Here is a 230148-nt window from a genome sequence, read left to right as displayed (position 1 = left end):
CTCTCTGAATTTTGATTCCTGCAGTCAGACACAGAGACATGGGGATCTGGAGGGCATGGTGAGATGGGGGAATAGAGCTCAGCGCTTCCTGCCCACAGCAGACATCTCCTCTGCAGGGCAGCGGGACCAGCTTGGTGTCTGCACAGGGGAGAGCCCCCAAGGGAAGGGCACGATGCACTTAATGACCATGTTTTGACAGTCTTATAGCTCTTATAGCTACTCGGGTACGTTTCTGGTCATCACCTGAAACATGACTGTGAAAGAATATTTGGGGGACTGGGTCGGTTGACTGTTTTTTTAATTTCTTTTCTAGTTCAATATTGCAGAAGCAAGTAGTGCTAGGAGGGAAGATGCTTAGTGACATCTATTATACTAAAGATTACACAGAGTTATTAAAAAAAAGGATTTTTTTCAATGCTTTACAACACCACCTTTGCCACTGGCAGATGGAATTTTATGCACCCGCCTCAGGCTACCTCCAAGCTGGCATAGAGATTTTGAGCAAAAATTTCATTTTCAGAAATGAAGAATCAGCAAAATAAAATATTAATATTTACTGCTGTGTTTAAAAAGCAAAGCAAAACAAAAAAGGTGTCTGGGAGAAGTGTAATCTTTACACTGCAAACTACATCATTCAGGTCTTCTGAGGAGGCATTTTACTTGACTGGACTAAAATGAGGTTAAAATCATTTGGTGATTCTTCTGTAATACTAAAATACTGTCTCCAAAGTTTCCAGGTGCTACAGAGACCCAAAGAGAAACGCACGTGCAACTGCTGTTTCAACGTGTGTGTGCTGAAGCAAAGCTACAGAGGAGCTGGACTTCATTTCTGACCTACACAAGCAGAAATGCCTGATTCACTGCTCAGAATTATGAAATTCCCTTATGGGGGCAGGGAGGGAAAGATGCCATCTTGTTATTAAACACCACACTTTAACGCTTGTGCCCTTGCGTAGCATGAAGGTTCTCTTATGGCACATCCTTTCGCTCTGAGAGTCTTTGACCTTGTATTCAAAGGGTGGGCTTTCTAGGCAAATATTAACTAAACCCTCTGCTCAGTGTGAGCAAGGCTAGAGGCGGTTTCTGTCTCACACAGGCTTGGCCCACCCTGGGTTTATGCAACCCCAGGTCTTTCTCAGGATACTGCAGCGCTGCCAAATCTTGCTGGTTCTCATGCAGTGCATTGGTGAGGCTCAGCCATCCCTTACTTGGCGTACCTGCTCCCACCAACCTGCTTCCCAAATGTGGCCAAACTGAGACCCAGCTATTGCTCCCGCTCTTGGCTAATAAGCCATGCCTAAATACATCCATGATCAAATTAATTCCTTGTGTAACCGTACTAATAATTTTAATAAAGATTAATTTGGCATCTCTGTCCAGGGTGATTTCTTTCCCACAAAATATGATTGACACTGATGTAGTTTATGTGCCCTTATAGTATGGAGCAGGTCTGTTTAGTGGCTTGCAATTGTTTTTTTTGAGCATTAGCATGTGCTGCTATCTCCTGTGAACTCTCTCCATTATGTTATGGACAGCAAAAGTCATCTGTCTTTAGTGTCCATCTGTTAGGATTTACAGCATGGCTTGGAAGAGTTTATGTTTTCTTGTAGCCCTGACTGTCTAGATCTGGTGTTTGCCTGAGCCACGTTGCTCTGCGGCGTTTTTAGGGAAGTGTGTACCCGGCCCATATGGTTATAGGGGCAGACCGGAAAAAGTGAGCTGTAAGAATTAAAAAAAATCAAGAAGTGAAACACATATAGAGAAATCTATGTCAAATCTCACTATTTTCAAGCCTGTTGAATGACTGTATTAGAGTTGACCAGGCTGAATATTTTCCAGTCCATTTTCATTCTCTGATCAGGGTTGATTGTCCTGATGCAGACCAATGGGTTTTGAAAAATTTACCCTTCTACAGAAGGCAGCTACCAACAAGGGCATTTCAAGGTGTGATCCACTGAACTACTGATGGTTTGCAGGCCAGGAAATTTCACACTGCCCTGTTGCCTCTGCCACACATGAACTCTGCCCGCACAGGTGAGCTTTTCCATCCAGCCCATGCACTATTCTTCATTGCCCAAATCAAACCTGTGCTTGGAACAAGGAAATCTCTGGTGCATCTCATCCTTCAAGTAGAAAGGAAAATGGTGTCTCTGCTGGTTATCTGGTGAGAAAAATTACCCTAAGGCCTTTGGAGTTGGCGAATAAAAGTTGCTGTCTGAACAAACCCAAAGATCTATGCTCATTTGCCTGTGTTTGAGCTCACAGGTACGCAACACTCCTGCCCTCTGCTTGCTGCTTTGTCCGTCTGGAGTGGGCTCTGCTCTCCTGCATCACCTCTGTCACCTGCAGACCAGGATGACCCATAGTGATGCTGTCTTGGGGCTCACAGGCCAGATACAATACAGATTTGCCATGATTAAAAAAGATGTAAAGTTGTGCCTGCTCTCATCTCGCCCTGCACACATGGCCAGATGTCCTGGGTTGAGTGACACAGGACTAATTTCTCATCTAATGCTGGGGAAAACTGCACTTTTGGAAGACTCTAGTGTCTGAATTCGTGAAAATATTTACTTTATAGCCAGCTAGGCTATGTGGGATTCAAGGTCTCAATGTTTTCAAGCCTTGCCAGGTGCAGGGATGAGGAGAAGCGAGGCCTGGGCAACAGGATTATTTCATACCACGAACATCACATTCGATATAAATTAGAAAGTTTGCTGCGTAGCGTCTCTCTCCCTTGATGGCGGTGGTCCAGAGAAACTCCTTGCCCCGGTTCCGGAGCTCTGAGCCCTCTCCTTCCTCCTGAAACCATTGAGCTTGCAGTGTTCCACATTTACTGTACCCTGCTGGGAGTACACAGCTTCCTACTGATAGAATTGGCTGAGTATAATTCTTGTATATCTTATATTAGTATCATGATTAATACTGGTTCTTTAGTATTGTTGTTAATTGTTTAGTCTTATCCTATTAAATCTGTTTATATTTCAACCCTCCTGTTTCCTTGCTTTCCCTGATTCCCCTTTTTGGGTGGGGAGGTGTCATTGGACGATAGAATAATTGTCTAAATGACAATAAATTGTTACGAGTTTTCTCAAACCATAACACCAGGGAAAGACAGTGTGATGCCCAGGCTGAATGCCAGGGACTACGTACAAAACACAGCACCTAAAGTCCTCACCAGCCCTGGCCCGCACCCACCGATCTACACTCCCAACACCTTAACCCAGTCAGGTCTCCCTTTCATTTTTACCGCCCCGGATATATTTCTTCTTCCCCAGGTCCAATCCTGCAGTCCCCAGATGTGTGTGTAGATCACCCGCTCCTGGCTGTGCAACCTCCATGCTCGTATGGAGCATGGAGGGGAGAAAGGGGAGAAAGACTGGCGGGTGCTAAATCCTCTACATCTGCCCCCTACATCTGAACATGGAGGAGAGTGAAGTCCTTGCTTAGTGCCTGCTTTGGAGGCAGATTCCCATGAAGAGCAAGGAGCCAACATCTCTGTCGCTGTGGAGGTGAGCCCTAGGGTCTGACCTTCAGCAGAGAAATAGGGGAGAGGCAGGAAAAAAGGAGGGGGTGTGTGTGCTTAAGCTCTGGCCTGCAAGCAGCATGGTGCCAGCTGTTAGGACCCTGGGGGCACCAAAAAAGCCTTGATTGCCCTGAGCAGCGTCACCTGGGACCTCCACCCATGCACCTTCTGGCCTCCTATGCTGTGTCTAGGGGTGTTGATGGACCCTGTTGCCAGCACCCAGCCTGCCCTGCTGTGTTCAGACTGCACCTGTGTTGGTAAGTGTCCTGCTATGATGGGGTCACCCTTGGCTGCTGGCTTGTCCCCCTACACGAGACAGCCCTCAGCTCCCTGATATTAGCAACTGTGGATGTGGCTGTGCCCTTGCTGTTTCTCCTGCCTGCTTTCTCTTTGCTGAGCTGGGTGGATGGCAGGTCAGAGGGGTTAGTGCTGCAAGGACAGCCGCCGCCCCCACAAGAGTCAGCTGCTGGATTTGGGTAAGCCAGTTGATCGCTGGCGGAAGTTGCTTGTTTTCCTTCGTGTTCCCTGGTTCCTTTTTTTGAACTGGGGCTTTAAAAAAGCATTTTGGGGCCTTGTTATCCTCTTTGGGCTGCTGCAGCATCCCTGCGCTGCCTTCCTTGCCCTCTGCCAGCCCCTGTCCCTCCAGCCCTGCTTGAGGTAGGGCACAACTTGGGCTGTCACGGCCAAAGGGCTGCCTGGAGAAGCTGCTCTCGCTGGGACAACCTTCAGCCCAGTAGCTGAGGTTCAGCTCAGCCTTCATGGCAGAAGCACTCTGAAATGCTTTATTAGGATCGGGGGGATCAGCTGGGGATGGGGAAATCCCCCAGGCCCCGGAGGAGAGGGTGGGTTCGGGAGAGGACTGTTGCTTCTCACTACCGGCGCTTACCATCAGAGGGCAAGCTCAGCCCAGGCGAAGATGTTCCGTTCTCGGTTACTGCAGCCTGCTGCTTCCCAGACCCATCTTTGCCAGGGCTGCTGCTGCCAGGTTATGACAAAGGAAAGGGAGGCCGTTTACTGTCCCTCTCGTAGGGGACAGATCCAGCTCCCCATCTCTGCCTGCTGCCAGGAAGGGCTCTGCTGCCCAGTTCCCCAGAGAGCAAATCTTGCTTTGCGGGACCGCCCCAGCCTGCAGCGAGTGGCGGGGATGTTGCTGTCAGCTCCAAGTCAGATCAGTTTAATACAGAATAGATTCCCAGAAAGCAGCAGGTTTGTACTTTAGCATCCCAAATACAATCTAATCTTCCCTACTCTCTCCTCCTCCAGCAGAAATTGTATTTATGGATGAGAACAGACTACGAGCAGCACGTGGAAAACTTGTGCTGGCTGGTGCTTGCTTTCTATCCAGCATCTTGCTGCTCCCCAGAGCCACCAGTGAGTGTGGCTGCACAGCCCCAGCAAAACCAGTGACATTTAGGTAACCTCTATGTGAGTGGTTCCCCTCAAGTGCTTCAGATGCATCCTAGAGGAGCGAAGAAAACTGCTTTATACAGCTGCAGATCTGACCTCTCCCAGGAGCCCCATGTGCTGGCTTGTGGTCCCCACTGACAGCCCAAAACCCTCCGTGGGGATTTACATCTTGCCAGCTCCCCCCCTTTACCTCTTCCAATGAATCTCAGTCTTAATCCACACCCCCCTCATTGCCCAGAGTCTTCCTTTAAAAAGCTTGACGCTGGAGAGCTTTTCAGAGGGGAATAATGAACCAGACGCTTTCCTGGTGTCTCTCTTTGTTTTTACTGCTGTGGGTCTCCCCTGAGGACAGAGAGCCCTTTGTACTACATGGGGTCCCCTTACAAAAGGGGGCTTTTGAACAGAGCATCCTCCCATTGGGTACCACATCAAACTGATTTTTTTTCCACCTGCCCTCCTAGGCATAGCCAGTGTAAAAGCCCTTTCTGCATGCAGGGGACTGAGCCAACACCGTTAACCTTGGAGATGCATGATGCATATATGTAGGATCACTCGGTGCCATCCTGCTGCCCACCCTCTATCTAGATGAAGGGTAAATGAAGGGTTAACCTGGTTGTCATCTTCTCCCCTGCCTAGTTGGTATTTGGAGTGAAGCCACATTTCATTCTCTAGATGGCCGATAATTGAATAAACTCTGCATCTCGAGTGAATTTAAAACCAAGACAGGAGCTCTCCTCACCAGCAGTCAATACGTTTTTTCTAGCAGGGATTTTTGTCTGGAGTTAATGCTGCAGCTGCCTCTTCCAGGGGATGAGGGCATGCCTGTGAGCTGTCAATTTTGCCTGATGTGGGGCTTTAAATTTAGGTCTATATGTGCAAAAATGAGATTCCTATTTCTATTCCCTGCTAAGGGTGAAATCTAGGGCTACAGCACCTAATGGCCTTAAAACTGTTAAGCCTGACATAACTTGCTGATGGTTTGGTGATGTTGAGGATCCTTGCCCAGGTAACACAGGGAAAGAAAGGCAGAGGGCTACACACGCTGCTCAGGTGCCTGACTCTGCTTAGATCACTGTTTGGATGGAAGAAAGCAGCGTGACAGAGCTAATTAACATCATGCTAATTAAATATTAGGTACTCTTCATGTACCTGGTAAATCACTCTTCGTTTCAGGTGGCAAATTCTCTCACTATCACTTAACATACGGATACACCGTAAACCTAAAGAAAGCTGTCTCCTGCAAAGTCGAGACTGGTGATTTGTTGAGCTGGTTTAAATATATTTGCTTTGGTCCTTCTTTGTATTCACTTTTCACAAATATTCAAACAAATGCCTTTGAGTCTGGGAACCAGCAGCTTTTTGGCATGTGTTCCTTTTGCAAACAGGGGCATTCACACCAGAAATGCATTTCTAGGATTTGATAGCCACACGGTGGGTAGACAGAGATGTGCCATGCAATCTGTACCCCATCAGAAATACCTGGCACAGCTCGTGTTTCAAACTTCACTGAGCAAAATAATTGCGTGGAGCTGTTTACTGTCAGTCTGCTGACTGCATGTTATTAATAGGAGAGATGGAGTGAATAATTAGGACTAATGACTAAATTAAAGAAAGTTGTCATCTATTCATGAATAGTTTGCAGAGAGAGGCAGCGTTCAACAATTAAACTGATAGGCAAAAATGATTCATTCCTCTTTGCAAACATGCTCTACATTATGCCAATACATAAACACACACACCTGGCCTAATAGTGAGACTTCAGCTTCCCCCAGCCCCATTTTGGCACTCAAGCTGGTGTGATGTGATTGCCAGAGGTGCTGGGGATCCCCTGCCTCACTAAGCTTCCCTACCAGGCTTTGGAACTGGGCATCTTTAGGAAAGTAAAGACATCTATCTAAAGTCTAAATCATAGGCTGAGGATCATGGAGTGGTTTGGGTTGGAAGGGACCTTTAAAGATCACCTAGTCCAGCACCCCTGCCATGGGCAGGGACACCTTTCACTAGATGAGGTTGTTCAAAGCCTTGTCCAGCCTGACTTCGAACACTACCAGTGATGGGGAATCCACAGCTTCTCTGGGCTTCTCTTCCACTGTCTCACCACCCTCTTTGTAAGAAATTTCTTCCTTATATCTACGTTACATCTACCCTCTTTTAGGTTAAAGCTATTACCCGTTGTCCTACCTCTACAGGCCCTGATAAAAAGTCTTCATTTTTCTTATAAACCCCCTTTAGGTGTTGAAAGACCTCAATAAGGTCTCCCCTGAGCCTCCTCTTTTCTAGGCTGAACAACCCCAACTCTCTCATCCTTTCTTCAGAGGAGAACAGCCCTTGGGTTGTTTTGGTGACCCTCTAACAGGTCCACGTCTGTCTTGTACTGGGGACCCCAGGGCTGGATGCAGTACTCTGGGTGGGGTCTCATGAGCACAGAGGGAGCATATCACCTCTCTGGACCTGCTGGCAATGCTCTGCTGACAATTGCCTTTCTGGGCTACAAGTGCACATTGGCAGCTGGTGTCTAATTTGTCACCAACCAGTATCCCCAAATCCTTCTCTGCAGGGCTGCCCTCAACTAATTTGTTTAAGTTTGGGCTTCTGTTTTGGGTGCTAACAATCAGTTTGTGAGGTTGGAAGAAACTTAATGTTTTCAGAATGCCTCAGAAACACTGAAAACTTATTGTGTGAGTATGGAAAAACTAGACAATGTGGGGAGGCTGAGGGGCTGGAGCAGTTTCGCCAAGAGCAAAGACAAGTGAGGGGAAGGTATAGAAACAGGCTCCAGATACACCCAAAGCTGCCAGAGAAGGAATAAACTGTCCCTTGAGGAAAAGGCAAGGAGTGATTCGTTTAAACAGAAGCAAAAGAGTTAGGAAGACCTGAGGAAACCTCAGTGAAGCAGTAGGAGATGTTGTTTTGGGAAGCCCCCTTTTCTGGCAGGAGGATGCAACCTTGCTGCTGAAGCAGCTACAGGGGAAATACCAAATGAGGTTTGCCCCATGAACTGGGCTGCCCTACCAGTTCCTCTCCTACTACTTCATTGAAGGTGCTTTGTTATTCATCATGCAGCAGCTGTGGCAGATAATGTGTGGAAGTGGTTCATGGAGACAGGGATGTTTGGAAAGCAGGGGAGACTCGTAAAGGTACAGGTGGGCACAGAGGGGCAGAATTCACTTTAGCTAGCTTCAGCCATCCAAAAGCTAGTTGTTGCAACACAAGCTGTTGTCCAATATCCCTTGATGGCCAAAGGACTGAATGAGCAACTGTCTGAGAGTGATTCATCCCAAGCCAGTTGCCTCAGATACCTGGGATAAACCAACCTCTGGACTGAACTCTTTCTCATGTCTTCACTCACCAGAGAGGCAGGCTGGATGATTTGCTTGCTTTTGACATCCAAGCAAACCAACCAACCTTACAGATAACTGATGTGAGGTGAGATGAATTCAACCCGAGTTACAGGGATTTTCCATGGAACTGTCCAGGTGAGGTCAGGTAGACAGGGGTCTGCTGAACCTGTAGAAACCCTCTCTGGACCGCCCGGGCTGACCGATGACCACCCTCTGCCCACGGACACATTTATGTTGAGTCTGATTCTCATCAAGGCTGGGGAACTGCTGAAAAAGGTCATCCCACAAAGGTTCACTTCAAACATTTAAATCCATTTGTTTCTAGGCAGGAACCGTACTCAGGGTGCTCGCTATCCCAAGAACTGTTGAGCCAACTAATTTTCTGGTGTAAAAGCCTGCCCGTGCGTTGAAGGCTGAGGGAATTCTGTGGAACACGTTCAGAAAGCAAATGATTGATTCATCATCGTAGGTGGTGGAGAACTGATTCCAGGAATTATGCATGTGCCAAGCTGAAGCCTGTTGAAGCCAGGGAAAAGGCATCCTTGAATTCGGGTCATCAGTCAGCGCAGGGAAATGCATGGAGGCCCTGGTACAGGAAAGCATAATTCCAGCACACGCTCAAGCCTAACTAACCTCCGTTAACGTCAATGGAGATAAAATTAAATGTGAGGTCAAGATTTTGGATAAGAATGGCTTATGGCCTGGAGACTTACGTGGATGAGAAGGTCAGGCCAATGAGCCAGGATGTTTGATATTGAGGAATCTAATCAAGGAGCTCCTGCGTAAGCTGCTGTGTGAATCAGGGAATAATTTGGCATAACAGACACGTCTGAGTAATTCGTGACCTACTGGCAGACGATTCATGCAGACAGGCAACATCCATCAGTGATGTTATTCCTTGCAGAGGTCTTCTTGGGAAGCTTATGGGTCTGTGGGTGGGGGGTTCATCGAGGGAGAAGCTGGGATTGCAGGGATACCCTAGCACATGTTGCTGCGTGGGGGCAGAGCTGGTGCTTCACCCACCAGAGGCCCAAGAGCCATGATGCAATTGGTGCTTTGGGAGACCAAAGCAAAGGGAGACCGTCAGGTTTTTGAAACTGTCCTTGAGAAGAAAGGGATCAAGGTGAGGTGTGGTGGTGGGCATTACTGTTGACCCTGTATACCCTCCCTGCTCCACCACACACATCCTGTGTAACCTTGTTTAGACTTGCTTTATAACCGGCTTTCCCACCTGAAACATCAGTGCATGCCTCTGCTTTCAGCTCCCAATATGGTTTGTGAGATCCATCAACTATATTCTGGTGTTCATCAAGAGTCATCATGAAACAGTCAACACCACAAATACAGAAAAAGCCTAGCTTGGAGCTCTAAAACTGGGAGTCAAAGTAGAAGACTCAAAATCTGGAGAAAACCAAGCTTCATCTGTGTTCATCACAAAAAAATAGTTTTCCAATATCTAAATACCTATCTACAGTGACGCGTTGCCATACGATAAAACACCTGCCTCACCTCTTCAGCCTGGATGCACACCGATGCTATGGCACTGTAGCTGTATGTATGGTAGGGTTCTGATTTGCTATGCTGTATCTGAGATATTACAGCAGACAGGGAAAACTTTGAGCCTGACACTATTAAATTCCTGTTTAACACTGAATTGGAGGTGCCTTTTGGGAGCTTCCTTTGGGTGCACTGTACCTCTGCTCATCTCCATGGACCAGGTGACTCCAGGCAGTGCTAAGTGCCCAGAAGCAGGAGGTCTCTGTGCCCCTTGGGAGACATGGTCCAGCTCTTCCACCTGGCTTGCAGACATGAAGGGGAGATGGAGGCCCCAAGCTGTTGGCAGATGGGGTAGGAAGTGAGTGTTGTGGGGTGACATGGCCGGGATGCACCTGGAGCACCAGCAGAGAGGTGAGGGACAAGGAGAGCTTCCTGAGACCCTATTAGGAGACCTGCACAGGCTCCAAATGCACAGGGAAATCTGCTCCAAAACAGTCATCTGTGGGACTGGTGATTTGCCAGAAAGGCTTAAAAAAAATAATAAAATAATTCCAAGTACATCTGGAACTGGAATCTATAAAGGATCAACGGGGAGAAGGAGTATCTTCACTGCATTTACGTGATCAGCATCAGGCCTGGAGATGCTAGAATAAGGAATAAATGAAGAAATCTCTTTTTTACCATGGAAAGGGCAGGAAAGGGAAGCGGCATGTCAGGTCCCTGCTAGAGTTTGGCTGGGGCCTCACTAATGCCAGGGTCTTGCAAAAGGTGTGAAAGGACTTCCAGGCAACCTCCTAACCCTGTCCTTCTGCAAGATGCACCAGCACAGCCCCCAAGCCAGGGTGCTGGCACCCATCGAGTACCCAGCCACCATCCCTGCAATGGGATGGCGCGTCTTGCTTTTCCCCAAAGGGCTCCCACCTGGCTTTGGAGGGATGGGGAGCGTCTCAGAGCAGTATGGAGCTCCCTATCCTCACACCAGCATGAGAACATGGACCCAATTTCTGTTCATCATTTGAACCATAGTTGGTGCTTTGGAGCCTCCCACATGGGGACCGTGCTCTGCATCTGCTGGCTGGTGTCTACCCGCATGCCCCAGCATGGCAGATAGCCATCCAGCAGCTTCCACTTAGCTTTAAGAGTGGCTATAAAAAGAGCTTGACAAGATCAAATGCTAATAGAGAGGTTTTCTGAAGGTTGAAACTGATCTGCTCGAGGGCAATCGTGACGGGGAGATGCCAGAAGAAACCAAATAACCAGTGCACTGTGGAGTAAATCATTTGATTTTAACTACTCTCTGGGAAAGGATCCTACGAAGTGGGGGCGGGGGGAAAAAAAGCCCTGCTAAGTGCTTGGAAAGCTGTTGCTCTTCTAAATCTCACCTTTGCTGCAAGACGTGCAGAGCATTGCCATCCAAAGGTATGGATGACGTGTGGGTTGCTGGGGGGGATTTTCTTCCCTGAATTTGTCTTGAACCGTGTGAAACTTCAGCGCCCACAGCATCCTGCCCCTGTAGTGTCCATGGATGGTGTGGAAAGCCACCTCCTGCTGCTTGTATCCTTTTGTGCCCCCCTGTTTTTGTATTCAGAGGGGCAGCAGGCAGTCCCCTGGCCTCCACGGCTGGAGGAGCTTTGGTCACGTCCTTGAGTATTGTCCCTCCCCACAACAGGCAGAAACGAGCAGAGCTACAGCTCCCTCCCACTGGGCTGCAGCATGAAGCAGTGCCCATCTCCTGGCATGGGGTAGGTGTGTGCCAGTATTGGCTTCTGGGTGTTAGCTCAGTGCAAATTCCTCCCCAAACATGACTTCTGGGAAGAGGTTCACAGGTTGACCCTTGCTCTCTCTGCAACAGGGAGGAGGATGTCAGTATTGGTCTTCGAGGACAGGGATCGAGAGTTGTAGCAACAGTAGGGCAAGTCAGGAGCACCAAAATGGCTCATTAGAGCCCTGCCAGCATCTGTGTCCTCACACTGGGTGAGGATGAATGTCCACGTGAACAGCACCCGTGTCATTGGAGCCACAGGCTTTACCCCTCATGAGCATCTAGGCCCTACTCTCCCAGTTTCCAGTCCATGCTGGTGGACAAAGGCTCCATCTCCACTGTTCTTTTTTTTTTTTTTTCACAAGACAAATGCCAAGCCAAAAATGGTCTCAGTCCTGCTAGCGTCGCACCATGGCTGAGACATGTTTTTCAGCAGGTCAATTGGTGGGAGCACAGGACCACACGACCATGGTTACACATCTCTTGGACCACAGACGACTCCTAATCAGCCATGTCTGAGCACAAGTGTGGGTCTGGCCCCAAAAAAGCCATGCAGACGTGCCTTTAGGAAGAGCTAGTTCGGATCATCCCTCCAAGCATCACCAGGCAGATTGGGGACCAGAAATCCCCGCCTGTCCTGTGTGTAGTCCCCATCCTCGCGCTTCTACTCCTTCTCCCCCTGTTTCTCCTCTCCTCTGTTCACTCTCCACTAATGCATCCAGCGCATAAAAGTGAGGTTTCCAAAAAGATCTCTGAACCCAAAGAGACAGCAGGGAGATGGATAGAGAGGGGAAGAGAAAGAGGCTTTTTGAATATTGAATTAAGGCTGTCTCCAGTATTATTGAATTCCCATAAGAAGGAAGGCAGCCAGTAAGCCCACTGCTTTAGTGTCCTATGAATATTTCATTGATTGACTTAAGCTCGGTGAAAATGCTTTCGCTGCACACAAAAACACCTCTTTGGCTTGTGGACATCTCTCCAAGCACATGATGAGTGCCCCCACGCTCACACTGGCTATGAAGGCACCCTGGCTTGCAGACATAGTCACCCCACGCTACAGCAAACTAAATCTGTCAAACCTGAGTGATCTTTTGGCACAATCTGGACAGGAGTTTCCGGAAGAACCAGTCATGGCTCAAAACGTGTTGGTGGCTCACTGGGTCAGACTGCCTAATCCTGCAGCAACGTTGTCAGCACTGATGCTCGGTACCTGTGTCTCCATCCAACCAGGGCAACAGTGGAGAAGGTGCATGGTCAGGGAAGTCGTCTTGCCTCACTTCGACCTACCAGGTTGGCTGCAGAACTGGGGATACAAATCATGCATCCTGGTACCCAGCTGTGGGCACTGGCCTTGAAGGTCTGGGTCTGCTTGGTTCCCCAAATTTTAGATGCTTACCTGGAGCTTCTCTGGATAATCCAACCCTCATGAATTACTTGAGCTGGAAATCTTTCTAAAACAGACTCTTTCACATAGACGTGGTGACTTCTGCTTTCAGAGAGGCCATAAACCCCATTCACCAGTGCTGTGGAGAATCCTCATGCAGGAGCACTGCTTGCCCACTCTGCGCAGGTGAAAATAGTGTCTCAAATACTGTGAAAACACCTGCTTTTCCCTCTCCAGGACTGTGTTTTTGGAAGTGCCAGCGCTCAGTTCCTGCCACACCTTAATTTTCCTCCACAACCCAGGAGTTTCCTCTAAGATGACACAGCTGCCAAAGGTCCTGCTCAGAGATGGCAATGGCATGAACGTTTTTCTTGTTTCTTAGCTGAGCTCAGAGATCTAACAACAGCACTTAACACCCCTCCTTGCTCTGCCAGATGGCGCCACGTAGATCTGGAGTGATTCACGTCCAGAGGAGGCTGGCTAATTCCATTGCTTCTTCTCTTTTTTGTTTCTTTCTTCAGTCTGGAAATCCTCTTCAAAGGCAAAGAGGGCATATTAATGATAGTTAATTATTTTATTCTAGACTTGGTAGGTAACACTGGTTATCCAATACTTCCATTACAGGGCTGTGTTTCCCATTGCTTAGAACAATGCCAAAATGCAAACATTTAGGCAGAAATTATCTGCCAGGGATTTGCCTCAACCTGAACTTCTCTGGAAAATTTCAGCCAAACTGAGTCAGCTTTTTCCAAGAGAAAAGGCAGGGGAAAGCCGTTTTGTTCACCTGTGGCCTAACACCCTTCGTGAACCTCCTTTGGAAAGATGTCATACCCTGTGCTTCACGTGGGGAGGTGAAATTTGTCAAAGGAAGTTCCTCTCAATGAGACCATACTTTCAACCTTTTTCACCTGCAAAACTGTGCCAGTTTCCTTAGAGGAGCACAGTGCCCTTTGCAGCTTATTTAAGCTTATAGACTTGTTTTTCTTAGCTAAAATCTCAGCAGCAGTCGCTTGACCTGCGGACCAAGAGGTGCAGGCAGCGCTGTGGTGGTGCGCATGGTGGGCAGCTCCAATGCTATCCTCCCCAAGCCGTGTCTCCTCCAGGGCAGAGGCCCTCCACGTCTCCTGCGCAGCTGAGCTTTGGCACTCTCCCATCCACGGCTGTGGAGCCCAGGATGGGGACAAACTGTGGGACAGAGAACAGGGACCCCATTTCTCCTTGCTGGGCACCCACCTGCTGCAGAGAAGGGGCTTGCGGACACCTTCAACCTGTCACAACTGCTTGTCCCTGGTGAAAGATGAGAAGAGAGGTGGCAATGCATTTTCTGAGCTAATTTCTCATGGTCACAGACCATTGATCATAGAATGGTTGGGGTTGGAAGGGACCTTAAAGATCATCTAGTTCCAATCCCCCTGCCATGGGCAGGGACACCTCCCACTAGACCAGGCTGCTCAAAGCCCCGTCCAGCCTGGCCTTGAACACCTCCAGGGAGGGGGCATCCACATGGTGCTTCACTTACTCCTTTTCTACAAGGTGGGGAACCTCCCTCCCCTGGGACATGGGAGGTCAGCAGCCTGCTATCGCCTGCGACACCCCCTGAGATCTGATTGCAGAAGATGCTGCCCCTCTGCAACACCGCAGGCGGGGACAGCTGGAGACCTTGGTCACAGCTCATGCAGCACAGGAACAGCGTGGTCTTTCCATCGTGAACAAGAAGATGCTGCCCCAAGACCACACCACCTCACCCTTTTTGCAATTTCATCAGGAGAAAAGAGAAGCCCAGATTAAACAGGCTCTTCGCATGCTGATGGCCCATGGTCTGCACATTGCGTGGTGAGCCCAGTGGCAGATCCAATCCCGATTACAACCGTAGATCCCTTCAGCATCTGCCTCAGGTCTGCCCTTCCTAGGCTTTAATTTTCTAGGAGGGTGACAGCAGGTGGCTCCAGCTGACGTCAGTGCAATTGCGTTAGTGCTGCTGAAAACCAGGCCCATGTCGGCTGCCCCAGCAGAGCCCACTTGGAGCACAGCGGCTTGTGGAGTCATTTGGCATACATTAGGTTGGGTAAGATGGATTGCTCGGCTCCTAACTAGGACAGATAGATAAGGATAATGGATGGATGGTCAAAGAGCAACCGTGCTTTAGGCAGATGAATAAATCACTTTGAATCTTCATATATAAACAGGAGATGTCAGCGGGACTCAGCTTTAAGGCGGGGTGAATACAAGCAGGGTGCCCTATGATTGTGTTTAAGGATCTAAAAGCTGTTTGAAATGGGCTTTGTTAATTGAGAAAACCCCACTCAGAGTGCTCCTGTGACAGAGCCAGGGTTGCTCAGCACTCGGGGCTTGCCTCAGAGCCCCAGTCCCTCTCGTTCCTTGGGAACCTCTGTCCTGAGATGACATGTTCCCGTGCCACCTTTCCTGGGAAGAAAAGGGCCCAGGAAAGGGAGAGGAGCAGTGCAAGGCTGGCTGCAAGATCTGCCTTCCAGCTGCCTACCTGTCTGCACTCAACACAGACCACCAGTTACCCCGGGTTGCATCCTGGGAGCAGGAAGGGTCTTCAAGAGGTTTTGCAGTGCATGCTGTGCCCTTAATTTCAAAGGATGCTCAGCTCTGGCACCTCCAGCATCTGGAGATGGGGCGGTGGGGTGATACAGGGCCACTACTGGGGACATGTCTCCAGCCTGGCCTCCTCATGCTGCAGAGCACTGCGTTTACTCATGGCAGCCTGTGTGCTGAGCAGCGTAGCACCCATCAGGCTCTCAGCCTGTGATAGGGGGACATCTTTCTCACCCAAATTGGTGGACAGTGTGTTCCTGGTTTCAGCTGAAAGCATTTTTGGCACAGGAGTTGAGGCTGTTCCTATGGGTGCCTGATCCTGTCAGGATCCATGCTGAGGGTGCGTGGAAATGCCACAATAGCTGTGGATCAGAGAGGAGAACAAGATGTCCAGACCATGCAGGGATGGGGCAAGCTCTCAGTGCCCACCCAGGGCAAGGGGCAGCCCACAACCTGCTTTAACAGGAGCACCTGCTGTGTTGTCACTGCAATGGCTGTGCCCACCCAAAGCTGGCCAGGGTGTCCCCACAGATGTCCTCTCATGCCCCATGCTGGGCTGGGGTCCGTTCTTCATGCCCATGAACACCCCATACACCTGTGGCCTCCCTACATATGCCCAGGTGAGTATGGCTTCATCAGAAATTCCCTCTGAGCCTCCACCACTGAATAACCACTCTGGTGGGTCTGGTTCATGGTGCTGGGCTGCCATGCCATTGCTACTCCCCCACACCAAACCACAAGAGCTGGCAATTAGGCTCTGTCTCAATTAGGCTTCACTCAAGCCACCAGCTGCTAGCTTGTCCTCAGCAGCCCAGCGCCAGAGATGCTTCTTGCCTTCCTCTGAGGGCTGAGGCGAGCCCTGAGAGACTTCGGGTGTCTATCTCTTGATCCGTCACTCCCACCAGCCCTTTAATGTCCCCCCAGCAATGGAACAAGCCGGGACGATGCTTTGGCCATCCCCTCCCAGAGCAGCCAGGGTCCTGGATGCAATTTTGCTCCCCTACCAAAAGCTGATCCGACACTTTCCCACCAGCTGCGCCCCTCCTTCTCTGTCTGCTTGTTGTCTGAATAACCCTCTGATCATTCTCAGAAGGAACCAGCAACGTGGGAATGGCAGATGGGGAACAGAGCATGAATATTAATTAGCAACAAATTCCAAACAGAGGACTTTAATTACATTAAGAACGCAGGCTCAGAGGCAGTGACATACTTCCTGCTGTAAATCTGTTGACAGGTCATTTGCCGCGGTGGTGTTGGTGCTCCTTAATGAATGAATATGTCCATTTCAAGTGCTGGTGTATGGGGGGAAATAGGGTCTTGCTTCCAAAAATGCAAAAGCAAGATGCCGCGCCAGTGAGAGTACTTCGCACGTGTGGAGGATTCAGGGAAATAATTATCCATGTAATTACCTGTTAATAACACACCCATTCTGGGAGTCAGGAGCTCTGCTCGTGGGGCTGGAAACCTCCCGTGCATGAGACGGACATGCCGCATTGTTATATGTGAGCCGGTCACTGGGGGGAGACCAAGAACCACAGTGCCTTCGCCGGGTGTTGGATGGGTGCCCGGCTCCCCGCCACACTGGCACGCTTGGGTGCGCGCAGTGTGCCTGGACAGCTGCCCGCCTCGGATGTAGGGACCCGAGGATTTCTTTTGCTGCAGCATTTCACCAGCTCCCACGGGGCTTGTGGTGGCCTCGTGGTGGGGTGGGGACACACCTCAGCCTCTGCGTTGCTGGTGGTGCTTTGGCAGTTTGGCAGGAGAAATCAGTGCCGCAACGGCAGAGGGTTAGCTGAAAAACTCATCTAGCCAGGACCCCGACACAGGCCACGGGCAGCAGCAGGTGGAAAAGCACATTTTCCCCAAATAAGGTTTAACCACCTTCCCCAGCAACAAGGCAGCTGACGCAGGGGATCTTCTGTACCATCAAAAGGGTCTTTTTGTTTTAATCCCTCAAACTGGCATGGGACAGCGATGCTGCCAAATGGCCCCTTACAGGGACAAGTCTATCTATACTGAGGGATTTTGCTGGATGTGTTTGGCCTGAGATTTTCTGCACTGCTAACCGGCTTGAACTAAGAGGGTCACATGAGTGCCAGCACGCCAATATCCCAGCAAGATGAAGCTTTAGCTTTATCCTCCTCCATCCCAGCTTCCTTTAGTCTGTGGAGCAGCATGTTCTTCTGCAGTCCCCTGCAGTGGTGCTGGAGACCCGTGCTCCGACTAGGGGCAGCACCCTGCCATAGACCCCTCTGGTGAGTCATATGGGCGGATGGATGATCCTCAAGGGACTGCTGCATTCTTGGAGCTCCTCCAGCTTGGCCTAGTGGCCCCAGCCCTATGGTGGGGAGTAGCGTGTGTGGGACGTTGTGTTTCCAGACTCTCCAGAGCTCTGGTGAAGGGAAGGAGAGAAAGAACCACACTGGGTGATGCTGGTGGAGCTGCAGCATTGGGCACAGTGGTGTGGGCTGCAGGAAGGAGATGATGTGGGGGTCTCTGCTGGGTGGGCGCACTGAGTTGCAAGGGACTCTTAAGTAGCAGGTTCAGGAGCCAAAGGCTTGCATGGGAAGGGCATGCCAGCAAACACCTTCTCATCTCCATGCTTAACTGTAACAACCTTGCCTGGTGGGTCTGTACCCATCCAAAATGATCTTACTGGTTTTGTTGGGTCACTCCAGACTGGGACTCCCACTCTTCTGTGCTTCCTGCCGGCACAGTGATGCTGCAAGAAGCTGGAAGTGCTGTCAGCCAGCTCTGACAGCAGTACAGAAGTGAGCTCAGAGATGGCTCTGAGTAACTCCTGGCACACCAGGGATCACTTGGGCATCTACAACTCCAAAAGAAGCCACAGAAACACTCGAGGGGAAAACCTGAACTAGGGATGAAGCTTAGAAGAGCTAATTATATCTGTCTGAGCCAAGATAAAGACTACAAGAGCAGGCTACAAAGATGCAATGGGTTTTAGCACCTGGGAAGGTAGTGGTTTGGAAGGAGTGGTCCTTGCCAGCGAGGACCTTATACTGACCAAGTCTTTCATGCCCATGCCTTGCCATCCTCTGCTGAAAACCGTGGTGAGCATGAGTGCTCTGGATTGAGATGGTCTTGAGGTGGCACCAGGGTTGGGATCAGGTGGAAAATGCTGCAAACATCTCAGGAGCAAATGTGCCAAACATCCTCAGAAGATGTCTCTGTGCTTTGGGGATGGCCAGAGAAGTTGGCCATGACCATGGCACTGTTGCCAAAGACACACTGAAGGCTAAGGGCTCAGGAGCATGAAGTCGAAGATTCAAGGGCTTATGTGAGCTTCAGCTAACTGGCACAGAAAGCACAATGTGGCAGGACAAGTCCCAGTGCCAGTCCTCCAGCAAATGGAAGTACCCTACTCACTCTGGTTCCAAAGGCTGAGGGAACCAATGGTACCTCTAGCTCTCACTACTTGTGTAGACTCACAGGTGCCAGGATGCTGTTGGCGTGAGTGTTCATATGCCTGGGCTTGCACGCCCAAGACTGCTGTCACCTCCAACAACGAGGGTGCAAAACCAAACTGGTTACAAAGTCATGCAGGCCAACAACCAAACTAAGAAGCAACTGGAAACTTGCTGGATAGCAGGCAGTAGCAGAGTTCAACTCCTGGTCTCCTTCCTGGTCCAGTGAAAACCAGGAGGTGTCTTTTCCCCAGCCTTTTTTCCTCTTGCTTGAGAAGAGCACGTGTGTGTGCCTGCTCATCCTCTCGTTCACCTTTCCACTAGGGCTCCAACCTGCCCCGAGGTGGGACACAGATGAATTGGGTGGTGCAGGGCCATGGCACAGACACAAGCTGGAGGCTGCGAGCTGCCTTGGCAGCTGGCACATGGCTTCGTTCCCCTCTCTCCCCTGCCTGTGGCTCTCCTGGCAAGTCTATTTTTATTTATCTCTTCTAAAAATGAGTGGGGAGGATGGAGGTGTTTCCTTGTTGTGATGAATTTGTCCAAATCCCAAATACTTAGAACCCTGCTAGCCAGCTTTTAAGAGATGAGTCTGGCTCTTTCACCCTTATTTTTATTTCTTGCTGCCAAATTATGAATCAGGTTCTCCTCGCTGGCCCAGGAGCAGGATAGAGGATGTCACAATGACAGTGTGTTTTAGACCAACAATCAGGAGGCACCTCTAATTCACACTGCCAACCACTGCCAAAAATCCTGTTTTACCTTGAGGACAGAGGCAACAAAGTTAACGAATACAGACCCTTTGCCTCCACCCCAGCCAATGTGCTTATTTGCTCCTGCTCTTCTTGCAGCAGCTCTTTGCTGGCTCTGGTCAAGTGGAGAGACGTTAAAACAGGAGTTCGAGGAGCTGCTGAGCTTTGCATCTGCAAAGCTGCCATGCTGGGTTGGCACAAGCCTTTTCACTCTCCCCTCGTCCTTCAGATACCTGTGCCAGATTAAATGTTCACTCTTGTCTTATCGACTGGCTCTAGCAAAGGGCTTTTCTGCCTGGGCAACGTGTGGAAAGTGTATATAAATGCAAGAGGCAGAGCAAAGGCTGTCTGGAGATGGCGAGGCTTGTTTGCACAAGTAATTGCTCTGACACTCCTGCAAGGAAAGTCGTGCTCAGCCAGGGAAGAGATGCTATCGTGTGAGCAGCACATCCAAAGGGGACTGAGAAGCAGATGTTGGTGTGGGCATGCAAACAGTGAAAATGCAGCAAGGCCATGTAATTATCCCACTTGGATTTACCGTGGAGCTGTCGCAGGCGTGGTGCTCTCCTGGAGCTCTTGCCAGCAGACCTTGGCTCTGCTAGGTCGGGATTTTGGAAAACTGAGGCAGTCCCTGCTGTGTTTGTAGCAATATGCTCCTCCCGCGGGTGCCTGCAGAGCTCATGTCCTCCTCCGGGATCCTGCCTCCGACACTGTCATGGGAGCCAGTGCCTCTTGTCTCTTTGGCAGTTGCTCCCCACCCAGCTGGGATACAGAGATGCACTTGAACAATCCTGACTTAATGAGGCTGAAACTCCCCAATGACGGTGGCAGAGTGGAAGGGAATGGCTGATTCCCTTTCTCGCCCTGCTTTTTCTTGTATGCTTTTTCTCCACAGCTGCTGGAAGAGCTACATTCCATAAAGGCACATAAGTCCCTGCCTTTTGTGAGCAGTTGGAATAATTTTCAATATTTGAGAAACCCCATCTGGCAAAGGTCATGCTCTGTTCTTTGGATGGTCTTAATTTAGCACCTGCAAGCTCCTGGTGAAGAACTTTCTGCACTCTGGGGTGCAGAAGGAGACCTGGGGCCTATTGTCTAGGGAGCGTCTTCCCTGTGTAGAGATGCGAATGTGCTGCTGAGCACCTGCATCGTCCACACCTCAAAAATGGAAGGAAATAGTTTTTAGTGGAGGCTTGCAAGAGCCTTTCAAAGCACAGCTCTGCTGCAGCTCGGAGCTCTCATATGACATCCAAGGCTGCTCTGAACTAGCTGTACCCGATGATGACACAATGAACCAGCTTCAAAGTGCCTTAGTTGATGCCCTGATGAGTGCCGGGCTAGTTGGCTTCCTCCATGGGCTCCTACCATCCCTGCTACCATGGGGGTGCCAGCCACTGTCTGCAGGCTGTGTGGCTCAGAGGGAAGGTGGGGAGGCAGATGTGAGGTGTGAGTATGGTGGAGCAGACGTATCCTTGGCTGGTTGTTCTTCACTGTTATTTAAAATTCATTCCTTGGCTCCATTGCCAAAGCAGCTGAGGTTGTGTACATGGCTCATTGAGGTGGGTATAGTCAAATTCAGCAGAGGGGCTTGGAGAAACTGTTGTCACCAAACTCATGGGACCAAACACTGTGGAGAAACCCTACTAGGCATTGAGGGGCAGAGGGAGGGGTAGAGGAGCTCAGCCTTTCTATCAGGCCTTGGAGATTCCAGGCGAGACAGCCTGTGGGAGTGCTCCCCGGTTGTCTCTTGTTCTTTATGAGATGTGCCCTACTGCAAGGCATAAACACACAAGAGAGGGGGCTCCAGAAGTTTCCCTGCTGGATTTTCAGTGTGTGGCTGTGGACTCCTGACGGCGCTGGCACCGTCGGCGGCTGCACACCAAGGCTTATCTCCAGACCTACCAGAAGCAGGAAACTCAGCAAGTTCCCAAGCAAACCTCTGGTGCGGGAGGCCAGCGTTTCTGACCTCCGGGGGTCCTGTGCATTTGAACAGGCTCCTAATCTGCTTGGGAAAAGCAGGCGAACTCGGGAGGGAGAGGAGGGAGGGCTGGGGCTGTGCCCTGAGCTGGGTCGCTGTCGCTTGCCGCTTTGATTGCTGAGGCTTACTGTCTCGGGCTCACAGTATTTGGCTGCCTGGCCACGAACGAAAAAGCTGGATTCTCCCAGAGCCTTTATTCCCATGTTGAGATCACTGGTGGCTTCCTAAGGAGCAGAGGGAGAGGAAGGCTTTTGTTAATGGCTTTTAACAGGCATGGGCAAAAGCACTGCTTGGCCTCTGCTTCAGCTAAAACGCTGCTCTTCATCTTTCCCTGGTGTGGGCTTAGCCTTCACTGGGAACCCTGCTCCTGTGTTGGTGTCACCCCACAGCCCTGCCTTGCTTTGATGAGCATGTGGGGCTCCCCTCTTCCCCCGCCTCCTCCCAGAGGCTCCAGGTGAGGGGCTCAATGCAGGTCCCCTGCCCCTGCCCAGCACCGACATCTGCCTGATTCAGCTGTCTGTCCACACCACGCCACCCCTGCCAAATAATGCCGACTGCAGAGACCTGTAGCCCAGAGGGTCGAAAGAGCGGGGACGTGCCAGGAAGGACACCGTGTGGGGGAGGGATGAGGAATGCCCAGCCAAACCTATGCTTTCCCACCACTTTGTCCTACTCCTGCCTCCCATTCAGCATCCTTTCTTACTCCTGGGCATCAGTAGATTCGAACTGCAGCTGGACCCTGCCTGGGATGGGCCTCTCCCTCCAGATGCTGCACGCAGGGATCCCTGGAAGATGCAGGGCTGTTGCATTCCCTGGCCTAGGCGGCCTGGCTCTGAGCTGGGACCTCTAACAGATGCCCTCCTTACTTCCTTGAGAGACAGGAAACGTGCCGAGGGCGCATTGCCACCACCCTGACATCTTCAAGTCCCTTGCCTTATCCCTGGGTCCAGTCTTTGCTTTACATGCGGCGAAGTTGTCACATTAGTCAAGCTAAATACCCCTTTTTTGGGAAAATGAAGGAAAACTACCGAAACAACAGGGATTTCCTCTGTAGCCTGAAGTGGTGCTGGGGATGGGAACAGCATCCCGGCATCTCTGTTCCTCAGACGCTGACCCAGCCTGGTGAGGTGCCCCCATGGTCCTGCCCTCGTCAACCTCACCAGCCTCTTCCAGGCCCCACCTTGGCATCGGCTGTGAGGGGAACCTGCCTGACCGTGGATTGAGAGCATGCTGTAGCCAGCAGGGGGTAATGCCTTCTCAGGTCAATCCTTAAATCTGGCCAGGCTCAGGCTGAGGCAGGCAGAGCAGGAGGAGCTGGGGGCATGGCATGGCAGGGAGCCTTCCTCTGCTCTCACCCATCTCCCCTACAAAAAGGGGGCTCCTTAATGGGTTTTCACTCCTGCTTTGCAGCTCCTGCTCCACACCGGCCCAACAGACAGCAGAACTATTTGTTTGCGGGTGTAGTCCTGTCAAGCGAGTGGCTTAGCCCAGGCCAGAGCCTATATATAGAGGCCTCACTTGGGTGCATTTTTGGAGGGTTTTATTGCTCTGATGCTGGATTCATCCCAGCCAGGCTGTCCCCAAGGAGGCAGCGCTGCCGAGCCTCTTGGATGGCAGCACAAGCTGCTGAGAGGCTTGTGGTCTTGTTTCTTTGGAGTTCCCTGTCTGATGACTGGGTCGGGCAAGGTATTGTGTGGCAAGATGATTAATAACTGCTTAATAAGGTCACCGCCATTCAAAATAAGCCCTTCTGTGGGATTCTTTCTTATCAGTCCCGGGTAGACAGGGCTATCAGGAGCTCGATTTATTCCTGAATAAATACGCATTATAAGAAATGCTTGCTGGCCTTGGCCCCAGGACAAGACTTCTTGCTGGGCCACCTCACCAGTGCCAAGTGCCAGGCTGGGTTATCTCAATATCCCCACTGCCAGCGGAGGGGCACTGGTGTGTTTGGTGCAGGCAGGAGAGCTGCAAACTTCTTCCTGCCTCTCCCCTGTGAGTGATGGGTGCTTGCATTGTGCTTGGACGTTGTTCACATCCCAGAGGTCCTCAGGAGCTGCTCAAGCTCCTTTGCATGAGCCTTCCCCACTCTGTCTGGCCTTGTTCATCCCCTGCACGTCCTCCCATCCTCTCTAGGCACCTCCAGCCCAGCCTCGCCATGCCCTTACCTCTCTGCATGCTTGCACCTACCTTCCTCCTTCCTCCTTCCCAGGTGCTCAGCGGAGCACTGTGCTCACCCCTCCTAACCCTCACGTTTTTCCAGCACTACTTTATTTCTATTTCCCCCGACTAAGCACCAGCCCCCTCCCTCCGCCCTTCCTCCCATCACTCTTGCACCTTGAGAAGACAAAAAAACCCAACCCCAACCACACGCAGCCAGCTCCTGCTGTTTATTCTTAAATCTCTTCCCTCTTGCCTCGCTAGTTTGAAAGCTTGTACCCTGGAAGGGGCCTCCCAGCTTTCACTGGCAACCCTGCTTCAGACTGATCGCCACAGATAGTGTTCAGGAGTGAAAAAAAAAAATAGTGAAAAGAAAAGCAAATCTCCTTGCTGAAATTTTCCTAGTATCCCGTGCCGTGTGATGGTGTGATGGTGTCTCAGGATCCAAGAGGAAGCTTTGGGGGCTTGTTTTCTCACCCGTGTGCTTTGAGCCGCTCTCCCCTTGCAGTGCTGGTGCCATACCCTCTGGCAGGGTGGTGGGTGAGATGCATCTCCCACTGCTGCCTTCCTCCTTGCTGCATTGATGGGGTTTGGGGTTTTTTTGCTTCTGTAGGTGGCTTTTTTCCTCTTGCCCAGATAAGGTGCCTCCAGCCCACCTTTCTGCATGTGTCAAACAGATGGGATCATTGTTTGGGGAAGAAAAAAAAAAAAGGAGAAAAAGCAGCAGAATCTCTGGCTGAGGGGGCACCCTGGGACTCTTCACACTGTTGAGCTGGGGACCACCTCTCCCCTTGCCAAGGGAGGGCTGAGGGTGAAAGGGTGTCTCCTCCTTTCACCTTCCTTTCCTGTCCCCTAGGTGATGGAGATGGAGGGTGGAGGTGAGGAGGGCAGGTAAATATCACATCTTGAGCTACAACAAGAAAAAAACACGGGCACGTTTCAATTTAGAAAGAAAAGAAAAGAAAAAAAAAAAACAAACAATTAAGAAAAGGAGGAAAAGAAACCAAGTGCGGGACTACCAAGCACGGGACTACCAAGCACGGGACTACCAAGCACAGGAATGAGCGAGGCAGTGGAGAAGGCTGATGGCCCGAGCCAAGTGCAGCCCGGGACAGGGCAGGTGCTGCCGGTTGCTGCCCCAAAGCCCCGGGGGCTCCCTCCGGGCGTTGGGTCCCCTCCGCATCCCCTCCCCGCCAGCATCCTGGGCAGCGCCCGGGAGGGCGGAGGGAAGGGAGGGCGATGCTCCGCTCGGGGTTTATTAGATTGGACATAATCATCTTTAAATAAGGCAGCCCCCCTCTCCACACCCCTCCTTGGGTAGGGGGGGGAGCGGAGCTCTTCGGGGCTTTCTAGATAAGGGCGTCTAACGCATCCCCCGCTCCCGCAGGCAGAGCCGGGCAGCGCAGAGAGCCGCGCAGGGGCCGCCGTACCCCGGGAACCCCGGCTGCAGGCAGAAGAGGGGTCCCCGCAGCGGTGCTCTCACCCTCCTTCTCCTCCTCCTTCTCTTCCTCCTCCTCCCGCAGGAACAGAGGGGAGGAGAGCGGTGCCGGGGAAAAGTTGGGGGCAGCAGCTGCGGCGGGGGCTAGGGGAGGATGCCCCGGCGCTGCCGCCCGCCGCCCCCCTGAGCGCCCCCCTCCCTCGGGGCCGCCCCCCCCCCCCCCCGCCTTCGTCCCCAAGGATGATGCTGCGCGGCGGGGCCCCCCTGGCCGCGCTGCTGCTGGCGGTGCTCAGCCTGGCCCGCGGGGACAGCCGGCGCCCCGACCCCACGCCGGTCTCCGGTTGCGGGATGGAGGCGCCGAGACGCCGTGCCGCCCCCCTGCATCACCCCTACGGGCTGTACCCGCAGGGTCCCGGCGCGCACGGGGTGGTCAACGCTGAGGCCCCGCCGGGCTCCGGGCGACCGCGGGGCCGGAGACCGCGGGGAGCCGGGGGAGGCGGAGAGGAGCCAGGGGGCGAGGCGGACGGCCAGGTCCGGAGGGAGAGGCTGCGGGGCCGGGAGCCGCAGGTGCCGAGCTCCCTCCGGGAGCGGCTGCTGCCCGCCCTGTACTTCTCCGGCGGCCGGGAGCAGCTGGCGGCGCGGCCGGAGGCGCTGCCCGACATCCCGCGGGAGGAGTTCACCCTGGAGGTGTGGGTGAAGGCGGAGGGCGGACAGAGCAACCCGGCCATCATCGCAGGTAAACCCCCTCCCGCTGGCGGGCAGGTCAGGGAGGGATGGGGACGCGACCTCCCCGCCAAACCCCCATGGGGGGCTCGCCTCCTTTCTCCGCTGTGGCAGGTGAAACCCCGCGCCCCGGGCGTGAAATATTCCTCTTTCCCTTGAGACCAAATCCTAAAACATCCCCTCCCCTCTCTTTCCCCCCCGCCCCGTCCTTCCAGCCCCGCGCCCCCCGGCTCCTGTCTGTTTTCTCCTTCTCCTCCCGCCCGGAGCTGGAAGATCCCTTCGGGGGACGCGCTCCGCCCGACCTTTCCCTGCTCCCCCTTTTTTTCCTTCCCCGTGGCCCGTGGGCACGCCGGCGGCTTTCCGGCGCTCCCCGCCGGGCTGAGCGGCCGCGGCTCCCCGCTCTCTCCCCGCCTGCCCGGCCAGGCTCTCGAGGGTCCCCGGGGCGGGCGGCCGCACGGTGGCAGCCGCGCCGCACGCACGGCCCCGGCCCCGGCATCGGCATCCTCCTCCCTCCCTCCCCGGGCTCCCGGTTCCGAGGGCCCTGCAGAGCGGCTCCCGGGACAGAAGGTTTTTCTACCGGGAATTACCCCTTCACCCCACCAAGCTAAGAAACAGGCAGGTGATGGAGAGCCAGAGGGGACAGAGCACGGTCACAGAGTGGAGCAGATGTCACCTCCTGCAGCGGTGCTTCGTGCAGCTGTGACAGGACAGGCGTTTGCAGGAGGGTGCAAGCATAGGCAGGGCAGCGCAGTGATGCTGGGCAAGGCTGGAAATGGGTGGCAGCGCCAAGATGTACTGCTCCCATGGGATGTCTGGGGTTCCACTTGGGACAGCGTGGGGGCTGCTGTGTTTCTGTGCCACCCTGGACAAGCCAGCTTGTTGGGGAAACCCTCCCTCTATCCTAGTTTTCCCTCCACTTGCAATCTCTTCACTGAAATCCTGTCTCCTTCACTCACTACCTGGCGCTTTTCATTAATTTCTCTCCCTGGCTCATCAGGAAGATAGCCACACCTTTGCTGTGTGCTTTGCTGAAGAGGGAGGAGGGACAGGCTGGAAGCTGGGTGGGAGAGTGAGAAATCAGCCATGTAGAGGGAAACTCCCTAGCGTTCACCTCCCTGTTCGTCTTCCCACCAGGGTCCTTGGTGCCTCCCTGCCGGCAGGCAGTGGCTGGGGATGCGCGGAGCACGCTTCCCCGCCATTGCATCAGCAGTACAGCTGTTTGCATCCGGAGGTCTGGCCTGCACGTGTTGGGTTTTACTTTTCCCAGCTAGCCAGCAGGCTTTTTATTATTTTTTTTTTTTCTTTTTGTAATTTCCTTGTGGAGGGTGGGATGGTTGTTAGTGCTGAAAGCGCTGCCTGTGAGCGCTGGCACTCACTCGGGTAATATCCCCTGGCCTCCAGGCTCCAGGTTTTGAGTCAGCCCCAGGCACCTCCAGCTGTCTGAGTCACTGTCTGCTTCCCACCCTCTCACTGCAGCTGGGACTGCAGGTGCAGGTGGCGAAGGGGGACAGGCCAGTGCTCCTGGCATTTCGTGTGGGCAGGTGATGCAGGCAGCTGCCAGCCCTTCAGCAGGTGCTGAGCCTGCCTCTGATCTGCCTCTCCTGCTCTGTCGGTAAAGAGGGGACTGAGCCCTGAGGTGTCCCAACGCTGTGGAGGAGCTAGAGATGCTATAGGTGTCCATGTGCAAGGGAAGGCGAGAGGAAAGCAGGACAGAACTGAGCATCTCCCAGTGTCATTACCTGGGAAATAAGGCCAGGCTGAGACGCTCTGTCTGGGCAAAAGCAAGCTGTCCTGTTGGCTGGTGCGACTGTTACCTGCACTGAAGGCTCAGGAGTTGGGGCTTTGTTCCTGTAGATGTCGCATTTTGTCTTAGGGCCATCCTGGATGGGGCTGTTCATCCCTCTTAGTCCCTCTTGCACGGGGGGCATTTCTGCTGGGGTCTAACCCCAGCGCCCTGCCACTGCCACCACCTGTGAAGGAGAGTGGCATCTTCCACATCCTTCTCATTTTGGGCAGCAGATGAGAGTCCTTTCATGTGATGTCATTTCTTTTTCTGCCTTTTTTCTCTCCTCTCCATCCATGCCTGCTCTGCTTCTGGTAAATCCCAAGGGGGTGTCCCCTTGTGCCAGGCTGAGGTTTGTTTTTACTGAGATCAAAGATGGTTTTATTGGGTCAGAAGATCCCTCACCAGATGCAATCTCATACCTCTGCTGTGTCTAAACCTAGGTGTCCTCCTTGGGTCCCCAAGCTGCTCACCACTGCATGCCCTGAGGGGTGACCACCCTCTCGGGCCGGCTGCTCTCATGGCACAGTTAGGGGCTCCTGACCTGTGTCAGACGTTCCAGAGCTTTAGCAGCTAATTTCCCCCTGGTATCTGAGTCTCAACGCATGGCTGAACTATTCCTCGTGCTGCAAAGCTCCTGACGCCAGCAGGAGAAGATGCTGCTTTGAGTGTGCTTCTTACAAAGTTGTGCACTCCATCTCTTTGGAGGCTTGTTCTCCATCAGACATTTCCTGGCAGACACCTTTCTCTTCAATTTTTTGCACTGTTGCCAACAGCTCTTGCTTTAAACCCCAAAGTTATCACCCTAAGCACTGATAAACATCACAAACCAGGTTAGAGCTCCCCTTTCCCACCTGACGGATCAGAGGCAGAGTTGCACTCACAGGTGCTGAGATCGCCTTGCACCTCCTCTGCAAACAGCTCTTTCCCCTCCTGGTGGGTTGCCCCAGGAGAGAATGCCAAGTTCCTTGGCAAATTCCAGGGTCTTGAAACTGGTCCCCTTGTGATTTCTTGTGAGGTCCCTTGGGAGATGTCAGGCCCTGGTGCCAGATGGCTCTGCTTTGCCATTCTGCAGTGGCTCCTGGCTGTGGGACGTGCTGCTCTGCCTGCACGCTCCATCGCTGCTGCTGCAATGGAGGTGACATCCCTGGCCATGTCTAGGAAGCACCATCTGCTGCTGTAGTGGTTTTCCAGCCCCTATTGTAGAGCTGACCTTGACCTTACTTGCATCCCTTTGATGAAATCTCCAGACCTGGTTTTAGGCTCGTGTAAGGTTCTTTTGGCCAGTTTTGAATGCTTCAGGCACTTCCATGCTTGGCTTGGCTTCAGCATGGGTTTGCAAGGATGCTAGCTCACACTTATCCCAGAAGGCTTTTCCACCCCTGACACTGTTTGCTGTGTTTTTTTCCTTAGTGTTTAGTCAAATTTGGGCACTCTAAATCATTTCAAGATGAAATGTATGAGGCTTCCCAGGAGAGGAGGTACCAAACCCTGTTTCCTCAACCACAGTGAGGACCAAATACTAGGAGATGGCTTTTGAATGTGCAGGTCTAAACACCTTTCCACCAGCACTCAGCCCAAAAGTACTCTCCAGCTTTCCCTTCTCATGCCTGCAAGGCTCCTTTGCCTGCCTTCTGCTTTTTGGCTTCTCTCCGTCTCAGCTTCCCCTGGTCTTTCTGCTTCCCTTTCACAATCCACCAGAAAACAAGAGTTTGCCAAATCCCATCTGCCCACGGAGGCTTTGTGCGTGTCTGCCTTTGTAGTGAGTGGTGGCAGGGATCCATGCCCAGGGTGGTTACAATCGTGTGTTGTCCAAGAGGCCACCACCCGTCTTGCCTTCAGTGAAAGGGATGGATGGAGGGAGGGTGCTGCTTCCTGGGGTGCAGCAGTGACCTTTGCCAGCTGCTTTTCTGAGGGCTGACAGAGGAGACGTGGGGTCATGATAACCTGGCTTCAGGCACATCCCCTGGATGAAAGCCTCTGCCTCTCTCTGCTGGCTTCTTTGCAATACCGGTGGTGGGTACAGTTTCCCCAGAGTGTCATGCTGAGCATCCCCAGGGACGGGCAAGGCAGCGGGATGGGGCAGGAGTGCCTTGTTTTAGCCCGTGATGCCCTGACACGACAGACATGGGCAGACAGTGTATGTGATGGGAGCAGCACAGTGAGGGGCAGGAGAACCTGTGCAGCAGGGTGGACACATGGGGAAAAGCGGCCTGGAGCATAACAAATACTGCAACAGGAGCATGAAAAGGGCCCCTGGGCATGGCAGCAGGTTTCACCGGCACTGAGGCGCTATTGCATCTGGAAGTGATTTGTTGGAGTGGGGAGTGGGAGAGGAGGGTGCTCCCAGAAGATGCCACTGGTAGACCTCAAAATGTTCCTTCAGGTTTTCTCGCTCCAGCTGATGTCCCCATGAACATCCTGACTGTGGTGATGTAGGAGCTCAGAAACACTTTTTTTTTCAGGCAGTGAGTGGATCCATTTGAACTTGCCAGTATTTAAGTGCCTTGTGGCCATTGATTCCCAAGGGCATTCAGTGCCTGCAAGCCTCTGTTTCTTGGCTGTGGGCACTCAGCAGCCTGAATTTCACAGAATCACACAGAATGGTTCGGGTTGGAAGGGACCTTAAAGATCATCTAGTTCCAACCCCCTGCCATGAGCAGGGACACCTCCCACCAGACCAGGCTGCTCAAAGCCCCGTCCAGCCTGGCCTTGAACACCTCCAGGGATGGGGCAGCCACAGCTTCCCTGGGCAACCTCTTCCAGTGCGTCACCACCCTCACAGGAAAGAATTTCTTCCTGATATCCAATCTAAATCTCCCCTCTTTCAGTTTGAAGCCGTTACCCTGTGTCCTGTCATTACACTCCCTGATCCAGAGTCCCTCCCCAGCTTTCCTGTAGCCCCCTTCAGGTACTGGAAGGGGCTCTAAGGTCTCCCTGGAGCCTTCTCTTCTCCAGGCTGAACACCCCCAACTCTCTCAGCCTGTTCTCACAGCAGAGGGGCTCCAGCCCTCTGATCATCTTCATGGCCCTCCACTGGACCCGTGCCAACACGTCCATGTCTTTCTTGTGCTGAGGGCTGCAGAGCTGGACACAGTACTCCAGGTGGGGTCTCACCAGAGCAGAGTAGAGGGGCAGAATCATGTCACTCGACCTGCTGGTCACGCTGCTTTTGATGCAGGCCAGGATGTGGTTGGCTTTCTGGGCTGTGAGTGTGCATTGCCTGCTCATGTTGAGCTTCTTGTCCACCAGCACCCCCAAGTCTTTCTCCTCAGGGCTGCTCTCAAGCCATTCTCCTCCCAACCTGTGTTTGTGCCTGGGATTGCCGTGACCCAGATGCAGGGCCTTGCACTTGGCCTGGTTGAACTTCATGAGGTTTACACAGGCCCACATCTCAAGCCTGTCCAGGTCCCTCTGGATGGCATCCCTTCCCTCCAGCGTGTCAACCACACCACACAGCTTGGTGTTGTTGGCAAACTTGCTGAGGGTGCACTCAATCCCACTGTCCATGTCACCAACAAAGAAGTTAAACAGCACCGGTCCCAGTACTGACCCCTGAGGAACGCCACTCGTCACTGGTTTCCACGTGGACATTGAGCCATTGACCACAACCCTTTGAGTGCGGCCATCCAGCCAGTTCCTTATCCACCGAGTGGTCCGTCCATCAAATCCATGCTTTTCCAATTTAGAGACCAGGATGTCATGCGGGACAGTGTCAAACACTTTGCGTAAGTCCAGGTAGATGACGTCAGTTGCTCTCCCCTTATCTACCAATGCTGTGGCAACATCACAGAAGAAAAGTCATCAAAGCTTTAGGTCTTGACCAGCCTAAAACACAGGTCTGCAACACACTTGGGTGCACAGGGAGAGGCTGAGCCTGAACCTATTGCTGGGGATGGATTTATGCTCAGGAGAGCTTCAGGGGCTGACGTGTGCATTCGCCCAGCTGGAGGCAGCGCATCCCTCTGTCTCCCTCTCTGACCCTCACCTGCCTGCGCTGGATGCATGACTGGGAGGAAAACTGGAGCGTAAAGGAGAGCTGTAAATCTGCCTGCAAGCTGTTGGGGAAGCAGTCCCTGGAAGAGGCTGCTTTGCTTTGTGTTGCTGTGCTCTAATTCTTAAAAGATTTGGCCCGCAGATAAAAAGCTTAGCCTCTAATCCTGTCCCACAGGAGAATTGCTCCAAAGAGCGGTTCAGAAACTCCTCTCTCTTTGGCTTCACCTCCCGTCCACGCTTTTCCTCCCCTCTCCATCCTGCCTCTCCATCTCTCTGCTGTCCCTCCTGGCTACTCCACCTGCTCATCCAAAGATTTTGGACAGGGGCTGGGTTGTGCCCCCTGGTGCAGCACCTGTTGCCCAGTTTCTCTACACCTTATCCACGGCAGCGGTAGCAGGAGCCTCCCTGCAGCCCTGCCAAGAGCCATCCTACTCCTGAGGACCCAGCTTGCACTCTGGGGAGGAGTGGCAATTCTCTCTGGTCCTCACCAGCTCTCCTCTCTCTCCATCCCCATCCCCATCCCCGCTGCAGGCATCTTCGACAACTGCTCGCACACAGCCAGCGATAAGGGCTGGGCGCTGGGCATCCGCGCCCTGCAGCTCGGTGGCAAGAAGGACGCCCGCTTCTTCTTTTCCCTCCGCACAGACAGGGCGGCTGCTGCCACCGAGGTGACCAGCTACCACCGCTACCGTCCCAAGGCATGGACCCACCTGGCCGCCAGCTACGACGGGCGGTGGATGGCCCTCTATGTGGATGGGACACGGGTGGGTCGTGCTGGTGGGCAGGGGGGGCCCCTGCACAGTGCCTTCATGGCCTCCTGCCGCACACTACTGCTGGGAGGGGATGCCTGGGGGACTGCGCATGCTTTCCGGGGACATTTGGCCAGGCTGGCCCTGTGGCGGAAAGCCCTGTCCCAACCCCATCTCCAGCGTGCCTTCCTAGAGGGGGTGGCTGGGGGGGTGGCAGGGCTGGCTCTGGCTGCTGGCTTTATGACCCCGGAGGAGCGCTGGGTGCCTTTTCGGGAGGGCGACTTCCCCCAGCAGCAGGTGCTGCTGTCCCCGCTGTCCCCTGTCCTGCAGCCGCTGGGCCCCCCTGCCTGCGGGCAGACTGCCTGCGATAACGTGGAGCTGGTCTCCCACTACAACCGGCACTGGCCGCTGCGGAGTGGGAAGGTGGTGCGGTACCGGGTGGTGAACCTGGTGGAGGACAGCGGCAATCGTCCAACAGTCAGCCGGGAGCAGGTTTGGCGGCAACACCGGGCACTAAGCGAAGCTTTCCGACCCTACAACATCTCCTGGCAGCTCAGCTTGCTGGAGGTACGCAACTCCTCGCTGCGCCGCCGCACTGTCCTCCTGGGCTGCGAGCCCAGCAAGGTGGGCAATGAGCGCTGCGATCCTGAGTGCGAGCATCCCCTCACTGGCTATGATGGCGGGGACTGCCGCCGGTCTGGCCGCTGCTTCTCCTGGAAGCGCCGTGATGGCGTCTGCCACATGGAGTGCAACAACATGTTGGATGACTTCGATGAAGGCGACTGCTGCGATCCATGGGCCACCGATGTGGCCAGGACCTGCTTCGACCCTGACTCGCCCCAGCGGTAGGTGCAGGGCTTATGGGGGGGTGGCACATCAAGGGATGGGGTGGGCCCTCTCCCTGACACCCATTCTGTGCCTGGATGTTGCTTCTGATCAGCCGCTTTCCAGTGTGGGAACGTGGAAGTGTGTCTTCCAACGGGGACAGGGGATGTGGGTATTGAGGGCAGGTAAATCCTATGACGTGGGATGGCACCCCTCCGTGATGCCCTGACATTTAGTGTTTTTCTCCCCCAAAATGAGTGGTGGGGGTAATGGGGATCCCCCCCCGGGGGGATTTTCAGTGCAGAGCTGCTGGTCTCCAGTGACATGCCAACGGGTCCATGGGCATCCCTGGGGTGGGCAGAGCAGTCCCATGCAAAGGGTTTGACACCCCCTGACCTCCCTGCATGGGATGCAGTGGAGGGAGGATTGATGCCCCTTCCCCACCTTCTCTGGACATGTTTAAAACACGATTTCTTAATTTTTATTCTAAACGCCTTTGCCTGAGTGCTGGGGTAAGGAGGAGGCAGCGCTGCTAGGTGCAAGCGGCAGGATTTGGTAAGGTGTGGGTTGGCATGCGTGAGCCTCCCTGACTCTCACCCTGGGGAGTGATGCGCATGGGGAGATGCCCTTGGCTGGGCACGGGCAGGGTCTGATGAAACCCTGCACCTCAAAGCCAAATGGTGGTTTTGGCGCAAATTGCCTTCTTCAGGCAAAGGCGTGAGGAAGCAGCTTGGTGCCAGAGAAGGATGTGTGCGTTTACTGTGTGCTGCAGGTGCAAAATGTCCTGCAGAGCACACGTTGCTCTGTGGAGCATCAACACACAGCATTAGGGGACCCCTGCTTTCCCTGGGACCCTTCGGAGGCAGGATGGAGAGGGGCACCCACTCCATGTGACGGGGGCCCCGCAGCAGCGGGGACAGTGACCTTGGTGCAGTTGGTGGTTTGTGCATGCCTGCCCTCCTCCCCAGAGCCTCTGAAGTGCTGGCAGCCCTGCTGATGGCTTCTAGCACTAGTGATTCTGCCAAATGTGCTTTCTGGCTGGATACAGGGAAGGGAAAAAAAAGTCATGGGTTTTCCTTTTTTTTTTTTTTTTTTAAGCCGTTTCTGCCTCGTTGTCAGAGAAAATTGCTCATTCCCTGCTGCCGGCTCTCAGCGATGGGCAGAGGCACCCACTAGAGCAGGAGTGGTACAGCATGGATGGCAGCGTCCGGGCAGAAAATCTGCAAGGGAGGGTTTTAGGGACACATGGCTCCTTTGATCTTCTTTCTCCTTCGTTTTTTCCCCTGTGAGCAGGTAGGCTGTGGCCAGCTTCTTCTCTCTGCTGCTTTCCAGGTGGGACATGGATGGATCAGGGAAGCAGTGTCTGTACTTGGGCGCTGGTGATGAGAGAGGAGCAGTGGTTCCCTTCCTCCCTTCCTGACCCTTTCTCGTATGTCCTTCAGTTGTCTGAGAAAACATGGGAGGATGGGGAGCTTTTCTTCCAATGCATCCCACCAGCCATGGAGCCTCATACCATGCCTCTTCCTGAGCACCCCCCAGAAGATGTTTTCCCACCCCTGGAAGTCTCTTTGGTGACAGCCAGTATCGCTACCCTGTGCCTGCCCGTCCCCTTGTTTCCCATCCCTGTGAGTGATCACAGGTAGCGCTTTCCTGAGCACGGGGGAGATGAGCAGCTCTGCTGCCTGCACCACGGCTCTCTGCTCGTGGTGGCCACAAGCACCCAATGCCACCCAGCCTTTGCTTCGGCAGTGCAAAGGCTTGGCCCTTGCCCTCTGTGTGCAGTTAAAGAAATGTTTTCATCCTCAGACAAGGAGAGCTCCACCTTAAATTTAAAAAGGCCAGATTTTTGCTGGTATGAATCAGGGCTTCCATTTGTCAGGATTTTCCCCTGAAAGTTGGGAAAGAAAAAAACCAAACCAAACCAAAACAAAAACCTTGCTTCTGTGGGAAAGGAATGGGAAAATGGGAACACTAGGGAAATAACAAATCTTTTGCAATTTTCTTTCCGCAAACCTCATTGGCCTGCACAGAAGACAAGATTGATTGTTTGTAGGCTGAGCTCTGAAAAACAAAATCTGGCGTGCCCAGCATTTGGGAAATGTGGGGGCATGAGTTGAATCTTGCTGCTGCTGCTGAGCTCTTCTGAGCTGCCTTTCACCAGCCTCTTCAGAGACGCTGGTGGACACCCACCCTCCCTGGGCTCATCCCTGCTGAGGGTACCCTGGCTCCTGAGGAAGAATATATATGTTTGGGGGAAAACCATTGAGAAACTGGTAGTGTGGTTTGGGAAAAACCAAGGTGAGCTTGAGGTCACCCGAGGGCATGGCCAGGTGTGTGTTTTTTCCCCCCAAATCGGTGGATGAATCCCAAGATATATGAGCAGGCGACCTTACCTCAGGGGTTTTTTTTGAGGCAGAGCTCCCACTGAGCAAGTACCTCTGGGTTTGCTCATAAGGTCTTATACTTAAATGAACATTTATGGGGAGTGGGGCAGCCGGGGAACTTACAGAAGGATTTTTAGGGTAGAAGCCAAAACGGGAGAAATGACGCAAAGTAAAATTTAACAAACTGTGGAAAGGCAGCCCAATAGGAACCAGGCCTTTTGATCCAAACAACAGCGCTCAGTCTGTGATTGAAGGAAAAGGTGTCTTGCTCTGCTATGCTGGAGAACCATGTGCCAGAGCCCAGGAAGAAGCTGCAGCTTTGGGAGAGCTGGGGGAGAAGGAAACCCTGCTGCAGGTGGTGCTTTCTAAATCTCCTTTCAGATCAAGGTGGCAAGACAAAAATTTGGGGATTTTTTTTTTTCATGGAGTAAATCAGCTGTGCTATATTTCATTTCAAGGCTCTCACAAAGAGTGGTTCATATGTGAATGTTTCTTAGTATGGCCAAAAATAACCCAAATGAGAAAGAATAAGACACTGGGCAATTTCTTACCAGCATTGTAGACAGATTCAGTCTATTTTGGTGAAGGGTCTCGATACCTTGTCTTGACGTAAGCACTCATGCAAAAGCTTTTACTATCTTAGCACATCCCTCATTTAAAATCTCCTTTCCTTGGCCTGCAGCTTTGAGAAAGGCAAATCAGAGGGAGAAGTCTTAGGAACAGTGGTAGCTCTAGTGCTACTCAGCTGGTGAACATCTCTGTATGCTTCCAAGGCCATACTTGGTGCTAGCATATACCCTCACCCATGCTTAGCAGGAGAAGGGAATGAGGTTTGGAAAGAAGCTCTGGTGGGGATGAGGTAGGAGGATGAGGGATGGTGTAGATGAGATAAGAGCTGCCCCCAGCTCTGGGGTAGGGGATGATGCTGAAATGATGGCATTGTTGCTGTGCACAACACCAGGCCATCAGGCCATCTTCCCAAGTCCTTCCCGCACCTCCTCTAGTAGCATATGTGACAAGACAAGTCCCGCTGTGCTCTGAGCCAACTGGGCCACCACCTGCATGCAAAACTCACCAGTGGGACTGCGTGCTTGTTGCTAGATGGAAACTTGAGTGAGAGCTCAGGTGAACGCTTGAGTATAGTTATCCCTGCAAGGCACCTCAATAGGAGCAGTAGGAAGCAAGTCGGGGACTTCTTATTCACCCTGACCCATCATGAAGAAAAAAGGGGACAAGCAATGGCAGGAGAGCTGCCTAGTGTCATCTTTCACCCAGTCTGGTACTGATTTAAAGCATTTTCCAGGAGTTGCTGGCAGTGCAAGGCCAGGGTCTGGAGCAAAATTTGCCTTGATTTGCTGCAGACAGGCATCTTCTTTCGTGCCTGAGTGCTATTGTAATTGGTGCTCTTGGAAGAAAAGCAGCAACAGCTCATTAACAGCAATTAACACTCAGTGAGGGTCCCCCTCAGGCAGTTAGTGAATGAGAATCTGGTGTGTGACACACTTAATGTGAAAAGGAAAACTGGAGGGGAGTCTGGAGAGCAAAGTGGATAAGGGCAGAGCTGCTGGGCCTTTCATCTCACTACCCAAAGTAATGGCAGAAATAACCAAAGCGACAAAAGGAGGTGAAAAATAATGAGACATCTCCAGCCTCTTGGTGGCCTCCACTGGGATGACCACAGCTGTGATATTAAAGTGTACCTGATTAACAGGACATTAATGCAGGCTTAGCTGGTCTCCTCTCCTAAGGGAAGGATGCTTAAATGGCTAAAGGTGGCTTGGGAGCCTCTCGTTTTTTAAGTGGTGTCTTCAAAAACTTATCCAGATTAACCTCATGTCTCTCATGGACAAGCCCTTAAGGATGAACGAATCACTCGGAACTATTCTCTGGCACCTGAGCAGCTGATTGTCAGGAGATGTTCCACTGAACATGGTTGGACTGATAGCATAAAAGGTGTAAAATTGAGAGCAGGTGAGGCAAGGATGGGGCACAGCTGACCAGCCCAGACCATAATCCCAACCAGACATTCAAATTAGATGCTCCCCTGCACTCTACTTCTCCTTGTTATAGGACCTCTTAGCAGATCTTTCTCACGGTGAAAGGGGAGATATGTGCAATGTTATTTTAAAATCATAAGCTTTGGGAACAACCTGAGGCTACCAACAGTGTTGTAGAGCACAGATTCAAGTGGAGAAGGTAGGTGTCTGCAGACACCTTCACTCACTGTTTGTGGTGGTCTGTCACTTGAGGTGTTACCTGCATGCTATTGAACTCACTGCCTGTGAGATGTGGAGTGGAAGAGACTATCTGCTTGCCTGATGTTCCCATGAGGAAAGCATAGTTAGGAGGTGCCCCTGCTCAGGGCCTAAGCCCTGACTGCTTTTAAGCTCCCTCTGGCACCTCTTGAAATCCTACTGGCCTGTACCCAAATATTAGGACGGTGGTTCCCAAAAGACAAAGTGATGGACTCAAGTCTCAGGGTTCGTAAGTCTGCTGATGAGGAGATAGGTAGTTTAGGGACCTCAAAGGTTGCAGTGATTGGTTCACTGGCTGCTGAGATTGTTACTTCTCCTCTAGTAGACCTGCTGGGGCTGCGGAGGTACAGGGCTTTTTCCTGGAGTCTGATGATTTCTTGGTGCATGCTTTAAAGTTTCATGAGAGTGGTTGGATTTGAGCTCATCAAAAAACTTATTCTTTCCTTGTAGGAAAGCCCACTCCCTCTGGGCTTTCCCATTGATTACTGATTTCAAAACTTGGCAAAGATAGAAATGGTTGTCCTTGGTAGAGCCCATTATATCAGGTGGGCAGGTTGTCTACCAAACTCCTTGCTTGTGATGGGGCTTGTACAGGTATTGTGAATGTGCCTCTGGGTGACTCAGCTTAGCCAGAGCCCTAGCTTAGGGCTGAAGACCCCGGATGTGCTTTTGAACTTCTTGGTCAAAGTATGTTGGAGAGTATTTGGCATGTGACAATGGAGGACTCAGAGTTCCTCACCTTTCGCACAGTGCATCAGACACTTACTAAAGGGTTGTTACATGCCAAATACTCTCTAATGTACTTCCAGGAGGAAGGACTCTGGTGGTGAGAAGATGCGGGCACTGTGCATTTGGTCAGAGTGACTTAGCGGGCTCTGCAATGTGTTTACATTTATGCCACTGCTGGGGAAGCACATGTGTTGGCCTCTGCCTGCTACCTTCACCTTCTCTGCAAGATATATATTATTTACTTAGTCTCTTGCTGCTTCTTTCTGGTTCCTTGTTTGCCCTGAAGGCTGCGCCTTTCCTTATGTGTGATGCACTTGTCTGTCCTTGTGTCTTTCTCGTAAGAAGTTGAGTGTGCTGGTCTCTTTGTTTTTACATGCAGCCCTTCCAGGCTCATGGCAAAGAGCTGTCTTGTATCTCCTGAACTTTACCACAAATGAGGCTACTTTTAGGTATTTGGGGCTTTTGTTCTCACAAATATGTAAGGGAAGGAGATTATAACCTCTCCAGCATAGGGTGGTAAAGGGAAGGGCCAAGGGCTGTCGTCTGTGACATAAAATGATGACAGGTCCATGGGGAGAATGTCAGCAGTGGCAAAGGAGGTGGTGATGGGGGCTCCAGCATGGAGGCACGCTCTCAGAGGAGCACATAGCCAGGTCACACGTGGCAGCACTCAACCCGCCCACATGGTATCAGGCCAGTGGGACTGCAGGAGTGACCTCTTCCCGGGGGGAGGTGGTACTCAGGGGCAGCTGTCTGGCAGGACCATGCAAGGTCTTGGGGACACTGGTCAAGAGCAGAGGGCTTCATATTGCACTGGGACCAGAGCTCTGTTGTGTTACCCCAGGGAAGTAGAGTAGTGGGGCTGAAAGATGAACATGAAGGTGTAGAGGTGTCCGGGTCTGAGGGCTGGTTTCACCACTAGCCGAAACAGCTTACATGTATGGCAGCATGCTGCCCATGTGCCCAAATGTTCTTCCATGTGTTTTGGAGTGATAAAGGTAGGAAATAAAATCTGCAGTAATGCACTCCTTTTGTTACCAAGGTTGAAGGCTTGAGGGTTAATTTCCAATAACCCTGTGCTGGAGGACGACTCTTGCTCCTACCAGTAAGCCTTCCTGCAAGTATGGAGCTGCCAGGCAATGTTCCTTGAGGGGTCTTCCAGGTCCCCCCAGGGGTGGCGGCCTCTGTGCAGGAGAGGATGAACACAATCTGCGTGTTAGTGAGGGGAGAAGATCCCTGCCCAGCAGCTGTAGGCAGCTTGGGTGCTTTCGGGGAAAACAGCTGTCCCAGATGTGAGCTATTGTTCTAGCAAACACCACTGTCCCAGAGGCTGATTGTATCAGGATGGCAATTGTGAAGGAACAGCATGTGTCTGAGGGCTGGGGGTGGGGGTGTCACTGTTTGTCCTGATGTTCAGCCCTCACCAGGACTCCTCCTCATCCGACCTCGTACCCTTGCCCACAGGCGCAGGACGCCAGCCAAGACCGTGGCCAGGCTAGCGAGACCCCAGGAACTGAAACGGCAGGGTGGCGAGGAGCTCGGCAGCTGTGCGGTGGGACACCATTAGCTTGGTGTTGACGGGGTCTCTGGGATGATTTGTCATGCGTTTGGGTTGGCATGCTGAGCTGCGGCCATTGGAGTCGTTAAGTGAACATACTGCTTTTAGTTTTTCTTGGCCCAGCCACCACCATTATTTAGGAAATTCAATTGCCCCTTTGCAGATGGTGATGGGGCAAGAGGGAATGGGTCTGGCAGAGCCTAAACCCACTGAGATGGCACAAGGCAGAGGACTTGGCCGGGAAGCTCTGGGGAGGGCAAGGATGCTGAGCCTTTGCGACTGTCGCCTGCCAAGGGCTGCGCTGGGTACCAGAGACAGCCTTGGATTTTTTTTGTTTGTGGTTAACGTATGATCGTTACAGTACAAGAAGACTTCCCCAATAAATTATCTCAAGTCCTTTTTATATCCGTGAGGAAGGCATTTTTAGAACACTGGCTTGTGCGCGCTGTGCTCCGGCTGGGACACCCAATTGCCTGGACCTAAAAATAAGTTGGAGGCTTGGGACTTGATTTTTCCCTTTGCTAAAAAAAAAAAAAAAAAAAAAAAAAAAGAAAAGTGTGGGGGTGGGGTTTGTTTGGCTTGAAGAGATTTCTTTTCCTCTTTTTCTCTGTCTCAGTTCCTTCCCTGACCAATATCAAGGCTGCAAGTGTTTGCCCTTCAGTAGGAAGTTTAAGGTGAATGTAGCAAAGTTTTGGATCTTTTAGCAAGACTGGACACTACCATCCTGGTGAAGAGTGCCTGAGGGAGATTTATCGACCACAGGGCTGTGTGGTTCCCCTTGCAGAGGAACTGGAAGCTTTTAGCTTAATGCTTCTGGGAGCATCATCCCTGCTCAGCAAATTCACCCACTGTTGTCAGCCCCGTTAAACGGTCCTTCCCCTGTCCATGCCCAGGAGCTTTCAGTCTGAACCAATGAGGCAGGATAGAGACTGGAAAGGTGGCACTCTGGTCTCCTGCCACCCTTTCGTTGACTTGTGCTGCAAGGCCATACTGCCTTGCTGAGGGGCACAAGCACTGCAGCTTCCTGTGGGCTTGTCTCAATCCTTCCCCAGCCTTGCAGTGTCTGTGTTTCTTTTTCTGCTGCCCTGCAAGTCAGGGAGGCTTGATGAAGAAGAGAGACTGGCTCTTGCTTGTCGCTTGGTGGTCACCAAGAACAGGTTTTGGAGATGACTTCAAGCTACGGTCTCTGCCTGCCCCCATTTGTGCAGAAAACCATTTGTGATCTGGTTCTTCTGTATCAGCCGTGCTTTCTTTCAGGAGAGGACTGAGCTGCATCCTGCTACCTGTTAGTCCATGTTTCTCTCCAGCCTTGACTGGAGAGACTGGACTGACTCCAGCCCTAGCACAGAGCTCCACATGCACTCTGTCTCCTGAGACCTGGTGCTGAAGATGATGCTGGTGGTGACGTGCATCAGTACCAGCTCTTTGGCTGGAGACAGGCTTTAGGCAGTAGTGTGGAGCATCCGTTCTGGCATATGTGCTGTAGGGTCATCTTCACCATGCCCATCCAGTCCGTAGCTCTCCCTCTTTCCCACCACATCTCTCATCTGCCCTGTGGAGGATGGTGATGTGGAAGATGGGTTGGAAAGGAGGAGTCACCTGGTGAAAAGCTTGCTTTCCATGGAACTTTGAAAACCCTGCATGGCAAAGTCTTCCAAGATGTTTGCAAACGCCTGCCTGTGCTGTGGACAAGCATAATCCCAGCTGTTCAGCCAGGGAAACCAAGGCACAGAAGTCTTAGACATCTTGCCCCCTAGTCACGCAGCAATGAGGTGCTGCTATTGGCACTGAGGTTCTGGCCTCCTGCCTCCTAGTCCCTGGATGGGAAAAAGAGGCATTTAATGAAAGGACATGAAGCTGCTCGGTCCTGGCTAAATGCAAGGCAAAAAATGATGCTCTCATTTGCACAGTTCTCCTCTGTCCAGTGTGCTTTGCTGAGCCTCCTGGCCTTGAGGCTCTGCTCAGCCACCTGAAGCCCACACAGTGCTGGGGGAGACCAGGAGCATTGCACCAACCCATGTTATCCCCTCTGCCTTCCCTCAGCAGATTGTGAACTGTGCTTTAAAAATTGGCACTGAAATTCAGGCTCCTGGGGACATTGACTTGCTTGCAGAGACCTTAAGACCTCCCTAAAACTGGAACATTGCTTTGTATTTTTGCTGCAGGCAAAAAGTTAGAGAAAGCTGCTTTACACCAGACCTACTCTTGTGAATTAGATGGGACAGGGTTTATCTGTGCAACCTTAGACAGACAAGAAGTTCTTAATCCTGGCCTGGGAGATTTTTTTATTTTAATTTGAAACAAACAATCCAGGCAGAAAGCAAACCGTACCTGGCTTTGTTTAGCTTGGAGCCTGCTCTAGAATAACTTGCCACCATTGAGTTCTGACTCGCAAAACCGCAAGGGGCTGCAAACGTATTTCTCTGTTTCTCACGGTGCTTCTTGCTTGCCATCTCTCACACACCAGCGGTATAATGCCAGCGTCTTGCCAGCCAGCATCAATGTTAGCAAAAGAAGGTAAGCACTTACCCCATGTGGTAGATAGCGAGTGTCTCCAAAGCAGGTCGGTGGGTGCTAGAGCCAGGATGCTGACCTTGCTGAGCTTTGGGATCCAGCCACCCAGGGCCACTCTGGGCTCCTCTCCTTCCCCAAGCTGATGCTTTGCTGCCTTTCTCCCTAGCAGGGCTCTTTTTCTTCCCCTAAAGTGTTCAAAACTGGATCTTTAACTCTGTTTCTTTGGAATTCTTCTGATTAAGTCCCCACTGCTGTTTCTGTGTTTTCAGGGATGATGTCTCATGATGACAGCTTCCCCCTCCTTCTTACAGTCCCCACAGATGTGCAGTAGCTTCATGACTTGCTAGGTACACTGTTAGATCTCTGCTTTCATAGATGGCCAGGCATGTGCTCTGGAGAAATGGTTATGGGTTTTCAGAGGCCCCCATGGTGGTCTGAACCTCCTTCATGCCTGCTGAGAGTGATGGTCAGTGCTGAGCACAGGTGGAAAGCCCAAACCAGTGGGGCCCAGTCACCCAGGTACCTGCAAGCCTTGGGGTTTGCACCCAGAGTCTGCACTTGGTCAGCAGCATTGCTCCTTCCTTGCGTGCTCTTGGGGTTCAGGGGGTGGAGGTGAGTGTTGCTGCAAACAGGTGGGATGCTGTGTTACAGATCTACTTGGGGATGCCCTGCGAGACACCTTACTAGAGTGGAAACAGGCTGTGACCTGCAGCATTTGTCTCATTTACTTATCCCACTGATGAGGAGAAGCAACAGGCTGCGGCTCTGAACTCTCTAATTCCTGCTTTGTTGGGTTTTTGAAGGGGAGGGTAAGAGGGAGCAGGAGGACAGATGTCTCTTTGAAATTTGGGATTTTGCAGGTCCTCGATTTTTTTTTTCCGGCTTGTTCTACAGAGGTGGGCACAAACTTGAGCATAGGAAGTTCCACCTAAACATGAGGAGGAACTTCTTTCCTTTGAGGGTGGCAGAGCCCTGGAACAGGCTGCCCAGAGAGGTGGTGGAGTCTCTGTCTCTGGAGACATTCAAAACCTGCCTGGACGCGTTCTTGTGCCACCTGCTCTGGGTGACCCTGCTCTGGCAGGGGCTTGGACTAGATGATCTCCAGAGGTCCCTTCCAACCCTATGATTCTACGACAGGTAGCCAGCCCTGCTGTCCTGCACATGCATGGCTTGGGCTGTCCTCTTTGCAATGGCTGAACCCACAGACTGATGTATCTTGGGCATCTGTGTTCCTGCAGGCTCACCAAAAAAAAGGTAGCCAGGAGAGGGGAGTTACCCCTGTGATGGGCAAAGGTGGGGAGTAACTGCAGCCTGTGCTGAGCCTTTGTAGACCTTGGAGAGCTGGTGGGGGTGACAGCCCTAAATACATGCCCTAGCTGGGGGGCAGGCTGCAGTCAGTGCTCGTAGACACCATGAAATAAATATGAAGGTTTAGCCTGTTCACTGCTTGCAGGATTAATTCTTAGTAATTACTACATTCCTTTGGAGTTCACTCCTATTGATATTCTTGGTATGTGTTAGCCCCAGATAAACCAAGATTTCTTTCTGGGAATTTCGCTGTAGGATCATCAACTGGGAGCCTGTAGGTTGAGTTTAAATCCAGGAGTCTGAGGCATGTGTGGCTTTTCAGCTCCCGAGGAGCTCTGCCTGGGAGCAACGGGGATGCACGGTCCATGGAGGATGAGACATGGCCCGTGTGCCCTCTGCTCCCACCACAAGAGCAGCTGGGAGCCCAGCCACTCTGAAAGCCTGACTCTGTACAGCTGCCTGGTCTAATGAAAGACATCCCCATACCTCGGTGGGTCTCAGATGGGTCGCGTGTTTTAAGATGATCTCACCCGTGAGGAAATGTAAGCCTCTCTGAGGGAGAGATGGCCATGATTCACTCAGATAGAAATAGAAAGGCCAAATAAGCAAATGGAAACTCCCTATTGACCAGGTCCTTGCAATTTAAAAGGTTTTTTTACTACCTATTCCAGTATGCATTTGAAAATCATATGCATTTACTCTTACATACTACAATCAGATGGTTTTTAAGCCATTAAGGCCCATTGGGTCAATAACCACCATTTTCAAAATCTATTAAATACCCATTTCTGTGGAAATAGAGCTTTTACAATTGATCATGGCTACCAACTCCCATTAAAATAAACCCCAAATGCTATCAACTCCCCTAAGATGTAGAGCACTAAAGTGCAGATTGCCAGGACAAATTTATCCCAGGGGAAAGTTGATGGCCCATTATGCTTAAGCAACACAAGAATTGTCACATAAGCCAGGAAGTTTATGGGACTTGCATGGATCTGTCCTCCCTGAGGGGGCAAAAAGGAAGGTTCATGGGCTGAATCAGTAGTGCTAACACAAGCTTAAAGCCAGCCTCCCGCAGGACCTTTTTCGGAACATTTGGCATACTTTGTATTAACTTTCAAGTGTGTACAGGCTTCTGTTGTTTGGCAGAACCAAATGATGATTTAGGGTTGAAGTACTGTAAGAAATGTTAAATTTATGCGTCTCTTCTTGGTGGCACAGGGTTTTCCATGTTGAATTATCCAGGGATGACACACCTCTGAGGTTGCACGAGAAAAGCAGTTGGAAAATGGCCTTGCAAAGATGAAGTCCTTGTCTCTCTGCCCTAGGAAGGAAGCCCTTTGGAGCTGCTGGTGTTGTGGTGGACCCTTAAAGGAGGCTGTAGGGCTATGAATTTGGTGGGACTGCGGGGGATCCCTGCAGGCTGCCTCTGGGTGAAAAGTAGCTCACAAGATGGAAGGCTGGTCACCAAGAGCTTGACAATGTGGGGAAGAAGGGGTGGGAACAGTAGATGTCCCCACTGCAACATTGCTGGTGACTCTTCCCATGTGTGGGAGGTGAGAATTGTGCCAGTCCTAAAATGTGCTGTGGAGCAGAGAGACCCGGCAGGTCCCTGCTGAGCACTGGTGGTGGAGGGTTACAGCTCTAGCAGGTCCACCTCAGGAGGTGACCCAAAGGGCCATCTCTGTTGGTTGTTGTTCCCTCAGAAGGCAGACTCCAGTTTTTGGGGGATGCACCAAAGATGGGGGAAGAGCAGCACAGCAGAAAGGGGTCCCAGCCCCAGCTCCCACGTCTTGGCCCAGCAGAGAAGCACAGGAGGGAGCTTTGCAAGCCAGCTGTCCTTTATGATTAGGGCTTTGCTGCTTACTGTCTCCGTCAGATAGCAGCAACTCCCAGGACGTGGGCTGGCTGCCAGCCTCAGCCGAAAGCTGCCGTGCCCCCTTGGAGGAGAGGTCAGATAGTCCCTGCTAAGCCAGAGGCCACGCTTCCTTTGTTTGTCTCCCTTCATGCCTCCTTCAATCAACTTCACCGCCGGCCTCTGCTCCCTCCCGCAGCCCTGGGTTTCTCTTCTGTGTGTGCCTGGTCCTGACCCAGCGCTCCTCTCCCACTGTCCTGTCGCCTCTCTGAGCCCTTTCTTACTGGGGTATGGTGTCTGTGCTATGGGGCCATGTCTAGATCACTCCTCCATTAGGCCACTGTGAAAAGATGCCCCTTCTCCCTCCAGCAACGTGATGATGTTGGATGGTATTTGTGATGGGAATGGAGGAGGCAATGGGGTTAATTGGTGTCCCCTCCCCTTCTTAAGGGATTTTAATTTGAGTCAGGCAAAGGGCAACACATGGGTTCTTGTCCCTGGGGAGAGTGTAGACATCTAACCCTAGAGCAAGTGGTGTTGGACTTTTCTCCTGGGATCATAATGTAATGGCTTCTGTGTCAGGCACCAGGACGATTTGACCATTTGGGATTGTTGGTGGGTGGTATTGGTTGTTTCTGCAGTGCAGGATTGACTCCTCCAGGAGCTCAGGGGAGACTAGAGGTCTATCAGGGAGACGCAACCATTTGAATTTTTTTGGAAACTGAAATGCAACTTGCACAAAATGCTGGTGCCTGGGTCCAAATGAGTGGTTCTCAAAAACCTTACCTCTTCCTAAGGTATTCTAGGGCTGGTGGTACCTCAGTTATAGGCAGGAAACTTACACAGGCATGTGAAGATGGGCTGTGATTCTCAGCAGAGCCATCCCAAGAGGCCCTCAGACAGGACGTGGTGCCCATCATATGCATGGCAACTAGTAGCTGAATGAGACAGCATGCCAGCCTTGTCCTGAGAGCACAAACATCATGAAACCAGTGTTTTTCAATGATCCAAGCACCTGATGCACATGTGGTTAATATGTGCTGAAGGAAGAGCCACTGAATATCCCTGTTCCTTCAGAGGAGCAGTGGAGGGAACTCCCCACTCCTACAGTACTGGTCATCTAACACCAGCCAGCAACTAGGACCACACAGCTGCTTGCTCACCCTTCTCTTTCCCCCCCAAGAAGGGTAGGGATAAGACAGAGAAAAGGAGGGGAAATTAAAAAAAACCTCATGGGTTGAGATAAAGACAGTTTAATAGACCAATATCAGAAAAGGAAATTAACAATAATAATAATGACACAGGTCACTCTCACTGCCTGGGGAATTGGCACTGTCTGGAGCAGTGATTGCAGGAGCCTACCCCCCTCAGCTAACCCCATTTATATACTGAGCATGACATTGATGGTATGGAATATTCTATTGGCCATTCCATTGTTCTGTCTATATTTCTTCTCAGCTTCTATGGTAAGCTGAAAAGAGTCCTTGAAAAGCATAAACATTGCCTAGCAACAACTGAAACTATTGTTGACATTCCTTTCAATCACTGGAAAGAAAATTAACTCCTTCCTGGATGAAACCAGGACAGCTGGCCAGAAGTCCCAGGGGCTGCGGGTTGATGGTGCAGATTCTTTAGCATCCTCCAAGAGCAAAAATTTGGCAAAGCTTCCAACGAGAAGCTGCAAGGGGGGGGCTGTATTGGAAGACAGCATTGGAAGGGGAGGTCAGAAGATCTGCTAGGGGGTGTGCACCCATCAGCATGGGTGTCCTGAGGGTGCCCACCATGCTGCGAGGACACAGCTGGGGGTAAACCTCTCCTGAGGCTTATTCTTATGTATTCAATGTAAGTGGGGGGGATCATCCTCTGTTCAACCCCCAAACCATGAGTATCAGTGTGCCATGTGCAACCAGCCTTAAAACTGGTCCCTGTTCCCTCCCCCTGCAAGTTGATAGAGCTGTAACAAGATGCAGAGAGGAAACCAGCACGTGGCAGAAAAGCAAACAGTCTCTGAGCAGGCTGGTGGGAGGAATTAACGTGGGTTTCCTGAAGTCAGGTGCCCTGGCATGGTGTCAGAGGCAAAGACAAGTCCTTGATGCCCGACTGTGGCTTCCCAAGAGAAAGGCAAGGAAGTGCAGCACGCGCCTTTGCCTGTGTTTGCGCTGGCAGGGTCTAGGATCAGTCAGTGCAGGCAGCTGGTTAAAAATTTGCCATCCTTGGCAGTGTATTCAGAGTTTGCCCAAAGAGGTCATTGCATGTCCTTCGCTGACCTTCAGGTGATCGCATCTACATCAGTCCCTGTGTTTGAGCATTTCCATTACTTTTTTGAAAGATGGGATAGGAAGGTGAACGTATTAACATGGAGACCTTTATACGTGAAAGTCTGTGGAAGCTTGCAAGAGGATTTAAGGTCTGTCAGAGGACAACCAGATCAGTCTGTCTCATTATGATCTTTATTCACCCCTGTAGACACCACTGCATCTATCATATTAGCTGTTCTCCAGCTGCCCGGCGGTCAGTCCTCCTGGTTTTGGGGTGGCATTTCCCTGGGCTCCTACTGCAAATGTATTGCATCCAATGGGTTTTATTTATCTATGAACATTTCTATTTCTGCACTCTTCCCTCCTGCTTTTTGTCCTTTGTTCTGTATCTCGACATCCAAACCCTTTCAGAGTTGGGACTTGCTGCCATCTCCCAGTGGTTCATTTTCCCTCCCACAAAGTCCAAATGGCACTTCAGTCCCCATCTAACTGGTGCCACCTTTTTTTCCTTTATCTTGAGCTCTGCTCCAGTACCATGTCTTTAATCTTGTTGTGCCCGACTGGAAGGAAGCTCGAATTCTGCCTCACAATCCTGAATATAAGTGGAGCCCGTACATTAATTTTGTCCAGAGATGCATCTCAATGACGCTGAGCTTCAGCTCCATCTTCCCCGCTCAGCGGATCTGCTACTTCCTTTGTTTGCTCTTTTTATTTCTAAAAGGTTCTTTCACTCTCTGTTTTCACTGGAGTCAGCTTGATTTCAGGGAATTCCCATTTCACCCTGTTCTCCCTGGCACCTCAGATGCAGTGGTGTCTGCTGATCAGTCCTGGTTTTCAATTCTTAGTTCAAGACCTGTATTCATCCCTCCATTTAAGTTAATCTGAATCAACTCATCATTTGTTCAGGACAAGTTTTCTCTCTTTCATCATCTCTTCCATAATTACTATACTGCTTACCAAAACCAGGTCTAAAATAGCATTGCCTTTGGCTGGTTCAGTGGTGACTTAGTGAATAACTTTTTAGGAAACACTCCCAGGAATAGCTGGGCCATGCCATTGTTAGCAGCACTTATTCTTCAGCCTATCTCAGGGCAAAATTCCCTGCAGGGATTTCTGGTCTAACACTAATGTTATTGTCTATCTTTCCCAAATCTGACCTCAGGAAGTTGTGTGCTACCATTTGATGTAACTGGGTGCTTGCCTGCTGTGTGCTAGTGATCTGCAGCCTTCTTGGTCCCTTTCCCCAGTAAATCTATATGGAAGGGTCACAGCCTCGAACCACAACTTGTCTTTTTGATCCCGTCTGCGGCTTTGCCAGTGCATCTCTCTGACCCTGCAACATCTGCTGCTGCTTCAATCCCTAAGCCAAACCCCATCTCCCACATGGAGATTGAGGACTACCTCTGAATCCCACAGGAATTGCTTATGCATAAGGGAAATCCCTGATCCTGAGGGACCTCACATAGAAGTGTTTCACTCTCTTTCATATCTTGACACTCAGCCACTCATGCAAATTTTAAATTGTCTCTTAAGTGGTGCTGCCAATGATGGCTGCTTCCTAGGCAGTTCTACTCATGCTGTCAGTGCCTCAATGGTGTTTTTTTCCAGGAATGTCCAAGAGGTCTATGATGCCCTCATCCTTTGCGTACCCAAATGCTCTTTCGCTGGAGTCCAATACACAGTGAAGTCACTGAGAGACCCCTGAGGACTATAGAGGGTATTATTCCAGCAGGGTTGTATCTATCTCCTGTGATCCCAGGCGAAAGTCTGGCTGTTCCTCAGCCTTCCCTTCACCTCTTGCATGTGTCTTGTATCTGACTGTGTTACCAAAGCCTGTCCAGATAAGAGACATTTGATTGTTACTGCCTTGTCAAGTTGTCATGATGCTGCCAATGATGTTTGTGGCATACCAGGATAGTGCTGGACTGGAGTCAGAGCTCTTAGACCGTGGTTGTGGGGATGCAAGTAGTTTTAACAAATACAGAAGGACTTAAGCTTTTTCCTAAAAATAGAGCATCCCCCCAGCTGCGTTAACACCAGAAATTTCAGGGCAGGTAAATCCATGAGAACCACCATCAATCTAGTCTGGAAGCAGACCAAGTAACCCATCTTGGCTTGTGTGCTGTACCAAGATTGTACCATGTCCTGTTTATGTTGTGGTAGTGGGCTTTGTCTGCCCGCAGCAAGGCAAAAGGGAGGCAAGGCTGAGGATCACCTGGGAATGCCCGTGATGGGAACAGAAATGAGGGTTCACAAATTCTAGCAAGGAGCGTTTGCGTATGTAAGCAGAGAGCCCAGTTCTGGAGGACTATCTCTTTAGACCTCCCCTAAAGAGTCACCATGGAGAGGAGTCCTTCGGTGGGGTGAATCAGAAGTTGTTCGCTTTAGCTCAACATCTGGAGGAGCATCTCTCCTCACTGATGATATGGAAAGTTTAAAGAGTCTGCTCTCTGAAAATATTCGTGCCACTTGATTCAGCACCTGTCTTCATGGATTGATCTGTGGCTCTTGGGCTCTTGGCCGCCTGCCTCAGAAGCAAGGTTGCTGCGTGTTCTATTAACCTTTTGCAGCCTTGGGGGAATGTGTTGTCCATGCACCAAAAATATTATTGGCAGGCTCGTGCTTATTCCTGGGAAGTCTGAGGGATTCCTCATTTGTCAAGCAGAGGTTTGGGGAAAAAGGGAGCCTCCTGTCTTGGTGGGAGTAGGAAGAGGAATTTCCTTGCGGTGGATGAAGGACATGAAAGCAGAGCCAGGAATCCCTTGTGACTTCATTAGGCTGTATGGTTAGCTGGAGCTGGCTGACTTTCAAGTATTTTCCAGCTGTCCATGGAGGGCACTTGGATAGCTTCCACTCAACCCCACTCCCACATCCCCTGTGAAATGTCTACAGGGAAAAGACTCCTATTTTTGAATTGCAGTGGAATTCCTGTGGCATTACACACTGCATCCTTTGCAGTACCCAGAGAATTCAGTTTGATTTATGGTACTGCACGGGGTACATGCTGGCCTTGCTTTTCATTTGGAAGTGCCACCTTTTGCCTTTCAGTGGTAATGGCCACTTTCGTGGCCCCAAGACTTCCTGTCATGATATGACTGTCACTAAAAAGTGCCACTCTTGCTGCTCTTCTACCTTAAACCACATCAGGCTTGTGTTACAGCTTGATTGTCCATTCTACTGCCCCATAGATTAGCAGATCCTCTCCTCTCTCCCCCTTGTGCACCACTAGTGGTCCTGTTCTTACTGCCAGATGTTACTGCCTGGAAAAGCAGTAACAACTCTATCTCCCCAGAGCATGTCAAGCCCTCTCCTTTGACCAAACCAGCTCAGAGCTTGATTTACATTCACAAGTAGAAAGATGCTGTCTGCCCCAAGGGCTACGTCAAAATTGTCCAAGGGAAAAGCAGGAGAAAGGTAAGTGAGGGTTCTCCAGGAAGGCCTGGAATCATGGATGGAATCAACTGATCAGAAAGGAAGCTTTGGGTCTTTAGACCCTAGTGTGGTAAAGTCTAGTGCAGTAATAGTTTTCCATTCAAAGCTGTAGTCATTTGATGGCTTTCCCACTTGATGTGACAGGGTGACACAGAGAACATGGAGCAATGGACACAAGTTGGAACATGAGAAATTTGGTTTAAACATTAGGATTTTATTTTTTACCATGAGGGTGGTTTAATACTGGAATAGATTGCCAAGAGAAACTGTGAAACCTGTCTTCAAAGCTGTTCAGGTCTCAGCTGGACATGGCCTTGAGCAACCTGATTTAATTAGACCTGTTTTGAACAAGGGAGTCAGACTAGATGATGTGTGGAGGTCCTCCCCATCCACAGTTATGAGTCTCTGATTCCACTATTCTATGGTGACACAGTCACTGAAGCTGCTGGACTTCATCTTCCTTTCCTTTTTTCAGGGCACGCTCTAGTGACAGAAATTGTAGGTGTGTATGGTTGGACTCGATGATCTCAAAGGTCCTTTCCAACCACGAAGATTCTATGATAGTATGATGACACCACATTATTATGTCCCATAGAGAGACATGTGCTTCTGATCCAGCACCAGGACCACACAAACATCAGTGTGGATCCCTTGTGCTGTGGTAGAGGAAAACAAGGTCCATGCTTTTCCCCTTCTGCCAACCATGAGTCCCACAAGTAAAACAGTATGCAGTGTTGTACCTAAGCCTGCCTTAGAGTCAGATTGGCAGCTAGAGCAATTCAGCAGAACTTTAAGTCAACAGTATCACAGGTGAGCACCTGTCATGAAGGATGCCCTCATATCTGGACTTGTTACCTCAAATACCATCATTTTAGGTGGTGTTCATGGCCACACTCATTTCTAATAATGGCAGTCCATAGCCCTCCCATCCCTAATCTTTCTGTACTGTTCCATATACTCTTCATGGCAATCCCAGGCACAAATACAGGTTGGGTGGAGAATAGCTTGAGAGCAGCCCTGAGGAGAAGGACTTGGGGGTGCTGGTGGACAAGAAGCTCAACATGAGCAGGCAATGTGTGCCTGCAGCCCAGAAAGCCAACTGTATCCTGGACCGCATCAAAAGAAGCGTGACCAGCAGGTCGAGTAACATGATTCTGCCCCTCTACTCTGCTCTGGTGAGACCCCACCTGGAGTACTGTGTCCAGCTCTGCAGCCCTCAGCACAAGAAGGACATGGATGTGTTGGCATGGGTCCAGCGGAGGGCCATGAAGATGATCAGAGGCTGGAGCCCCTCTGCTGTGAGAACAGGCTGAGAGAGTTGGGATTGTTCAGCCTGGAGAAGAGAAGGCTCCGGGGAGACCAGGGACACCCCCTAAAGGGGGCTTACAGGAAAGACGGAGAGAGACTCTTTATCAGAGAGTGTAGCGATAGGACGAGGGGTAATGGTTTCAAACTGAAAGAGGAGAAATTTAGATTCGATATTAGGAATATTAGATATTACTGTGAGTAGGAATATTAGATATTACTGTGAGGGTGGTGAGGCACTGGAACAGGTTGCCCAGGGAAGTTCTTGATGCCCCATCCCTGGAAGTGTTCAAGGCCAGGCTGGATGGGGCTTTGAGCAACCCAGTCTAGTGGGAGGTGTCCCTGCCCATGGCAGGGGAGTTGGAACTAGATGATCTTTAAGGTCTCACCTGAACCATTCTATGATTCTGTGATTCTTGTGAGTTCCATTCTCCCAGGGTTGCAAATACTCCCCAGGTCAAGGTGGTATCATGCAGCCAGCTGCTCACCAGTGAGTTCTGGATGCTCTTGGAAAAACATTTGCTTTGAATCTGGAAAACCTAATGGCCCTTCTCTGTCTCTCTTCTATCCTCTGCCCTATTCTTTGGGGTTGGTTGGGTTTTTTTTGGCTCCTTAGCTGATAGATGTGCCTTCATGTATCCTTCTGGCCTGCCTTGTGTTTGTGTGTTGGCTTGCAGTGCCCACCCTGCTGTAAATACCATCTAGTTTGGAATCCTCCAGTCTTGTAGGCATTGAAGCTATTTGGGGAGCAGAGAAGAGGTCTGTCATTTAGGCTGTTTGTGGAGACCAAAGGCTGCTCTGCCTTCCCCCTGGGAAAATAACAGAAGTGCCGAAGAAAAGGGAGAGCATGACCTTGTCAATAAGCAACAGGCAAAGACGCCAGTTACATGCTCCTTGTCTAAGCTAAGGATGCCAGTGGGAAATGTGGATTGAGGGGAATTGGAGTTGCCCATTCTGGAGTTGTTTAGGTCTTGACTGTGTCTTTGGGGATGCAAGCAGGAGGATATTTGTGCTTTCCATGCTGTAGTGGGTGAAATCAGGGTCCTTTCGTCTCCTCCTCCATTCATCTGAGCATCTCTCCATACTGGAGTGGCTCCCCCTACCCCATACACAGCTCAGAACCATCCAGATCTCTCAATGGAGGAAATTACAGTTATTTATAATTAAGGGTTGACAAAAAATGTTGCTAGTGTCAAGGGAACGACAGGCGACAGCCAGAAAAACATCATGTCTCCAGAAGAGGGGCGGCGGGAATATCCCTCTGAATAGGGCTGACGTCAGCTCTCGGAATTTGGACAGCCTGGAAGGGTTTGGGGCTATTTTTCCAAGATATCATAGGTCAGGAATCAATGTTATTTTTAAGTCTGTATCCCCCGAGCAGCTATGGTGCATAAAGGAGACTTTCTTTCCCCCTTCTCCCTCCTTTATGCTCTATTTCTATGAAATTTTTGCTTCTCTTCCTTCCGAGTCATGCCACAAATATGTCCTTCAGGTTTATTTATTCTTCTCCCTATCTATTCCTCCCGGCCCGCTCCCGTCTTAGTTGGGTTGAAGGGATGGCGTCAGCGTGGCGCGTGTCTGGGATGCTCAGGCAAGGCATCACAGAGAAGAGATCATGTTCTCCTAATTTGCCGTTTCCGGTTGGGAGAGTTTTCTCTCTGCAAGCTGATGTGGCTGGGGAAAGTGTTCTGGGAATGCTGCTTTGTGGTGGGAGATCTCGGGGCCTGGTGAAGACAAGCTGGTCATCCCCTCTCACCATTAAATGCTGCCATATAGTCCAGCCAAAATTTTATAAAGTGACTGAACTTTCGGAGCTGCTTTGTTGCTGGGAAGGTGGGTGAGATGTCTCCAGTCCAGTATGGCCTATTGGGGCTGATGGTAGGGGAGGTAGTCGGCAGATTCTGATTATCTGACAATTCCCAAGTCAGTAATGGCTTCTGAGGGTCTTTTGGCTATTTCAGATCTGGGGAAGTGGCCACACCTGGGTTTACCGAGCTGTGTTCTACATTCCATCCTGCTCTAGTCTGCTTCTGGAATCCTGTTTCTTTACTTTTTTCCCCACTTTTTTCTCCTTTTCCATTTGTTGTAGTAACCTCTCTCTTTCTAAACAGGTCTGTTGATATAATAACTTGTCTAGGGATATTGCCATCACAAACGGTGGTTTGCACATCTCTCACTGGTTTCCCTTCTCATTTCACATCTTGGATGAGAATGTGCCTTTTTTCCCTTAGCCCATGCTCAACTTTTTTTGCCCTTCCTTCCGTAATTCAATGAGGTGAGAAAGGCACTAATAGATGCAGCTTTTACAGAAGTTGCTCGTTCAAATATAGCTGGTGTGCCTTCATGGCTGGTCCAGTGTAAAGAAATGACCACATTTGCTTCATAATCTCTCCATGCAACTCAAAGAAGCCAAGTGTCCTGGAAGTATGGGAATAAATGAAATGCTTTCCACCACCTTAATGTTGCTGTTGGCCTTATGCTGCAGGTTTAGTCATTCTTATGACATATTTCCACAATGGTGCATTTCCATCATCATTCCACGGTGATGTATTTGAAGCCTTTCCATGAGTTTTTCCCCTGCTCAGAATCTCTTAAATTAATGGCTTCACAAAACGCAGGTCAGAGTCCTCAGATTTTGAAGACTTAGAGACAATGTCATCTAGGGCTACCTGTCCTAATCCTGTCTCAGCCCATGAGGTTAGTGGCACTGATGACAGAAGTGGTAGTACTTGATTTAAAAGAGTATCTGGCATTTGCAGCACTGACCAAGGCTCTATGATCCCACTGCTATTATTATTGGAATCATTATTGTTATTATTAAGTTAGATCCTGATCATTTTGCACAGCTGAGGACTTGAACTCCCTAAAGATCAGCGCTGAGGCTGTTAATGTATTGGTGAATGCAATGTAGACCTCTGACCTGTGCAGAAACAACCATGCAGAGGGGAGAGTGAAACCTAAGGTGCTGAGACACATGCCACATTGTGAAGATTGTTTTGTGGACACCTGGACATACCCATTGCTGTTACTGCTCTGCTGCAATGCCTATTACCTACCCACCTCTCCCAGCCCAGTACCTTCCTGTGTCTTTTAGAAATGCGTCTTTGGTATCCCCATTCCAGTGTATTTTCCATTCCTGCAGCTCTTTATTGCCAGCTCTGGACATGGGAGGAGATGTCCCTCTCTCCCCATTAAGATTATTTTGGGAACTCCCGTGCTTCCCTGCCCTGGCTCCTGCAGACATGCCAGACCTCCTCTCAGAAAAGATTTGGATCACATGCAGAGACAGATTCGTTGAAGAGGGCCCTGCTGATGGCTCAGCACTGGGGGGACCAAGGCAGCTCTCTTCTCCAAGGTCCACGTTGAGCAGAGCTGGAAGAGAGATGTCTCAGAGCAAATTCTGAGATACTTTTTACTCATGCTCTTCCTTATAGAATACACAAGATGAGTGTGAGGTAGCATGCTTTTTCGTGTGTTATGTGCCTGTGCTCTGCAAGGACCCCTTGTGCTTGCTAGCTCTGGCATACTGGTTATCGTGGGGAAAGGGATAGAGCGGAGAGACGTGGTTGTGAACTTCTCCAGACAGGCTAGAGAAGCTGGAGAAGAGACTTCTTGGCCCCAGATGGCAAATCTTCACTGCTCCCAAGAATAAGGTTTGATGTCCGTTCCTGCCCTGACCTGTATCAGGGACAACCCCTTCTTGGAGCCAGCTGGACTTCTGGATTCCTTTCTCTCTACACACACTTTGAGGAAAGAAACACTTTTTTCCTCAAATTCCACTTTCCCGATGTCAAACCCCTTCTCTTTTCCCTAGCAGGACTGACCTCTACATTTCCTTTCTTCTCCCACTGTTTCTCCTATCATATTATATCCTTTTATGCCCTTCTATGGAGTCTCTTCTGTCCCTGTTGATGAATGAACTTCTCTAAGAGCAGAACTCATCAACAAATCTACTGTAATTGGAAGAAGTTCTTCAGATTTGCATGACTGCCTCCCTCATAACCCCCTTGCTAGCAGTCCATGCACGTCACAAAGCAGAATTAATACTGTCCTGAGGCACTCTATTGAAATTTGCTGAATTTTGCCACACTTTCCTAAATGCTGTTTGTTTCAGAGGGTTGAGGATGGGGTCTCCAGGTCTGCTGCACCCTTTGCAGGGTATCTGTGGTGGCTCCTGCTTTTCCTCTTTGCTCCATTGAAGCCTGTGATGACTGTCTCCTCTCCCTTGTCTTTGCAGGGCGTATGTGAGTGTGAAGGAGCTGAAGGAGGCACTGCAGCTGAACAGCACCCACTTCCTCAATGTTTACTTTGCCAGTTCAGTGAGGGAAGAGTTGGCTGGTGCTGCCACTTGGCCGTGGGATAAAGAAGCCCTTAGTCACCTTGGTAAGTAAGCTACACCACTCATGGGGTCTCAGGGTTGTTGGTTTTTCTCTCTCTTTATTGACTTGGCAAAAAGAGGCAGCCGTGATTTGTCTCGACATTGAGAATGTTTAAGAAGGTGATGATAACAGGCTTTGGATGTACCAACAGCTGCTGCTGTAAGGAAAGGAGCTGCCTGTTCCCTGTGTACCATGTGGATAAGGTGGTGGGGTTACAACCCGACCAGGGACTTCAAGGTTGATATGAGAAACTTCACAGCAGTGAGATAGTGGGGCAGAGAGCTTGGGGAGAACTTCAGGTTCACCTTAAGTACAGGCTCTGGAGAGGGGTTTAGACATGCATTTGGCTTCTCTGGGGCCTTCCAGGTCTGTCTTCCAGGATTCTGGAAACGGTGAACTTCACTCTACAGGGTATAATGACAAACAGATAAACCAGAAGTGTCAGTGATTTCAGAGCGGAGACTCCAGATTTGAGCGACTCCAGAGCTGACCAGGCAGTGAGCACTGGCTATTTCTGAATTGAACTGGAAATGCGAGGATGACTATCAAATTAAAGCATGCTTTTATAACTTGGCTTACTACCTGCTGGAGGCAAGGTTCTTCTTGGCTTCAGTGAATTCAAGCCAGACGCTTAAGGTCATCAGTCCTGGCAGGCTACAAAATAGTCAAAATGGCAACTGCTTTACTAGAATGTAAGTCTATTGTGTGTTTTCTCATATTTCTGCTCTCTCTTTTTCCTGCCCCTCCCTCCACCTCTTCAATGTCAGAGTTTTCTGGCAAAGCCTTTTACACTTTGCAGTCAAAACATCTAAAGTGTTTCTCAATAAGTAACTGGAAATAATTACTCCTGACACATGCACAGCAGACCTAGACCTTCTGCTTTTACAAGTGCATGATGTTCAACCCTTAAAAGACCTGTTAAAGACCTGTTTTAAAGGTCTTCTTTGCCAGCTTCCCTCCCTCAATGAGTTTCAGGACTGTTTTCTCAATAGCCTATTGCTACAGTTGTTTGTTGAGGAAGGCAGATCTCCATGAGATTTATTCCTTCAGCTTCCAGAAATCACATCCAAGGCTCGGCTTGACAATCATCTTACTACAGCAAGTGCTTCAGCCACATATGTTCTCTTCAGACCCCTCCCAATGGCTCGCAAGGAGTTGTACAGAAGGGTAATCAGGGTGACCAGTTTCATCCAAAGCTTGCATTTAACTCCAGTCTCAGAGTTTGTGTCCAGCCAGGGACACAAGAGGTAGCACCATCTGGAAATGTTGGATCAGGGCTTTACCCTGGAGGTTAAGGGGAAAACGGGTGTTGTCTTGGCCCTGGTGCCAGGCCTGTGAAGTGTGAAGCTGGATCTGAACCTCTTTGTGGCTCTGGCGTAGACTGACGATTTTGGTTCGAGGCTGTCCTTGGTTTTGGATTTAATGAGCTTGGGAAGGCAGGTGGTGGACTCTATTCTCTGTAAACAGTAGTCTCCACCACATCATCAAGTGTTTTGTAGCACACACATTGTATATTATTGTCCAGCATCGAAGAAACGTAGGACTGAACAGGTCATGAATTTATGTTTTTTGTCAAAACCTCTCACAAGAAGCTATGGGAGAATCTGAGTAGATGTGGAGGTAAAGCAGTGAGGAAAGAGCAAGGAAAACCTTGGGAGGAGTGAATAGTAGTTCAAGAAAATTTTCCGAGCTTTATTTAAAGACCGAACAGTGACCAGCAGTGGACATGTGTCTTTACAAAAGGGAGAGGTCTGCTCCAAGCAAACTCCTACTCTTGCACTGAATCTTACTGACCACTTGTCTATCCCGACTTTAGTATTTTAAGGTCAGTACACAGACCCTGCTTCCCACATGCCACTGTCTGCTCCTGTGGAGAAGAAATGCTTTTCTGAAGGTTTAGGGTTGGTTTACTATTTTAGACCAGTAGTAATACTACCAAGAGCAACTACATTCATTGAAGCATAAGAAATAATCACTGACTTGGAGAGGGTGACCTGGTCTATGAGACTTCTATAGGCAGTATTTCAGCTGCTGTGCAGCTCCTAGACAGAGACAACTTGCAGCCAGCTAGCAGCAGAGGTAGAAGATCTCAGGTCTGTTTGCACCACTTCTTCTAACCATACCGTCTGTCTCAGTCTTTCTACCACAATCACAGTGACTTCCTTTCTAATTCAGAGCTCTTGCTTGGAGTCTGGAATGAATTACTTAGAACTTAGAAGTACATCTTTTCAACTACAAAACACAAAGAGTTGAAGAACTCCTGTTCCTATAAAGAAGCTTAGATTTCCACAGTGGAAAGCCTTGCCTCAAAAACCCAAGCAAAGTAATAATGCAGATGCTTTAAACTTCATTTGTAGCTGCATGTAACAGTATTTGCATAAACATGGTCGAAAGGCAAGGGAATTGTGAATATTTGGTGTTATAAATACTTTCTGTAGTTATATAAGCTGGAGCCAGCTCATATATCTGGCTGAGGTCAGTGGATCCTGAAGGAGGGCCAGCCGTTCCATCAAAGGTACCTTAAGCAATGGCCATCTTCCTGTCTGACTAACCCTCATGCGTTTGTTCCATTAATTGCCGTGACTCAGTGTTTGGGGAAGGCTGGCCCTATGATACAGGTTCAGCTTTGTGGTTTGCTGTTTAAAGATCCAGTCCTTGCTTGAGCATGCGTCCTCTGCGACAGCCCTGACCCAGGACCGGGTTGGCTTCTTTGGGGATGGCTTGAACCAGAGTCTTTCATCACTGGCGTTGATCATGGCTAGAAGCAGGGTAACAACCTGGGACCTTTCGAGGGATGTGTGAGTGAAGGTGAAGTGGGCTCCACACCAGTGCAAATCATTCACTGTACAGATGGACTAAGCATCTCTTGCTGCTTGAGCAGAGTTGAGGCTTGACCTTTGGGATGTTACCAGCTCTGCAGCTGTAGGTGGTAGATCTGGTGTGGAGGGAGAGGATGTGTCAAGACCAGCCCTGAAGTTTCCAGCTGCCTGGCCGCTGTTTGGTGGGCAAGTCCGAAGAAGACTCTGGTTCACCTGCCTTGGAGTGCCAGACCCCCTTGATATAACATCGAAGCTTTCAGCTTGGTTGTCTAAATTCTGACATTGGGGGTCTCCTTGGGTTGGCTCTCAGGAATGAGAGGGATAGTTCACTTAAAGCCAAATTTAGCCCGTCTCCCAGGGCAGAAAGAGGCAGAGGTGAGAAGGAAAGCTGCATCTGCAGATGAGGGAGAGGGGGGGCTGATATTGTTGGGATGTTATGAACACTTCCACATCTTGCCTTCACAGCCAGGACCCTGCAGAGGGGAAATACAACTTCCTGGTCCAAAGCTGGGAGCTCTCCCAGCTCATCAGGGAGCTGAGGGGACAGCGAATGGAGGGACGAGGATGTTCTGGAAGGAAGGCAAAGTTCTCATGCTGTTTCTAATCCTGCCACCTAATTAGCTGTATAAAAAAAGTACTAAAAATATGACCATCCTTGTGGAGTGTCAGGGAGGAATGGGATAGGGGAAGCCAGCAGAGAGGAGGGAGGGACAGGGTATCCCAGCCTTGGCATCCCTCCCCTGTGACAGTTTTCTCCCTCCCTGTGCTGGAATCCCATTTATTCCCCCACATGGGAAGAGCATTGGGTTTCTGCTGGGAGGAGGTCTGCTTGGTCACAGGGCCTCCCATGCCCCTGGTGCTCAGACCCATTCCTTGTGGTTAGTGCCACCGGATGCGTGCAGGGCTTTCACATCTAATTTATTTGTTTATGAACACTATTTTGTTTCTGTGTGTGCATTCCTCCCTTCAGACCTTTGGGCAGGCAGCTCCCTGCCTTGTTCAGGCTTGGGTTTGGCTGCAGAGATGCCTTTTCTTTCTGTTCTCTCTTCTCTTGTGTCCTGTTTTGATTAAAATGAGAAGCAGCTTTTTTTGTGCCCACTGTGTTCCCCATCAAAGGGATGCTGTTTACTATCTGTAGCATTTACCAGCCTCGTAATTAAGAGGGGGATGGCTTGCAAAAACCTAACAATTGACAGGACACAACAGGAAGGTCCCAAAAGGAATTTTCAACATCTGTACCTCATTTTGGCCCATCTCCAGGCAACAAAAGGGTCAAGAGCTGACTGATGGGATGCAAGGTCCTCTGCTCTGGTGTTTTACAACTGGGGAGAAAGAGAATGCAGCTACTTTGTGACCCATCGTTTGCCTCGGGCCAAGCTGCCCTGGGCATAAGATCCACACTGAGGGTAGGAAGAACAACAAACATGAATCTTTAGCTAAGAAACAGTGCCATTCGACAGGTCACCCTCTTGCAACTCTCTTGGAGTTGAGAGAATTGCTCAGGGCATCTCTGAAGGCCCCTTTCCAGCCCCAACGTAGTGTTCACCCGGCATGGCTACACCAGAGGAGTCACAGTCCTGTTGGTGTCCTGCCAGGGACACCGTGATCTGAAGAAAGCCCTCTCTTGGAAGGAATGTCCTGTACTTGAGGACATGAGGTAGTCTGGTAGTGCACGGAGCTGATCCAGGAGCAGATTTCAAGCAGTCTATGCTGTGGCTGGAGACAGGGTCACAAGGTGTCCCTCTGCCAATTTTAACTTTGCTGGCAGAGGCAACAATCATCAGCAGAGATGCAGTAGCAGAAGCTCTGCTGTGAGGCAGCTGGCACAGTAAATCCTCCAGGGCCCTGCAAAGGACAGCGCAAGTTGTGCTGGAGCCAGCTATTCACCATGCTGCCATCCAAACTGTCTAGGTTAATAGTTGGGTAAAAATGGCCTCCCATGCCATGGAGATATTTCCTGGAGTCAGCCTGGGCACATGCTGGGGTCTGCTTTTTGCCCCTTCATCTTGCTGATATTCCCCAGCACTCACTCCACCGTAAGGCAGCATGGAAAAGCGGATGGAGCAAGGAAGCAAGATGAAAAAAGGGGAGGAAATGGCCACTGAAAAGCCTCAAAACAGGGAGAAAAGATGTAGAGTTTCCAAAGACATTTTCATTTGGGCAAAATAAAAGTAAGCGAGGGTGAAGAGGTAAGTATTTTTTTTGAGCATTCTCCATGGACAGTTTCCCAGCAGAAGTGGTACAGAGTTGTTGGTACAGGGTGTGCATCCCAGGTCAGGAGTCAGAGATGCTGACAGTGAGCAAAAGGAAGGCTCTGCTCCACTTGGCTTTCCTCAGTATCATTTCTTCTTGCTCTTCCCATCACCAGTGGGTGGGCAGGAAAGGACACCTGTCCTGCAGCCAAGGGTCCTGTTCAGCTCTGTGCTGTTGCTGTCAGTATAAGGTGGCAGCTCTGAGCGGTTTCTGGGAGACTTTGTCTGTACCCATGGTCCAGCATTTTTGACAGTTGAGCCTGCACCAAGCTGGCTTGGGGATGAACTACCCCTTTGCGCCCCCTTGAGCCAAGGGGCTGGGGTGCCCCAGTGAAGAGGAGTAGAACTGTGATGGGTGGGGGGTTCTTGCCTGGTTCACTTGGTGCACCTTGCCCACACACAAAGCCCTCTGAAGGAGAGGAAGGGATCTTCAGCAGCTGCATTTTGGAAAATCTCACTCCAAAATACACTGTGAATTTGAGTCAGGTTTGTGGTAGAAGCTTAGGGGATTGCAAGGCACTTTGTATGAGTCTAAATTTACTCCTTAGGGTCTGGTTTGGAGGGTGAAGCAGTAGGCCATTGATGCTGTCTCAGTAGGGGCCAGAGGCAGTGCATTTGAATCTTCATATGGACTTGTGTCGGGTAATGGTAGGACTAGAGGGCATGGATTAAAACTAGAGATGGGACGATTCAGACTGGACATTAGGAAGAAGTTCTTCACCATGAGGGTGGTGAGACACTGGAACAGGTTGCCCAGAGAGGTGGTGGAAGCCCCGTCCCTAGAAGTTTTTAAGGCCAGGCTGGATGGAGCTCTGAGCAACCTGATCTAGTGGGAGGTGTCCCTGCCCAGGGCAGGGGGGTTGGAACTAGATGATCTATAAGGTCCCTTCCAACCCTAACAATTCTATGATTCTATGAAGGTGGCTTCTAGTTGACACAGCCAAGTGCATCAGGAGTTTGCTAGGCATTTTGTTCTCACCTGCCATGGGTACTGGTATGGTTTAGCCATGTGTCTAAGCTAGGGAAGGTCGTCTTTCCTCTGGTTTAAAAGACTATCCCTGTAAACGCACAGCATGTCTCAGTTTGGTGCCTTGGTTTCAAACCTCATTTGGAGTTGTGTGAACCAAATTATGAACATGTGAAAAGACACAGAGGGAAGCGGTAACCAAAACGATTGAAGACATTGCGGGGAGTGGTGTGATGAGAAGGGTAAGGAAAAACACCCATCCCATTCCACTCCAAGAGGGCAAAGGAGCTCTCTTCCCATCCTGCTCTTCAGGTCTCCATCTGGCACCTCATTTGTGACCTGGAAGCACAATGAGAGGAATTTTGTCTAGCACAGGTGAGTAACGGCGGCTGCCTGCTGTCTCACTCTGGATTATATTCTCCGTACTTGCAATTCTAGGTGGAGTTGTCCTCAACCCTGCTTATTACGGTATGCACGGCCACACGAACACCATGATCCACGAAGTGGGACATGTCCTGGGATTGTACCATGTCTTTAAGGGAGTGAGCGAGCGTGAATCTTGTGACGATCCCTGCAGGGAGACAACTCCGTCTATGGAGACGGGAGACCTCTGTGCTGACACGGCCCCCACCCCTAAGAGTAAACTCTGTCGGGATCCAGACCCTACTAATGACACCTGTGGCCAGACACACTTCACAGGAACGCCCTTCAACAACTACATGAGTTACACAGGTAATGAGTAACAGTCATTAGAAATAGTAAGGGGTCATCTTCCCTAGAAACTTGGGTTTCTCTCCCTTCTGCCTCCATCAATAGTACCTTTCCTCATTTCCTAACTGGTGTGGTCCCTCATGGTGGGCAGGGATGCAGCAGGCTGCAGCCTGTGCTTGCTGTTTCTTAGCCTGTTTCTTAGCCCCTTTCTTGCTGCAGGCTGTTTCCATCCCTCCCTCCCTGCCAGTTTGTAGGTCATTGGAGATGCACCGAGGCCATTCTTGTCTGCATGGTGGTGTGCCTTCTTACTCCAATCCTGAAGCAACTTTATTATTACTATTATTTATTATTATTATTACTACTACTACTATTATAATTTTGGACCTTCAAGTTGAGCCCTTTCAGCTTGGTTTCCAAAGGCATGCTGTGAAGGGCTGGTGCTCCTCCTGGCAGCCCAGGAGGACCAAAGCCTGTAGAGCAATTCTGTCACCCCCTGCTGACCCACTGCGAGTCCACGAGGATGGTGGCACTGCCCAGATCTTAAAGCTCTTGCTTTAAGTTGGGGCCACTGCAGTCGGTAGCTGCTGTGGCAAGTGCAGGGACGTGGAGCTGCTGAGGCAGTGCCATCTTGTGGCTTTGGGGACACACGACACCAAAGAGTCCTGGCAGGAGAACAACAACACACTGGTGTCTCCCAGGTCTTCCCAGAGGTCCCCAAAACAGGGTTTGGAGGTCAGGAAGGGTACACATTGTCATGCCCCACTGACCGATCCCAGCCACCTCTCTTCCCCCAGATGATGATTGCACCAACACCTTCACCCCCAACCAAGTGGCCCGGATGCATTGCTACCTGGACTTGGTGTATCAGCGTTGGGGCCAAAGCAAGAAGCCTGCACCCATCCCAATCCCTCCCATGGTCACAGGTCAGACAAAGGACTCCCTCAGCATCTACTGGCTGCCTCCCATCAGCGGTGTCATCCATGAAAGGTAAGGGATCTGCTGTTATGGTGGTCTTGGGCTTATGCAGGAGCCTTCCGGAAGGGACAAGGGATCTTCTGTGGTGCAGACCCCCCCATTGCCTTTCCCCCTTGGTCGTCTCCAGCAGAGCCCTCAGACACCCCCTTGGTCGTCTCCAGCAGAGCCCTCAGACACCCCCTTGGTTGTCTCCTGCAGAGCCAGGCTGCTGCAATAGCCCCACTAGCGCATGGGCTTGCAAGATTTCTGCTGTCGGGGTGCCAGGAGGGGAAGCCAAAGCGCGTCGGGAGGCAATGCCAATTCTTAAACCCCAGAGTGCAATCACAGCATGAAAAATGAGCTTCATTTAGCACTTATTGTATAAAATAACTATTTACCAGGAGGAAATGCAGCCTTGTGGTTAAGGCAGGGAGCTCGAACCACAAGAGCTAGGTTTCATTCCCAGTGCTGTCATGGACTCACAGTGTAACTAACTGGGGGTAAGTCAGGAAACTTTTCAAGCCAGAGAAACAATGCCGAGGAACCAGAGCTGTTTGGCTGGTGAGCCGTGCATGGCCCTGAGCACCGGCTGGCTGTCTTCCTTCTCTGCAATACCGGGGAGTCACCAAGACCTGGATACACCACCAATGCCTCTACTGAGTGGCACATCTTATTAAAACATTTTGTTTTCCACCAGGTTTTAGGTCTATGCTTTTATTATGGGACCATAAGCACTTGTTAAAGAGCTCTTGAACTTGTTTTAAAGATGCTTCACAAAGCTGTCACTTGCAATTAAAAGAAAAATGCTGTTTGAGGGCAACTGGGACACTCTTGCATCAGTATTTCCTGCCTTTCCAAAGAACTGGTGGTCTCCACGATTGGCCCTTCACCTAGGGAGAACAAAAGCGTGTGCCTGTCACCTCCTAGGTGCGTAGAGCCTCTAGGGACCTAACCCCTAGAGCCTCTGAGTGCTGCGTGGCCTCAAGTCATCCAAACAAACTGCTTTGGTGGGGAATGGAGCCATTTGGGAGCCGGAAAACACGGGTCTAGGAGGCAGGTGCTGGGTCTTCTGATCCATCTCCAGTTCTCACTCATAACTGGCTCAGGAGCTGGTCCAGGATGGCGGTCCTGCATCCTCCGAGAGGAACTGGTCAAGGAAAAGGGATGAAACTGGTCCTTATCACAGAAAAGTCGTTGGGTTTTTTTCCTGGAGAGCACAGTGGGACCTCTTTCAATTGACATTATGGTGACCACTTTGTATTATAGTAGTGATGAAAGCCAAAACTTGATTCTGGGGTTTAGCAGAGAGAGACCCAAGTGCACCCACCTGACTGCAGAGGCATTACCCTGGGAAGCGTGAAGTCTGTTAGCTCTGCTTCATGGGTAGGGAACAGGAAATTCAATTGCTCATCCAAGACTACCCAGAGAAGAGGAGGGATTAAACCCAGCTTGTCTCATGGCCACTCCTATTTTCCGGTCTTTGAGGAAACTTATTCCAGGCAGGATGATATGCCCAGTGGCTTCCTGAGAGTTTAGCTTTGCTTTTCCAGCTTTCCGTCTTATCCTGCCTGGACAAACATGAATGGAAAATTAACTGGTCATGGTTAGACATGTGGGTGCCTTTGTCTTTTGCCTGCAGGGAGGAGGACACACTCTGTGATGACTGTGCAGAGGATGGCACCTTCCATCAGTATGTGCATAAGGCCTCTTCCCCTCGGGTCTGCGATTCCTCTGGCTACTGGACCCCAGAAGAAGCAGAAGGTAAACACCTCCTCTCTTTCCCTACGTGTGAATCCCCTAGGCAGAGATGAGATCTTGCTGGGAAAAGAGAAAGAAGCTTTTTTTCTTTTAGAGAATGAGTTGTCTCTTCTTTGGGGAGGCTTTTTAGTGCAGGAAGGACTTCTAGGTGTCCAGGAGATACCTGGGTACTGCCAGTTGGCTTTGGACAAACAAACCAACACACCGATATTAACCCAAATCATTGACCAGAAAGGTGTTAATGAGAAATATTGGTCAAAAGGAGAGACATTTCATTGAAATAAGTCTTACAACATAGGTCCTGGGAACGTCATCCAAAACGTCGGGGGCATTCACAGGCTTTGATGCACCCTTGTCCAAAGGGAGCAAGAGGAGCCTCTTGCTCAGTCCCACTGAGTCTGAACCAAGTCCTGGGCAATCTGAATTGGACACAATTCCTCACTGGCAAAGTGAACAGCAGGGTGTCACAACTTCTCTTGTGCTGAGACCCAGCTGTTGGTTTAGAGACCCAGCTGTTGGTTTAGAGACCCACCTTGTGGGCATGATGGTGGCTTTCAAGGTCATGCAGCTGCCATAGGAGCTGTTGGGCTTTTCATGCAGCCGCAACTCCTCCAAGGGCAAAGCAGAGGAGGCAGGAGACCAGATGAAATGATCCCATGGGCTGTATGTAGTGCACGTGATGCTGATGAACCATGTGGAGCCAGAGGATCTGTTAGTTCTGTGAAGTTGCGGGTCTGAGCCACTGAGGCCCACTGAAAAAGTGCTAGGGTGACTGCTGAGACAGTGCAGTTTGGACATTATTACGCTTTTGGGATGTAGCCCATGATTTGAGAACAGGAGTGTCAGGATGTAGCTGAGATTCTGTGTCTGAAAACTTTTTAATTTAAGTACCTCTCACTAGCTTTGCAAGTTGCAGGCAGGGGGAAGTCAATTTAAAGAAATAATCAAATATGTGCTTATTCAGTGATACCAAGCAAATCAAAGCTTAGCTCATGTACTGTCAGCGGTTCCTGTTTCCCCCACCTGTCTGATTCACTGGCAAATTAAAATTGCTTCTGGAATTACTGGGTGTTGTTTTCTCCTATGCATGACCTGCATTTATCACAAGTGCATGTTTACTCTGGTGAAAAAGAGACAGGTTTTATGGGTTTTAGAAGACTAATATTAAATGGATGCGGGCTTTGAATGGGAACTAGGTCCTGAGAAACGCTGGCAGTGGTGGTTGAAGACAAGGGTATTTCTACTACAGGATGATGGATTCCAGCGATGCTTTTGAGACTGAAATCCCACCACATTTTTCTTGCTGAGTGCTAATCCACCACCAGGGGAGGCAGTCTGGGGATCTCAGGTCAGCTTGGGTACTGTCCTGGTGGAGGAACAGCCTTTCAGAGCTGCTTCCCTGGCTTGCTTTGGACTTGGTCCCTTCCTGCCTGTGACCCGTTCCATCACGTGCCTGTGGGAAGCTTTGGTCTCTTTGCTCTGCTTAGCCACTGTCCAAACCTATGGAGCCACAGGGACTCAGAGTTCAGGTGCCCTTGGCAAGCCTCCTGTGCCCATGAGACTACAGAGCAAGCTTCGTGTCCCCCAGCTGAGCCCAGGCTGTCTCTAGGGGAGCTGGTAAGCACTGCGACCAGCTGCAGCACGCGTACCATTGCCGCTGTTTTAGAGGGCTGTGGGACATTCAGATCTGCGAAGCCTTGTGCTTCTATGCACACCCAGGAGCTGGGAGATTAGTGGTGCTTATTGCTTTCTAGGAGGGTAGGGCAGATGCCACCAGCTCTGGCACGTGCCTATAGGCGAGTGCAAAACTACATGGGTGTGCAGCTATCGTACAGAGTATGGGGTACCTGCAGGGAGGATTGCCCCTCTGGGTCCCCTGTGAGGTCAGTTGTCACCTGGTTCTCATCAGCCTCCTCCTCATCCCTCCTGACCAGGGCCCCCAGATGTGGATCAGCCGTGTGAGCCTAGTCTGCAGGCCTGGAGTCCAGAGCTCCACCTATACCACATGAACATGACGGTGCCGTGCCCCACGCCAGATGGCTGCATCCTGGAGCTGCGCTTCCTGCACCCCGTCTACCCTGATTCCCTCACGCTTTGGACCACATACCTCTCCACGGGCTCTCCCAAGGCACTGTCTGACATTGAAGTGTTGACAGAGCAGGGGGAGTCCATCCATCTAGGCCCCCTGGACACCTTCTGTGATGTCCCCTTTACTGTGAAGCTCAACATACCTAAAAAGGTGTCTGGAGTCAAAATCTACACCTTTGATGAGAGGATGGAGATAGACACAGCACTGCTGACCTCCATGCCCCACAGCTCTCTCTGCTCTGCCTGCAAGCTGATCCAGTACCGAGTCCTCCGTGACCCCCCATTTGCAAATGGATCCCCCGCTGCCCTGTCACAGGCACACCGCCAGTTCGTTGACACGTGAGTGATGAGGCTGCTCCATCACAGGCTGAGTGGATGCCTGGGGCAGTTTTGATGACTTCCTCAGGTCATGCCTTTGAATCCCTGGATGGTTTTGCTTGTGTTTTTTTGTTTACCCTGGGAATTACCACGTTCAATGCCAGCTTCCCTATTCAGCATCAAGGAAGCTTGTTGCAGATCCATCATGCTAGCACAACCCTTGCCCAGGAGCCCAGGCTAACTAGAAGGAGCTCATTAAACCCAGAAGCATTTTTCCCATCAACACAACTAGTAAAATGATTGTTCAAGTTAACGCAGCTTCTCCCCAGCTGAGACCCTAGGGAGATAAGTGGCAGGCCCCTCTGCATGACCTGGCAGAGACGCTTTTCCCACAGTCTCTGCCTCTGGCAGTTTAGAGTATGAAGACATATGTCAAACTGTGATATTGCCTGAGCACAAACATGTGATTTCTATAGCTGTGGTGAGAAAATCTGTTGCAGATGTATGGGTTGGTTCCTCCTGCTCTTTGTTCAAGTCCTCTCTGTTCCTGCAGGGAAGTCATGCCTGGGCAGGTGTACCGCTACCAGGTGCAGGCAGTCTCTGGGACGACCTCAGGAGAAGCCTCCCCACCCCTTGTCCATATCCATGGAGCACCCTACTGCGGGGATGGGAAGGTGACCACGTAAGTCAAGAAACCCAAGCTCTCAGCTGAGGTTCTTTGAGCTATCAGGTCATCCTGTCTCAAAAAGAAGCACCAGGTTGGTCTTCCGCCCATGGGTACTTGTCTGAAGATGCTGCACTGAATCCCTCCAGCAGACTAGACTATAGAGCTTGTGTTGTAAAATGCCAAGTGCATAGGAAGTGGAGATGGTCTTTTTACGAGCCGGGTCTGGATGAGGGGTCCAACCGGAATGTCCTCCATCCTTGACGGCAGTGCTTAGATTCTGGCCCATCTCAGCAAACTGTTGCAGAATCTGACCCGAAAGCGTTCTGCCTTTGGGACTGGCCAATATAACCTTTTGCACAGGGCCCACGGTGGAGGTCCTGCAGGAGTAGGTTCTGCAGCAAGCACAGTCCCACACAGTGCGATGTCTTTAGAGAGCTGTCTGGTCTCTGCTTAGAGACCCCAAATGATGAGGGTTGCACCACCTCTATGTTAAGAGACTCCAACGGTTCACCTGCTGCATCTGGGGATAATTATGCCAAATTTCTGTATTTTGGATTTTTCAGACTTCAACTTCCAGGTTACTCAGAATCCCTTTCCTTTGAAAACAGCTTTCTCAACAGTGTGAGGAAAGTGGACAATTGAAGCAATTGCAGGAGGAATTTTGGTACTGTATAAGACCCATCAAGGCAAAGAGGCTTACAGCAGGGCTGGGTGCTACAGTGGTGTAATCTGTTATGGTTTCAGCATGGATTCATACTAGATGAAGACTTGGTCCAGAGAGACCATATGACCACATTGGGCTCTGTTGTCAAAGTTGATAGAAAAGTGAGAGGAACAGAAATGGCCAGATAGCAGCTGAGATTTTTGGCAGGCTTTCCTGTTCCTCAGCTGTTGTGGGGAAGGCCATGCAGGAAGCTTTGTCCGTGGAAGTTTTTTCCTTTGTACCATGTGTGGAACAATGAATCAAAGGTGGGAATATGGGACACAGTGGATCTTTTGTATTAGATGAAGGTGGAGGTGGGTCAGCATCACAAAATGTCTGTCTGAAGTTTTTTTGCTCCCTGTGTTTTTGGGTGCCTAACTTTGTGCACAAAGGAATAGGTATGAATTGAGGCATTTCTGCATTTCTGACAGCTTTTCCCATCAGGCCTATTTTCTGCAGTATGGGGGCAGAACCTTTTCAAGGAAACTGCATGGGCTCTTTTTCCTCATAAGGTGCCATGAATGTCAGCTGGGGGCTGCTTCTTGTCTCCTCTTGGGCTAACCTCTCTCTCCCCCTTCTGCCTCCCCTTCTCCAGCTCCCACTGAAACACCATCCCCATCTCAGAACCTCCTGCCGTCTCCAGCACTTGCTTTCTCCAGCAGCAAGTCTTCCTGATCTTTGGCTCTCTACGTCCTCCGTTGTATATGGTTTCATTTTCTCCCACAGTTCTTGCCTCAGGTCTTATAAGAAAGTCATAGTGCAGTCATGCCTTCTCCCATATGCTGTGTCTTCAACCTGTTTTAAATTCCTGTCAAGATATGGTGTTTTCTCTCATCTACCTTACTCCACATGGCATTCTTCCTCTTCTCCCTGTTTCTGTGGAAATGGAACCAAGATATGGTGTCCTTGCTTATGATTGAGTGGAAGCAAAAGAGTGTTGAGTCAAGGGTATGGTGTTGACACGTCTGATTGTTGTCCTCTTAGGAGCCTGGAGGAGGAATGTGATGATGGGGGATTGCTGGATGGAGATGGCTGTTCCAGGAAGTGTAAAAAGGAAAAAGGCTTCAACTGTGTCGGTGAGTCCAAATGGATTGAGATACACTTTTGAGGCAGGAGCCAAAACTGTGTGTTATTCATGCTGCTCCTCAGAGAGGGGGTGACGCACCTCATCACAATAAAACCTGGGTCTACAGGTGGAATGGTCCGTGGAGCTTGTCAGCCCATTGTGGTGGGCTAAATGCCCAGCATGCCTCCTGGCACAGGAGGAAACATATGTGCTTAGAGCCTGGTTTGTAAATGGGTCACCCCTGGTCTCCTTGTAGGGGAACCAAGCCTGTGCTACGTGCATGAGGGGGATGGTGTGTGTGAGCCATTCGAGAAGACAAGCAGTGTCCTGGACTGTGGTCCCTACACGCCCGATGGATATGTGGATCTGTGGGCAGTGAAAGCCTATGCCTCCCATCAGGATGCTAAGTCCTGCTCTGCTTCCTTGGTCACTGGAGAGCCTGTTGTGAAGGTGAGTGAAGGCATGGACATAAAAAAAAAAGACTTTTCTAGCAAAGCCCCTGCAGTAAAGCTGGGAAAGTCACTGCTGCAAGAGCGTAATGAGGCAAAACCAATATATTCAGAGCAGCTCTGAAGTGTCTATTGACTACTGTGTTCCCATGCAGGGAGCCAATAGAGGACCTGGGCATTTCTCACACCTTCTCTTTCAGTAGTCCCTAGGCTCGGGAACCACAGTATGCGGGAGGGTGTTTCATCAAGGTAGGGTGCATCTCCTCTGACCATGCAGTTTGCTAAACAATAACACCGCCAACCCACCAGCTAAATGCACAACTCTGAGCATGTAGTGTAGTGGCACTGTGTTGGTTTAAAAAAAAAATAAAAAAAAATCCCTTAAGTCTAATACCTTATAAGGTCAGAGCCTGGAAGGATAAAATCACACATACATCAGCATCTGCATTGCTCTCAAACTCTCTGATCTGAAGCCAACAAAAAATCAATGAGAGAATTCCCATCTTTCATACAGGCTTTGGAGCAGGGCCTGGAGGTCTAGGATGGGATTTCACCCAATCGGTGTTAATGTGGGGTGTGTATGTTCTTTCCTAGCAAGCTGAAGAAAAGAAAGAGATATGTAGAGATGTCCTATTTAGCCTTTTATACCTGTGTTTCTATTGACCTCATGTAAGGAACCATCATCTTGAGATCCACAGTATGATTAAATTGCCTACATATACATGTCTAGTGGGATGATGTGGGCTTGGGTGTCTGCTCCTCTAGAAGGACTCACAAATCTCCTAGGCTTTGTCTGCCAGGTCTATGGGGATGTTGGGGTTACCATAGGGCATCAAATGTCACCGAAGGCTCGAATTCAGGCAAATGAATTGCATCTTAAGATCTCATCAGCCCAGTCAAAATCCAGAGGTTGTGATCTTCCCTACCATCTCAAAGCCTGGCTCATTTTTTCTTGCTCAGACCCACAGACACTACAAGGTACTTCAACAGTATATTTGCAGTATCTCAAAAGGGCAAAGGCCTCCTGTACACAGGTGTGGGTGGTGAGATGTCTCTCGCCTAAGAACCCAAGTTGTCTTCATGCTATGAACTGACTTGGGATCCTTCTCAACATGTTGAGTCTTCCTTGAGGTTTTGTAGGTGCTGTTTCTTTCTTTCTCTCTCTCACTTTCCTTGCTTCTTTCTGGGTTGAAATAAATCTCTTCTTTCAGATATGTAAATCCCACCTTCATGATGTGCCAAAGGACCTTTCCCTGGCTGCTTGGTTCCCCTGTAGTCCCAGCCAAGATACCGCTCAGGATCCAGATGAGGAGAGGATGCCCTTGGGCAATGAGGGAGTTTGGCTCAAGGTAAGTGAGGATGTGTGGTCAGAAATCGAAGGATTTGCTGGTCTTTGCCCCAGCACTTTGGTGATAAACACACATCCTTTTCTGTCCTGTAGGAGTTACAGCAGTCTTAAAAACTGCTCAGATAGGACTTCATATCCTACTGAACTCTTTGTCAACCCCAAATGCCCGTGGATGCCTCTTATGTAGTTGCCCCATTCCCACTGTGAACAGCAAACCCATCCTGGGACAGATTGCCAGGAGAAGGGCGGTGCCTGAATCCGGGACCCCACAGATATGTTGAGGCTGAGAAACAACTCGCTCCTTACTGTTCCCTGCAGTCAAGCTGTGCTATTACACCCACAAAGGGTGCATGCAAGCTGGGTTTAAAGTCCTAGTTACCTTTGCTCCCCATGGCCATGAGGAGCAACAGAGGGTAGCGGGATATATGTTGCCATTCTGAGAGGTTCTGAGCACCCTGGTTTGCTGCTGAGCACCGTGAACCCACAGCTATCAACTGTGGCATGCAGCTCCTCCTGCCCTCCAGTGATGCCAGACCAAAGGAGGCATTTCTGTGCCCAAGCTGCTGGTCCTGCAGCCTGACAGGGCCTCGGGGGATGCCTCCATGGCTGGGGGCTGCCTTTGGGAGGGTACCTGAAGGGTCAAACCTCTCTGTCCCAGCAGGCAGAGGAGCAGGACAGAGGAGAGCTGAGTGTTAGGCCAGAGCAATTTTTACAGCACTGATTTTCTGACCACAGCTATGGTTTAGAGGTTTTGTGGCTGTTGCCTGATGTTACTGGAAAGCTGGGATCTGGCGGGCTGCTTCCTCTGCAGTTTGAGGGGCACCTTGCCCTGCTTTGCTCGAGGTTGTCTAGAGGGGACCTCTTCCCAAGACACTCAGAGAACTTGGTGAGTTGTCAAACCCGAGTCAACAAACAGTGGTATTGCCCCCGATGTCCTCTGTTGCTCCAAAAAACTTCCTTTAACAGCTTTTTTGCCCCCCTTCGTTCCTTGTCTTTGTGCTTACAACCTACTTTTTGACTTCAGTCTCTGGCCATGACAAATGTGCCTCCATTCTTCCTTTGCTAGCAAGAAAGCAGCAGTCTCCCCCTCGGCCCTACCTAGATGAAAGCTTGCTCTCCACTTCTCACCAGGGGTTAAAGCATGTTCCAGTTTTATTGGAACTTGTGGTCAGTTCTCTTCCTCTATGGATGTTTATATTAAAGACTTTCATTACTGGTTCTCCGTGCTCTCTTTAGGAGTGCTATTATTTTCCGCCCATAAAATTATTTATGGACTAGTAATAAATATGCCCTTTTTCTTTTTTTTTTTTTTTTTCCCTTTTTTAATAGAGTTTGCCTGATTGGTAACATATTGGGTTAGGAAAGACAGCTTCTTGTTGACAATTTGCCTAGCACTCTCGCCTGCCCGGACGAGAACGGTGCTGTTCATGCACATGTGTACCCACGTGTGCATGGTGTTTCATGGCCACCAACTCCCATGACCATTTTAAAGCTGTTGCACCTGCATCACCCAGGCTAGAGCCACAACACAAAACTCATTGGGTGGTAGGAATTGCTTCCTATGGTGTTTCTCAAAAGGTGGCACCAATGAGCAAGGGAAAGGTTGGGTCATGTTGTAAGATGACTGAGGCTGGAGGCAAGAGCAGGACACCTAACAAAGCATCTACCATGCACCTGGGATCTGTCTGCAATTATGATTCTACAATCTCCAGCCATGCTTTATTCCTAGTTTCTAACTAAGAATAGTTAACAGTTAAACAGTTGATAGTTAAAATTTAGTTTCTAACAACTCTCTGTTGAGGAGAGAAATCAAAATCACTTGTAAGGAAGTCAGGATGTGTAATATGTAGGAAATTAAGTGGAACAGGGGAGAGGAAGGGAGAAAAATTAAAAAGATAGTCTGCTGTGCCCAGGCACATAATACATATTAAAAAAAATAATAAAAAAATTTAGGATGTTGGTCAAGTCAGCTGCTCTTGGTCTAACTTGGGGCCAATGTCCTTCACCTCCAAGTAGATGCACCATAGGAAGGGAAAGACTAAATACTCCACCTTAAGCTGTGTAGTCCGCGAAAGCCTCACCTGACTTCAACCATCTCACCTCCCCTGAGGAACCGCTCTTGGAGGGAGTGGGCAGCAGGCAGCTAGGTTAAAATTGGTAGCTCCTTGTGGCTTCCTGGCTGCAGCGCTGTCCTGAGGGCTCCTTGGAGTAGCCTCTGAGCACTGATAGCTCTTCTTTGTCTTTTCTCCCTTCTTGCTTTCTTTTCTTACCAGCTTCTGAGCTCAGGTGGGGAGATGGTGGGATTATACCAAACAAAACCAAAAACAACAAAAGGAGGGGAGCTTCAGCCTCCTGGCCCACTCCTTGCAGCAGGGCCAGCCCTGTGCAAGAGCAAGCCCTGGCCAAGGGAGCTGGGGTGTTCATGGGGTGCTCACTGCTGAGCACCTCCCTGCAGGGTGGGAGCCCTGGGATGAAGCCCAAGGTTTTCTTCCGCTCCCGTGCATGAGCAATGCCTGGCGTGGTACAAACTACCCCGAGGCTGGGCTGCCGTCGCAAATCGGCTGGTTGTCCCCTACGCTTCCTCAGTGTGCTCCTTGGGCTGTGCCTGGCCAGCCAGGACTTGTCCTCCTCTGAAATAACACCTTTGCCTTGCATTTCTGGGCTCCCTCCACACCGACATTCAACAAAAACACTCCATAGGGTGGGTCTTGATCAAAACACATCTCGGCACTGGGTGGGGGGCACCAGGGTGGGGGAGAAAAACATTTCTATCCTCTTACTTCCAAAGAACATCTGTCCTGCCATGATTGATGCCGTGAGTTTCCCGGCTGCCTCCTGGAGCCTTCGGGGCTGTAGACAAGTGGGGAGCTGTCAGGTCTCCTAGGAGGCAAGACTTCTTCCCACAAATCTTTGTGTGTTGGCTGACGGACAGTTTATAAGTCACCCTGGGTACCAGAGCTGCTCTTTGGGTTTGATTTATTATTTTTTTTAATGGTGGCAGGACTGGTAACTCCACTGTCTGGGTGCTTGGCTTGCCCGACCAGCACCGTGAGGGGTGGGAGTCAGAGCCTGGAGAAGGGAGGGCAGAAAAGGGGTTATCCAGGTATCAGTCAGGTGTTGCTCAATTCTAAGAGTAGAAAATGTGGAAGCTGGGAAAATGCCATAAATTTATGGCAAGGCAGGACTGATACACGTGGGGAAGACTACTGAAAGGGAGAAGGGGAATTAGAAGGGAAAGGACTGTGCTTCTGCACCCTTCCTTCCCTCCTGTCTCTCTTCCCACTCATTTGCTGCCCTGCACAATTGCAGTCTCTGACCCCCTGAGAGAGCTCCTGCTCTCTCCCCACGCTCCCTCTTTCTTTCCCTCTTGCATATATGGTATCAGAAAGGCTCTATTTGGTATGCATGCTCTCAGGATCTCTCTTGTCCTCCTGCCCAGGTGTGCTTTGAGAGACCTGTGGTGCCCACTTCCCTCCTGATCTTTCTGGCCTCTGACGGCACCGTCCCAAGCATCCAGCACAAGCCGAGGGTAACCGTCCAGCTGAGCAGCGTAGATGGGCTGAACCACTCTTTGGGTGAGCATCCTATGGGCTCACACAACAGGAGCCCCCACCATTGCTGCAGTCTCTCATTGAGTTGAGTGCTGGTGTTCCCCGTCCCCCCTTGCAGCATCTGCTACTTCTTAAGCTGGTCTGGTGGGATACGGGGGAGCAGAGGAAGTAAATCAGAAGCAGAGAAAATATCCCTGGAGCTGAGCTAGCAGCTTCTTTCTTTGCCTCATCTTGCAGGGATGTTTGAGCTGTCATGCCAGTACAACCCGCTTGTCATCAACGTGACCTATGGCCAGGAAGATCCCTCCCACTGGGCTTCTTCAGTACTGCTCAACTTCTCCTCTCCACTTGTGGGCATCGCAGCTGTGGCCTTGCGGACATCAGCTCAGTCTGGTTTTGATCCCACCACCTGTTTCCTACAACATGAGGAGGGATATGGCCACCAGCACTACAGGTATCATCTCCTTTGGGGCTTTGTGCTTCATTTTGGGGTTTTTATCTACTCGCTGAGTGTTTTGTGACTCTTCTCAGGTGGCTTTTGAGGTGGTGTTGGAAAATCCAGTGTAATGAGTCTTGATTTGCTTATCTCGCTGTTGGGGGGAAAAGCAGGAAAATAGATTTTGTACGTGGCCTGTGCATCTGCACAGAAGTGTATTAAAGGACAGTTTCCTGGTGGGAAAACCAAGCTCCCTCTGCTAAGGACTTATTGCTGATGGTTGCTGATGAAGCTGAAATGCAGACTTCTTCAGCATCTGCTTTGCAAGCTCTGTCTTCATCCATCCCAGTCTTCCCCATGCTGAAGGAAGTGGAGATGAAGATCTCCTCCTTCTCCTCTCTGTGCTGGCTCCCCATCCATCCCCGGCTCCTCACCAAGTCTCACGCCACCCCCTTCGTAATGCAGTGATAACAATAATAGTAGCAATGGTGCTTTAATTTATTGATGCTGGGTGCTTGCAGGTGTCTGCCTGTCTTCGTAAAGCAGCAAACGAGAGGCAGCATTTGCAGAACGGGTTCTGCTCTCCCAGCTGGTTGTGCTGGCAAAGGGATGGGGAAGGTCCATCATCCAAGACAGACTAAACAAAAAAGGCGGAAAGAGCGTGCCGAGCAGAGGCACGGGTCCATGGAGGAATGAAAGGGTGGTGCTCAGCTCTGTCCTAGAGGGGTAGCAGGGCTGACGGCAGCCAGACCTGCCAAGTCTGTCTTTGCTTTCGGATCCCAGGCTCCCTGAACCTACAAGTGTGCCGATCCGAAGATCTGTTTCAGCCTGTTACTCAAAACTGCACCACTGGGAATACTGACTTCTGGGTCCAAGTTTTGCTGGACCTGTGGGTGCGTTAAAAGTGAAGGGCTTTGACTAGGGTCATCACATCACTGCTACTGTCATTTTTCCTTCTATTGATGGCCCTGAATGGATGAACAGCCCCCATAATGAATGAGCGTGCTTGTGTTTGTCTAAAAGCTTGTGGAATCATGGTGCAATTGATTTATGTAGAGTTCTAGAAGCCATGAATATCCTGCAGTTGCTTTTTACCTTCTTTTTTTTTTTTTAAGTGCATGTGTGATTTATACAGAAACATAAATCTTAGTGAGTCAGCATATAAATATTATTCTCAGCCTTACATTAAAGGATCAGTGTCCACCTGAAACGCAGCCTGTTTCCTCCTGGTAGCTGTTACAGCTATGTGCACACATGCTTCTAAGACCCCAGCCAACTGATGTGGTTTTTCAATTACATTTTCCCATCCTTTAAAATAATTTTGCACTCTCACTGCTTGAGAGCTTCCCCCTCCCCCTCAGAAATGACTGCAAGGAGGAATAGACTGAGCAGATGCAGCTGGGCATCGCGTATGTATGGGGAGAAGCTTGTGTAGGGATAAACAGAGAGGAAAGTAGATGTTTTGTTCTTTAAAGTCTCATTATAGCTGAAGGACAAGCCAGTTTTCATATCGTCAAAGTGCACAGAGCTGCGTGCTGTCCCCATGGCAGAACCCAGCAGGATCCTCACATCTTCTCTTTCTCCGCTCGCTGCTGTCCTGCGGGCTCCCCTTGGCCTTGGCTTAGCTGCAGTGTGTGGAATTGCAGGTTATACATGTGCCCTTAGCAAACACTCAAGTAAATCAGATCCCCAGAGTTTTCAGAATAGGAAATGCTATTTACAGTATTGCTTTCCTGGACAAAAGACTTGAATATTCTAGAGTGGGGTTAGGCTTACAGCCTCCCACAGTCTCACTAATGGCAAAGGATCTGCCTCTGTTAAGTCAGGAAACATTCAAGCATCCCCCCCTTATTATATTTTAAAAATCTATTTCATCTCCAAAACAGCACTATCTTTATTTTTAAGGGCTAATAATCCATTTCATATAAGGCAGGTGGAGTTTGGGAAAAAAATCCCCTATAGAAACACAAGAATGTAGAATCTTATGTAAAAGATAACAGATCACCTGTGTTATTCCTATAAAGAATTTAATTGACCGATTGCACTCAGCCTCATATACACAGTGTGTGCATGCGAGTGCTCTCCTAAAATAACCCAAAGAAGGGACAGTAACAAAAGCAACAAAGAAACTAGGTTTCCTGACTTCAGTCTAGAAATGCTCATTGCCAAAATAATAAATATATGATAGCGTGGTATTTCTGTATCATCTCTCATCTTGAAGGATCTCAAAGTGCTTTGCAGGCTGGGGAAAACAAAGAGATTGTGTTTTTGCTGCTGAAACGCAGCCATCTCCAGGTCTGGATGCAGCAGGTGTTTGGTGCTAGAAAAGTACACCCTTGTTTTGAAAAAAGAGTTGCCTTCTGCTTTTGGACCTGTTTGAGCACTGAAGGTTGGAAGAGCACTTGAAGACCAGATCAGTGTGGTGTCCTTCCCTTGCACCTTGCTACCAGCACCAGGAACCCCCCTCTACTGCCTCTACCAGCAGCTCAGGGCTCTTCTTTGCTCTCTGTACCTAATCACAACCTCATGAGGTCAAACAGAAATCAAACTTTTAGTGAATTTCCACCCAGGAAACTCAAACTCTCCAGCTTTCATCCTTTTCTTTGTATTTTAAAGCTGAAGCCCAGTCCCTCCTGTTTTCCTTGGTACAGGTTGTATAATGAACCAGGGGAACATTGTGCATTCCCTCCATTATGTTTATTTTTAGTTTGGTTTCATTTTTAGTGTGTTTTATTTTATGTTAGCATATGCTGGGAAATGCCTTGGCGAGTTAACAGGAAAGGTGCTACAAAATGGAATCTGCATTGTGTTTTTATTTCCTGTGTGAGTGCCCTCTTCTGCTCCCCCAAAAGTGGGCTTAACACATCAAGGAGAGTCTGGTCTGGATTCTTTTTATACAGAAAGTAGGTGTCAGGGAGAGAAAATCAGATGGAGGAGGGAGTTGTTTACATATTTTCAATTGCTAAACTTTATTCAGCAAAGAGGGCCATTTCCCAAGCAGGTTTTACTTGGTTTGTTTTCTTTCTTTCAGGCACCAAATTAATTCAAGGTCAATTTATGAACTGCATCTGTGGCCGGTGTGAAAATTTGTGGGAACCCTGGGTAGAGATGCTGGTGTTTCCTTTCCTTCCCTCTGGCCTAAGGGTGTTCTATGGTCAGGGATCATGGACAAAGTGGATGGATGCTTATGTTGGGATCCTAAGGACACCCCCGACGGACTGGTACATACTTAGGTCAAGATGTACCTCCATTTCCACTCTTTCCTCCCAGCTAGTGTCTGTTCAGGCTCTTCCAGTGTGTACAGCTGTCATTGAGTTGTCTGCCATGAGGACAGCATGTCTGTTCCCTGCCTCTCCCAGGTTAATGCAGCCTCCTGGGTGAACCATGAGGCCCATCAGAGTAGGTTGCGTCTATCCTGCACCATGCACATCCTCTGTCCTTGGTCTGGATGAAAAAAAACTTCTCAAGGACCAAACCCAGGATCATGATCACCACCTTTCCTGGGTCATGGGCTCACCTCAGCCTTTGGCTCTGCCCTTCAGACCTCTCAAGGTTCCTCTCCTTTGGCAGCAAAGCCTGTTGACCTGTGGCATTTTGCTTATGGGTCACTGACTGGCTGATGGGCAATGGTGGCCAAGGCTCTACTGTAGGACTTGATCATTCACTACAACTGGTGGCTTCACTGTTTGGCTGCATGGTGGCAAGGGAAACCCTTGAAGGTGCAAGGACCATTTTCATGGGCTGCCCCATTCCATTTGCTCTCTGCAGCGTAGTCAGCTTCTTCAATTTAATGCTTTATATAGGCTTTTTTTAGGATGCTCAAGGCATCTTCTGCCTTTCCCTGAGACTAGCCAGTCTCACCTGGAAAACAATATCTCCTAACACCAATTTGATTTTGAGTCAAACACAGCAGATGAACAGCTTAGAAACAGGGTGCTTGGTGTTACCTCATGGAAAGGGCCACCCAGTCTTGCTCCAAGCATGGCCAACCCCTGATACATTGAGGGAAGGTGAATTACAACACAGAGCAATTGTGTGGTGTGAGGCATGTTCTGTTCCCGACCCCGGTAGAGCTCCCAGTGAAACCCTGAGACTTGATCTCGATTCCTTTATTCTCTTACCAATATGGACATTATGTGACCTTCCCATGTCCAGTGAAGAAGAGAACAAGCGCTGGGAGCTTGCCTGCAGAGCCCTCAGTTTACTGCTACAGCCAGCCTGCCCCCATTCTGCACTCACTAATGTCTCATACAGGTGCTAGCATTTTTCACAGACACTGGATTAAACGTGTCCTTCAGTAGGCTCTCTTATCTCGTGTTACAGGCTGCAGGAGGTGATGAGTCCACCATCTCCCCTGCTGAGCTATTCTTATGTCCAGTAATGTTCTCTGCTGAGAAGCTGCCTCTGATTTCAAGATGAAAGTTTTTGCTTTCGCTCCATCCTTGTCAGAAAGGTCTAAATGCCTCCTGCCAGCAGACTTCATTTCTGTGTGTATGTGTCTGTACGGAGCAATCAGATCCTCTTGCTATCTCCTCTCTGCCATGATAAATATTTTTTCCTTCTAAAATCTGGTAGCGTAAGTCTTGCAGTCTAGCTATGGCTTCTGCTGGCAGCTCCCTTTTGAAATCCCTCCACTATTTCTGTGTCCTGCTTGGTGGTGGATGTGGATCAGAAGTGAATTCCTCCGGACAAGAGAGGAGGCAGCAGAAATAAGGTGCAGCATGTTGCCATGGGGATCAGATGTGGAATAAAGGTGGTCTTTGGAATAGCTGAATATGCATCCTTGAGGAATACTGGCAGATAAATCCTACCTGTGTGCTGCTCTCATGATGGGCAGGTGGGCCGTCTGCCTTCAGGAAGGAGTCAGGCCAACTTCTCTCAGGAGTGATGAAGGTACGGTCCGTCCTGCCTCAGGTTGGGAAGCTGACTAGCCCAAAGTTGACATCCCCTTCAGCCTCACTTTCTGTGCTTCTGTAAATCTGTTTTGGTGTAGCAAGCAACAAAAAAAAAAAAAAAAAAAAAAAAACAAAAAAAAAACAACCAAAAAAACCATGGAAAGTAACTACCTAGAAATATATTAAGATTTATCTCCTCTTACCTCTTTTCCTGCCTTTGCCACTGTGGCTGCAGAAGTGCCAACAGGTCATTTGACATCTTGCTGTGTCTATTCTCTATCTGTGAGGTAGATGACAGTGGATGACTCACAGGGATGTTATTTTTTTTGCCAAGTTTCTTTGGGAGTCACGTACAGAAGGAAATATCTTTTCTTGAGGTGGCAACCTCAATGAAGATCGTAATCAAGCAGCATCACCACCGTTGGGTCTGTACATGCAGCCTGCTCCCACAAGGATGGTTGCCATCAGATTTACTGGAAAAGTGAGACCTTTCCCCTTCACAAGAAACATGCCTGAAGGGAGAAATTCCCAAGTATTTCCAAAACACCTTTTCTCATTTCCTAGCTATTTTCTTTTGCTAGACCACATTGGGGTAAACATCTTTTATCTCACTGATGTTCAGTGCTACAATCCAGACTCCACCAGAGCACACGCAGTGACTACTTTTAACTTCAGGACATTTGGCTGAAGTCTTTACCTTTCCATCAGCATCCCCTATAAACACCTCTCCCCAAAAAATTTGCACCATGAGATGAACTACTTTTAATAATTTTCCTCTGTTAGAGTTGGAGCTCGATGATAAGGGCTTTTTTAGCAGCAATCTTTGGGTTGAAAGCTTGGGTAGGCACTACAGCAATTTATGGATGATTTATTATACTTTAGGCAGCTGCACTGTATTTGGCTTGGCTTTGCTTGACTTGGGTAAATCCATCGGTATTTTCTGGGTTCCATGAAATAATTGTTGTAAAATGGGAAACTTCAGCTTTTCAGGATTTGGGGTTTGTCACAACAAAATGATGTCTCCCTACCAGCATTTTTACCACTGGCTCAATGCGCTCCATTGCTGGCAGTTGCCTCCTGCTTTTATTAGAGAAAGATGAAGGAAAAGTTTTGGTCTGGTTCATAGAATTTCAGAACAAAGCTCTTATCATTCCAGAGCCGTTAGGGCCATTGCTAGGCCGAATTTCACAAATTTCCAGATCTGAAACTTTCTTTGATGTATGAGTTATGGGAGTTGGTGAGCCCAGAAAATCATGCAGGCTTGTGCTGATGTGGGATAAGTTAGGAGAAAAACCTTGGTATTTTGTGAAAATGTTGACAAACCATTAGTTTGAGCTTCAAAAGATGCTGGGATAAAAATGGAAAATTTTTTTTGATGTTTCATGCAGAAAAAAAACCCAAATTGGCTCGTACCACATCTTATACGGCCTGAATCAGAAATGGCCAAATGTCAGGAGTTTGTAGCTGCGATACAGGAATTTCATTTATCATCAAAAGGAGAAAGAGCTCCTTCATGCTGAGATCAGAACTGGGCTAACTACACCATTTCTTCGTCCAGCCTTCGTTAGGGTCTTCCAGCAGATGGGACCAATGATTTATCCCATCATGTTACCCGAACCCTGGTCAGGCATGCGGATCACAATGCGGTCAGGCCACATGGATTTGGTTTTGTTTTGTTTTTTGTCCTGCGCTTGCATGGCATCATGCTCAAGGGTGTCCTGGCCTGGAGTATTGCAGTGGTAATCATGATGATGCTGATAATGATAAAGGAAGCGATCAAGGCAAAGTTTGTAGGCAGAGATGATATATATATATTTTTAAGCTTATTGATAAATTTCAGAAAATTAGATGGCTGTCGTGGTTTTGGCCAAATTGGCCACTGGCCAGCAACAGATGCTCTCCCCCAGCCTCTCGTATGCGGAGAGGAAGAGGAGAGATACAGAGAGTTACAAGTTTAGAAGAAACTAAACTATTTTAATGAAATATTAATAATAAAATAAAAAGGAAAATAATAAAATAGATACACTATATACAAAACCGCATTAAGCTCCCAGGATGTCATCACCGGCAGGCAGTGGGGAAGTCCCAGACTGGATTCGGCGCCAGGTGGGAACTGGATTCCACAGATGGAGTCAGGAACCAGCGGATTGGGATCAAAGGCAGATGAACAGACAGGGTCCTCCTCGGATGTCGGCCATTGAAGGAAGAGAGTTGACCCTTTGACCCCTCAGCTTTTATACTGAGCATGGGGCAGATGGGATGGAATACCCCTGTTGGTCAGTTTTGGGTCACCTGTCCTGTCTGCTCCTCCCTGCAGGCGGGACTCCTCTACACTTTTCTGTTTCTGACCCTCCAATGGGGCAAATAACGAAATTAGCCGACATCATTGGTTGTTATAGAAATAAGTATAAACAAGAGCCTTTCTGAGTACCATTCCTTGGCACAAACTGTAAACATTGGTCTTATCACTCTGAAAACGAACTGTTTTAGACACAACACGCTGTTAATTTCAGACAGTTAGAAGAGGCCTAGCTAAGCAGTAAAATTACCGAACACAAAGGTGGTTCTGTTCTACCTCAGACTGGGACAATGGCTTTCAGTGGCACAAACCCCTCTTCAGGTCTGGGATGGCAACACCAGACTTTAAAGCTACATGTAGGATGAGAACAGCTTCTCAGAACCCGAGAATCTACAAGTCTCGAATCATTTCCAAAATAAAACCTAGTGAGTATTTGTGGGATAGGGGCGTGTTGTTAGTCACAGAGAAAATGGTGACGTTAGTCATCTTTTGGGGCAAAAGGAAAGTTAATTATTTCTAAAATATGTCTGTATGCACATATAGAACGTATGCGTGAGTGTGTATGTGTGGTGTATATACAAAGAAAGATTTTGATATTATGACCTATAATTATCAATCCCCTATGTATAACTAATCTAGATAACATTTTGCCTATATAATAATACAGTAAGAAACTTGCTGATCTCTTGATCTACTTTATATCAGCATTGCTGGTTATGTTTCTGAACTGACGGAAAACCAAAATGTGTCCAGAAGGTCTGAAAAGGATCAGTGCTTCATTACTTGTAATGAAATAACAGCATTGGTCCCGACTGCCAAGGCTGTCCCAGACAATGTGCCATCTCTCCACTAGCACCAGCAGAGCTGCTCCAGCCAAGCACTTGGCCTGGCTGGACATACCTGGAGGTGCCACCACCCTCTCTGAACCAATGCTGAGACAAGCGCACACTCCATAACTCAACGCGCCTTCATGAGCAGATGAAGTTAAGTGTCTTGGCATCCTGCTGTGTCTATCCAGCTGGTGGGTAGCCTACAGCCACTTGGTGAACTCACTGCTCGTCTCCTAGCCCTGCTTCCCAACATGTGGGCTGTGACTTGGCTGGATAATCCCCATGTGCCTGGAGGCACATGGGAATAAGGGCTTTCTTGCTATGGTGTTTTGATGTAGCACCAATCACAATGGTAGGAGAGGTGCTGTGTGCCAGCTGCAGCTCCCTCCATGTCCATGACTGGCGAGGAAAGGGATGGGAGGCCAGAGCAAGGCTAGAGGGAGGAGAAGCTCATCCCCTTTCACACGTGCATGTACAGAGACACGCACGCAAGGAAGTTTCGGACAGTGGTTCCTTCATGGGGAGGTGGAGTCAGGGACAGGAGCGTGCCTGTGCATGCAGCGGGGGCACAGGCAGGGAGCAAAGCAACCGCCTGGAGAAGGTGACTGTGGGAGGGGAGGGGAGAGGGCTACAATTGGTACCAGATGCCCTCAGAAGCTAATGATCTGACAAACACTGTGCTCGTAAAACAAATTCTTTAAAAAGGAAGCAAATGGAAATATAAGCTAGTGAAAGAATTTGCAGCAGCTGCCCTGAAACCATTTCTCACTTCATAAACAGGTCTGCATTGAAAAAACAGCCCCTTTCTTCTTGTTCTCCTTTGTGGTCCCCTCCCGTGCCCACCAGCTCTTTCAGGGCTGTGGCCTGCAGGTTTCCACCGTGTCTTTGGCTTGGTGGACTTGTCCAGAGTCAACAGCACATTGCGTTCCCTTAACGTCCATGTCGGCACTGTTGGGTTTTTTTTTTGGTTTGTTTTTTTTTTTTTTTTTTCTTGTGTCATTTGTGGGATTTCTAGCTGTGCATCCTTGGCTGGATGGAGAGGCTGAGCGAATGCAAGAGTCCAAGGCTGCCTCTGCCTCCCCTGGGTGAAAGGCAGTGCACAATTTTCAGCAGCCCCGTGCAAAGCAGGGAGCAGAGGGGAGGCATTCAGGTACACCTTCCTCCCTTCTCTCCCAGTTATCACCTGAAGCTGCAGCACCTCTGCCCCTCCTTCAGGAGGGCTGCTGTCATTTTTTTTGCGCTGGTACCACTTGGTAAAAGATAAAGCCTGACCGACAGACACCCAGGGTATTTTCTTGTGGGAGCTGTTGTGTCAACTGAGCCTTGGCACCACTCCATCTCAGGTAATTCATGTACTGTCTGCATTTCGCTGATGGAGGCCATAGCCCCCTGCCTGGCACTCCTCTTCACTTTGGTCCTTGATGGTTCCCAGGGATGGGTGACAGCTTTACTGGGTCCTCTTGTAACTTGAGGGTGGTGCAAAGGGGAGGGTAATTCCTCATTTTAGCTGCATCTCACATTGGTGGCCACAGCTGAGTCTCTAGAGCTGGACAGGTGTGTGTTGAGATGATCTCGATCTCAAAGAGCCTGACATCAACATGCACAGATTTGAAATGTTGTGTGAGCCTGTGGGAAGAACAGAGCCGCTGAAGACCATCAAAGCAGAGTAGGAAGGTGACCAGAGTCGGGTGGAGGAGACAGCTGCAGCATGCTCAGCTTCCCCCTTCCACCACAGGCTCTGTGGACACGAAGCTCAGGCAGCTCTTCTGCCAGGTCTGGGGGAGACTGTGTGTAGGTTGAAGAACATCTCATGGATGGTTCCCTAGTATCTGCAGAGGTTCCTTCTCCAGCTAAACTTTTCCTTGCAGTTGCAGAATCTTCTGTGGATTCTCTGATGTCTAATAGAGGGTTTGACGTACCCGTTACCCTTCTATCAGCACAGGCTTTAAAAAAGCCTCTTCATCTTTTTTTTTCCTGGCCCTCTGTTGCTACAAATCTTCTCTTATTCTGCACTAAGGCCTACTGAAATTGAGGCATGGATTCAAAAGCTACCAGGAAGGAGAAACACTCAATGTTACTTTCTGGGCTTTGTTGCCTTTGGAAAGTGCAGATCTTTTGCTGTCCACTGTATGTCCCCACACACTTCTGTCTGAGACACATGTGTGAGCAGAGTATGTACAGGAGGACACATGTGAGTGGCTGCAATCACGTGTGAGTCTAACTGTGTACTTCCTATGGCATCACAAAGCACAGTTTCAGGAGGTCCCTTGCCGCAAATTCTCTGGTGTCCACCATGATTTGAGCATGTTGGAGATGTGAAACTGCCTAACTGCTGGAGAAGCCGCAGCATTCTCAGGAAGGTGCTGCAGTGACTGTTCTTTATTCCTTGTGCATTGAGGAGTGCTGCTTGATAAGGCCATCTGATATTAATTTCCCCACTTTGGCTCTGGGAGTTGTGGCCATGCTGGATACATCACCTGCCTGCCCTCTCCCCATGACCTCCTTCCTCTTGCTCCCTTGGTGCATCTACATGAAAACCCTTCGATGCCAGGCCGTGTGCAGGCTCTGTGCAATGCAGCCTGTGCTCCCTCGGGTAGAGGAGCTGGAGTAGGCCCACCAGAGAGCATGGATTTTGGAAGAAGCATTGTTGGGCTGTGCCTCCTTTCATCAGCTTGGAAGGACATGATGGTCTGTGGGAAGGTGTGGGCTGGGGTCAGGCTGAGGTCCAGCCAAGAGCTGGGAAAAAGTACCTTCCTGGCATCATTGTCAGGAGACTTCGAGCCTGGAATAAGCTGGGAATGAGGGATAGGTGTGCATCTCTCTAGACATCTGTGACCCGCTGAGCATCCCACACAGATGTCACCCAGACAGAGCCCCTCCTTGCTGCATAAGCCCTGGGACCTGCTTGCTGATTCTTTACCTCTTCTCTATAGCTGTGTCCATGGTGCCTGTGCAGGATCAGGAAGCTGCACACGGCCACTGCTCGCTCATGTTGCCACCCTCAACTGCACCTCCGATGGCCCGAGGCACATGGCGTGTACCATCACCTGCGAAAAGGGCTTTGTCATCCGTTCTGGCAATGGGAAGAGCCTGGGCTCCACGCAGGTGAGTGAACCTCAAAGTACAGGGTTGACCTCATGGCCCATTGGACCAAGTGCTAGTTATGAAAGGTTTAATTACCCTGAGGTGGTTGGAATGACCCCATGGCACCTTGTTCCTCCAGCCCCAAACTCCTCACTGCTCTTCCAATGAACCTCAGCCCAGTGGAGGCTCTGGCCCTGGACCTGGACCTCTGTGCCAATGGCTGGTGATCCTGCTCTAGGGACCTCTCTTCTTCCCTTGCTGCAGTCTTCCTGGCTGCCTGCACACCACAGTGCTGCTTGCAGACCACAGCTCTGCTCTTGCAAGAAAAGAAACTTCAGTGTGATGCACTTCCCAAGCCAGGGTGGCGCACTTCCGCAGAGGGGGAGGTAGACATTTCTGTTCTCCACATGGATATTGCTGGGAGGGTTAAACATCCCTGGGACACTTTCTCTCTTAAAGCTGAAGTTAGTGGCTCAGGAAAAAATGAAGTCATTGCAGAATGACTATATTTAGGGGCAGCCGACAGTGCTGAGAGCTTTTCTTCCTTTCTTTTGTGTTGCAATAACACTGCCCATGCCAGCAGGGCAGCACAGAGGTCACCATGAAAGCGTTTGTCCGGCTTTCCAGAGGACTGGGGGATGCCTTGTAAAAGCCACAAGCCAGCATGGCTTTTAGCCATTGACCGAGGAGACCTGGAACTGATGTGCCCTTGGGAGCTGGGCTGCCTTGGGTCTGCGCAATCACCTTGGCAGGGTTGTGGGCACAGTGTGTCCCACCCTTAGGCTGTTCCTGGAGGGGGAGCGAGAGTCTTCAGGGCTGAGCTGGTCCCTATGCTAGCCTGAGCAAGAGTGTGAATTTGCATTGGGTGGAGACAGATGGAGGTGAGTCAGGCCATGTCAGCAGGATGGACGTCTCATCCCCTCGGAGAGTTGCAAGTGCTCGTGATGCCTGGCAGGCAGGTTTCCTGTGCTGCAGTGGTCCGCATTTGCTGACGGAGAGGTGGGAGCTGGAAAGTGCAATGGGGCACCTGGGGATGCACTGCTCAGCCCTGCATGACTGGGGAGGTTGTTAATTACAAGGCTGCATGGCTCTGTGGGCCAAGGCATGCCCAGGGTAAATGAAATGTTCCTGTTCTCCTCTGAAATGAAACCACAAAAAATAAATCTTCCTCTTGTAACAGTTTTCCTGCATTTGGCAGCGAGATGGAAAACTTCTGGATAGAGCTTTACCATGAGGCTGACACAGCAGATGGCAGCTTGCAGGTGCCCTGCCCTGATCCTCCAAGTGATGTTTCTGGTTTGGCTGTGTGACCCCACGCATCTTGAGACATTTTGGGAAAAAGCACACAGCCCTCCCCTGACTGTTCTCCCCATGTGGTTCAGTTACACCATGATCCTGCTGTGCACCCAAGAGTGCCAGACTCAAATTTAGTGATGTCCTCCACCATGTCCAGGTTCAATCAAAACCTGTTGGCTGGGAGGACAGGTCACACATTTGACAAGCAGGGTGGTGGTACTCAGACAGTAAAGAGACATCAGAAACAATTGAAAGACACCTCTTTTGTCTGCAGCCCCTGCCTGAGGTCTGCTGGGCTGGGGTTAGTGGTCTGGGAGTGGAAATCATAGAAGAGTTTGGATTGGAAGGGACCTTTAAAAGACCATCTAGTCCAACCCTCCTGCCATGGCTGGGGACACCTTTCACTAGAACAGGTTGCCCATGGCACACCATCACCTACCACTCTGTTTTGACAAAGTCCGTGGCACATGTTGATCATGGTTAGTGGTGGGACCACTGCGGGGTTAGGTTCTCATGCAGTGCCCTAACTGTGTAAGAGGGGCTGTGTAATTATGATTTGTAAATGAGGCTATATGAACCTCTGATTTCAGTGGGGTCTGTGGGCTGAGGCATGAGAGAATCAGTGCATTTAAGGAAAAACAATCAACAGGAGAGCTGCCTGTCAATGACTGACGTAAGTCTTGATCTTGTAGGGAAGAAAATTGCAGCACACAGAGCTGGGAATAACTTTTTTTTCCCCCTTAATGTGCTCTGGCACTGCTCAGACGGTGTGCGTGCAGCCAGTGTTTTCTGGAGGAAAGCACTTACAGACCAAACTCAAGGGCCATTCACTCATTACCTTGTAGTTACCTGAAGGGTCGTTCACTGCTTTCCCACTCCAAGCTTCACCCCATGAACAGGTAGGGGCTTCATGACTCCATGTCCGGAGTGGGGAGAAAGGGCACATTTGGGGAGGAAAAATGGGGGAAAGTTCTCCTTGTCCTGAAACCTGGGTCCACCCTTTCTGCTGTGGTGGCAAACCTGTAGATTAAAGCTCATTCACAGGGGTCTGATGGAGCCTTACTTTCTCTGCAGCAAGCGGTGGTACTGACATGCAGCTCAGGGCAGTGGGACAGATCTGTGACTTGTGACCCTGTCGACTGTGGTGTCCCTGACCAGTCCCATGTGTACTACGCTGAGTTCTCCTGCCCCAAGGGGACCACCTACCTGCAGAGATGTTCATTCTCCTGCATCGATCCAGCCAAGCTTCAAGGTATGGTCTGGAGTACCGAGGGATTTAACTCTTCCTGATTAATGCCACCTTTTCCTGCCCGTCCCAAGCTGTTCAAACAGAGCATCACAGCTTTGAATTTCCCAGCTATCCTGGCTTCTCCCAGCCGGGTGGACTCTTGAGAGACCTCCCAAAATGGTGGGCCTCCGTCCCCCTTGAGCAAGGACACCATAGCGTGGGGATAATTCCCTCTGACTCCCATCTCTGGGCTGGCAGCCCTTATCCATCCACCTCAGGGTGTAGGGATGCCTTCTCCTTATAGCTGGTGAGTCTGGCAGCCTCCAGCACTATGGGGATGAGGGAGGCAGGAAGTGTGCAGGCAGCCAGTGCGGACAGACAGAGAGGACTTCAGAGAGCCACAAGTGGCTCAGTGTCTGGTGGGTGTGAGGGAAGTGTGTGGTTCAGGAGTGCTGGGTCTGTATAAAGCTGTAGAGACTGATGCCCACAGCTGCAGAGCAGCCTGGGAGATGTTCACCACCCAGACGCACAGCAGTCCCCCAGACACGCCATGTCCGGGCCTTCATTCTGCTGACTCCATCAATAGCCGCAGGAATGTTTTTAAGCCAAGTTGGAGAAAGAGAGCTACTGTTCCTGTCTATACGAGGCTGAGCTGGATGAGATTTCGGGGCTAATTACCTTGACAGCTTCAAGCATTGGGACTTTATATGAGTTTCCACCAGCACCTTTGCTCTGAACAATATCACATACAACAAATCATTTTAATGGGTGCCCTATTTTATGGAGACATTTATAGCTGAAACGTATGAAAATATTTTTTTTTTTTTTTTTAAAGTTAAATCTAAGGAGTAAAAACTGCAGGGAATTAAGGTCACGTTTCAAGACGGGGGTGGGGGGATGCCAGCAGATCCCCAGCATGAGCTGATCAAAGGGCAGCATGCGAACGATGACTCAACAGCCCAAATTCTGCACGAACCGATGCCTGTTGCCTTAGGTGGGTCACCTGAGGGCAGAGTTTTAATCTGATCTTCACTCACAGCCACCTCCTTGTTCCCGCTGAATTCAACGGGAGGTTTGCCATGGGCTCCCTTGCGGGGAACACGTCCTCTTGATGGAGTGCCCTGGGTGACTTCCAGCGGCTGACACGACAGCTGGTGGTGCTCAGCCAAGGCTTCCGAGCCACGCGGGTAAACTCGCAGAGGTCCAGAGACGTGCCTGATGCTTGTTCTCCCCGAAGGCTCGCATCCTTACGGGCAGACTCTCAAGGCTAATAAATGCTAAGAACAGGCAAGGAAAGGATGACACAGCTGCATGGTGCTTGGAGGTGGGGGTTGACCCTCAGCAGTGCTGACCCGCTGGGAGCACAGGCGCTGTGTGGACGCACGGTCTTGTCCCTGGTCCAAGAGGAGTTGTAGGCAGAGCAGAGATCCCATAAAAAGAAAGCGATGCTCGAAGGGAGTGTGGAGCAGTCTGGATGCACCAGGAATCTACTGATCTAAACCCCTCAGTAAGAAGAGTCCCATTCACTTCAGTCCATTTTTTTTTTCTTGCTCAGCAGTTCCCAGTGAGCCATCCATCATCCACACCATGTGGATGATGCAGTCCTGGACACTTACTGCAGTCACCCAGAGCTGTGCAGTTTTGGCCACCCATTAGCTGGGTCTATAATATCCCCTTCTCTCTAGAGGGACAACAGGGAGTTGGGCTGTAATACTCAACCCAAGCCTTTAGTAATGGGTCGTTTGAATTCCTAGTCACACCAGTTAAGGTTCCCACATCTGTCCTGCTGGCAGTTTCCAACTTGCAGTGCATATGTAGCACAGGGTATGACAGCTTGTAAGGGAAGGTAAGGACAAGCTGTAAAAAGCACTTGGGGAGAATGGAGATGAGCTGAGCTAAATATGACACATAGCTGTCATACATGAAAGCCCCCAGCCCACTGAAGGCTTTCCTGAGGCATCACCAGAGAGGGGAAGTTTAAGGGAAAGTTTTGGGAGGATTTGCAGAACAAAGATCCTTTCTCCATTCCCTAGAAGTTTCCCCTTCCCCACTTCTATCTGCATTCAAGGGATTTGGTTTCTGCCCCAGCCTGACCAACCATGCAACAGAGTCCATGGTCTTTATATTTGTTGCCTCCCTTGCATCAGTATCCACTCTTAACGAGAGGACTTTTGCCAATTGCTCTGAGCTTCCCTCAGCAGGACTCCATTCCCAGGTCAGCTGTAAACCCAACAAACTGCTTCTCTTTTGGGTTCAGGAACAAACCAGTGGCTGACCTGCCTGGAGGATAGTCTCTGGTCCCTCCCTGAAGCCTACTGCAAGCTGGAGTGTGATGCACCTCCTGCGGTGGCCAATGCCAAGCTCCTGGTTCCGCGGTGCCTGCAGGGGAACCACGATGTGGGCTCAGTCTGTCGCTACAAGTGCAAGCCTGGATACCATGTGGCTGAGAATGTAGCGGGCAAGCCTAAGAAGTAAGTCTGTGGCAGGTCTGTTATCACCATTTCGTTCCTCCTCTTCCCCAACGTGAGCAAGGAGGAGAGGTACACTGGCAGTCTCAAAGAGCTGATTTGATAGGTACAAGGCAGAGCAGCTTGCTCTGGTCATGCAGATTTCTTAAGATACAACAGGTATTCCTCTGGTTCAGGTGAAAGCAGGTGGGGAAAAGATGCAAGCTGCTGTTGCATGCATGAGTACGGTAAGTGCCTTAACCTAAAGCATGCAAATTTTGCCGTGCACCTCAACGTACTTGTCAGTTGCTGAAAATTAAGCATGTACAGAAGTGTTTGTGGACTCTCAGGTAATTAGATGTAATAAGATGCCGGAAGATTGCTGGAGCTGCTGTCTTTCCTAAAAGTGATACAACATAGATCAAGGTGCTGAGGGCCGTAAGAATAAATTACTGCCTTTTGTCAGGGTTAACATTTTACCCCCTGCATGCCTTGGCTAAATTTAATCTCAAGCACTGGCATTTCAATTGGAGAAGATTTTTCCCAAAGCTTCGGGGAAAAAACTCCTTGTGTTTCACCACCTCTGTGCTCAGCCAATATCGTGACGCTAAGGGGTAAAGAAGCATTTTGTCTGCGATGCCTCCAGCTGAAGTCCCTATTGGGTATGGTCACTAAAGATCCCCTGGCACTGGCTGGGTCCTCCTCAGAGTCTTGATGCTAACCCAAATCAGGTAATTATGTGCTAATTGTTTAATGCCCCCTTCCAGTTTTAATTGGATGCAGACTTCATCTCTACTTTGCTCTGGGGTAGGGTTGTTGTGCACTGGGAAGCAGTTGCCAAATTTCTTGCCTCGTAATGAAGGAAGTGGTTTCTGTAAACAGCTTTTTGCAGTGTTAGGAGCATTTCTTGGGCCAAAGGGAGCTAAGCAAATTGTGATTATGGCTACGATCACATAGACTGCCAACTGCAGAGCAGCTTGCGTGCCTGTGGCATTTTGGGCACTGGATGTGCAATCAGATCAATGCAGCTTGCAAAGTTAGGCCATCTCAGTCATGCTGCAGCAACTGCTGGTAAGAAGGATGCCCTCTGGGAGTTCCTGTGGCTCCTCTGACGTGTGTGTACCTTCCCTATGGGAGTGAACAGCTGGTGAGACAAGTCAAGGAAAATCATGCAAAGTCATTTACATTTTCATAGCAATGCATGTTGACATAGTGTTTTCATATTTGCTGTTATCATTGCTACTAATTCATCTAACATCTTTGATAGTAGAGTATGATCCTGTTACAGTAAGCAAAAAAAACATTAACAGGAGCACAAACTTTATTGTTTTCTTATCATACCACATTAACTGCTATGTGAGTGGCCCGATTCAAAGCAAAAGCCTTTCCCTAGAAGAGTAAATGCCAGTGTATCATCTCATCTGGAGCTCTGTGTGTATACTCAGCGAGAGTACAAACCCCTTGGCGCATGCAGTGAGTAGCAGCTACTAGCCAGTAAGTGGACCAGTCGATTGCTATTCCCAGCAATTTCTTCTGGTGTTTCAGCCCTGGCATGCAGAGGGTGGGAGCTGCCAGAGTGAGAGGCTGCTTTCTTTGTTCGGGCCAGTTTTGGAGAAAGCGAGTCTTTGGACAAGGCGATGGAGAGCTCTGGAAGGGGCCGGCACTGGTGGGGTGCAGGTTGCTGATGTGCTGGTGAGGGAGCAGGGTCTCAGCTGATGACTCAGACATCAGTTTTTGGGGTCTTCTGAAGTCTTTCTGGGTTCTTTCTGCGTTCAGCAAACTGAGTTCTTGATCCATTGTCTCCCTGTTGTCCACCAACCTGGCAAGCACCAGCCTTGCTAAAGGGTTTAGTTCGTACAGGTGTTGATGGGCATAAGAAAGCAAGATTCTGTGTACTAGATATTGGACAAAAGTCAGGCATGGTCCACAGCTGACACTGAAGACTCCCCATGGCAGCTAATTATCCCAACCTTGGAAATATAGTCAGACTCCCTTTGAATTATTCTTTGAACTCTAGCAATCATGCCTTTCTAGAGGTGAATGATGGAAGGAATGTAATCCCCAGCTGGCCTCGCCCACAGCTATGGAGCTCGCACTGTTCTCCAGGGAAGGTGTAGAGGCATCTTTGGGTGTCTGTGGGTTCCTAAGGGTTCAGCCCACTCTGCTACTATGTGAAAGACATGCTCATCTTCTCACGGCACTGTTATAAGAAGCTTGGTCATTTCCTTCAAGGGCTGCTTATAAGCACCTTCCTTCAGGGATGGCTCTGGATACCCCTGGATAGGGACAGTTAAGCTGTAATGTGAGCGAGCAGGAGCTCAACCCAGCCAGGGCTCAGCATCATCTCCTGACTAGCTGGTTTTTTTGATCAAGCTTCTGTAGAGCATTCCTCTCTCATGTACCTCTTAAAACACCGTGGCTGCTACAGCTGGACCGGGCACCCAACCTCTGGAGCTTTGTTTCTTACATGGTAGGGCTACGGTGCCCACCTTATGCAGGCCTGAGCCATGGCTGGGAATCAGCTGTCCCTGTCTAAGATGGGATGCTCTTGGACACAGATGCTCATATGATTCCCTCACTTCTATTTACTTAGTGGAATTTTACTGCAGGGGCAGTAAGGTTACTTAGAATGCTCCTGCAATTGTAATTGAAAATCATTTCCCATAGCATAAGTGGAAGAGAAAGGGGATAAAGAAATCTGTTGTCTCAGAGAAGATACTTTTATCTATTAACCTGAGTGAGGAAAGGCCCTTCAGAAATCACAGCTTGTCAACGAGGGATCCTAGAAGAAATGTTGATTGTGTAATTAAGATCCTGACAGAGATTTGCTGCCTTTCTGCTGGCAGGATCATCTGACTGACAACGCTGACATGAAGGGTAAATCTTTGACTCTTCCTAAAGTAAATCTGTTTTCAGCTTGGAGAGCCCACATAACAGCCTGGTTTCCAGCTGCCAAGCTATTTCACATCTAACCCCAAAATAACAGTTAACAAGAGGAACTTAACATGTGCATTCGTGCTTTGTGATGGGAGGTCTCTGGTTTTGGGCAACATCTGTCCAATGGCAGCACCAACCCACCCACCTGGATTGCACAAAGGAGCAATGTTTGGCATCATCCAGGGCTGCAGCATTGAAAAGAGCCAGCCTGAAAGTCAGAGGTCAGATACTTCGGGGAAAACGGGTATCACTCCCGCAGTGATCTGTCCCTGCTGTTGCTTCCACCACAAAGTGCCATCTTAAGCAGCTTTCCAACAGGAATATCTAGGACATCCTTTAGGGGAGCACTGTCATGCTGGGGGGATGCTCTCCGTTTGGAGACCAAAAAGGTCAGACCCTGCAGAACGGTTGTTTCACTTAGCCAATGCGGTATGATTGCTTGGAGAGAAGAGATTTTGGGATCTCAAAGCTACTTTCGTGAGGGGTTGATCCCCTTCTGCTAGCTTGAGGGAATGAAGCAAAGATGAACCAGACACGCAGGCCTTTTCAGGCAGATTTTAAAGTCTCAACCTGCATTTTGACCAGAGATCAAGGGACCCATGAGACAGCCCAGCCCCCTGATGAGCTTCCATGGAGGTGTCAGCCCCTCCGCCTCCTCTCTCCATTCAAAGACTATGGAGACTATGAAAGAGGGAGAGGAGGCAGGAGAATGTGGAGGAGAAAACAGACTGGAAGGAGTTAGCAGACTGAGTGCTGGCAATGAATTGGAAAGATCGCAGTGGCAAAGCAAGACAGCCTAACCCAGGAGTTTAGCAGGGCACTGGGCCACTGTACATTTGTGGTGGGTGCAAAGGCACGGGGAGCTTGCTGCTTCTGACCACATCTGGCCCCTTCCAGATAAAAGGCAAACACCCATAGAGCTGAGGGAACCAAGCAGCCAGGTAAAAAAACCACAGGCTGTCAACTGGACTCCTGTGTCACTTCCACCTCTAAGGTCTCTGATGAAGATTTACAGCCCAGGTTGCCCAGCCTGTTTGGAGTGCAGCACCGGAGGTCCTACAAAGCTGGTTTTGCTTTCTTTCAATTTAATGGCAAATGTCCCTGCTTCCTCCACTATTCTTTTTGAAGCTGTCAGTCTCCTGCCATGGGAGATGAGGCTTTTAGGCTCATTTATCACAGCTCCTGTACAGCAGACCCAGTTCCCCCAAGCTGGCCATCCCAGTACACGGCTGGATCCCAGCCAAGCTCCTGTGTGCTCAGCTCCCAGAGCTGGGTGAACGCTCATGCCTTCATGTCAGAAGCAGCCCTCGCTGGCCTCAGAAGTCTCCCCTGCCTCTTCTACCCATTAGGCATCCGCTTGCCTGGTTGGAAGGGGAAGCTTTGACTCTTATTTTCCTGGCTTCCTTGTTAATCCTCGAGAAATGCCGCTAACCCAGATCAGAAGAAGTCGGGGAGGGGGGTCTGGAAATTTCAAGGATGTGTTTTTTTCATATATATACATGTGTTTGTTTTTTTTTTTAAAAAGCCTCTCCCTTCCCTTCTCCGTACTTTAATATAAACTGCTCAGTTCATACGTGTGGCAGTGGTCCACATGCCACCTTCTACCCTGGGGTCAGTCCAGGCTATCCCTGTTTGAAGTTCTCCAGCACGGATGCTGGTGATGGGGTGAGTCTCTGGAGGAAGGCGGTTTCTCCCCCGAGGTCTGGGGGTGGTGCAGGTCTGGGGAGAAATTGGAGAGGCTGTGCACAGTGCTGACCCCATGCTGGGGTCACTCCAGCACCACATCAAGACAAGGAGCTCTGGTGAAGACGATGGGGCTCTGAACCACAGCGTGCACCTGTGCAAACTGCAGCTCCCATGGTGTGTCCTCTCCATGCTCGGCCCCTCTTCCCAAGTCTTCCCCCAGCTCCTGGGCAAAGGGCCTCTTCTGTGATTCAGAGGAGTAACAGGGAGATGCAGTGGCTGCATCGGTTATACCCCGGTGGCCAGCGGGGGAGTGAGAAGTAGCATGTGGCTGGTATTCTCCTGGTCTGTAAAGGAGTTTGCTCAGTGCCCGATGCATTGCTCTTCCAGCGAGACTTTGCCCAACCACTTTGCTCCTGTTGCTGTAATGCCACCAGCTTAACCCCAGGTGATTTCCCCCTTGCAAGTTGGACAGCTGGATCACACCCTAGGTGCCAGGCAATTCAAGAAGGGGGAAATGCTGAGGACCTGGACAAGCAACACAGATCAGTACCTCTTGGCATGCATCTTTCTCACCTTTAAAGGTGGGCAGAGCAAAACGATCAGACAAGAGAGGAGGCAAGGTCTGATAGGGGCATCTTCACAAGGCAGTGACCATCATCCCATTGGAAAGGGTGAGCAACCAAGAAAGCTAAATTAGCGGTGGGCTGAAACCACAGATGCCCACAATGGGATCCAGAGTTGCTCATCCTCAACAGCCTTCCAAAATAGTATGTAGTTGCAGTTGCCTTGAGTTAATTCAAGCTACTGCTCTTGAGGTGACTTTGCAGCATCACTTGCTGCTCAGGTGCTCACACCATGGCCACCCACACTCCCAGCATGGTCTTGTGGGAAGATTTGTGCAGAACTCTGTGCCAAGGGACCTGCTATGTTCCGTCCTATCCCCTTCCCTGCCTGCCTCCACATTACCTGCTGGAGCATGAATTCACCAGAGCAGAAACCCGCTGTTCCACTTATACAGTCTTTAGGAAAAACAGATCCCTGATTTCTGAAGGAAGAATGGTATATCTAAGAACTGCAAATATTTGAAGAGATTAGTGTTTCATAAAACTCTCAAGTTTCTCATCCAGGAGTTCCTAGCAGAAAAGTGATAGGGATAGCCACCAGCTTGTGCCCCGGGTCTGGCGGTGGAGTGGGATCCCCTTGTCACTCCGGGCTGCGTGGACCCTGCACCGTGTGTTCAGGGGCAGCCGGGTGGCCCCATGCAATATCTGCTGCTGCTCAGAACAAGGGGCATTTTAGTGCCTGCCCTGTGGGGTTTCTCTAACCCAGTTAAACTCCCCTCCGCATACATGCGGCATGCTATAAACTCCATAACGCAGCGCCTGGAGCCCTGCCTGCTGGCATTGGTGGTGGATGAGGGCAGGGGCAAGCAACTGGAGCAGACTGTCTAGTAGAGAAGGGCAGGAGGTAGGGGGGAAAAAGTCTCATTAAGGATAGAGCAATCCGCACTGGCTCAGGTAAAGCTCATCAGCGCTGTCAAAACCTGTGTGTCAAAGTCTGGAGTCACGGTGACATGCATTCTTCTGGGAGAGCAGTCCCCAGCCAGCCCGATGCCTCGTGGGGTTTTGATGCCTCTGTGTAAGAGATGCGGTGTCTCTATTGCTGCCAAGGACAGGAGACTGAAAAGCGTGTGGGCTCTGCTCCTGGACTTTTTTTTCCTTTCTTTTTTCATCATTTTTTTGGCGAGTAGTTTGTGCTGGGCTGTTTTAGCAGCACAGGATGGTATTGGTCTGCTGCGGTATGACAGTCCCTCGGCGAGAGTGGGATTGACAGATCTGGCTGGAGTACAAAGAGGAGCCTCAGGAGTAGCTGGGTGCAGGCCAGCAGGATTTACTGGTGGAGGCTCACTCCATCCAGCAAAATATGTAGCTACTGGCGGTGGGACAAAGCAGCCCAGGACACGCAGGGGCTGCGGGGCAGAGGGGCATGATTTAGGGGCATCATGAGGGGGGAGCAATGGGGTGGCTAGTGCAAGAAAAAAACATCTGGTGCTCCTAAATCAGCGTGATCTCCCTAGTGAGAGGAAGAAAAGGTCTTGGTTGAGCGTGGGCTGTCCCTTTAGGAGGGCCTGCCTGTGGTGAGGGGTGGGATGGCATGGGAAAGCCCCACACAGGGGTTTGGTTGTGCTCTGGGAGAGATGTCTCTAGGCTGCTCCTGCCTCTGTGGGATGCTTGGTACAGCCAAGGCAGGGCTTTGTTTGGGGTGCTGCAGCCCAGTCTGGCGTCTGTGTTTCCCCAGGAAGTTCCTGAAGGTCCAGTGCCTGGAGAGTGGGCAATGGGAAGAGGGCCACTGCATCCCCGTGGTGTGCGAGCCACCCCCTCCCATCTTTGAGGGCATGTACAACTGCACCCAGGGCTTTGAGCTGAACAGCCAGTGTGTCCTCAACTGCGAGCCACAGGGACAACAGGTGAGTCACTTGAGGGAGAGGCAGAGATCGGCCAAATGTTGTGCTTCATTGTACCTGAAAACAGCAGGGCTCCCTGTGCCCCATTGTGTAGAGGGGCCCTACGGCAGCCTGGCCATCCCCAGGGCCAAATGCCTTTGTACTACCAAGCAGCAGTTGCCCTGCAAACCCAAAGCTTTTCTTGGTGAATACCACCCATGGCACAGAGTGTGCCACTGCCTGGGGATGATCTCCTGCTTCCTGGGGACCCTTCCAAAAAGCAGTGGTCCTAGGTGAGCCTGCTTGTCTCGAGTGAAAAGGGTCAGAAAGAAAAAGTAGAGGGTTTCCAGCAGGTTTTGGGAGCTGGGATGCCTGGGATGATGGGCAACCTTGCTGTAGCAGGATTGCTAACCAAGGGGTTAGGGGGTGGGGATGGAGGCTGCTGCCTGGGGATGGAGGCTGCTAGCCTGGGGATGGAGGCTGCTGCCTGACAGGCTCTTCCATCCAGGTTTTGTATCCAACCTGCTGAAAGGGTCTTGTCAAAAGAAGTGCAGTTGATTCCCTCTGGTGGGATCCAGCAGCAGCTGGAAAAGAATTTGCTTTCTGGTCGATAGTGCAAAGTACACATAGGCTGGACCAGATGACTGCAACCCAGCTGCCTCAGAGAACTTCCCTCTGGACTTCACTGGCAGGAGGGGGCTCCTTGCATTTTGTTCCCTCCGGAGCTGGGCAGTGGCCAGGCATTGTAAGCCCTGCTACTGCCAGTAGTAATACCGGCTGCTCTCCCTCTGCTTTGCAGGTTCCCATCATCTGCACCAAGGAGGGCTTATGGACAGAAGAGTTTAAACTGTGCGAGAGCTTACAGGGCACCTGTCCGCCACCCCCGGAACTGAATTTCTTGGAGTACAAGTGTGAGCAGGGGCACGGTATAGGTGAGGGCAGAGGAAAGCTAAACAGAAAACCAAACCTTACGTTGACTCAGCTCTCCCAGAGAGCTGAAGGTCACGATGACTCTTCTTGTACCAATCCACACTAAATCTATTAAAAAAATCCTGTTTTCTCTTCTGTCCTCTTTCTAGACACAGAGCCAGGGGCGGCTTTAGCCTTGTGCATGCCCTGGTTGTAGTCATGGGCAAGACTCAAAGCTAAAGCTGGCTCCACTGTAAGCGTCTCTCTTTTCAGAAGGAGCAGGGACTCGTCTCTAGGGCAAACCCAGCCCTTTGCAGTAATTTTCCTAATCTCTAGCCCTCCAATTCCCCCAAGGTCTCTCCACTTGTTATTACTGCTGACGTTACAGGGTTAATGTGGCAGGTCCTACATAAAAGCCACAGTGACAATAGTGCATAACAGGGCACTTTCACCAGATGAGGCACCACATCATCCTTTTCTTTCTCCAGGACTTGGTCACTTTGTGCTTTCAGGAAAAGCCGCAGTGCTCAGTCACAGTGGTTGCATCTCATCTGGCATGCTGCTGGACAGGACGCTTGAGCAAAGCCCGTATCACTCTGAAGCAAACACACCAGTTATCCGGCTCTGATCAAAACAGGCCGAAGAAAGTCTAAGGGCAGGTCCTGCTAAGGTTAAGCTTTGGACAGACCTGATGTGAGGCTGGGGTTAGGGCTGGGATCCACCTGGTTTTCAAAGGTGGTTTTTGCAACATTTTTTCTTCCTAGGGCATAGGAAGACAGTGGGAATTCAGCATGGTAGAAAAACTATGAAAACACTTTCTAACATGTCAACAAACATCCCAGAGCATCTAGGTCAGACTTATTTTCCTGCCATCAGGGCTTGAATCTGTCTCTTGGGGCGTGTTCAATTTTCCTCTCATCTGGGAGAAGAGAATTGGCCTCTCCTGTAGGCCCTTGCATAATTCAGGATTTGGGGAAGGAATTTTCATACCAGGTTGGGAGGAAAAGGGTCTCCTCTATGTCCACCTCTAACCTCAGTGAGGAGCCTACATGTTTGGCTCAGGCACCCTCTTCTAAAACATAGTTGCCTCATTCCTGACGAAGTCCTCAAGGCTCTCTTCTCCTGCAGGTGCTGTGTGCATACCTTCCTGTATCATACCTCCCAGCGATCCTGTCATACTGCCCGAAAACGTAACTGCTGAGACTATGGATCACCGTCTGCAGCCCACCAGAGTCCAGGTAAATGGGGAGGTGGATTCCTCTAGCAGGGGGTTCGCTGACAGCATAGAGGGCAGCCCTCCTCCTCTCTCTCTGGTGTTATTTAAGCAAAATCTCTTTGCTTTGGGTGAAGAAGGGTAAGACTCAGAAAGACAAGCAGCGTAAGTGAGCTTGGGGCTGCCTGGCCTTCTCCAAGGAGCTGCCCGGGCTGCATGCCCCAGAGGTACCTGCTGCTCCCCATAATCAGGTTACAGCGCCAAGGTCCTCCTCCCTCCCACCACTTCTTCCTCCTCTTCCCTCCCCTGCAGACACTACTGCACAGCCTCCTGCTCTCCCGTTCAGCATAAGCTACCCGCTCCCAAGCCAACTTTCAAGGACTTGCAGGATACCACAATGAATGAAGTTAAATGCAGGAATCCCGCTGATGTTCCAGGATGTGCTGCATGCCTAAATCTGCTAAGCTGCTGTTATTGTCAGCCAGTGTTCTGGGAGAGCAAAAGCCACCCCTGGCACATCATGAGTCTGGGTCCCTGACTGCCTGGCAGCAGGGATGCAACCCCAGGCAGGCATCTCCCTGCCAAGGAGGAAGCAGGGCGCTGTCAGCTGAAAGGTGTCTCTGGCTGCCAGGACCCGCTGGCCAGCCAGTTGCCTCTGCTGCTGGAACAGGGGGGGCCTTTCCCTCCCCGTCTCTTACTCATTTTGTAGGCAAAACAGCTCAAATAGCTCAAATAGTTTGGATCCTCACGGCACGACTTTCCCAAAATGCATCTCCGCCTGGGTAATATTTCTTAAAATAAAACCGAGATGCATAAGGAAGGAGTTGGAACAAAAAAAAGCAAACAATCTTCCCAGGAGCCAGCGCTCCCATCCAAATGCTTTCCCCTCCTCCTGGGAGCTTGCCGGAGGCCCAGCATCGTGCCTGTGGATACTACTGTATGTCACCTTGAATCAGACCCACAATGGATCACTGCTGGGGGGTGGGGACGCCCGGGACATGTGGGATGGTTAAGCATGAGCCTTGGAAAGAGTCCTCGCCTTTGAGGGATTGGATGGTTTGGCCCATCAAGGCAGTGGCGTTCGGCTTCCCTTTTGCTGCTGCTGTGGGCTCTCGTGCAAGGGAGGCATTTTGCAGAGAGCAGGAGGCATTATTTTAAGAAGCGGCTCTCCCCCTTGCCAGGAGCTCTCTCTGTGGACTGTCTTGTTTCCTCTCTGCCCCTGGCTCCTGCCTCTGCTCCCTGCTATGCTCCTCCAAGCCTCCAACAGCCTCCATTTCTGGGAGCTGCCACTCTCCTGAGGTGGTAGAGAGGATAGGGTGAACCACACAGGGAGCTGCAGAGGCCACTCGGAGATGGCAGGGTCCTGTCTTTCTTTCAGCTCTGGTCACATCTGACAGCCAAGCATGTTTGTCCCTCTGCCCTTATTTCCAAGCCTGGAATACGAATATACTAATATGAGTGTGCTAAAATGCCATTCAAGTTGCCCAACATCCACATATGAAACATCCCAGCAGGGTTAGGATGCAAATATGCTCTGGGCTGAACAGGAATCAGCTAGCTCAGCCAGCATCCCCAGCCTCTGCTCCAGCTGACGGCAGCAGCCTCCAGTTGTGCCTTCCTTGCAATGGCTGAGCCTGGCCAGGACCTCATTCTGCCTCAGCCCCATCATGGTCTTGACCGAACATGCAGCAGAAGGACCTGCAGCAGGTTTGCGTGGGCAGAGCTACCCTGTTCCCAGCTGCCATGCACCTGGGAATGCTGGAGCTGGTCTGCCTGCTGCTGCACATTTTGAATGGGAGGCTAGGAGAAAGCACACATGCCCTTCTGTGCGACTCCAGTGCTGTGAAGGGCATCCTAGGACACTTTCGCAGTCCAGCCATCATTTTATGGGGCCTCAGATTTCAAAGTCTGCCTGAGCTTTACAAGGAGGAAATTGCATGTGTGGTGGGGCTTTTCTTCCCTCTGTATAATCTTGAGTGCTCCCCACAAACCCTGCTGAATGAGCAGGACAACACGTTCCAGCACGATGAAACTGAGCCCTTCACATCTTGCTCCTGTGTCCAGTTGGCTGTAACAGCTGAGTTCGTGCCTCGTAAATACCAGTGATAACCTCAGCCCCGCAAGTGAACACGAGTCTGGTGTATCTCCTTCAGGCCAGGTCTGGGGGGGTGAGTCCTCTTGGGACCTGGTTCTCAGAGCCCGAGCAGAGGTCAATGAGCAAATTAATGCAGGCACCAAGTGATGACTGGCTGAGCCCCCCATCCCGTACGAGCCAGAAGCTGGTGAATCCAGCATCATGCAGACAGGTGATGGCAGACTTAGCCTGTTGTGGCCCTGGGGTGGCTTCCTTCTGGCAGCATCTTGTGGTCATGTTAGCCGCCGTGAGGTGGCACTTCCAGACAAATTCACTTCTCTGGTGGTCCTGGCCATCTCCTTTTGTCCTCTCTCAGTCATGCACCTATATACATCTGCGTAAACACACGCACATGTCTATCTAGCCTCTACCTTGAAAAATGTACCCTGGTTTGTGGATGAACCACGTGCAGCTGCCTTGGGTTTGATGGGCTTCAAAGGGTTCCTTGCTGGGCAGAGGTGCAGGAAGGGTCTTAAGGGTGCCACTGCTGTTCTGCACCGCGATGTTGTGGAAGGACCTGTACCTCCAGAGAGTGTTGGTGGCTGTGCCCTGCCTCTGCTGCCTCGCCTAACAGCCCTTTTCTCCCTCTCTCCTCAGCATATTGTGTGCACGGGCAGGCTGCGATGGTATCCAGACCCCTCCGTCATTCACTGCATCCAGTCATGCGAGGTAAGCCCCCCTTGCTCCCAGCACAAGCCTCCTCCTCTTTGCAGGAGAGCTCCTGGTGATGAAGACTCACTCCAGCACAAAGCTGGATGGCTTTGGCTTTATGTTTGCTTCAAGCTGGGCCAGGGCTTGCTGGCTCAGCAGAGACACCAGTGCAAGCATCCTTGGGTATGGTTCCCCACAGCCAGGGTGATGCTGGGGAACAAGAGCTGCAGAATAACTCATTTCCTTCCTCGCCTGCTTCTTCTTGGCTAGCCCAGGAAGAATGTTCTAGCAAAAGGATTTCACTGGCAAGGGGTATCCCCAAAAAGACCATGCTGACTCCAAGCCTGAATATTTCCTTAACCAGAACTGCAGTTCTAGAGTAACGCGGATCCAGAAAAGCCCTGTGTGACTCATATGTCCAACCAAAACAACTAGGATTTCCAGCCTCGTACATGCAAAACAAACCACTCCTGAAGAATCTGCAGACAAAGAATTCCTTGCAGAAATGTTTGCTGCTCATTTTGCTTTGAATAATGACCAGGCAGGAGAAAATCACAGGCGGCCTGGAGTCAGTTTGCAAAGGAAATTAAAAATAGGCAGTCTCTGTCAAGCACTAGTTGTTATTATGATTAAGGATAAAAGGAAAAAGTGGGGGGGTATTTTGGAATGTTGTATGCTGAAAATTTGGGATTTTTACCAAAAAGGAAAATGTAAATGAAGTTTGTACACCAAAAATAGCTTTGGGTTTTGCTGATTTCTTTTTTATTTTTATATGCTCATTTCAATGCAAATGATCGCTTTTGCTCACTGATTCTGCCTAGCTCAGCTCTTTGTCGACTGAAGTGTGGGAGAAAGGGCTATGTTGCAGTGGCTACATCCCCAGGAAAGAAACGTTATGGTCAACAGAAGGTGCAACAGTTATTTTCCAAACTTGACAGCTGTGTTGTGTATCTCTACTGCAAGGCACAGGCTGCAAGCGTGGGGGAATGAGGTGCTGTGTGCTAGACAGGTGTTTGGTGGTTGAGTACCAGAGCTTAGTGATGGATCCTCCAGTGTTTTGGGAGCTCCATGTCTTTCTAACCCACATCTTTTAGCTCGGTTCTGGGGCGATGTATTTGAAGTAGGATGGGCTTATGTGGAAGAGCAGTCCAGATGGTTGTGATGATCCTATATGTGGTTCTCCTGCTAGCAACTCTCTGGGAGTTGTTCCTTCCAAAAAAGGAAACAGATGGCATGTGAGGTGCTCCTCCTTCCCTTCCTGTGCAGTTTAGGTAAGAGAAAGCTGACACAGGCATGAGGATGCTCCCTTAGCCTCAGATACACCAGACTGACCACAGACTTTCCTCCTCTATGATTCCTGCACCTCACTTTGGGTCAGGTCTGTGTCTTCAGCAAGAGGTCCCGTAGGGGATGATGAAAAATGCCAGCTTATTTCCGTGTGTGCTTGTATGTGTGAGAGAGAGAGACAGGGACCAACTACCTGAAGTCTCAGCATCTCGCGGTAACAGTCACTGTCTTCTCATTGGCCACTCAAACATACTCATGGCCAGCATGACCTCTTTCTGCTCCTGGATGCTTATCATCCCCTTTTACTCTTAGAAAGCAATCCTCGACAGCAGTCTTAGCATACAGTATGTTAAGCAAGCCAAATGCTTGCAGTGTTCTACCAGAAGCTGGAGAGTCGATGCTCTTATTCACCCTTGTAGACTTTTTAATGCCTTTTCTGCTTTCAATTAAACTTTCATCAGAAACGACCAAGCAGTACATACTCTTCCTGCTGAGGTCTCACCAAAGCCCTGCACAAAGTTTCCTTGTGCTGGAAATGTTTCTTTTGATAGGACCCAGGACTATATCTGTTATTTCTGCAGTTGCATCTGTCTGGCAGCTCAGAGATATCCTGAGGTCACCAAGTACACCCAGATCTTTCTCTACCTCCTTTGTTTCCAACTGATGAGCTCCAAGTGAACAGCAGATGTTTTACCATCAGTACAAGAGCTTGCCCTTCAATTTTATACAAGTGAATGTCATCCTGTTTCTCTCTCTAGTCCTTCGGGTCATCTAACTATGTGTCAGATATCCTGATCCTCCTCTGAGGAACAATGCCTTCTTCCTCGTTAGCAATTTTGTCAGTGCAGACCTATTTTTAAGGTCACAGTCACTCACTGTAATACTAATGAAGATTCATCTTCAGATAGTTTCTTTTACCCTGATGCTCTCCTTTTTGATACAGCTCACAGCCACCTCCTCCCTGTTCTCCTCCTCCTCACTTCTCACATATGTGTCTTCGATTATTCTTTTCGTTGGGTTTTCTTCTGCACTGCTGCAGGTTGTTAAGGTTGAACTGATCAGACAAATCTTCCCAGATAACACTTTTTCACATGTGTTTTATAGTAGTCATTGTCTTGCCATAAAGAATAACTCTTACCAAAAATTGTCTCATTCAAAGTATTGCTCAGCACTGGGAGGAAGGTAGGTGTTACCGGTCCCCATGTTTGACCACAGAAAATGCCCTGAATATTGTTTCCACCTCACCTATGCTGGCTTCCGCCCTCATCCCTATTCCTCTGGACATGCAGAACATAGCTTCTGCTGGGTCTGACGTGGTTCAGCTTGATTTACCATGTCCGTGGGACATCTCAGCCCCAAGTTCCTCCTCATTTCACAGTAATCCCTCACTGGAGGCACCTCCTTTAGGACCCCAACTTCTGCTCTCCCACTGGGCAGCGAAATGCTGTTCCAGAGGACTGTCCAGGTCACCTCTGGTCTGAGTCACCCCTCAGAGATGCTGTTGCCTCTCCATTGACTGCCAAGTGCATGTTGGATGAGGAAGCCTTCTCATCTGGATGCCTCAGTGAGGGGAGCAACCCTACATAAGAGAAATCCAGGCCACCTGGCTGCTCAGACCATGTTTCCCTGGTGGAGCCACTTTGAGCTGGGGAATGGCAGCAGTAGCCAGGCCTCAACCTCTGCAGCCTCAGCTGGAGCCCTGCCTCACATTGGAAAGTTCAGGTCATGGCACAATGATGTTAGAGCGATTTTTGCTTATCTTTATCATATGCTGGCAGCAGATCAGCCTGCCTGCTCATCCTTCTCGCTCCTCTCCCCACCTCCCTTCTCTTTCCATTAATCTGATTGTCCATCTGCCTCCCAGTGCCTTGCCAAGTTCCCCATCCTCGGAGTGTGGAGGCACGTAGTTCAGCGGGTGAGGGAAGGAGGGAGGGATGCAAACCCTTCCAGGACCCCATCAGGAATACAAGTTAGTGCTGAGTGTGTTTCACCTCTTAAGAGCCAGCGGAACATCTCATCCCCTGCCATCAGTAGAAAAACAGATGGCAGCACCAGTGCGGGGAGGGGAGAGGAGGGAGCTTGGGGTTGGGTGGAGAGGGGAGTAGAGGAGGAGAGAAACCCCTTCTCCCCACTGTGGTTTGGGAGGAGGTGCTTGTGGTCCGGGTGGTGTGCTCGGCTGCTGGGAGGGAGGTGTTTGCAACATCTGGGGCAGGTTTGTCCCAAGCCATCCCAAGGTGACCAGCTCACAGCTATCCTCCGCCTGTGCCCAAGAGCAAGTGAGGCTGTTGACTTCAGAGGAGGAGACAGCATGTACAGTGATCCAGGCTGCTCCCTTGGACTATTCCTACCATGGTCCAAAACAGTCCATGCATGAGCGTGGCCAATATTAGCTGCTATAGAGCATCTCCTAGTCCATGCAAATCACTAGCTCTGCACCCCTCTATCTCCCACCATAGTGCAACATGCTGACCTTGCCCCCACCTCCAGCTCTGTTTCATCATTACATGCAGGTGGCAAAGGGTTAACTGCAAGGGATTTAAGGCAGCATGCTTTGGACAGACCACCAGTAGGCAAAGCTTCATACTGGTACTGTAGGAGTTGGACAAGAGCTACTCCAGCTGTGGCCTCCTCGTAGGGTAACAATTCCTTCCTGATGTGACTCGGTACCTTCTCTGGTTGAGGCTGGCTTTGCTGTACCTTGATCGGAGCAAGTCCTGCCAGCATGATGGGGGAACAAGCAGAGACTTTGGCTTGAGGTCTTTGCTTCATGTCCTGGGTGAAGATGGGCCATACCAGAAAGCAGTCATGAGCATGAGCTGCTGGGAATTTCTCAGGTCTTCCCTGCATGAGGACAAGGTCTTTCTGTCCTTGCATGTGCTGCTGGTCATGTTATCACGATCATAAAACACTAATCTGTTCCCTGTTTTGTGGTTTTCCTGAGGTATTACAATGGAAATGATGAGATAGGGATTGAAGTGTGTTTGTAGTTGCAAGTTGTTCTCCAGTCTCTTAATCCAACAGGTAGTCATTGACCCTGATGGATCCTTGGCTCTTCCCACCAGCATGCACAAAAACCTCGCTCAGCACATCTGTGGCTTGCGTCCAGCATTTATCAGCCAGAATTAGCTCCTTTTGAAGGCATATGCAATAGGAACGGTGGGAACTCTCATCTAAAATCTGGGTCCTGCTGTGCTTTAATGTGATGGGAGACAGAGTGTGACTCACTCCCTGGGCAAAACGCTGCAGCCGGAGTCCAGCTGCAGGCAGCTGCCTCTGCTCCTCACCCTTGATGGGGCTGAGGCCCCTTGTTTGTCCCTCCTCCCAGACCCAGGAGCTCTGATTTTGTACCATGGCAAAGCTCCGTGTAGCAAACCAGGCAGAAACGTTATGCTGGTGGGATGCTCCGTTCCAGGAAAGAGATCCTCTTCTGCTCTCCTGGGGCTTAAGGCAGTAAGGACTACAGGCACCCCAGCTTCTCCAAGGAGACTCACTCCAAAGAGAGCAACTAGGTATCTCAGCATGGCCAGGATTTAAAGTGACCCTCTTGTGATGCTCACATCATCATTATCTCATCTTCTGTCCCCATGGGAGTGTTTCATGACACCTTTATCCAGTCCGCAGTCTTCCTCTCTCTGCCATCTGTCTTTGAAAATGTGGAAAGGATCCTACTGGATGTGACTGCTGTTCTTGTAAGCAGGCAAGAGGCAGATGGTGACTACTACTCCTTCAAGAGTCTTGCCAAAGCCTATGAGCCCATGTGATCCAGGTGACCAAACAGGATTTGATGAGTTGCTCTAGATTCTGGTACATTCAGATTTTGGATAGTACATGACATGTTGGCCTCCACATCTCAAGAGGATGCAGCGAAATTGGAAAAAGCAATCAAAATGATTAAGGGATGATACAGCTGCCCTTCAAGGAGACCCTAAAATAGCTGGGACTCTTCAGTTTGGAGAGCAGACTGCTGGAGGTTTGCCAAGCCACAGAGGTGCTGGGTAAGATGAATGCAGAACTGGGGAGCACTCAGTGAGACTCAAGGGGGTTGTTTCAAACAGATGAAGGAAAGTACTTTGGACACAGTGAGCACTGAACTCCAAAACTGGCTGCCATGTGAGTGCGCAGGATTGAGTAGTAGTTTTAAGTTCGAAAAGGGATTAAACAAATTAGGGGACATCAGGTACACAAACAGATACTGAAAGGACTAGGCAGGGCTATACCTTCCACCATGCCTAACACAGCAAGTGTCAATATGGGGGGAGAACAAGGAGCATTGACTGCAGGCAGTGGTCACTTCTGGATCAGACCTGGTCCCGACTTGTGAGGGCAAAGCCCTTCCTGCTGGAGAGGTGGAAGGAAAGATGAGGAGCTCTCTACATACCTGCTGGGTATATTTTCGTGCTGCTCTTGGCACAAGCAGCGTGGTCTGCTTAGTGTGGGATATAGCCTTTCAGGGGATGAGCCCAAAGAAATTTATTCCTCTTCCAAAAACCTCAGTTGAAGCATACTTTTCCTAAACTGTGAGAAGATCTCTCTCCCCTGCACGCACGTGGAGTGTGATTGTAGAAACCTCATTTTCTTAAGAGACAAAGCAAACAGAGGGAAGCAAAATGATCACACACTGGCACGGTACAAGGACAGGCACAGCTCTCCTGCTGGCAGGGACGGGCTTAGAGAGGCCCAAAAGACAGGAGCCTTTTGGCATTAGCAGGACCACAGCACCCAGGCTGTCATTCCACCAAAGCAGCCTCAGCTCCCCCAACCCATGGCTGTGGAGGCTGGCCTGCACTCGGGATGCCCCAACCTCTGGCTGCTTCTCTGCCCTCTTCAGCTGAGGTGCCATCCCTCCATCCCTGTCCATGTCCCACTTTCCCCTTTCCTGGTGGTACCAGTCTTGCAGGCAGTGATACAGACAGAGGGAGTGGAAAGCCACTGAAAGCACCCACTGAAATAAAAATCAATGCATCACTTCTGATAATAAACAAACATCCCCAAGTGTAGTTCAGCCAACTGCTCTTCCACCACGAATATTCATTACCCTTCAGCTCCTTCATCCCTCATACATTGTTTTTCTTTCTGTTTAAGATCTGTAACAAGAACTTGGCAGAAACCAGATACAAGTGGGTCAGGAGGCCCTTGTGGTTTTCAGGGCTTGTTTTCCATAACCCGTTCTATCCTGCAACATATTTTGCACAAACGGCTTGGCAGGAGATCTAATCCATGGCAGCAGGCAAGCTGCTGAGGGCAGAATGGCAGGCTGGTGTTGGTGGCATGGGAAGTCCTGGCTTCTCTCGTGTGCGCAGCAGCAGCCCTGCAAACGGTGACCGCTAGGGACCCACTCTGGGAGCCATCGCGCTTGCCAGGAGCACTGCCAACACATGGCATCTTCCTGTGCTCCCCTCTGCTTGTTCTTTCCTGCTTCTGTTTTTTTTCTCCTGTTAGCACTGAGATCCCTTAGTTAGCACTAAGGATCCCACCACAAACAGATCATGGACAGAAATCTTTTTATGGAAGCAAAGATATGCCCTGATGTGGTATTCATCTACACCAGCTTTCCACCTTTCTTCACTCTTGTCCCCGTGGACTGTGCAAAGCCCTTTCCAGCTCACTGCTCAGACAAGGAACAAGGCACAGAGCAGGACAGGGGAGAAGAAATGCATCCCTATTCAGTAGCCCAAAGTGCCACATACTCAATTCTGCAGCAGAAGTGTATCCAAACCAGATCCTGGCCTGGGACACTTTCAGGCACCATGAAGGCAAGAACTTGCTCTCCCAGTATGGCCATCTACAGCAACATTCTTGCTGGATACCAAGCAATGATCTAACCTCTGCACTTTTCAGACACTGATCCTATCCAAACTCAATCCAGGCTGATTCAAACAGGGCCCAGGTGTTTGCAGGAAACAGGGTCCTTTTGTCCTGAAGAACACTTAGAGCTGCGCACTGAGACTGCTGGGAGCTGGGCTGTTGCTTGCCTTGGGCATGGCAGTACAAGTGATGGCACATAGGCTGAAACCAGACAGCAGGACGCCGCCTTCCAGTCTGTCACCCCTTCCTGGAAACGTTCCTTAGAGTATGTAGAGTACTTTCTCAAGCAACATGCCTCTGTTTTCTTAGTGAGGCCTGGGGAGAAGGATGTTGGAGCTGGAGCAGATTTTCCTGAAGACCTGATAAGTGATGAAAGCACTCTGCACGCTGAGCTGACAAGCAAGTGTCTCAGGGACACCATCAAGCTCAGAAACAACTGGCATTTCTCCATTTCTAGCCATGAGGTGATGGGGCAAGTCCATGATGTCTCCTAGCAATCCATCCTGCAGGCATGTGGCTCCAGGGGACAGCCACCATGGTTCAAAAGGAGCACAGAAACAGCTCATGGGACACAAACTAAGAGACGTTAAAATGGTGGATGAAGTGCTGGGTTTGTAGGAATCTGTTTCTCTTTTCTTCAAGCCACCTGGTCCCAGGTGCCCCTTGCCAAATTTTGAGTGCTGTCTTCCTCCGAGCAAATGCTCACCCTGCCTCCCTTGCTGCCACGGGCCAGGTAGCATTTGCTTGCTGCTAGGAATGGCTCTGGGCAGCAAGGCATCCCAAAAAGCTTTTTGAGCAGAAGCCACCCCTGTTCCTTCTCTGTCTCTCTCTGTGTTTTTTAGAACTGATTTCCTTCTTGCGCGCTGGAGAGTCTCAGGAAGGAGAGAGGGAAAGAAAATGTGCTTGGGGTGTTGAGGGGGGGGAAGAAAAAAAATAATAAAATAAAAGACACACTGCAACAGAGAGAGGGCCAAGAAAAATATTTAATCCAAACAATGAACATTGTCGTTTCCTCCCACAGTCTGCATTCCCAGTCAACTTCCCTGGGCAAGCAGGGGGAGCCAAGAATGGCCGGGCTCTCTGCCTCACCAGCGTGAGTGTGGGGACACTGTGCTACAGCATCGCTTTAACTAGCTCCTGCCACGTCTGCGGCTGAAGGGACTGACACCGGTCCCGGTTTTCTGTAGGGAAACAGTGGTTTGGAGCGATGTTGGAGGGATGTGGACAGGGATGGGAGGGGGAATTTCCAGGCACCCAAGCTGGGGTAGTGGATGTTTAGGGGCTTTAAGTGAACCAGAGTTTTGACAAGGCTTTGGGTACTCTTCAAGTCTTCCCAGGGACCTCCTAGAGCTTTCTGAAACATCTTGGCCTAGTGACTGAGGTGGGAAGGAAGGAAAGGCATCTGATGGTGAGAAGCTGCCCTCTGCCTATGCCTGGCCAAGAGTGGCTGCAGCCAATTTGTGCTTTCTTTTCCCCACGCACCACTGCCTGCTCCCCCCTGCCATGTGCAGTGGCTTGTGCCTGGGACGTGACTTCTCTTGCAAGTCTCAGACCCCTGAAGCTGCAGCGGTCTCCAGCCCTGGGGCAGCCCAAGGTACATGTCATGCAGTTCTGTGAGCCCTGGTTTGGGCTGACATCCTTCTGCTGCCGAATGGGCAGGGGTTTCCAGCTGTGCTAGTGAGAACCTGGCCCTGGCTACTGCTGCTTTCTCATTTCTAGTGTTCAGCACACGCTGATGCCTTTAGGGTTTTGCTCTTGAAGGCCTCGCAAGGTGGTGGCTCCTGGAAGACCATGTGCACAGTGAGGGGAGACGTTTCTCCAGCAAAGGTTTGTCACCCAGCCCTGTGCCTATCTCTCTGCCATGCTGTCTCCCTCAACTGATCTTTCCATCACTAATGACTCATCCGTCACAAGAGCAGTGTTAACAGTGGTGAAGCCGATGCACGAGGCGTGGGTCTGACAGCACAGCAGCTTTTCCAGGGCTGATGCCTGCCTGTCTCCCCTGCTGAAATGATGGTTCCCCTGTTCTTCTGGGGCTGCTTTGAGGGTGACAGTTGAGGACGAAGAAACCTGCACTCCCTCAGCTGCAGGGTTGCACATGGTCCTCTCAGCATGCAAAGGGTCTGAGGTCACTGCCCAAAGGGAAGGATGAAAGGACAGCAAAATCCACACTGTCTTAGAAGCAGCATGACGGCAAACTATGCACCCTCCTTGGATGGGATCAGCACAGTTGCAAATCCCAGGACCTGCACAGCCTCCTGAAGGCTGGAGGAAACATTTTGCTTACTAAGGCTGGACTTGATCCTCTGAAACTGGGATCTGGGCTTTCTCTAGCTACAAGCAGATTGAAATCACAAGCACTTTCCATCCCAGTGGCAGCGCAGGAGATCCTTTCAGCTCTTTGGTTACACAATTGGCCAGGTGCACACTGATTTTATTTTTTTTTCCTTTTTTCCACCTTCCTCTGAAGCATCTGGAACGGGTCATTGCCAAAAGCAAGGTACTGGGCCCTCAGGTCTGCTCGACCAGACCAAAACCTGCATTCCTGGGAAATAATGTTCATCAAGCGTCTATGACGCAGCAGCAAAATATGTATGATACTGATGGCATCTGTGATTTATTCTTCGTGTTTCATCTTTCCCTCGCTCTGTTGCCCCCTTTCACACTCTTTCGCAGTGAATCAACCTACATATAAAGTGGATTTGAAGAAAAGTGACTGGACCCTGCATGCCTCCCCCATGGTGGCCAGGACACCAGCTCCAGGGAGGGAGCCAGCCAGGTCAGCCCCAGCCCTGGGGACTCTGCAGAGATTGTGGAAAAATGCTGTGTGCAGACGCTGCTCCCTGCACAGCATCTCCTGGCAGCCTCAAGAGAAATGTCACCACTGAGCCCTCTGAGATGCTTCTGTCCTGGATGCAGCAGGATCTAACCAGTCCTTTCTCACATCCCTCCTTTGCCTGCAATATTTTTCCCTCTTTTTTTAAACTTAATTTTTTTCTCTTTTATTCATGCCTATTCACAGCTTTGAGAGCGTGTGTTTTTTTAGCCTATTGAAATTGCCAAGCACTTGATTCGCGGTACTATTTTTACGCCAGCAGCAGAGGGCTCGGGCCTGGTGGTGCCAGATGCTGCACCTCCACGTGCTGACACATGCCCGGCAGAAGCTCCTGTCTGAATAAACAAGGAAGACGGATGGCGCGAGCGGGGAGATTCGCTGACACAGCCCGGCTCGCTAGCTGCCTCGGTGGCATGCTGCCTAGCCGAGCAGCTCCCTATCACTTAACGTGGCATCGACCAGTTGCAGCAATAATCTTATTCATTTTTTTTTCAGTTTTCATCTGAGCCATTTGAACCCTTTTTTCCCCTGTGCTGGAGGATGCATATTCTGGTGACTGAAACCCAGCTGGCCATTTCCCTGGATCACAGCCATTGCCATCGCGTGGCACGGTTGTGCATTGGGGTGATCTCTCTTTCCCTGCCAGCATCTTAAAACATCGTCGGGTGTTTCTACAAGTCACCGACATGGGCAAACCTGCCTTCTCCCACTGCTGTCATTGCTTTCTGTAGAGCCACATGGCTCAAGCATGGGCTGAACAGAGTCTGGACAGGTTTTCCTCTCTCACGTCACCTGCTCTTTGTACATTGTGTTGCCCATGTCTTCCCTTGCTGTGACTCTTGCAAGACCAAAATGAGACTGATGCAAGCACGAGGGTGCCTGTGCCCTCAGGGGTGACCCACCAGGACCTTACCTTTCTGCTTGCAAAGATGAAACCAGCTGGAGATAGTTGACAAGGCAAAGCAATGGGAGTCACTGTGCTCTCCAGGCACTGGGTGAGGAGCAGGGACAGCAGTCCCTGAACCCTGTGTCTGTGTCTCTTGAACCTCGAGCCCAATTAGTCATTTTTTATTTTCCCCTCATACGTTTTTCCAATGTAATTTGGAGCATGAGTTGTTAAGTTTCCCCAACAAGTGTTGCCATAGGAGCCTGTATTTGTTTAGGGTGGGGTACAAGCTCCGGCAGGTTGAGAGCAGGGGGCAATTAGCCCTAATAGGTGTAGAGAGGAACTGAGAGCCTCTCCTTCCCCATACTGTCCCCATCGCTGTCCTCCCCCCACCTTGCACACAATATCTGGAAATCATTTCAGACCCGTGCAGGCAGGATGGGCAAACCCCCCCATAATTGTATGGAAACTACCGAAGCAACGGGTGTTGTTTTGCCAGTGAGTCATGACATATGGAGCAAAGCTCAAGGAAAAACTCCACCACATGGAAGTCTGCAAAAGCAAATCACACCCAGAAGGTCTCCTCCCTGCCAGCAGCCCCGGCCGGTCCCCTGCCTGCATCCCTGCCCTGGCCCTCTCAATACTCAAAGTTGCTTCATGGCGTGGAGACCTTCTTTGATCACCATCATTTAAGACCCACTGACGCTTTTCAATGGAAGAGAAGTGTTAACCCTATTGCCTTGGTGAAATTCCACCTTGGTCTCCTCTGGATGTGGCTTGCAACAGCAATAATGGGAGCCAAATCCCTTCTTGCTTTTGAGTGAGCTACCTAACCTGTCTGTGCCTCAATTTCCCAGATGTAGGAATGTGTGCTCTATCTTCTTCTCTTGCAAGATCTTCCAGGCAAATGCAATCTCTCTGTAGCTGCCTGGATTTGGCCCAGGGACTGTGGTACTGACAGCACAGACAGACGCGATGGTTTGCCATAATCCCTGCTGCTGCTTTCTAAAGTGACATTAACCTGCGTTGAGCCCATTTCTGTTCCTTGTGAGTCACGATGACAAAACCACATCAGTTCACTGGTTTTGGCACAGCTTTTTCAAGTGAATTACTGGCATTATCACCAGTCCCACATGTTGGCTTTGGCACAGAGGATGCAGGGCTATTGTGGTGCAGTGACATTTTTCAGCAGTCTGTCATTCGGTTTAGGGGTGCTGCAGGTTACTGTCCATCAAAGGCTGTGTCTGGGTGTTTTCTGAAGCCCAGTTGTCATTTGGGACCACCAGATCCAGTGAAAGGAGTTGGCTGCTTCCATGAGTAAAGTGGTGACCAGGTCTTCGCCAAGAGCCCTTTCTGATGACAGCAGTCCTCCTGGAGGCTGGCCATGGTTGCTGGGCCAGTAGCTACCATCACAGAGTCTGGTGAGAGGTGGGAGAAACATTTCATTACTAATCACTTAGTTAAAGAACAGTCTCTCCGTTCTGTTAGTGCATTTGGTTGTTACTTGGCAGTGCTGATGTGTATCTATGATAAATAAACCTCGGCTGCAGATTGTTCCTGACAGTTCATTGCAAATGCTTCACATGCATGTTGTTTGGTTGCACCAGTCACACAGCACTGCTTCTAAGCCCCAGTTGGCTGCTTCTCAGCCCCAGTTGCTTGTTTATCTTCTCTGATCAGATGACTCATGTAACCAAACAACAATATAATGGATTTCTGAATGGCTGCTTGTGCCATTTAACATTTCTGGAGAGATAGCTATTCTGCTGCGATAGCTTTCTGTTTCCACATTTGAGCTGAAAGTAAAGAAGGCTTGTTAGTGACGGACCATCTGTCTGAGCTGCACCAAGACAATCTGGGCTCTGCAAGTTCCCAGTTGACCAGGCAGACACGAAGGTGCAGCAAAGGGCACTGCGCTGTGCATTGCAAAGAGGAGCCACCATAATTTTGGCAATGCAAAACCCCCCACCACTCAATTTCCTTACAGAGGGTGGGATTTGGGCCATGAATAAGACAAGTGAGGAGGAAGATGGGCAAGACTGAAGCTGGAATGTGGTCACATTGACAATATTTCTGGTAATCAGTAGGCTGGTGCCCTCTCTGCTCAATCCAGAGTTGGATTTTGCCTGCAGGGAGCTAGTGCTTAATGAAGAGCCCTTCTGTTTGTCCCAGCTGGCCATCAGACAAGTAGCCTTGTAGTTCAACCTGGCAAGGTTTGGTGGAGCCATGTGCTGTGGACAGGGCTAGAGAATCCAGTGGAGAGTCTGGAGGAATTTGGAGACATGTTCCTTGGGGTCAGAGCCAGACCAAGAGTATTCCGTAACAGGCAATAATCCTTGCAACCAGTGCTTGCCAATGCTTGGCTTGACTTGAGTGTAAGTACTTCTGGGAGACTCCTGACCTTGCTGAATCTTTCTCGTAGTCCAAGGAAGATAAAGCACCTGCCTTGCTGAGACTGATCCTCTAGCAGGATGCTCTATCGATCCTTGTAACAGCCTCTCTGCATTTAGCTGCCCAAGCCAGGTCACCAAGCTCAACTTCAGAGGCAAGCTCTTTGGGAGGAGGGGTGTTGGACAGAAGAGTTGGATCAGCTTCCTACAGAACCCTTCCCCAGCTTTGAACATGCAGAGAGCTGGATTACAGTGGAGACATGTGAGAGTGGTATGAGAAGATGGGTGAGCAGACAAGGTGGTGAACTGTCGTGGTTTAGCCTCAGACGGCAACAAAGAACCACGTGCCGCTCGCTCGGGCCTTCCTAATACAGGAAGAATCAGAAGAAAAGGCAAGACTCTTGGGTTGAGACAAAGGCAGTTTAACAGGACAGCAAAGGGAACAAGCAAACAACAACAATAACACGGACAGAGGCATATACAAACACGATTACGGGACCGCCGCTACCCGCCGCTCACCGACCGGACCCGGGACGCCCCCGCCCGCTCCAAGCGGCGACTTCTTGCCCCCTCCCCCGGCAGCTCAGGGTGGGCATGGCTCACAGGGCATGGAATACCAGGGAAAATTAACCCTATCCCCGCCGGAACCAGGACATGAACTCACTCCTAGTTGGGTGGCACTGGTCTCCGTGGAGAAGCACTGAGTGGGATGGGGACTGGGACTTGTGACATTCAGGTTGGGACCCTCTCTAGCAATGCGGATTTGCTTTCTCCCTTCCTGACACAACTCCCTGATCCTCGAGCTACAGCTGTGGCCTTCCAAGCACCCACTCCTCCATACACATCATCTGGGATACCAGTATTCTGGTGCCCTTTGTCTTTGAAGAGGTGGTCTTGTAGGATGGAACTGGACCTTGAACCTCATCAGAGGTGTACAGGGGCCTAGCTGAGGGCCCAGGATCTCTGCTTTTGGGGGGAACCTTCCTGCTTTTGACTAACCCTTTCAGCAACAACTCATTTCCCTTCCTAGCCTTTCCAAGCAGATGGCTGGTGTGACACCATCAACAACCGGGCATACTGCCAGTATGATGGGGGTGACTGCTGCTCCTCCACACTGTCCTCCAGGAAGGTGAGCATCTTCTGTGGCTTTGGCCAGGATTTAGGATTAAGTGGTGACTGCTAGCTGTGCTCTTTGGCTTTGCTGGCTGTGGAACCAAGCCTGCAATGCAATTCTCCCACGAACAGAAAACAAACCCATGATTTTAAACCAAAGCCAGCTGAAGCTGATAGACCTCATCCCACTGATTACAGTGGGGTTTGGAACCAGGCCAGCAGGACTGAAAGCTCAGCCCAGCTCCCACTGATGTTCATGGGGTTCCCTCTCGATTTGGGAAATGAGTCCCAGAGAAATGACTTCCACAGAATGTAGTGCTAGCCAGAAGTCACCTTGTCGGATAACTGATCGATCTCAAGGGGGTTTTGGTATGGTCCATTGGCATCCGCTATGGGCTGTCTTTCCCTCCCAATTCTTCTGGGGAGGGAAGGAGGGAGGAACAGCATAGAGGGAGCAACTTGGTGTTGGGGTTGCACAGACTTTGTCTGCCATCACAACCTCCCCTCCCACCTAACTTGCTATCCAGCACTCACAGCCCATCCTTCCTAAGCATATTCAAAAGCAAAACAAACCATAGGGCACGCGATAATTTCTCACTGCAAAAATATGTGAATTTGGATCTTCTCATCTTTGTTGTGGAGCTTGAATCATTTCTCCTTTCATCACACATGTAGACACAGAGAAAAGAAAAAATAAAATCCTGGGAAGATCCAGTTGAGATAGGAGGGAAAAGGCTTTACACCCAAGTGATGAGTGAAACCTCCACAGCAATATCATGACATCTTGGAGCAAGGCATGGCTCTCAGGAGGTCTGAGACATCTGAATCCCTGGCCAAAATAAAGCACGGGTTTGCAGTGGAAGGTGGGGGAATTCAGTCCCATGGCTCTCAGGAGACCCAGCCCCAGCTCACATCCCCCACAGGTCCCAGATCTCCCACAGCACAAGCCTCCAGTGCTTCGCTGCTAAGGCAGATGCAGGAATATGGGGTTCAACCACCAAACAGGCTCCAGCCTCTCACTGGCCCAGGCTGCGAAAAATCAAATGTCCTTCTACAGTAAGGAAAACTCCTGGCTCTGAGCCTGGTTTGTGTAAAACCTTTGGAGGAAAGTTTCCTCAGCTCCTACAGCCCATGGCTGGGCAACTGTCAACCAGGAGCCACATGCTCTGGTGGTGCCCTCCCACCTTGCTCTGCTGCCACCAGCTAAGGTGACATAAGCTTGCTCGTCCACATTCAGTTGTTGTAGAGAAAGCAATGTGCAATGACCCTCTCTACTTACATGGGGTGTCTCAAAGCAGCACAGCTTATGTGTGACCCTAGACAGACCCATTGCCTGCCCCACCATTCCTGCTCGTACAGCGTCCAGCCTGCCTGAGTTTTCTTAATCCATAATGCACAAGAACTATATGCATCTACCCTGGCTCCTACATTGGGTAGTATGGAGGCCACACTTTGCAGCTGAGAGCTTGGTGGATTTCCTCTAAGAGGTGCAGAAGGCTATGCTACCTTCATTATTTGCTGAGCCTGGAAGACCCAGGAGTAGCTTGAAGGACAGGTCCATGGACTCAGAAATGGACAAAGAGGTCTTTCTAACAGGAGCCAAAGTAAAACTGAAATCTAGAGGTGCCTCACCACTGACAACCCTAGGCAAAACGGCTCACACCCACCATGGGAGACTTCTCCCCAGGGTTTGACATTTGGGGTGCAAGACTCAAGGTGACTCTTGGTTGCAAAATTTGAAACACAGGTTAAAAAAAAGGAAACTGCTAAGAATAAAACTTAGCCGAGAAAACCCCATATCAGAGCCCATTTCTCAGCAAGCATGGAGCTTGGAAGTCTCCACACTGCCAACAACATCAGGGTGCAGCCCAAAGTGTCTATCTGTCTGTATTGGGATGGAGAGGGCTTGCAGAGGCATTGGGGTACTGCCGGGCCAGAGAGCTCAAAGCAGAGGCTTACATCTCCCTTTGGTCCCCTCAGGTGATCCCATTTGCTGCCGACTGCGACCAGGATGAATGCACATGCCGTGATCCAGCGGCTGAGGAGAACCAGTAGAGGCACCACGAAGGGCCTCTCTTCGGTCAGGCGAGCGCCAGAGGAGCAAAGGGGCAGCAATGGGGGCCACTGGGGAATGGTGGGGTTTGAGGAGGCAGGAGGCATCAGGAAGAGCTGGGCAGGGGGATGGTGAATGCACACAGAGGGCATGGGTCAAGGCCACTGAGTAGCCAGCGGGCTGCGGTGCAGGAGGGCAGGCGCGTGGCGGTCCCCTCCCAATCGCTGCTCCCTCCTGAACCCAGCTGGGACACGGGGGCCTGGTGCACACTCAAGTGGCTCAGCCAGGGGTCCGGCGCCGCCTCAGCCACACAGTAGGCTGGGCTCCATGCCAAGAGCCCAGGCACTGCCACGGACATTTGTCCTGGTCCAGCATCTGGGTGTCTGTCTTCGCTCTGGATTTTGTCACCTATTTACCCCCCTCTGCTGTACAGGCTTCTTTACCAAGGTTGAGGTAGTTGTGATCTCTCTGCAAATATTTAAATTTAATTATATATATATATATACACATATATATAATATATATATAAATATATATTATATTTTCTTTGCTCTTGATGAAGCTGAGAAAGGATGTCCTTTGTCACACACCTATGCTGCTGTGAAGTAGAAACCATTGGGAAAAGCACAGGTCCGGGTGAGAGGAGCAGGGAATTTCCTCTTCATTTCTGAGAGGGAGCTGGATGGAGGACAGAGAGAGAAGCCAAACACCCAGGCTACACTAGGAGAGCGCTCCCCAGGCAGGCGGCATGGAGGCTGTGACCTCAAGGTGCTCTCGGCATCTTGCAGGCACCAAGTTTTGCCCTTGGGATTTGCCAGTGCTTTGCCTTGCTCTGCTTAGGGTCAGGATTTTGAGGTTGAGAAGAAACGCTGCTGTTCCCTTACATCACCTTGATGAGCCCAGCAGATTGGGTGAGCACTGCTGCCCCAAAGGGCACCACAGGTGCCTGTCACCCATTATTTCAGAGGCCTCTGGGAAGGGTTACGTGTCCATGGGGATTGCTGCGTGGTCAGTAGGAGCAAAGACATGCAACGGTCCCTTTCTGCCTCACTCACCCTGGTCACTGCACACCCAACTAGAGGAGGAATATAGTGGGCAACCCAGAGTAACTGTATGATGCTTTGAATGAAGGACGACGAGGTGGTCCTTCTCTCTTTCCCCATGTCCCCTTTCCAAACATGATCTTCAACAGTGTTACCAGCAGTTCCCGGAGGAGACCAGACCCAGTAATGCAAGGAGAGACAGGAAGACAGGACCTGAACAACCCGTCAGGAGACTTTGAGCACCATCTTTTCCCATTGAGATTTTCCTGATTATGATCTCTATGGCTGAGCCCATTACGGTAGACATACAGTCACTGACTTCCACAAGTCTCTCGCTGCTGTAGGCACTTCGTGAAAATCTTCAGGTTCACTTCTAGCCCCAAAGAAGCCCAGCTAGAAACTTTGACCCCCATAGTTGATTCCCAGAAGCTCAGCTTGGCAGCTTGGACGCAGGCCCATAGAGGCAGTCAGTAGGGAAGGTGCCTGGCTCCAGCTGGGGTTATCGCTGATGGTTTTGTGCTGCAAAGAGGTAGAGAAAAGGGTTAGAAAGAGGAGAGCAGAAAAGGGACCACAGAGTAGGAGTATGGATACCCGGGTGTGCCACCAGGTTGGGACCAAGAAACCCAAGGCTTCCTCTGCTGCGTTCTCCCACATGGCCTGTGCCAGTGGAGCCAGGCTCCAAGCCAGGGTTTCTCCAGCACAAGAACGATGGAGAGAGGGTGACACAGTGTGGACAGACCGGGGATTTTCAAGGCATCCTTTGACGTTCCCTAGCTACCTACCTCCCCTCCCCTTTTTGTCAGGCATCTCCTAACGCAATTTTTGGCTGCAGGACAGCAGTAGGGGCAGAGGTACCTGGACATCCCACCAGCGTCCAGGCAGAGGATGCCTTGACCTTCTCCAAGCCCTTTCCTCATCCCAAGTGTGCCCATCGCCCATCGCCCAGGTCACCTCCTGCCTGCCCTGGCCTAGGCAGGGATCCGCAGGGGGCATGATGGGTCCCATCTCCTCTTGAATCAGGGATGCACTGACATTTTTGTTCCCATCGTGCATAGGTGACAACAGCTGGGGTTTTAACGCAAATGCAACTTTTGGACAGAGATCCATTTTTTCAATCAAAAAAAAAACCCAACAAAAAACGAAGGAAATTTTTAAAAAAAGCCCTTTGAGACTTTTCTGTCCCCAATGCCCCCAGAAGGTGCAACTCGGGCAGCTTGTCCTGCTCTACCAGCACAGGGAAGGGGAAATTCAGGGGTCTCAGCACAGAGCAGAGGGGGACATGGCAGCCCCCCCTGCTGGTGGGGATGGTGGGGACATGGGATGAGGGTGACACACAAAGGGAGATTGGAGAATTTCAAGTCCCGGCATCTTGCAATGCCAAACCCTTCCCTGCCTGGCATTAGTGTTACCTAGATGCCTACGTGTTTACATGTCAAATTTTCACCCTTTTTGCATGAAAAACCTGGTCTCAGCAATGGTTCATTCCTGCTTACCAGTGTGTACAGGGAAGGGGCCATGCCCCATAGATAGGGGAACCGGGGGTGGGGAGAGGTGCTGGCTTGGCTGACAGAGATTTGTGCTTCTCATGAATGGATAGCTTCTACGTACCGAAATATTGTTCTTCTATAGCGACACTGAGCATTTTTTGTCCCCTTTAGGGTTTTATTCACAATGGAGGCTGCTATTTTTATTTTTTTGTATTTGATAATTATTTTTTATAAAAATCTATGAAAAATAAATAATCTTCTCATCCTCTACCTCTTTTGTCTCCTTGCTTCACCCAAGGAGGGGCCAGGCTAGGGGAGGGAGGTGGTTCATCTGCTTCCAGCACCCTGGGTCCCACACACCTTTCTCTGCCCCAAACTATGGGTTCTCCCAGCACCGTCTCAGTCCAGTGGGAGACCCCCTTTGGGTTTTGGGTTGGGGACCCCCGCCCCTTCCCTCCAGTGCTCTCCCTGTTCAAGGCTGACATCCAGGCGGCTTTTGCTGTGCCACCAACTGTGAGGACACTTTTGCAGATGGTCTTCTGCTGCTTATGCCACAAACTGGTCCATTGCCAATCACCTTTTGTAATTAACCCACCTTAAAGGTAGGAAAAACATGTGTGTGTGTGTGTGTGTTCACATGCTGCCTCCCTGGGGACAGGGAGCAGAGGGTGGGTCATGCCAGAGCCAGAGAGACATGCCAAGTGGCGTCTTGGCAAAAGAGCTAAAACCAAAGACAATCAATCAAAGAAGTTGCTTAAAGATTTTGGGAATTTTTTTTTTTTAAGCAACCGGATAACCTTTGTACATATGGACTGGGAAACACCAAAAAGCCCAGCACAAGGTAGGTGACAGCCCATGGTGTGTGGGCAGCCATCTCCAGCTTCCCCATTGGATGGTGGTGAGCCCAAGCCACCCATCTCCACTTCAGTGCACCACCAGCACAAAGCATGACACGGACCAGGGCAAGCTGGTGCCATAATACCAGCTGAAGCTCCTCCCGTGTACAGACCCAAATCCACAAATATCCTGTGTCACCAAGACAGGGGACATCCAAGGAGTGCGTTAGGACTAACCCTAACCCTCATGGGTTAGGACTTCACCTCAAAGATGCCCACAGCTGCTCTGCTCTGACCAGTTGGCCAAATCAGCGTTTCTGGTACTCTGGAAAAGGGTATTTGCAGCATTCAATGAAGCAGCCTGTCCTGTGGAGCCTGCTGCAACCACAGCCCTGTGTGTCCCCAGCCATACCTGTGCATCTCCTCCAGACCGGGGCACCTGGAGCATCTGGGACAGGTTTGAAAGTCCGACCAACCCCCACGATGGAAGGCTATCGTGACAGTGGCATGAGGAGGGACAGCGGAGGCTTCTCCCCCTAGGAGTCTTTCCCTGTTGCTATTCCCAATTCCCAGTGGCCCCCACACAGCCAGGTCTCCCAGGGTGCTGGGTACAGAGCCACCAAGCCATGATGGTCTGCAGTGGCCACAGCTGGTAGCAACATCTGCAACAGGAACAGCATGCCCTGTGGTTGCTTTCTCAGGGCTTGCAGGGTGGTTTACCGGAAGGAGATACTGCTTTTCATAGACTTTGGGGAAAGAGGATTGCAGGGGTTTTCTTCTTCCCACTGCTACCTTTTCCACTGTTCAGGGTTTTTTTGGTGTATACTTTATGGGTATTTTTTCCTCCTATTTTAAGGCAGTTTCAACTGATCAAATAAAATGGCCCTGAAAAAAGTCTTGGTTTCCAAGAGCAGAACAAGCAAGTACAAATGGCAGATAACAAAATCCAGGCTGCATTTCCAATGGACCAGTTCTGGGGACATTTCAAGCCTCTCCACGCATCAGACGGGCAAGATAGTCCCTCAAGGAGCCCCTTTGCTGTTTCACAGCTCAGCGCAGGGTTTGAAAAGGCCAAAGCTGTGCTAGGAGCTATTTCTCTTTCCTTCATCATGTGCCTCACCTGGAAGCAATGGAGAAGGTAAGTCACGGCTGAGCAAGTGGAGAGATTAGAAAGGACTGAAAAACACAAGCACTTGCAGTGGGTCAGGGTCCGGGGCGCTGCTGGACACCAGGGGGCAATGCCAAGGCTACAAAAAGCAATGAAATCCCAAATTTCCTCCTGCGGGGCTGACGTGAGCATGTCAAGGGCCCTGGAGAGGAGCAATGGGCTGAGAAAATGGAAGGAAAAGTCCCCAACACAGGGTATCCTGTGCTGCCCTGGCAGCTGGCTCAGCAGGGAGCACCTGGGGACAAGGAGCTGCGTCTGCCACCAGAGGCCAAGGTGCCCTTCCCGTCACAGCTGTCATTGCAGCCATGTGCAACCAGTCCTGATCGAAACAAACGGAGGTGCTTTGGGTTTGTGTTGCTCCTGGAAGCAAGCGAGGCCCCAGCAAACCCTCAGTCTTTCTGGCTGCCTGTGCCGGAGCAGCTGGGAATGCACAGGGGCATGCAGGCAGGGCTGCAGGCAGGGTTGCCTCCAGTGCTGGCCCTTGTACCATGTCCAGGGGGTTAGGGCTGGGATGGAGATGCTCAAAAGCCAAAGGGGGTATACTCCTGCTGGGGACAGTCAACTCACCCTGAGTCTCGCTCCTCATTATCTTCAATTTCCTTTGTTGTGTCTTTAAACCCCGCTCCCTCTTCCTCCAGCCATCTCTGATGGCCATGTACCTCCCTTTGCTCCACACCAGCCTCTCCTTCACTTCTGGTCTTTGCACGGACTCTCACATTGCTTCCTGGAGGAGGAACATCATCTCCTGGTGACATCAGATGTCCTCTCTGGAGCAAAGGTCCCCAAATCATGAACTTCCACTGGGGCTAGATTTGCATCCACAGAGGACAGCAGATTAAGGGGTCTCACAGCCCCAGACAACCATTTTTAAATCAAAAAGGGCAGCTGTCTATGGCAGTAGCCAAGTGACGAGCTGTTTTCCCATCCCATCCCCTCCTTTCTGCCAAACACCCAGCCCCAAGGCAAGAGATGCCAACCCCTGTGTCCCCAAGATGAGGGGGACATAGAATCATAGAATGTGTTGGGTTGGAAGGGACCTTTAAAGGTCCCCTGCAGTGAGCAGGGACATCTTTAACTAGATCAGATTGCTCAGAGCCTCTTCAAGCCTGGCCTTGAATGTCTCCAGGTATGGGGCCTCCACCACTTCTCTTGGCAACCTGTTCCAGTATCTCACCACCCTCATTGTAAAGAACTTCTTCCTAATGTCTAATATAAACCTGCCCTGCTCTAGTTGCCCCTTGTCCTATTGCTACATGCCCTTGTAAACAGCCCCTCCCCGGCTTTCCTTCAGGTACTGGAAGGCCGCTATAAGGTCTCCCCGGAGCCTTCTCTTCTCCAGGCTGAACAACTCCAACTCTCTCAGCCTGTCCTCACAGCAGAGGGGCTCCAGCCCTCTGATCATCCTTGTGGCCCTCCTCTGGACCCACTCCAACAGGTCCATGTCCTTCTTGTGCTGAGTGCTCCAGAGCTGGACACAGTACTCCAGGTGGGGTCTCACCAGAGCAGAGTAGAGGGGGAGAATCACCTCTCTCGATCTGATGGTCACACCGCTTTTGGTGTAACCTGGGATGCAACTGGCTGCCTGGGCTGCGAGTGTACATTGTTGGCTCAAGTCCAGGTTTTCATCCACGAGTACCCCCAAGTCCTTTTCCGCAGGGCTGCTCTCTATCACATCAACCCCCAGACTGTATTGATAACAAGGATTATTCCAACCCAAGTGCAGGACCTTGCACTTGGCCTGGTTGAACTTCATGAAGTTAGCATGGGCCCACCTCTCTAGCTTGTCCAGGTCCCTCTGGATGACATTCCACCCCTCTGGCATGTTGACCACATGACACAGCTTGGTGTTATCTGCAATCTTGCCGAGGGTGCACTTGATCCCACCATTTATATAACTGTTGAAGATATTAAACAGCACCAGTGCCAGTATGGATCCCTGAGGGACACTGTCGTCCCTCTCCATCTGGACATCGAGCCATTGATCACTACCCTCTGGATGTGACCATCTATCCAGTTCCTTATCCACCGAACGGTTCACCCATCAAATCAGTATCTCTCCAACTTAGAGAGACGGATGTTGTGGGGGACCATGTCAAAGGCCTTGCGGAAGTTCAGATAGATGATATCCATTGCTCTTCCCTTGTCCACCGATGTAGTCACTCCATTGTAGGAAGCCACTAGGTTGGTCAGGCAGGAGTTGTCCTTACTAAAGGCATGCTGGCTGTCTCAAATCACCTCCCTGTTCTCCATGTGCCTTAGCATAGATTCTAGGAGGATGTGTTCCATGATCTTCCCAGGCAGAGAGGTGAGGCTGATAGGTTGTTGTTCCCAGGGTCCTCCTTTCTACCCTTTTTAAAAATGGGTGTAATGTTTCCCTTCTTCTAGTCACCAGGGACTTCACCTGACTGCCATGACTTTTCAAATATCATGGAGAATGGCTTGGCAATTACATCAGCCAATTCCCTCAGGACTCTGGGGTGCATCTCATCAGGTCACATGGACTTGTGTGTGTTCAGGTTCCTCTGGTGGTCAAGAATCTTGTCTTCACTTAGTGGGAGGGACTTTGTCCCGCAGGTCCCTGTCTTGTGGTCCTTCAACTTGGGAGGTGTGAGGAGAAAGGTTGGCAGTGAAACCCAAGGCAAAAAAGTTTCTAGGAATCTCAGCCTTCTCCTTGTCTGTTGTTATCAGTTTGCCACCCTTGCTCAGCGGGGGGATATGCTTTCTTTAACCTTCCTTTTCTGGTTGACATACCTGTAGAAGCCCTTCTTGTTATTCTTAGCATCCCTTGCCAAGGTCAGCTCCAGCCGTGCCTTGGCCTTCCTGACCTCATCCCTACATAACCAGGCAGCGTCCCTATACTCTTCCCAGGATACCTGATCCTGCTTGAACTGCCTGTGCAGTTCCTTCTTGCCTTTTAGTTTGACAGCAGGTCCCAGCTCAGCCATTCTGGTCTCTTCCCTTTCTTGCTTGATTTCTTACACCTGGAGATCAAGAGCTCTTGTGCTCTATGGAAAGCATCCTTAAAGATCTGCCAGATCTGTTCTCCCCCCTTGTCCCTGAGAACCATCTCCCAAGGAGTCCTATTGCCTAACTCCTTGAAGATCTGGAGGGTTGCTTTCCTAAAATTCAGGGTCCTGACTACGCTCCTTGTATGACACATAGCCCTTAGGACCATGAACTTAGGACTGCGATCCCTTAGGACTGCAGTGCATGATCACTGCAGCCCAGGCTTTTGACATACAGTTGAGCAGGGTGGTGGCTTTTTCAGCAACACACTGGATCTGAAAAGCTTTGTTAGCCAGATCGAGAAGACCACACAGTCAGTCATTAAGAAACAGGGCAGCCACCAGGACCAAGGTGGGGACACGGTGCCTTGTGTGAGGGCCCCAGAAGCGCCACATCATTCATGCATGCGCTGAAATGCAGAAATCCGTGCTGGTACATACCTGAGGATGAATAGGGACCGCCGGCCAACAGCAACCCTTCCAACATGCACATATATTACCAAACACTTCCTAAATAGCTGCCATTTTGTGTCAACTGGTGACACATCTTTTATAAAGGTCCACTTGCTTTTTGGGGTGGTTTTCTCCAAACCCCCATTACTTGCAAGCCAGATGACCCCCGAGGAGATTTGCTCTGGCAAAGGTCTGATGAGCCAGCCGTGCTGAGACCTTCTTACATAGCAGCTCAGGCTTGCGACTGCATGCCTCGCTGCCATGCAGCCCCTCTTCTCCTCCTCCTCCTCACGTCTCATTCCACAGCCATGGGTTATTGTGCAATGAGACGGTGGCAGCCACAGCACTTAACTGCATGGAAAATAGCAAAAGGAAAGTATTGTGTGTATTTTTAACTTATTTTCCTGCAATTTAGCAGTGGGGGAAAAAAAAAAAATCAAGTTGTTCCATGAGATGTAATGAAGTCCGGTTTCCTATGGATTCATGTGCTATAGTCCCTAAATCCTCCCTCTCCCATGTCCTCCCAGGCATCCTGTCTGCCTGCCCACAGTAATCCCCAGCACTGCCTGGGTCTCCCACCCATCTGGCAGGGCAGGTGGCAATACACACTGGGCTCGGCCAAGGGGCCAGCCACTACAAGTGCTAATGGCCTGAACACTAGACACAACACTGCTCTCTCTAAGTGACTTCTAAGGCATCCTTTGTGTCTCTCATCTCTGCTCAGGCACTGATTTTTGCATTGTTCGGAGGACATTAATATTTTTGATGCTGCTAGTCTTCCGTCAAAAGTCTGCCAGATGGACCAGGAAGTTCTCAGGGGGTGGTTGACTGCCAGATAGCACCATCCCAATCCACCTTATACCCTAAAAAGACAGGCTAAAAGGAGCTTTTTCTGACTCTGCTCCCAAAGTTCCAACACCCACATTGGTTTGTAAAGCAAGGACTGAGAGCCCCTCATGGACGGTATGTAAATGCAGTATTCCCCACAAAACCCGAGGGTGCCTGCAGGCATATGCACTTCGCCGTGCCCAGCAGAGAAGGTTGGCAAGGCGAGGTGCAGGACACAGCTCTCCTTGTGTTGTGCTGAGTGGTTCGGGACTTCACTAACCCAGTGGGCAGACAGGCTAATGCTAAACTTGTGTGAAGACGCACCCAAGTTCAAAGGCTGGGAGTGTTTCATCCGCTACCAAAAGATGACATCAACTGCACCAAAACTATAAACAAACACTCCAGTTTGCCAGAGCCACAGATTAATAACAGCTCCATTTAATAATCAGTTAAATTATCATCTGGAGTTTTACATAGTGTTACAATGATTTTTTTGTTGTTGGTGCTGCTGTTGTTTAAGACCTTTTTTTTTTTAAGTAATCCAGAAGGGTTTTGTGTTTCTTGCTGTGTGGCTATCTCACCCTAAAGCACCCTACTTTCAATCTACAGTAGTAAAACGTCACATTAGAGTTTTAATAGAACATCAAGGAACATGAATTGTAGCCATCTTTGTAAAGAAAAGGACCAAAACATCTTTATATGTTAAATAACTCTACAACAAGTAAAAGGTAGTAATGCTATTACAGGGGTATGGGTGCAGCAAAGAAAACATAATGGCCCAGAGGTTCATCTCAGGTGAATGATCATTCAGTTAATTAATAAAACAAGAAGAGAGGGCGGGGGGTGAGGGAGGTTGCACAAATGTACAGAAAGCAGTGTCTTCTCCAGCTTTTTTGTGGTTGGCAGCATGAGAAGACACAGGAGTCTGAGAGAGAAAATACTGTGTAGGATACTGTGGCAGATGCAGATGGTGTCAGCTCTGCAGGGAAGGGCATGCCTTGGGGCTGTCCCATGGCTGTTGTGAGTGAGCAAGCCCCCTGCTACACATCTCACCCAGGCCAGGTCTGCAGCCATGGTGCAACCCCCCCACTGTGGTCTAGGCCCCCATGGCAGGCTGTTGGCGCTTGTCTGAGATGGGCTCATGTATGTATCTGGGGGGTTTTGGCAAGAAAATCTAAGTTCGAGCAAAATTCTGAGTTGCAAAGCCAGAGTGAAGAAACCAAGAAGGGAGCCTTCACAAAGCCACGGCCATCATGAAAATGGCTCCGCAGAAGTGCCACACTGGCAGGACCTGCCGGCACAGCAGGTGCAGCAACACCACGGCGGTCAACCAGGCAGAGCACAGCCCCCCCAGCAGACTGCACAGTCCATCACAGGATGGGGATGCCAAGTCACGTCCAACTGTGCAAGGGTGATACTGAAGGACCGTGAACTGGTGGCTTTCCTCTCTCCCTCTGGGGTGGTCCATCTCCCAGCCCACAGGGAAGCTGGATCCAAGGGAGAAGAGCCCAGCCTGGCCGGCTGATGATGCTGCAGGGTTCTGGTTGACCATGCAAGGGCTTTGAAATGTGAGCAGAGAAGCAGAACAGAAATATCTGCAGAGCCCCAGTGCAAATCTTGGGGCAGGATGAAAAAGTAACCTAGGCAGGTGTGAATGGGTGGGGCGTCCGGGGTTTTCCTGGCAGCATCGCAGCTAGTGGCTGGCAGACTGCACTGCTCCTGTCCCTGCTGCTGTACCTAGTAAGCAATAAAAGAGAGGAGTCTGCTACCCAAAGGAAAACAGTCTGCGTTTCATATAAAGGCCACGTAAGTGGTATTACTTGGCAAGCAACCAACTTGTGTCTGGGCCAGAGCAGCCTTCACTCAAGCATCCCTCCGAGGCATTGAGCAGAGGTGCCCTTTGCCCATCCCTGGATGGCTGCCTGGCTGGAAGTTAAAAGTTGTCTCAGTGTCCACTGGGAGAAGTGAGAGGATAAACCAAAGCATCTTGGCCAAGATTGCCCGTGGCTGAAAGGAAAAGGAGCAACAGCTCAGTATGGATCACCTGCCCACACATACCTGTGCACAGAGGTGGCGCTGGTCTTGCTCTGAGCCCCAAGCCCTTGGCAGCATCGGGCACATCAAAATATAAGGAGAAACATGGAAGAAAAAGCCAAAAGGACCCAGTAGACTTCTTCCTTGCAAAGAGCAGGTGTTTGCCCAAAGACCGCTTACAGACACAACACTGGGACACCCAGGTAACACTGACTGCTAGTGACTGCTCCCCAGTCTAGGCCAGATGCCCCTGGAGGAGAGGTCTGCCCATGAGAAGCCACGTGTTGTCCAGCAGGAAGATACTGAACTGTTGTTGTGCAAATACCGTGATGCAGCGCTGTCTGCTGTGACCGGCTGCGGATCACAGCCGCCTCCCTCCCAGCACCACGCAAATATTCGAGCTGTGTCCTTGGCAGGTAGCAGGAGGAATGAGGCAGAAAATCGTAAGAGACCGTCTGAAGATTGCTCCTGCCAAGACTGAAAAAAAAATGAAAAGGAAATTTCTTTCTGAAGAGGCATCGTAAAAATCCCACTGTAGGGCTTGTCCAGATCAAAAGTGCACAGCTGGCAAGTCCAGAGATGCCTCCTCTGCAAAGAAGGCTGGAAGCTGAAGCTAAAAGGAAGCCGTTTGCTGCCTCCAACACTGTCAGTGGTAACAGGGTTTTCGGGAACAGTTTGCTCTGAACTGAGCCCAGTGTCCCAGGACAACCTCAGCTCTCTGGTTTAAAAAAAAAAGTCACCAGTGAGAGCTGCAGATGTGAGCCTGAACACGGGCAAGCAACACCCCCAGAAGCCTGCCCGTCACACCAAGTCACTGAGCCCTCTTTGGGACGAGGACCTCTGGGACCGTTGTGCAATGCTGCATCGGGGTACACAACACCTCACACCCCTCGCCATGCAGAGCCTGCGCTATGCCATGGCTACAGGGCGGCTGGTGCAGAAGGCAACCTCGTCTGTGCCGTATGGGTGCTGCTGTCTTGACTGGGGCTCTCCTGAGCAGTAGTTTGACATTGCTTTGAAGTCTTTATTATGGTGGGTTAAAAAAAAAAACGGAAGGGATTTTTAAGTTGACTTCTAAGGAATTTGGTCCCACAAGAAGAAAGATGATGATGTCCAGCTGACCACTGGCCCTGAGACCAAGCTGCCCTCTTGGAGCAAATGTGGGCTTTGACTATCACAGAAGAACCTGAGGAGATGGGGGTCACCAATGCCCCCCTCTCCTTGCCCCAGATGATGGCGCCCCACTCCTGCCTTGCAGTGGCACCATCACTTAGCCAGGTCTCATCCAGACCTCATGCTTTACAATTGCCAAAAAAACAACAATCCCAATTCTCTTGGCTGCCCAGTAGCTGGTTTGCTCAGCCACAACCATTAGCATCTCAACCTGACCTCCATGCCCTGCTTCCATTTTCCCAACCCTGCATCGCTTGCTGTCCCCTCATGCTTGTGTCACCGTGTTTCTCTCGTGACCAGTGTCCCCCACCCTCGGGGATGTTCCCCACAGCCAGAGCAGAGATGGGGCAGGCAGAAAGAGCTGTTCCCTTCCAACCTGCCCTCTCCACTGATGCTGAGGAACCTCTTGGCAAAATGAATAAAACAAATCCAAGAAAACTGGGTCCCACAAGACTTCTAACTAGAAAGGCTTTTGGCAAAGTCAAAGAAGAAACTAATACTGAGTCAGTCCTGCACAGAGTCCAAATTTTTGCCTCCAGAAACATCAGTGACACCCTCCCCGCCGTGGGTTCATGTATAAAACCTTCACAAATGCCCATGGGAAGGCCAGCATGAAAGCGGGCACCCACAACTCTCAGTAGTCCTTGTCACCATAGTCATTGTAAAGGACACTCAGCGTCTGCTCCTCGCACGTCTTCTTGAGGTCCCGGCTGAGCTCTGACCAGTCGAGCCCGTAGGGCTTGATCTCACTGTAGCGGCACGCGAGGTACTTAAGGGACGAGCGCTGGAGGCTGATCTTGGGCTCTTGCAGGAGGCTGTTACACCAGTTGCTGAGGTCTCCCAGCTGCGAGAGGATGAGGCCAGCTTTCCTGCAGTGAGGGCAGGCAGGGGGAGATGCCAGGAGGAATGGACAGTGAGGTGTCAGCCAGGGCGATGGAGACAACATGGGGGGATGGTGGGAAAGGCAGAAGGAACGTATGAGGAGAGAAAAGCAAAGAGAGTTAAGGACTCCACGGGAGCTCCTGGACAGAGAAGAGACAATGCAAGAGTTGGGCAGTGAGGAGGGTAGAAGAGCAGAGCCTGACCCGGCTGGGATAAGGAGGGATGGGGGGGACACACTGCAAGTCTAAATTCATGCCCCTACCTGGGTCACAGGTGCCCACACCACCACCACGATGCTGAACCTGCTGCACTGGTCTTGGGACTTGCCTTATGCTTTTCTGCCCTGTCCCCCCTTGCCTTATGCTTTCCTGTCCCTGTCCACCCCATATCATCCCCCACAAGAAGGCTAGGTTTGCCGAGGGTTTAGTAAGGGGACAGTCACAGGTGTAGCTGTGAAATCTCCAACACCCTTTGGGATGGACATCATGAATGACTCAAATGGCACCACCACTCACTGCTGCAGCTACTGGACCCCAAATACAACAGGATGGGAAAGTGGGAGCAAACAGCACTGCAGGCAGTGGGTTGGGAAATGCTAGAAGGTATCAGGCACAACATGTGTGGCCAGTCCAGGGCAGTGTCACCATGTGTGTCCTCTCCACCAAGTGCACGTGTTGCAAGTCTGGGAACTGTGCCGGTCACACATGGCTTTGTATAGGACACTTCCATTAACATGTCAGGGCACGGAAAAGATGGGCATGCCGGGAGCATCGCTCCCTTGCTGTGACACGGCTGAGTGGGACGTGGGAGAGGAAACGTATGGTTTTGGGGACCAGCATGCAGAGACGTCAGTCTGCACTTAAACTAACACATAACAAGTATGTGTTAGCTTAAACCTGCGCTCCAAAATACATGTAGGATGCAGAGGGGAGCATGGGATGAGGTAGGCAGCGGATGCTCAAACCAGCATGGCAGCAGGACTGCCCAAAAGAACAGAAGGAAGGAGAAGGAGATTTAGGGAATAAAAAAAAAAACCACCACCACTAAAAATATCATGCCTTTCATCTGTATTAGTCTGGCTTGGGGGTAGGGGTCTGCATGGAAGGCTGAAGGTGAGATAAACATTATGATCCTCATAAGACATAAGTACAATGAATGACCCTCCTGATACATGACTTGTAGCGTTTAGTAGTGGTTTAAGAAACGTGTCTCAAAGGACATCGTGCAAACTAGAAGGAATATACTGAGGCATACAGCATAGGTTTGATCCAAAATGCCTCTGAGACAGCAAGGGATGCGGCAGAGCTCCCCCATTCTTTGCAAGTGCAAACACATCCTCCAATTGCAGAGGACAAAATGAGGAGAGGCAAGTCACGGCAGTAGCATTTGGTAAAGAGCCACAACCCAGCCAAGGAAGGCAGGAGAGGTCGGGTGACAGGGAGAGGAGGTCCAGGAGGAATCCGTTTTCAGCAGCAGACAGACTTGCAGCACTCCCAGGGCAATATAGCCTCGGTGTGCCCTTGTTCTGGTAGTGAGAAAGTGCTAAATTACCAACCCCTCATGTTGGAAGAGATACTGGAAGAGCGCACAGCATCCTGGCCAAATGTGACCTCAATTATGTTCTCTTCTTTTCATGTTTTTCCTCTTAAAATTGTGCTTCTAATGCTTTTATAAGAAAAACAGTTCGTTCAGATAAAATACATTATTTTAATTTTAAACTTCTCTAGCACTTTGGGTGATTTCCAGGGAATCTGGCAAATGTGGAGGTAATGGGTTCAAATTAAGTGTCTTGCAGGTATTGCATGTGCCTGGAAACCAAGACAAAATTTTAAGTGTCTCAGGAGCTGGGCTAAGTTTCCTAGCCAGTTTCAAGGTCTATTTGAGGATTGGTATACACAGGGAAGAGAAGATACATCCCCTTGGTAGCTGTAACTCAGCGTCTATTCTGCACGGAGTAGGCAGTGGAGGCAGAAATCACGATGCTGGGGAAAAAAACCAAAACCTCTTTGTCACACTCTTGCTTGGATTAGCAGAGGTTGTGTGTGGAGCCCATGGTTGTGTTGTGGCTGGTTTGACAGCTAAAGTGTGACTGTACTGACCTCAGAGTAACATCCACAGTCCCTCCACACCTTCCTCTAAGCCAGGTCCACCAGGAGAGAGCTGCTTGGAGAGGAGTGAATTTACCCCAGGCACAGCCAGAGCCAACCTTGGCTTTCCTGGAAAGGAAACCCTCAAGAGGTCCATCACAGTGCAGATGGTCATGCACAGCTCACCCCTTGCTATCCAGCTTCAGGTGGCTACAGCTCTGAGGGGCCGGTCTGGAGCCACCAAGAGGTTGTGCAGCTCTGCAGCCATGTGACACTTGCAGCCCTGGAGCTCACATCCAGACCACAGCAGAGAGGTGCAGGTGCTTAGCACAGTGCTGACTCTGGAGATAGCCATCCAAGCTGGCCGGGTCTTCCAGCTGTTGGAAGGTAGCAGACATATCAATCCTCTTGGTCCCCACACCTAGACCCCTGGGCGAGGTGCTGCAATTGCTTCTCTTTCTCCAGTGTCACAGGTACCCTAACAGGAATGCTGAATATGATCCTACAGATATTGGCCCAAAGCCCGTAGACACCACCAGACTTCACCAGTCTTTGCATCAAATCCTACTTTCGCTTGTTACTTGCTAGAAAATGACTTGCCTTTCCCTCTATTTGTTCTCCTGATGCAAAGTCCAGGGCTCTCTGCAGCCATTCTCATACTGGGAGGGAGCAACTTGCATTCGTAATCCCAGACAAGTTATCTGCATGCACCCTCGCTTCCTTCAGTCCAGTAGCCGGTATCGCTGAAAAGGGAGGTGAGCGTGCCCCGAGTGAGCAGAGCCAGAAGGCGGCATGGCCGCGTGGAGGAGGAGGGACATGGTAGAGTCAGTCGCGTGGATCCACATCCAGGACTTCAAAGGAGCATCAGCAACAGTCACACAAACACTCTGTCTGCTGGCTAAATAATGTCATCTGCAAGTGATTTGTCCTGTCACCACCAGTCTGGATGCTTCGCCCTCGCAGACGATCAAACAGGAGGCCTGCTTTCCAAGATTTGTCATCACCAGAACCCACTGCAGCTGCCTAAATGTGTCTTTCCAAGTAGTGCGAGCTGCAAACACTTCATCAGCAACTTGCGTCATCCCATCTTAAGTGCTCCAGCATTTCCAGAGGGTGGAATTAACCCTCTGGCTTATAGATTCACACAGCAAACAGTAATATTTGGGCAATTCAGTAGCATTTCTGGCTGCTCCATCCCAATGCACCTCTGCCTTGTGGGGATAAAGGAGGCAGCTTCCACCCTATGTTCTGGATGGTCCTTGGTCTCCTTGCTGAGGCAATGAGTAGCAGTGGCAATGCTTGGCCTCAGTGCTGGCAGTGGCTGTGGGATGACTCCAGTCTGTCACATAGGGAATTTTATGTAGTCCTCACGCAAACCATCACAACAGATGTCAGTTGGTCTGTGCAAACCACATCTGGAACTTTCACATCTGGAAATGGAGACAGAGCAGCATCACCGCAGCTGGGCTCGAGACAAAGGTGCGGCTTAAGTCCAAGCCTGCTGGTCACAATCGGTGTCATGGGAATGAAGCAACCCTGGGCAGAGAAGCTAGAGGGAACCTCAGCCTTAACAACAAGTCTCCACATACTGGGATGTCGCTACTGAGTTTTGAGGCTCTGCCTCAGAGAGTTTAAATTTCTTAGAACATAAATGGGAAAAGGGAAAAGAGGAGAGACACCAGCTTTGCTCCAGGGAGCAGGGGATCTCTTGGGAGTTTCCCACCAAAGCTGAACTAGGAGACATGCTTAAGAGACACTAAATTCAAGACAGGCACCAGATATTTGCTGAGTCTTTCTGACCTCATAGCAGAGAAGGTACACAAAGCATCTCCAATCCTCTGCTAGAAGTCCAGAAGCGATCACCTGGAAGACAGACAGTGGGGATACCAGCAAGAGGAGGTGTGGGGCAGGGGATAAGGTGGAGGCCATGCATTTCATAGATAGGAGCTGTTGCTGACGTACATTTGAAGTAATCTTGATTTCTGGATGGGCTCAAGACTCTGGTTCTTTGGAGGACAGATGTTACGAAACAGCACTGCAGCCCACACAATTTCCCAGCCTAGCTTGATAAACTGACTGGAAACATCCATGTTACTGGGAAACCATGCAGACCAAAAGTGGACTTCGAAGGACATGGGGAGAAGGGAACATCTGGCTGCTTTCACAAGCCTGTGGCATGAGGCACCCCATCCCCAGAGAGCTGGAGGGGCTGCAGTGACCTGGAGAAGCCCAGGAAGAGGACATAGTGCTCACTGAGGCACGAAGGGACTGTCTCAGCCAGGAAGAACACAGGGCAACCTCCCCAATAACCTACCATGGAAGCTCAGCACTGCCTGGGCACCAAAAATACTCACGTCCCTAAGATCACCCCACATTACCACAGACATGGATCAAAAGGAAGGGAACACATGTGCAATTCAGCGCCAAGGTCAATCCACTGCCTGCTTTGGACCACAAGTGACAGTGAGTTCAACGCACAGAGATGCATTCAACTCAAGCCAAAGCCCAGGAGGAGGAAAACCAAGCCTGACCTTGGCATGCACTTGGTCTGTGTGTTTCAGCAACTTCATTCAGCAGCTTCCACAACCAAGATCTTCTGTGTCAATTTGTCCAGTAGGCATGGAGGTACAACCACCTTCTTGCACTTCCTCTCCTCCATCAATGCCCAGGGCTCTTCTCCAGGGCCACCATGCTCCAACCATACTCCCTCCCTTCTCACCAGCAGCAACCTCCATTCCTCAAAGGTGCGCTATTTTTCTGAGATTTTCTGCCCTTTTGCCTGTGGCAGCAGCTACTGAGGGAAAAAGAGAATCTCATTCCTGTCCCCTTCTTACCCTACATGGAATAAAAGGACTAGGTAAAACTCCAGAGACGGTATAGGACTGATGAGATGGACAAGGACAATGGGTTGACAACGGTTACCTTTCACCTTGTCCTATGTTTATGCCCCTTCATGGGAGATGGCTGGACCCCGAACATATGCACAGCATCCAGCAAAACAGAAATCCCACTGTGAGACTCTAAGCTATATCATCAAAACAATTCATGAGATTTGCCAGAGAGCCACCTTCCTGGTGACCAACATCTATGAGGGCTAAGCATGTTGGTGGGCAGGCCTGTTTACGTAGCCAACCCAGCTCCAGAGCCTACCTGGGTCCCAGTTCATCTTCACAACGCCAAGTGAACTCCCCAAAGCTCTCATAGTGCTGGTTGTAGTGGTAAAGGACTCGGTGCAGGCTGGGGGAACCCAGGTCCAGTAGAGTGTTGTAGGCTGTTTGCTGCTCCTTGCCACTGGTATAGCCATTGAAGAGGTTGTAGATCTTGTCTGCTATTTCTGGGCAGAAGGACAGGGAATATTCAGTGGGGTGCAAGGAAAAACATGAACAAAGCCCACCAGGCTAAACCTCAGCTCTAGGGAAACCAAGACCAGAGCCAAGATTTTCCCCTGAGGTATGATTTATATCATATCAAGACAAGGTCCCAATGGAGGAGCAATAGAGTAGATGGCATTCTCTGGACTCAGTCCAGGTTAGGTGGTGTCATCAGGTATTGTTAGTGAAATATCATTTGTTTATGAGAAGGCACACAACTGGGGTTTCTTAAGCACAGACACCACCTCCACTATCTGTTGCTTTCAGGACAGGACAGGCAGGTCTTCTTGGTTATTTCATTATGTCCCGAGTGCTTGCCTCTCCACCCATCCTCCCACCAGCCCAGAGCACCTCTGTGTTTGTTTGTAGAGAGGATGTGTGCTTCCTGCTATGCTCCACACCAACGCTCAACACTATGTGGCAGCACCTGGGCCACCATGGGTGAAGGAGATGTAACAGCCAGGGCACGAGATGTGTGCAGGGACATGCTGGAAGGGGGAGCTCCCTGTTTCTGGTCCCAAGCATCACAGTCCAGCAGCTCCCTCCATCTCACCTTGAGCTTTCACATCATCTACCACGGGGCAGGGGGTCTTGACCATCACATCACTGGACCTGGAGCGTCTTCCTGTGTTATCTACTCCCCACAGTGTGAACCTGGCCGAGAAGGAAAAAGGTAAAGCTCTGAACTCTCAAGAACTCATGCAAACACAGGCAGCATCAGGCAGGAGCACCATGCTCAGGGCAACAGTGCTGCTACGGGCATGGCATAGGGGAGGCAACTCACATGTAGGTGGTGTCAGGCTCTAGGCAGCGAACGATGAGGGAGATAGTGGAGGACAGCCTGTCAGGCACTTGGGCTGGCATGGCGCAGGGCGACTTGGCACCGGAGATGATGTCATCCACGAAGCTCAGCACTGTCTCTAGGGAGAGAGGGGGAGGACACGCTGTGGGTGATGACACAAGGCGTCCCCAGGGCTGTGGAGAGGTGCTGAGGTCTGTGCTCACTACCATGGTTCCTGGTGCCAAGGGGAACCAAGGCTTGTGCATGAGGTTGGTGCAGAGGTGGACCCATTGCTTTTCCAGCAAGGCTCATCACCATGGCATGGAGCTGCCACTCCTGCAGCATGGCAGGCAGAAGAGGGACTGTTTTCTCTTCCACAGGATACTGGGTATGTTTCAGCATTCCCTTGCAAAGAGGGAGACAGAGGGTCTCCTCCAACATCTCCATCCCACCCTCCACAGAGAGAATCAGTAAAGTCCCCACTCACCTGTCTCCACCTTGGAGTGGTCCATCCTGTCAGTGACTTTCTCTTGACGGAGGAGGTAGTCAACGATCTGCACCCCAATGGGGGGCTCTGAGTGCCCCCACTCCAGCACCACCAGTGTGCTGCTGGGCTCATGCACGGTGGAGAGCCGCAGGCTGGGGGGCAACACCGGCCGGTCAGCATCTCAGGAGGGCAAGATCCACTGCCCACCCCCACTGCCCATCCCCACTCACCCTCACCCATGTCTATCACTACCTCGCTGCCCCTCTGTGCCATAAAAAGGCAGCAAAACCACCAGGCTGAGGCATGGGAGAGTTGCTGAGGATAACCTCTCCAGCTGGTCCCCACAGCTGGTGCAGAAGACCGCATGAGTGTGTTCTGCCCATGTTTGCCAGTGCCACTTACTCTGCTGTGCAGATCATGTGCAAAGGCACCTGAAATGAGTTGGTTTCTGTAAGGTAGTACCTAGGGACAGTTTTTGCATGACTCTCTCATGAAGTGAAAAGGCTTCAAAGCCACTAACCCATGAGAGAGCAAGCTCAGGACAGAAGTGATTCCCCCTCTCCTACCCCTCCTGACTCTGGACATGCTGGTCCCAAGGGCTCCTTCCCTGGGGTTTTACGCTACCAGGATGGATTCAAAACCAGGTCCCCAGTCCTCAACTGAATTTAGAAAATACACTTCATCTCTGCACCCTCTGCCTGATTTCCAGGTCCCCCATCCACTTGCGAACCCGTCCCATAAAGCTACCCCAGCCCCACCACTTCCTGCCACCACACCGTTCCCCATTGCCACCTCCTCCCAGACCCATCACTCCAAAAGGCCAGACTGGGAATGCCTGGAGACCTACATGGGGTGTGGGAGAGGTGCGCAGGTGGGCAGCCCATCAGCCCCAAAGGCACTCGAGTCACAGCGGCACCAGTCCTCGATGACATCCCCGCTGCCTGAGCACCACAGTGAGCTCATGGTGGCCTCCTGCAAGAGCTGGGAGAGAGGAGGAAGGGGTCAGCAACAGTCAGGTGATCTCCCATCCCACTGCTACTCAAGACAGTGCTTCATCCATTCCGCAGTGGGTTCAGTATAGTCTATCCACCCTGGAGAGCAGAGTCAGCCAACGGGCAAAGGCTGCCATGGCTTGACATGGTGCTACAAGGGCAAGCTGCCTGCAAAGAGCACTCTGATGGCATTCTGCTTCTCCCCATGCCCACCCCACCACGCCCAGACAGCAGATCCTCACCCGTTGGGTCTGGTTGTTGGTGACCAGCTCGTAGATGGGGGCTGCTTTGGTGACCTCCAGCAGGATGGGCTCGGCTGGCACATCAGGACCAGAGGCAACATGGCAGAGTGGGCAGGAGGAGGGGCAGCGCCCGCGACTCTGGCACTCCATCCGCACACCAGCTGCCATGCGCTTGGTGCCTGACTCGGAGAGGCTGGCGATGTACTCAGGGAAGGTGAGCACCTTGGGGTCCCGCTCACGCTCCTCTGACTCATCTGAGGGGGAGTTACCTGTGGAAGGGGGAAAAAAGGGGCACCAGGGTGGGCTCTGAGCCATCAGCAAGGGGATGTGAGGGGCCTAGAGCCCTGCCTTGTGCCCAGGAGCACCCCTACCCTACATCGTTAGGAGCTCCCTGCTTGCTCTGTTGGGCTAAAATGCTCACTGGTCTTGAGAGCAGGAATCAGGTCTGGAAAAGTCCACCCTGGCCCCTACAATCACAGGTCCTTTGTCTCCCTGTGCCTCATTTTACCCAGCTCCAGCCCTTTGCCTGACACTAGGACAAGCTACCCTTGCAGTGAGTCCCCACGAGATGGAGCCTCTTTCTTGCAGCTGGAAGCTCATGAAGAACCTGCCTGGGCTTCTTCACCCTATTCTGAAACCTCCTCCAAAGCCCCCTGACAAACTGCTGCAAAAGCCCTCCTGGTCCAACAGCTGATTTGCTCGACTCTCTCAGTTCCCAAAGACCTCCATCAAAGCTGATGTGACAGAGTATGTTGGAGACCAGAGAGGATGAGTGTCAGATCAGGGTGCACAGCAATGATGCTGACTCCGTGCCCCGCCTACTCCCCAAAGGTCTGCAGCCAGCAGCACCAAAGAGCTCAGAATGTGCAGGAAAGATTTACCAGTGCCTCACGATGCCCAGAAAGCTCCTGAGACGGCTACAAAACCACCAAGACCCTCTCCAGCCCCTCCACCTCTCCTTTGTTTAGTCCCCACACAGGGGAAGAGAGATGGTGAGCAATTCCCTTTTGGAAGCTGTCTCAAGCCTGGCTCCTCCTGTCTCTTCACACTGTCATGGGGCATGATGGAGATGGACAAACTTGCAGCTGGGCAAGGAAATAGGGTCTCTCCCCAAGGGCTTAGCTTACAAAGCACCATCATGAAGCAAAAGAAAATGGTGAGATGGAGGTAGACACGTACTTTGGCACCACAGACACCCAGCCAGACTATGACAAGGCTGAAGGCTTGTTTACCCTCTGCCCCATGCACATGGGGGAATATCTGCAGGTCCTACCCTGCCAACCCTCAGGAAACCCTGCAACCCAGCTTGCTTGGAAAATAAATTTGCAGCAGGGAAACATTGCTGTGGGCTACACTTTCCCCTGCTCTGTGCAAAGGTGCCTGATGCTGGGTGCCACTGTGTCCCCACTGCACAGGGCCAGCAAGCCAACCCCTGTGCTTGGTGGACTTCTCTCCAGCACTCCCCTAGAAGGAAATATTTTGACACAAAGGGAAAAGTCCTGGAACAGCAGTCAAGAAGGTAGGATCTGCCCATCACTGCTACGCCCTGGCTAGCATCACCCCACTGCTATGAGCCTTGCTGTGCAGGTGAAGGGTGCTTTTCACCTGAAAACCCTACCAAAGGATGTCCCTGGCCCTGCACCAAAGAAAGAGGGGCCCAGAGGGACCACTCATCACGGTCAAGGCAGGCCGGTGGGGTTGAAGGAAGTCGAAGGATGCCCAGGCAAAACCTTGCCTCTAGGGCAGGTTCAGGGCATTGTCCCTGGTGGCTTAGTATGGGCTGGCTGCTGCCGGGAGCGGCCAGAGAGCATGTCCACGGCTCAATAGGAAGGGTTGCAAGGGTTTGCTGAGAAATGGGCCAGCAGTAGCCTATCCTCGAGACTCCTGCAAAGAAAACAAGGCTGTTAAACAAAACTCGGGATACAAGACCATTGCTCTGCTCCCCCAGGGAGCTGGAAATGGATCGCTTTGGGCTAGCTGTGAATTGCAGCTTAGCAGGCACCGAGGGAAAGCAGAGGAGCCAGGCAATGATTTGTCTCTTGCAATTTCTCAATCGATATCCAGCTCCTGACGTTTGCAAACAAAAAGTAAAGGAGGGAAAGAGACAGGTGCCAGAGCAAAACCAAAATGTGATATTGTGGGTGGAAAGAGACTGCCAGACCTGAAAAGCCTCCAAGCAGGAAAATCAAAGAGGAGGAAATTGCAGGAGAAAAAAAAAGTACTTGCAATCAAGAGATGCTACATCTGGAGACAGCCCACAGCAAAACAGCAATGGGTCTGTACACTCGCAGGTGAGCTTGGGAAGAAGCCCAGGCTCCAGGTCTGAGCCTTGCAGGATCCAGACTGAGGCTCAGAAAGAAGCCTTTTCCACACAAGAGCCCTGGAGAGAAAACAAACGTCTCCTCAGCGAGGGCATAGCAAGAGCAGCACCGTAGGCTGGTGCCAATACTGAGAATTATGAACCTTCTTGGTGGAAATGATGTGGCGGTCACGGTGCCTGTGAGCTCCAAGCTCACATTGCCTGCACCCAGGAGCTCCTGGGGCAGGGGCCAGCAAACCAAGGCCACCTAAAAAGCAGCAGCTCTGCTCAGCATCCCCTGTGCCCGAGCCTGGGAGCTGGCTCTTGCTTGCTGCCCAGGCCTGGGTGGTGCAACCCAACATTCCCAGCACAGGCAGCAAAACACTGCAGACAGCTTTGCAAAGGCCAGCACAAGAGGAGATGCCATGGTCCTGGTGACAGCCAGCAGCAGGCAGGAGTTCGGCTCCTTCTACTTTTGGAAAGTTCGTGTCCAATTCTGCCATCGCCTGCCTGCAAAACCCCTTCCATGGGGGAGCCGTCACATCTCGCTGGAGCGAGGGCTCCTGAGGGGATACAGCAGTGCCAGATGCCCCCTGCACCATGGTGAACCTCCCAGTTTCCAGACATTAAAAGCACAGTGCTGACACCCTAGGAGAAGAAAGTACATGAGAGGGAGAAAAGTCTGGCCGCGGGATGCAAGTGGAAGAGAGCAGATACGGCAGAGACAAAAGGAAGGAAGGAACAGGATTAAAGACAAATAACAGTTAAGTCCAGAATCAGGCAGGATGGCTTGGTGGGATTAGCGCATTTGTCTTTCATCTCCCTGGGGATGAGGGTATTTATCTTTCTTTCTGGCCCAGACTAATGCCTGCTGCAGTCCACAGGAGTCCTTCAGCTGGCTTCAAAGGGTGTGAGAGTGGGGTGTAAATAAAAGGATGAGATGGGAGATAGCTCTGATGCGGGCTGGGTGCTTTCCCTGCTATGCTGAAAGCAAACCCAGCTTCCTACTCCCATGGGGAGGCTGTGGAGACCCTTCCTGGGGACAAGCAGGGCTCCTACCTTTGCTGATGTCCTCGTACTCCAGCCAGAGCTGCCGCTGGACCTGTCTGTTAGGATACCAGATGGAGCAGGACTCCTCAAAGCCATACGTTGCCTCCTGGATGTAGTGGTTGCCAAACTGGTCCAGCAGGGCCATGAAATCTCCACGGGAGGTGGCCCCATCCAGAGAGTGGAGCGCATTGCTGAAGGCTGGGGAGGAGATGGGAGGAAATGCTCAAATCCCAGAGGGCCCCAAGCCCTTGCCACCTCCCTAAACACTTGCAATGGGCAATCAACCTCTGAGCCCATCACCTGCCAGAAAGCGGCTGTATGTCTTCTTCCCACCCCTTTTTTCCTCCTTCCTCCCAGCTCTGCACACTTACACTGGGAGATGGTCAGCTGGTTGAGCCGGACGTGGTACATGACGGACTGCACCTTCCAGTGCTGCAAGAGGGGGTACCCAGACACCTCGCTGAAGTTCACCATCCCTGTCGGAGAGAGGACACAGGGGTTCAGTGCTGCTTCCCAGGGACACCTTGCTATGGGGGCACCAGGGTGGCCGCAGCTGCTCGTGCTGTGCCTGGGGAAACGCAGCCAGCAGGGTTGGGAGGGGCCGGGGGAAAAGACTGCGTACACACTGTGTCCCCCCAGGGAAGCAGCAAGGCTTTTGGAGCTAAGGGTCAGCTGCTGCCCAGCAATTAAAATCATGGCTTTGAAGGAAAACGCGTGGGCTTGTTTCATTCTGCCGTGCGGGGCTCTGTGTTGGAAGATAATGAGCCTCCTCCTGCATCCCCTCCTGCTTCCTTCCTGGTGCCTGCTCCCAAGACATGCCCAGGTGTGCTAATTATTTCACTAATGAGAGTTGCGCTTTTTAATGAGCTGTTTGCAGGCCTAGGAATGGTCACCGTCACGCCATGTATGCCTGGGTGCAGACAACTGAGAGGCCCTGGGGTCCCTTTCAGCCAGGACTGAGCCAACAGTCCCAGAGCGTGGGAGAAAACACATGCCTGCTGACGCTCCCATTCCCTTGGGACATTACGGCAATGCTGGGGCTCAGCGGGACCTGGGGTTTCACCCTCTTCGGGCAATGACATCCCGTTCTCTAGTCATTTAACTATGCGTTACGGGAGTCAGAAATTCATGGAGACCAGAGCTGGGTGGCCACTTTGTCCTGCCCAAGTTAGGAGCCAATGAACATAGCAGCTCAGCTTCCAGGAGCAGAGGGACAGAGAGGCCACCCGAGGCTGGACAAAGCCACAGAAAGTCCATTGAAGGGTGCTCATGGCTCTGATTTTGGTGACCAGATCACCCCTGGTGTGCAGCAGCAGGATGCGGAGGCACAGCCACCTCCTCCCTTGCAGTTCCGCTGCTGTACAGCTAATGTGGCACGCCTCCACTTGGTGGCGAAGCAGCAAACTCTGCTGCTAAACAGCCACACAGCAGGAGTTCAGGAGGATAACAACAGGCATCCCCCTCTCTGTAACAAGAAACGAAGGTGGAGGATAAAGAGGATAAGATCCTTTGCCTTCCATTGCCTCTGACTTCGGTTCTGGCTGCTACCAACAGCTTCAAAGTCTTGCTCTTCTCTGCAAAGTGTTTATGCAAAACCAGCCCTTCCTTAGTCAGCAGCTCTGCCTCTGATGTATTCACAGCAACATCCAGATCTGCTTACTGACAAGCAGAGATTTTACTACTTTTTTTTTTTTTTTTTTTTTTTGCCTTTAATCAGCCACAAAGAACCAGCAGAGCAGTGGGAAATGAATAGGATAATTTGCTGGTTTCTGCCTCCCCAGCATAATTGCCAGTAGAGTCCCAGTCCCACTGACCCTGGCGTGATACTGAGGCCGTGGTGGCAGTGTGCCTTCCTTATATCCACGCAACCATGTCAAGGGCAGCAGTTCCCCATCAGGAGGCGGGTGTCCTCCAGCACGTCCAGGCAGAGGTGAGCATCCCCATGGCTGCAGGGGTGACCTGCTGACACAGCCCTCTCAGGGCCCAGCATCTGCCTGCACACACACCTACATTGGCATGCACCCTGTCGGGGCAGCCAACACCAACCAGACCCTGTGTGCAGCCCATGGGTGCTCCCCAAAACCCTCCTCCGAGCTCTGCCAAATGCTAGAATGCACAAGGTCCCATGAGACCACCCTGCAGACACCTTCCAAAACAACTTTCTATCCACATCCCTCATTAGTAGCTGCCTCATGTCCTCGGCCATTTCAGCCAACAGCAAAAAGCACCAAGGAAACAAAGGCTATTTAGGGGTGCTGGCAACTTGGTGGAAGAAAGGTAAATCCTTGAAGGTTATCTATGAATCCATGATAACCCTATTGCTCATGGCTCACGATGCTCTGGCAGGACAAACCAAAACAATTTGGTTTCATTGCATCGGGTTTTGAATGCTTCGTTACACCAGCAAAGGGTTTCTGATTTGGAAATCGAATGAAAGGTGTTTGGAAACCTTTTTTGCCTTAATTAAAAAAATAATAATCCTTTTTCAAATATTCCAAATATCCAATGGATGCTTGAGCTTTTACACCACCTAATCAATTTACAGTCTCTCCCTCTGGTTCATTTTTAATGCCTTCCTCTTACCACCGCTGCTGCTGCAGGTGACTGTGGGATGCTAAAGCTAGGCTAGATATATCCCACAGCAGATATATACCCTGGGAGGGGTACATGCTGGAGCCAGGCATGCTGGTGGCTGCCCCATGGGGAAAGGCACAGGTCTGGCTGGGCTCACTCACCAGTGAGGAACTCAGGGTCAGGTGTGGGTTCGGAGAGCTCCTCTTGGCACTGGTTCTCCAGGGGCACCGTGGCCACCACCAGCCCATCTGGCAACTGCTGCTCCAGGCCCCGGGCAAAGTTGTTCTGCCTGGAAGTTAATTGCAGAGAGGAGGGCAGGGCTGGAGGACAGGGGAACTGCCTTCCCTTTGGGCACAGGTTACAAAGATGCCTACTTTCAATGGAAAGCTTTGATGCGCCCTACCCACCAGCCCCTCCATCTCCTGCAAACTTTGGCCAGATATGGACAGACTAGGCAGTCTGCTAAGGTCCAGCCCCACGCTGCTTCCCATGCCTTCTTCTTGGCAAGGACAGCAAGGTCTGACCCTGTTGGGGTCAGCTCTCCACATCCCCAACTCACCTGAACGTCCCTTTGAGCACCTGCCCTGTGGCCACCTCCTTGGAGTGGTTGTTGTAGCCATAGAAGATCTCCCCGAAGAGCGTTTGGTTCATAGGCAGTTCACGGGGCTCGCCGCAGTCCCCTACCTCAGGGCACGACTCTGAGATGAGCTGGCATGACCGCCCATCCGTGCCCAGCTTGTAGTCCTCAATGCACCTGGGAAGCCAGCACGGGGTCCACCATCAGCTGCAGCCCCCACCTGTGGGGACCAGGGCCACCAGACCATCCCACAGGAACACTGGGAACAGAGGATACCCTCCCTCCCAACCTTACGAGCTCAGGGTGGCAGCAGCAAGGTACAGCAGCACCTCAGGGGTGTCCCTGCAGCTGGGGTGGTGATGGGGTACTCACCCGCAGAACATGAGGATGTTGTAGAGCAGGGGGTCCTCAGGCAGGGGGACCATCTGCTGCAAGCACAGCTGCTCACAGCCCCCGTTGAAACCATCTGAGCAGTCCACGCCAACATGACGGTCGTAGCAGCCCGTGCCATCCTTCATGGGGCTCAGTCCCATCGGGCACTGGTGGGAGGGGAAGCGAGAGGTGAAGCCCCTGAGGAAGAAATCTGGCCCCGGGGGTGAGATGGAAGGGAAGACTTTCGTGTTGCTCTCTGTTGGAAATCACAAGCTGAGCAATGCCTGGGGGAACACCCTTCCCCCCCCTCCAAAAAAACCACCACAGCTGTGGCAGTGACAGGGGACACGCATGAGTGACATGGGACCTCCTGGAGAGCCAGCAAGCAGATAGGCTCTCACTCTCTCATGCATTCGTGCAGCAAGGGCAGGGACGGAGGAGCTGCCAGCCCAAAAACAACTCTGCAAAAACAACCCCAAAATATCCATCCCGAAGTGACGGGAAGGGAGGAAGGTTGCAGCCCTTCTCCCCCTCCTTGCTCACTCCAAAGGAGATTTGCAGGTCCCCAGGAGGCCACGCACCACGCAGCCTGTCGAGTCCAGCTTGCGGTCTGAGATGCAGCGGAAGTTCTTGCTGCAGCCCCCGTTGTCCTGGGAGCAGTCACGGACGGGGCCGAAGGAGTCAAGGAGGACCTCCAGGCTGTCGAAGGAGGAGGAAGTCATCAGCTCTTCCCTGTGAGGAGGAGGAGGTGCGTCACTGCTCTGATGAGATGGTGTGAGCACATGCACAGCTGTGGCTGCCGTGTGGGTTTTTCCAGAGCTCAGGTTTCCCTCAGGCTGACAGAAAACTGAATGGCAACTGAGCTTTTAGAGGGATGGAGGAGTTACTGAGATGAGAGTTACCTCCGAAGGCTCGGTTTTGCAGAAACTAAAGAGGGGCAGGTCAATCGACATAGGGCATAAACTCCACCTGAAAAACGTGGGGTGGGTGTCCCAGCTCTCATCAACCCCCATGTGCTCTGGGTTGGTCCTCTCACTCCAGGGATGCATCACCAGTATATTTACTGAAATACCTCCTAAATGCCTTCACCCTGTCATCGCACCAACCTGACCTCCACCGCATCCTCCATCACCGTCATGTCAGTCTTGCACTTGGCCGAGGGGTTGATGGCCAGCTCGGCTGGTGGGATGACAAAGCTCTTGCTCAGTGGCAGCCACATGCCTTCTCCCAAGGTGTAGGTGAACCTGCCAGGCAGAGCAGTGAGGGCTGGCATGGAGGAAAACACCAAGCCCTTGTGCCCCTGGCCAAAACCAAGCCCTTGAACCTCCCCTTTGCTCTGCAGAGATGCCACCCTGAGTAAAGGCAGATGGGCAGAATAAAGTGGGGTGGCTTCTCCAAATGCACCCAAATGACCCAAAAAATAGACGTAGTTTAGGTAATTAAAAAACAAAAAAAGGAAAGGAATTTTCCTTTTTGGTAGAAATCCTCCTTCAGAGCCTAAACCTTGCTCTCATCACAGAAGCAGAGGAGGAACTGGCTGCTGGGCATCCAGCATCCCACACGGCAACTGTGTTAGGGCCTTCCCAGCTATGCTCATGTCCCCAGGAGGTGGCACAGGACAGCCATCCTCAGCCCTGCCAGCTGGGGGGACCAGCCTGCCCATAATCCCTGAGTCATATTTTTGAGCCCCGAAATATGCTGACCAGGTTGCCTTTACCCCTTACCGAAAAATCTTGTCGGATGTCTGCTCGCCCAGCACCAAGTCAAAACCGCGCTGGAAGATGGTGTACGGCCAAGGCCTGGAAGAGAAACCCAAGAGCATCACACCCCCACCACCCCTCACAGCCTGAAATGCTTCCCCTGCTTAGCCCCCAACTGACGTGCAGAGAAGTTCTGGGATAAGATGGCTCAAACCAAGGCAGGACAAGCTGTTAACACACATCCAAGATCTTAACTTTGGAGTCCCTACAACATCAGATCCCCACCCCAGACCCGACCTGCCAACGGGTCAGTGGTGTATCGCATCCTTCATTTTGGCTTACGACTCGCTCCAGTCTCCCTGGCCCACCCGGCATCTGCAAGTCTCACACTTCTGCATGCTCAGGTACTGCCTGCCCAGCTCCCATTTTCGGAATTTGCATCACAGCCATCAAATTGCAAAAAAAAAAACAAACCCAAAAGCACAGCTGAACCCTCTCTCTGCAAGGCTTTTGCAAGGGAGCACATCAGGTCCGGGGCCGGAGCTTCACCACCTGCCTTATTCCCCTTGCGTACCACTGTTTCAGGAGGGGATCTCAGGAAGTCTTAGCCCCCGGCAGGACTTTGCAAAGGGGTCTGGAAGAGAAATTGGAAGTTTGGAGCCAAGAGGGAGGATGAAGAGCTGATGGCCCCATCTCTTCCATCCCTGCTGCCCTAGATAGCACAGGGTGATGTGCAACCACCACTTGGTGACTGGTGCCCTTTGGTGAGATGCCTGCGGCCATCACACCTTGGGTTGTGTATTCCTCGCAGCATGGCCCAGCTGGCAGAGCATCGCTTGGTACAGTGAGGCTGACAAAGCAGCGCAAGGGGAGGCACAGAGACCCGACCGTGGTGGGCTTTGAATCAGGCAACACAAAGCCCACTCCCAAACCCTAAAGCTCCCCTTTGCAAGAGCTCAGAACAGGAGAGAGAAAGAGATTTTCCGTCCCATCATATCGTTGCTGTTAAAATTCATGAAGTGGGGACCCATGAAGACCCAACACTGCAGAGTGCAGATGTGACATGAGCACCAAGCTGCTGACTTCTGCTATCAATACCCATCCTGGCTCCTCCATGACTTCATTTTGCTTTGCAACGGCTTTGCCCGGGCTTCAGCTGCCAACGCCTCTCCCCTTTCTACCTCCCCACCCCCTGCCATCCTTTCCAAGCAGCTCTTTATTAAAAATGCTAATGCCAGCATTTTCTCCCTGGGCTGCCCGTAAATCTGCTAGGAGAATGGGGCGGGAGGAGGAGGCGGATGGGTGGTTTGGTGAAAGGATCTGAAAGAAAGAGGAGCTTTTTATCTGGCTGTCCTTCAAGCTCACAAAGCCGAGGCACACAGCAGGGGATAGAGAGAGGCAGACAGGGGGGGTGGGGGGGGGTGTGGTGAAAGATAGAAAAAGGAGTGGGGGAAAAAGAGAAAAAGAGGGGAAAAAAGACTTTAAGAGGAAAAATGCTGTCCTTGTCTCATCAGCGTGTCCCCAGCTCCTCTGTGGGGTGGGGAGTGGATGGTGCATGGGGATGGGACAGGAGGAGTAAGTGCATGGCCAGGGATGGGGATAACTGTGCACAGAAGAGAAGATGCACCACTGGGAAGGGAAGGGAGGTGGGAGAGGAGGGCACAGGCTGTTGTGCTAATTTTCGTCCTGTGCTGGAAAAAACGGCTGCAAGGCTGCAGGGTGGAGAAAGGGGTAATGTGCCCTGCATGGGAGAGGGGCTGGGGTGGCCCCTGCTTGACAACTGCTAGAAGAGGATGAGAGTGTCTAGCCAGACATGGTCACCAAATTGCTTTAAACTGGCCTAAAACTTCCCCATGCTGGGGTGAAGCCCATTACAAGTTGACAGGGCATGCTGATTAAGACCCCTTAAGTGCATACTGTCTGAAAAGGGCACCCAGGCAAGAACGGTACATGAGGATGGGGAAAGCCATGGGCCATCACATGATGATCTAAGAGCTGAGATGAATAAGTACAAATGCAGGCAGGTAGCAGTTTATTAACTAAAGGCAGAACAAGCTGATTTGACTTTTGGTCGAGTCATATCACGAAGTAACTGCAGGAATTTGGTTTGATGAGCAAAGACGAGATAGGGTTGGTTGGATTGCTGGAAACTGCTTCCTACCCGGGAAATATTAGAGTAAGAGCTGAAGAGCAGCTAATTAACAATGCATATCAAAGTAGGAAGACAGACTGTGAACACACAAACAGCACCAGCCAGATTTGTTTAAAACAGCTGAAAAGCAGCACAAAAAAAACAGCTGATCAAATATATCTGCTACCCATGATCAAGAAGATCTTATTTTTTAAAAAACTGATGAAGATTTAGGGACTGGATGCGTTGGGTAAAACATGTACCGCAGAGACATGGATCTCAGCATGGTACCCAAAATACACTGCCATCACCAATAAAGTTCAAAGATGAGCTCGCCCACCTGAGCAAAATTAGATGCTGCTGAGTAAACAGACACAGATTACAAGTCAACCCCGATCACTGTAAATAAAAACAAACCAATGGCAAACCTATCTAAACCGAAGGGTTGAAATGAATTTTCAGATAAAAACGCCACCCTAGGGAAACAAAAGAGGTTGTAGCCAGACCACATCACTCCAGATCGTCCCAAGGGATTTGGCAGAGCCCCCATGTCCTGCTTTGTTGACTTCCCCTTTGCTAAGAGCCAGCGCGGCTTCTCTGGGGACTGATCTGCCGCCTGGCTTGTGCTACCTGTGACTGCAGTACATCTCTCCAATATTGGCAGGGTTAGCAGCATATTAGACAAACAATGGTCAGAAATGAGTCAGGGACAGTTGATCTCCCCTTGGGATTGGGGGAGAGAGTAGAGGATTTGCAGACATCTCTTTCAGATGAGCCTGTTGGGTAAGTTAGGCAAGAGCTGGGAGTGAGCTGATGAATGTGACAAAAGGCAGCGTGGCCTGGCAGCTCAACCTTCACCTCAAAAAACATAAACGCCAGGTTATTCAGTTGAATGGGCTTCGACAAGATGGTTCTGGTGGACCAAAGAGAGTTGGCCCCCACAGACATGACCCTGTGGAGGCCAAGGGTTCACAGGGGACACCTTGGACAGGTAGACAAGACCTCCACCATCAAAAGCCCTTGCAGGCAGAGCTGCACCAAGCAGCACCTGGATATGAGGAACAGATCGCAGTGCAGAAAAAAATCCTCATTAAATATCAAGCTGGCCTCAGCATCACAACGCTTAGTGTGGACAGGTTTTCAAAAGCCCTTATAAATAGTGGGCACTGCAGGCAGGGATGGTTGAGTTAAGCGTGGTTTCAGCTGCTACCATTTTCTGAAACAAAAATCTGACAAGTTCAATGAAGAAACACAAAATGACCCTGGTTTCAAACAGCTCAAGAGATGAGCTCTGAAAGGGCAGCGCTGAAAAAGCCCCAACACTGCAAGCGTCAGAGCCTCTCAAGAGCCCAGAGAAGGGCAGGACTTTGACAGCCCCACCATGGTCTAAGGCTGTGTTCCACCGTGAGGAAAAAGAGATCTGCTAGGTTCCTCTGCACCAAACAGAAAAGTATGTCGGAAATGCTGCTTATAATTTGTCATAGCCAACTTTGGTATATAAGAAGAGACCTAAGACAACACGTATCCTGGCCAGGTGTGAACACCATTGCAGGAGGAAAGGCAAAGGCTCAAGCATGAGCATGGAGCAGGTTCCCATAGGGGCATCAGGATGGAGCTGGGTCTGAAAAGTGTCCCCAAATCCCCCAGAGGAACGAAGTAGGTCTTGAGCACGTTTTAGGTTGGCATTGCTGAAGTTAAAGCTCAGTCTGGAGCTGTGAATGGGTCCAGAGGGCTGCAGGAATGGATTTGTCCTTCCTGCCTTGGCTTCTCTCCTGCTTGTTACTGTCTATATTTTTTACAAATTCACCTGAAAGAAGCTTTTTCTCCACTTTCCCTTCAGATGATGGAGCAGCTAGATCGGGAAGAAGCTAGAGAGGAGCAATGTGCATTGGAGGAAAATTGTGAAGCTGCAGTCCCATGCCCAGGAGCAAAGGAAAAGCAGGGGGGAAGGAAGCAAATGCTTCTCCACTTGTCCTTATCACTTTTTACTATCTGCCTCAATAGACAAAGTCATTTGCCTTCTTGGCAGGATGGTGGGTCCAGCACACTGCTGGTAGCTCTGATCAAGGTACAGGCTGGCACCAAAGCCATGTGTGGCCATGAGTGTCCGTGGGCTCTTACCAACCCACTGGGACACAGTCCTAAACCAAACGCATCCGGCAAGTCCCTGGCAGGGGGAATACCCCCTCCCACGCTCCGGTCCCCATCATTCAGTGCCCCTTATTACATGGGTACAGAGGGCCTAGGGACATCCCTGTCGGACATTTGTCCCCTGGGGATGAACAGGGCAAGGAGCTGTATTTCTGCCTGTATTTTCCCACCCCAGCAGTGGTACCTTGCAGTGGTTTTGGGACCCTGACCATGACACTCAGCATGTCCCAAGCACAGGGCCACGTGTCTCATGAGCACCACCCTGTCCCCAGCCTGGTTCAGGGCACCCACAATGACAGCCACCCTTGTCTCCCACAGCCAGCGCTCCACACTTGGTTTAATTGCTAAGTTGCTTTTAAAATAAATAAAAAATAAAAAAAAAAAACAGAGAGGAGGCTGGGGACAGAGCAGTGGTGCTCTCCCTGGACCCCAGTTCAAAGGGACACATCTGGGGCCGGCCAGCACGGGCAGCCCCCTGTGGCTGCCATCCTCCGGCGCAGCAGCACAGCTGGGGAGCCGCCAAGCCCAGCCTTTGATGATTTTCTCTTCCCGCTGTGAAGACTAATGACTTCAGACAGGCCGTCCTGCCACATGTGGGGACGCCAACACTGTGGATCCACCTGTGGCACAATGAGATGAGGGGGAGGAAAAAGGTGGTTGGAGGTGCCAGTGCACATGAGGCCTCTAGTTTTGGGGGTGTCTTGGATTTCTGCACACTACCTCCGGCCATCCCCAGAAGTCCCCATCTGCGTGTCGGAGACCTATGAGCATTAAGAACCAGACAGAGCATTCCCCGAGGGTCACAGAGAGATGGGAATGTTTGGGAACCTCCACCAAATTGCGGCAGAAACATCAGAAAAATTTTCCTTTGTACTTCCAGAGGTGTAAAGCTGTGGAGCAGACGATGACTGCTCTGTTCCCTTAGGCCGTGGCATTGAAGCATCTAATCTGCCCAATTTTCAATGGGGTGTGCCCACCCTGCAGCCGTCCCTCCTCTGCCAGGGACGGCAGCCCAGCCTCAGCCCTCCTCCCAGTGCCTCGCACACCCAAACCGAAAGCCCCACGAAGTGCAGGATGACAAGGAGAGTGCCCGCAAGGGGCAGAGGCGCAGCCTCAGTCCTCTCCAGCGGGAGCTTACTCTGAAACCGAACAATAGCCTCTTCTACGTCACCTCTGATTATTTCAGAGAACAGAGTTCCTCACCTCCCGCAGACCTGCTGCAGAGCCCAGCTGCACAACGACCTTACAGTTCACCAAGATTTGTCACAGCCCTACTACACCGGTGCTGAAGCCCAGCAACTTGTGCAAGGACAGTACAAGCCTGAGCACGCTGTGGTGGGTGCACTTACCCCTGGTTCGTTCCCCACTCATTGCGGATGCAGAGGTGCTTATGCACGGGGTCCTTCATGTAACCTTCATAGCAGAGACACTCACCTATGGAGGAAGGGCGTGACATGAAGGACATGGGAGGACAAGGCTTTCCATGCACATCCCTGTCGAACCCAGTCTGCAGCCACCCAGGGAACCCGGCAGCTCCCCTCTCACCTGTGGAGCAAGGTGAGAAAGCATCTTCCCACCAAAGCTGGGTTGAGCAGGCAGAGGTGAGCTCCCAAACTCACCCCAACAGCCTGACCACCTACCGGTCTCAGGGTCACACTGGTGCTCGCAGGGGTCGAGGAGGCGCCGGGCGCAGAGATCCAGGGCCCAGGGCCCACTGGAATTTTGCTGGGAGAAGAGGATGACCTGCGCGGGGTTCAGCCAGTCACTGGCATCCAACTGGCTCCCCTCCAGCAGGATGAACCGGCTCCCTGCCACCAAGAGGGGAGTCAGTGGCAGCATGTCCCCCATGATGGTCCCCTCCATCCCATGATGGATCACTCTATCCCATGCCCATTCCCTTCATCCTGAGATGGCGTCCTCTGTCCCGCAACAGCCTACTCTGTTCCACAATGTGCCCATCCCCTCTGCCTTGTGGTGGCCCCCCCTGTGCCTGTCTCCTCCGTCCCGTGACAGCCCCCTCTGTCCGACAATGGCCACCTCCATCTCACGCCTGTCTCCTCAGCCCCACACCTGTCCCCTCTGTCCTATGCTGGTGTCCTCCAACATGACAGTCACCTCCATCCCACAATAGCTCCCTCTGTCCTGTGCCCGTGCCCTCCATCCCACATCCATCCCCTCCATCCTGTGATAACCATCTCCATCTTGTGCCTGTCCCTTCTGTCCTGTGCCCATCCACTGTGTCCTGCACTGGTACCCTCCATCCCATACCTGCCCCCTCTGGCCTGCACCCGTCCCCCCTCTCTCCTCTCCAACATTCCCTCCTCCTCTCCATTATAACTCACAGAGCAGGGCAGGAGGGGGAAGGATGGCAGGGGTAGGACCACAGGATGCTCACCATCAGCAATGAGGTGCTCAGGGACGTGGAGGGTGATCTTGACAACAAGGGGGCAACTCATGTGGGAAGAGCACACAAGGCTGATGACACAGCTCGTCACACTGATGAGGGTTAGTGTGGTCTTGTTCACAGGGCTTCGGGGGGAGCCCACTGCAAAACACGAAAGAACAGTCAAACCTGAGACCCAAGGGGTCCAGGAAGATCTGGGGTGCAGCCAGAGGATCTTGGGGTGCAGAGACCCTGCTCAGCTCCATGGAAATCCAGCATCAATCCAATCAAGAGGAGTCGCTGTGGATTTTCGAGAGCATGAAGCAGCCTTTCCTGCAGCAGCCTCTCTATCCTACCTGCTGTGGCTGGGGTAACCCTGAGCCTCCACAGCCCGGGCTCTCCTGCACCCCTGCACTGCCGCACACCGAGACCTTTGCAGCCGCAGGACTTTAAAGCAGAGGAGAGTTATGGAGAAGAAAGGTAAATGCAATATCCTTGTTTTTTTCCTCTCCTTCTCAACACTTCTCTTGGGTTGATTTTGCCATGACAACAGCCTCCTGGATGCCTTTGAAAAAGCACCGAGAGCCCTAAATGCTCAAGACACACAGGTCTTTGACTTTTCATCTCTTAGCTGAAGAAGCTGAGTGGAAAAACCTGGCTGGGGGCTGAGCTATCCCCTGTGGAGACAAAGCCTGAACTGGCCCCCTGGCACCCAGCATAGGTGCTGGTGGTGAAGGAGACGGCTCCCACGCCCATCAGTCCCAAAAAACCAAGGCACCGTCCAGAGAAGGAGGGAAAACTGACAGAAATTGTCCTCTCCAGGGGAGGAAACCTCCCAAAAGGATGGTGCAGGGCAGTGGAGAGAGACTCCTGCCCAGGGACCAAGCCTGTCTCCATCCTCCATTGCACATACAGCTCGTATGTGCATGGTGCCAGAGCGAACCCACAGCAGCGCCGTTCTGAGCAGCGGCACGGGAGCTCAGGGGCCAGCCTTTGAAGCATGTTACTCATTAATACACACCAGAGCCTGGCAGAAGCCTTCAGCAAAGAATCAGAATATATTTCATCTCTGCTGAGAAGCTCCACTGGAGAGCAGCAGCAGCCCACTGCGGGACCAGGGACTGGCACCTGCCCACAGCAGCCCGTATCACGCCTGAGTTTCTATCTTTTGCCCATGGAAAGTCTCCGAACACGGAAAGTCGAGGGCAAACAAGGCAAGAGGGGACACAGCTCGCTGCCCACCTCCATGCCTACACCCACCTCGGCTGCGCCTCCGGCTCCGTGAGGGGTCCGTGTAGAAGGTCAGTTGAGGATCGGTGTCCGCCTCTGTCCCCGAGTCCCCCTCGGGGTTAAGAAACGCTGAGCCGGCTGCAGGGGACACGAAGTGTGGTCATGCATGGTGCTGGCACCGTGCCATCCCAAGCTGCCGATCCTAGATCACCCCTTCAAGGGCAAGCCTTGCCATGAAGACCAGGATCCAGGTCTACAGGGCACAGCAGGGACAGCATCTTCTCCCCTTCCCACCATGCACGTCCATGCTTCTTGCCACAACTCCCATTACCTTGCAACTTTTCCCCATGGCTGTGCTGGTATCATAAAATATTTACCATGGCCAACACCCTCTGCGTCTTTGCAACCAACCAACCCAACACCATTTGCATCCTTGCAGACACCGCTTCTTCTGCTTCCTCTCACCCAAACCCTCCTTTCCACACTCTCGCCCAACACAGGCCCTATTTCTCCATTCCAGGAGAGGGTGAGTTGCTGGAGCATGGGTGGAAGCCCAGAGCACCCCATCCACCCAGGGGACACCCCTACCTCGCGCTTTGTTGTTGATGCGCTTGCGCTGGCTGCTGGAGGTGTGGGACAGCAGTGTGGCCTGTTGGTGGTTCGAGTCCACGGGGCTGGTGGCAATGATGTTGTCCTTGTACTTGTTCATCAGGGACAGCTTGGCGTTATCGCTCCCTGACCAGGAAGAATTGAAGGCAAAATCTTTCAGGGATAAAGGCTTAGAAAACAGAGGGAAGCGAAAAGGAGAGAGATTTCCTTGGATCCATCTCCAGCATCTGCATGACGCAGCCAGGGTGCTGTGGCCAATGGGCCAAGCTACCCTGAACGCACATTCACAAGCTTCTCAAAGCCTGAAGGGGACCAGCACCTCCACAAAGCTACCCAAAAGCTGAGATTTAACATTCAGCCTCTCAGGGAACTTCTGCATACCCAGGTCTGTAAAGAAATCCCTGGAGAGCTTTAGGAACCACACCATGGTCTTCCCAAACTATGTCTAAGTTCAGAAGGCTTCAGTTGGATGGTTCAGTTGGTAATAGGGCCAACAAGCAAGTGTGTTACAAGCCTCGAAGAAACCCTGCTCATGATCAGAAGACAGCGTTAACTCTGAATTATACTGATGACAAGTATAATTTTGCTACTAAAAACCTCAGCTAAAGAAGACACCAGAAACGCTGGGATACAGAAGGGAATTTTAGGAGTCACCATGAGATAGCTCAGAGGGGATACCATTCTGGTTCTCCACCAGGCCACAAGAACTGCAGCCCTTCCCCTCAAAGCTCCACCCAGCATTGTCCCAGCCATGTTCCACTCAGCAGGGACTGCTCTCAACTGGCTGCAAGGTCTCCCAGCAATGGAAACACCTTCAGAGCACCACCAACACCTCACAGGCAACAAAATCCCAGAGAAATGGGAAAACTGATCAAGGGAAAACATGTATAGAATGATGGAGACAAGACGAGTTGGAGGGGACAGTCCATGCCACCCTGTCCCATCCCCACCTGGTGTGAGGTCCATGCTGGCCTTCTCATTGCAGCCCTGCAGCGAGTCCAGGGTGCGGGTGACCTGGCTGGCGAAGTCCTCCCCGCCATTCATGCACTCGCGCTGGAGGTGGTGCCGCAGGTCGGTGATGTCGTACTCGTAGCCATCCAGGATGGGGGTCTCGCGGATGCTGAGCGTCCCGCTGGAGTTGTGGCCCTGTACGCGGGCATTGCGCAGGCTCTCCCGCCCGTGGCCTCCGATCAGCACCGAGGGGATGTAGTGGATCTCGTTGGCCGCCTCGGCGCTGGCGCTCTTCTGGGGCTGCGGCACCCGGCGCCGCTTGCACCACCGCCGGCGGGTGTAGAGGATCATCACTAGGCAGAGGATGGAGAGCAGCAAGGCAATCATCCCTCCCTGCGGGCACAAACGCAAGCGGGGCTCAGCTGGTGATCAGCGCTACCCACCCCGGGGATGCTCCGGGGTGGCCAAAGCAAAGGACTCTTATCATGCCAGTAAGAGGGAGCTGGCACACGGAGCACCCGGTGCTCGCCAAGTGCTCCCGGCTGAAGCCTGCCTCTAGCTGGACTGGCTTTGAAGTCACCACCAAGGCATAAAAAAGCAGCACTTAAAGCAGAGCGTGTTTTGTTTCACACTCCCACAACGTGTCTTTGAAAGCAGAGATCAGATTTATTCCAGGCAAACGCTCCTACGGGCAACTTTTTCTGACCCATTTCCAACCAGTTTCAGTGCTGTCACTCTCAATCTTGGGAGATTTTCCCAGGGTATCCTGCAGAAATTGCAGCACAGATTAAAGGAGATCAAAGCTTGAGACAGCTGGATAACCGAAGCGTTGTTTGGGGAACGCCTGGGCAAAGAGACTGAAAAAGCTCCTGCCCCACGGGGACACCCCCAAACTGCACCTAGCCCTGCTACCTTGTCACTGTCTCCAAGGTCACCCTCCTGCAGAGACACAGTCACTGCACACAGATAGAGTCGGTGAGATGAAAGTCCAAGCTAGCCCTTTATGCCCAGTTTGATAATAATAATAATGATAATAATACAAAGCCGTGTGCGGAGCCAGCTAAGAGCTCCATGTCCATCCTTGGCTCCGGTTCCCCTCCTCTTTTCTATGCAATAGATGATCTTGATAAAATAAAATAATAGCAATAATCTGCTCCATTAGGACAAAACATTAAGGGAATTATTGAATGAGAAGTAGGAAAGGCAGCTGGAAAAGGAGCTCTAATGGCCATTACGGTTTAATCCTGTTTTATTCCCAGGATAATGGAGCTGTGATGCACCCCCCCAGCCACCTTCCAAACTTTCTTTGAAAAAAAAAAAAGAAGAAAAAAACAAAGAAACTCCACTGATTAAGGAGACAAGCAGTTCAGCGGAGGAGGGGGCGCTGGCTGGCACATGGCATCTCTCCGGCCAGGCGCCTGTAGCCGTGAGGACAGGAAATCTCTTGCCAGGGCTGAAAACAAGCACTGGATTCATGCCTGGCTACGCTCAATCTGAGTTTTTTAGTGGTAAAGTCAGGGCCCAGTTCTATACCACGTTCAAATCCCTTTGAGTTCCTCCGATCCATAAATAAGTGGGGACTATCACCATCCACACCAGAGATGGCCTCCCATGTTATGGCTCTCCATCACCCCAGGGAAGGATCCACCTGCAGATGGGGTGACGAGCAGGTGGGAGTAATAGCAGAAAATTCCTGGTTTTCCTTTCCCATATGCACGTTATATCCCCCAAACACCAGAGAGCTCTGTGCTGGTAAACAAGGAGCTTGAGCCAGGTGGACGCCCATTGGCTTAGGACTGCGGCTGTAGGTTCTCAAAAAAGACCTGTTATTGAATTAAAACTGAATTTCTTCTGCCACGATAGTCTGAGAGCTCAAAATCTCCCCAAGGAAAAGCAGCCTGTGGCCACTTGAGATTTCAAGAGGCTCTGAAAGGAGGATGAAAACCAGCAATGGAGTCCCCTCCACCCACTGCTCACTAGAGGGGGTCAGGGCACCACCTCAGAACCCCGGTTCCACTCCACGGGAGCACAGAAATCCCATTCTGCCTTCATCCCCCGCACCCAGCACTCATACAAGGGCTGCAAGAGGAGCCCTGAGCTGGACTGGCACGGGAGCACTTCTCGCACGGTCGGATCGCTGTCACAATGCATACAGTCCCTTGCTCGCACTTTTCTTGGCAACCACATGGGAAAGAAAGAAAATCAGCCTTGAAAACTCCACATGATCCTGACTCCTGGCACAAAAGCCAACCTCTATTTGTTCAGGCCATAAGGATGTCGCCAGAGCAGAGCTGAGAGTTATGGGGAAAAAGGGGGAGAGGGAGGATTCAATCCGTATTTACGTATTTTGGGTTGAGAGCGATGAGTTGCAGACATCGTTTTCATCACCTCAATAATAAACCTTTTTTCAGGCACTCCTGTCTCCATCTTGGTATTCAGTGGTGCCTATGAAAAGGCCACGGTGTCAGAGTGTGGCCACCCTCTCTTGAGGTGATGCACCCTCTCAGGAACAGGTGGGAAGAGGCAATGAAAAGAAAGGAAACGGTCCAAAATGTTTTTTGGGGCTGTGTTTACCAGTGATTTTTTTTTTCTTTTCTCGAGACTAATCAAGCACAAATGATGGAGGAGAAACCTGGCCTGGGGCTGCAATCTGGAAGAGCTATTGACGCTCTTATTAGGGTAGGCACCATTAAACAGCCTGTTTGCAACCTCCTCAGCAACACATTGTCTCCAGATAATTATCTTCCAGTGGCACAAAAACTGTCAGATTCTTCAGATTTTTTTTCCAACTTAATAAAAAAACAACAAACTAACAAACCACAGATCCACCTCCAGCACACAGATCTCTGTCTCACCCTCCTTTCTCTGCCATCAAAACCTTGTCCCCCGTGTTTCTGCAGGGCGGAGGAGAGCTGTGCAGCCTCTGCGCTGATAAAAGCAGCGGTGACAGTGCCTAATGGCACCATGACACCCAACACGCACTGGAACAGCAGGCACTGGGCACCATTCACAGGGCAAAGGGCTCCTGACAAAGTCAATGTGGATTAACCTCAGGTTAAGGTGGTTGAGACCTTCAAAGGCCAGCACTCCCTGGGGATAAAGGCACCCCTGCGAACATATTTGCAAAGCGATACAAACTAAGGGAGCGTTTTAAAGCGGCTCAATGCTAAAGCACCCTGCACACAACATCATCCAGGCATCTTAACCAGCTCCCGACGGTGGGCTCAGCTCCCCATCCTAGTACAGCTGGAGCCAGACAGGGAAATATATGGCTTTTCAAAAGCCCCTCTATTTTCAACAGGTTCCTGAACATCTAAAGGGGCTGCCTTCCCATCACGTACCATGACAGAGATGTGAAGGATCCTCAGCTCTTCCTCCGCCGACTCAGTCTGGGGCTCATCCGTGGGGTCAAAGCCAGGCAAGTTGGGGGCCCCATCTTGGTGGTGGATGTGGAAGAGCAACGTGCCATTCTCCAGCCACTGCTGCCGCCAGCGCACCAGCGGGATGTCATCTGTGTTGCCTGATATCTCTGCAAAAGCAAAGCTGGTCATGCGGGAAAGGTGAAGGAGAGGGGAGATGGGGGACATTCACCTCTTACAAAAAACTGGGTGGAGGGACAAAGGGACACACACCAGCAGGCTCCCTCTGGTCACCTCCTGCCAGCACCATGTCTGCCCCTATAATACCCACAACCTGAAGGGTTAAAGCAGAGTAAAAACGTATTTCTGGGTAAAATCCAGATGTGGGCCCTCCAAAAATCCAGATGTGGCGCAGGGCCAGAGCACTTTCTGACAGCATCTTGGGGCCCGAGTCAGGGAGTCTGGCAGCATCTTTCTAGCCCTAATTTGGATGGGTTTCACCCATGTGCTTTATGTTAAACACAGCTCCAGCCATGGGGAGCAGAGGGTATAGGACAACTTCTCAGCAGCACTAGTGGGATTGTTGGGACCATGTTGCAAATTATTGCAGGCAAAAAATATTTCCCATCCCTTGTGAACAGAGAAACAGGCACGTGGCTGTGATCACACTTTCAGCTCTGGCTCTGATTGAGGTTTGTTCAGAGATTTTCAGTCTTCAAACATTTTTTACAGCTCCCCACACAGGACTCATCCCTGAGATCTGCAGATGTACCTTCTGCCCAAACACTCCGACTTTCCCTAAGTACCTTTAACTTCGGTGTTTGGGGGCAGTGGGATGGATGGACAGAGCTGGGCTGAGGCATGCCAGCACCAGAGGACACCCAAGCAGGAGGAGCAGCTGAGGACAGGGACACAACACTTGCTACAGGACACTAAATGCTGAATCACACCAAATTCACCTGGGTGACTCCAAAATTTCAGGGACATCCTCTGGCTGGATCTTAGCAAAAGGGAGGGCGACACCAGCACACCCCTAGGAGAGATGGGCACTGTTTTAACCACCACCTCCACCTCGGACCAGATGACCCTGGTTACCACCTCAGATCCCCTTGATCTCGGCCATCCGCTCGAGCCTGCCATTTGCCCCTTAGTTATTTTTCCTGAAAATATAAGCTTCAATTGCATTTGTTGGAATGACCGGTAAAAACGTGATGAGCTTCCCAGGGTCGCGCAGCTTTCCTTCCTGTCTCTGGCCCGTGGCAACGGTCTGGCCGGACCCTTTCACTCCATCCCATTTGTAGCCGTGTGTTTTGATGGCAATGGGAAAGAGCCTGGCTCACTTTGCAAATTGTCATCTTTATTTTGTTTGTTTCATGCTGCACTCAAATGAAAACTGGAATTCAATTACAGTGCCAAAAAACAACATTTTAAATTTAATGTTAATTAATTTCATTAGGCTGCCTTGAGTGAGCTAGCTACCAGAGAAGGGGGTAGGGTGTGTGTGTTGGGGAAATCTGTATCAGGAACCAGGTTCATCCTCCCAAACTGATTTGATTAATCAAAAGAAACATTAGCCACAGCAAGCAAATTGGCAGATTGTTTCGGCTCAGCATGGGCCATATTTCTGGCGGTAATCAGTGCGCTTCGAGTGTCCCAAGCAGAGGGATGCTGAGCTCTCCTCGATGTCACTGGGAAGCAAAACCGAGAGGAGTTAAAGCATCTAGGAAGCCAGAAGCACTTTTGAAATTCCCTCTAACCGCTGAGCTGCATGTTTAGGCACACAGATCCCCTTTGAAAAGCTGGTCTTGGGAGCTGGGAGGGTTTGAAATAGCAGACCTCCTCCTCTCCCACCTGGTCTTTATTCATAGGCTGAAAGGGAAAAACAAGCTTTCCTGCTTCCCCAACTCCCCACGGCTTCGCAACTTCAAATGAACTAGCTCAAATGGAAGAAAATATTCTCCCCGCACCTGCCTGCTAACGTGAAATTAGGAGTAATTAAGGCAAGAGCTTTTATGCACAACGGGAACTCAACGTACTGACATTTGGAAAAATGTAAATACCAGCATTTGCTCCATTGTAAAGACTGAAAATAATAGATACTAAGTATATGACATTGTGACATTTAGAAAGCTAGAGTTAAAGATGTTTTCCCCCTGATCTGACATATCATTGAAAAAGCAGCACCCTTCAGCTCATTAATATTTGAGGAGAACTCCTTGATGGAAGTTATTTAAATGATTAATAGATTATAGTAAATTTAAGCCTTAAAATAGGTTGTCATAATTTCAAATTTATTTAAACAGGCTTATTTTTAAAATGAAAAATATATTTCTATAAAAAATGGATTCTTATTTTAAAAAGAGTGCAATCCAGCCACAGAGCCTGAACATGTTATCCTCTCCCACCAGACACCACGACATGACTCTGCGGCTGCACGGCACACAAGTCCAAGGTGCTAGAAACAGAGGAAAACACACCAGAAATCAACCCCCATCACCCCAAACCGGTAGGCTATGACCCCTGCATCACACCACAGGACAAGGCTGCTCTGCTGCCTCTGGTGCTGCCCTGGGCAAAGGCTCTTAAGGCAGTGCCCACATGAGAGAGCATTATCCTTGGACCTCCTCTCCTCAAGGGTCTTAGTGACACTTCAGCTGCTCCTATCCCGCTGCATTTCTACTTGAAGAAATTACACATATAAATGCTTTTCTGTGCCCATGAAGTTCTCCTGGCATTTAGTTCAAGGAAGACCAAGACCACACTTCCTTCCTAACACAGCTCTCTCATCTCCCAGTCCAACATGTTCCACTTTTATCTTTGACTCGCTCTCCAGGCAGACACCTCGTCCCCTGGTGGGAGATGCCACGATGACCCATGTAGCAAACTGGGGGCATTTATCTCAGTACCATGGGCTTCAGCTCTGCAATGGGGCTGGTGGGTGCCAACCCTGCCAGCCAGCTTGTACCATGGGGCCAAGAGACCCCAGAGGAGGTGGGAAAGTAGGTAGAAAGCCAAAAGAAAAAAAAAAAAAAAGAAGGGTAGGGGTAGAGGATAATTTCAAGTTCAAAGTTTGAAAGATATTGATGATAGGCCTGGTCCCTGCATGGCTTTCATTAAGTCCTTGGATATGAAGCCATTAGCACTAGTATTAACTTCTTGCACCTCAGTTAAAAAATAGCCTGCCTGAGTCAGGGGTTAATAACAGTAGGAGACCACTAATTAGGCTGTGCCTCGTTCGCCTGGTATCAAACGTGGCCCAGGTCCTTCATATCTACAGGAGCGGCAGCCTCCAAAGACCCTGGCTGATGCTTTCAACATAACGGCCGCGGCTGCTCCCCTCCCAGACCATCTGCAAGGGGAGGGAAGGGAAAATGAAAGGTTGTAGAGGACCAAACCGAGGAGAGGAGAAAAGGAAAGTCCAGATAAAGTTGCTGGAGGTGGGTGGGTTTATATGTGCTTCATTATCAATCATCCCGAATAACACCATTTCCCTGGGGACAGCCGTCCAACCCAAAGCAAACACAGTCCTTCTGGAGGCAACACCTCTGTGTGTCCCAGTTTTAGTAGGCAACACCTCCATCACAGCCTGATTTTGCACCTGAGCTTGTGCAATGTCAAAACTGCAGCCCCTGAGCCCAACACTGACATGGACCTATTCCCACATCCTTATCTCCCTGCTGAGACCCAGCATTGCGGCCGGATGGAAAGCACACACAGAGAGCAACTCTCCTTAAAAACGCATGCCAGCATTTTGACGAAAAAAAAAAGAACGACAAAACAATTTTCCTTTCCATTTGGAAGCGTTTTGCACTAATAGACACCTATGATTAGTCAAATGAATGCTGCCATAATGCCAGTCTCTGCAGACTCATTTCATACAGCATAGCACAAATTTTGACTTGGACTTATATTTCCTCGTTAACATTTAAACCTGGCTTATTTTCCATCCGCAACCTGACTGTGTTTTTATTAAGTTCCCCATTAGCGGAGGCTTTTGCTCCACATCTAAACATCACACTTCCTTTAAAGGGCTCTAACCCAGCGAAAGCAAGCCCTGGCCTTGCACTCCCCCAAGGGTCTCCAACCTCTAAAGTAACTCGGGAGACTTTCCCACCATGAGCTACTTGCACTCTGTGTTGTGACCTCAGGACTTGATTCCTGTCAATCCAGATGTCAAAACGCATGTCCTGATATTTAACTCGTTTTTACTTTGGAGATTTTAGTGCCACATCTTTCACAGGATAACACCCATGTTTTTATGGGCCCATTTAAACAAGTCACATTCATCACTGACTGTCTATATTTTATTTGCAATTTTTTTTCCTGTCTCAAATCACGGGTAGGAAAACCAGCTCATTCTGTAGGTTCAAGACAATCCAGCTTTTCCGTACCAGCCAACACAAAGCTCACTTTATCTATTAGGAACCTGCTTCATAGGAAAAAGCACCTCGGGCAAAATTTCCAGAAGATCCATAAACATGGGAGAAGCTAACGGATCAAGAAAAAAGCACCCGCTGTATCTGGAGCCACTCTCTGGCTAGGTCAGAGAGATCACCCCACCACGATGCCTGCACGTGAGGCTGGTACATGTGAAGCCATTAGCTGTCATAGCAAGGCTGACAGCTAACCGTGTTTCTCTTTGAAACGTAGGGTGCATTTGCTTTTGGGAAGGTCACCAAGGAGTTCGTTTCAAAGCTGTAGCCACACTTTAGCCTTGAACTGGGATTTTTGTTCTGAATATGCCACAGCCTTAATTCGTCCCTTTCTTTAACAACAAAACCCTCCATCACCCTGGAAGTAACATTGTGCCGCATGGCCATTTGCAGAGCAAAGGACACTGATTCATCATTAATGGGTCTGAGTCGACTGGGTTTGCTCTGCAGCTGCTGACCTTACAACATGATGTGCCCCATTGCCCCGCTCTTCCCTGCAGACCCAAGGACATGCCCAACTGCACCTGTGCAACATCACCTCTGAGGTTATTTTTCCACCGCCTTTGTCAATTTTGACCAAAGCTGGGAAAAACAACGAGCAGGCTGGGTCATTTACTGGTGTCTGATTTTCACTCCTGTTTTGTCAGTTTGGTCCCATCTCCCATAACCTTGAACCACAGAGGAGATGTGGGAAAAGCGACAAATCCACCTCCTGGACCAACACTAGGGAGACACAGTCATGTAAAAATAAAAAACAAAGCCCCACACCGTGACAGTTAGCAAAAGCAAAATCAAGAGGATGTGTGACAACTTATGAGATGCAAGGTTGAATTTAAATCCCAGAAAGGACCACATTTGTAGTCGATATCTCACCCTGCAATGCCATCACATCACCTCTTCCAGAGGGAAGCCAGGTCTCCATGGAAAGAGCCCAAATGATGGAGAAGCTCCCAGTCAGCCATGGAAAATTACTGCCCTAGCTAAATCACCTCCCAGCAAGTTGGAGAGATGGAGAGCATGAACCCCTCAGCCCAGATGGTCCTCACCTATGAGCATCAGAGGGACAGCTGTTGAACTCCACGAACACACCAGCTATCACTCAGAAAGGGATGAGCAACCAGAGGAGCAAAACTTGGCAGAGGAGACTGCAATCTCTTAAAAAAGCTCTTGTGCATCATGGAAATTATAGACCAGTAAATCCTGCTTCTGCCCTGGACAGTTTGTTAGAGGAATTGGTAGGTGCGTGGGTAAATATGGGTCGCTCAACACTGTAAGCAGTAGATAAGGGTGATCCAGTTTGATGGACTCATTTCAAAGAATCCTTGTCAAAATCCACCCTCAAAGTTTCCCAAGGCACCAAAGTGGAGCTGGGATAAGAGGGAAAGTCCTCTTAAAGCCCACCAGGTGGAGGAGGAATAAGAGGTTAGTTTTCAAAATGAAAGGAGGTTACCAAGAAACCCCATGGAGATCTTTGTCAGGACCTTGGCTGTTCAGAAACGCTCTGGAAGAGGAGGCGAATGACAAAGTTGGTCACCAACACTAAATTTAGTCTCCATAAAGCTAAAGCTGTGAAGTGCTGGAGGAAAGTGGATGAGGAAAGTGGGCAAGGAAGTGGGCAGGTGAAATTCAACTTTGGTGAATGCAAGCTGATCTCGAATCTTGCAAGCAGTATTCAGGTCAGCCATCTCGTAACAGAGGAGGCAGAGCTAGCAAGGTTTGGGGTCGGTGTGGGGGAGTTCAAGGAACATGAGATGTCTCAAACGGCTTTGTGGAGAGGAAAACTAACTGTGTTATGACCCCTCAGCAAGGAAAACAAACAGCGGAGCAGGGACATGACAAAAGCCTATAAAATCATGAAGCCAGTAGGGAAGCGGGAAAGGAAATGTTTATTCACTATTTCTCACTTTGCAAAAATTAGGACTGTAAAAACTAACAAAAGGGTCTCTTTCATCTACCATAAAGTAGGAAAGCACTGAAAAAGGAACCAAATTCAGGGAAGACAAAGCCGCCAGCAGCTATCGAGACAGACAGCCTAGAGGCAAATCCCAGTTCGAGAAATCCCTGTGGCACAGACCTCAGCAGTAGGGAAAGGACCAAGCTGCGTTTTTAACATTTTTTTTTCCCCAAGTATCAGTTACTTGCCACGGCTGGACATGCCGAGGGACCACAAACCCACTGCACTCCACGCTGCCTCGTGTCTTGGGGATGGTGGGGGGCTGCAAAGCCAGCTAGGTGCTACCCGCACCACCCTTCGAGGATGCATCCCACCCCAACATGTCCCTTCAAGAGTGGCTGAGCCTGCCTGCTCCTCCAGGCACTGCATCACTAGGGGAAGGAGACCCCCAAGGCAGCTTCCTCCCATTGAGACAGCATCTTGCCACCCACCAGCAACTCCCCGCCTCCAAACCCCAGCCCTCTGTGCCATCAGACCCCACCGACCCAAGACGCCTGCCAAGATTACCTTCAGCTTTCCAAGCCAGCCAACGATTTTCATGGGGAGGCAAAGGGCTATTTATATCTGTCGCAGGCTGGCAGGGAAGGTAATGGCCGGCCACTCCAGCCCATCTGCCAGGCACTTAGCAAGACATCGGAGCATATCGTACAGGCGAGGTCAGGAAGCGGTGCTGGTGAGACAGGCAGGGGAAGCGGGGGGATGCATTACAGCGATGACATGGACTTCACTTCAAGGGTAAACTTCAGCCCGCTCCTGCAGACTAATTTGTTTAAGTGCTTGTTGCGCCAAGGCCAAGAGGTCAGGCGAATTAGACATTATTTTGGCGTCCTCGTGCTCGGCACAGGAAACGAGCACAGCCGCTTGTTCCTCATCTCCTGGGGGAGAGACAGGACCTGCCTGTCTTCTGGGGTATGGGAGAGATGAGGTGGCCCTCCCTGGGGTGATATGGGATCAAAATAACCCTGTCTGCTCTCCTGCCAACAGCAGAACCAAGAGTTTTTCCAAGAAGTGGTCCTCCTCATCCACCTACCTCTTCTGTAGGGACCAATGCTGGTCTTGGGGGCAGGACAAATCCTCATAGGTGGCCCCATACCAGGAGGGAGAAGGTAGGCATGGGCTACTGCCCAGTGCAGCAGTGTCATAAGTTCTTCGGTGCTTAGTAGCTCTTACCTGTTTTCAAGCTCCATTTTCAAGTTTGTGAAGAGGCTTTGAAAGACAATGGGGAGTCGGGGGAAAAAAAAAAAAGGAAGGAAGGAAGGAAGATGTAGAAGGGGAAAAAGTTGACTGTGCATCTTAAATTTATCACTCTTGAAAGAAGAGCTTGTCAAGAGGGCCAGAGACCAGCTAGTGCGTGGTGATCAATGGGAGGACTTTTGGGTCTAGTCAAGCTTGTTTCAGATTTACAGGAACTGAATAGAGGCATAAATCTGTCGCTGCCTGACGAAAATGGAGGTAATTAAAACTGCAGGTGTATATAATTGTCACATTGATGATCTATATAAATCAGCGGAGCCAGCAGAGGCACAAAGCACCATGTTGAGCATGGAGCCACCCCATGAGGAGCCATTTGCCCCCCTGCCTGGCCAGAGGACAGAGCTGGTGGGTGCAGGACACAGCCCTGGGGACACCCATCTCACCCACACGCACCTGCCCATCACTGCAGCCACTAGAACCCTCTCCTCCGGGACAGGTCTTGTATGGATTACCCCCCCGCCCCAGGCAGCATAAGCAGCAGGACCCCCTGTGGCTTTCAATGGATGCAATTACCCGCAATCTCACCCTGGCTACTGCCAAATTTCCTGTGACTTCAGGAGGATGAAAACAGGACCCCAAAGCATCGAGAGGTCCGACCGTGGACACCACGGGGTGCTCTTTGCAGGGACTTTAAAGCTCTGAGCCCGGGTTCAAGTGGGGCACTGACTTTATCTTGTAGCGACTTTTTCTTTTCTAATTTATTTTAACCTCTGTTATTTTGGGAACTTTGAAGCCTAAGATGCTCCGAGGCAGCTGCCTTTGTAGGAAGGACAGAAAGTGCAGAGCGGGGATTTGAAAGAGGGGGAGAAATAGGGAGGGGAAAAAAGGGTGCTTCACAGCTGAGGTCTATGGCAGCTCCTTCACCGTTTCTCCCGCATCCCAACAAACCCACCCCAGGAGGTGGTTGGGGCTCTTTCACCAGCAGTCACAGGAAATCTGGATGCAAAGCAACCATGGTGTCTTCCATTTATCTAACACTGCTACCCGGAGAAACCTCCAAGACCTTTGCAGACCTGCATCCCTTCTCCCACCGTTCAACGGGACCACCCCTCAGTCCTCAATGCGGCTGCAGCGCATCCTTTCCAGCCACCGTGGCTCAGCCCCGCTCCTGCCATACGTGCCGATGCCACGGGGACACATTTCTACCCACCATGCCAGGAGGGATGGGAACACAAGAGAAGGCTTTCCCGTCACCTTTGCCAGCGAGGTCCCCTCGCATGTGCCCATGGGCCAACCCTGCTTCCCAGGTTGAGCGCTGTATATGTGCGCCAATTGGATAATTAAAAATTAATCAAGCGTTTCTGCATTGCAGTCCAAATTATGTAACGCCGCTCTTCAGTTTCAGCACCCATCAGCTCTAATGCTATTGCACATCAGCACGGCCCTGCCGTATTTACCTGCCTGTCTTTTCAGGCAGCACTCACACCTTTGGAAGGGAAAAGGAAACACCAATGTCATAAACACGGGCAGAAAGTTCCCTCGCATTTGCATGGGGGAAAAAAAAAATTGAGGAAAATCTACTTCTTTTCTTAGTCTGGTGCTGAAATCTGGGATTGCAAAAAAAAAAAAAGGGATGGGGCTGGGATGCTCCAGCCCAGCCAAGTGCCAAGGGTCGCCCTGGCCAGGGCAGCACCTCCGTGACCAGGGGGTTTCGGAGCAAGAGGCTGCTGCTGCTCGCTCCTCCTGCGCCAAAGGGATGCAGCATCCCATTTTAGCAAATAAGCAGCATGTCTATAGGCAAACAAAATTAAATCAAGGTGAGGAGTGAGCTGCATTTTCGGTATCTTGAGAACGAAGAGCCCTTCCAGACTCTGAGAACAGGGTAACTGCAAACTCCTGCGATTACAGCCACAGCTCAGCTTTATGCCTGCAGGCTGTGGCTGTTGCTGAGACCAGGGCTCAGCGGGCAAGCCTGCCACCTCCTCCCTTCCTTGGCCAGAAACTTGCCGAATACACAGCCATGGTCTCTGCAGTGCTTATTCTCAGGACACAGATGCTGCCACCTGATGTGAAACTAGCCATTAATTCCTGCGGTGATTAGCTCCAAAGGGCGCTTTGCTGGGCTCCACACACAGTGGTTTCAGGAAACCACCAGGGATGCCGCAGCTCACACCCCTAGTGAGCAGCTCTGCCAACACTCTTCATCACCGCACCTAATGTCTCCTGGCTTTCGCATGGTCCCTCCAGTTATTTACTACCTCCTGCCACCATGCCTCTCCTCCCACCCCGTGGTCCTTCCTGCCCTCCCTCCATCATCCCGACAAGTTCCTGCTGCCGGCACAGCTGTATTTCACCCACATGCTGCCTTTCATCCCGCAGCATGTGAAAAGCCCTTCTTCCCTGGCACTGAGCTTTAATTACAAGGACGTTGCTGGATCCAGCCCGGGCTGACCACGCCACCACCATCCCATGGGGAGATGTGTACCGTGTCCATCCCGGGAACCTCTGCATCCCTCATTCAGCCCCCAGCCCCAGTGCCCATGGGACACCCCTTCACCCCAGTTTGTGCCAGACTGCACAGGGAGGACCTCAGGGGAAATACTTGTGGGGACACAGCAGCTTAAGCTGAGCCCTCCATCTGTTAACCAGCGATGTGCCTTACTCAAGAAGCAAGAAAAAGGGGAAACATGGTAATAAAAAGCTGTGGACGCCAGCTCAAGTCCAAGGTTGACTGTGCAGGCTCAATGCGTGCAATGCATTCCCCTCCCTGGCTCACAGGTGCTTCCACCATCTACCAAGGAGGCTGAGCTATTTCTCCTGCCCACCAGGTCTGAGCATGCCAGGAGCATGGCACACCTGGGAAGAGAGCAGCTCCTGCTGAAGAGCTAATAACATTGATTTGATTTTTCCCTGGAAGGATGTTTCAGGCGCTGTCTTGCTCGTGGATGCTTGGACACACATCCCAGCCCATGGCATGAGACCCCTGCAGCTCCCCACTCACACGTTGACAGAGGCATTTGTAATTCCCCCCAAACTCCCAGGCCACGTGTGGCATGTCTGCAAAGGCAAACTCCCTGGCTTGTCCCTTTTGCCAGCAAGAAAGCCAGCAGTTCCACAGCAGCACGAGGGCTCTCGAGTCCCATTGCTGTTCCTCCCCAGAGCTCTACCAAAGCCACAAAAGCCAGAGCTCAGCTATTTCTGTCTGAAAAATAGAGGAAAGGTTGGGGAGGTGCAACTCTGGGATGGGAAAACAGCTCTGCCCCAGCATGACTGCCACCAGGAAAGCAGCGTTCAGAGGAGCTCGGGGCCAGCCTGGAGCAGTGGGAAGCACGGCAGGCTCTCCAGTCCAAACCTGATGTTTGCAGATTCCCCAGCAGCTGCGGACACTGGGGCATCGTTCGGGGAGCGGACATGCTGAGAGCACCGCAGCAATTTAAAGTCTTCACTGAGCTGGACTTAGCCTCCCCCTCCCCACCCTGCCCCCGCCCAGGACCCCGTGGTCACAGCTGCAAAGTTGAACCTGGCAAGAAAATTTGGGAGCATGATATCTCCTCTCCCAGGCACCTCCCCCTCCCTATGGAAGCCAGCCAGCTCAGCCAACCCCCACAGGAGACCCCCTGGCATGATACTGCGCTACGTCCCGATGCCACGTGTAAAGACAAATCACCCCAACCTGTGCCAAGCCCACACTGGAGCTGTGCCCTCTAGTCGTTTCCCATAACCTCGCTCCTCCTGCAGCACCCTGAACCCTTTGCTCGCACCACCATCCCAGCCCATCCCAAACCCTCCACCTACAGAGCTAGGAAGGGGGGGGTTTAAGCCTTGAGCCACCTCTTCTAAAAAAACGCCCTGCTGCTTCATCCGTGGTGGAGAAACCCCATTGTGGGAGGGCATTTGCTGATTGCGGTGCAGCAGCGCCGGGAAGTACCAGGAGCCCACTGGCCCAGGCAGCAGGCTCCCAGCACCATGCCCTCCCTCTCTCTGTCCCCTTGGGATGCTCAAATTAATTGCCTTGCCTCCTGGAGCTTTTAGCTGGAACAAATAAAAGAAAAAAGGGGGGTTGCCAAAACCCATAATGAGGTCTACAGTTCCTCTGAGCTACAAGGGCTGCTTTAAATTTCAGGGTTTTTTCTTTTTTTTTTTTTTTTTTATTTGAAGGAGGTTTCCATGGTAACTGTCTCCCATCACATAAGAGCCCGTCCCCGGGATATTTCGGGGTTGCTAATATCTGCTTTCCCAGGCAGTCACTGTGTTGTGATGGTGACATTGCAGCCAGGTTTTTTGGCAGGGGGGGAGGGTGCAGGAGAGAGGAACAGGAGGTGCTGCTCCCAAAAACTAAGGTCAAGGTCCTGCCTGTACCCCATTTCCCCTGCCCATCAGGCAGACCTCCATCCCAAAGGGCTCTGGTAGCCAAACAATGATTTCTCTTGGACCACGGACTGGATTTGGGGAGCACTCCCGAGGCAATACAGCCCTTGCCAGACCAAGCAGAAGCGATGTGTCCATGCAAGGGCACAGGCAGGGTCTCCTTAACATCTGCTGCCGCCCTCTCCAACCCTTCACCAGCTTCCTTCCTCCCCCAGGTTAGTTTTCAGCTGGATCAGCTCCTCGCGGGAGCAAAGCCAGCTCTCTGCATCCCCCATAGCTGCTTGGTCTGCTATGCTCGTTAGTCATCCTAATTACTGAAATGCCTCAGAGCCAGCCAGGAAAGGGACCATATCTCCTCTTGCATCGGGGCTGTGGACCCTGAAGTTGTGTGACTGATGTGCCACCACCAGCTAGAGGGTTCCTCAAGGATCCTATACCCCTCCTTCAAATATAAATGGTGAAAAAGGCAGCTGCCCATTCCCCAGCATATCTCAGGCTCTGCAGACAGGACATAGCTGAGGGGACAGGCTCAGACCCCTGCCGGTGCCCGTCACCAGCAAACAAAGCCCTGCAGCAAAGCAAATTGTGAGGTCGACTTAGACCCCAAAGATCTCAGTGCCAGCAGCGCAGGGTGAGCATCCATCCCAAGCATGTCCCGGCTGCGGGGCAGTAAAACAGGATCAGACATATCAACGTAGTGCACGGGAGCAGAGGATGCTCTCCTCCAGGCACTTTCTCAGCATTAAGCCATAGCAGGGCGCCAGAACCTGGCAATCAAAAATCTTCCCTTATCTAGACAAACCCCACAGCCTCCAAAGTGCTGCTGCTTGGGGTGAGCTGCCGGCCACAGCCAGGCTGGCTGCAGAGAAGCCAGAGGCCAGCAATTTGCAAGCAAAAGGACAACCAGTCTTAAATGACAGAGCCATCACCATCCAGATGCTGCCTTAATCCCACCAGGCAAAGATTCCTTGATTTGAAGAACCGTTTTGCGGCAAGACTCAAAGGGAGATGATTTCAGAGCCTCCATTTAGCTGGTTAAGCAACCATCTAAAAAGGTAGGAAATGGGATGTGGCCCAGATGCAAATGCCACCAGTGTGGGGAGAGAAGGGCAGAGGTGAGATAGTGCCAGGGAGGAGTGCAGCTGCCCGAGGATCCCCTCCACTGTGCGGTCCAGAGACAGTTCCTGGGGATGAAACATGCCACAGAGCTTTGGGGGTCTTTGAGGAGCTCCTACATGGGCAGCCCAGACCCCAAAAGTGGGACAGTTCTCAGGGCAGAAATGGGGGTGGACCTGAGCATCCCTGCCAGAAGGCGATCTGAGAAATTAAGGCTGGGAGCGATTAAAGGGAGCCAGGAGCATTGCTCTGCACATCCCACCAAAACAGAGGGCCCGGCCCCCTGCAGCCACCTCAGTCCCCTGCCCACCCTGCCAGACCCTGGTACCCGCCGGTGAAAAGCCAAGCAGCCCCACGGCCTGCTCCCCCCTGCTGCTTTCTGGGTCAGTGAGATTCCCTCCCAGCCCCACTGCTGCTGGAGCCAGCTGGATGCATGGTTGCTGTGGCAACGGGTTCCCAGAGACAAAATCCCTATTTCTTTTTTTTTTTTTTTTCCCTTGGTTAAGAAAAAATATACAAGAGGCCCTCTACATCCACCCTGCCACCGAAACCTCTGCTCCCAGTAAGAGAGCACGTCGGTGATGGGCACAGCATGGGGTCAAGGTTTCCATAAGGACGGGGATGTGCACCCTGTGCCTCCCTCCTGTGCCTCCCTCCTGAGCCTTGGTCATCCTCAGTTTGTCCATAGGGGGACCCTGAGCTCCTCCCAGGGATTCTGCCCACTTTCCTGCAGTGTTTTCCACCCTGCCTACTAGGATTTAAGTGGCTCCCCTGCTCACAGCTGAGGCTCCGTCACCTGGAAGAGGGTATGTGACAAGGCATGGGGGTGCACTCAGTGATTTAGTGGCTAAGAGCAGGTCACCTCCTCCGCTCTGGCCCCATCCTTTGTCTGGAAAAGGGCTGTGGAGAGCTCAGGTTTACATTGCATGGCCAGGAACAAGGGCAGGAATGGGGTCCCACCAGTGGTTTGCACTCAAACCGTATTAGATGAGCCTGTCCTCCCCCACCAGGTGCTCCGAGGCAGGTCCGGGGCAGGATGCATTCCCTCGCTGGTCCCTCTCTGCTTTGCTGGAAGCTCTGCAAGCCCGCAGGCCTTGGTGGCACCTTTGGGGGCACACTGGCCTCTGCTGCCAGCACTCAAGAGGGCAACTCCAGTGCAAAAAGCAAGCATTGAAGCGTCAGAGAGGGAAGGAGGTGCAGCAGCACTGAGGTCTCAGTGATGGGCTGAATTTGATGGAGGAAAAAGGAGGAGGCAAGCGATGGAGAGGGATGCATCCCACACCGCAGACTGGGCAGCAGGCAGTGCTCTGGATGCTATCAGTGGCATCCCACCAGTAGCACCAACCACTCCAGGAGGGTGTAGGAAGGAGGTGGTACCCCTGAATTTGGAGATATAAACCCCAAAGCACCCATCCCAAATTCAACCCTCAGTGACAGGAGCAGGGGTTAAGACTCTGGCCAGGTGATCAGCTGCTGGCAGCAGAAGGAAATTAAGCATGTCCCGCTGCCAGAGCAGGCATGGGACAGCCCTGGCTGTTTTGCCAGCAGGCAGGAGAATTTTTGGGGTGCCTTCCCCACCGCAGGTCCTGGTGTGGGTGGGTTGGGATGTCCCCAGAGAAGCCCCTGGCCAGCCTCCAAGCTGCCTGGCTGGGAGGTGCTGGCGGCCGCCCCCTTGGCCAAGCACGCGGGAACACAGATCATACTGCCAGGTTTCAGTGCATGCGACAGTGTCCAGAATCAAAGCCAAGTTCAATTAATGGCTCACAATCTTATTAGAGAAATTATTTCAGGATCTTGAGTAAAAGTCCGATATATCCACTCCATTCCATTAGTCAGGCTCATTTAGTAATTCAATCAATCTAAGCAAGGCAATTGAGCTCCTCTGATATAATTTAACTCCGTTATTCTCTAGGTACTTAAGAATTTCTTAATATTTACTCCATTATTTCACCATTACACCTATTTCCAGGTGCAAGGTTCACACCAGAGCGATGCTGTGGGTCCAGCGGTGGGACCAGCCCCACTGCAGCCCTCTGCCGCACTCTGGTCTTATAGGGTGTGTGATGGGGAAGGGAAGCTCCAGTGGTGATACTGGGGTGTCCTTGCCTCCCTTGGAAGTGAAGTTGAGCTGGGAACCAGCACCATACCACCCTGAGACCCGCTTTTCCACCACAGAGGGCCAGGACCAAAGGCCTGCCCTGCATGCCACCAGCTTTGGGACTAACCGCTGGTGCCCAGACCTGAGCAAGAGGAGTGGGGCCAAGTAACCCCTAATCAAAACCCAATGGGATACTCTTCCCACCTGACATGGAAATGAAAGAAAAAAAAAAAAAAGGATAACAATGACACAACCCTACAGCCCCTTGTCTCCTGCTTCCCTCCTCCGGGGCCATTTAGGAGCTGGGGGGTGAGGGTAGATGGTGGGGGGGACACCACCTCCTGCAGTCTGCGGCAGCAGGGAGATGCCCGGGTTGTGGATAAGAGATGACGGGTGTCACATCCCGCCGCCTCTCCGCGCAGCCTGAAAGAAGAGCTGGGGCAGGCAGGCGTGCCAGCCACCCGTCAGCCCAATTAGTGGCAGCCCGCATCCCCGCAGCAGTCTATCTCATGGCCCCCACCACCCCCTGTGCTATCCCCCCCATAATTAACCCAAGGAAGTCATGGCCACAGCATCCACCGGCACAGTCAAGAGCTTAGCAGAGATTTAACAAAAAAAAAATTGATTAGATATTTCGGGGAGATATTCAAGAGCAGTTAAATATGCCCAACTCATCGGTACCTTTGAAAAATCTCACCCCTCTAAAAAATTAGAATTGATTTTGTATTTAAAAAGGGATCTATTTAATTTAAAAGTAAGATAATTTGAAATCATGACAGCTTGTATTAAGGCCTGAGTTTATGATAATCTATTAAAGTCATTGAAGTTAAGAACCTTCTACCATCCTCTGTTGCCAAGGCTCCCGTGAAGGCGATGAGGAGTGGGGCGAGTCAGAGGGTGAGGGGTTGCACTGCCCCCATTTCAGGGCATGACAGCTGGGCTGGAAACTGGGGGGGCAGAAAAAGTTCCTTTAGCTCCTCCATGCTCAGGAAAAAAAACCATGACACAGGAAGCCATCCGGTATTTCAAGATCTTGAATTATCCAGTGTCCAGAAAGAACGGGTTCAACCCATCAGCTCCATTTTCTCATTCCTCAAGTCCATTTTATGCACAAAACTGCATTTCAAGACTTCGCTTTTCAAATATCTGGTGCATTACTCGGGCAAGGGAGTCCAAGACGTTGTCTTTTGCGCAGTTTTTAATGGCACTGCAAATCTCCATCGAGCCCAGGGGGCCATGGGAAGCTAGGATGCTAATAAATACCCTGCTCACCAGTTTGTAACCTGGAAAGGATGGGGCCCAAAAAATTATCAGCCTGCAGGAGTGTGAATCCGCTTAATGACATATCAAATGCAGATGGATGCTGCCAAGCCAAGCAGCAAGGAAGAAGGGGGTGTGAAGGTTAGCAGACAGGGAATATTGAGCTGGTAATTAGCATTTCTTAATGGCCACCAACCAGTGAGACTCGGCCTCCCTTCAGGAAAAAACACAACTAATGCAACAAACACGAAAGAAGATGAAAGGTGACCATTGCAAATGGAGGCTTCCTTGACTTAAAGCAGGATGAAACTGGGTGCTTTTAAATGCAAGCAGTCGGGTGCGCACCAGCAAGCAGCCCCATCCCTGCTCCCACGCCCTTGCCGCTTCCTGAAAATTCAGGAGGTGGGAAAAAACCCCCGCAGCAAAACAGGGGGGTTGGTGTCGCAGCCCTTTTGAGGTCATGCATATAAAACCGTGGGCGTTTTTATGGGTAGGAGCATGACAGGCAATGCACCTGGGGATGGTGTGCCACCAAGCTCCCCCTGAGCAAACGTGGGCAGCGAGACGGCACATGCACATGAAGGTGGCCAGCACAATTAAAATGTGCCCTGTTCATTAGCAAAGGGACCTACGAAGCAGCTGAAAGCCCTGCCCAAGCACCTCCCCTCATCATAAACCAGGGGTCATAATCCCAAAACCTATCCCTCTGCTTTTGGAGGAACGTGGGAACAGCCACGGGATCCCCACATCTGAGAGGGCTGAGCACCAACGCGCTTGACACACCCGACTCTGGCACCAGAACAGCCACAAGAGGGGACGAGACCCAAAAATGGTGCATGCAGAGCAAGCAACAAGCAATCCTCACCCTCTCGGGTAAAGATAAATATAAATCTAAAGCCACAGGGCAGTGGATCAAGGCAAGGCAAAGCAAACGTGTCCCCCCAGGACCCTGGCTGAGCCCCTGCAGCTCACCGCTACTGAAGAAGCCAACACACGAATGGGATGGATACCAGTCGCCACGCATGTCTTTCCCACAGACCCCGAGGTCGGCAGAAAGCCCCCGGCTCCTCATTATCCCCGCTGGCATGGGCGAGCCCCCACAGAGCTTGGCTCGGGAGGGGTCCATCAAAATCCCTGCCATGCTGCCCACCGGTGGTGATGGGATGCCCGCAACCTCTGCACTCTTCATTAAGTCGATTATGTCACCGGTACATCTCGTTGGGGTTGGGGGTGACAGCCAGTTTCGGCGTGCCCAGTTCAACACACAGCCCCAGCACTCTGTTTTTAGCAAGCACCTTATGTGGCTCTCCAAAGACCCCAGCACATCTCTAGCTGGGGGGGGAAAAGCTTTGACCCATGTGCCTGTCAGTGGGATGCCCAGATCGGCCACCAGGGCAGGGAGGTGCCACCAAGGCAGGGGAAACCACCTGTTTCCAGCACACCAGTCTCCACGAACGCCAGCCAAGCTTGAAAGCACTTGAATTATTTAGCAGGGTTTCGATGGGGACAGGCAGGATCGGAGCAGGATGACACCCAGATACCCTTGGGCTCCCCGATCCTGACCCTTTCCTGGCTGCTCCCCCCAGCCCTGCTGCAGTCCCTGCCACGGCCACCTCCCTGCACGCTCCCGCCATCTTCATGGGTGTCCTGGTTTAAGGTAAAACAGAACTGTTTTTCTTTTCAGTAATTTTACTTTTCAGTTAAGCCTCTCTAACTCTCTGAAATTTACAGCATATTTTTCAGACGGTGTCCACTTCTAGCGGTCTGGTCTGATGTTTATTGTAAATTCCAAGGGATGGTACGCAGAGAGGCTCCTGCTTATACTTATTGCTATAACAACCAAGGTCAGGTAACTTTTTTATGTACCAAGTTGGAGGGTCGGAAGCTGAAGAGTGTAGAGGGGTCGCACTCGCAGGGAGGAGCGGACAGGACAGGTGACCCAAAACTGACCAACAGGGCATTCCAGCCCATCTGCATCATGCTCAGTATAAAGCTGAGGGATGAAAGGGGTCAGCCTCTTTCTTCAATTGCCAGCGTCTGAGGAGGACCCTGTCTGTCCATCTGCCTTTGATCCTGATCTTTGTGTTCCTGACTCCAGATAGGGAATCCAGTTTCCGTCCACGGCTGAGTCCAGCCTGGGCCTTTCCCAGTGCCTGCTGGTGACGTGATCGTCATCCTGGGAGCTCCATACTGGTGTTGCATACATTGTATACATTTCATTACTTTCAATATTATTGTCTTTTCTTTTTATTATTAATATCTCATTAAAGTAGTTTTAGTTTTCTTTTCAATCCATAAGTCTCTCTGTCTCATTCTTCTCTACCTTTGGAGAGACGTTAAAGAGAGCATCCATCTGTCATTTGTTTTAATGGCCAGCCTGGCCCAAACCACGACAATGGGGAAACTGAGGCTTGCAGTAACCTCGAGGGAGTTGCTCGAGACCCCATGTGGCAGAGCCAAGGTGACCAATGGCCACCACCAGGAGCTCCCATGCAGCACTGCCTGCCCTTCATGGTGCTCAAAGCCCAAAGCCAGGCCCTCCCTGGCCTGGGGGGGCAGAACCCTGGGGTCTGGCCCAAGTCCCTGCCAGCTGGCAAGGGCAGCTCCCCCTTGAGGGCCCCTTCCCTGTACACAGGGGAATCTGAAAACCCTGAATCCAAAAACCGCCAAGAGTAGAAGGAGCAGTCCCCTAGCTCCCTCCCCAGCAGAAACACCCTTAACCAGGCCTGGCTCAGAGGCAGAAAGGTGGATGTGGGGATTATCCACCGCTCCGACACGTTATTGGGCACAATTAATGGGTCTGGGGTTTGCCCAGGACGGTGCAATAAGCACTGTGTGAAGCCAGGTTCCTGGAAGGACGCTCAAATGCGTGTCCTCCAGCCACACGCCAGCCTTGTGGAAACACAGCCACTGACACCGGTTCCACACACCAACCTGACGTGGCCACGTCCCCACTGAGTGCACAGAGCCAGCAGTGATGCCCTCTGCCCCACGGATTTCTGGGCCTGGGGGCTCTCCAGCTCCAGAAGATGCAGCCTCTGAGCTACTAAGTCTGCCACTTGCAAGCTCCGTGTACTTCAGAGCTTCTGCCATACAAAAGCAGTGCCCAGGCTAATAGTAATAATAATAACAATTTAAAATAATAATAATAAATAATAATAATAACAACAACAATAACAACAACAAGACCCCCATACACACACGGCAAAGCAGCACAACAACAACAATAATAATACCCACACAGGGCAAAGTGGCTTCACAGCAAGCCCCTCTCTTGCGGGGAGGGACGGAGATTTACCATGGCATTTCCCAGGAGTCAGCAAGCCAAAACCCTGGCAAACAGGGCGCCCGTGAGGTGCCCCCTCCTGCCAGCCCAGCCCCCAGCCCCAGCATGCAGGGCAGGGAGACTGGTACTGGAGCCACCTCTGTGTCTCCACAGCCCAATCCCCGATGTGCCGGGGGCCGGCACAGCCCCGTGCACCCAGAGCCTCTCAAGGAACCAATGTCCCAGGCAGTAATGTCCAGGAGAGCCCGGACATCACCAGGACATGAGGGTGCACTGGCACGGGGCCAGCCATCCTCATATTTGTCTGGTGGCCATAAGCAGAAGGAGGTGAAAGCAAACCCCTGCCTGGCGTCATCAGCACAAGCCCTGGGTGCAGAAGGGTCTGTCAGGGCGGGTAGGCCCTTTCCTGTGCTGCCCGCCGTATGGCACTTCATGGATTTGAAAAATCCCAGGGGGAAATCCCCACAGCGCCAGTCAGGGGCCAAGCCTGGGGACCCCTGCCCGATCAAAGCCATACATCCCTGCCCAGACGCTCCCCGCTGGCAGCATCCCAGGCCACAGGACCCATTGGGGCTCGGCTGCCTGGGAGCAGGTCCAAGGGGGGCAGGGGGCAAGCACTCGGTCGCCTTTGGGGGTCTCAAACCAGCGCGGGGCTGGCGGCCATGCTTGCATGTCCCCCTGCATCCTCCGCGCTGCCGCCCCGTTGCCACAGCAACGCTCTCCAGCCTCCGCTGCAGCATCCCGCAGCACAGGGCGCGGACTTGTACCGGGGGACTGGGGGGGGGCAGCACGGCCCCCGGACTCAAGCAAATTGTCCCTGGTTGTCCCCGTGCCTACCACCGCCATCCCACGGCATCAACAGCCCCCCATCTGCCTCTGCCTTTCTCACAGGAGAAGGGGGATGCCCATGCAGCAGTGAGCGCTGCCCCGAGCCAGCACAGCACCCAGGACCAGGGGATTTTTTTCCACAGAGGGGTGTCTAGGGGCCATGGAGGTGATGAAGCACTGGGGAGAAAATCCAGGCTGTGGCCACCGCTATACTCTGCCTGCACTTGAAGATGGCACAGAGGGGCAATGCCATGCACAACAACATGCCAGAGCCTCATTTTTGAGACAACATCCAGACAAGGGTGGCATTTTAAAAACTTCACAGGTAGCCAAGGTGCTGCTGGAGCAGCAACAGATGGACAAGGCTTGCAGGAGTTGTGCACAGCCCCCACGGGACTGGCAGAAAAGCGATGGCGGCATTTGCCTGGGGCAGGGGGGTTACATGTGGGTGGTGGTAGGAAGCTGGTATTCTGCACAAATATCACTAAAAATTAAAAATCTCAGTGACCTTGTTCCAGGTGGTGTGGAGGGAAGCAAGTCCCTGGGCACAAGTGGCCTTGCTCTGGTCCCAACATGAACAAAGGAGCAAATCATTGGGGTTGTTTTGCGGTCTGAAAACTGCAGAAGCCCATCAGATTTGGGCAGATGAGTCTCACACAGTGGGTGAAGCGCAGAGGCCTGGCTAGAACGGGCGGGAACCACCTGGACTACGTGAGCAGGCCAAAGCCTAAACCTGGGGGCAGGAGTACTGGAGACAGCACACACAAGTGGGATGGGAAACGCTGGCACCGAAGTGGTTTTTTTTTCACCAGGCTGCAGGGAAGGTGACTCCGCTCAGGGGCAGACAAAGCAGAAACCCTCACCTCCAGCCAGCCACGCTGGAAGCAGACTGCGGGCCTCCTGCCAGCACAAGCCGCCAGTGACCATGCACCGAGCTGGGGATGAGCCCCGCAGACGACAACCCAGGGGAGGCACCGAGCACCCCAGGCCTGCAGCATCTCCCCAGCATCCACCCTGGTGCTGCAGCCGGTGCTGAGATGCTGCAGCGAGGTGAACGGGCACCGGGGCCGAGATGCTGCAGCGGGGCGAACCGGCACCGGGGCCGAGATGCTGCAGGGTACCCGCACGCTGGTGCCGCAGGGAGGAGCCCCGCGGCCGGGGATGCTCGGGTCCCGCTGCCGGGAGGGGAGGGGACCCGCCGCGTACCGGCGCTGCCGGCAGGCCCACCCGGAGGCTCACCCAGCACGAAGTAAGGCAGCTCCGTATTCTCCAGGTCATCCACCACCACCATCTCGCCGGGGAAATCGTTGCGGACGGAGAAGAGCAGCTTGGGCTCGGCGGCCGAAGGGCCGTGCATGATGCTGAGGTCGTTCTCCCGCAGGAAGGGCAGCGCCGACACCGTGATGCTCTTCAGCTTACACTCCAGCTCCTTGGCCGCCGCCTCCGCCGCCGCCTCGGCGGGGCCGCTGCCCGCCGCCAGGCAGCAGCCGGCGAGCAGAGCGCACAGCCCGGCCAAAGCCATCTTGGAGCCCCGCGCCGCCCTCCCAGCGCCGGGCGGGCGGGCGGGCGGGCGGGCGGGCGGTGGCGGCGAGGGGCGGGGACGCGGGGCCCGGCGCCTCCCCGTGCGGCTCGGCACGGCACGGCACGGCACGGCACGGGGAGGCTCGGTTTCCCCGGCCCCGCGCCTCCCCCTTCCTCCGCTTCCCCCATTTTTTTTCCCGCATCCCTGGAAAACCGGGAGGGCTGCGGAGCGGTGCGGTGGCAGGAAGGGTGGCGGTGCTGCCTGGCCCGGCCGCCTTTGCCTCCTTCTGCACTGAGGGTAATTTACAGATTCCCCCACTCGGGAGAAATTTCGGACCTCTGGAGTCACAGGCTTCCGAAGTCCCAGCAGAAGTAATGGACACCCAAAGCCCCAGAAGAATTCGCAGTCCCCCAAAATCACAGACCTCAAAAAATCTCAAGACAAGTCACGGACCTCCAAAGTCCCAGACCTCCAAAATCCCAGAAGTCCCAGCCATCCAAAGCCCCAGGAGAAGTCACAGATCTCCAAAGCCCCCAAGCTTGTGTGTTTTGGAAAAAAAAAAAAATATTAGGAGCATAAGGGCCAACCCCAAACCTGCTGGTTGTTTTTGCAGCACAGGCTTTTTATTTTGTCTTAAGTGAACTCAAAGCAGCAATGACCGTTTGCCCAGCCACCACACCTTCCTGCAGACACCTGTGGTTCTTGCAGCCAAAACATACTGATGGAAATATGTTCTCTTCCAGTGTGGGATGAAAGGCCTAGGCCCCACCCTGGTACCCAACAGCAGCAGGAACACACAGACATGTTGTTTTGGTTTTCCGCCCTGGAGGCTCCTGCCAGCTGACACCCACTGAGCAGATGGGTGCAGGAGGCATCCCTGCACTGGAAGTGCATCCCTGCTCCCATCCCACCAGCTTCATGCAGGCTCCTTGTGGGGAGCACAGCTCCGTCCCACCTGGTGCCTCTGAAGAAAACTACAGCACAGCAGATAGGCATTTCTTTATCTTGCTTTATTTTTTTTTTATTTCCCAGAGATTCCCCCCTTACCATGCAGCAGCTGCAGCGATTTCCCCAAATTTCTCCTCCATTGGCACCAGCCATGAAGCCCCCCCCAGCGTGGGCATCGCGAGGGGATGCTGCTGTGCGCCAAACACACCGAGCAGGGGAGCCACAGTGGGTGCCTTTCCCCACATCTGTTTCTGAGTTATAATAACCCTCCCAGTTACGCACAATATTTTGGGGAGGAAAAAACATGGTCACCAGAAATTACCCATTTTCAACACCAGCCTCATTAACAATCAGAGCTGAGCAGTAAACGTATCACAGTGAGGGTGTTTCCAGAAGTCAGCTGTTTGGGAAGGTGTTTCAGCAGCACTGTCCCCTGCCAGCACTGGTCAGCTGAAGCTACCAGCAGGAAAAATGTTAAAAATCAGTAAAAACGAGCAGTGGTGTTTTGTAGGATGGGGCATAGCTCTCCCCTTGGGGGACACATGGAAATCCCTTTGGAGGGCCTCTGCCAGACCCTTCCACTGCTCTTATTTCACCAGGGGATGTAAATTAATTAAAAAGAGTTTTCCTGGGGGGGGGGGCGTCCCTGAGAGTGGTACCCTGCTAGCGCCTAACACCGCACAAAGAGGAGCAACCAAGGGGCTCGGTAGGAGGCGTGAATACTACATACAGGCAAAAGAAAAGAAACATTAAAAAATAAAACAGTGGAGAATCGCAAACCTGGCGTATCTGACAGCATCCTGCTGCCAGTCGCCGGTAACACCCCAGGCCTGACATTCTGAACCTCAGTTAATTGTTTACTGGTACTGATGGCATAATTTGGCACAACCAGGATTCCTTTAAATGACAGACGAAGCCGGCGCCAAGCGCACGCCACCGGGGTCTCGAGGCAGCGACCCCTCCCTGGCGCAGCCACCGCGAGGGGGTGGGGACCGCCCTCGACCCAGTGCCCTCCTCTTGGGAAGGAGGAAGGGGAAAGGCCGGCGGGGCTCGGAACCCCCCCGCGGCCGTGGCGGGACCGCCGGCCGGGTCGGGCCGAGCCCCCGCGACCTCCGCGCGTGTCCCCCGCCGCGCCGCGCCGCGCCGCCACGCCACGCCCCACGCGGCACCACCAATGGGAAGGCGCGGGGAGGCCGGCGGCGCCTTTTATTGGCTGCCGCCCCTGCATATATTATCGGGCGGCGGCGGCGGAGCGCGGCGGGACTCGGTGCGGGGCGAGGAGCGGCGGGAGCCCGACCGCGGGATGCTGGCGGGGCCACCTGCCCGCCCGGCGATGGGGCGGCGCGGGGGGGTCGGGAGACGGCGGCGGGGAAGGGCCCGGGGCGGCTGAGGCGGAGCGGAGTGGGACAGGACGGAGACGCGGCCGCCGGCGCTGAGCGGGAGACTGGGGTAAGTGTTGCGGGGTCGTGGGGTAAAGCGGATGAGCCGGTGTGGGGACCCCGCCGGTGGGCGCGATGGCGGGCGGGAAGGGGAAGGAGCTCTGCGGCGAGAGCCGCGGCCCCGCACGGCGTTGATCCCTGGTACCGCCGTGCGCGACGGTGAAGGCGCGACTCGGCCGCCGGTGGCTCGCTCGGTGACCTTGGCCAAGTTGCCTCCCTGCTCCAGGCTCGCTTCGTAGCTGCCCCAGTGAGGACACGGGCGGAGGAAGGCAGCCAACCCTTCCCGGGAGGGAGCCACCCCGGTGCCCGAGTGCGGGGCCCAGCAGGTCCGGGGAGCTGCGACCGGCCCGGTGGAATCGGGTGTCGTCAGGCAGGCTGCCGGGGTAAACAAAATGCCCGGGAAGCAGGAAAGCCGCTGCTGCTTGTGCAGGGTGCCCAGCTCCGAGGGAGATGACCCGGGTTTCCCGGGTGGAAGAGGCCCCGGGGCTGCAGGGACTGGGGAGATGCCCCCTGAAATGCTCAAACACTTACTTTACCGTTGAGCGGATATAAATCAACAGGAGAGGTCTCCTATCCCCCGTGCCGCCGGCGGCTCTCCCGCCAGAGCACCGGGCCGGGGCGAGCAGCGGGTGACCTGTAGGAAGGTGCTTGCTCGCCTCGGACGCTGCCGGTGGTCACCAGCGTGGTGCTCCGTAACCTCCGGTACCGGCAGCTGTGGGAGAGAGGTGACCCCGGCTGCGAGGCTCAATTGCCTTCACTAAACACTCTTTTTTTTTTTTCTTTTTTTTTTTTTTTCAGTAGGAAACAAAACTCCGTACCTTTAAAGCACCGAGCTCGAGAGCATCAGCTCTCAGCACCGCGATGTCCGCCCTGTCCCGTCCGTTCTTAGGGGGGCCCGCATGCTTCTGCCCTGCGAGGCTGCCCTGGGGCAGGGATGCGGCTACAGGGCAGCCCCCGCTGTGATGCCGGGGCCGGGAAGGATGATCTTGGGTGCTGCGGGGCCGGGTGGGACCTGCCGGCAGATGTCAGTATCCCCCTCTCTGTCAGCAACCGTGAGGGTCCTTACCAGCCCCGGAGATGTTGCAAGGAGCCCCCTGCACTTTTTTTCCAAGCGGAACTGACTTTGGTGGGGGTTCAGTGACAGTTTTGAGGCCTGGGGAGCAGCGGGGTGATGGGAAGGGGGCTGGCACCCCAAATCTCCTCCCGGTTCTCTGCGTAGCACCAGCCACCCATCACCTTATTTACCTGGTGTCACTAACACTGAGCTACTGCCGTGCATCACTGCTCTCCTGTGACACTTGTCACCAGTGTGAAGGCAAGGGAGGGAGCGGTTCTCACCTTGCTCTGCCTCCAGCTCCTGCGTGAGGCTGGTACTTGGCTTGGCCTGACAGCCGGGTCCACTGGGGGGAAGGAGTGGGGAGGGGGCTGTGGGATGCTCTTCCCCAGTTCTCATGTGCAGGGATGCTCTTGCCCAGACCCAGAGACATCTCTGCAAGGGATGCTTTGGGCTGAGAGCTCAGCACAAGGCGGGGGAAGCCGCTGCGGCGATCTGAGCTGGGGGGAGTTCTGTTTTGCACATTGCTCTTCCAAGAGGCTTTCTGCCTGTGGGTGTGGAAGTCTCAGGTGAGCAAAGCCAGAGGGCAGAACACATGGCACTAGTGCGACATGGTGCACGCAGCTGCTCTCTCCCCTGATGGCAGCCCAGGCTTCATCTCATTTGATGTCTCATGCAAATCCTTAGCTTCCCTGAGTCCTGGGATTTTGTGCTATTTTCCTTTACTCTCATCTTCAAGTGTCTTGCTCTTAAGGATGTGAAGAAAAGCTAATAAAAGGAACCCGAGTCATCAAGTCTTGCAGGTTTGAAAACCTGTCTCATGAGCTGGGGGGGAGGGGGGAAGGCAGTAACTTAAAGTCACTTTGCAGTAGTGACCGAATGGGCTACGGTTTGCAGGAGCCTAGTGAGAATCAGTTCACAGCCACCACTGTGACCTTTAACGTTGCTGCTTGGGCAAGGACGGCAGGCTCCAAGGTGGCTGTCCCCATGCTTGCTGCCCAGAGCCACGTCTCTGCAGGCTGGGTGCCAGGCAGCTGACAGCACCCTGCCATGCCCACTTTGCCAGCGATTACCATGCCGCTGTCACTCCAGCAGTGCCTGGCTCGCTCTCTTAATTACCCCAGCAGATCAATGAGGCACCGGCGCTTCCTTGGGAGCGTGTGGATGTGAGCCCGGCGGCACACCGCACCGTGCTGAGAGCTGCTCATTGCAAACCACGACAGAGCCGGAGCGGGGAGGGGGGGAATGACAGAGGAGACAGCGGCACAGACAGGGCTGGGTGCAAGGGAGCTGCGTTCCATGAAGCCCCAGGTGAGGTTGGTGGTTCCAGAGCAAGGGGCTGAGCATCCCGCAGGATTGAGCCCTTTGGGATTGTCCGTCCTGGGGGATGCAAGCAGCAGAGCAAGAAGTGCCCTGGGTGCCTGCGTGAATTCACATAGGCACTGCTCAGCTGAGTCAATCCACTTCAGAAGCTAAACTGCACTTAGCCTCTGCCCAGACTCTTTTAAGTGGCCTTAATTTGATAAAGCTTTCCCACGTTTAATGAAAAGGTGACTCAGTCGCTAAGTTTCACGTTCATTCCCACTAAAAGGCATCCACGAGGAGCTAGAGATCTGTCCCCATTGCTCCCTGCTCCCCCACGGATGTGCCTTTGCTCCCGCTGTGCCCCAGGGACCAGCCCCCCCACACGCACATGGCTGGGCACATCCCACAGCTCTGCCACCAACAGGTATTGCTCTACCTGGCACAGATGTCGCGTGCTTCATCTCTGCATTTACAGGGGGTAGCGCCAGAGTCTGTCTGGAGTCCCATGCTTCCTTACAGCACCCAGTGAATACCACCACAGCCTCTCCTCTCCCCAGTGCACCCTTTGCGGTTTACGTATCTCTAGATCCGCTCCTGCAGCATGAAAAGGCAGAAATCAATGTTAATATCCCTGACAATTAGCTAACATCTCTAATTATCAAACTTGGCCTGATTAGTGGTGGAGCGTGTGGCTCTGGAGATGCTGTCAGCATGGAAGCAAGCAGGACCTTGGCATAACTCCGCAGGATGTTGCCACGATTGCCGTCAGCTCCAAGGGCAGTAGAGAAAGGCTTTTGAGCTCATTCAAGCCGCTCGCTGGGCACTCGCATCCACGCCCACACCTCGCACCATCCTGCCTCAGTCTCTCCAGACGCTTTGGATGAAGACACCCACCACAGAAGCAACCCCATTGCCATCTCAAGGCCGGGAGGGTGCCTCCAGAAATTGCAACAAGCTATTTTTAAGATGCAGCTTGTGGCAAGTGACAGTCTGGGCTGCGTGTCGGCTGTCACTGGAGGGACACTGGGGCATTCTGCTGCAGGCAACGGGGACACAGAGGGCTGCAACGAGATCAGGAAGACTCGGCCCAGGCCGTGGTCCTGGGAAAGTTTGCCAAGAATATTTTGCATTGGCACACTTCTTCCTTAGCTTTAAGGTTTTTATAGAAGGGGGAAGGAAAAAAAAAAATTAACAAGCTGGAAGTTTTCCAGTTTTTGTGATGCAAAACCCTAAATCAAACAACAACAACAACAAAAAGTAGTCAGATATTTCTCATCAAATCTTCATTCTTTTGGATCAAGGAAAAGTGATTAGAAAGTTATTTCCAGCTCTAGTAGTAAGGTCAAGGGGGTTACTCATTTCCAAAGAGCTTTGCTCTCCCCAGCATCCCGGGAGGATGCAGGTGTGAGCAGGTGGAGGTGCACCCCGATGAGCATTGCCCCCAACCCTGCAGAGCAGCAGCCCCTCAGCAAAACCAGAGACAACCCCCACCCCCCGGCTTCCCCAGCTGTGTGCACTAAAGACTCTATGGAGCTATAGCAATTTCTGCACATACTTATTTTATATAACCCCTGATCGATACAAGCAAATAAATTAGCCCAGCTAACAATGGTGCGGGAAAGCTGCTCCTCAGGGATAAGCTCACTGCGTAAGTCAGCGCAGCCCCCCATGCAGGCTCTACTGCCCGCAGTGGCTTTGCCCGTTCCTGCCTGACTTGGGGCCTCAAGTTTCTGTTGGCAAGGATGCTCGCGTGCGTCAGCGCCTGTCCCCAGGCAAGAGCCTGGCTCAGAGGTGCCAGCACTCACAGTGTAAATAAGAGGCAGGTGTAAATAAGAGCTCATTTAGCAAGTCTGGAAAGTTTGTGGCTTTAAGGGACTCTGCACACCAGGAGGGGACCTTTTCTGGATTTCCACCAGCCAAGCGCAATTCTAACTATTTTTATTGCTCTGTAGTAAAACAGGAGGTGGCCACAAGGAAACGTCTCTCATTCAGCCATGAATCTCGGAATAAGCTCCCCAGGAAAGGCAACAGAGCAGGCTGAAATGGTTTCTAGCTGGTCTGGGGTCAGCAGCCCAAGGGAAGAGGTGGCCCAAGGTGACCCCACCCCTAATATCCCTCCCCATGACGGTCACCCAGAAGAGGTTTTGCTGCCTTGAGCTGCAGTGCTGGGAGAGGAGGTGGGAGAATGGATTTGGTGGGGAAGGGCAGCACAGGGAGCCCCTCTCAGGGAAGGCAGGTGGGGGTGCCCCCCATGGTGGTGGTGGTGGCGGCGGCAAGTGGGGTAGCCAGTGCTGGTGGGAAGTTGTTAGCACCCAGGATGGTTTGCTGAAAGAAACAGTGCCCTGCCTGGTCTTCCGCCGCACCCCCCCCTCCAAAAATTCCTTCTGTGCTTTGAATCAGAGGAAGGATGCTCCAAATCCTCCTGATTTACGCCAGGGAAGCCTAAGGGAGGGCAGCAAGGTGACTGGTGTGAGAGCATCCATACCGGCCTGCGGTGGTGTGAAGTGGTGATGGACGAGGCCGGTCTCCCATGGCGCTTGTGGAAAAGCATCCATGGCTTTGGCTGTACAGCTCCCAGTGGAGGGAGAGGGGACCAGCTAGGGAGCAGCCCCTGCCCGCAGCCCAGCTCCACCTCAGCTGGGGTGGTCAGGAGCCACCGAAAAGCCACAGACAATGACAGAGGCCAAGGAGACTGGCAGTGCCGAGCCCGTCTGTGGTGCAACAGGCAGGCTCCCTAGCACACCGGCTATTTTAGCAAGGTGTTTTGCCGGCACAGCCGTATTTAATGCTACAAGCAGAGCGTTTCCACGAGGAGCATTTAGAAAGATGCTGCTCAAAGGAGTGCTCTTGTCTCAGAGGCTTTGCTTTCCTCCCTGTCAGGGAGGGCTTAGCCTGTGGTCAGCATCTAAAACAGCTGTAGGATTTGCTGCCAGGCCCTGGCTTCCACCGTGCCCTCCCCAGGCATGGCAGCTTGTCCCTGTCCCCCAGTTCACCCTGCGCAGCGCAGCAGCAGGACCCGCAGCTGCAGGGTTTAATCCCGAGCCCCACGTGCTCCTTCGGTTCCCAGGCCACCTCAATTTTAACTGCATCTGCAGATACTTCCCAGGAGGAGTGAGGAGTGCTTGCCTGCTCCAGATAGCTGTGGCATCCTGGCTGCCTGCTTCCCCCTGGTCCAGCTTTGATGCAGGCAGGGAAGATTTCAGAGCTGCTGAAGTGCCTTGGCTGCTCAGCTATCACCCACACGTGGCAGCACACGAGCAGCCAGCGTTGTGTCCTGCCACGCTTCAGGGGAGGATGCCCCCTCCAACCCTCCAGGCAGCATGGACCGAGGAAACCAGCCTGATGTTGCTGGTCCCAAACCCCCTGCCCTCCCCGGCAGGACCCTGGGGGCCCATTTGTTTGGGCCAGGGTTTGTGTCCATGGGGGACTCCATGTGTCAGGAGCAGGCTGCCTGCAAAGCTGGGAGAAACCAGGATGACATGTGGAAAAACAGTGCAGAGGGGACAGAAAAAACCCTGCCCACCCCACTGCCCTGGCACCCCCAATCTGGTGATGCGAAAATCTCAGCTTTTGTTTAAAATTAACAGGGCCCCGGCCTTGAGGGCTGAGCGAGAAGCTGAGAAAGCATAATCAAAATGCACCCTTAAGGGTTTAAAAATAGAAGAGAGGGAGAAAAAAAATTTTTTTTTCAAAATACTAATACATGTTAAAGCACGATGATTCATCTGGCAAAGCCCTATTTGGGAGAGCTTGGGGCTGGCGTGCGCTTGGCAGGCATGAGCGTTTGGGCTTCTGACCCCCACCAGCCACCTCCCTCACAGCCTGGGGGAATAAAATCACCTCCCGTGGAAGCACTGCGGTGCTGGGGTCCCTAATTTTAGGCAAACAACTCCTGCTGCCTGGGAGGACACCTCACCTCACCCCAGCTCTGCTGTACCTTGCAGCTCCCTATCTTCCACTTGCAAATTCAGGCTCTGTCTCCGGGGCTGCTGCTCCCAGCAAAGCTCCCTGCGTGCTCCCACAAACAGCGCCACGCTGAGCCAAGACCAGAAAGGTCTTGTCTTGACATAAATACTAACTGAATTCAAAACACCACTGTGATCAGCCCAGCCAGCCTTGGGGTGGACCTCCATCCATCAATCATCTCAGCCACTGGCAGGATGCACAGAAAAGTCTAATGGCAACCACAAACAGCTCAAACAATACCTAGAAGAGCTCATTTTTTCCCCGTTCCCTATGCTTGTTGGTTTTTAGCCCTCCTAAAACAAGCTGCACATGCTCATGACGGGCATCCCCAAAGCGCAGGGTGCAGAGGCAGCTCACCATCCCCACCGCATGGGCACTCCACAGGAGAAAGCTTGATTTGCCAGGCTGATGCACAGCAGAGGAAAAAAAAAAAAAAACATGAAAAAGCCAGAAATTTCTCAAAACAGGCACTAGCCAGGTTTTCATTTAACTTCAGCAGCAGCCAGCACCCCTAACCCCATAAACTCTTACCTCCTGTGGCAGAACTGGTCCGCGTCTGATGCATGGCTCTCCCAGGAGCACAACTTCCCCTTCATCAGCAGCCTTCCCCAAAGCAAACCCCACCTTCCCTTAGCTTGTGGTGCCACCTGGTTTATATCCGTGCCGAATTGACCCCACCTGGCACCTTGCCCCGTGCCACTGTGCCTCATGGTCTCCTTGTTTCGCGCGGTGCCTTTGCAGGGCAGGGCTGTCCCGGAGGATTGCCGTGGGGCGAGAGAATGAAGAAGCCGGCTGGGCAGCAGCAGGATGGGGCGGCAGGACCTCCCGCGTGCTGACGGGCCCCCGCCGATGCTCCCGTGGCCTCTGGCCCTCCTGGCCCTGAGCGTGTGCTGCCGCTGGGGAGTGGCCAGTGGGGCGGGCGGCACAGTGTCCCAGCAGCATGCTGCCCCTGCGACCCCTTCCTCCTCCTCCTCATCCTCTTCCTCGGGCCGGGCACCCCTCGACTGGCTCCTCACCGACCGGGGACCCTTCCACCGAGCCCAGGAGTATGTGGACTTCATGGAGCGCTACCGCCAGGGTTTCACCACCAGGTACAGGATCTACAGGTGAGCGGCAGCACCAGGGGTCAGCCCGTCGGTGGGCACCCTGGGAGGGGGCTGCAGTGTCGGGGGCTGTGTGGGGCATGGCGGAGTGGACCCTCATGTGCAGGAGGAGGCTGCCCATTGAGAAAGATGGCGGGTGGGTGGATGTGAGATGCTGCTTTCCTGGGTAATATAACAGCAGCCCTCCAAGATTGCTCACGGCATGGCTGGTATGGGCCCCGGGCAGGATTTGCCCCAAGCCGTGACTGATTTGGTGCACAGGTTGAGGTGGGATGAGCCCTTACGGGGGGAGGCACAGAAGGATGCTCCTTTGTCCTTTTGCCATGCACCAAGACATCTCTGTGCTGAGATACTGAGCCTGCCTGGACTGTCAGCCATCTAGGGCTGGGACGATGCTGGAGCTTGCAAAAAGCCACCCTGACAGATCCCCTGGCATGTCCCCAGTGCCATCACCTTATAGACTGTGGCAGTGGGATGCTACACGCGTGAGGGCCAACACTGAAGGCGGGTTCTTGCCAGTAGAGAACCAGGTTTGGCAGCAGTGCGGTCAGCCCGTGACAGCCAAGCATGGGAAACCCACTCCACTGCCTCCTGGCACTAATCGGAGCCGTCACATCCTGCTAACAAGCCCTTTTCCCTTCCTCTCCTTGTTGGTGCTAAGCCTCGGGAGTTTCCAGCAGCAGAGCAAAGCCCAGCCGCTCCCTCCTGAGGGACCCGATGCGGGTGCCGGGACGGCAGCCTTGTTATGCACCCCAGCACCCCCAGAGAGCTCCTCTCCCTCCCCGCCCCTTTCCTACACGCTGATGCTGCCATGCCGAGGGACCCGTGTCCTCTGGGGATGCTGATAGTGATGGTGGTGGCACAGAAAAGAGCAACCGGAGGGGCAGCAGCTGCCTCATGCTGCCTCTGAGGCAGAGAACCCACTAACAGCCTTCGGAGCTTGCTTTGCCTGTGGGATGAGATGCGGGGTGGGGGGAACTGGTGCAGGGCTTCTGGCCCCCAGCTCCATGTGGCCCAGCACCCAGGGGGTGTGTGTGCAAGGGGAGAGGCAGCATACCCCCTCCCTCACCCCCAGCTCTGCTCCTGGCCCCAACATCCCTCTTTCTGGACCCAAAAATCATAATAAGAGGCCACCGGCACCCGCCAAGCCTCTCAGATGCTTTGTGCCCATCCAACCCCCCCCCCCTCTCCCCTCTCCTTCCTTTCCTAACCAGCCCTAATTAAACTGTCTGAAAGCCGCAGCCTGGTTTTAATTAGAGCAAAATGCCGACGATTAGGCTGAAATCAGCCACTGGTTGTTTACGGGTCTGTTGGTAGTTCGAGGCAGTGGCAGCCTGGTGACTCCCCGCTGGGGCTGGGCGATACCAAGGGGCTGGTGGGGTGATGGGGGAGCATGTTCACAGCCTCCAGAGCTACGAGGGGAACTGCTACCACCCTCATCACATCCCAGCGCCTCCAGTTGCCTACAGAACACTGCCAATACTTAAAACCATGAAGCCCCCAGACGTTGGGTTTTCACCCAGATCCATAGGGATGGAGGATGGATGAGGCCCATCCAGCCCAGCAGGCTGGAAGAGGCTCTGGCCCTGCCCTGGGCTGTGATTAATGCCCATCAGAGGTGCCTGATTAATCAACGTCAAGCATCTCCGCTGCTTGTTGCTCGTTATCGCCATCAGTGGCTATGGGATGGACAGCAGTTTCGTTCTGGCTGGATCTATAGCTGGCGAGCGCACACAGCAGGTCCTTCATCTCCGATGCAGTGATGGGGAGGTCGGGATGGTCCCAATGGGAGTTTTTCCACCCACTGATCCCCTGCCCTGAGGTGGACGCTGGGGACAGAGGAAGGGACAGCGTGCGCACGGCATGGCCGGACTGGCTTTGACCCCTCTTCCCACTGCTGCCCTCCTCCCGCAGAGAGTTTGCTCGCTGGAAAGTGAATAACTTGGCATTGGAGAGGAAAGACTTCTTCAGCCTGCCGCTTCCCCTGGCCCCTGAATTCATCCGCAACATCCGTCTGCTGGGACGCCGGCCCAGCCCCCAGCAGATCACCGACAGCCTCATCAAAAAGTATGGGACCCACTTCTTGCTCGCTGCCACGCTGGGAGGTGAGTGCTGGTGGGTGCTCGCTCCCTGCTCACTTCCCTTGCTCAAGGCAGCGTGCAGAGGAAGGAGGGTAGGAAAATGAGCACTGCGGGAGAAATACGGCCAAGAAGGGAAATGGGGGGAGCCCAGCAGCCCCCTGAAAGCATTGCATGTCCCCCCAGGAGAGGAGTCCTTGACCATTTTTGTGGACAAGCGCAAGCTGAGCCGGAGGGCAGAGCCCCTTGGGGCCGCTGGGAACAGCTCGGGGGTCTCACTGGAGACCCTGCACCAGCTGGCAGCCTCCTACTTCATCGACCGGGAAAGCACTCTGCGCCGGCTCCACCACATCCAGATCGCCACAGCTGCCATCAAGGTAGGGGAGGCCGCGAGGGGGAGGTCAGCGCAGGGAGAGAGCGGCCCTGGGCCTCGCCAGCATCCCAGAAGCAGGATCACATCCCGGGGAGGGGAGACAGAGTGGGGGAGAGCAGGCAAAGTTAGCACATCCGCATTATTTATGGGAAATTGGGCACGCTAATGAAGGCACATTTTTCAGCGGGCTGCAGGCAGGGCTGCCGCCTGTCAACAAGCCAATTAGCAGGCAATTAGTTCTCTTCTCCAAGCATCGCCTTGCTCCGTGGAGTGGGGCATAGCAAGCCTGGCCATGGGTTATTTGCAGCATTTTTCACGGGGTGGCACATGCCCTCCTGTGTCCCTGACCTCATGCGCGTCCCCCACTTAGGTGACCGAAACGCGGACGGGGCCACTCGGCTGCAGCAACTATGACAACCTGGATTCAGTGAGCTCGGTTCTGGTGCAGAGCCCTGAGAACAAAGTGCAGCTCCAAGGTAGGACCAGGCTGGCGGGGACATGGCAATGGACCTGTGTGGGATGCTCGTGGGCACGCAGGGGACTGCACGGGAGGACGCTGGCTTGAGATGCTGCTTTTAATGTAAGGACTGGGGAGGAGGGGGGGGAAGAAAATAATCAAAGCTGGGCAGGATGAGGTTGTTGCTCGTCTGCCAAGAGGAGCCAAGATCGATGCAGAACCCAGACAAGCGGCTCCACAAGAAGTTGATATGAAAATCAAGTGAGGGTGGGAGCCTGGGGAGGGGGAAGGCTCACTCCCTTCTCACCCAGGTGATGTTTTTGAGGGGCTCCATGCGTGCCCTGATGCTCTCGGGGCTGCCTCCCCCTCACAGGGCTGCAGACGGTGCTCCCCTCCTACCTGCGGGAGCGGTTTGTGGTGGCCGCCCTCAGCTACATCGCCTGCAGCTCGGCCGGGGAGCTTGTGTGCCGCCGGAGCGACTGCCGCTGCCAGTGCCAGCCCACCTTCCCCCGCTGCAACTGCCCCGAGGCTGATGTCCAGGCACTGGAGAGCAGCCTGGCCCAGCTCCGGCGAGCCTGGGAGAGCCACCACGGCCAGTTTGAGGAGTCAGGTGAGGCTGGAGAGACCCCACCAAGCATCTCCCTCCCTGCCATCCCTCCTCCAGGAGCAGCCCAGGCTGGGTGGTGGGGCTCCAGGGCAGAATCCAGGGTGGTCATCTCTCTGTGAAGACCTGAGAGCCTGGTTGGAGGGAGGTTGGCTCCAGCCCTACCTTCACCGCTTGCTCTCTTGGGTCTGCCGACGCCATCTTTCTCTCTCCACAGAGGAGTTTCAGGCCCTGGTGAAGAGGCTCCCTGGGGACCGTTTCCTGAACAGGACGGCCATCTCCCACTTCTGGGCCATGGACCTGGACATCCAGCATCGCTACCAGCAGCTGGGCACCAGCCTGAAGCTGCTCTCCAGGAAAACCCACCGACTCATCCGGCGGCTCTTCAACCTCAGCAAACGCTGCCACCGGCAACCTCGCTTCACAATGCCAAAAGAGAGGTAAGATGCCACAGCATTCCCGTCCCATGCTGGAGACGCTGCTCAGAGCCCCAGGGGGGACTCAGACCCACGGCCCACCTCCCCATGGTGGGACCGGAGGAGCTCCCACCTTGCTGGAGGGCTGCCCAGGGGTGAGCAGGTAGTGGGGGCAGCCATGCCACCCTGGGATGTGGCCTTGAGTGGTTGGGTCCAAGCCTGGAGGTGGAAAATGGGTCTTGGTTCATGGAGGGCCACCAATGGAATAGAAAAGTGAACACAAGGCGGGCAGCTCTTCCATGCCTAGGGAAAGTTGGTCACACCCCTAAAGATGCCATGTAAGCATCTCTCCTCCTGCATCTCTTCTCCACCAGGTCCCTCCCTTACTGGTGGAGTCGTGCGCAATCACTCCTGTACTGCAGCGAGACCACCGTGCCTGGGACCTTCCTGGAAGAAAGTCACAGCTGCACATGTCCCTCCGACCAGCCCTCCTGCCAGGGGTCCATACCGTGTGCCTTGGGCGAGGGGCCAGCCTGCGCCAGCTGTGCTGAGGACAACAGCACCCGCTGTGGGACCTGCAACCACGGCTACGTGCTCAGCCAGGGTTTCTGCCGCCCCGAGGTGGCTGACTCGCTGGAGCACTACCTGGGGTTGGAGACGGACCTGCAGGACTTGGAGCTGAAGTACCTCCTGCAGAAACGGGACAGCCGTATCGAGGTGCACTCCATCTTCATCAGCAATGACATGCGCCTGGGGAGCTGGTTCGACCCTTCCTGGAGGAAACGCATGCTCTTGACCCTGAAGAGCAACAAATACAAGCCTGGGCTGGTTCATGTGATGTTGGCCCTCTCCTTGCAGATCTGCCTCACCAAGAACAGCACACTGGAGCCTGTCATGGCCATCTACGTTAACCCGTTTGGGGGAAGCCACTCGGAGAGCTGGTTCATGCCCGTCAACGAGGGCAGCTTCCCAGACTGGGAAAGGACTAACGTAGATGCTTCTGCCCAGTGCCAAAACTGGACACTTACCTTGGGCAACAAGTGGAAGACCTTCTTTGAAACGGTCCACGTCTACTTGCGGAGCCGCATCAAGTCTCTGGATGACAGTTCCAATGAGACAATCTACTATGAACCCCTGGAGATGGCAGATCCCTCCAAGAACCTGGGATACATGAAAATCAACAGCTTGCAAGTCTTCGGCTACAGCCTGCCCTTTGAACCAGATGCTATTCGTGACCTGATCCTTCAACTGGACTACCCCTATACCCAGGGTTCCCAGGACTCAGCCATGCTCCAGCTGCTGGAGATCAGGGACCGGGTGAACAGGTTGTCACCCCCTGGCAAAACCCACCTTGACCTCTTCACTTGCTTGCTCCGCCACAGGCTTAAGTTGGCCAACAATGAGGTGGCGAGGATCCAGTCCTCCTTGAGGGCCTTCAACGCCAAGCTGCCCAATGCAGTAGAGCAGGAGACCAGCAAACTCTGCAGCTAACAGCTAGGGCTGCTCAGATCTTGGAGCGAGGGGGCCAAGAGAAAGGACTCCTCAGAGGGGGGGAAAAATATAACCACCCTAAAAAATTAAATCAAGGCCTTACCTTAGTGCCAACTGCGTGCTTCCATGGTACACCCAGCGACCAGCCAAAGAGACGCAGGGCTTGAGCAGGTGGAGGACGCCAGTGGGACTATGGAGGAGGGATGGCTCATGCAGCACAGACTTGGCTCCAAGTGCGGGGACGATGCCAGCGCAGCCACCCTGTGGCACAGCTTTTGCTCAAGAGTTGGTGTCTGGGGGTATGTGCCAATGGCCAGGGGGGATGCGGCTCAGTCAGAGGCAGCTGCTGGCCCTGCTGGAGCAGATGCTTAACTCACCATGAGGATCTTCCAGTGGTGGTCTCCTAGGTGCCCCAATTTTTGTAGTCTTTTTAAGAGAGGTTTCTACCAGCACCTTTGATTCCGCATCCCCCCTGACCCTTCCTGTGGCCATGCCCTCACACACAGCATGGGGGGACCACGCTGCAGGCTTCTGAGATGCAGTAGATCTCTCTTGGCAACTCTTCACGAGCATCTCGTGCCTGTCACAAGGCATCATCACCCTTGCATGGGGAGGACCTGGCATCTGACCTGTGGACGCTGCTGTCACCCACACCGGCGGAGACCTCTGGGCCGCAATTCCTTACAAAAAAACCCCCCAAAACCTAAAACAAAAGGAAGGAACAAAAAGGAAAAAAATAATGTTTTATTTATGTATTTATTTATTTCTTTTGTTTGGGAGTGGTTTTTTAAAGCCCATTTATTTGGGGATGGTCATTTCTTGTTGGTGGCTCCAGCCAAGAGACTTCTTAGTAAAATGTATCTGTTTAATATATTTTTTAAAAAATGCCTTTTTTGAGCAAAAGAGCAACCAAAAACAACTGAGAAAAAAAAATCCCAAAAGAACAGTTACTGTCATCTCTGGCCCTGGCTTTTCCCTTGCTGTGTGGCAGGAGGGGATGGCAAGGAGGCTACCGCGCATGCCCAGCCACTGTGCCCCCTCCCTGTGTCTCTGCACCATCCTCCTCTCTGGATTTTAGCCAAGCCTTCTGCAGAGGGGAGATGCCATCTGTCTCCTGTCCATGTCTTCATTAACTTGGAGGGACAGGGCTCTGAGGTGGCCCGTTAAGACCATCAGATGTGCCCGGAGGCAGGGAGGGATCCTGCCCACACCTGGAGCCAGCAGCTCCTGCCTGCTTCCCCCAGCTCTCACTTTTGCTCCCGGTAGGGTGCCTAGAGCAGATGCGACATATCCTGAGCTGGCGGGAAGGACCCACATGGCACCAGACACATCTCATGTCCAACCTCCTCCCGGTCCCATGTAAACATCACCACGCTCCAGGGTGAGAAGTGCCACAGCTCAGTCACCTGCTGTGACCTCTTTGGGCACGTTAAGCATGGCCCTTGGGAGGTTCACTTGATGACCCTTAACTCTGGTATGAGAAAAGACAGGGAATACCTGAGCCCAACCCACACTTTCTGTCCAGTTACAACTGTATAGACAGGTATAAGAGTCATCCCTGTGTCCTAGCTCCATTGCTTGGTCCCTATACGTAGGTTGCTCCGTGCTTCTGGTACACTCATTGACCTCCTTGAGGCTTCCTCATTCATCACCCCCTTTGAAAGGGCCCCAAACCAGGTGCAACCCATCCTGGACACCTCCCTCTGCTACACCCAGTGCAGGCATCAAGGGGCAGTGGGTTTCCCTGAGACCAGCACCTCCAGCAGCCCCACTGCTAGGGAACGGGCAGCATCTCTGGCACCTGGTGAGCTGGGGCAAAGATCCAGGCAGCGGGGGCAGGCGAGCTGACAGCTCGGTGGAGCTGGGCTCCCCTCCCTCCTTCCTGGGTGCCGCTGCTGCCGCACTCGGTGCCTGACCGGAATATCAAGCAGCGGCACTGCCCGGCTGTCGGATGGAAACACTGGGTATCCAGACAAGCGGAGCTCGCCACCTCAGCTGCTGCCCTAATTTCTTGGCCAAGAACAGGCTAGAGAGAGGAAGGAGATGACCCTCTGACCTGCAGCATCCCCCAAAGCAGGGAGTGCAGGCAGAGGGGATGGGCAGGGTATGGGGAAAAGGAGACGGGATGGGGAGGGGAAAAGAAGTGTATCGGTGTGTAGATCTGAGTCTGCTTCCTAATCCTCCCTGCCTGGCAAAACTTGCCTGCTTGGATGCTGCAAAAGCGGTGGTAACCTGAGCTTATCCATCCTGCTTCTGTCACCCGCTTACTCCCCCCTCTCCTTCCTCCTCACATCGGACAGATAAAGAGATAAGCGGGAGGAAAATAACACCAGGAGAGACAAAGAGATAAGCGAGAGGAAAATAAAACAGGGGTAGATAAACTATGCTTGCTATTTATATTCCCTGTCTAATCTATCAATCCATCAGGCTGGCTATTGTGGTTATAGCATCCCTCAATCTGTCACCTGGACTTCTCTATACGTATGTCTTCCTTTGGCCACGTCTCCTCTCTTGTCTCCCAGTCCTAAAGGAAAAAAAAAAATAATCAGGCAATTAAACACACCAGGAGGAAATGAAAAGTCAAAGCCATCATTCTGGCTCCCCAGGGGAAGCTCTCACACATCTGCCTGGGGATGAGGAGGGTATAGGCCAGAGAGTCGGCAGCGCTGCCTGCTCCTGAGCAGGCAGGGCTGCCAGGAGGCTTCACAGCTAGAAAGAGCATTTGGGCTTCTGCTACACATCTTTCTGGGCCATCACATTGCTTCTCTCCATTTTCACACGAGCCATGCGTTGGGCTAACTTTCCTCAGCTTCATCCTCTGTCTCCCCCGGACAGAGCATTCCCTACCATGCTTTTTGGCACCCTTAACACATCCTAAAGCCACTTGAACATGAATGCAAGAGCCATTGCGACATCTAGCAGCATCTTGAGAAGCCGCTGGCCAAGACATGGTGAAGCAGCTTCTACCTGGCAGGGGACTGATCCCACGTTTCTCCACCTCAGTACTAGCTCCAGGTGATGCCCTGAGAGATGTTCCTGTGTGGGGGGATGGAGGCGGATGAAGGCTGTTTACTTTCAATTTAATGCAAAGCAAAAAGGCAAAAAGGGGCAGGCAGGCAGCTGGAGGGATGCACCATCAACTCTTTCATAGAATCATAGAATCACAGGGTTGGAAGGGACCTCTGGAGATCACCCAGTCCAAGCCCCTGCCAGAGCAGGGTCACCCAGGGCAGGTGGCACAGGAACACGTCCAGGCAGGTTTGGAATGTCTCCAGAGACAGAGACTCCACCACCTCTCTGGGCAGCCTGTGACAGGGCTCTGCCACCCTCAAAGGAAAGAAGTTCCTCCTCACATTGAGATGGAACTTCCCATGCTCAAGTTTGTGCCCATTACCTCTTGTCCTGTCCCCTGGCACCACTGAAAAGTGCCTGGCCCCATCCTCCTGACACCCACCCTTTAAGTATTTATAAGCATCGATAAGATCCCACCTCAGCCATCTTTTTTCCAGACTAAAGAGACCCAAATCCCTCAGCCTTTCTTCATGAGAGAGATGTTCCAGTCCCCTCAGCATCTTGGTAGCCCTTTGCTGTCCCCTCTCCAGCAGTTCCCTGTCCTTCTCGAACCAGGGAGCCCAAAACTGGACACAGTACTCCAGGTGCGGCCTCACCAGGGCAGAGCAGAGTAGAGGGGGAGGATGACCTCCCTCCACCTGCTGGCCACACTCTTCTTGATGCAGCCCAGGATGCCCTTGGCCTTCTTGGCCACAAGGGCACATTGCTGGCTCATGGTCATCCTGTTGTCCACCAGGACTCCCAGGTCTCTTTCCACAGAGCTGCTCTCCAGCAGGTCAGCCCCCAACCTGTCCTGGTGCAGGGGGTTATTCCTCCCCAGGTACAGAACCCTACACTTGCATTCTTTGCATTCTTGATGGTTGCCCCCCAGGCCAGCAGGCAGAGCAGCACTGGAGCCTCCCCTCCCTGCAGCCTCGGAGCAAGATTGCATCATGTATTGCCCAAAAGCACTGAGTTTGGCCCAAATCACTGACTCCGGTCAAGAATGAGACCATGTATGGCATTCCTAACCTGGCAGCCAGCATGGTGACATCTCAGCAAAGCAACCCCATAGGGCAAAGCGGGGGCCAGCAGAGGAGGAGTGACAGCAATGCTGAGCACATCTCTGGCCACCAGCTCCCCACAATGTGGGGCCGCACCACCTCCATGACCTAGTAGAGGAAAAGACAGGAGTGGTTCCCTGAATTTTGCTGTTAAATTGCTGTATTTTGGGAGAAAACCACTACCACCTTTTTTCAGGGTAAGCGGGTGAGTTAGAGAAAGGGCAGAGCATCACGTCCCCTGGGATAGGCAGGAGGGGACTTGCCAGGCTGCATGTTAATCTCCGGTGGAAGCAGCCAGGTCCTCCCATCCCTGTTCAGCAATTAAGGTGCTCAATGGAGATGATTAAAAAGACGAGGTTAATAACTGGAGGTCAGCATTTGATTACCTTGCAGTGCTTTCCCCTGCAAAGAACAACACTGGCACTAGCGGGACTGGCTGGAGAGCCGCTGCCACACGGCACTGGCAGCATCTGGCCTCTGGATGCAAAAAGCCACCCCGAACCCTGAATTTGGCGTCAAACCCATTAGGTTTTAAAAACTGGTACATTTGGGGTTATCCTTACCTGGGATCTGGTTTTCAAGCCCCTGCATTTATACAATATTCTCTGCAGCGTGAAAGCCAGAATGGTGCCTCTTAAATAATGAGCTGAGCGCCTCACTCGCTTGATTGCAGCCACTCTGGTTCCTTCTGGACATGTTTATTTAGGAGCTCCCACAGGGGAAGGGAGGATGGGGAAAGGCCAGGCTGTTTTGCCCCCAGCCCCAGCGGCAGTATGGTGTTATCCACAGTGCTCTCCCCCAGCATCCCTGCTCACGGCTCCCAGGTACAGGTTCATCCCACCTCCATCTGTCTCCCAGTCCTGAGACAGCCGGTGACGGGCTGTGATCGGCTACACCTGAACCGAACAGCTCCAGCTATCCAGCCTACACTCTTTTTTCCCCTCCTGTGTCTTCACCCCTTTTCTGTGGCACCAGCTGAGCCTCCAGCCCTGTGTGCCATGAGGTGGTACCTTTGGCCTCATGGCCAAGAGCATCTCCGCATCCGGCTGTGCTGAAACAGCAAGGACAGTTTTGCCATGAAGAGCCAGGATGGACAGAGGCCATGGATCTAAGTCTGCATCGCTGCCTGCATCCCTGCCCCAGCCCGTCTTGGTTCCCCCCCCTTCATAGCTCCCAGCTGATGCTGCATCAGCCTGGGAGAAGAGCATGGGATGCGCAGGGGGTAAAACATCCCCGGGGAAGGAGGGAGGGCCGGGGGAGCTCCAGGTAACACGCTTTGCTGGCAGACACTCTTTTTCTTTGCATGCAAACAGCACACTGTTGCAGATTTTGCTTGAAATTCATCTCCCCGTGGTCTCCGCACTCTTCGTTCAGGCTGCAGGATGGGCAAGAAGTAGAAATCAGACGTTTCACTTGGTGGGAGGCGTCACACAGAGCGTTTTGCTCAGGGCTCCTCCGGCTTCGTTAGCTGCACATAACCACCGGGCAGCTGCCAACAGAGCTGTTTTGCTGTTTGACAGCATTTCTGGGGGAGGCAGGCAACGGCAAGCTGCCTGCGGACTTCTCTGCCCCGGCACGGGGCTGCTTTGGCTTTTTCCTTATAACATGGCTTCGCGGCAGGTAGCGGAGATGTTCCTGTGCATGCGTAGGATTGCCACTTACTCTCCCAACTAACCAAGCAGACCGTGGGATGCAATCCCTGGGAAACCAGCATCCCCAGATCGGGTAGTGCCATGGCCTGGGGCTGCTCTGCCAACACAAGCCCACAGAGACTCATCATCCTCGACCCACTCCAGGCTCGGAGAGGGGAGTTGCCATCAGCCCCCCTTGCTTCTCTCTCTGAAGCCCAGAGACATCTGCATAGCCAAAAGGCAAGCCAAAACCTCGCTGCCTCTTTTTTAGCCTTGTCTTTTTTTAAGTTCCTTTTCCCCTTCTCCTGACAAGCTCAGAAGTGCAGTCAAGGTGGCAAATTAGCGCCAGAGCCTCGTTAATTGGCAGGCAGGAGCCTTGTCCTGCTGTTTGGGTTGTCATCAGCTGCTTCAGCACATTTTCAGTTTCTCTCTGTTTCAGTGTATTTTCTCCACCTTTGCCGATGGTGGGCTGGTTTTTTTCCTCTCTTTTTCCTCTCCGCTCCATCCCTCTGCCGTCTCTTTCAAAACCACTGAGGGCTCTCATCCTCCCACACTGCGCTCCCCAGGGTTCCTTCTCCAGAGAGGATTTACAGGGCCTGCGGTAAATGGACACTTTCTAGGGAGAACAGGGGGGATGTTTAACAGGATCTTAAAATGACGACAACCTTGGCTTCTTCCTCCCTCCTCCTCCTCAGCCTCATGCCACGGCCTCTGGAGAAGGCAGGAGAGGTGGCAAAGGGCAGGCAGGGAAGAGGCAGGGGGACTGCGCTGCCAGCCCAGGCATGTGAGAGAGGTCCCAGCCACCCTCCTGTGTCCCCCCCAGGAGCAGAGTGAGGAGCTGGGATGACTGAAGCTGATGGCAACCTCAGGAGGCTCCAGTCCTGGTTCTTCAGCTTATTCCCTCTCCACCAATTCCTCCTTAAGCAAAGATGGAAAATCACAACCTCACCCACCCATTAGCACTCACCCAACCCCACCACCTGCACCAGCCCTTGACCTCCTTGAGCGCCCCCCAGCTGCTTCCAGCTCTCAAGGAGAACCTGAAGACCTCTTAGAGATACCATCAAATAACATGTCTTCACAGCATCCCATTCTGCAAGCAGAGAAACTCACAGGGGACCAGGGATGCCACGGCAAATTGTTTTTTCCTCCCTGATCTCAGGGCTGGGAGCCGCTGCTGCTGGTGGCTGTACCCCCATCCATTAAATACGGGTGCCCTGCCCTGGAGTGCCACCACAGCCAGCATAAATCAGCAGTGGCAGGGCCAGGGGCATCGCTGATTCATGGCCAGGAGCCTGGTTGGAGTACTTACCTCATCGAGCCAGTCCCTGACCCCCCCTCAGTCCAGCTGCCCCCAGGACAGTGCTCCCAGGGGACCTCTTGGCTCTGCTCCTGGACTGGGGGTTGAGATGGTTGGTGAATTTTGGAGGGTTTTCCCTGGAGGGCAAAGCTCTGAAAAAAAAAAAAAAAAACCAACAAAAAAAAACCCAAAAAATAAAAAAAAACAACCCAGACAAAGGTGCGAGCCAGAGCTTTCACTCCTGCTACGTGTGCTGGGAGCAGAGCCCGACTGGATGGAAAGAAAGAAGGAGCGAGATCAGTCAAATTATGTTTAAAGTACTCTCCTAGCCTACAGGCAGCCTCTGCTCCATATGAGGATACACAAACTCTCCCAGCCAATCTGCCTCAAAATCAGCAGTGGTTACTACCATCAGTCACCACCTTCCAGCTTTTCCTTTAATATGATTCCCCATGACAGTTCCTTGTACTTTCCTTGCCCCCAGCATCATTGATCCACTCAGGGAGATGGGAATTGAAGGAGAAAAGGGTCTCAGGGACCTATTTCTCTACTTGTAGTCCATTTCATCGCTGGGAGAGCCCATGCCACCAACGATTTATCTCCCACGTAGTTTTCCCAAACTAGTTTCTATGGTTGTTTCACCAACATAACAGTAAAATAATACAGCATATAAACCACCCCAAATAGTGTCCAGGTATGTGAAATACTATAAATCGCAGGAGGCTGCTGGGAGAAGAGCGATGTTCACATCGTGCCTGCTACATCCAAGCCATCTCCTCATCGGCCGTAAATCAGGGGGCTACCCCAAAGCCCATGAAACTCAGTTAAAAAGATACTTCCTTCTCTCCTGAGCCTCGGCAGTGGTGTTGGGAGCAGTGCTCTCAGGAAAGCTCCCGGGGGAACAGAATCAGTGATTATCCAAATTAGTTTCTAATAGCTTTTATCTCCTAATTTCTACTTTGTCAAGTACTAAAATCCATTAATAATCAAGAGACCATGTGAAAAAACATTTAACATCCCAGCTGCCAAGAGCTCCCTCCCTGCCACACTCCAGCAAAGTTAAAGGACAGGGGTAAAAAAAAAAAAGAATTATTATTAATCTTAAAGCTGGCTCTGCAGCTAAACCATCACCTGTGTTTGATGATTAGCAGGATGTTGGGACAAAGCCAGGCACACAGTTATAGATGCTGCACGTCCCATCTTGCTCCTCTCCAGCCCTTGCCAGATAAAGGTTCCCCACGCAGCCCCGTCCCTATGTCAGCTCTTTTCTAGAAGGGACCAAAGGCTGGTAGCCAAGGCTTATGGCACCCTTGGTGCTGCCTGTACCTGGTCCCTCCCATCCAAACGAAGGCAGGATGGTGCCCCCCCATAAGGTGGGCACAAGCAACAGGTCCTCCACAGGCTGAGGTGGGGTTGGACCATTTCCACCCCAGAACTGGTGCTTCCCACTCTCCAATAGCTCTGTCAGAATAGGGCAGCCCTTCATACTCCCTGCTTCAGCCTCGCAGCTTAATTTATTCCTTATCTTGGCCTCACAGAGCCAGCCTTGGCCCTCCAACCATGCCAGGACGTGGCTCCCCCTGCTCAGGTCAGAAATCCTCCCACGCCTTGCATCAATTTGCATCAGCTGCTGCCCTATCCCACAACATTGCCCCTCTCTTAATCACTGCTTGAACAGTTTAATAGGCTTCCAGTAAAATATTGCATTTCTAAAGCCTCCACCCAATGGAATAAATCCCTCCGGTGTCGCCGGCAGCAGCCAGAGGGATGCACGCAACTGCTGTACAGCATGACCTGTGGCTTTCATTCTGTGTGTCTGGGCTGCTTCCCCAGCAGCAGCATCCTGGAGAGAGGAGGGAAATACATCCCTGCATCGAACTCAGAGGTTGTTGCCTGAGCAACAGCAGAAGTGGGCGCCAGGATCCACGCGGCGCAGCCAGAGGTGAGCTTCAGACACGATTGCCGGAGGGTTCACGGCACCCTCTGGGGAAAAATGCAGGAGCGAGGAAGGAATCAGGATGTTGCAGCTCGAACCGACGGCTGTGGTACCTGTATGGAGCTGGGGGGAGGACGGGGCAGGCAGAGCAGGGGGTCAGTGTCTGCAGCATCCTGCATCCCAGCTGGGCTGCTGTAGGGGTGGGCATGTTCCCAGTATCAGGGTGGATGTGGGACAACCTCGTTTAAAGAACCATCGTGTCCAACATGCCCTGGCCTCACTGCACACTTCTGCCTTCTTCTCTTGCCGAGGGGATGGTAGCCTGAAGAAGGGGACTAAGATTTTTTTCTTTGCAGTTTAGCCATTGCCCTTAGGCAGGATCGAGAGCTAATGTTCCAGTATAGCAAACCCAGTATCCTCAGAGAACCAGTAAGTCCTAATCCATCCCCACACGAGCAAGAGTCCATCTGTCTGCCCAAGGCTAGCAGGTCACATGCGAACCCTGTCCTGACCTCCTGCGGCTCGAACCAGCTCTGGTTAAAGCCGCTGGCCTTGCTCATCACAGAGATGAGCAAGCAGCAGTGCAACGGCACAGGACTGTGGTAACCGCTGGACCATTGCTAGACAGGATCCACTCTTCATTAGGACATCAGTCCCTTAGTGACCGAGCATGGGGCATCACCTCCATCACACGCTTTTTTTCCCACCCCTTCTCCCACTCTCAGTGAGGCCCAAAGTCTGCTTATGGATTTGTTTGCATTTTGCTGTTGGCTCGAGCATTGCTAACAAGCCGCTGTGATGTTGGCTCGGGAGCCGCAGGCTTGGGGCACTCGCAAGCCATAAATTGACCGCTGCGCTGTGTGCAAATCCATACATGGGGTTAATGGACGTGGCTCCTGCCGGAGGCCAGGCACCATGGCAATCCCTGCCCCTGGGAATGTGACAGGTGGGTGTCCCTAGGGATGCTCGGCATCCTCCCAGAGCAAAGCCCTGCACAGGCTTTCTGCAGCCGCTTGCAAGGCGGCCAAGTGCCCAATGAGTGTCAGGGGCTGCTACAGCATCCACATCATCTCCTAATTGCAGGGAGATGGGATGCTGGGATGGGATCCGGTGCTGCAGATGCTTTCCAGAGGCTTGCTCCTAACCACGAGAGCTCTAGTTGTTGGGGGGGAACGGTGTAAGTGAGGTCACAAACCAAAATATATCCAGACACATACAGTGCATAAAACTACAGTCTGTTTCTCCTCTAATTGGTAATAAATGTAAATGTTTAGTTATGCCTGGCTTGGGAGCTATGAAAAACACATCTGGCTGGCTGGTTTTTCTGCTTACCATCTGTAGCCAAAATGAAAGGCAAGAGTGCATGCGTGTGCGCGCACCTGAGGAAGGCGACAGCGGGAGAAGAGGGAGCGGGAGCAGGAACAGGAAAGGAGGAGGAGGAGGAGGATTGCCAGAGCAGGGAAGGTCGGTGCTGGAGGGCAATTTCTGGCCAGAGCTTTCACCTGCTCACAAGGACCTCCATGCTCTGCATCTCTGCTCAGTCCTTTGCTCCTTCCTGGGTAACGCAACCCGCAGAGGAAGGGCCCGAGCCCACCAGCGCTGCCGATGCAGTGCCCTTGTGTGCACCAGCGGGGGGAAACAAAGCTGCCGAACACCTGGAGGTCTCCTCCTGGCCATTAATTACCATTAACCAGGAGCTCTGTTCTGATCAAACCTAGAGCAGTGTCTATGCATCCCTCCACCCAACACAAAGAGCTTATGGCTGAAACAGTCAGACCACGGATGGCAAGGAAGGGATGCTGTTTCCTCCTCTGCTCCTGTCCCACAGCCGTCCTCAGGTCCATTAACACCTGACCTGCAGCACCATCCCCATCAGTGAAAGACTGGGAGGAAACCAGTGACCCGAGGAGGTAAATACAGCCCCTTCTCAGCTCAGAAAAATTTCTTGACCTCAGGCCAAGGAAGGTCAAAAAAGGCCAAAAAGCTAATGTGTAGAGAAAAATCAGGTTTGCGGCAGAATTAAGCATAGCAGGAGGTTCCCACTCCCCACTGTACCTCCCAAGCTATGGTCTCCTGCCCTCACCCAGCAGCAGCCGCTCCAGCCCCATGGCAATGCCACCATCACCGTCCCCACTGGATCCACACCTGGACCAGCCCAGCTGGGGCCCTGGGAACCCAGCAGCCTTCTTCCTCCTCCTCCTCCTCCTCTGCCCACCTGGTTCACTCTTACTCTCACAGCACTGCCTCTTACTTTGAAGCAGGTTTTTCTTTGAGAATGAGCTTCGTTTCCAAGACCGTCCCCAAAGAGCCTGTGAGTACTCGCTCTACTCCCTCCCCCTGCCTCGATCAAGGCTGAAGGCTGAAATTCAAGTGCATTGATCAAAGCGGCTTCTGTGGGTGAGATTTATTGGCAAGGAAAAGTAACAGTTGTTGAGGACCTGGCCCAAGGGGCCGGTGGTTCCTCGCCAGGAACAAAATGGTAGCTGTGGGTAGGAGGTGCAAAGAACTTCACAGCGCTCAGGGCAGCAAAGTAAAGGGATTTTCACTGACCGGTGAGGTTGTAGGCTGTCATAGGTGAGAGGGATGCTGCCTGCGCTTGAAACGTTTGGGACCGAGCAGCAGCCAGGTGTCCTACTTCTGAGTTCTCCCAGGGGAAGATGCAGCTTTACACATGACTGGGACAGAGATCGGTGATGCCTGGGCACAGTGTGCTGTATCCAAGGTCTTTTGCCTTGAGACAAAAGCCTCCCATTCCTAGAGGGCAGCTTTAAACCAGCCCAGGCTCCACAAAACTCCTTGAAGAGCCGCAGGCTGGCAAGCCCAGACAGCAGCCCCCTGGCTCAGTGCTGAGCGATGGGGCTAGGTGCCAGCTACCCATGCCAAGGTGAAAGCGGAGAGATCAGGCAGCCAGATGGCATCCTCCCACAAAAATATCCAACAGCTCATCTGTAATTGAGGGCTAAAGCTAAAGCCAGGCCTGATGCAGCCGGTGGCTGCCCCGAGGGGAAACATGCTGCTGCCCAGACAGGGAGGGGGTGGCAGGAGCAGGGGTAAAGCCATCTGCAGGGTTATGCAGACGAGGAGCCAGTGCCATCACTGGTGTTTCTCAAGAGCTTCCACGGTCTGGTTTAAGTGTGAGCCATGCCCTTATGCCCGGTTTGTGATTGCCCAGTACACACACTGCCCAAGAAATGGAGTGATAAAAAGGGGTGAAAGTGGGGAAGGGGCAATGGCAGGAGGAGAAAGCTCTTACTTGGGCAGCAGACAAAGGACAGGGTTGTTGCTCTTGGTAAGACAACCAGACAACCCAACACCAAGAGGCAGCCCCTCTAGACAGGCTGAGACTTGCTCAGCCCTGGGCAGTTCCTGCATCCATTTCGCTGTGACTGAGGTGATGAACACACACACACACACACCCCAGTGCCATGCACTATCTCTGCCCCGAGATGGGCACGGGCAAAGCCAGCTTGCTGCTGCCTGCGCTATGACGTGCTTTACGCCCAAGCACCTGCTCTTGACCTCCATGCTAGCTCCCTGTTTCTTGCCTGCACCGCCAGCACAGCTCCCTGAGCACCCTGGGCGAGCTCATATGCCCTGCAGGGTCCTTTAAGCCAAGCCCAAAGCGTAACTCAGCAAAGCCCAGCTGCGCAGTACCCCCCAGCAGGACACACAGCCTTTGAAACACTGGGGCAGGCCCCGCAGCGGTCACACCAGCCCCCGGTTCCTTGGGACGCTCACCTTGGTCACCCCTCCCAAGCTGGCAGAGATCAGCCCCAGGGCCGTGCTACCTTATTGCCCAGCGGAGTTGATCCCTGTGAGCTCCAGCTCTCAGAGCTGGTGAATCCACATCTCCGAGGTAGGGCCATCAGCTGGTGCAACTCCTCAGCTACCTCCAGGAGATTTACACCAGCCACGAGGTCTGTCCATCCCATGGAAAGGGTCAGATGCAGCCGGTGCGGGAGGAAAGGCCAGCAGTGACATTTGCACGCTGCTCCTGGCAGCCTCCAAGCAGCCACAGCAGCTGCCTTTGAGCACTTTTCATCTAATTCAATGAAAATGAGATGTTCAAGTGAATGAAGATAATTTAATAATGAATAGCTCCAACTTATCGGAGAAGCTCTCCATCCCTGCCTGACAGTCGTTGCCTCTAAGTGCAGTTTAATAAGGGAATCACCATCACTCAGCCCTGTGGTAGGAAATCAACACTTTGCTACCCAGGGAAAAGGCTCTGCACCTTCCTAAAAGCTGAAGCAATTTATCAACGAGCCTAAACTCTGTTGGCCTTAAAAGTGAAAAGAAAAAAAAGAGCAGAGAAAAAAACTAACCACCAAAGCAGCCCATCTTCAGAGGTAAAATGTAATTAAAAACAAAAGCCGTCTTGAAAAAGGCTGTAAGTCATTACAAGCAGCAGCCACAGTTGCAAGTGAAAGCAACGCTGGCTGAGTCTGCAAGTGGGGATGCGGGGGGGTCCCAAAACCACAGTAAGCCAGGAGGACACCTCAGCAAGGCATTTCGATGCTGCTTTCTGCCAGACAGGACTGGGATGGCTCTGCTGCGTGCCATCATCCCCAGCTGGGAGATGTGCCACCCAGTGACAGAGTGAGCCCCCTCCTTTGCTGGGACAGGGCATCACGGCTCAGCCACCTGTAGCCCAGCCACCCTGGTCACCCCTGCGGTGGCTGTGCCAGCTCCAGGGTGGGATGCTCCTGGTCTTCGATGCTGTGGAGAAGCGCTGCCAAGCCATTTCCACCCAAAGTCACTCTGTCTGTACAGCAAGGATGGAAAATGCTTGCAGAACATCCTTGGCAGGGATTGATCAAGCCGTGAAGTGCCGCTGCAATGCTAACTGAGCACTACACACAGGTCCTGGTGGCTGGGCAGGCAGCATTCGGCTCCTGTCCCGCTGCCCACAGCCCTGACAGCAGGCAGACATTCATCCGTGCTGTGGAAATACCACCAGCAAGTTATTTCTTCAAGGCATGAATCTGCATCTCACCAAGTATTGATCCAGGCAGCGAAGGGCTGCATCCTGGCTGGCGCTGCCTGCTCCCGTGCAGGCAGAGGAGGTGTCGATGCGGGGGATAACGGGCCCCGTGGATTTCTGCTGACACCTGCCAGCGCCAGGTGCTTAATTATTAATTGCATTTCCAGTAGCAATTGTTGCTTGTGCCGATGAAGTTGGACTAGACATCACAAGCAATTAGCAGAACCCTCTGCTGGTGCTCTGTCAGTACCTGCTTAACACTCTGCTCACGTCCTCCTCGGGTCGCTGCAGAGGGAAGGAGGAACCCATTTACATCTCCTCTGCTTGTAGCTTGTGGCTCGTGGGGATGCACGTATGCCTGGCCTGTGCATAGCGGCCATGGGCTGCCAACCATGGGTCAGCACGGCCACAGCACTGGCACTGTCCCCTCCTGCAGCCACGTGACAGATGTGGAGCAGGATGTGTGGGCCATCGGCTGCTGTGCATCCACGTGCCACTGACGGCCAGCCCTTGGAGGCACTGGAGGTTCAGCCAGGTCTCCTGGGTAAGCGAAGCCAAGAGCAGGAGCGGTGGGAGCTGCGGCACAGGAGGCAGCCCTATGCCCGGTCCCAAGCAGAGCTATCTCAGCGCCAAGTGTCTACTCTGCCACAGTTCAGGTGCTCGACCAAATTAATTTTTATCATAACCAAAGTGACTGGTCAGTGGAATCCAAACGGGCTTTTCCTAGTCATTGAGACGGTTTCATAGCGAGAGCAATTTTGGGAGCTTATTTTCCAGTTCATTGAGTGCCATGTTACTGCAAATGAATATATTCCTTGGTTGGTGTGATGGAAAATACAGCTGTAAATGCTTTCTGCTTCATTTGGGTAAAGAACTCCAGATAGGACTAAATATAAAGAGAATTTAAATGCTCTACTTCATTAAAAAAGTTGTTTCCCATTCTCTTTCTTCCTGAAACTACAGGGCTGCTAGCGGAGAGAGCAGAAGAAGGATTTAAATTTACATCAATGTCATGCTAACCCAGCTGATCACTCCCCACCCACAACTGATGGTAGACGTTGTCCAGCAGCTTGCTCTCCAGAGGTTCAGGGTGGTGGGAAGCTGAAGGCAGAGGACAGGATGTGCAACTCCGGAGCGTGGGGTGCCCAACGCTGGAGCCCAGGGCCGTGGCATGTCCATCTGTTTACCTCTATGTCAGTGTACATAATCATCTTCAGCTGCTGGTTCAGCCTTGGAGGCAGCAGGACACATTAGCAAAGGCATGAAGCCCAAAAACCTAATTCGTTCAGCTGAGCTGGAGCCCACCTAGAGGATCCTAGAGATACGTGCCACCATTTCCACCTGGTCTTGACGACAGGGTTAGAGATCCTCACCTGTTGCACAGCCACCAGCGCTAGAGAGGTTTGAGGGCCTGGAAGGTGGTCTGACTGCCCTCTAAATGATCTCAGTGGTCATCCAGCTAGCTGCATCCAAGAATCAATTACTAGCTCATTTCTTCTGCCACAGACTAGAGAGACTCATACCAGCTAATGGGCAGGCAGCACTTCATATTGACCTCTAGGGTGAAGTGCTACATCATCCTATGGCCATAAGAAACTCTCCTGGCTTGTTGTCACTCCTGGTTTACCCTCTTCAGGAGGGCAATAAGCCAGTGTTTCATTTCCTGATCGAGTTCCTAGCAAGGAGACAATGATCCTTATTGACTTAGTGGTGGTTGGGATCACGTCTACTCTCTGACATCAGCTCCAAGACAGCACAAGAGCAAGACCCAGCCTTGGTGGAGTGCTGCTCTGAACCAGCCCATCATGGCTTCTGGGAGAAGACTAAAATCCCATCTTTGAAAGGAGGGGTACAGCCAGGTTCAGGTGCCATGTCCTCCGGGGGCTCCTTCTTAACATCCAAGAGTCACAACCTCCACAGGTGTTCAGGACAGGTGGGATCCCTCTCCAAGCTGCCCAGCAGACTCCCTGGTATCTCACTGAGGCCAAAGCAGAAGCAAGATGCGTACTGCTCCAGCTGGGACTGGCAACCCAAGTCACTCAGAGCAATCCCATTTCATGCAAAATCTGAAATTATTTCTTCACCAGAAGTAAAGGGCCAGTGTGGTCCAGGGAGACACCTCAACAAGTCTTCAGAGCCGTTAGCCTTACAAATCCCGTTGGACCAGGATGTCAGGCTGTGTTCTGCTCTTACTCAATACCAACAAAGTGAGGGGAAGCTTTCTTCTCTGCTACATCCAATTATAACCCAGGACGCAATACGTTCTAGGCTCACGGGTCTTACAGATAAACAGATCATCTCAGTAGGGCTGTGGCAGAGTGGGGTGGGATGAGTGATAGGCAGTGGACTTACATCTGACTGGAGGATAAATAGAGCCCACTTGACTCAAAATAACCACCTATTGTAATCTTGCTAAACTTTAAATCAACTTCGCCCCCCTCCAAAGATTTACGTGGAATTGATAGGAGTGAATTCCGTGTAACATATAAGCTTCATAGAAATAACTGAAGCTAATTTAGCCTTACGTTGGAGTGGAGGAGCCAGGAGCAAAGTGACATCCATGCCTCTGTCCCTTACCTCCAGCACAAGGGTCTGGCCAACCACCTGCTTTTCATAGACCGGGCAACCCAGAGGGACCCGGATCCAACAATACCATGGATATGAAGAATGACCCACGGCAGCCTCATTTCAAAGACTTCCCTTTCTCCTCCTCTGAGAATGAAATTTCCATTGTACAGTTTGCCAGCAGAACTCAAGGCACCATCTTGTCTCCAAGGCATGGGGACAGCCTAGATGTGCAAGGGAAGGACAGGGAACCTTCCACCCATCATTCAGCCCCAGACAGAGGCACTGATTCACACATGGCCAGGAGGGTCCTCCACCCAAGAGCGGGTGCCAGAGAGGTGTCCCAGGTCCCACCTCCACACAGCCCTACGCCTTCTCCTCTTTGTTCAGACCATCCTAGTGGAGAAGCTGGGGGAGCTTGGGAACAGTGCTCTGACCGGGACTAGCGTAACAGCAAAGAGCAGTAACAAAACTTCCCTAAGGAGCCAGCACAGGTCTCTCACACCCAGCATGTCACCCAGCTGAGATCATACCCCCCTTCCCTTGCATCCACTATCACTTAAATAGCTGGCAGCAGGTGTGAACAATTACCACCCAAAATCTGGATCAGGGACAACGTGACGTAGTTATTACCTTAATGGTGTTTCAAGACTATCACCACTGGCTAGAAGTAAAACTTTCATTGAGCGAGTTTAAGAAGCATATCATCTATTATCATATTCACACCTAAGGGCAGGGTGGCTTTAGGAAGGATTACAGTAGCTTTGCAGCTTTGTGTAGCTTTACATGGGATATTTCATGTGCAACAGATAAAGCAGGATGAGCCCGCGACAGCTGAAAACTCAGATAGTGGCAGCAGCCTGCAATGCTACCTCCCATCTTTTGTTAAGCAAGAGATTACAAGCTTACCTCACACACAGAGACCTGGCGGCACTGGATCGGTGCTCCGGTTGCCTCCACCATAGCCTCCACGACGGTGGCAACCAGCAAGGTTCCCGCCCTCATGGCCACTGCCAGCTACTAGCTGGCCATTTCCCAGGTGGCCAGCTGAGGCCTAAGGCATCACACCTGGGCATCATTCTCCACCAGCGGGCTCCAGACCTGCCTGGGTAAAGCCCCATGGGGTGCAGATCCAACCTCCTTGGCAATGCTCCCCCCCATCCTTGCCCACTTTCTGAGGAAGCTGGACGAGAATGGGTCCCAGAGGGACCTGGGACCGGGTTAACTGGGCTCAGGGGAGTCCAGCTCCACGTTCATCGGATCCACCCAGCACGGTGAGTCCATATTCCCCCTCCACCTGATGCCTTCCCCAGCCCAGGAGCATTCACAGGCTCTGACTGAATGGCTTGCACCCCCAGAAGCAACTGGGCACCTCAAGGCTTGTGCTTCCCTCCGGTGTGAATTACTGCCAAGGGGGCTGCGGGTAAGGAGTCGCCAGGGATTTTCAGCTAGCCCTGCTGGTTAATGCACCCACAGAGACGTAAATCAAAGTAAAGGGAAGGCGGGCGACTGCACAGCAGCTCAAGGGATATATTGCACATGTCTAACCCCGGAAACTCCCTGCCACAAAGCACCAGAAACGTGCAGTGGGTTTTTTTTTCTCAGGTTTAGAGACCTTCCTAAGCCTAACAGATAGCCAAAATTAGTCTTTATGAAGGACTAAAAAAAGAGACAGGAGCTCTAGCAAGAGAAAGAGGTATGTCTCAAATTCCAGCACGGTTATTCAATGCGGAAGGTGCCTGTCAGCAATCGAGACCACAGGCCACCCTCCCCTCCGGCCAGCCAGGCCTTAGGTAATGTCCTATATAAAGTACTTGCATCCGCACACGGCCCCGGTGAGCATCTCAGAAATACTGCCTCGCTGCCTAATATATGCATTGGGTTTTGCTCAGCTTTTGAACGATCGGGTTGCTTTGTTGTTAATTAATGCATCACTAAAATTATGTTTGGGGGCTACTAAGGTTTATTGGGTAGAAAATTATTTCAAATACAGAGAGCAGGCAGTAAAGATTGGAAATATGTTTTCAAGTATAAAGCTAATTGCTACAGGGAATCCCTCTGGGATCCATTTGGAGACCTTGCTTTTTTATTTCCTTCCTCTGCTAATGACCCAGCCAAGGTTTGTAAAACAGCAAATGCACAACTGCGTGCTGGTGATGCGACGTCCTGCACGCCAGCCGCCGGCGCGAGGTGGAATTCTATATGTCACCAAGGTGGTGGCCAGAGCAGTCCTCAGGCCCATGCCCTGTCACAGCAGACCTGGCAATGGTGGAATGAGCCCACAGCTCTGGTGACCATGCTGGATCCAGCTCTGGTCTCAGCCGTGGGGCCGCTCACCATCCTTCTGCTCTCTCTAGGAGTCCTCTGAGCCAGAGGAGAAGCCCATCCCACCCCCACCCTCCTGCTGACGCAGCTGTTTCTGGAAAGGAACATCAAGAGAGAGCTCTGCTGCCCCAAGGAGAGCCTTTGCACAGCTCCCACAGCCACACCAGTGTTGGCAATGGGGCTTGAGGTCTCCATGAATCTAGAAGCAAGACTGCATAGATGCAGCCTTGAAAGTCAGACTGGCCTAAAGGCAGTCCTGTGACCAAAGGGCTTTGCTTTTACAGCCTGGTGACCCCAAAGTACCCGTTTGTCTGAGAAAAGATGTCCTGCCTCAGGGTGACATCCTACAGGCCTCCAGTCACCCCAGTAGGAAGGAATAAGTCCTCTTTTCCAGGAAGGTTTCAAATTCTCAGTTAAGGAACAAAAATACATTAACTTCCCAGCCCAGGCTCAGCCGTGATCAAAGCAGGAATTGCCAAGAGGGGCTACCTTGCAGAGCATCTTATGAGGATGCAGCAAAGGCAGGGGTCAAGAGCACGGTCCTCCCTGGCTTCTCACCGTGATGCCTGGCAAAGCCCCTGCTGACCTGCCCCAGGCTGCGATGCCACACACTGCTGCCCAGGGAGGTGTTCGTGCACACTTAAATGCTTTTCTGGACCAGAGTCCAAGCGAACCGAGGTGTTTCAAGTAGTGCCGATGGGATTTTTCTTCTTTCATTTTGCGTTTTGCCTTGACAATGCCCTCTGAGATGTAAATAACTGCACACAAGGTTTCAACACAAGCCAGGCATCAGGATCCTGCTCCCGCTCTCAGCTTGGAGAGTCTGGATGTCAGCAGGGCTGCCAAGGAATGCAGAGGTCTGCTCGTCCATCACCTGGGGACATCCGTGAACCAAGCCTTTCATGACCCCACGCAAGGAAGGGCAGGCTGGAGTCACTCAGAAACTGGTATCTGCAGATGCTCCCTCTTCCCACAGCGAAACAGTTGCCCCAGGAGCATGACGGCAGTCAGCAGCGCTGCGGAGGAGATGCTCCATCTCCCACCAAGTTGGCCAACACAGAGATATGAAAATTGCCACGCTGCCCGAAACCCTCTAGAATTTCTCCTTGTCCAGCGACTGTGGCCTGGCTGGAACTCTGGTTGTTTCCAGTCGTTCCTGACTCAGTCCCTGCTACAACTGGAAGACAAAACCAAACTATTTCATCGTCACTGGCTTTTCTTTCAGCTCCTACTCCCATGGCTGCCTCTCCTGCTTGGACTGCAGGCTTTTCAAGGTAGGACCTGGCTCTCCCCAAGAGGATCTCCTAGCGCTGGCAGGGCCATTCAGTGGCAGGGATGTTTCTGTCGTTAGTAGCCATCGGAGGGACCACGTACACTTGAAAGCGAATCCTGGTTTCAAGACATCTTCATCTGATGCAAACCGTGTTAGACAGAGCCGTGCCCAGCAGGCATCACCTCCCGGGCTCAGCATGGTGCAATTAGTGTGGGGTTATAAAGCTTTCCTTTAACCATGCCCTGAACGTGGAGCTGGTGGTTATGGGCTCCCAGAGACCATAGTTCAAACAGCTTTGTCTCTCCGCCTTGGCAGCAGGCAGGCAGGCACGTCTGCTCCCTGCACCGTTACAGAAAAAAAAAAAACGCTCTTTGAAATGCAGATCCTGCCCTGCTTTGTTCCCCACATCTTTGTAGATGCTGGATTTACAACACCCTCGCATCTTGATCACTGGCCTTACACCAAGGCCTGCTGTACCGTCCGTGTACGCCGAGCTCTTGTTAGTGTTCAGGACCGCGCAAACCCCGAGAGCCTTTTACCTCCCTCGGCTTCTCTTGACTGATGCTCTGGCAGGGACACATGGCGATGCAAAGCCCAGGGTCAGCAACAGCCAGCCGGATCACAGGATGCTTTTCAAGATCAAGTCCTTGGTTCAGAAAGCCGCTCAGAGGAGCAGTTATTCACATGTCTGTCCTGGTGCCAGCGAGGGGGAGAACACGAATGAGAGCAAATTACTGCTCATGCAGCAGCAGCTGGAGACACCAGTCCCCCTCTAGGCACAGCCAACCCCTGCACAACGGGGAGCCACATCCAGAGAGGTTCAGATGGAGGTGGCTTTGGGATGATGCTGAGGGGCACCGTGATGCTGAGGCCCACCTCCCCCTGATGCAGGCGTCTGCCCCAGCCTGTCTCCCCTGTCCTCCACCAACAAGCTCAAGCTGCCAAGGGGAACGTGGCTCTCAGTCTGCTGGCAGACGCCCCATCCTTTTCAATTATGTGCAGTCCAATTCCCATCACGAGGCGGAGAGCCAGGAGGAAATGCCACCAAAGTCAGTGGAGTCGTGCTGCATAGTCTGGAGCGAGCAGGAGGAGATGCTAAGCCTGGCCTACACACATCATCTGGGCTTCTTATGCCTGTCCCATGCTGGCTCAATCCTCATTTACATTTATGGCATCCATTCCCAAATGGGCAGGACGTGTTTACAATTAATAAAAGTGACATGGGGAGATGTGTCCTTTTTTCTTTAAAGCCAAACATTAGATGCTGTACCAGCCTCCGCTCCCCGCAACGGAAAGCCTGCTCTGAAACCTAGTCCTCAGCTGCCAAAAAGACAAACAACACAGCCTTGACCCCAGCAAACACCACCCATCAAAACACATAGCTCCAGTTTAAACCTTTCCCAGGCTACAGCCTTAATTATTCATGGGCTCTGAGCCCTGAGCCTGGCTTAGCCCACTCACTGGGGATGCACTGCAGAGGTGGGCACCAGCACTGATATCCTCTGGGGTGCAGCCAACACACCCTAAAACTTTGGCAGCCACCAGCCAAGGGAATGGATTCTAAGGGGCTGTTCCTGCTGTCCCAGCTCCCAGCTGGGCCCCTTTTTACTGCTTGCCCTCTCCCCAGGCTTAGGACAGGTCAGAAGTGTGGCTCAGGACATCCAGGAGCTGCCCAGGATCTCCGTCCCAGTACTTCTGTTAGACCAAAGGCTCAGGAGACATCAGCCATGCTCCAGGCTGCAGGAACCTGCCCGAAGAAAGCCAAAAAGCCACCACTGTAATGTGGGACGGGAAGCAAAAGATTAGTGGCTCCGTTAATTTCCTAGGGCCTTGTAACAGCAAAGGAGTTATTTCAGATAATTGTAAGATCTGAGGAAGCTTCCAGGCACCAGAAGGAAGCCAAATAAATCCCTGTGCTCCCTGCTGGCTGATCAGGGGACCTTCTCCCTGTCCCCAGATGTGTTTCCAGCTGTGGCCACTCGCCAGCACGTCAGAGAGAGAGAGAGGACCACCACCAAACCCAGGAGGCAAACTAGGCATCAATGGAGACAAGGAGGACCTCCGCTCCCTGGACCCAACGGAGGACAGCAGACGCCCTGAGGCATGGGATTAATATAAGCTAAAGACGGTATGAACAAAGATCAATCCAGTCTCACTTCAACACATCAGATACCCAAGGATTCTCCCCTCTGGAAAGGCTCTGAATGAATAATCCTTCCCATGAATATTGAGAGCTATCTTGAAACAGCGGCTGTCCCTTCCCACTCACCATTCCTTTTGAAGGCCACTCCAGAGTTCTCTCTTTTAAGCTTCAGAAATTGCTTCTAAAATCCAGTCTAAATTTATTTATGAGCAGTTTACCACACAGGGATGCATCTTTCACAACCAGTGTCCTTACAGAAGCCGCCGCATTAACAACTGGGTGTCTTTTAAACCATACCAGAGGTTAAATCTAATCCCACTTACTACAGAAAGTCTGGGATGCAGCGAAAAGTATTTGCCCTGTTCTGACGCAAGGACCCTTGGTAGGACCCCCAGCCCTCACCTTCTTCCATCTCTTTGGAAGGAGCAGGGTGGGAGACTGACTGAACTTCTTCAAGCCTAGTCCAATGCCCCAAAAGATGTATTTATAGACTTCGTGGCTGGAACGCCATAAATTTTTATTTCACCTCCGCAAAGGCTATTTTGGGCTCATCTGCCATGGAAACCAGACCAACAGCGAGCAGAACCTGGCCCTTCCCTTGTGCAGCAATTGATACCAAGCAAGGAGAAAAGTACCCATCCAGACATACGGGGTGGGAGGAGGTCCCCATTACCTGCAGGACCACGTGGCAGCCTTTCCAGCCTGTACTGCAGGGGCTAAGGCTGTTCTTCAAACTCCTTGCCTAGCTTTCTAAGTGATTTCTACCTCCCTTTTCACACTGGGAAGGACCATTATGCTTCTGAGACCTTTGGAAACTTAAATAAAGAGCCAGAGACTATCAAGAGATTTGCAGCTGTGAGACCTAGTGGTGGAAGGAAATGCCATCCATCTCCAGGAGTAGATGCTGAGGGGCTGAAAACTGGTGTCAGGCCCCCAGGACCTCCTGCAGATACACTAAGTGAAGGACCTGGCCTCCAGAAGAACACCGTAGACAAACAGCATGCCTGGACCATCCTTTATAAGGCCACGGGAATTCAGAGGGTCCTTCCACCCCAGTAAAAGTAGGGGATTTAGATGCTCGGCGACATGGCTGGACCAATTTCCTTGATCTTTTATTACCCTGGTAAATAATTTATTGGGACAGCCATTTTAACAAATCCCATAAAAGACCCATAAAACATATTTATCACGCAAAAAACCCCCCCTGCTCCTCGGCTCCAACCAACAGGCTGAAAACTTGTTTGTATACTTCACTGCACATAAACTAACCAATGCCTTGTGACAGCTTTAAGCTTTTTAACAGCTCTCTCCCTGCTGATCTTTATTTCCATTTTTTTTCTGTGTGACTTCAGAAGGAAAAGAAAAGAAGAACCCACCACAACAGGAGAGGTTTCTGCTTTTGGACAGATATTGACAGTTGGGAACAGCCCCCCCAGTTTTCCTTACACCTGGCAGCTTTATCAGATCATACTTCTTTTGGCTGAAAATCACAATTCAAAGCTGCAGTTTTTCATAGCACGTCGGGACACTGGGGTTGGCAGACGTACACAAAGGGACAGGACCGAAGTGCTACTGACACAGGCATCAAGCCACCTCTTTGTGCCTCAGTTTCCCCCCTGAGATCAGGAGCATCCGTAAGGCACTTCTGTCTTATTCTGCTGGCGGAGGGCAGGGTCTCTTTTGTTTTGTTCAGGACTCGAATATGCGGAGAATCTAAAAAGAGGGCCGAGGGACGCGTTTTCCCACTCAAAACACGCAAAAGCCACATGCACCAAAGCTTTTTGGTTTTCCCTTGGACACCAGAGGACCAGGTCAGATGAAGCCTGGCCAACAGGATGAGACCTTTAGCCCGCTGCCAAAGGACAAAACCAGAATGCAAACCACATTTATTGCTGTCAGCAGGATGCCTGGTGCCAGGCAGTCGCACAGCCTCCAAAAGCAGACCCACCCACATCCCCCTGCCCGGTGCCTGCAAACCCAGACCTCATCCAGGACAGCTTTGCCCAGCAAAATGCCAACAAACACAAACTATCTGGCATGGGGCAACCCACCTTCATACCTGGGGATGGGCTGAGGTGTGCTCCTCCTCTTCCCAGGAGCGAGGGGAAATGTGGGAGAGCCACAAGGCCAGACCAAGCCTGGAGCCCCTCTGCCGTCATGCAGAGCTGATCTTCCAACCATGCAGAGAAGTACTCTGAGGAGGGAGAGCGCCGTCCTCCCACGCTGGGTTGGCAGAACTGGCCATCAGAGGGCTGCCAAAGCACAGACACCCAGGCGTGCACAAAGCCTGCTCCAGATGGCATCTGTCAGAGGGAGCCAGGAGCCGTCTGGGTTAGAGTGCTCCCCATGCACGGTTTGGCTTTTCGCTGTCCCCAGATACCTCTAAAAGCCCTCATCCTGGTCCTGGTTCTAACACAGGAGTGGTGTGGTCCAGTAAAATGCCTTTTCAGGACACGGTCAACACACCCGCTACGCTCCCCTCATCACTCAGCTCCCCCTCTGCCTTCCCCAATCTCACACCAGGCACTTGAGCTACAGCTGCTTTCGTACCCACGTGAGCCAAAATGCTTCTGTCCACACTGACTGTTCTCCGTTACAGCTGCTCTCTGCCTCCACCACTTGCCCTATCAGAAGTTCAGAGCAAACTCAAGCAGCCAGCATGGCCACGTGATGAAGAACAAGCTGTGAAGAGAAAGCCAGTGGTCAAAGTAAACTGGGGCTGGGTGTCTCTGCATGCAGGGCATCACTTCTGCCCAGCTTCAGTGGCCCCCTTGCCGTGGGTACCCTTCAGGGCACATGATCTCACCCAGTCCAGTGAAGGTAGACCAGTTGCACTGTAAGCCAGTCTCCCAGCAGGTTAAAGCCTAGCAGAGCACGACGGAGGCTGGGATTGAGAGTACAGATGCAGGGGGTAGGGAAAGCTTTTCTCTATCACATCCCCAGCGTTATCACTTCTCCCTCTCACCTCACCCCTTTCTCCTTTACTGCTCCCTCGTTATTTCTTCCCAGTATCTCCTCTCAGTCCTGTGACCGCTCCCTCCTGGCTCCCACAAGACCATTGTGGATCCCAGTTGATTTGGACAACCCACAGGCTCATCATCCCGGGCATCTCAGCCCTTGTCCCAGCAGCACATGCTCTCCCAGATGGAGGCCAGCAAGGACGCATCGCCCACAGCAGCAGAGCAGGACCATCCCATCTCCCTCCCTCCCTCCTCAGGGGACCTTCATCATTACTATCAAATGAAGGAAGCAAAATGGATGCTATGACCTGCAGTATGGATTAGATTTCCTGGGATATCAGAGATACAGCAGAGGTACAGCCCAGTGCCGCAGACCTGAACGGATCTTTACAGAGATACAGCCCAGGAGGGTCTGGGACTCCAGGCTCAACTTTGGGGCCTCTCCCACCTTCACCAAGTCCTGCAGCTCCTTCAGCTGCTGCTTCCAAACTGATGAGCATGTTAGTGGTTAACTCCGCAGATTTAAAAGTCAAACCCTGCCACAGGAAATTAAAAGATAATGCAAGGAATTATTTAAAAAATTAATCTTTATTACTCTCCACTCCCAAGCTGCTAATAAAAAAAATGTGTTCCTTGTGCAGTCTCTATAAAAACAGGTTATAAAGCAGAGGAAGAGAGGAAAGCAGATGCTTTAAAAAAACCATCTTTCACCCCTCTGCCCTGCCTGCCTGTCGTAGCCGTTCATCTGCACCTGCATGTCAGCTCCCAGCAGTTTCCAACCCAGTCAGACCCTTTTGCCCTGCTAGGTAATTATTCCCCATTTCAATCTCATCCCTCTTGTCCTCCCTGTTTTACATTTCCAGGAGATGTGCAATCCTGGTCCGCAGAGCAGCCTAGAAGGTGGTTTAATAACACACCTTCCTTGCTCCAGGTATCTCTGAGTACTGTATAAACCAGGGTGAATTGCGGCTCATTACAGAAAGGGCAGGCATTTGGGAAGTAAACAAAGCAGCTATAACAGAAGCCAGCAATAGCTCCTCAACACCGGAGCCGGGTTGACACATGCAGGAAACCATGCCTGAAAGAGAGGTCAAGGATGCTTGGCAGCTCTGAGAAGCCAGGATAAAAGACAGAGGCAGGTACCAATTGCACGGGTTTATTCAGAAGATGCTTCTGTCCAGGGCTGTTCTCAATCAAGAAGCACGGTCCTTGGTTCTAGCTGGTGCTTGAGCCCATGGAGCCAGAAATGGGACTGCAAACCACCTTCGTGACATGACAGCTGCCATCAGGCTTTGGTAGGTCCAAAAGCCACAATTGAGCAAGAGCATCCAGTCTAGCATACAAGAGAGATGGAGAAGCAAGAGCCATCAAACCCACCAGCTGTGTCCACGTTGCTATAGAAGAAACAGCCATAAGCACAGCCTTCTGGCCAGCTTAGGAGTGCATCTGGTCGTGGCCTGCTCAGGAGAATGCCCACCACCAGTGCTCCCACCAAAAAGGTGCCCCTGGGTCTGGCAGAAACACAGCCAGGCCTGTAAGGAGCAGAGGACTTCACAAAATGAGAAACCAAGAGACAAAGAGCTGCTGCATTGCACCACTAGCCCAGCATGAAAGATAGCTCCCTTAGCTGCTTCCTGCCCGGAGCTGGGGCTGTGAAGGAACCAGCAATCCTCAGAACGTGCCCTGATGACCATGACTGCAGGAATAGCCTCAGGGGAGCTGTAGAGTCCAACCTCTCTACGCACAGATAAGCAGGCACCAAAACCACCCCCATCCCTCCTCCAGGCAGCACGCAAGGGCTGTTATCCCAGGACAGGCAGCTCCATACCTTCTCCTCATTGGAGATAAAAGGAGTATTTGGCTTTTTCTGACACCGGGAAGGGGAGACACAGTCTGGAAATAAAGCTCCAGCAAGGAACAGATGCCAGGGGTGGAGGAAAGAAAAAGGCACAAACACAAGCAGGCTCAGCCATGATGAAGAAGAAACCCCCTGGGAGAGAATGCGCTTGCAGGTGCTGATGGACTGGACACCTGCGGTTCCCAACTGGGGGCAGAAGCCAAGAAGGGGACACCACAGTACGGCGAGGCAGGAGGTGGCTTTCCGAGGGGAGGCTGACTATGATTGATGGCACTGCGCTGGGTTCTCACTGATGTAGAAAATTAGAGAGAGATCGCTTCAGATATCGGCCCATGCGAGACACTTGTTGTGTCCATCTCCTGTACCCGGGCGTCTCTCCCGGGAGCCGTCCCTCCGGCTTGTAGGCTCATTATTCAGAGTGCTGAACTGGGAAAAGCAACGCTATTTTTTTTTATTTTTTTTTCCTCAACTACTTGATTGTATTATTCTCGGAAATACATAAGGCACTGATTTCCTCACTCAGGTACTTGAGGGAAAGTTTGATTCTTCTCAGCTAGGAAAAAGTAGCCCTTCACTTTTTTTTTTTTTCCCTCGCCTTGCTCAAGGTGCAGAAGAGGCTCTAGAAAAGATAGGAGCCATTTTTTCAGATGGAAATAGCTCCCTAAAAAATAGTGAGTCACGCTCCACCCCTGGGCAGATATGATAGTTGGGAACCACAGCAAACAATGCTGCTGTTCTAACGTAACCTTGTGCTAACGTCCCCCTGGCAGGATGGTCCCCCTCCTGGCTTCCCATCCCTTTGCCATTTATCCAGTTACTGTTCCCTTTATCATGGCTGCTTTTGGCCCTTCACTGCCTCCCTTCTAGATGGCAAAACAATTTTAAGATGGCCTTTAAGTGATCTTAAAAAAAAAAATCCATGTATGCTTCCATATGAAATGATGAAGGCAAGGGCCTAGATCAGCACAGGCTGGTGGCTCCTCAGGAGGTGTGTCACAACAAGGACCAGGAGATTACTGGGCCCTTGCCTTAAAACAATGCCATCCCTCAGTAACAGGCAACCAGTTGCTTCCCAGCCAGGCACAGCATCCAAGCTCATGTCCCTTTAGTCTCAAAGTTTCCAAGTAGGTCTAGAAATGGTAGAGGGACCTCTCTGGCTGCTGACAACACAATCCCAAACAGGCCCTACACTCACACCATAACCAGTTGTCTCTGTTCAAACTCCCTAGGAGCTCCCAGGCAACTACACCAGCCTGGGGAGCAGCACAGGCTCTTCCACTTGGTAAGCACAGTTAGAGGAGATGGACCAAGAGGTCTGATGTGGGATCTTCCACCTGTAGGAAGGGCAGGGAGATGGTTCAGTTTCCTTCATAACTCCAAATGCAGCTGCTGGTTTCTTCTGACAGCTCTCCAACTTGGGGCAACTGAGCTTGTTTCTATGCCAAAAGGGCAAGTTTCTTTTTTTGCTCTTAGGTATCTTGAGAATAGCTTCAAGACTTGCCCACCTTGAAGCCCATAGCCCAACATGGATATCCAGGCTCCTGAACTGGGGAGCTCCTCACAAAAAGACAGTAGCTAAAATGACCCCTGCTTGGCTCCTTTATTGAAAGGATGATCTTCCACCAGCTGCAGCTCAGCCAGCGCTGTCAGCATCTCCTGGGTCACAAGGCACTGAGGGCTGGCAACAAGCAGCAAACATCAAATTCAAGACAAAGCCTG

At 51.7% G+C, this 230148-nt stretch overlaps 4 protein-coding genes across 7 annotated transcripts; 3 read left to right on the top strand and 1 right to left on the bottom strand.

The window, feature by feature from the left end:
• Positions 1-25472: 25472 nt before the first annotated feature.
• PAPPA2 (pappalysin 2) lies at positions 25473-122206 on the top strand. Its single transcript, XM_063343045.1, has 22 exons — positions 25473-25965; positions 32263-33325; positions 57141-57286; positions 63759-64052; positions 64826-65018; positions 66625-66746; positions 68678-69170; positions 69703-69831; positions 71504-71595; positions 71842-72035; positions 73246-73383; positions 76822-76957; positions 77171-77387; positions 88327-88498; positions 90848-91025; positions 93259-93472; positions 100370-100538; positions 101314-101446; positions 102552-102661; positions 105368-105439; positions 119656-119754; positions 121719-122206. Exons 1-22 carry the CDS (start codon positions 25473-25475, stop codon positions 121791-121793), a joined length of 4932 nt encoding a protein of 1643 aa, XP_063199115.1. The 3' UTR covers positions 121794-122206.
• Positions 122207-131033: 8827 nt separating this feature from the next.
• On the bottom strand, positions 131034-186143 carry ASTN1 (astrotactin 1). 3 transcript variants are annotated; one of them, XM_063343048.1, is made up of 24 exons: positions 185823-185961; positions 165006-165079; positions 164029-164216; positions 160687-161080; positions 159716-159862; positions 159158-159265; positions 157910-158059; positions 157155-157322; positions 156864-156948; positions 151257-151331; positions 150639-150776; positions 150114-150264; positions 149533-149699; positions 149143-149337; positions 148745-148872; positions 146381-146485; positions 146019-146207; positions 142661-142929; positions 142274-142407; positions 141427-141578; positions 140943-141078; positions 140712-140812; positions 139938-140121; positions 131034-134687 (listed from the first exon to the last, which is right to left on the bottom strand). In XM_063343048.1, the coding sequence occupies exons 2-24, from the start codon at positions 165031-165033 to the stop codon at positions 134453-134455; spliced, it is 3627 nt and encodes a 1208-aa protein (XP_063199118.1). In that variant the 5' UTR covers positions 165034-165079; positions 185823-185961; the 3' UTR covers positions 131034-134452. The 3 variants fall into 3 exon arrangements, with proteins under 3 accessions (XP_063199118.1, XP_063199116.1, XP_063199117.1); XM_063343046.1 differs by lacking the exon at positions 165006-165079 and having other exon boundaries at positions 185823-186143; XM_063343047.1 differs by lacking the exons at positions 150639-150776; positions 165006-165079 and having other exon boundaries at positions 185823-186143.
• A 2173-nt stretch (positions 186144-188316) lies between these two features.
• On the top strand, positions 188317-202154 carry BRINP2 (BMP/retinoic acid inducible neural specific 2). 2 transcript variants are annotated; one of them, XM_063344323.1, is made up of 8 exons: positions 188317-188502; positions 195559-195908; positions 197835-198025; positions 198185-198375; positions 198742-198847; positions 199202-199438; positions 199650-199872; positions 200223-202154. In XM_063344323.1, exons 2-8 carry the CDS (start codon positions 195625-195627, stop codon positions 201337-201339), a joined length of 2349 nt encoding a protein of 782 aa, XP_063200393.1. In that variant the 5' UTR covers positions 188317-188502; positions 195559-195624; the 3' UTR covers positions 201340-202154. The 2 variants fall into 2 exon arrangements, with proteins under 2 accessions (XP_063200393.1, XP_063200392.1); XM_063344322.1 differs by having other exon boundaries at positions 195559-195923.
• Positions 189300-195263, top strand: LOC134519754 (uncharacterized). The gene is made up of 2 exons (XM_063344325.1): positions 189300-190349; positions 190674-195263. Exon 2 carries the CDS (start codon positions 193525-193527, stop codon positions 194479-194481), a length of 957 nt encoding a protein of 318 aa, XP_063200395.1. The 5' UTR covers positions 189300-190349; positions 190674-193524; the 3' UTR covers positions 194482-195263.
• Positions 202155-230148: the final 27994 nt, after the last annotated feature.

This window comes from Chroicocephalus ridibundus, chromosome 8, assembly GCF_963924245.1.
Source record: "Chroicocephalus ridibundus chromosome 8, bChrRid1.1, whole genome shotgun sequence".
Taxonomy (NCBI): domain Eukaryota; kingdom Metazoa; phylum Chordata; class Aves; order Charadriiformes; family Laridae; genus Chroicocephalus; species Chroicocephalus ridibundus.
The sequence above is the reverse complement of the archived record's forward strand: the minus strand, read 5'-3'. Positions and strand labels throughout refer to the sequence as shown.

Coding starts and splice junctions, on each gene's coding strand:
- PAPPA2 (XM_063343045.1), top strand. CDS start 25,473: ATGCTGCGCGGCGGGGCCCCCCTGGCCGCGCTGCTGCTGGCGGTGCTC. Junction 101,447..102,551: donor TGAGCAGGGGCACGGTATAG/GTGAGGGCAGAG, acceptor CTTCTCCTGCAG/GTGCTGTGTGCATACCTTCC. Junction 119,755..121,718: donor CCACACTGTCCTCCAGGAAG/GTGAGCATCTTC, acceptor TGGTCCCCTCAG/GTGATCCCATTTGCTGCCGA.
- ASTN1 (XM_063343046.1), bottom strand. CDS start 186,105: ATGGCTTTGGCCGGGCTGTGCGCTCTGCTCGCCGGCTGCTGCCTGGCG. Junction 164,217..185,822: donor GCTGCCTTACTTCGTGCTGG/GTGAGCCTCCGG, acceptor TTGCTTTTGCAG/AGATATCAGGCAACACAGAT. Junction 161,081..164,028: donor TCCTTCACATCTCTGTCATG/GTACGTGATGGG, acceptor TTGTGCCCGCAG/GGAGGGATGATTGCCTTGCT.
- LOC134519754 (XM_063344325.1), top strand. CDS start 193,525: ATGACAGAGGCCAAGGAGACTGGCAGTGCCGAGCCCGTCTGTGGTGCA.
- BRINP2 (XM_063344322.1), top strand. CDS start 195,625: ATGGGGCGGCAGGACCTCCCGCGTGCTGACGGGCCCCCGCCGATGCTC. Junction 198,026..198,184: donor GCTCGCTGCCACGCTGGGAG/GTGAGTGCTGGT, acceptor ATGTCCCCCCAG/GAGAGGAGTCCTTGACCATT. Junction 198,848..199,201: donor GAACAAAGTGCAGCTCCAAG/GTAGGACCAGGC, acceptor TCCCCCTCACAG/GGCTGCAGACGGTGCTCCCC.